At 38.1% G+C, this 271,268-nt stretch overlaps 6 protein-coding genes across 14 annotated transcripts in view; 3 read left to right on the forward strand and 3 right to left on the reverse strand.

The window, feature by feature from the left end:
• Positions 1–2,517: 2,517 nt before the first annotated feature.
• On the forward strand, positions 2,518–110,515 carry galnt1 (UDP-N-acetyl-alpha-D-galactosamine:polypeptide N-acetylgalactosaminyltransferase 1). 2 transcript variants are annotated; one of them, XM_077213622.1, is made up of 14 exons: positions 2,600–2,945; positions 6,225–6,334; positions 54,834–54,953; positions 69,157–69,303; positions 73,423–73,591; positions 84,846–85,012; positions 94,766–94,973; positions 96,687–96,857; positions 99,170–99,287; positions 99,435–99,615; positions 100,538–100,677; positions 102,986–103,084; positions 103,196–103,330; positions 108,420–110,515. In XM_077213622.1, the coding sequence occupies exons 4-14, from the start codon at positions 69,165–69,167 to the stop codon at positions 108,564–108,566; spliced, it is 1,674 nt and encodes a 557-aa protein (XP_077069737.1). In that variant the 5' UTR covers positions 2,600–2,945; positions 6,225–6,334; positions 54,834–54,953; positions 69,157–69,164; the 3' UTR covers positions 108,567–110,515. The 2 variants fall into 2 exon arrangements, with proteins under 2 accessions (XP_077069728.1, XP_077069737.1); XM_077213613.1 differs by lacking the exon at positions 6,225–6,334 and having other exon boundaries at positions 2,518–2,945.
• Positions 110,516–112,890: 2,375 nt separating this feature from the next.
• tmem245 (transmembrane protein 245) lies at positions 112,891–128,721 on the reverse strand. Of its 3 annotated transcripts, XR_013196860.1 has the most exons (19): positions 128,065–128,721; positions 126,112–126,229; positions 125,380–125,475; positions 125,176–125,298; positions 124,049–124,228; positions 123,797–123,966; positions 122,122–122,145; positions 118,997–119,101; positions 118,831–118,913; positions 118,648–118,738; positions 117,650–117,748; positions 117,440–117,571; positions 117,232–117,354; positions 116,990–117,135; positions 116,191–116,288; positions 115,670–115,770; positions 114,853–115,027; positions 114,555–114,749; positions 112,891–114,467 (listed from the first exon to the last, which is right to left on the reverse strand). XR_013196860.1 is itself a non-coding variant. In XM_077213635.1 (18 exons), the coding sequence occupies exons 1-18, from the start codon at positions 128,665–128,667 to the stop codon at positions 114,422–114,424; spliced, it is 2,610 nt and encodes an 869-aa protein (XP_077069750.1). In that variant the 5' UTR covers positions 128,668–128,719; the 3' UTR covers positions 112,891–114,421. The 3 variants fall into 3 exon arrangements, 2 of the variants coding, with proteins under 2 accessions (XP_077069750.1, XP_077069759.1); XM_077213635.1 differs by lacking the exon at positions 116,191–116,288 and having other exon boundaries at positions 128,065–128,719; XM_077213644.1 differs by lacking the exons at positions 116,191–116,288; positions 122,122–122,145 and having other exon boundaries at positions 128,065–128,719.
• A 2,680-nt stretch (positions 128,722–131,401) lies between these two features.
• frrs1l (ferric-chelate reductase 1-like) lies at positions 131,402–144,846 on the reverse strand. The gene is made up of 5 exons (XM_077213659.1): positions 144,440–144,846; positions 143,055–143,139; positions 141,585–141,723; positions 141,254–141,500; positions 131,402–133,091 (listed from the first exon to the last, which is right to left on the reverse strand). Exons 1-5 carry the CDS (start codon positions 144,657–144,659, stop codon positions 132,919–132,921), a joined length of 864 nt encoding a protein of 287 aa, XP_077069774.1. The 5' UTR covers positions 144,660–144,846; the 3' UTR covers positions 131,402–132,918.
• A 15,730-nt stretch (positions 144,847–160,576) lies between these two features.
• On the reverse strand, positions 160,577–243,850 carry alg2 (ALG2 alpha-1,3/1,6-mannosyltransferase). Of its 3 annotated transcripts, none has more exons than XM_077213799.1 (3): positions 243,761–243,850; positions 163,675–164,000; positions 160,577–162,047 (listed from the first exon to the last, which is right to left on the reverse strand). In XM_077213799.1, the coding sequence occupies exons 2-3, from the start codon at positions 163,981–163,983 to the stop codon at positions 161,148–161,150; spliced, it is 1,209 nt and encodes a 402-aa protein (XP_077069914.1). In that variant the 5' UTR covers positions 163,984–164,000; positions 243,761–243,850; the 3' UTR covers positions 160,577–161,147. The 3 variants fall into 3 exon arrangements, with proteins under 3 accessions (XP_077069914.1, XP_077069922.1, XP_077069907.1); XM_077213807.1 differs by lacking the exon at positions 243,761–243,850 and adding an exon at positions 212,179–212,184; XM_077213792.1 differs by lacking the exon at positions 243,761–243,850 and adding an exon at positions 164,818–164,917.
• Positions 165,171–168,509, forward strand: sec61b (SEC61 translocon subunit beta). The gene is made up of 4 exons (XM_077213835.1): positions 165,171–165,303; positions 165,970–166,067; positions 166,376–166,480; positions 168,154–168,509. The coding sequence occupies exons 1-4, from the start codon at positions 165,301–165,303 to the stop codon at positions 168,239–168,241; spliced, it is 294 nt and encodes a 97-aa protein (XP_077069950.1). The 5' UTR covers positions 165,171–165,300; the 3' UTR covers positions 168,242–168,509.
• A 3,663-nt stretch (positions 243,851–247,513) lies between the features above and the next one.
• The window catches only part of nr4a3 (nuclear receptor subfamily 4, group A, member 3), a 24,477-nt gene continuing 722 nt past the window's right edge, over positions 247,514–271,268 (forward strand). The window contains exons 1-9 of one of the 4 annotated variants that reach the window (XM_077213675.1): positions 247,514–247,944; positions 250,745–250,897; positions 251,765–251,846; positions 254,712–255,553; positions 261,356–261,485; positions 262,304–262,467; positions 262,982–263,178; positions 267,493–267,671; positions 270,125–271,268. The exon at positions 270,125–271,268 is cut by the window's right edge and continues 722 nt beyond it. In XM_077213675.1, the coding sequence (XP_077069790.1) occupies positions 251,783–251,846; positions 254,712–255,553; positions 261,356–261,485; positions 262,304–262,467; positions 262,982–263,178; positions 267,493–267,671; positions 270,125–270,396 (1,848 nt within the window). In that variant the 5' untranslated portion in view covers positions 247,514–247,944; positions 250,745–250,897; positions 251,765–251,782 and the 3' untranslated portion in view covers positions 270,397–271,268. Of the gene's footprint in view, positions 247,945–249,834; positions 249,859–250,744; positions 250,898–251,764; positions 251,847–252,823; positions 253,646–254,711; positions 255,554–261,355; positions 261,486–262,303; positions 262,468–262,981; positions 263,179–267,492; positions 267,672–270,124 lie in introns of those variants that run through there. The other 3 variants (XM_077213703.1, XM_077213686.1, XM_077213697.1) reach the window with 3 other exon arrangements.

The following is a 271,268-nucleotide window of genomic DNA, read 5'->3' on the forward strand; positions in this document are numbered from 1 at the left end:
ATACAGCTGTTTGGTTCACCTCAGTTTAGTCCTACTGTAGAGTTTTGGCTTTACTATGAGTTACCGTTTTTATTAAAAGGTCGAGAGAGGACTGGGGCAAAGAACATACTGAACACACTTGACGTCTCATTTATATTTCATCAAGACGAAGTTTCTACAAGTGGCTGGTGCATGCAATGCATAAATAAACTATAGCTGGAGATTATATAGGTTCAATTGCAAACAACAATGAATATTTTATGATTAAAACTTAACTGCAATAAATGAAAGATTGGGCTTTTTACCGGGTCATTGTTTAGAATGTCCTTCCATCTCAAATACACAATGGAAAACAAAAAAGATGAAAATGAAAAAGATCTCAGCTGTGTGTGTGTGTGTGTGTGTGTGTGTGTGTGTGTGTGTGTGTGTGTGTGTGTGTGTGTGTGTGTGTGTGTGTGTGTGTGTGTGTGTGTGTGTGTGTGTGTGTGTGTGTGTGTGCGCACCAGATTTGGCACAATTTTCCAAATGAATATTATTGCACTCCTAAAATATAAGCAAAGTCATGCAAGAATAGACACAAAGGAATTATATTCATTTTCATTTATTAGGATTTTGAATATTAATATCGCTTTATTATTTTTTACTTAAGCTATTCTGAAGCAACTTAAAATAAACAGAATAGAGAGAAGACACTGAATTTTATTCTAGAAAAACATTAACACTGAAAATTATGACAAAGCAATTCATTCTCTGGAAGGTTTTTACAGCTGCCAAGCACACAGGGCAAGGGTCATTGTTGCTGTTGTCATTTAGTATTTTCTCAAACCAGGATGTGAGTTTTTTCTCTCTTTCAAAGTGCAAAAATAATCCCACTACAGGATGTCAACATTATAGAGCAGTTGAGCTTATTTCAAAGGGGGAAAAATGGTGGTAGGGGTAGGATGATGGTTAACATTATGTAAAATTGTATAACCAATGAAATAAAGTAAATATCACTTTGTAAAGTGTAAACATACTGTATTGACCAAAGTGCTATTATTTTAAAACTTTTCTAACAGTGGACCCACCCTCATTCTTTGACCCGAAAATTGTCCACACCTATTTTGCACACCACTGATTTCAACTGGTGTGTTAGTGGAACACAACTAGGCAATAGCAATGCTAAATTCAAATGAAAAAGGCACTAGTCATATAAACATACAGTACTGTGCAAATGTCTTAGGCACGTTAGTATTTTCACCCCAATAAAATGATTTTAAGCCAGTTATTTATATCTTTTGTTGTAGTGTGTCAGTAGGAAATATTACTTTACATTTCCAAACATTCCTTTTTCCATTAATTGTAATAATCCAGTCAGTGAGATTTTTGTATGCACAAGGAGTCTGACAACAGCCGGTCTGCTCCACACAGAGATCTGATCTCACCATCATCGAGTCTGTCTCTGATTACATGAAGAAGCAAAAAAAAAATGTGACAGACTAAATCCAGAAGAACTGTGGAAACGTCTCCAAGACTATTGAATAAACCCACCTGCAAAGCTACAGTACTGTGAAAAGTTTTATGCACTTGTGTAAAAATGCTGTAAAGTGAAGATACTTTAAAAAAAAAAAAGTCATAAATAGATTTTTATTGATCAATTAACTGCTACAAAAATCTCACTGGATTATTTCTATTAATGGTAAAAGCAATGTTTGGAAATGTAAACCGATATTTCCTAATGACACACTAGAGCAAAAGATCAAATAAACTGACTTAAAAACTTTTGTTGTGTGAAAATACTAACGTGCCTAAGACTTTTTCACAGTAAAGTACAGTCATGACGTTAAAATAAATATTTACCTGAAATCAAAGGTTGTGCATCCAATCAAACTCTACAGTATTTTGATGTAAATTTACCTGTAACTTGATAATATGTACGTAACGCTACAATATTTGGCCCAGTGTTTTATTGATATATTATCACACATCTGTTGTTGCTGCTAATGTGAAATGACAAACAACATCGTGAACATTATGCAAAACAAAAGTGTTAATGTTCCTGTTCAGCCTAGGTCATATTAGTCATTTTGCATTTTGTTTGGCCAGTGCATTTCATGGATCATGCATTTTAACAAATTTTAAACGTTTGAAAGCCATTTGATTATTTAGGCAAAACTAGTTGAGAGCCGTTAATCTGATAAACTCTGCAAAACCAACAATATCCCCAAAGGTCACAGACTAGTGCAAACCACTAAATCACCAAAGTGCAAAACAAAACTGGGTGATATTTTATGAGCTGTTAAGATTTATTGGTTGGATACAACAAGACCCACTTGTTGTAAAAACAGAATCCAAGAGGGGTGGTCACGTGGCTTAGCAAAAGAATAAAACTAACTCTCCCATTCAAACACAAGAATCTCTGCAGCTGTTTTTCTTTACAAGGACGTTACTGATGTTAGAAGGTTGTTAATAATATTTAAAATTTCCACTGTCCATCCATGGCTCTCATTCTTGAGTGCATAGGAGTGCAACTGATGTAATTAATGCCATTTCATTGACAGTTCTCTTCCGGGTTGACAGAGTGGGCGGGTCTCTTCAGCTGCTCTGTCTCCGTTAGACCGAATAGCGGCGCTCACTCAGTGCTTTCAGCCGGAGCGCAGCGCTCATCCCGCGGACGGAGTGTCCTCGATCCTCGGCCAATTTACACCATAATTACTAGCGAACAGGCCGTCCTGCGCGCACTAAACGAACGGGTTACCATCCCCCTCGGAACGAGACGGCGGATTTTGAGAAAAGCGCTGTATTTCGGGCCAGCTCTCCGCTCGACCATGTTTGGGATTAATTTTTGAGGTACTAACGTTACTAACGTTACCATCTGAAGATCACATTTTTCCCCCAGCGCGTGGAGCCTCAGATCCGCACTGGGACGAAGCGAAAGATCTCAACGGTCTCTGTTATCGTCTCGTGCGCTGTAGAAACGAGAAAAGGTAAATCATTTAATTTGTGTATCTAAAATTTAACCCGCAGACTTGTCGGCTCCTGTTCTGTAGCCGACTATTTTTCTGGTCTCTTCATGTGTCAGTGACAGGAGGACTGTACAAAAGCAAAGATGTTTCAATACAGGAATGCGACTTTTCTAGCGTCTATAAAATTTATTGTAAGAAATCGGAACAGTGAAGGCATGAATGGCAAGCCGTTTTAACAAAATTTCCCCATTAAAACTAACTAGTAGCATATGTATGATTATATTACTGGTAGTTATTTTGTAATTGACTAATAAGTAATCTAATATAGTACAGGGCCTATTTTGGAAACACTTTACAATAATGTCCTAGTAGGCTAGTTATCGTTGACCTGCATGACCTATTAATGAGCAATACATTTCTTAGAATGTTTATCAATCTTTGTTAATGTAAGTAACATGAATCTTTGTTAACGTAAGATACAACCCGTGTATTAATGTTATAAATGTTGAAATGAACTAAGCTAAATGCTTTAAAAGTTTTCAGTGTTTGTTCATGAACCTTATTGTGAATTTGTTACCTATAGGTTTCCGTTTCACTAGGCTATTTTTCATGCATAAATGAGACACGTCTAGTATCCATCTCAGTTGTTATACCGACTAAGTAACATTCCTTTTGTCACTGTTGGCAATTTTTTTTGTTGTTGTGTGAATGTAATTATTTATCAAAATGGCTTATTTATAGATAGGCCTACATTACAATCTGACCACTAGTTAAAATGTTACAGCAATTGGAATAGGCTAATAAATAGGTACTATTCAATTGTTATTAGGAATTGGAGTAGGTATTAATAACCATTAAAATAGTCCCTAGAAAATATATAAATTAATACTAAACATTTACTAGTTAAATTCAAATAGGTGCTGCCACTAGACAGAAATTCATGGCTTATATCTGAATCACATATTCACGTAGAATTCAGTGGCGATATTTTTTTCCAGTTTTCGGAAACATTGGAGTATAGTTGTCATTTTGGTACAGTGACTAGTTGCAAAGGAATAACTACTGATATCTAATGAATTTCTACTAGTGATTTATTCAAAGGATACTTGTCACAATACTACCACTAGTAGTGTCTAGTATGTAATGAATGGCTAAAAAAATGATTGAAATTAAAAAAGGCTACCCGTCTCTATTGGATTACTTGAAAGGGCTTGCCATAACTTTGCTCTTCAGATTGACTTGGCATGCAGCAGACATTTGCTCTTTTGAGGGTTGCCTTAGTGGAAAAGTCAAAAGTAGGCGGACATTAAAAAGTGATCATTGAGCTGATCCTTAGTGATTTGCTCCTATTCTACTTCTGTCGTATTTAGTGGTGGGAAGCATTGACCCCCAGATGCCTTGTTTGTCTGTTCTGAATTATATAATTCTGCAATGCTTATTATTGAATAGCACTCTCCTGTTAAAATAGCTGTTTTATTGCTCAGTGGCTCTCAGGAGTCCATTGATGACATGACAGGGGAAATTGAGCATGCTTTTGTCGAACACCCCAAGTTGTCATCATCACGTATTGTGTTGCGTCCAGCTGAAGCACTATAAATAAGTTGTCAGTCATGCTTACAGCCAACGACGCCCCTCAAACTGCTGGCAGATCGGGCAGCGTCCACTCTTTTAAATTTAATTACATTTGGGGAGCTTTGTGGTGGGGCCTTCTATATAGATCGAGCGGATGATTGATCATCAAGACAGACGGTGCACTTATGTCTCAGTAATCACTGGTAGGACCATTAGAAGATGAGAGTGTGGAGATGGCGGGCCCCTGGAGTCAGAAATGAAGCTGTACAAGCAGAGGGTGCAGGAACTGATCTGTCATGTTTTTTCACAGAGGAGAAAGAACGACCTATCCATTATTTATCTGATGCTACTTTCACTCGCCTTCTCGCCTCTAAACAGGGCACCGGCTATGTGGATTTCGGACAGACCCTGGCTACATGTGTTTTAGTTGGGAGGAATTGATAGTCCCAATGTGTGAGGGGGTAAAGCATTGCCTGAGGGCATCGAATGGTTGCTGTGCTTGGAGAATACGTTAAACCTAAAATGATAGATGCAAAGTATCGCTTTGAGATTGTGATGCATCTCTAGTCTATGCAGTTTTAATTCAATAACACTTTTTTTATTTTATTTGTTAATTTTTTTTGTTTGCTATTTTGACATGTCCAAAACCTCAACTTACAATAATATTACTCAAATACTATGGAATTGCACAAAAATAATAGTAGAATGAAATGAAAAAGAAAAGGAACATGAGATGTAAATTTCAAATGGTTATAATAATAACAGTGGCATTCTAAGAATGTCATGCATTGGAAATAGTCATTGGATAGAGATCATCTTAATGGAAAAATATCAATTATTATAATAATGGTGGCCTTTTTTAAAAGGAAGTGCAAAATGAATTCTGTTGAAAAATGCTAAATTGCAAATTGGTTTTGATTCGGAAGTTTTTTTTTCCCATTGACAAATTAGTAGATTTAACCAATGATTAATTAATCATTAATTAGTTCTAGATCTTATTATGAACGATTCATCCATGTATTTTTATTTATTTGACAGTTTCTTGATGTTGTAATGTTTAATTAAAATGTTGTATCTCAATCTTTCCGTGAAAATGACTCTGGTGATGTATACCGGACTTCTCCAATCATTTAGTCTGCTTAAACCCCGCCCCTTCACAATCACCCAAAACAGCCACATCTTTAAATCCAATCAACAACCTTGAATAGAACCAAGTTCCCAACCTACATTTTTTTTAATAGTCCATCATACTCAGATTTAGGCTATATCACAATATGGATGAAAAGATCTGTTGCTACTTTCCGTTTCATCATGGCTTCGAATTGAAAATCCAGAAATTCATTAAAATATAATGTTCTTGGCAAAAGATAAGGTCAGGCAGATTTGAAAGTAGCTCATTGCGGAGTTGCGGAGTTATCTTGGAGAGGCTGTCGGGTCCTACATTTATAGGAAATGAATCATACTCCATGGGACCGCAGTGCAGCCGCAGCGTGCTGTTTCGCCCTCAGCAAGACTTCAGCAGAACTGCAGATGCATGTGAGGCGCATGTTGCTGGGCTGACAGTGGCAGCGGCTCTGCGTCCGACACTCTACTGTGCGTTTGTCTTAGCTTCATTCTTGATGTGCGTTCGTCGATGTTTGTGTTGGGGAAGTGGGGAGGGGGGGTTGTATTTAGTGTGTTCCTCCAAGAGGCTTTGGAACAATAGTCCCATTTTGTGACTCTCCCTAGCTGCTGCCCGGGCCTGGCCGAGCGCTTGCCAGAACAGACGGACAGATGGAAGGGATTGTGTTCCTGCCGGCACCTGGCATCACAGAGCACAGGAATGCCATTGTTCCTCGGTAACCCAGCAGCCGACTCGCTTTCCTGGACATGCTATGTCGAAGAGAGGGTGGAACTGAATTATAAGTCGCATGACGCATTGAATAACAGTTAGAGTGCTGTTGACCATCATTGGGGCAACGTCTGACATGAGAGCTTTGTAGAGTGAAAACTTCTGAGGGAAAATCTAGGACTGCTGTCCAGGGTCATCGGTAATGCATTAGATTAAGACCCTCCTTTAGCACTTGTGAAGCACTCTGATATTGACATTTGGGTTAATGGGGATCTCCAGAGGGCCTGTTGATGGCAGATGGAGATACTAGACGAGGCGGGACCTTTAAGGTCATATTTTAATACATTCATCTCAAATAGAAATGAGCGCGAAACAAATAATGTTTTGTAACCTTTCCAGTAGGGATGCACAATATATTGAAATATCGCAGATCGTTGTATGCATATTTCAACGGCTTGCAATAACTGGGGTCATGAACAAAAGACAAAGAGAAAATCATTGGCTGCTCTTGGCTAGATAACTTTTATAGCTTATAACCAGTATATATATTTCATTCATACAGTGAAAACTAAGCAGTGCTATATTTTTACATTTGATTATTCAGTTTCTGTTAAATAAACCTAATGTAGGCTTTCCTGAAACCCTAAACCCCGTGGTATACAGTGATGTTAAAATAACACTGCTGTTCACTTTCAGAAGCTGTAGGGATGTTTTCTTTTCATTAAAAGAATGTGAACCAACACGTATGTTGGTTATATAATTATAAATATATTTTAAAGATAATTTAAGTTTATTTTACACACTTTAAGCAATATCATATCGCATATCGAATATCGCATTATTTAATGAGTAATCGCATATCGCATTTTTCTTCAATATCATGCAGCCCTACTTTCCAGCTACTCCCTCTCAGTTAGTAGGCACCACCTCCGTTTACTCATCTCATGTCTAACCTTAAGCTATTTGTTGAGTTTAAAGACTGCCCAGCCTTATCTCTTTAAGATTACAGGTCTAAAGCCGTGGTCACACTTGACTTTGAGCATCGGTCATGCAGCGATCATGGTATGACTTCATGCTCTGAATTATTGGAGTGTATGTGTAGTGTGACCGCCCCTTAAGTTATTATAAATAGTATAATTTAATGGTGTAGATAGTTTAAATTTAACTATCTGAATTTCTGTCTAATTTAAATTTGGTTTGCTGATTATGATCATTATTGAACGCAGACACCTGTAATTAGGGCTGCACGATTAATCGCAATTTACATGAAATCGCACATAAACCGATTTGGCTTATCGCGATTATGAAATTGCAAAGGCTGCGATTATTTTGTATGTGCAGCTTGTCATTGATGTACGGCTCTTTAAATGCTGCTTTGTGAGTTTGAGTCCCTTTTATAACATGCATTTGAAAAAGCAACACTTGTCAAATATCTTTCCAAACATGAGACGCATTTATAAACAAAAGACAACATTTAATGAAACGCTTTTACTCCAAACTCACTTCATAATGACAGTTGAGCATCCCTCTGTGAGATTATTGTAGCTTCTTACACCGAATAAGGCAGTCGTGTGTTTATAAGTCATGTTTAATCAATCAAAGCGTTTCAATCTTCTGTGTATTCAGTGATAATATGATGCCCATAGTAGGGATTTCCTGGAATGTTGTGCATTATTGTTCTTCTGCGGCGGGGCATATTTGGATTGTCTTCTTGAGAGCGCCCTCTGGTGTTCAGAAGGAGCAGCATTTACTACCATCAGCCGCACTGCACTGACAAGCTGTACATAAAATAATCGCAGCCTTTGCCAAATCGCGTGCGGTTTCATTGCGATTAATCGTGCAGCCCAACCTTTAATCCATACATTGACATCCCTGAATGCATAGCGGAAACTCACTCAGCTCAAGTCAAATTTTTGTGCCGCTATACAGAATTGCATTGCTTTCATAGTTTTCTGTACACTTCTTCCATGTGCATTTGGGGTGGACAAAAATATATGCTTTTAAAGTGAATCTTAAGAACTATTGTATGTTAAAGAGAATGTTGTTGTTTGTGTATATATATATGTTTGAGTTATTATTGGCATAGTTTCTGATTTCTGTAGTGTGACCTAAAACAAAAAACAAATGGCTCCTCCCCCAAACTCACACCATTGGTTGAGCCAATGTTGCTATGTCCTGCTATGCAACTGGTCCAAATACTGAAACAGCAATTTTTAGCTGCACAGAACCTCAGTATTTACATTTTTTAAAAATGAAATCACCTATAAATAGTTTACCGAAGAGTAAAGTTATTTTAAATCGATTTTTTTTTTACTCTTGGGGTTATTTGACACTGACTGATGTTATTTTAGTATCATTACCATTATAGTTTTAATATTTTGAATTAGTTTTTATTTTATATTTTCCATTTTCATCTTAATTTATAAATTTTTTTGTCATTTTTTTCTTTTTTGTCGTTTTTATTAGTTTCTTTTACATATATAGTTTATTTTTTTTAATATCAGTTTTAGTTATTTTAGTACATCACTCTAAAGTTATAAAAATAAGAAATGTTAGCAACTAGCTGAAATAAAATCTTTTATATATACAGTGCCTAGCATAAGTGAACACACCTATGGGGCACTTTCCAAAGGATGATTTCTCAATGCAAATCAAACCAGCTATTAGCCTAACTGAAATAACACCATGACAATCTCTAGGTATGGTGAAGGGAATGTGATGATGTGGTAGGGCTGGGTACCGAGTTCGGTACTTTTTAGGTACCGACCGAATTGCCTCGATACTACCGAGTATCGAAACATGTCTTGTTTTTCGGTACCAAGTTTCGGTACCTAAGTGGTCAATCTCGTCAACGTCAGTGAAACAATAAACATGCAGCATGATTGGCTGTGGCGGAAAAACACTAGTTTATGCGGCTGCCCAGAGACGTGGCTCGTCGCACGTGAGGCTGTAGTCTGTGTGTGTGTGTGTGTGTGTGTGTGTGTGTGTAAGCCCAACCCAGATAGATAGAAAATATGTGGAAATGATCAAAAGTGTACCTATGTACCCGACTCGATGCCATAAGCACATGATGCAATATTTTCTACAAGATAATTGCTGCCAAGACCGGTAACACGGTAAATCTGATAAGGCACTTAAAAGCGCACAGAATACACTCGGGAGTAGAAAGTTTATCAGCCTTCGACTACAAGAACTGGAGCGCGTCACATATAAACCAAAACTAAGCGTATAGGATACTTGCCTCACAGACATGAGAAATAGTTCTATATATGTTCAAAATATGTCTACTTTTAAACGAAACAATTAGAAATAAATAGTTTGATTACCTAATCCATATAGGCCTGCGCGCGTTCACTACTGCAGGGATGACGAGTCAGCATCGCAAATTCGCAATAATCATCTTTGCAGCCAACACGTTTAGTAAACACTTGTTCATTAATAAACAATTAAAATATCTCCTTGCTATCGTTTCCCGACACATCCATAATCATTAGGCTACTTTTGCCAGTTCTTTGCGCAAGCTTCATGTGTGCTGAGCGTGAGGCATATATCCCGCACCCCAGTAGCCTATATTTAATTCAATTCACATTTATTTGTATAGCATTTTTTTCACAATACATATCGGTTCAAAGGAGCTTTACAGAAAATGCATGTGTCTAAATTACAATTTAGAGTGATCTGTTATCAGGGGTGACTGTGTGTAATGAATTTCAATTAATTTTCATTCAGTTTCATTGTTAAACAATGCATTAAGTTAAGGCAGAAACAATGGGCTAATTGAAGTAAAGAATACATGTGTTGTTAAATGATTAGGAAACATAGAATACTTTAGCATTGGTGCTTTTTTACAGACTCAAAATATGAGTGTAAAAAAGTCAACAAACTGAAAAAATAAAAGTTTTTTTTTTTAGGTAATGTTATATTGATAAAATTGGTATCGAAAAAAGTATCGTTCAGGAACCGGTATCGAAGTCAAGGTATCGGTATCGGTATCGAAAATTTTGTTACGATACCCAGCCCTATGATGTGGGACTCTTTTAATTCCAAAGGCCAAGGGAACTTTATCAGGATGCATAGTATCCTGGATCCATGAAATAACTGGCCTTTAAAAATAAAAATCTGCCTGACTCTATGCTATGGGAATTTAACATAGGGGTGTCCTGACCTATGAAACCTGTATTTTAAGGAAGAACATATATTTATTTACGATACATTATTCATTCACAAAGAAAATTGGTGTCTTTAAAGTTGGATTTTTCCTCATTTTTTAAATTAAGGCAGTAAGATCAATTTCCAAAAGATGATTTTTTATTCCTCTTTTTAGTCAACTTTAGCACGGGTTTGATTTGATTTGATATATTAGACCAATTAGTTGTGAAAAATACACTCATTTGTCAAGGATAACACAATAAAGTAAAAAAAAAACGTATTTCCATTGTGGTCCTTGATGTAAAGCACAACTTCACTCCTAGAGACAGATTACCATGGCACTGCATACTGGTATATTTACAACACTACAATAAAAATACACATTACTAAACTATACATCATACTTAGACATCCAACAAACATTAATACAAATAAGTCACTAATACAACTTATCCAATAACCAACTTCTGACTTTCGTGCTAAAACCAACCGTATTTGACAAACTCTGTATATCTAGAGGCAGCTTATTCCATTCCTGGGCCCCTGAGTATTCAAAAGACCTTCGACCATACATTGTTCTAAAGCGACATAATGTAATGTCCATTAAACTCTGCCTAGTATTATAACAGTGTGTCTCACTTACCCTAGAGATACACATATTAAGATACGAAGGAGCTCTTTTATTAATTATCTTGTGTACCATCTTTAATTTAAAGTGCACAACTCTACTTTCTATAGGTAACCACTCAAGATGTCTAAAATGGGAGGCATCAACATGTGTAAAACTATTAAAACCTAATACCAACCATATCAATTTATTTTGATATTTCTGTAACTTAACCAGCCAAAAACGAGACAAATCGGACATCCAAGAAATACATGCATACTTTAGATGACATAACACTAAAACATGATGCAAGTATTTTTAAATTTTGCTTATCGAAAAAACCAACATATCTAGCAAGAAATTTTGTCCTAGCATTTCATAGCCATGCCTGTACCCCTTAATTCATTGTCCAAAACACATCCAAGATAATTAACAGTAGTTCTATTTGATATTATATAATCCCCTACCTTGATAATCAAGTTAGGAGTTTTATTCAGTTTACTTCTCGTCCCAAATAATATGGACTCAGTTTTTCCTGAGTTTTGTTATCAGAGAGCCAATCTCTTACCCTGCAAAGCTCCTCACCTAATCTTACTTGAATTTTAGAAACATCCTTATCAGAAACCAGTAGAGCAGAGTCATCAGCATATAAAAACATATTACAATCACAAACAGCTTGCATGTCATTTATGTATAAGAGAAATAAAAGGGGACCTAGGACACTTCCCTGAGGAACTCCATTATCAATATTTGTCTCTTCAGAGAGTACCCCATCAATTACTACCCTTTGAGTTCTCCCAGTTAAAAAAGAGTTCAACCAGGCTATGAGCATACTAGAAAAACCCATGACACTTAGTTTATCCAGCAATATTGTATGGTTCACTGTGTCGAAAGCTTTTTGAAGATCCATTAGTACCATTACACACATTTTACCTTCATCAATCTGTTTTCTTATAAAATCTGTTAAATAAAGTAAAGAAGTATCAGTCGAATAAGATCTTCTAAAACCTGATTGAAATTCATAAATTAGTCCATTCTTACATACATATTGATACATCTGTTTATGCACTATATAAGGTGTGTTCACTTATGCTATCCACTGTATTTTATTTCAGTCAACGCATAACAAAAACACACATGTTTTTTTGGTTTAGTTTTAGTTAACTGTAATAACCCTGGATGTGCACATTTAGTAACTGGAAATGTTTCACTTGAGTTTTAGGTGAGGAACTGAAACATCAGGGAATATAGAAAGACTTCCAAACAGAAAGGGGAACTGTCCTGTGAGCGGTGGAGCAGTAGACAGATGAGATCAGCATAATATTCCTCCAACACCAAAAGGTTTAGGGATGCTCATTTTGACCGTTTAACCGTTAACCGATAGTAAAAATTTTGACCGATTAATACTATCAGTTAAACGGTTTAAAACGTTTTTTTAAGCTTTTTTTTTTTTTTTTTTTTTTTGCTGCATGGTTTAAAAAACAAAACTATGTAGGTTTTACTATATAGTTAAAACTATGTATTAACTCACGGGGCGCATTGACACGCGCAACCACACACGTGCCTGCAGACATTTTTTTACCGAGCAAGCAAAATGAAGCGATCGAAAAGAAGCACGGTGTGGGACCATTTCATCTACATGAGAGACAATCCTCCATCTCTGGATATTAATCCTCTTGACTGGTGGAAAGCAAATGAAAGGCGCTTCCCGAAGCTGGCCACTCTAGCGAGACGTTACCTGTGTATTCCCGGGACATCTGTGCCATCGGAGAGGGTGTTTTCTGCCGCGGGTCTAACCGTCAACAGGCTGCGCTCCAGACTAACCCCAAATCACGTTGACATGTTGCTTTTTTTAAATAAAAATTAGACACGGTGTGGATTGAGGTAGGGCTGCTATTTTTATTTAACGAAAACTCTTAGTCTAACGGAAAAAAATGCCGGCTTTTAATCCGTTTCGTTCAAACGGATTCACTGTTTTCTTTTTGTCATGTTAATTTGTTAATTATCTAAGTGTAAAAATATATATATTAAGTGTAGGCATATTTCATGGTTTTTTTTTGTATTATTTTATTCTGTTTTTCCTCTGTTGTCACAAAATTTGATCTGAATCCAGGTTCTGTGGTTGATCTGTTCTTTATGCTGCTGATTGCACTTTGCACATTAAAATAAACCCTTTGATAAATAAATACAATTGTTTTTATTTTTAACGGGTCACAGATACGCATTTTATTTTTATTTAATGCCAATTCAATATTAACGTTATAATCTTATCAGTTAACGGTTAATAATCGATTTACGAGCGGCGGTTGTCGGTCGGGAAAAATAACCGAAATGAGCATCCCTAAAAAGGTTACTTTTGAAAAAGTAAAGCAAAAGAGCTTATATGTGGAAATAGCACCAAAAAGGCACGTTTTGAATAGTATTAGTAAGTAGGATGTTCTGTGTCTGTCTAATATAAAACAGAAAACATGATATATTTTCTTTTGATGTTCTTGTGAAAAAAGTCATACAGGTTTGGCACAAAGTGAGGGTGAATAAAAATGTCTGAATTTTTATTTTTGGGTGAACTTACGTTTTGTCTAGAGGCAGCTGGGCTGTAATTATTTGCTCCAGAGTCTTTTTACTGTGGAGATGCAGATCTCCAGCTCATGGTCCACCGGCTAGCAAATTCACCATTATGATGTTCTCTATGAATTCTCATTCAATTGGGGGCAATATCTGTAGGAGATGTTGACAGACTTTTGAGCCTGTGTTCCACGCTGGTCTGAAATGAAATTAAAGCTCATTACGGCTGATTTGATCTGTGGCCCATCGGTCGACGTCGCATGTTTTTTATCGTTAGGCCGTATCAGATAGCGTGACATCATCTTTAGGCTGCCATCTTGAAATCCCACATCTTGAAACTGCATTTGGAGCGTATATTCGGCTTTGTTGACATTAACAAGATTATTTCTTCTCATAGTGGGCTGGAGGATGATTAATCACAGGAGATCCCCTTATCCACGCATTGGGATTCTACTTTGATTTTCTTTCATCTTTGCTCTTCACAACTCCCTTGCTATCATTCTCTCCCTCTCTTTACCTCCTTCTCTGTTTTTTCTGTCTATCTTTTTCTTTCTCTTCGCCTGTCATATTTAGCAATGAATCATTTTGCCTTCAAGCACAAGGACCTAAATGCAATATCATAATTTTCTGATCTGTGCCAGTTGAGAGACTGTGATCTAAATTGATGTTTTATGATGGCCAGAGTTTTATAGGCAAGTATTGTGGTAGTAAAACTTGTTTTAACTTCCTCCAGTAGAAAAATATGTATCTGGAAATGGTTCAATTGAGCAGCCGACAGAACTTTCGGAATTAGACTGGAGTAATGAGTTAGTTGTCCACTTGCTTCCGTCCCTTAATGAAGTCAGAGACATTAAACTATATTAAGTGGCGGATGGTATAATGGCTCAGGATGTAAAGTGACTGGCTTTAGATCGGATAACAGGGGCACAAAGGAAACCGGGAGATTACATCGAGATAAAGAGACGTGCGCTGAACAGAACTATAGAAACTGGGATGTTGGTCGACTTGAGTTACAGACGCGTGTGCTGAAGAGAACCGAAACTGGAATGAGGTTGGGTTACACAGTTGAAGAGAGAGCTGTGTTGTGTGAATGTGAGTGGAGGGAAAGAGGGGATGTAACATTGAGACGGGGCTGATTCTTGGATTTCACTCTTTTAGGGGCTCAGCTTCTCGCTGAGCTGATGTGAAAAAGTGTGAAATGATGCGGTATGAATCTTTCTTGACTTGCTCTTCTTTTTAAAGAATAATCTAGAAGCACAATGGATTGATACCATATTGCTTTTTGGTAGATAATATTATTGTTATTTTAATGTATTGCTATCACACTTATTGGATATACACTAACACTACTGTTCAAAAGTTTGGGGTCGGACATTTTGTTTTTAAAGGCTGCATCTGTTCTATCAAAAACATAGTGAAAAAACAGTAATAAACAGTTATTCTGTGAAATATTATTCCCATTTAACAGTTTTCTGTTTGAATATTTTTGAATAGTGTCATAATCCTATCAGAAATCATTCAAATGAAAGTTTCAGAAAATAACTTACTGACCCATATCAAAAAAGCATTTTTTTTGTCTGTAGATGTATATTATTAACAGTTTGTGGCAGTTTCTGAACACAAAACCGTTATATCACTGTATTTGGCTCATAACCCACTGACTATAAGGAAGGATAATTTATAATAATTACTTTAAAGTTTCACAGATTTTTGGGGGGGCTAAAGCCCCCCTAAAGAGTTGGCTAAGCTTGAGACGAAGATGAGATTGAGCACATGTTGCAGCAGTGAAAGGTTAGACAGTGAGATGACTGGTGACCTCATTCTGTGCTTTATGTCTATGAAATGTCTTCTGACGTGCGTATTGGAGGAAAAACCTCAAGTGCGTGTGCTGGATGCCCTGCTGTTAGTGTGTTCGTTTGACAGTGCTTCTGGCCTTCTGAGTACAGATAGTGTTTTATGGAAATGGGTCATCCTTAGCCAAAAGGTATCAGAGCCAGACTTGTCTAAAGGAACAGCACTGAGTTGGGCCTGCTAATGCAGTCCTTGCAAAACAATTCCACTAGCGGACAGGTCAGTTCCAGTATGTTACATCTGCAGTATTTGGAAAAGTATTTTCCTATCAGTGTTACAGAATTTCTGTCATGATTAGCCGTAACCTTCATTGTAGCAAACCTTTTTGGCCACAACAGGGTTATTATAGTTAACTAAAACTAAAACCATAAAAAAAATGTTTGTTAATATTTAACTTAATGCTTGACAGCATGAATGGCATCTTGTCTAAATCAGCAAGTAGCCAGTGTTAATCGCTAAGATAACAGACTAATCACAGCATGATTTCAGCAACAAGCAATGTTTTTTTTGATTTCTCATTTTTATTTTATTTTATTTGTAAACAATTATAAATAATATTCATTATTATATATTTTTTTAGGATATGGCAAATATTTTTATATTCCTATCCGCCAACTCTGTTTACTTGCAAACTGCCACCGTAGTCAGATTATTTGCTAAATGATGTTTAGGTTTGCTTTAGGGGATAGAACAGCTTGCTTGCTTAGGCTCAGCTACTGCTGTTCTAAATGTCTCAACAGACCTCATTCTGCATCATGTTGAGCTTGTATCACTTCTCAGTCGATGGGAAACCAACCCTAATGGTGTTCATGTTTATGTAGCTGGTCTCCAGAGCCTAAGAACCAGGCATTTTGCAACTAATTTACAGCTACATATAGCATGATGCATAACAACAATGCTGTGACTTGGAAAGAAGGATGTAGGTAGCCGATGTGAAGACCACCGAAGACTTAAATAATGATACATGATACCATGTAATAATGGAATTTGAAAATTTTGTTGTGTGATTGCTGCTTTGCTACAAAATTAATTTTAAAAGTGAACTAATTCCGACGTGTCCATTACAGCATCCTGTTTAAATCTTCTGCAATTATGACAAAGGCTTTTTTAATCCATAATTAATTCATTTAACAATTTAATTCACAATTAACAACTCATGCTGACCACAGTGAACAATAAATCGGTATCATATCAGTTTCCAGCAAATATTTTGGATATTGGATATTTAATTTTTTCATTAATTTAAACCATTTTACCTTTGCCATAACGCTCACTTAAAGTTAATTTTCAAAAACACAAACAATTTAATAACATTGTTAAATATGATCTTTAGCAGATTTCAAAATTAAAATCCATTTTAGTTTTAGTTATTATCTTTATTAATTAAAATACTATCTGCAATTCTGTATATTATCAGTAATCTTTCATAACCGATGATGCTAATGTTATTATCATGTGCAAGAACCCATTAACAAATCAGAGGTGTTTTGATTGTCTTATTGAGATGGTCTACATGTTAATGCTTCATGCTTCTATTTGCGGTGACACTTGAAAATTGAAGCTGAAAAACATCCCTTGACACTCAAAAAGCAGCTTTGAAAAGCCCAGTTGGTTATTTTCAATTTTGATATGTTGCTCCCCTTGCTTATGCAGAGAGTGTGAGTCAGTATTCACTTGGGTTATAAACACCTCAATGTAAATAAGAGAGTCATTCTGTACAGAGTCCAGAACTGTGCGCGTGGACAGTCGATGAGCTCATGCTGAACTGCAGGGTCTCTTATGTAAAAATGTGAACTTACAATGAAGCCTTCATTCATTATAAAGGGATGAGTGTTCTAGTGTTGTTGTGTTGCTCGCTTCCCATGTATGATTTGTAAAAAAATAATAATAATTGAATAACAGTTTGTTTTTCATGGTGCTAACTGCTAAGAGTGTGAAGTTGACCCTTTAGACACTCGATCCTCTTCTTACTGATGTATAAAATAGCATTAAAGTAATTCAGAAATGTGCTTTACAGCTTCTTTATGGATGCAGTCTAAATAAAGCAGTTGCCCTACTCTAAATAACTATTTATATTAACTGATGTTAATAATTGCAAGTGTCAAGAGAAATAATCTACAATTGTCAATAATTGGAGCCCTAGTACTGCGATGTCTCATGAATTTACCCACACTGTCTCTCTCGCTGTTTTTGCTTTGAGCAGGAGTGACGACAGCTTGTGCCTTTCTTGAGAGGAGATGCATTCTCTCGTTTCACAACTCATTTCATTGCGTGTGTTTGTCTAGCTGGTTTGGGGCTGGCAGACGTGACTTGTCCATAGCGCTTGCATCTGTGGCTGTGCCTCCCTGAAGTGTTTACTCACACTGCGCTCCTGATTGATTTTCTCTCCCATGCAGTCGCCCTCTGTCTCAAAAAGAGAGAGAAAGGCTGTGCAGTGATATCATCAGGGTTTTGCAGGGCGCTCTCTACAAATGGCTTCAAATAAATCGTTTTTATGTTCTCTCATTTTCTGCAGCCAAGCTTTGTCTAATGACGGCACTGCAGTGTAGTTCAGTTCAATCAAGTACATTAAAACTCTCGCAGACATTAAACTGTTATCATTGCTTTGTGTCTTCTGTTACATTAGTGCACTAGTCTGTTTGAGCAAACTGTCCAAGTAGTGGGGAGTGGGGTAAGATGTGTTAGTGGGTAAGATGCGTCACTTCCTTAATCTAGCAAACCAAACTGTAGGCCTATGTCATTTGTTTTTTACACATGACCATACTGCTTCCTTTTTAGCTAGATTTTTTTTTTTTTGTATTGTAAAGTCAATTTCCCAGAATGGCAGGTAATCATAAATGTTATGTTCAAAGCAAAATATAAAAATAGACTTTACATGATGGTGAAAAAATGTTGATTTGTTATAATTTTTAAATGTAAATTATTTGGCTAAATATTTTAGTCATGAATTATTAAATGTTGCATTTTGCCCAAAATGTTAGCTGTGGGGTAAAATGTATTATTGCTATTTCAAAATGTTGAGAATTGTAGCATTACATTAAAATATTTTGATTATTAAAACATTTCCTGGCTGGTTTATGGAAATGGGAGATAATGCATTGTTTTTTTCCCCCTCTCTCATTTGTATTGTTTTATTTGCAATGTAAATCATTCAAATATTCCTCAAAGATTAATTTGTAGACACTTTCTTCTAATTTCAGCTGAAATATATTTAGGTATATAAGTTTTAGTTTTAAATCTAATTTCTTCATGCCTAGAGGACAGTCTTTAAAGAAGTGGCACATTGCAAAGCGCAAATGCAGTGCAATACAAGCAAAATAATCCTTCATCATGATAAGGTCATATTTCTGTAAGTGAGTCTTTAGAGTTGTGATAGCTGTGGGGAAAAAGCTGAATCTGGATGTGCGGGTTCTGACAGACCTGTAACACCTATCCTGAGGGGAGTAACTGAAAGTATTCGTGGCCTGGGTGAGAGGAGTCCTTGATTAAGTTCTTTGCTCTGCTGAGGTAATGGGATGAGGCAATACTGTCAAGTGTGGGCAGAGAGCAGCCAATGATTTTTTTTGGTGGCCCTCTGCAGGGATTTTTTCTGTGCCAGAGTGAAGCTTGCATACCACACTGTGATGCAGTACGTCAGTATGCTCTCTATGGCAGAGCAATAAAAGGCCACCAGCAGCGCCTCCCTTAAGCCTTGTTTATACTCGACGCGTACGCACGAGCGCAAGTCTCCGTTATAGTATTTCCGTGGTAATTCTCCTCTAAACCACCAGGAATCAGCAGTGAAGTAGTAACTCTGATGAAAGATCAAAACCTTTCATCATAATTATACATTAATTTTGAATGATAGCCTACGTGCACTTTTTAAAGCAAGATTCTGTGGCATTTCCTTCCTTATAACGACCGTCGTCAATAACCACGCATTATAACTCAGCGCACATCCATGTATATCACACAACGGACGCGCGCTCTCATTTCATTCAAATACAACTTGCCGTCTTGCGTCTCCGGTTTTGATTGTATTGAAAATGAAATCCGAGTTGATTTATTGTTTACAGAATTTGATAATATTGTTGTGATCATCTTGTCTGGACGAGTTTTGTACGCTGTACAAAATGGATTTAACAGGTAAGAATAGAGACATTAATCTCTATTCAATATGTCCCCGTAATTATGTGGTAAAAAAAATCAGTGTAATAAAGAGTACAATGAGCACAGGACGGCTCGGCAGATTTGAAGTGTTTACCCCTATCACAGCGACTTTGTTTGTGCATGTTCTGCAGACATGTGACCATCCTCGATTAAGTTTCCCTCAGGATTTTTGTAAATGCCAAAATATGACTACACCTCAGATTTGGTCCTCTTAAAAGGCTGACAAATCTCCCGGACACGGTCACCGCCTTCCGCCATTGCTTCTCGAATAAAAAGAAAAACCCCAACATTGCACGCCTGCGTCAGACTGTTGCTGGCTGGAAAGGATTTATAGTGAGTTATTAAAATCGCGATAATCAAACACGCTTTAAATGATAATTGAATTTTAAACGATATTACTAACCGCCAGTTACTTTCAATTTATCGTGGTTTATAGTGAAACCGGTAATCGTCCCATCCCTAGTGTGGAGGACCCTCTCGACACTAAACCCTCCTATGAGGAATGGCGGTGGGTCCATCTGCCCCTTCCTCCAAAAGTCCTGGATCAGCTCTTTGGTCTTTAATGTGTTGAGCTCAGGGTAGTTGTTATGGCACCATGCTGTCAGCCTCTCAATCTCAGCCCTATAGTGTGTCTAATCACCCTCTACTATATGACCGACTACTGTGGTGTCATCTGCGAATTTGATGATGGTGTTAGTTGGATGAGCCGGGGAACAGTCGCTGGTATACAGGGAGTATAGCAGAGGGCTGAGAACACACACTTGCGGTGCCCCTGTGCTGAGTGTAATGGTGGAGGAGAGGTGGGGGCCCAGTTGAACAACTTGTGAGCGGTTGGTGAGGAAATCACTTATCCAAGTGCAGATGGGGGTGGAGAGGCCCAGGAGGAGCAGCTTGTTGATGAGGATGTCCGGGATGATGGTGTTGAATGCAGAGCTGTAATCCACAAAGAGCATCCTCACGTAGGTGTTGGGGTTTTCCAAATGGTTTAGCGCAGCATGTGTTGTCATAGCGATAGCATCCTCCGTGGACCTATTTGGCCGGTATGCAAACTGATGGGTGTCAAAAGAGGCTGGGAGGCTAGATTTTATGTACCGTAGTACCAGTTTCTCCAGGCACAAACTGCAGACCACAGTTTGCCACAGAAGAAGAGCTCTCCACAGACCTGTGATAAGGGGACAGGCCTCAGCGGAGCAGAGCTGTGTGGGTGTGCTTCTGTCTGTGTATCTCTCACTTCAGCTTTTTGTGGCTGCAAAGGAGCAGGTTCACAAAATCACAAGAATTCAAGCAGACAAATTCAAGAGCTGAACATGAGCAGTGAATTGAATGAACACTGAAAAAAAAAAAATTAGACTTTATACAGTTTTTTATATAATTTTGTGAAAACTACACTGTGACTAGATTTTCTCCCATCTAGCGGTGAAATTGTATATGACTGCCAACTGAATATTACTTTCTAGCCCCTCTCATTCCGAGGGCGTTTTAACTCTTACGGTGGTCGCATTATTCCAAGATTAAGATGGCTTCCAGTTCGACTTCGTCCATGAGTGTTCCTTCAAGTGACAGTTACTTTAGAAAACTATTTCAAATTGCATTTAGTTATTTTGTCAGTTAACATGTAGGTTATGACCTCTATGTAAAACGAATAATAGTTTTACATTTTCTTTTATTTTGGTACCATTTCATTGCTTACATCATTGCCTGTCCCGTTGCCGTTTTAATTCTCTCTTTCGCTTCCTTGGCGACTCTGTTACATGTCCTCGAGAATAGGCTTTCAAATCTTCAACAGGCTTTTAAATCTGCCGGCCTTCGCGAGTTATCTCCCCCACACATTCGTCACGGTGTCACTGACTGTAAAAGCGCGAAAAGCGAAGCTTGAATTTTCAGGTATGTCCCTCTTTGGTAGGGCTGGGTATCGTAACAAAATTTCGATACCGATACCGATACCTTGACTTCGATACCGGTTCCTGAACGATACTTTTTTCGATACCAATTTTATCAATATAACATTACCTAAAAAAAAAACTTATTTTTTCAGTTTGTTGACTTTTTTTGCACTCATATTTTGAGTCTGTAAAAAAGCACCAATGCTAAAGTTTTCTATGTTTCCTAATCATTTAACAACACATGTATTCTTTACTTCAATTAGCTCATTGTTTCTGCCTTAACTTAATGCATTGTTTAACAATGAAACTGAATGAAAACTAATTGAAATGGATTACACACAGTAACCCCTGATAACAGATCACATTAAATTGTAATTTAGACACATGCATTTTCTGTAAAGCTCCTTTGAAACGATATGTATTGTGAAAATGCTATACAAATAAATGTGAATTGAATTAAATATAGGCTACTGGGGTGCGGGATATATGCCTCGCGCTCAGCACACATGAAGCTTGCGCAAAGCACTGGCAAAAGTAGCCTAATGATTATGGATGTGTCGGGAAACGATAGCAAGGAGATATTTTAATTGTTTATTAATGAACAAGTGTTTACTAAACGTGTTGGCTGCAAAGATGATTATTGCGAATTTGCGATGCTGACTCGTCATCCCTGCAGTAGTGAACGCGCGCGCGCCTATATGGATTAGGTAATCAAACTATTTATTTCTAATTGTTTCGTTTAAAAGTAGACATATTTTGAACATATATAGAACTATTTCTCATGTCTGTGAGGCAAGTATCCTATACGCTGAGTTTTGGTTTATATGTGACGCGCTCCAATTCTTGTAGTCGAAGGCTGATAAACTTTCTACTCTCGAGTGTATTCTGTGCGCTTTTAAGTGCCTTATCAGATTTACAGTGTTACCGGTCTTGGCAGCAATTATCTTGTCAAATATTGCATCGTGTGCTTATGGCATCGAGTCGGGTACATAGGTACACTTTTGATCATTTCCACATATTTTCAATCTATCTGGGTTGGACGCTTACACACACACTTACACACTTACACACACACACACACACACACACACACACACACACACACACACACACACACACACACACACACACACACACACACACACACACACACACACACACACACACACACTACAGCCTCACGGGCGACGAGCCACGTCTCTGGGCAGCCGCGTAAACTAGTGTTTTTCCGCCACAGCCAATCATGCTGCATGTTTATTGTTTCACTGACGTTGACGAGATTAACCACTTAGGTACCGAAACTTGGTACCGAAAAACAAGACATGTTTCGATACTCAGTAGTATCGAGGCAATTCGGTCGGTACCTAAAAAGTACCGAACTCGGTACCCAGCCCTACTCTTTGGCCAATGTATTTTCAAGATAGAGGCACAGCATGGCTGACGCAATTCGAGCTGATGTATTCTGAATGGCAGATTCTACTCTTACGAGAATACTTGATTAGTTGGTGGAAGTAATTACACATGAATGAGCACATAACTTTTGAAAGAACAAAGTGTTTTTTCCTAAGAATCAACTTAAAAAATTACACTGTGTAGCTTCAAAGACAGTAAGTAAAAAAAAATTACAAGCAATAGCACAAATAAACACAACAGAACAAACATTTACAAATGAAATAAACAGTTATTTTCAGGTTTTTCATGTAGGTCTAAACTAGATTTTCAGATACAGAGATAGTAATCAAATATAAAATATAACGGCATAGTTTCACTGTATAAATATAGATTAATCCTTATTACAGTTATTCAGTCGAGGAGTGAGCTATCTTTTTTTCTGTTTCTTATTTGATTAACATATAAAAACAAACAGCAGCAGGCTGCGGTCTTTTTATGAGCTGCACAGATCTAATATACTGTTACACATCCATTTGATCTCTCACAGGTTTAAGTTCACTTAAAACATAACTGACAATGTTTACGATGATACTCGACAAGACGGGCATTTTGACAATTTTTTGTTAATATAGGCTATCCGTTCAAGCTCAGGAAGCCGTGAAAGAATATTCGTGCACTGTGAGACGCGGCGTTCTGGCTGCGCACTTTAGATGTGTGCTGCTGCACACACAAAACTTATCACACACCACGCGAGTACCAAACTGAGAGACGCAGATAAATCGGCATGGCTTAAAAACGCGCACAAATGTTGAAGATGCAGTCTGGCCCTGGGCCAACTGTCCTAAATTGTTGAGCCCTGCAATCATTTTAAATCCTCCAGATACATTTAGTCATCACAACATAATGATGTAAAGTATGAAAAGTGGATATTCATTTTGAGATTTGCTAAATATTACATTTAACAGTGTTATTTTACTTATTAGTATTAGATTAAGTGAATGTTGATTGACAGCAAAGCATTTTTCTTGTTAAATTTCCTGTTTTAGTCAGAAATATGTCACATTATGGAAGTAAATTGGGCTGTGAATGTTATTTAATTTTGACTTTAAACATAAACTTCACTAAATGTTATTGTTTTATTTATTTTCATATTTTTAAACAGACATGTTTTTGCAATAGCAACATGATTGTACAGTATCGCTATTTACTGGGAATTAGCTGCCCACGTCAGTCTCTTTACAGCGATTAGAGCAGGTATAAAGTCATAATGCCGGAGGGCTGATAGAGAAACATTCTTTGAGCAGACATTGCTGTTGCTGTTTGTTCCTTTGACTCATCCCAATGATGAATGCTCAAATCCCGAGCCCACTTCTGTGACTTTGAGTCACATGGTGTCAGGGTATAGCGAAACACTTTGAAGTGCATGGCATGCTAGAGTAGAGTCAGGGATAGGACTGACCTTTGGATCTGTGCAGAGGTAATTTCCCTCCTACTTTGTCTCCATAGCAACTCACCTCCTGATGTGGTCATATCATGCCCTTATGCACATGCTCATTCATGTCTCTCCCCTGAGTCTCATCTTACAGTGAGTTGGGAGAATTATTCCAAATGTCAGGCGATATTTGTTTTGGAGTGCTTGGTTTCTTGTTAACATTTTGTGCATGTCTCAGTGCAGGAACACAAACTGGCCATGAGGGCCCAAGAGTATGCTATTGGACAGACGGTGGGTCAGCCTATCCTCCAAGTACACTCATCTTATTTTGGGAGTTGTCTGACTTCTGGGTGATATGCCTGTGGTTTGTCAATGATTTGAAGTACCCAACTTTTAGTCTCAACTTCTAAACGCTCTTCAGAGAGTCTTTTTTTTTTAGATTCCCCACTAAAAACTGCTCAACCGAATGTGGTTTTGTCATTTACCATCTTGTTAGGATGCGCACCAGTGTTTCCTTCATGCAACAATGAACACCGTGTGAGTCATCATGATGTCTGATTTGTGAAATAGTGACTTTTATAAACTGGATCTTTTTAATGATTCAGTCAAAAGATTCACGAAACAGCCTCATACTAACTCGAGGCTTGAATCAGACTGGCTGCATCCGAAATTGCATACTTCCCAACTATATATTAGATGAAAAACAATATGTGAGCCAAGTAGTATGTCCGAATTCACAGTATGCATAAGTACCTGGATGACAAACTACACCTAGTGATTAGCGTGCAGAAGTGCACATCTAAAACTTTGCTTTCCAATGAGGCCACAGGATAGGATTTGTGTATGGCAGTGAAGCAATGCAACTGATTCTGGTATAGGTCACATGACAATAACAACATGACAGATGTTGTACATATGGATTATATTCATGCTTCACACATTCATACTATGGGGCAGATTAACTAAACAGGGCAAATTAACATGAGAGCGCAATTCAGAAACGGTGCCGATGGGAGTGGAAAGTTCTGCGCATGATCTACTTCTGACACACAAATAAAAAAACAGTGATGTAGCCGGATACTTTCCATAATGACCAACGCAATCTACAATAGGGATGCACCTAATATTCGGCCACCGAAAATTTTCGGCCGAAACACTTTTATCACCGAAACAATACGGCCGAAATGTTGTGATGACGCAAACAGAAACCGCGACCTGCACGTGCTTGTCTGAAGCAACATGTCTGTGGTGTGGACGTATTTCAGTATATCTGAGAAAGACCCACGGACAGCGATTTGCAAAACATGTAATGCCGAAATTTCAAGAGGGGGTGCATCTGCAAAGACGTTCTCCACGTCGGGTTTATTTTATCACCTGAAATCCACACATTCCAATCGCTGCGCTGAATATGAGAGGAACGCGGCACAGAAAAGGAAAAGGCATCCGATGCACGCGTGCATCGATATTGACTACCAGCTACAGCGTGCTAACCTAGAAAATCCAGCTGTATTCTAACAATAACTTAGCTCTTAACTTACCTAATAACTTCCGGGAGTCTCCCGCATATTGATAGCGGCTCCCTGATGCCCGCAAATTAGTTAAAATCTCCTGGAATCTATAGCGCGCATGCGAGACAGAACATACTGTGCTCCAAACCGTATAGCGCGCACACAGCAGAGAGGGAGAGAGCGAGAGACCTTGCGTGTGTGCCTCATGAAAGCTAGTCAAAGCGGGCCGCCACAAATAAATGAACGTATGGGGAACCCTATGGAGCTCAGACGTCCATTACCAATAAGCTCAGTCTAACCGCACAATTTTTTAAAAAACGCAAAAAATTTAAATGCACTTGACCTAAATGCACTTTGTTTCAAGAGAGAACATTTAATTTTAAAACCTTTCTGCAGTACAGTAGGCCTGTACATTATTATTTAATGTACACATGAGTGGGGTCAAGTTAAACATTTTAGTTAGAATTTTATTTTTTACTGTGCATTGTTGCAATGTGCTAAATAAATATTTGCATAATTTGTAATTGATTTATTCTTTGAAACTTTAATATTAATTTATGCAATTGGAATGCCTTGATTTTAGTAAAGTTAGTACACAGTCATAGCCATAAATGCAGTGTTACTAGTAATTGGCATAATTTCTTTCGGTGTTTCGGTTTTCGGCTTTCGGCCTTGGTTTCATTTTCATTTCGGTGCATCCCTAATCTACAAGGTAGCGTCAGCTTTAAGACGTGCTTTTTTAGGTGGTAAATAATGGCGCAAATACCAGTACATTGACCTTGCATGATTTATTGAAATGTTCTCCTCCCATAAATTTTGCTCCTAAAAGGGAAAATCCCCAAAAAACATATACAATAAGGTCAGCCACAAAAATAACTGTATCCACGCCTTTTCAGCGCTAAATTTTCACCGCGTGTCTTTAGTAAATCCTGGAATTAGTCTTTTAATGCCAAAAGAGGGTTTGCGCTGGCGCAAGCTGTTAGTAAATCTGGCCCTATATAGAACACCTTTTTTTAACTGTCGCAAAGTAATTACTTATGCAAAAATGGTACCTACTTATAGAGTGTAGGGTTTTGGATGCAGCCACTCAGTCAGATAGTGAATTGTTCAGAGTCATCACTCTCAATCAAACTTCATTGGTTCTTGCAGAAACTCGAACTGGCTTGCGTGACACGAGAAAAAAACCTCTTTGGTTTGAGCATCATATAAAGGCGATCATGCCTCTTCAGAAAACTTGGACTATTTTAAAGCGCTTGATTATATTTTTTATGTCGTTTTGAATTTTTTGAAGCATCATAGTTTTGGTGGAGTGGACTTTCAGTGGACAGGCTGTGTTTCAAAGATGAACGAAAATCTTATAGGTTTGGAATGACATGAGGGTAAGGTAAAAGGCATTTGAACTATTCCTTTAAAAGCTGAAGCTAGAAGCTGTGAACGTAGGAGCTCAATGAACTGAAGCACTTCTGAACAACCATCTGTATTGAGTGATTCTATAATTTATCAACTGAAATAATTTGGTTTCAAAATGTTTCATTGTAAGTAGGGCTGGGCGGTATATCGAGTTTGTACAATATATCAATATTTTTTTTCCCCACGATATGGAATGAGGCAATACCGTTTATATCGATACAGTAGTTTGATACGAGCACATCTGAAAAATAGTGGAGTACGCAGTGTGAGCTCCTGAAGTGAAAGAACAGTACAATTTGTCCTAAACATGACACAAGCTTATTAAGCGCTTCAAAATAACTGGTAAGATAGTTAACAAGTTTAAAGCAGCTTGCCCTGTCAGATACTCGGACAGATAGCCTAACAGTTACTGTTAGTGACTGAAAGATAAATACTGGCGCTGTTTAATGCGTTTGAGACATGGTGCTTTCCTCAGTGCTTAACTTACATTTCACAGGTATATTCTCCATCTGTAAATGTTCAAACAAATCAAACAAATATGTCCATTTCACTGTCAGGAGAGGACGAGCTTCTGCAAATGAATCTCCCCTAATAGAGATTGCTAATGTGACGTCATCGTGACGTATTACCAGTGGTGAACGCAAAGCATTTTGGGAATCCGCGGCACAAACAGAAGGCGCCAGACTTGATTGCATGGAGGGAAGAACGCAGTGTTCAAGATGCCGTCTACCTGCTGTGTTATAAACTGCAATAGTCCTTCTTGCACAGTTTTGAAAACGAACATTACGGGTTGTTTTAAGGACATGTTTGTGTATGCTCGTAGACACTCACTCTGAAGCGGTCAGAGGCGATTCTAAAAGATTCAAAAAGTCGTGACAGCTGGACCCATCGTCAAAATTCTACCCACCACTCTAACTTAGTTCATCCAAAAAAAACTAGAAAATAGACTCAAAGTGCTAAATACCTGAATTATCCTTTAAGAACGGATCAATATATTTGTTTTCCTTAATTTTAATGAACCCTAACTTTATTCTCATCTGAATGGTAAATAATTGATTTTCGTATAAAATTATACTACCATTAAAAACACATCTGATTTTTTTTAAATCAATGTAGAATATGTAAATGCTCTGAAGAAAAGAAATGAAAACCAATGCGATATGATTAATGTCCAAAAGATGTAACCCACAGACTGTTTTGAAATGGGGTTGGATGTTGCTTTTAAAACTGTGTTTGGTTGGGTGACAGTTGTTACAGCTTGACAAGAGTTTAGAGTGTGACAAAAGCACAATGTTGTGTTTTATTGCGAGTGTGAGTTACACAAATATAAGTAAACACTTTGCAGTTTGAATGATAATCTCTATGAACAAAATGAGGGAGTATGTTTTATGTTTCCACTGTTCGATCGCGCCTCTCTCTCTCTCTCTCTCTCTCTCTCTCACACACACACACAGTTCGATCGCGCCCGCGCCTCTCTCTCTCGCGGGCGCACAAACACACACGCACACACTCCAGCATTGCAATCTTGACATGAATTCTGACTGCATGCAGATAGATGAGAGAGAGCGAGGAGTGTGGTGCTTAAAACTTTAGCATACTTTTGAACGGACGACAGTTTTCTGGTATGGTCCTACAATGTTTTCTTTAGCCCGCTGCATTTTGTAGGATTATATTCTGTTTTTCGCGCCAAACAGACGAGCACAATAGAACAGTAGCGCAATAATTCTGACTAAAATACATATTACTAAAATATTTGTTGTTGGAGACAATAAATGTGCCATATGTGGAATTTTAAACCTACAAGTATATTTTTATGAAAGTGACCATTATAATGGGGTAATCAAATGCAGGCTAATATAATTAGTTTGTGCTTTTGTTTTTATTTTCATTTTTAGTTTAGCCTTTAGTCATTTTTAAAAACAAAAGCATTATTTTTGTTTTTAGTTTGTAATGTTACAAAGTTAGATTGTAATGTGATTTTAACCACCTTTTTGAACATAATATAGTGCATAGCCTACATTACATTCCCTGTTTGTTTCCATATCCTTCAATATCAACATTGTTTGGATATCATTGAGCAGGATGTGAAATAACATTTTTTTTTAAATAAATACATTTTCTTTATCCAAATAGAAAAACGTATAAAGTACCGAGATATATATCGTATATTAGGGCTGCACAATTAATCGAATTTCTAATTGCGATTACGATTATGGATGCCACGATTACGTAATCGTTCAAAGCCGCGATTACAAAAGAAAATCCACTCTGCGTTTGTGTGTTTAGAGCATAATTATGTTATGAGAGGCGAATCACGACTACTTCAGAAAACCCAGCACAATATGACATACCAGTCAGTGACGAAAGTGTACGCTGAAATCAAAAGACTTTCACCTCAGAAAAACGGACTTTACTGTCCTGTCAGCCGTTATACTGTGCACGTAGCGCGCACTCTTCAATTGCAGGCGCAAATGCGGCGGCGCGCGCTGTGTATCGCTTCACTGTGTAAAGTGCAAAAGAAACTACGAGCAACGTCGTTACAATGTAAATTAGTAAGTCGAGAAATAAAAGTAAAATACCAATAAATCACGTGTTAGCTGAGAAGGATTTGCATGCAGGTATGATTTTCATTCTATTCACCAGGAGCTGTTTCATTAACAGTTCTTGTTAGTATTGTGTATTCACCATGGTAACTGTCGTTTCCATAACCCAAAAATGCAACGTTATTTTCAATTTGTGTTATTTTTTATATTATTAAATGACTGTGGTGGCTCATATCAACATTGTATTAACAAAAACTAGTTTGGGACTGCTATTTAATTGCTTTAGCATAGTCCTAATGTTTTTCTAGTCTTTACTATGAGTCATTCTTACAATTTATGTGTATGTTCAGTAAAGGGGGACAGTACTTGTGTGTGTTAACAATTTTTGTGTAAACATGTATTATAATATGCCTATATATATTCAATGTAAATTGTGATAATCGTAATTAATAATCGCAATTACAATTTCAAGGGAATAATCAGCAGTTATGATTTTTGTCATAATCGTGCAGCTCTATCGTATATCGCCATTTAACCAAAAAATACCGAGATATGATTTTTTGGCCATATCGTCCAGCCCTAATTGTAAGAGTCAAAACAGCTCCCTAGTAATTTTCTTTTTGTCTGGAGCCCTGGCATGAGATTTTTGTTCAAAATTGGAGTAATTATGTTTGCTAATAATAAATAAGTCACAGCGAGCATTAATTATGAAAACTCTGCAGCATGCTTTGAAAATGAACTGTATTCTGCGGGAAACTTCTGGTCTTAAGAGAAATTAACATGTCTGCTGCTAATAAGGATTCAGTAATAAGCCTGGTTCATGTAATAGAGTAAATCCAAAATTAATTTCTGGATGGACATACATGACCCACACTCACATGTGTGCACGCGTTCTTCATGAGATCACGAAGTTTGAGGGGCCTCTTATCCCAGTATCAGATAAACTTGCAGCAATGTAAAGCTCAAAGAGGATTAGTAAAAGAAACAGACACCTAAATGAGAGATATTGTAAGCGTATGTGTGTGAGGTGCTCGCTTGACCGATTGGTGGCTTGATTGGTCACAGCCAGGTCACAAAAGCCACAGGAGATCCAGCAAGGATTTACGAGAGTCCAGCGGATCAACCCGGAACATCTCTGAACAATTCCCTCTCTCATCCCTCGATCATATCTCTCTTCATCCTCCCTCCATCGGCCCGTTCATCCTGTGCACAGCCCAGAGGATTAGGCTGGATTTAAGAACACACACTGTATGAGGAGATGACTCAAACTCGACTGTCCCGGAGTGCTGCAGCTGGCGAGAGATTGCCACATCTCGTCTCTGTGGGCGCTGCTCAGTTCAGTTCTGTTCTTTCGTAGTGGTTCTGCTGGCTTGCACCCATTAGTTGTACTGTTTAAGCTCTAAAGCTAATGGTATTAGCGTGAATCTGCCCGACAGTCAGTTAGTCATTCATTTATCACCCTAGCTGGCATAGTGCGTCTCCTACAGACTAATTTCTGAAAAATGTGTTACGTTTTTCATCAAATCATTAAATTAAAGCTGGTTTGAGATTTTATAAAATTGTGAGTAGCCTAAAGTAGTAGTGTATAGCTTAAATGTAAAATATTTAGGGATGCACAAGACCTATATCTGTTATCGGCTGATTTTTATTTTTTTATAAAAAAATAAATAAAAAATTATTAGTATTATTGGCTGAAATTGTATATTTACATAAAACAGATAATTGAGTTTTGAATTTATTAATAATACAATATACTATATTAATAAAAATATTTGGTTTATTTTGATTCACTTTAATGAGAAATGTATTAATTTAATGCTGTCTTTCACTAACATCTTTGTTTTCAAGGTAAATGTTAATAGTTGTCAATGTGATTAAGTAGCCATTTCAAAAATCTCATCCTGCTCACTCACTTCAAAGGTCAGAAAAATGCTGGAAGACACCAGACAGTTGTTTACTAGTGGTCACGATGACATCACATCCTGTGCACCAGCTGTGTTTCCTGTCAGGCAGATAGCAGTAGTATCCATCTGTCGAGAATTAGGAAGACGCGTAAGGAGTTAAACGCGTCCGTTTTGTGCATGTGAATAATGGCATTTGGTGAGTTTCAAGGAAGATGAAACAAAAAAAGTGTTAAATGTCAAAGTCTACAGTCACATTTCATCAATTTGCTAATAACTCATCATGGGTTTTTGGAATGGAGGATGTTTTTGTGTGTGCATGGATGACAATAGACCATATGGGGATTTCCATATCAGACAGGAAACACTGGGACAGTAAGGAAGCTCTCCAAAAAAGCTCTTCAAATGCGCAGTTGGGGGATCTCACCTCAGCAGTCAGCAGACATAATCGCAGCTTACTGAGATAACTGCAGTGTCAGAATTGCAACCGCATTCTATGTGTGTGTGTGTGTGTTCAAAGCCTGTCTTTTCTCCCTATGACTTTATCTTCAAGCTCTTGATAGCATGTATCAGCTCCTAGCAGCTGTATACACACTGCGTACAGTGTTACCATTGTTTGAGAGAGACATTGAGCTGAAGAATGGTCTTGTTTCAGTGCGTCTGTGCTCAAATAAGTTTACATATTAACCAAATGAATCATCTCTCATTCATCTGCAAGCGTGACACTGTATAAACCTATTTTATTTCAGCGGTCATGCATACATTAGGGAGACAGGAAATATTTTCATGTATTTGCGTGCATGCATGCGCTTGTGCGAAAGTTAAGCCGTTTGAAATCGCTCTCTGCCTTGGGCTTGAATGGCCTGAGATCGGCTGCACAGAGAACCCACAGACTTAATCTGCCAGGAGCAGAGAACTAGGCCAGCTGCCGGACACTGCGCGCACGTCAATTACCGCACAATAAATAGAATATTGATGAAGCTCTAAATCATAATTGAGAGGCCTTTATAACGAGTGAGCTGGAATGATTGCTAACCGGCTGATTCAATCTGAAGCCAATAGCTTAATTAGTTTAATTCATACGGCCTGACTGTTCCACTTTCCCGATTAAGGTCATCTGATTTGTGCAGCTCAACTTGTGGAGCTGCGGGGTTTTAGCACGTTTTAGTGAATCAGAGATATTAAAAGAAATAATTCACCAGTAATTATCCTACCCTCATTTTGTTTGAAACTTGGATAATATTTTTTTTCCCCTCTTTCGAACCCAAAGGAGATATTTTTTTTTGTTTTGTTTTTTGCTTTTGCAAAATGCGAGCGTCAGTCACATAAGAGTGTTCACAGTGAAGACATTGGAAAATCTTTTGCAAAATCTAAATTAAAGCTAATGTACCACATTCCTGTTGGCTTCATATGTAAAAAACAAAACAAAAAAAGTTTATATTATTTTCAAGAAGTTATTTAATTAATTTAATTAATTTAATTAAATTTTAAATATGTCATGCGAGAAGTATTTTTTTCTTGAACCAATACACATACACGTACAGGGTACACATCTTTTAAATATTATATATTTAAAAAAAATATATATTAAATATGATATAATATTATATTAAATACTATATAATAGTATATTAAATATAATTATAAATATTATATTAAACATTAAAATATAATATTTGAAACTTGTTTTGTAAAAGTTTTTTTTAGGGTAAAATAGCAAATGTTTCATGTCATACATTAAATTATGTATATTATGAAAAAATACATTTCCTTCTGACAAAATCTGACATTTTATGATCCCAGTGTTTAATTCTACTCTCACCTTTCTCAGTTTCCTCAACTGATGTTGGCATGTAGAGTGAGAGACTGAGACAAAGCAGAGGAATTTGTTCATTCTGATCATTCAGTCTCTCTCTCTGGGCTCTGATTTGCATGATTGGTCGGTCTTCTCGGCTCAGCGGCTTTACTGCATTCCTTAGTCTGACTCCCTGAGAGCTGGTCTGAGGAAAAAGGGGGTGAAATTTCTCTGTGGTGTCCCTCTGTTTTGCCTCGCTCTTTGTTTCCTGTTTTCTTTTTAAAATAAATGTAGACATTATGGTAATTTATGAGAAAAATAAGTTGTTAGCTATGCAGGTGGTCTGAAGTCCCATATTATTCTAGTTCTATTATAATAGTTCTCAACGTACTTAACCAGTAGTGGTTTTTTTACGTTTTGAATTTGTATTAGAGAGAGAGAGAGAGAGAGAGAGAGAGAGAGAGAGAGAGAGAGAGAGAAATTAAACCTAAAGGGAGACATAAAAGCTTCTGAGACAACAGTGTGATCAGTAAGTAGCAAAAGTGCATTGTGAGTATTGATCTAAGTGGGTGTTATAAACCTCACAGCATTTGGCTGACCCTTGGTTTTTTACTAACTTTATTATGGATGTGTACAAGTGATAGGGCAGAATGACTCAGCAGTCTTAGAATCTAAGAATCAAATCTTAGAATCTGTCTGTATTTTAAGCCACAGGATTGTGTGGTGAAATGGCAGTGGAATTGAGACATGCCCCTCATTCCTGTAATTCTCATTAAGAGCAGATTGAGGCCAAAGGGAAGTCTGTGTTAAGCGTGTGCTGCTGGGGATGGAGGGGGTCTATTGAAGTGCTACAAGTTGGATGCTAATTATAACTTGATGTGACGTTGGCAGTGAGTTGCTATGAATACAGCAGGGTGTGCCTGCCTCCTTATTCCCCACCAAAGGGATCCAGTGTGTTTACTACAGATGGAGAAACTCTTTAGAGGAAATGGGCTGTTTGGATTGTAATCATACAGTGCCAACAAAGGCATGTTAAACTGCAAAAAATGACTTTAATGAGCCAACATTATTGAGTAGGTTTGAATTTAATGCAATTTTAGTTGGACTGGTAATAGATTAAAAAGTTAATGTGACTCTTACACCACATGACTAGTATGGACCGAGAAATGCACGTTTATTTGTTAGAATTTTGACAACTCAATGGCATCTTTGTGTCCATGCCAAGGACAGTTGGCTCAACAGAGGATTATGAACAAAACGATTATTGTAAGAGTAGGTTTATTACTGAAAATTGTATCTTACTTTGTCTACTCTTAAAACACCATTATTGTAAAAATAGAACTATGGCAACAGCTTTCTGACCTGTACTCGACAACAGCATTTTGCTTCTTTCAGTTTTTCCCCCTCCGATTGGTCTAAAATGTTGTTAGTAATCATCCAGTTTGAAATGTTAACTACAAGCATAGAGTTTTTTCAGATTTTCCATTGCAGTGTTTTCTCCATATTTATGAATCTGTGTTGCTTTTAGCCTCTGGATCTGTTTACTAAGAAGTATTTCCTTCTAAAGCAAGGTGGCATTTGTCTGGTAAGCAATAAGCATATCCATAGCAGACTGATGCTGTGCTGCTATGCCCTCATTCACTATTCGCTACATAACTCCACTAATATTGTTCACTTGAAGGAGTGAAACAAGTGAGTGAATTCGGACACTATGTGCGCCGGAAAGGCTGCTGCTTTTGTATAGTTTGTGCTTGCTGTTTAAAAATCATTTGAAACTTGGCAAACTTGCAGCTCCAGTAGTACTCTATCATGGAAACTAGCATGTATAAACCTTAATTAGGGATGGGACGATTACCGGTTTCACTATAAACCACGATAAAATTTACTGACGGTTAGTATTATCGTTTAAAATTCAATTATCATTAAAACCGTGATTGATTGTCGTGAATTTAATAACTCACTATAAATCCTGTCCAGCCAGCAACAGTCTGACGCAGGCGCGCAATGTTGAGTCTTTTTTTATTCGAGAAGGAATGGCGGAAGTTGGTGACCGTGTTCGGGAGATTTGTCATTCTTTTAAGAGGACCAAATCTGAGGTGTAGTCATATTTTGGCTTTTACAAAAATCCTGAGGGAAACTTAATCGAGGATGGTCACATGTCTGCAGAACATGCATAAAAAAGTCGCTGCGATAGCGGTAAACACTTCAAATCTGCCGAGTCGTCCTGTGTGACCATCACACACTGTTGTATAGCGAACGCAAGGCAAGTTAACTTTGATCTCAATACTAAAACTACGTCTGAGAAATAATTGGGCACAAAATGTTGTTTTGAGTTGAAATATTTTCTCACTCACTTGAAATAAACTTGAAGCTTCCGCGAAGAAAAGTTCGCAGCAAGTGGCTTTGAGCCAAAGACGAACGAACAAGTTCAAACAAGAATTAAGAGTGACATTTAAGAGATAATAATGTATATTCATTGTACAATTATTACACCGATTTTCTTTACCACATAATTACGGGGACATATTGAATAGAGATTAATGTCTCTGGCTCAATGACATGGCGTGTCAATTCCGGTGTCCAAAGCATTTTAATTACATAAAAAATGTATACATTTTTAAATGCACTTCATTAAATGACTCAACTTCCCCCTCTTTAATTACTCATGTGAGAATTCAATATAAATAATTAATCTTGAAGGAACCATTGAGCTCAAAAGTCCCAAAATGTCATTCCGGGTAACTGTCCCGGCTTAAAATCTGAATACAAAAATACGACAAAAATGTAAAAAATATAAATAAAAGTATTTATAATCTACTTGGGCATAATTGTATTGATGTTTTCAACGATACCTACAAATATAGTGATAATACTAAGTTTATTTACATTTTTATGACAAAGACTTTTGTCTCCAAATTGTGATTTCTTTAATGTCATTCCTGGATAACAGACATAAATTACCATTTTGGACCATAATGCATTTTGGTATGTCAAGTGACATAAAGTTGTATCAAAAAGAAGACCCTGAAGGAGCACCAGAACATGTGCAAATGTGAGTAAGCTTCTTTTAAAATGTTGATATTTTGCCCTTTTGGTCACTGGTTCACTTTTCAGCGATATCATGTGTCCTTTTGGATAACACTAATAAAACATTTATAATGTTTTTATATTAAAAAACTATCTATTTGATCTAAAAGATTACCTTATAGAGATGATAGCTAAGTTGTAGAAAAAATATTTGTTTTGTCATTCCTGGATAACAACATGTCATTCTTGAATAACAAAAAACCTCTGTTAGCCGGGACATGTTATCCGTTATCCAGAATGACATAAACGTAACAATCTAGTTTTTAATTAACATTTATAAACTTTTAGCCATAGTTATTTTAGTTATATTATTAACATTAACAGTATTTACATAATTGTATGTTTTTTGCCATATTTTTGCTGTCATTCATCTTGATTTCATATGATTCAATGAGTCACATTCAATTATCTTCAAATTGAATTTTGTAATGTTAATAATAATGTAATCACGAATGATGTAGTCATATTTCTTAATTATACCGCATTTTGGTAACACTTTACAATAACTGCAGGCTATTAAGCATTAGTAAACAGTTAATTCATAACCTATAAAGCATTAATAGACTTTATAAGCATATCTATAATGTGTTTAATAATTGTATTTTCATACTTTGTTCATGATCAATTTATAATTTCTAAATGAAGTATAGCATTATTTACAAACCAGTTATTTGGGAGTTGATAAGTTATTCATAAGATCACTTAGAAAGTGTGAGTAAATGTAGTAAATTCAGGTAGTTACAAAGACATCTTATAAAAAACATTATTTAGACATATAGTTACTTAGTGTGTTAGTAAATGCTTTATTAGCATGTATTTCTACTGTAATTCAGGGTTAATACAAAGTAGTTATAAAGCATTTAGTAGTGGTCAGTTAACTATTTTGTGAATTCATCAAAAGTGAGGACTAGTTATGCCTCGTAAAGCATTTATAAAGGAGATTTAAAGACTCAGTTAAATATTTCTATGTTCTGAATCACTGTGTTGTGTTTGTTTCCTTTTTCTGTTTAGAAGATATCTTTAATATCTTTAAAGTCTTTAAATCTCCTTTGTAAATGCTTTACAAGGCATAACTAGTCCTCACTTTAGATGAGCTCACAAAATAGTTAACTGAGAGCGCACCGGCCGCGCACGCGCACTCACGTCTTCAAACAACACGAGCGCTGTATTGCTCTCAATCCCTCGCACATATTAATCAAAATCAATTGTCACGATAGTAAAAGGTCGGAATACCGCAGTCTCATAATAAAAGCCCAGGCTATTATTTGAAGTTTTACAGTATTTAAATTCTTGGGGAGAGTAATCAAGGTAAAACAGAACAGGTGTGTAAATTAGCCTAATAAAGCCAATAAAGCCTAATTAAGAACTATGGAAACAAACAAGCACAGAGAACTCAGGCAAACCAGAACAGGGAAAACAGAACCAAAACACAATGAAACTAAACAGACGTAGAACTACATGTTACTGCATGGATACGCAGACAAGTCTTATTGAAAGTTAATTTTGCCTGCTATTAAGTACCCCTTTTAATTCATATGCTGCAACATCAGCGTCAAATTAAGCGCACATGCATCAATATTTGCTGAGAAAGGTTTAAGAATTCAAAGACATACGCCTATTTTTATGGTAGCAAGTAAAAAATGTGAGAAAACAACAATACTCTATAAAAGTCAATATATTGTTTGTTTTATCTCCATGCTATTGAACATATCACTTGCCTACAGTCCACTTCAATTTTGCAATCAGTTTTGATTGTTTGTTCCAAATTGACTTTGAGGCCGTTCACACAAGATGTTTTTGTGCATTCCCTCTGCGTTTTTTTTAAATTGTCGATTTACATATCTGTCAAGCTGATGTATTTTGCAGTTATGCTACCGCGTAGTGTTGTGCAATGACACCATGCCTAGCAATTCAAATGCATTATGAAACCACTTTGTTCCATTCATTGTTTCATTCTGGCTTGCTGTTTTTAAACACAAGAATGTCTCTCATGCTTAAGCACGATACTTGTAGTGGCTGGGCTGACTGTCTGGCTCACAAACAGTCATGGCTCACAAAAACATGCTTTTAATTGGTTTTGTTTATGTATGGGTCAGGGGGCATGCTAAATACTCCTAACACTTTATTTTTAATTTTAATTAAGCGTACTAAATCAACATGTTAATTTGACAGTCCTAATCTTTACATGTGGTTTAAATGGTAATGTTTTTTTGTTTTTTTCAGTTTGGGATTACAAAGCAGTGGAGAGTTATATCTTTATACCATTATAAAATATTACGTTTTTTTCTTCATTGCACCAAGGGCTTTTGGAGCACATCGTTTATCAGCGTTCTGACTCTGCTGCTGTGCTTTAGAAAGTTCTTTTTAGGACTGCTTCAGCCTGAGAAACACTCAAGTGAAAGGATTTATTTGAGGAAGTGAATCTCACTTCAATCCCATTCAAATATTGCATTGGCATGACATACAGTTATCACATATTTCCAAAGCAATGAAGAGGAAAAATTTAAGAATTCATGTAAATGCAAAACAGAAGCATTGTCAGTACTATTTGACCCTACTGTTTTATAAACAAAAACTTTATATTATTTAGCTAATTATGCTAATGAGACAGGTGATGTGCTGAATGTGTTAATCGCTTAGTGAGGGAACCACGTCCAACTTTTTTATGTCCGTCACACACACACAACTGCCACAAACAAACCAAGATTCTAAATTTGTCTTTTTCGTTGAATGAATGAAAAATCTTTCTCTGCTAAATGCTGAATTCTCTTGCTATTTTCTCATAGATGAAGTGGTGAGCCAACAATTGGATTCAAACAATTGGAAATTATTGCTTGATCATCCCTTGTTCCCAATAGTTTCACAATACATAGCCTATCGTTTCAAAGCAGCTTTACAGAAAATGCATGTGTCTAAATTACAATTTAGTGTTCCAAAGATGAACGAAGGTCTTACGGGGTTGGAACAACATGAGGGTGAGTAAATACTGACATAATTTTCATTTTTGGGTGAACTATCCCTTTAATGTCACTTTGGCAAAGCGATCACTTGAATATTCAGCTACAAATTATCGCACTAAATACCTGTCACTCATGAATCATCACGTCTACCTGCTGATCGCTGATTGGCTAAAAGTGCACGCTCATCAGCGACGTCAGCACCAATGCCAGCCGACCCTGTGGTGGGCCTGTTTAACGTCATGATGACTGATTTTATGGAGTACATGCACACTTGAGTTTTGTTTATTAACCAATTAGCTTATAAAAATGAAGATGATTGAAAACAGCTAAACTGACCCTAAACCAGCCCAAACTTTGTCCACCTTCCCAAACCAATTTTTACCCGCACAATCAAATGCAAAACCGCACAATCTGGCAACACTGCAGCTAAGGTAGTTCTCATCAGACAGACATATGTTCACGTGTTCGTTTTCCCGATAAGTATGGTTTTAGTTTGTTTTTCGATGGTGTAAAAACAGGGTGTAACATCATGATTGACAGCTGTGCTTGCGATCGAGTCTGTGGGAGCGGGAGTATGGACGGGACCTTGATGCCGCAGCTCCACCTCAGGATCACTGCTGTGCAGACTCTGACTCCTAACAATGTAATCGCAACGACTGTTACTACGATATTTTGGCTTTATTTTTCTACAGTGGAAGGAAACGGAGACGTGGAAAAAAAGTTACAAAGGCGAACCCAACCCAAACCATATTGTGTCTCATTATTGTGATCAATATATAAAAACATATGTTCTTTTTAATATGGTTGGTTGTTTTCTTTAAGATGTTTACTTGATTTATGGACCTCTCTTTCTCTCTCTCTCTCTCTCTCTCTCTCTCTCTCTCTCTCTCTCAAAAAATGTGGACAAAACATTGACTCTTCACAAACTTTGTTCACATGCACAGTATTATTATCATGGAAATTTTAAAATACTGTCAATAATTATTTATTACATATTATTCAGATCTTATTCAGGTTTTTAGAATGCATTTTAAGAACACTTTTCCATCAACTGGTTAAAATGCACAACCCCTCTGTATGCTGGGTCAGAGAGGCATGTGCGCTCTGATGTAAACAAGCCCAACACAACACACATGAGCAGCATGGCGGAAAAAATGAAGGAGACACGCTGAATGAAAATGCACATTCACTGATGATTCGCTACTTTCTGTTTCTGAACAGTATTTAAATGCTGGTCGGCTCCACACGGAGATCTGATCTCACCATCATCGAGTCTTTCTATGAAAAAACTGTAAAAACTGAGACAGGCTAAATTAGACGGACCTGAAAAAATATGCGCAAACGTTTTGAGTGTCATTGTTTGTCTGGAGCTGGTGTGCTGCTGGCGATTAACAACAAACTCCTGCTTGTGTACTGTGTTCATTTTTTGTTCAATTATCATCTTTGCTTTATTTTTTTTATAGCTATGATAAAGAGATATCCAATTTTGCATTGCGTGTTCATGCATTTTGGGTGCGGAGCAATGAAGGGAGAGGTTGATTTCAAATATCAACAGTGTTTCAGAAATCACGTACTGCAACTTTGCTTAATGAAAATATTAATTTATTTTCATAAAATCGTACTGGCCCCACACTTCTTTAGGAATCTTCCAGTATTTATAAAATATACTATATGTTAAATGTTTTAATATATAAAAAAGTTTATGAATTTAAAATTAAAATATATATTTAAAATCTTCTTCACTTGATTAAAAATTGTTATTGTGAAATTTTGTCCACATGCTTGTCCACACTTAAACCACATGCTCTCTCAGAGAACATTCCTTATTGTGTGTATGTCTGGGATTTAAAATTGAAGAGTGTCGTCCTTGTTCTGCTGCAAAATCCCTAAAATGGAAACAGAGAGACAGGCCATAACGAAGACAGATTAAATGTAGTTAAAGGTAAAGTAGTCAATCCCTAATATAAACCATAATAATACTCTTCTCTTAATCGTATAGTGTTTTCTTAATAGCGTAGAAGCTCTGTCCAACTCTCAGGCTGTTGTATGCTTAATGCTCTGTGGCTCTTGTATCAGCTTGTCCGCCCACCCAGGACACGTCTGGAAGATTTCTGCGTTGTTTCTATTTCCTTTTTCCCCTTTACATTTACGACTGTAGTTGTTTTAGGAGGGAGGAGGGAAAAACACTGAGATGGGGGATAGAGAGACTGAAAAAAGTTTAAAGAGAAGGAGCCATGCATGATGTTACAAAGCTTACAAACAGTCTTTCTTTCATTCTCAACCATTTCCTTTGTAACAGTTTCATTCCGCCAATCTTATGGTGAAATGTTGTACCCAAAAAGAGAAAGAAATTGGGTCAGGGAGTGAGAGAAAAAGATTGAAGATGAGAGAGAGAGAGAGAGAGAGAGAGAGAGAGAGAGAGAGAGAGAGAGAGAGAGAGAGAGAGAGAGAGAGAGAGAGAGAGAGAGAGAGAGAGAGAGAGAGAGAGAGAGAGAGAGAGAGAGAGAGAGAGAGAGAGAGAGAGAGAGAGAGAGAGAGAGAGAGAGAGAGAGAGAGAGAGAGAGATTGGGGTTTGGTTGGGGTGTTGGCTGTAATATGACTGAGATCACTATGGGCCGCACTGAAGAGAATCACATTCCACTCACCACAACTAAACACATGCACGCCTACACTAGAGCCAACTTCAGTGTGCTCTTGATTACATGCGATGGATCAGGACCAGAGACTGTGATATATTGCTGACATGTAGTTAAATGTGTCTTTAAAAAAAGTTTAACAGTTTTTACTGCAAAACATGTTTTGTAATGTCATTTAATTACCTTAATTTGACAGCAATAATTTCCATCCTTTTCTACTTTCAGTTTTTTCTCTCCAATTATTAAATTCAAAGTGGTTGTAAAAGTGCAATGACTATCACATTAGGTTATAGCCTAACTTTAAGAGAACGATTGCGTATACATTTTATTTTAGGGAAAAAAGCCCAAAGTACATCAGCATGTAATTTTTCCTGCTCCATATGCATCTCAAATCATGCTGCTGCTTTTAATGCTGTTACTTTTCTGTGTCCACCAGGTGGGCAATTAAAGGGGCAAAAAAAACAACCTCCCATAGCCTTACAGCTTGGTCTAGTACATTTACATTTGACAGATGCTTTTATCCAAAGCGATTTACAGTAAGTGCAGTCAGTGCATTCAAATAGTCAATCGTTCATAATGTTTAAGTTTTCATTTGAAAGACATCATTTATATGTATTTATTTTTAAATAAGCCAAAATCTACTTAGCTACATAGTCTTTTTGCTCGGACTTTTCCAGCTCAATGACAAACAAGTTGCCTTGAGAACTCCTGCACATCTTACATTTTTTCTTTGTACTTGACCCTTGTATGTAGCAGTCATACAATCTGTACTTGACCCTTGTCTGGTGACATGTTGGTCTCTTTCCACATGTACATTTATTTAGCAGGCATTTTTCCTTTTATAAAATCTATGTAGCAGAACTGGTACAGTGTGATAGAACTAAAACGTCAAATCACATTGAATTGGTTCAGTTCAAGGGTAATTCATATGCTGGATGAGTTTGAAAGTTAATCTGCCTCCAGATTTTCTGCATGCCAGTCATAATCCCAATCTCAATCCCAATGAATCTTTCATGCTTTAATCCCTTTTTCTGTGTGGCTGTTGTCGTACCAGCTCTCCGACCACATGTGCCAGTGTATGACCAATATCACACGAGTAGCCGTGCGTCATTGCGCTATATCAACACACAGCTGTGATTCGCCAGTATAGAGCCATATTGTATGGCTACGAGTGTGATATTGCGTTTATACAACAGTTTGACGGCAGTCCCTTTCAATACAAGTCTTTGCTCCTGCCTCACTCATTAAGACAGTCTTTGCCACGATATAATGGTGCAATAATGTAACTTTCACTGAAGTCGAAATCACGATCACTAATGGACCATTTCTCAATACCAAATACGATACGACATTGTTTGTATAAAAAAATATTTATTGAAAAAAAAATATTTAAATAAACAATATTAGCATTATAGAAGTATAAGAAATGTGTACAATAGGAAATAAACATAAGCAAACAGTACTCTATTATAGTACAGGATTTCATTTAAAAATATAAAGTTATGAAACTTAACTTTGCCTTTTGCCAAACTAATTTACTCTGGAACAATTAATAGATTAGTAAAACCAAAGATTGCCTGTTTTATAAGCCCAAAATGAATTCTACCTCATGTTTAAACACTATATTTGCATAAGAGCCATCGTAAAATTCCCGAAGGACTGGTTGAGATGAAGCTGTTCTTAGTGGGTAACTACATTAGCGCTGAAAGTCACATCTCTGAAAACGTCAAATTGTCAAATAGACACAATATAAGTCGCATGTTTGAGGCCTAGGCTAAATAACTACATTCTCACCTAAAAAACTCTTAAAGCTACAATGGTAGTATTTGTAAAATTATGATACAAACGGTGAAACGGTTCCTGTGGTGATACTGGTAGAATTTGCATGGCTGGAATAGGCTCTCAGCCAATCAGATTCAAGAACCAGAACGAATGTTTATGTGTGAATGTGTGTATAATTAATCGCACTAGACGTGCGTTTGGGGTCACACAATTTTTTTTTTCTTTTTAAGAAATTTGTACTTTAATTCGTCAAAAGTAACAGCAAGAAAGACTGTATCAGGGTTTCCAAAAACAAAAAATAGTAAACCGCACAAATGTTTTCATCGTTGATTATGATTAATGTTTCTTGAGCAGCAAATCAGCATATTAGAATGATTTCTGATGGATTATGTGACACTGAAGACTTGAGTAATGATGCTGAAAATTCAACTTTGCCATCACAGGAATAAATTACATTTTAAAATTGAAGATTTAGGCTATTTTAAGAAGTAATAATATTGTACAATATTACTGTTATACTGTATGTTTGATCTAATAAATGCGAAATATGTATTATAAAAAAAAAATACTGACCCCAAATTTTTGAATGGTAGGCCTCTGTGTTTTTGAATGACAGCTGCTCCAATATCGCATAAACCTAATAAGATCTGAAAAATACATATAGTGTATTTTATATCCTTAACTTTTTTTTAAGTTCCATTGGTTATCGGAAGGTGTAGCAAAAAGTTAACATTACACCCTGGCTAGACAGTTTGAAGTGAGTGTAGAGGGATCTTTATCTCATTCAATAATGAAGAGATGATAAAACGTGTTTTATCTGTTGCCGTTTTGGGATGCTTCTGAAATTAAGCATTTTTATAGCAGTACGAAAGAAGTTTGTTGCTGGGTTTTTGATGGATTTTGTGTGCAAGATTTATTACATTGGTTGAGGTTGTGGCTTGCGTGCTTTGCATTTTAATGAAGAGGAACATTTTGTTGGTTTTCTCTGGGTTTTACACACACACACACACACAGTTTCTCCACCCATGGACACAGCTGTTTCTCATGTTTTAACCGTCTATCTTGAGTTGAGTACCGCATGTCATCTGAGGCTGAGCTCTCTCAGACGTTTCTCATGCTCTCTTAGGCGTGGTGCGGAGCCAGATGGACAGTCACTCTTGCTCCCTCGTCGCCTCAAATGATGTACCTAATTTTCCAATGCTGTTATATAAACACACACTCTTCATAGTAGTAAAGGCGTGTGTGGTTTCACATGCTCAACTGCGAAAAGGCTCTGCACTTCTGTATCGTATGTAAGCAAACCATGCAGGCTTTGTATAACAGCTGGCTGAGTGCCAGCGCTTTACTCGTCCAAACGCACCATAAAACCCTCGTAAATTCCTTAGTCTCACTCACATTAGCAGCAGCACTTATGACATGCCACATTGACATTTGGGCTACGATTTCCTTCAAAATCCTGTCATGTTGCCCTTTCCGATGTGCAGTCAGATGAATGCACTACTCGGAAGATTAAAGGATTTTGCAATCATTTACTCCCCTTTATGTCTTTCCAAACCAGTAGGACTTTCTTTTTTCCGTGGAATGAAAGATTTTGCTAGTCGCTCTTTTCCATGTAGTTACATTGAATGGAAACTGAACATTTCAAGCGTCAAACAAGACACAAAAGCAACATAAAAGTAGTCCATACCACTCCCCTGAAGCCATATGATGGATTTGTGGGAGAACATTGAAATTTCAGTTATTTGAAAATAATTCAGTTCATAAGAGTAATAGTTATATCTAGCCTAGGTCATGAATAAATAGTTGAGTTGGATCATTTTTTTTTTGGTTGGACTGGTTCACACGATTAAGGCATGCCTACTTTTTTTATGGACTTTGATATAGTTTTAGGATATTTTTTTGTCATTTTCGAAGCTTGAAAAGTACACAAGAACTAATTGTGTAACTTTGTTTCATTTTATAATTACTTTAGAAACACATTGTTGTTGATCATTATCTAGAATTATATTAATATATAGGTCCAGATTTACTAAACGAATTCCAAAAAAGCGCCAAAGCGAATGGAAAGTTCTGCACGTGATCTACTTACGACGCACAAATGAAAGAACACAGACGTTGCTGGATCATTTCCATGACCAACGCAATCTACCAATAACAGCGCAAATTAGCATCTGGTTTAAGACATACTTTTTTGGGCTGTAAAAAATACCAAATAATGGCAAATGCCAATTAATTGACTTGCAAAAACCTTAGTAACGGCATGATTCCTTTAATACTCTCCTCCCATAAATTTAGCATTTTCTAGAAGGGTCCCACACATTCCCGTATCACTGAATGTTTGAGGTTTAATAAATGATTCACCATTGTATTAGCATTTGACCAAGTGACCCCAAGTACACTCCTGTGCTTACAGTGTCAGTGTATTCTGTAGGAATTTGATTGATTCGTGTCATTGTGACTGAGGCTGTCTGATTCTCTGTCTGGTTTCATTTCCTTTTTGAAACTAACAGCAATGTGACTTCTGATCTCATGAATAAAGTATCAATCTGAGTGAGAAAGCACATATTTTCTTGTGTGCATGTGAAAGAGAAAGAGATTTTTTTTTAATGCTAATTCCTTATGGTTTTGGATGATGATTGCACCGATGACCTGATCCAATAGCAGGAAGTCAGTGTTAGACTGTTGAGTGAAACAGAGACTGTATCCTGTCATGCTGCCCTGATGGCGTCAAACCTGAACATATGACAGTGTATCAGAGAGAGAGAGAGAGAGAGAGCGATAGCGAGAGAGATAATGGAAAAGATGTTGGCCAGAAATATTTTGTTTTTGTCCTTTTTTTCCCTTTGGCATGCATGAAAGGTGCATTGACAGAGCTGAGTAATTTACGTTCCTTCAAGCAGCGATTAATTTGAAAACATAAGGCCTAATAATTTTCATTCCAATTGAGTAGATTAATCACTGAATGGCTCTATTGACATCAGGTTTAGAAAAACAGGTTTAGAAAATATTATTGCAAACATATCATTCCATTGACACTATAGACCTGAACTGAAATTCTGGCATCAATTCTCAAACACTTCAATCACACATGCATCAAAAGCTTTTGCCAATGCTAATAGTATTACTACATATATATATATATATGTATGTATGTATGTAAAAAAAAAATATATATATGTATATATGTATGTATGTAAAATATATATATAAAAAACAGATGAAAAAAAACTATACTTAATAATACATTCATACATACGTGAATGCATACATTTATTTTTTTTCAAAAATACAGTAAAAATGTACTAATCTAATAATAAATCTCTCTCTCTCTATATATATATATATATATAAACACACACACAAACAGTGTTGGGGTAACTCATTACAAGTAACTTGAATTACGTAATCAGATTTATTTTTCAAGTAACTAGTAAAGTAACGCATTACTTTTTCTATTTATAACAAAATGTCTAAGTTACTTTTTCAAATAAGTAATGCTAGTTACTTTTTCACATTTATTGACTGACAGCTCTCCTGTCCCCATGTTGAGAGAAATAAAGTGAGGTGTTGTGTGCGCTGTGTATGGTTATTTTAGTTCTATACTAAATGTGAACAGGCATTTACTCATCTCACTTGCATGAAAAACATTCAGTATTACTCAAAATGAATAAAAACGATAAAATGCAATCTAAGAATTGTACGCAAAACTTTTATAATGAACTATATTAAATTACATAAATATTCTTTATGTATTTAATCTCACTTTATTAACCAATGTCTTTGCTCCTGACCTTTCAATGATCTAATTCAACCATACTAATAAGCAACAATTACTTTAGATTTTATTTAGCAATAAGAGTGTTGAACTTCCTTCTCCTGTATCCTATTGTTCTTAATACAGAATAACAGCAGCTGAAAGGTTTGTTTGAGCGGTGCCCTCTACTTTACAGGCATAAATATGCATTTCCTTCAGCCTGAAGCTTATTCATTTAATTTTTGGTGTGAAAGGGCCTTAACATGTGCCAAAAATAACTTTTTTTATTGTTATTAAAAAACAAACAAGCAAGCCCAGCCCAGATAAGAAAAGAATAACAATTACTTTTCATAAAAGTAACTAAGTCACGCAATTAGTTACTTTTTTGGGGAGTAACGCAATATTGTAATGCATTACTTTTAAAAGTATCTTTCCCTTACACTGTATATACAGGTCCTTCTCAAAAAAATAGCATATTGTAATAAAGTTCATTATTTTCCATAATGTAATGATAAAAATTAAACTTTCGTATATTTTAGATTAATTGCACACCCACTGAAATATTTCAGGTCTTTTATTGTTTTAATACTGATGATTTTGGCATACAGCTCATGAAAACCCAAAATTCCTATCTCAAAAAATTAGCATATCATGAAAAGGGTCTCCTGAGGCTTTTAAAAACTCCCAGCCTGTTTCATTACTCAAAACCTCAATCATGGTGAGACTGCCGACCTGACTGCTGTCCAGAAGGCCATCATTGACACCCTCAAGCAAGAGGGTAAGACACAGAAAGAAATTTCTGAACAAATAGGCTGTTCCCAGTGTGCTGTATCAAGGCACCTCAGTGGGAAGTCTGTGGGAAGGAAAAAGTGTGGCAAAAAACACTGCACAACGAGAAGAGGTGACCGGACCCTGAGGAAGATTGTGGAGAAGGACCGATTCCAGACCTTGGGGGACCTGCGGAAGCAGTGGACTGAGTCTGGAGTAGAAACATCCAGAGCCACCGTGCACAGGCTTGTGCAGGAAATGGGCTACAGGTGCCGCATTCCCCAGGTCAAGCCACTTTTGAACCAGAAACAGCGGCAGAAGCGCCTGACCTGGGCTACAGAGAAGCAGCACTGGACTGTTGCTCAGTGGTCCAAAGTACTTTTTTCGGATGAAAGCAAATTTTGCATGTCATTCGGAAATCAAGGTGCCAGAGTCTGGCGGAAGACTGGGGAGAAGGAAATGCCAAAATGCCTGAAGTCCAGTGTCAAGTACCCACAGTCAGTGATGGTCTGGGGTGCCATGTCAGCTGCTGGTGTTGGTCCACTGTGTTTTATCAAGGGCAGGGTCAATGCAGCTAGCTATCAGGAGATTTTGGAGCACTTCATCCTTCCATCTGCTGAAAAGCTTTATGGAGAAGATTTCATTTTTCAGCACGACCTGGCACCTGCTCACAGTGCCAAAACCACTGGTAAATGGTTTACTGACCATGGTATTACTGTGCTCAATTGGCCTGCCAACTCTCCTGACCTGAACCCCATAGAGAATCTGTGGGATATTGAGAAGAGAAAGTTGAGAGACGCAAGACCCAACACTCTGGATGAGCTTAAGGCCGCTATCGAAGCATCATGGGCCTCCATAACACCTCAGCAGTGCCACAGGCTGATTGCCTCCATGCCACGCCGCATTGAAGCAGTCATTTCTGCAAAAGGATTCCCGACCAAGTATTGCGTGCATAACTGAACATAATTATTTGAAGGTTGACTTTTTTGTATTAAAAACACTTCTTTTATTGGTCGGATGAAGTATGCAAATTTTTTGAGAGGGTTTTCATGAGCTGTATGCCAAAATCATCAGTATTAAAACAATAAAAGACCTGAAATATTTCAGTTGGTGTGCAATGAATCTAAAATATATGAAAGTTTAATTTTTATCATTACATTATGGAAAATAATGAACTTTATCACAATATGCTAATTTTTTGAGAAGGACCTGTATATATACACACATATCATTTTTTATAATTCTTTGATTAATAGAAAGTTCAAAAGAACATTTATTTGAAATGAGTGCACATGAGTGCATAACTGTGATAGAGAGGATAGTCCAAATCTCTGACAAATTTTTACCAGTTAATTGACTACCGGTATATCGCCCACCCCTATTATGTGATGTATTTCTTAAAAAAGTTCTTATTGAACAGTAGTAAACGTTCTATATATAAATTTACATTTAGAATTTTAAAATATGTTGGCCTATTTTTTTTTTTCTTGATATGGTATTGGATGTACCCAATGTAGTATATTAGATTATAGTATATTCAATTGATTATTGTCTAATTTGGAAAAATACTGATACAGACATTACATATGTGTCACAGCAGGTGTTGCTTTGTGTGTGTAAGATAATGTGTGTTAATAGGGCAGCGAGTCAGCTCACCTGAGGAGTGCAGCTCTCTGAGGGTGATAAAGTGTTAAAGAGGGAAGAGTAAGTGCTTTTGTGATCAATGTAGTCCAGGAGCCTTGCTGTTGAAAAGTGAATTGATCTTCACTGAGAAACACAGTGTCACCTTAGGGTTTTATTATATGTGTGTATTTGCAAGAGGGTTCATGTTAGTTCCTTTTTGTAAGTTCTTTTGTGTCCAGTGAAATAAAGGGTAGACGTGCTGCGTGAGAGGGCACGTGTGTGTGTGTGGCCTGGTAAACCCTACATTATGAGGACAAAATGTCCCCATAAGGATGGCAATATCTGAAATCCTTGTTCGTGTGGGGACATTTTTTGGTCCCCATGAGGAAAACAGCTTATAAATCATACTAAGTGATGTTTTTTGAAAATGTAAAAATGCAGAAAGTTTTCTGTGATGGGTAGGTTTAGGGGTAGGGTTAGTGTAAGGGAATAGAATATACAGTTTGTACAGTATAAAAATCGTTATGTCTATGGAAAGTCCCCATAAAACATGGAAACACTACATGTGTGTGTGTGTGTGTGTGTGTGTGTGTGTGTGTGTGTGCACACTGTCTGCCTGAGAACATTTTATTTGCTAAAAATACACAGAGTAGTAGCATGTCCATGTGTGGTTTTGTGTCTGATCATTTGCCTTACACATTTTTATACTGATTACTTTTGTTAGCCTATAGTGGTTCTCTACAAAGAGAGATTTACAAAGTCTCATATGAGGGAGGAAGTGAGGCTGGATAAGGTGAGAAAGTGAGAAAGAGAAGTGGATTTAGTTAGGTGGAAAGTTAGTAGTCACATTAGCCTTATCATTAATGAACCATTTACATTATTTTGTTTATGAAAATGTATTTGTATATGTGATTTTCCTTACTCTTTTGAAATACAACAGAGTGATCTATCATGCAGACGTGTTCAAAAAAACGAAACTCCACCTGAGTCCTCCATTTTTAGAACGTTATGGAAATTAAAATGCAAACAGATAATTTGATCATGTCTTGGTAATTATCGGCATATTTAAATATGACTGCCAATTCAGTGTTCAGCAGTTGGACTCATTTCACAGGCAGTTGAAGGTCATTTGCAAATAAAAGTCTTAAATGCTTATAAAATGGTTTGAAAAACATACATTTATGTCCTGTGTTAACGTATTACACAATAAACAGGAAGTTAGAAATAGAAATTATAGAAAAGATGCACATTAAAGAAAAGATTAAAATGATACCACGCTTATATCGACCAGTAGCAGATATGGTGCTAATATTTTGTGCATCTGTAATCTTTTTTAAATCTTTAAGACGCGTTTTTTATTTTATAATTTGAAATGTCCTGCACCTTCTATTCCAAAGCGTGCATTCCTTAATGCAGTTTAATGCCAAGCACGCAGAACATGCTCAAAACACACACATCTGAATGTGTGCCAAATGAAAGATGCATGTGTTAGCTAGGGCTGGGTAAAAAATGTCGATTTCTCGATTTTAATCGATTCTCATTTTTACGAACCGATATCGATTCTTAAATCCCAAGAATCGATTAGTCATCCTGTTTTCAGTTGATGAATGAATGGAACATTGTAGCGCGCATCCCATCCAATAAACGCAATAATCTTTGTGCTTTGTTACTATTGATATGAAACAAAGTCTCAGATTTCAAATTACGTCCATTTTCTTACGAAATTCAAAAACATAAATACCGTTTTGGCGCTGTGGCGTGAGATCGCTCTGGCGCAGCTCAAGAGAAGCAGCAGCGCCGAGCACACATAATCTTCTCTTCCGCCTTAATATTACCAGTTACAGCGTGAAATAAACATGAATGAGCATCTGAAAGTGTGTTAAAAGATAGAGTATAACTTATCGAAATCCTTGTTGTCACATGGAATCGCTCAATCATTGTTTCAACCGAGGAAAGACGTCAGTGAAACAGCTTGTAAACAATGCCATGTAACGTCACATTTACCTCAGAAAAACCATATCCAGTGACCATGAACTCGTTAGTCAGCTAGAAAAATTAACTCTAGAGAGGAGCATCTTGCTAAATATATGCACCATATTACATATGCATTTTATGTTATTTTATAATTATTTTATGTTTTTCAATATTTAATGCATGTTTGAATAAATCTGGCAAGTTTTTATCACAGCCACCATTTAAATATTTATATTTCATATAACTTTATTATTAGAAAAATAAATAAAAGTATAATTGTTTGTATACAAATCAGTAAATCTTTACCTTTAAAATTAGGCTATAGTAGGCTAATGAAACAATTTTAATGATACAACTGACTCCCATAGTTTACAGCATTGGTTAAGAGATTTGTTTTCCTTGAGAAAATTTGTCATGTATTGTACCTGATATCCAAAATAATCAATATTGAATCGAATCGAATCGTAATCGAAATCGAATCGAATTGCAAGCTTGTGAATCGAAATTGAATCGAATTGCAAGCTTGTGAATCGAAATCGAATCGAATTGTGAAATTTGTGTCAATACCCAGCCCTAGTGTTAGCCCAGGTTTATTTGTAAATATCACATTTCCCACACACCGGTGGTTTACGTTTCATTTGGCTTTTATAAAAAATAAAGTATGTGACCGGTATAAAATTTTCATGTTGCTATAATTGCTGAATCTTTATCACGGTATTCGATATTATCACGATATTGAAATAATTTGCAAAAAAAAGTGTTGTCGTGCTATAACAGGTTTAATAACTTTTTCTTGTAACTAAAAAAACTGAACATATAAATACACGAAAATGTATAAAGTAAACAAATGTTTCAAAAAAAGGAAAAACAGGTATGCGTGAACATTCTGTCCTTTTTAGGCTCTCATCTATTTTTGGTTCATTCAGACCAAATACGTAAACTAACCAAAAACAGGAAGATGAGACCCTAAAAAGGACAGAATGTTCACGCATACCTGTTTTTTCTTGCCATAGTAGTGATGTTACCATTCAGTACAGCCATCAGAATCCCGTCTCCTCCTTAGCCCAGCATAGAGCATTGTTTTGGTTTTTCGGTAAGTTCCGTGCGCAAAATATACATCATAAAACCTGGGGTTTTTTTTTGTTTTGTTTGTTTGTTTTGTATTTTTATGTTCGGTGTTAAAAAAGACAGCATGAACGCTAAGAGAATTTTCAAAAAGTTGAGTTGTTTACTATCCACATCATACTGGTGAGAATGGACAGACTAATGATAAAGTACATCAAATTCTGAATAATGCTAATAAACAACATGTAATTAATATATAATTATTTCGAATGACGGCTTTTATAGTAAAAAAAAGTAATTTAAAACTACAATCGTTACAAGAAACTAAAAAGTGAACTAAAATAAAATGCTAGGAAAAATGTATGAAATATCTTGAATATGTGCATGTGTGTGTGTGTGTGTGTGAATTTTGTGAAGGATATAAAGACTGTTTGTTGCCGTAGTGACCTGCCCACAGTTGATGAGAGTCTTTAATTGGGCCTATGTTCACCTAGCAGCCGTTTCCATGGCTCCTGGGAAAGGAGCTAGCACTAGCAGTGTCACACACCTCAGAAACACAATCATGTTTTTGGGAAGTTGTCTAACAAACACAGTCTCTGGGTTTTGATTTGGTGGACTGTGGAAAGGCCTGTACAATGTTTGAAGGATTAGAGAAGTGCTTTTGATGAAGCGTAGCGGCTCAGTGACCACCCCCTCGCTCAAGACCTTACTGCCAATGTGTGTGCGAGTGTCACTCTCTGTCTAAAAGAGATGTTGAGCTGCATGCTGATCTTTTATTCATCTTAGCTGAGAATGCAGTACGCCTGAGCCACATATAGGAGAATAACCTGGAACAACTGATTCGGATGCAATCATCTCTACAAACTCACACACTAGTATGCACTCACACGTAAACACTTCAGTTGATAATCATGAGAAGGAGGTGTTGAAGGATTGGAAAAGATTATATTAGTGTGGAAAGACCACTAACTTAGAGGAGAAGAGGCTGTCTGAAATAATCATGCAGTCTTTTCAGATTATGACTCCCTTCTTTTTTACATTTGATAGATATGCATGCAGAGCGCTAAATGCGGCTGCTTAATTTTCACAAAGCGATTTTTGATTTCCCATGAGTCTGGAACTTAATCATCGTCGGTAATGGTCATTCTTTATTTCTCTTGAAACCTTTTTTAAAAGAAAAATGTGGGACATCTTATGAAAAAACACACATAAATGAGGGATTATGTGTTTGTATGTACATAAAATCTCAGGCTCTGCCTAAAATGCTGCACTTAATGAGGACTTTGATGATGATTTGTTATTTCTGTCTTCTTTTTTTTTATTCAAATGAGTGTGATTGTATAGATGGTGACAGGCATTTTATTATCTAAAGGCTGGATCAATAGCATTTTAACAAGTGTATTTAATATTGCACACAAGGGTTTTGTTCATTTTGATGAATGTTTATTTTAATATTTACTCAACGTAAAAACATTGACAGAACTGTATAGATTTATAAATATTCGCAAGGATTATCTGCTAAAGTAATAATCTCAAATTGGCCAAAAATCAGCCGATTAATCAGCTCAGCTTCTATAGTGTATAGTGTACATATCACTAATAAATGTGTGGTTAATGTAGTGTTACTGTTACACAATGTAATCCCTCTAACAGTCGACTTTGTTTGTTACAGGAGCATGCGTGAGTAACGGGTTTCTGTGGCGGGACCTCAAGCTCCTCCCCTCATCTGGAGCCCCTGCGCTGTAGGATACGAGACCGCCTTCCTTCACCCACTCTGACCTCAGTTCAACAGGTACGCACTGAATATGCAGCAGACAATTATGCCATTATGTAATTATTCTTTTTTATATAAAGTGTGAATTAATATCAGCTCAGTTTTATTTACAATGCATAGTTAATTTAGTGACAATGAAGCAGTTCACATTTAGTGTCTGAAAGGGAGGAACTCTATTGCGATCTTTCCACATGTAATTCAAGCATTTTTTGTGTGTAAATTTATGTAACTAGGTGTTACTTCAACATTTGGGGTGTTTTGAAATATTGTAAAACATCTTTAAACACATTTTTTTTCACACTCCCTCTAGTTTATTTAATTCGTCAAACAGTATATACACATGTAGTATGTTACAGGAAAATGTGGTCATTGTTTTCTTTTCTTCAACCCCCCCCCCCCCCCCCCTCCCATTTTTTATGTTAAAATGAGCAACATTTCCATCACTTTGTTGTTTCCACCACATCTCAAACGATATATTATATTTTAGCAGTCTGTGGTGGTGGAAATGCCATTTTTGGTATAAAATGGCAGACTCTCGTCTTGCTAAGGATAAATTTTAAGTAGTGGAATGTAATAATGAAGGGATGGGAACAATTTTTTAAAGTATTTTTTAATGTGAACTTCATATCAAAAAGACAAAATATTGTTATTCAGATAAAAATCTACATGTGTCTTGTTGATATTTTCAGCAGTATGGTTTAATGTGTGTGTGTGTGTGTGTGCATAGCAGTCTAAACTTTAAATAGACAGTAATGCATATTGATCTGGGTTACACCACAAAATGGCTGAATGATTGCAAATTGAAGTATTTAATTGTACTTGTTGTTTCTGCCAGGCTTTGCATTGGTAATCAATTTGTGTTTGTTTTCTGCATTGGGTGCAGTTTTTGCATCACAGCTCCCTCCATCTCCGTCACACTTTTTTCCGTTCTTTTGTGAGTCTTTGTGTGTGTGTGTAGCTTGTTAGTTGTGCAGGTTTGAAAGAGCCTGTGCTTGAAGCATGTAATCATCTGTGAGAGGAAGTGGAAGTTGCAAACACAGGCTTTGGGGAACCGTGGTTGTATTTCAGTCCGATTTCTACACCAAAATTGACATTTCAGAGTAGATGCTCTACATGCAATACTATCAGGCTTAAAATTGACCTCCCTCTGTTTCTTTGTGAGATCGTCATTATTTCCTCTAACTTTCCTCTTTTTATGATGATAATTTCTTAAACCGGAAAAGTAGAAAAGCATTTTTTTTTTTGCTGAGAATAGAAACATGAAGCCTGGAGAGTTTTCTGTTCACTATGCCTGTCTATTTCAAGACCCTTGAAAAAACACACACACACACACACACACACACACACACACACACACACACACACACACACACACACACACACACACACACACACACACACACACACACACACACACACACACACACACACACACACACACACACACACACACACACACACACCCCTTCATCACAGGCTCGCACTTTATCTCAGAGTCAGTGACATCACCCCTTACTACCGGTTTCTGAAATTAGACTGTTACATTATGCACTATTGTTGCATTCTGGGAAATACTGCAGACCTCTGAAAACAGGGATCCTGTTATAGTTACTTTACCGATTGGCCCATCCCCATAAACACACATGGGATTTATGGGAAAGTGAGAATCATCCATCTCTTCAACTACATCCTCCTCCTTTTACTCTCTTTCTTCATCTGTTTTTGATCAAGTGCTGACTTTGGATTTTGTAGTATGTTTATTTAAGAACATTAGTTTTTACTATGTCAGGATAGATGGGAAATTTTTCATACTGCATATAGATCATGTTGGGTTATGAGTCTGCACACACACACACACACACACACACACACACACACACACACACACACACACACACACACACACACACACACACACACACACACACACACACACACACACACACACAGTGCCCTCCACACACCAGTGGTTATTTGAGTTGTAAACTTGTAGTCAGAATTAAGTGTGTAAAGGAACTGTGCCACTGAATAATTGCAAGAAAGAACGTCTTTCTATTGAGCTGCACGCAAATAAACAAAACATACCTAGCAACCAGTATTACCCAAACAAATGTGGTTATTTTAATGAATCATTCAGAAAGTCTCAGTTTGAATCAGTATAATGAATCCTTCATTGAACGAACTCTCTGAATCAGTCAAAGTGGTTACTGAATCAACATGTAATCTCACTTTTACTTTCAGTGATCTCTGTCCCAAAATGAAACGAGGTTTGTGTGCGTGTGAGTGCACGTGCGTGTGTGCGTGTGTGTGTGTGTGTGTGTGTGCATGTGTGTGCGCGTGTGTGAGTGTGCCCGCGCGCGTGTGTGCGTGCGTGCGTGCGTGCGTGTGTGTGTGTGTGTGTGTATGTGTGTTGTGTATGTACAGGATACAATAAGAAAAAGCAACAAATACCCAATGCTAGGTTTATTTTCATTTATTTTGAACAGACAGTAGTGCAAATTACATTTTGTTCCACCTAGCGGCATTTAGTCCCCCTGAGGTACAGTTCAGACTTCTTTATTGTATTAGGTACTAAGCAGTAAACGGGTCATATTTTTTTGTATTGCTGGTAAAAAAAAGTGTTTGGTCACAATCAGCTACAAAACTGGAAAGCATCTCTTGTAATATAAAAGTAAAAAATAAATAGAATAATGAAAAACTAAAATTTTCTTTGCACATGAGTGACAATGGCGGATGCACAGTTTAGTATTGAGCTTTTTCAAGAAATCATGGAAAGATGAGAGAGAAGGAGAAAACAGCCTACTTTACCTTTCAACGATGAGACAGCGAGTGAAGCGGCACCTGAGGCTTCCCATTTCCAGGATACACATATTTCATCACTGGACCGTAGTGAGACTTCCGCAACACAAATGCCAAATGATATTGATTTTTACTCCGTCATTAATGGTCATACAGATAAGAGTATCATTTGAAACTGTAAAGGGTGAACTCACAATAAAAACAAAACATTGTGCTTTTACAAAATACAGAAAACAAACAGGATGCCACTTTCTGCCATCCCAGTTTCCTTTCCGTGAAGTTAGTGGATAAATGAATCGAAAGATCAGCAAATAGGCTTCTAGAAAGCCCTTGCATGCCATCTGAACTCGCCAATGGCGAGTCGCCAATCTTCTTTTGGGTTGGTGCATAGATCGTCTCTTCTTCTTCTGCTCTTTTTCCTGTTGTGGTGGTTAGCAAACAGTGTTGCATTACCGCTCATGTCCCCTTCTGGATTGTGGTTTAGATTGCATGACTGACTGTATTCGTCTTCTGACTGTATGCATCGAACCGTGACGTCTATGCTGCGACCTTTCGATTATAATCACACCTATTATAATAATAGCATATATATATATACTTAAGTTAGTAACATCACTACTTTTTGCCTTGTTACTCTTTAACACTTTCAGACACATTTATGTATTGTCAAAGTATGTAATATCTGAACTACAAAAAGCATATATGAGTAGCAGAAACAGATGCTTCAGACAGAAGTGACTTCCACACAAAACCGATAGCAGAAGTTTTACACAGGCTTGAATGTCTCTATAGAGCAGGAGCTGGACGTGCTCTGCAGGAGTCATTAGGAGACTTAAACTCGCTGTGATAACTGGTCTGGGTCTGTTAAACAGCCGCGATTCTTTTGCTGTCATTCACAGAGAGTTCATTATGCAGGACTGTATCTCGCTTTTGTGTTAATTATGAAACGAAGTCTGGCAGCTCCGTCATGCTGATTTTTTTCTTTGATGTTTTATTACACACACACGCACACACATAGTCATGAACCTCCACATCGTGAACATTTTTTAACAACTCCTGAATATCTGATGAAATATAATTTCAGGAAACTTTTCTCTCTCTATTTCTCTCAGACTTGGAGTCTGTCCAAATCTGTGTTTTTTTTTTTGTGCTCACAGTAGGTGGCTTGTGTTTCTGCATTATGTGAGGTTTATTTAGTTGGCTATTTAAATGTCTGTTACTCTCTAAACTAAATTTCCTCTCTCTCTTTTCTTTTTAAACAACTCTGAATTGTCGATACTTGTTTTTTTCGTTGTTGTTGATATATATGAAATACACTACAATTCGGGTTAGGGTTTTTAATTTTTTTGAAAGCTGTCTCTTATGCTCAACAAGACTGCATTTATTTGATTAAAATACAGTAAAAAGTAATTGTAGCATCAATGACCTTCTTGTCACTAGAGGAGTTGTAGGATTATTTCTGACATGTGAGATTCAAACAAGATGGTTCCAGTCCAATATTGCATTTATCCCTTTATTTGTCACAGTTCCAATGCCAAAACACATTATATTTCATCTCTTCAGGTCTCTGGCTACCCAGATACCGATGAAAAACCACACTCTACCCAGTGTCTAACAGTGGAACTACAACATATTATAAACGGAGCATAAAGGATCTTGTAGTAATATCGTCAAATATATGATTTGCAATTTAAAATACTGATTTTCATATTTTTATATATTTTCAAATGTAATTTATTCATCTGATGGCAAAGCTGAATTTTCAGCATCATTACTCCAGTTTTCAGTGTCACATGATCCTTCAGAAATTATTCTTATATGCTGATTTGATGCTAAGGTAACATTTTTTAATTTTTTTATTAATGTTGAAAGAAATATTTATTAATGCTGAAAAATGTATTTATTTATTTACAATGTGTTTTTAGAGCTAGAATTTTAACACTGTCGTATTTCACTGGACATTCTAATTTGTCACCGAAGCATCGGCCTACTTTGCACATCTATCCTAACAAATCCATTTATCACCATTTATGCAAACGATATTTTGAAGTGCTACAGGTGTTTGGGAAAGTGCTGTAGTGGTTTTTGTTGCTATGTTGTGCTTTCGGGAAAACTTTATGTACAGTACGATGAGGATAAATGTGAAATATTTTTGGGACAAAAACTATTATAAAAAGCTTAGATAGAAGGCCATAACTGTTCTTTCAAATGTGCATTACACAACAAAGAATTGATTAATTAAATTATTTTATTATGTTTGGACATATATCCTGGACAAGTTTACAATACAAAGCCTGGTACCAAAAACAAAGTGATTTCTATAGAGTATTTGATCAAAGTGTGATTCTGGAGGGACAGTGCATGAAATTCAGTCAAATTATTCAATGCTTTTCCTCATTCCCAGTTATACCTTCCTATAGCTGAACTGGCTTTGTTCCTTTGAAATATGTTAGTTAAATGCAGCAGATGTTTGTGTCATGCAACCATCAACAGTCAATGCAAACATGCAAAACTGCGCTCCTGTTCTATTTACATCTACATTCGACCCTACAAACAATGAAGTGCTAACTGTGTGTTTTAATCCTAAAATAGAAGAATCCCTAAATGTGCAAACTATGTGCGAAGTGTGCACTTTGCAGCAGGAAAGTGCCTTTTGAGTAGTAGTGCTAATTGTATTTAGTGTGTTAAATGCCAAGGTATTTAGTACAGTATTGAGTTTGAATGAGTTTCTTGCCAAGGTTGTGTGTTGTTCACCAAAGCACAACACACTGTAAGCTTACAAAACTTCATTACTTACAAGCCGCTGACAGTAAAAATATTAGTGCAAGCTAAAGCAAAAATAAAAGGGGGAGGATACTGAAGTGGGCCGATATAACACACATTTGAATCCTCAGTGTACATAATGCATATTTAACTTGAACTGACAAGCATACAAATTGAAAAAGACTGGAATCACATCACACATGGATCATATGCACACAAAAATAGAGCTGTGTCAGATTACTATTACCCACCCAGAGCGTTTGGACGCTGCATGCACTCTGTTCTTCAATGCAGCGTGGATGTGCGCTCCTGCAGTTACCACGCATGTTAGTTGAGCTGAAATCTGATAAAGCGTAGGCCGTTCGATTTTTATGACCCATTCGTACTGTAATACCATCAACCTTGTAATTGGTTTATCCGGCTGCTGTTTGGGATGGACTAATCTAATATGCATAATTCAATGTCGCACTGAAGTCAAGACCGTCACGAACTGAGTGTGCAAATGGAGTCTTGACTGTAGTAAGTGTAGACGCCATATTGAGTTTTTCAACGAATTAAAAAAAAAGGAACTCTGAGGCTCTGAGGAACAGACGTGCAATCCAATCTGTCTGTCTGTATGTCCGTCTGTCCGTCCGGCAGTGTGTGGAAGGCAAGATGGATTCATTTAAGTATCAGGAAATACTAGGAGAAAACGTCATGCCGTCAATGAGGAAGCTGAAGCTTGGGCGTCATTGGACCTTCCGACAGGACAATGATCCCAAGCATACTTCAAATTGCACCAAAGCTCGGTTGCAGACGAATTCCTGGAAGATTCTACGGTGGCCATCACAGTCACCTGACTTGAATCCCATTGAAAATCTCTGGTTGGATTTGAAGGTGGCGGTTGCAGCACGCAAACCCAAGAATATTACTGAACTAAAGGCCATTTCTCATGAAAATTCTTCAGAAACGCTACTAGAAGCTGGTGTCTTGTTATACATCCTGTTCACAGTAGGTCATAACAGCAAAAGGGTGTTCTACTAAGTACGAAAGATGCTGGCCATGAAGCGGTTGAATAATTTTGAGACTGCGAAAGTCATTAACAATTGTATTTTCAGTTGAATTTAGGGAAACCACTTGAAACATCTGTTGTGTTGAGCTTTTTCAATTACTTTTGTTTGATTGGTTCAATGGAAACGGCTGAAAGTCTAAAGATTTTGTCAAAAAACCTAATGGAGGTTGAATAATTTTGATTACAACTGTATTGTTCTATCTGTCTATCTGTTCTATCTATCTTTATGTATATTTGATATAAAAAGTGCATGAGGAGATACAGTGGCTTTCGCAGAGATACCATCTCAGATGACATTTTCTCTTTTCTCCATTGTGTTAGTGTGTGTCTGAAATAGGAGAACTTCACCAAAACATTTCGAAAGGGAGATAACAGAGGTGGAGGCGTAGGGAGAAAGATGGAGGGACTGTGAATAGGAATAAGGAGATGCTGTAGGGGTTTAATTTGCTTTTCTCTAACAGACGGTAACAGCCAAAGAAAGTTAATTACCCTCCCGTCTCACATCTCGATGTGTGTGCGTGATGCGACCAGGGGTGCGAGCAAGTGAGCGGGTTTCTGCGCCCATCTGTTTCCCTGCCAGCCAGAGTTGTTAAGAGGCTCTCCGCTTTAGCATGTCACTTTTCTCTATCTTTCACTCATTCTCTTCCTGTGTCCCTTTTCCCCCCACTTGCACCCTCTTGTGTGTTATCTGTTTTATGTACTGGATTTGTTTGTATGACCGAAGGCTAACTAATATTCCTGTTTGTGTGTGGTCTGTTGAACAGGAATCCACCCCACACACCAGCACAGGTGGTGTGCCTGTCCATATGTCTCAGTATCAGAAACAGCATGAATATTGCATTAGGTGAAGACATGTTAAGAAGCCCTTGCAGGAAGTAACACAGGAAGTGAAACTCCAAACCTTAAAAGAACAATCACAGTCCCGCTCTAGTATTTGCTAAGGGGGTTGCAGGTGCAGAACTTGTATTGAGAAAGTAATGTTATACTTTGTAGTTCTCTTCGGATGGTGATTGTTTATAATGGCACTTGATGTCATTACAGCTTTTACAGGTGCTAGATGTTTTATTGCTGTCTGAATCAGAAATCTATTTTTCTCCCAAGATAAAATCTGAATTTACCTGCAGTTTTTTGAAAAACACCAGGTTCATGTGGTTCTTTAATTCCCATCCAAGTTGGCCTCTCTGAATTGCACCATAAGTTGTTTTGAAATACTGATCACTGGTCGTCATAAACTCTTGTGTTTACGTAACTAGATTAAGCACTTAAAAGAAGAGTGATAGCTGTATCTGGGATCAGTGTTGTATGTGTTGTTACCTCTTAAAACTAACTTTAGCTGGACAAATAACTTTATTCTAGAGCCGCTGTAAAGCCAAAACAATCTCTGTTACTTTAATTTTCTATTATCACTGTAAAGGTGCTTTGAAACAGTCCACATTTTTAAAGTCGTCATGAAACGGAAGTTTAGATTGTCCTTTTTTCCTTATTGAGACGTATATCCGAGTGAAATGGCTTCTGAAATTAGAAAAAAATTACGGCGGGGCTTGATTTCGTCCTACGGGAATTAATTGGATCGTTGGAGGTTGGGCGTTGTTAACAAAATGGAGGCAGATTTGAATGCCAGTTTACAGTCTGTTGTGGAGGATTTCTCTCCACCGGACTCACCACCGCTACCCTCCCATGAAGCATTTTTAATTGAGGAACCCGACGATGAGAACGAGCAGCCAAATTTTCCGGAAGGAATCACCCCATATTTATATGAGCCTACCGCGAACCAAGATGAGGCGGCTGATAGTCAAGTTCACCCTCGAGAGCACCTCGACGTGTCCGAATGGTAGGCTAACTCTTCTTTTCTAAATCTAGTTATTTACCTTAACTGTCTTACCAATATGACTCTTCGATCAGTGACACTGACAGGTTTCTGAGAGGCGGGCCAGAAAAGAGACAGACCACAATAGCCGCGCCCTCTAGTAATAGATTTTGACCGGAAGAGAAGTCGTTTTGAGGGGGGAGGGAAGGGTAACGTATTTGATTAAAGATTATAAGGGTACATGAATTTAAAAAAATAATGAATTGCACAGATAAATCATTTATAATAAATACTACAACATTACATATAAAAATAAGAATGGTAAAATTTGATTTCATGACGACTTTAAAAGCACTATATAAATGAAGGTGACTTAACTTGACCTCTATGAATAAAATTGTCACAATGTTCTCACATGACCTAATTGCTATCCGGATACTCAAGCTACATCACAGAGTCATGCAAATATTCTTTTACATACATCACCCTGAGAAATAATTACTGTCCACTGCTTATCAGACAATGGTGTTTGTCCAAGGAAGTGTGTTTTGCACATATAGTATGTGTCAATGGAACAAATGGACTGTGCGTAAGAGAACAGGAGGGTGAAGAGAGATTTTATTTAAACTGTTTTGTAAAGAGTTTCGATGTCATTGTATTTTCTCATTCATTTTTATCCGTAGAATGACATATTGTAATTGTTTTTTTTATTTGATATTTAGTTTAGGTTAATGATGTCACACTTTGCCATTGTGGGCTGGTTGCACTAGGGATATGTGTGTCTGTTTTCATCTTTCAGGTCTGTGCTCACTCAGGTGTGTGTGTGTGTGTGTGTGTTGTCACGGTGATGAATGTCTCGCCCAGCTGGCGTGGGCAGGGGCCTTTGGCGTTGCCACTGTGATGGACGAGGGCCACCAGAACAGTGGCATTACTGCTGTGCCAGTCATAACCTTGAGCTCAACACACACAAACTCTTTGACTGCTGGTGAGACCCCCTCAGAGATCAGATGACAGAGGATTTTGGCAAGGCTTTGACTACTTTAACATCGTACTGCTCCGTTCTGTCTGACATTCATGTTTATGTCATGTTTATGTCATTCATGTGTTTATCATGTTAGTATATTTTTTTTACAGTTCGAAAGTTTTGAGTTAGTAACTTTTTTTAAAAATAAATTAAATTTAGTAATTTATGAGAAAACGCTTTCCTGCCAATGATGAGTTTTTACTGCTTTCTGTGTTATCACTGTTATAAAGTAGGGGCGCTATTACGCATCTCCTGAACAAATACAGTATCTCCAGATCAAAACACAGGCAAAGAAGTAGTGATCTCATATGTAAAAATAATGCGATCATCAACAATAAACAGCATATCATAATGGCCTAATTACTGAAAGACCTTTCGATCCAGGAAGTGCCATAAGACTGTGAAGCTTTGGGGTTGTTGATGGACTCGATCTACTCCGATCTACTCTTTCTACGTGATTTTCTCAGCTTTATGCTGTAAAGAAATGCTTTTTTTATGAAAATTACCTACATTCAAGTGTTGGATAAAAAATAATGCATTTTTTGTTGTTGTTTATTTTGATATATTGCATATTCAGATATTCCAGGGCCATGATATTTTTGTGAAAATGGCCAAAAACCGCTAGCGCTGGCCCTTTATTTTATATATATATATATATATATATATATATATATATATATATATATATATATATATATATATAGGTCCTTCTCAAAAAATTAGCATATTGTGATAAAGTTCATTATTTTCCATAATGTAATGATAAAAATTAAACTTTCATATATTTTAGATTCATTGCACACCAACTGAAATATTTCAGGTATTTTATTGTTTTAATACTGATGATTTTGGCATACAGCTCATGAAAACCCAAAATTCCTGTCTCAAAAAATTAGCATATCATGAAAAGGGTCTCTAAACGAGCTATTAACCTAATCATCTGAATCAACTAATTAACTCTAAACACCTAGAAGAGATTCCTGAGGCTTTTAAAAACTCCCAGCCTGTTTCATTACTCAAAACCGCAATCATGGGTAAGACTGCCGACCTGACTGCTGTCCAGAAGGTCATCATTGACACCCTCAAGCAAGAGGGTAAGACACAGAAAGAAATTTCTGAACAAATAGGCTGTTCCCAGAGTGCTGTATCAAGGCACCTCAGTGGGAAGTCTGTGGGAAGGAAAAAGTGTGGCAAAAAACGCTGCACAACGAGAAGAGGTGACCGGACCCTGAGGAAGATTGTGGAGAAGGACCGATTCCAGACCTTGGGGGACCTGCGGAAGCAGTGGACTGAGTCTGGAGTAGAAACATCCAGAGCCACCTTGCACAGGCTTGTGCAGGAAATGGGCTACAGGTGCCGCATTCCCCAGGTCAAGCCACTTTTGAACCCGAAACAAAGGCAGAAGCGCCTGACCTGGGCTACAGAGAAGCAGCACTGGACTGTTGCTCAGTTTTGCATGTCATTCGGAAATCAAGGTGCCAGAGTCTGGAGGAAGACTGGGGAGAAGGAAATGCCAAAAGTCCAGTGTCAAGTACCCACAGTCAGTGATGGTCTGGGGTGCCATGTCAGCTGCTGGTGTTGGTCCACTGTGTTTTATCAAGGGCAGGGTCAAGGTAGCTAGCTATCAGGAGATTTTGGAGCACTTCATGCTTCCATCTGCTGAAAAGCTTTATGGAGATGAAGATTTCATTTTTCAGCACGACCTGGCACCTGCTCACAGTGCCAAAACCATTGGTAAATGGTTTACTGACCATGGTATTACTGTGCTCAATTGGCCTGCCAACTCTCCTGACCTGAACCCCATAGAGAATCTGTGGGATATTGAGAAGAGAAAGTTGAGAGACGCAAGACCCAACACTCTGGATGAGCTTAAGGCCGCTATCGAAGCATCCTGGGCCTCCATAACACCTCAGCAGTGCCACAGGCTGATTGCCTCCATGCCACGCCGCATTGAAGCAGTCATTTCTGCAAAAGGATTCCCGACCATGTATTGAGTGCATAACTGAACATAATTATTTGAAGGTTGACTTTTTTTTTTTGTATTAAAAACACTTCTTTTATTGGTCGGATGAAATATGCTAATTTTTTGAGACAGGAATTTTGGGTTTTCATGAGCTGTATGCCAAAATCATCAGTATTAAAACAATAAAAGACCTGAAATATTTCAGTTGGTGTGCAATGAATCTAAAATATATGAAAGTTTAATTTTTATCATTACATTATGGAAAATAATGAACTTTATCACAATATGCTAATTTTTTGAGAAGGACCTGTATATATATACTATATATATATATATATATATATATATATATATATATATATATATATATATATATATATATTGATATAGATAGATATGAAATAATTCTTCAGCACCATATAAACATATTAGAATGATTTCAAAGGATTATGTGACACGATAAAAAATGGTAATATATGGATAAATAAATAAAACTAATAAAAAGTACATATTTATTATTTTGTTATTCCCTAAACAGAGTCAGATCATGTTACCACATTCATTATCTTGTTAATTAAATTAAAATAGCAAGTCATATACACACTTTAAAGAGAGATTTTGTGAACCATAAAAGTGTGCCATTTAACTTTAATGAATGAGTGGGCCAGAAAATAAAGAAGAGTGACAGGATGGCAGTGGTCAATGTTTCTTTTTGTCTTTGGATGGCTTTCTGTTCCCTTCAAATTGACTGTCTTAAGCAGATTTCCCTCTTCCCGAGAGCCCAAAGAGCCCCCCCCCCACACACACACACACACTTCAAACTCTAGAGATACAGTTAGACGAGGACAATGACTGAAGTTTGGTACGGTTCTCTAGAGAGAGAGTCACTGAGGAGAGGCTTTCAGGTTTGTTTTTTGTCAACTGCAGTGTGCTAGACATCCTCCTACTCAAACATGCAGCACAAGAGAGTCTGTAAATGACTGGAATAAATAAATGTTGTTCCAAACCTGTGTGACTGACTTTCTTCTTTTTTTTTTTTTGTCCATATATGAAGGTATGTATGTCCAATGTTGTTTTGAACCACAGCGACATTATCCATTTTGTGGACAAAAACAGTTGAAGCTTCTTCAAAATATCTTGATTTTAGGGCTGGGAAAAGATTAATCGCGATTAATCGCATCCAAAATAAAAGTTTGTGTTTACATAATATATGTGTGTGCACTGTATATAATCATTTTATATATAAATACACACACATGCATGTATACATATAAGAATTTTTTTAAAACTATATATAAAATATTTATATTTATATATAATATAAATTATAAATAAATATACACAGTATATACATGAAAATATTTCTTAAATATATACATGCATGTGTGTGTATTTATATATATATATATATATATATACCAAATAATTATACACAGTGCACACACATATATTATGTAATCACAAACTTTTATTTTGGATGCGATTAATCGTGATTAATCTTTTCCCAGCCCTACTTGTTTTGTGTTCCACAGAAGAAAGCTACCCAGGTTTTGAATGACATTCATTTTTGTGTGAACTTTCCCTTTGTTTCTTTAAGTGTGGCACTGTCATAGGATGCCACATAAAGAAATGGTTTGCTGAGTCTGGTGTAATAATTTTGTTGACCTGTAGTATATATATGAGATACTTTTACACACACATTTACTGAATGAAGTATTTGTAGAGAAGGATTATGCTCTACAAATTGGTTTTGAATATTTAGGACTAGTTTGATTTTGTAGCGATTCACTGGAGCTTCAAGTTCTCAATGTGATTGGTGATGCCGTGTGATTGGAGATGCCATGTAATTATGTTATAATGACCTCTCCTTTATCAAAGCATATTACACACTGCTCACCTCCCATAGGAACATCATCCTTCCTTTTCATTTCTTCTTCGTCTCTCCCCTGTTCTCATTTATTTCTAGTTGGCTAATAAAAGATTCATTTCCAGTTCATTAATGAAGGCAGATGGCTGGATTAAAGGAACCCTGTTAAAGAATGGAATTTGCACCCACCAATAGGGCAAAGGTCAAATCTGAGATTCTGTTTGAGTAGTTTTTGGAATAATTACTATTGAATCATCTGCTAATGTGGTATATTGAGTCAATTGTCTTATTAGTATTCTCCATTCATTGCTTGAGTTGTTTGCCCTTAACGGAGGTCACAGAAAATAATGGAAGAATGGATTTTTTTTACTCTTTTTATAGAAATACTCATGTGCACAACGCAGAGATTCCCCACGCAGTCCTTCAAAACCATTTATTTGAAATTAAGATGTATAAATAGGTAATTTACGTTTATGATGTAATAAATACATTAAAATATGACACCCCCCCCCCCCCCCAACCAGATTTATTTACGAGGGTTTAGAGAGACTTTATTTGGTGCAAGAAACCATTACTTTATCCATGGACTTTAGGAAAAAAATTATAAAATGTGAGAATGCCCACTCTATGGTCTCTTTGAAAAACCTCTAGTGCTTTATTTTGGTGTGAAGATGATAAAGTGTCTGTATTTGTAACTTTTTCAGGTAGCAGTCTATTGTAAGCTATTACTCAACTTGGAGGCTTGTGTAGATGTAATATGTTTGTTGCTTGAGTGTGGTGTTTAAAACAGACTGGTATACTGTGAGCTGTAACAGGTTTCTGTATGGTTTAAACCATGGTGTCTGGTTGCTGGTTGTAGGTGTGAAATATCACTGGCAACTTTTCAAGTGTTTTCTTGTCACCTGTGTTTGTGTGTAACATACTGTGCGTGTTTGTGTGCGTTTCAGGTGTGAAGATGAGGAAGTTTGCGTACTGTAAGGTGGTGCTGGCCACTTCTCTGGTGTGGGTGATGATAGACATGTTCATTCTTCTCTACTTCAGCGAATGCAACAAATGTGATGAAAAAAAAGAGAGAGGATTGCCGGGGAGAGACAGTAAGTGTAAACACACACACACACACACACACACACACACACACACACACACACACACACACACACACACACACACACACACACACACACACACACACACACACACACACACACACACACTCTATCATAGTTATCACATAGTCTTCAATTTTTCTTAACATTTTCTGTTGATAATAAATACACTAACGCTATTTGGCATTATTACAAATAATTGTTTTCTTAAGCACTGTATTCTGTAATAAATAAATACAAAATATTTTGGAATATTTCTATTATTTTGTGTCATCTCGTGTTTAATGAATTGTGACTAAGGCCTAGACCACACGGACACGGGTATTTGTATAACCGGAGTTTTTCCTCCTGCGTTTAAAAAAAATATCCCGTCAACACATGCTTGGTTTAAAAAAAAACTCTGTCTACATGAAAACGGAAAAACACGCTATCAAGGGCTGTCAAGTGCATGCCAGCGCCACACAATCTGACGTCAAACACAGCGGATAACAGCGCACACTCTGATGTCGCAAGGCAAAAACCCCGGTTTTACTGTCTACACGACAACACTGCAACCAGCGTTTCTAAAAATCCTCACCCTGGCAGGGCTTTTCAAAAATGTTCGGTTTCAGTGACCTGATACTGTGTTTCCATTTGGACGAACGGCCGAACCGCGTTAAAAAAGTCACGGTTATAAAAATACCCGTGTCCGTGTGGACAAGGCCTAATATAGTTTTATGGTTACCATGGTATATTCTTTGTAAACTGTCTCCTCACTACATGTTTTGACAGATTTTCTTTTTTTTTTATTTGTGGGATACAAATAGAACATTTCAATGGGTATACAATTGTGGAAATATCATATATATATATATATTAGGGCTGCACAATATATCTAAATTATCGAAATATCGCAAATGTATATATCGCGATATGCATATCGCAACAGCTTGCAATAACTGTGGTCATGAACAAAAGACAGAGAAAATCCCTCACTGGTCTTAGGTGAATAACTTTTATAGCTTTAATAAGAATCAGTTTATATTTAATTAATACAGTGAAAACTAAGCAGCATTTTATTTTTACATTTGATTATTCAGTTTCTGTTGTTAAATAAACCGAATGTAGGCCTTCTTGAAACCCTAAACCCCGTGAATACACTGATGTTAAAATAACACTTCTTATGCTACAATAAAATACTGCTGTTCACTTCCAGAAGCTTTAGGGATGTTTTCTTGTCAAAAAAAGAATGTGAATATTTTTTAAATATATTTTAAAGATAATTTAAGTTTATTTTACACACTTTAAGCATTATCGTATCGCATATCGAATATCACATTATTTAATGAGTTATCGCATATCGCATTTTTTTTTCAATATCGTGCAGCCCTAATATATATATATATATATATATATACAACTGACTAACTAGCTGCATCATAATAGTACCAGATCTTTTTCTTTATTTCAAGTTGAATACAACCAGAATTCTCTGGTTATTGTAAAATAAACCATTTCTCAGTTCCCAGTTTTTATTCACAATCTCAGTTCACAACCTATTATTTACTGTATGAATCCTTTTTTGCAATTTGAAGACATCACTGTATGTTCCCAAAATAAGATTTTGTAAGATTTAGCTAACCTCTACAGACATTTTTGTTCCCAAAGTATACTGTAGCTAAATAACTCAAAACACAAATACAGCTAATACAGAAAACACACACACACACACACGCACGCACGCACGCGCGCACGCACACACACACACACACACACACACACACACACACACACACACACACACACACACACACACACACACACACACACACACACACACACACACACACACAGACACAGACACAGACACAGACACAGACACAGACAGACACAGACACAGTAAGATGATTATTTCCGCTAGATACAGTATGTGTGTCTGATGGTGTTATATTGTGAAATATGGGTAGGTATTGAACTGTGTGTATTCATGTGGGAGAGAAAAAGAGTCGAAATATGATAGTTTTAGACCTGTATTGGCTCTACATCATCTGAAGGATACAACCACATTCCAGCTGTGCAGCTTATTTTAGAAGCTGGAGAGAATGAGGAATGGAAGAAATCAAGAGCAGTGCTTCTCAACTGGAGGGTTGCAGAGCCATTCTGATGTGGTAATGGGCAGTAGGGGAAATTCAATGCTAAAAGCAAATAATACAATGCCACTAACCTTGTAAATGAGCATAGTTTCAATAGCAAAATAACAGACTTATAAGAGACAGATCAACCAGAAATATGGAGCAAAATTTCCCTAAATTTTGTGTTGTTAATGTCAGTCTTAATAGTAAATGTTAATATTTGATTTAAGGACATTTTAGATTACTTTTATATGATAAAAATGTAAGTACTGTGATTAGACTTGATTTGAATGTAAAATATGAATCCTGAAATAAAACCAGTCGAGAACCATTGCCTTAGAGACTATAAAACAAGCAGAAAGAATATATAGAAGATAAATTCAGAAGGAACAGTCACTGAGAAAAAAGTATGAAGTGGATGGTAATGCAGTGGGAAAGTTCATCCACTTACAAAGATTTTGTTTGTCTGACCCCTGTATCAGGTCACTTTGGTTTGTTCTGTGTGGTCACTGAAAAGAGCTGCTTTACTGAAACAATAACCCTAAAATAATCTGCTTACCATATTAATAAAGCACATTTTCTGCTACTTGTGTGCGTTTCTGTAGCGATGATTATACGATTTCTACCCCCAGAATACCTCATGAAAGCCATTGGATTTTGCTGAGCAGGGAAACAGGACAAAGTTGCCTTGTAATGCGCTCAGTTGAACAGCTAAATTCCTGCCCACTCAACACACATGCGGCTCACCCGCACATACACACACACAGCGTACACACACACGACACAGAGCTTACAAACAGGCAGTTTGCCTCTTAGATCAGATGTAATCTCTTACACGGCTGCAAATCTGACCTTAATCTCGCCAAAGCATGCTTTTTGAGTTATTAATGATCAATGCTCAGCGCTTATCTACCCACCCGAAATCTACAAAAACTCACACTTCACACACACATGGCACAATAACCAATTGTACACAGACATCGAGGCGACACATTCTTTTCTGTGGGCAAACACTCAAATGTTTATGGGGATTTCTTTATCTTCAGACACTGGTCGAGTTTTATTGAAACATTGAGATTAGAGGTGAAATTGAGATTAGAGGTGAAACGGTAAGAAAATTTCATATCACGATTATAGTGACCAAAATTATGATTATCAATATTATCACGGTTTTGTTCAAATAAAATGAAAATGTTCAAAAAGAACTGATACACACCATAAAAACATTCCAACACACACATATATATATATATATATATATATATATATATATATGTGTGTGTATGTGTGTGTGTGTGTGTGTCCGTGGAGGTCCTAAAACTAACTGTGATAAGAAAATTTACCAGCCATAAATATATTTTCATATACTCGCCAACACTGAGTTTTAATAAAATATCTGGCCCTTGGCGAGTGTTAATTTTAGGCCCTGTATGCATGTATGCATGTATGTTTACTTATTTGTCAAGGAGACCAGTTTCAGTGAAGAGCATGACTGAGATAAAATATGAATGTGTTTTTATATAAATAAATGTTAATATAAATATTCTTTGGGATTGAGGAACAGAATATTTTTACTCTGCCATTTCCATTCAAGCTGCAGTTTCAATTTATGCAAAAAAAAAAAAAAAAAAGTGTCACAGTCTAATTTGATTGTGTGTATTTAGGTTACATGAAATATGAGCTGTGCAAATTAGCCTTAGAAAGACAAAGGAGTCAGGCTTTTTTTTATTCCGAAAATGTTTTTCCTGTTGTTCCCATCACAGAATACATAATTTGAGACGCGGTGGAAATGTGGTGCTGTGGTTTTTCATTTAAAAAAACCCATAATTCTCTGGTGATGTGTGTATATCCACTATTGGACAGATTAAATAAACTAGTGACAGTGTGATTAATTTATTTTCTAAAAGTCCACAGTATGGTATGTGTGTGTCTAGAAACGCCCATACTTAATCAAAAGCCAAAGGAACAAACTTGAATCTGCGTGTTTGTGTTTCAGCTGTGGTTCAGAGGCCTCATGATGGCCCAGGGGAGATGGGAAAGCCAGTGGTCATCGCTAAAGACCAGCAGGAGAAGATGAAGGAGATGTTTAAGATAAATCAGTTTAACCTGATGGCCAGCGAGATGATCGCGCTCAACCGATCTTTACCGGACGTCCGGCTTGAGGGGTGAGTGTCTGCTTGTGTGTATTCGCTACCATTAAAGTGAGATTGTTTTTGTTTATTAGATGAATTTTAAGCCTGTAACTGGCTTAACTGTTATTTTTTGAGCCGTGAGGGTTGGTGTTTGACTTTACACAGATTGGCTGACGTATCACAGCGTGTGTGTGTGTGTGTATGTGTGCACTCTTCGCTGAGTGAAATGTGTGTGGCAGGGAGTGAAATGTAAACATTGATCCGTGAAATGTGTTTATTTTCTGCCCCTCAGATTAATTACCAGAGGTATTTTTTTCTCAGCTGTGTTTGAAGCAAACCAATAGAATCAACATTTTCAATTAAAAGATAAGAGTGTGTCAATTACAGGGTCACAGTCATGACCTAACTTTACACACACACACACACGCGCACACACACACACACGCGCACACACACACACACACACACACACACACACACACACACACACACACACACACACACACACACACACACACACACACACACACACACACACAAGCAGACCCACAGCATTCAACTTGACAAGAATGTCAATGATCTAACTCTTATAACTCAGAACATAAAACTGTATATTCCTTGTAACAAACTTATTAGACTTTTTGATCTAAAAGCTTTACATTTGAGAATGTAAACATGAGAATTTCTGCCTGTCCATAAGTACACACATAATTTACAAAGCGAGATATACAGTACCATTCAAAAGTTTGGGGTCATTATGTTTTTGTTCTTTAAATAAATGGATACTTTAATTTAGCTAGGATACCTTCAATTGATCAAAAGTGACACTAATGCCAGCACAACTTTTTTCAATGTTTATAATAATAATACAATTTTTTAGCATCAAATCAGCATATTAGAATGATTTCTGAAGGATCGTGTGACACTGAAGAAGACTGGAGTAATGATGCTGAAAATTAGGCTTTGCGGTTATAGGAATAAAATACATTTTAAAATATATTAATGTAGAAAAGAGTTATTTTAAATTTGTAATTTATTTTACAATATAACTGATGTTTGTTCATATAAATGCAACCTGGGTGAGCATAAGAGACTTCTTTCAAAAACATTTAAAACCTTTTACCGACCCCAAACTTTGGAACGGTAGTGTACAGTTGGGTAATTAACTATAGTAATGCATGTTACATGAACACTGTAAATAATCTAAACTTATTACATAACATTTAAGATTTACATAAGATTGAATATTTCATATTGTAGATGCTTTTCCCCTGTATTTTTACCTAAGTTAAGTTGTGTGAACTTGACTGTGGACTATGTAGCATGTGGTGAATTGTTTGACGTGTCGCAATCATTCACCCTAAGTGTTATTTAAACACCTATAACCCTTTGAGAGTTTGCCACATCAAATATTGGCAGTTAATGTGTGTGTTGTAGAGGTCAGATTACTGTGTGTGCATAGTGCGTGAGTGTGTGTCAACTATTTATTTTATGCTTTGCAGTATTAAGTTCACTGAGGTGAGGCAGAGAAAAGAAAAGACGTGTAGAGAACATGTTAAATTCGTCCTTGAGAAAGCAAAGAAAAGCATGTTTGTGTGTGTGTGTGTGTGTGTGTGTGTGTGTGTGTGTATTGTGTATTGTATATTTGTGACGCTCCTTTTGTTCTGTGGGATATCACTCCAAACTGTTCTCTCTCCGTTCCCACTGCACTTAATAATGTGTAGTTTGTCCTTCTGCAGTGGACACACACACTTTCAAAAGACCTTGCCTTAAATATTTACGATTTTAATAAGTCCCTGGATGTTCTCTCTTTCAAGGCGTGACCATGGAAACTATTCCACCATGACAATAATGTCACCCGGGTCTCTGAGCCAAGTAAAGCAAAGCACGTCTATGAAGCAGGCGTAATATTCACACACTCTCATACAGCTGCACGTCAAGCATTACGTCAAGTGTGTTTAATGAACTGAATCATTAGCATATGCATCCTGGCCGTGTCTGGCCTGGTGATAAATCACTGGGTCACTGGAGGGATCTGTAGGTCTGATAAAAATGCCAGGATTATTGCTGTTTAATGAGTTTTGTAATTATGTTGTGCCAAATTTCTCTCTCTTTTTCTTTTGTGTGTAAATGAGTATAAATATACAAGCAGGACATTTTCCTTCAACATTCCTATAAAACACTCATAAGCCAAACCCAATTCCTGCCTCTAACAAGTGCTTTATTTGTGACAGATCCTGTTCTGGAAAATGTCAGATTTGTTTGCATCCCAGTATTTGTTTTACAAATGATCTGACAGATCACATACATTGTCAAACTGTGACCGTGTGTGTGCAGGTGTGCTTGGAGGTGACAGCCAGTCAGTTTTTTTTTGTTTTTTTGTTTTTACACAAGTCAAACAGCATTTAGCAATGCTTGTTAGTGCCCTTATTCCAATTATTTGCTCTGAACAGATGTATTTTTGACCAACCTGTTTTTTTTAAATATTCAGTGTGGCATGATCCTACTGACAAATCTACAGCAACCGCATGATGTGGTCATGTCAACATGCACAAGGAAGGTTTCCAGCATTTTGTTTAATCCATGTCATGAAGGATTCGAGCTGTTCTGAGGTCCTACTGAGTATTTAAGATGTGTACTTAATAAACTGGCCACTGAGTGTGAATGGAAAATAACATGTACCAAAAAATTTTGTTTAATTTTTGTACAATTAGTTTTTTGTAATGTACATTTTCACACAGCAGACCTATTGGCACCAAAAGCAACAGCAGAAATATGTTTTTTAAAGCATGTTTCCTAAACACTCCCTTCATTGGTTGGACAAACAGATAGCCCCGCCCCAAACTCACACCATTGGTTGAGCTAATGTTGCTCTGAGCCTCTCTGCTGGTAGATGCCGTAAGTACACTACATCTAAACCTCAAAAACATCTTTCTTCATTGATGACCATTCAAAATTAACTTTGTCTTCTGATTAAAAAAAAATTGTAAGCAATTGTTTATTTACTTATTTTCTCTGCATAAGCTGAAAAAGAAAATAATTAAACACTTCAGCTTTAAGGATCCTTATTTTATCTGGTTTGAGGATTAGATTCTGTTGGACTGATTTGACAGTATCTTAGCAACGCTCTTCAAAAATGTAATTATGCTTTATTGTGCATCAGCAGATGAACCTTTTCCCAGTTACCTCACTGTTTTCCCTGATCTTCTGCTCTCTCTCTTATCTTACACACACACACACACACACACACACACACACACACACACACACACACACACACACACACACACACACACACACACACACACACACACACACACACACACAGACACCACCATAAGTGCTGTGTGTGGTGTGTACTAAATTACTGTTTTGCTGCTCTGAATGGAGTAAAATGGAATACATTATTCTGTTTCTCTAAATTACATATCAAAGGAGGACAAGCTAGCGCCGGAGAGAGAGAGATGTGATATCAAAGAAGTAAGATATATATTTCTCTACGGAAGAAAGGAAGTTGAATTACTAGGCAAGAAAAAAGGAAAGTGCAGATGAAAGTAACTGAAAATGTATCTGCCAAAGGGAAAAGTGTGTGTGTGAGCAAACATCTTTATGTATTTTTCGCTGATTATGGCTTTTTCTTCCAGTACACACCCCTGCATAAACTATCTCAATACTGTGTCGACTAGATGAGTCTCAGTGCCAGACATGATCATTTTGGGATATTGGGAGTCAACACAGGAAACAGAACTTTGATTGACGCAAAAATCTGCCAATAGAAGAAGAAGAATAGGAAATAAATGAGTTTCATATTTGAGTTTTCACATTTTGCCTTAGAAAACTGTGGCATTTATAACATTAAATTAAGAACAAAAAATCTGAAAACATCTGATGTACTGTGTAGACATAATTAAAACCAGGTATTACAAATCGTTCGAGGAAAAAAACAAGCCATTTTTATAAAACAACTCAACTTAAACATAATAAAAATAAAACATTATTTGTTACTTGAAATAAAATAAACGTTAACTGAAAAAATATAGATTAACAATTTTCACAGTAAAATTTCTTCACATCCTGTTACCAAATCCTTTCATTGCTCACACATGAGAGAAAGAGTTCACCTGTCCTATGCTGTTCTTGCAAATACGTCTGTGTGCATGTGTGTGTTATAATGATGTAGCTGACCATAGCACAGTGCATATTAGATATTGTACATATTAGATATTGCATATTATTAATATTCATATCCAGTTGTATTGCTGTCCACATGGAAACTTTTCTAAAAAAAGTATTGTCCAGACCTCCGCTGGGAAGTAAATACAGATTCCTCCAGTTGGAACTTTAATTGAATACCCGTGCTCTGGAATCTGGTGCCATTAACATATGATTTATTGTTGTATTGACCTTCATAAAATGATTAGCTGTTCATCAGTGTGCTTGATTATCTGATTGGCTGTTCTGCATACTGTTTAATGATGTGATTAACATAATCACTATGCGATTCGTCAGCTAAATTATGCATTGCTTGGTTCTTAGTTTTGCTCTTTTTATTTTCGTTTTTTTATTTATATATATATATTTTTTGCCTCTGTGTGTGACTTTTATTGGTTTTCCTTCCCACTGTGGTAAGCAAAGGATTTTGGGCTTGTATTTCTGTAATTAGCAGGTTATGCAGAACCATTAAAAGCATATGGTCAAGATTGTAAACTCACAGTCAGCATAGATTTACACAACCACACCAACACGCACTGTTTTTATAGTTGTGTGTTGCATTGAGAGAACAGCTCACAGCTGGGAACAACACTGACCTTTTCTCCTTCACTGCATTCCTGCTGTCTGGGAGGGAAGTGTGTGTGTGTGTGTGTGTGTGTGTGTGTGTGTGTGTGTGTGTGTGTGTGTGTGTGTGTGTGTGTGTGTGTGTGTGTGTGTGTGTGTGTGTGTGTGTGTGTGTGTGTGTGAGAGAGAGAGAGAGAGTGTGTGATACTGAAAGCTGTACTGTGGTATGATAACACAATATTTCCTTTACAGTTTTTCTTTTTAGACATCTCTTTTACTTTCAGATTCAGGTAGCTTTTATTGGCTAGGTAAAAAAAAAGTAAGGGTTGAGAGGCAGTGTCTTCTAAAAACATTGGATGAGAAAATAATTGACAGTACAAAATAGTCACTAAAACAAATACAATGAAATATGAGATTGATTTATGTATAAGTACTAGAGTTTTAGGAGTCGAAGAGGCAATCTGTAATGCAGACAAAGACACGTGAAAATGAAAAATTATCAATCATATTTTTCAAATTTTCCTCAATTTTATCCTGCTACTTCTGTAGAATAAACGCTGATGAATAATATATTGTTTAGTCTACATTTGTTTTACACCACCTTTCAATAGTCTGAGGTCGATACAATTGTACTTTTATTTTTAAAGAGGTCTCTTTTGCTCAATTCAAAGTATTTTTAATACATTTTAAAATGCAAATTCATTCCTGTGATGAAAAAACTGAATGTTATCATTACTCCAGTCTTCAGTGTCACATGATCCTTCAGAAATCATTCTAATATGCTGATTTGGTGCTCAAGTAACATTTCTTATAATTATCATATTATCCATGTTTAAAACAGTTGAGATGCTTCATATTTTTGTAAAAGCTGATGCATTTATTTGTGACAAAGTAAAAGTCTGTACTGTCACTTTTGATCAATCTAATGTGTCCTTGATGAATAAATGTATTAATTTTGAGGGAGTGGGAGTGGGATCACAACCTGTTTAAAGATTTTTAAATTGCCTTCAGTCTACAATGATTTTGACATTTTATAGTACGAAGCCAGCCTTGACACCAGCTGGTTGTTTTTCTATTTTCATGTTCTGTTTTGATTCTGTTCTTTGATATGATGAAGGTGCTGGTCAGAGAGATTTGGATTTAGCGTGTGTGTGTGTGGTTTTGAGATTACAATGACTTTGAGAACTGATGACTAACCGATCCTGTGTGTCCTCTGGCTGTTATCGCTGCTTTAGAGGGAGAGGAAAAGTAGAAGAGAAAGGCTGTCCTCAATTATCCCTCCTAGACACACACACACATAGTCGAAAATGTGTGTAAAATCACACCGAGCTGCATCATTGCACTCGACCGAGTAGGATGTCCTGTAAATGACTGAATAACTACAGCTCACATTCTTCTTCCTCTGCCTCTCTCTTTCTCTCTCTATGTGTGCTGAAGTCAAGCAAGATTTGGCCTGAGAAGTCTAAAAAAAAAAATCCAGCATAATAATGTGCATGCGTGTGTGATGGAAGAGTTCTACAGACCTACGGCTGTTTTTGTCTCTCTCTGATTGCACCAAATATATCCAATTATTCCTGGGGCCTGAGAAATGTGATTTGTGTGCGTGTCTGGTGTCTCTGAGGGTTTGTGCGAGCATGTGTGTGTGTGTGTGTTTCATCTTTGATTCCTTCCATCTTTTGATCAGTCACCCGTTTCCACGTTGTTGCAGCTATTTTAGCCTGATTTAGCTGATTTACACACACACACACACACACACACACACACACACACACACACACACACACACACACACACACACACACACACACACACACACACACACACACACACACACACACACACACACACACACACACACACAAGCCATTGCCAGGCATATGCTACCTCACCCACTCAGCTTACTCACACTTTGATGGTGTCAGTGATTGAAGGGAAGGGATGCATGATCTCCCTGCTTTACAAAATAGATTTTTATATAGAGACAGAAAATCTAGGAGAACGGACACCAAGGAATGAGAGAAAAAAATCTGTGCTTCATTTTAATCAGGCAGGTTGCAGGGTTGACCAATGAGAAGCCTCGGCTGCAAATTAAACCGTTGTCTGGGGTCATGAGAGTCAGGTTAATGAATTTAAAAAGAGCAGTCTGTGTGTTTCCAGATGATGAGTTTTAAGAAAGTTGGGGCCAGGGGGTGCTGTATTACTGCAGTGATGGGACAGAATGGACTACAGCCCCTCACCTTCACTTAATTAATCGCTTGTGTGTCAAATTGTAGGGGTGCAACGGGTCACAGTTGATCCGTGATCCGTACGGACCAGGTCCCACTGTTCGGAACGCATGTGATTTGTGGATTAATTGCTAAGTTTAACCATTATAGAGTGAAAGTTTATCATTTGCACGTGTTTTCTCTTGACTTGATCGCGTGCTGTTATCTGAGCGTACAGCCGTAGCTACCCAAAGTGCACACACACAGGAAGGTGCGTTTCAGATAGCTCACAAACACCGAATTGATTACTCTTTTGCGTCTCCTTGAGCTTGAACGGGCTCATACACACAAAATTGTCAAACTGCCTGTCTCTGCAAGTATTCTCGTAAAGACAGTCGGTTATGTCTTAAGTGAACGTAAACAGTTGAGAAAGAAATCGGATGTGTATCATTATATTGGATCTGTTCATTAGGTCTTAAAGTGACTGCAGTCTTTAAATATCTGCTGTTGTCTCTGTCATTAATGTTAACCAAACAACAAAACACATATTTAACAAAGATTAATCCAAATTCAATTTATACAGTGAACATTAAAGTGTTATTTTACATTTGATTACATTTCTGTACCTGAATACTGTTAGACCTTACTTTATTTGTAACTTTGTTATATTGTATTTATATGCTTGTAATTTGTGTATTTGTTCTTATTTTATAAATGACTGTTCACTTGTCTTTAATAATGTTTAATTGTTAAAAGCTAGATTTTTGCTGTGGTATCAAAGTACTTAAAGTGGGCTTTAAGTACCATGTGTTTCTCTATACGAAATAGGCCGCTTAGCGATATATTTGAGGTACAAATAAAAAATGAAGCAATAGAAGCAGTCAATGAAGTCAAGTACCTTGGGATTATTCTGGATAAAAATTTAAAATTTGATAATCATATTAAGTACATCTGCAAGAAGGTCAGACCAAATATAAATTGTTTTCGGTTTATAAGAAGGGATTTGTCCTGTCACACTGCAAAACTATATATGCATGCAATGATATTTTCACACCTATCATATTGCGTCACATCATGGTCACAAATCTCTCCAAATAAATTAATACCGATTCTCTCACTAAACAGGCAATAAAAATCATGGACCGGAAACCCATGAGATGGCATCATTGTGATGTTCTAAGAAAGCATAAGCTTCTTGGTTTTGACAGTTTTATTGATTTTAATTATATTAAATTGGTTTTCAAATGTCTAAATAATCATGTTTCACCGCAGTTTTCTATATTAATCAGTAGACGCCAAAGCTCTCAGGGGGCGAACACACGAGGCACTATCAGAGGTGACTGTTTAGTCCCAAAGTGTAAGACCTCCTTTGGTCAGTCTGCCTTCTCAGTAAAGGGGCCAACACTCTGGAATGCTCTGCCTACTGATTTAAAAGTAGAGACCGATGGCAAAGCTTTCAACAGAGGACTTAAACAATGGTTAAAAACTAAACAGCGGTGCTCGCATGAATAACTAATGATATTCTCTGACTCTGATGCTTCTGTTTTATAATGTATGTATGCAATTTGTTTTCTTTTTCATTTTCTCTGTAATTATATGGTATATTTTAGCTATCCTTTTCTGTTAATATTTTTAGTATTATTCTGCTTACTAGTTTCATTGTATTTTATTTCCAAAAGCCTCCCGTGGACAGGTGTTGAAAATTAGCATTTGTGCTAAAACACTTAAACAAATGCATATGGTTCGTCCAATGTAATTGTATGTCCATGTTAAATAAAAATAAAAATAAAAAAAGTGATAAATGATAAGCAAAGTTACATTAAGTCCTGTGATAGATTTTTTAATTAATCAACTAATATTTGTTTTTCTTGCAGGAACAACATTCATATGCTTTTGAATTTGAAATGTATGTTTCCCCTTTAGTTGAAAACTCATGACTTTGGTTGTGTGAGTGTAAAAATAACAAATATGGGAAATTAAACTAGACAGGTCTAAACTTGAAACCTTGTTATTAGTAATCATTAAAACAGAGTTTGCTCCTACCTAGTAACAGGAGAGTTGGCATATGAAGAACCAATCAAATTGTGGGGAAATTATGTAATGTTTCATGTCATTTTGCCATACCTTTGTTCTATAAAAACTGTTGTATTCGTGTTTACTGGTGGGATTCTCAATGGAATTTGTCTGAGATCTTCCGGCCGTAATTAAAGCATTTTCGAAGGTATTGTCTGAAATCTGTCGGTTATTATAGCTGCGCAGCAAGTTAGGGTTATTAGGCTCAGCCGACGTCGATGTGTAGACGCGCTAGGGTATAGGGTTAGACTCGGCCGCCATCGATTGTAGACACGCTAAAGTATAAATATTATACGTAGTTAGATTTAGGGAAAAATCTACCACAATCCGAACCGTGAATTTAGTGATCCGTTGCACCACTAGCAAGTAGGTTGGAAGGTGTTTTTTGCCTCTAATGTTGTTTCGATGTTTCAATGTTATTGTTTTTTTGGAGCGTTGTGGTTTTGGGCTTGATGTTTTGTCTTTTTGGGTGATCGCAGGCCAGAATCCCCCAGCTGTGCCAGAGCAAACAGGAAATGAGGCAGGAAGTGGAATTGTGTGTCCCACTTTAGCTGTCCAGATTCAACAAACACTGGCTTTCCTGTTCCTACCACAGCACAGACTGGCACAGTGACCTGCGCTTACATAATCGCCAAACAATCAACACATTTTCTGAACCCACCCACAGCCCCTCAAATGGCCAATGAGTGCCCTTTCTCTGGCTGACTGACAGATATTTAGACCAATGACAAAGTAGAGGGATGAAATGCTTATGGGAACATTTATTGGAATAAATGTTGGAAAAACGTTCTGGAGGGGCATGGTGATGGGGAAAAAATTTGAGATGGGAGGAAAAATTACATTTCAGATATGTTTGTGTTCGCTCGCAAAACTTTTTAGTTCTTTGCAAGTGAATGCAAAGTTTCCGAAGGGAATTCAAAGGATTTGCATGCAAACACAAAAGTTTTGCCAGGGACCCAGAAAGTGTCTTGGGGGAACGCAAAACTTTTGTGAGTGAACGCAAACTTTCTTGGGAGAGCTCTATAATTCTGTGAGTACTTTAATGCTAATATACTATAGGAAATGAAGCAGGAATGCTAATATTCATTTTATGCTAAATGCAAAAGAGTATTATTCTTTTACCATGTCCCTTTACGGGTCCGTATTGTCCACTTAAAAAACAACTAAAAATGAATTCCTAGTCATCTACTGAAAATATTCCCTTTCTTCTTTCTTATAAATGCCCAAATTAAAATTTGGTGTGTTGTGATGGTTTATGAGACTATGAGAACTAACTCTATGAACATGGACAACAGTGATAGATGGACCTCTCAACCTTTGAGGGGACCAAGCGAAACATGATTATGTATTTCTGCTCAGCTAGCGACATTGTGCATCAACCACACGACAAACGCTAATACTTTTTCATATACTTTCTTTGTATAACAGTTCTATCTAAGAACGTATTAGACAGGACTGTTAATCAGATCATAAACTAATAAAGATGAAGAATAGAGGCGCTCAGGCTGTGTGGCGTTGTCTGATGCTCTGGCGTTCTCAGCGAAGACAAAATAATTGTCCGCCTCGCCGTCAAAATAAAAGTCACAGCAACAAGCTGTCACTTCAGAATTCCTACTAGCGGTGCAAATCTGCAACAAGGGAAATGACCCTAGGGGAACATTTAGTTCTCTGGGAACCACCCTGCTGGCTAGTTCCTACAACTAAGTTCCTATAACTACCCGGTGCGAAAGGCCCATTGACATTATATGGCCCATTCATTTTCTTTGTATGAAAGTGTCAACATTCTGCTTAGCTTCTATTATTGTTGAGACAAATATTTCTCAAAGAACGAGATACAATGACGATTAGATAAAAGTGCTAACATCAGTAATAATAAATCTCTTGTCTCTGTTGGTGAATGCTCATTGTTAGCTCATTCACAATGAAGGTTACACCTTTAGTAAGGTGTGACCATTCATTCAGACTCTGTCATCATTTATTCCAGCGTCAACTGTTTTTAGAGCTCCTCACACTGAATGAGATGCGTTCACAGTCTCTTCAGCAGCTTTCCACTAACCGCTTCTTCATAACCGCCTGTGTGTTTCGGATAAGTGCTAATCTCCTCTCATCTCATACAGCTCTCTGCAGCTCTCCAGACCCGGTGTGTGTCTGTGCTCTGGAGGGGAGATAATTTCAGAGAATGTAGCCATTTAAATATTTTGTCCATTCTGATTGGCTCTGTTTTTTTTTTTCAGGTGTAAAACTAAGTTGTATCCGGACGATCTCCCACGCACCAGTGTTGTGATCGTGTTCCATAATGAAGCGTGGACCACTCTACTCCGAACAGTCCACAGCGTCATGGACCGGTCTCCGAGACACCTGCTAGAGGAAATCGTGCTTGTGGATGATGCTAGTGAGAGAGGTGAGTGTGTGTGCAATGTTCCCACAAATATAATAAAACCTGAAATCACCTACATTGATCAGCCAAAGGTACAAAGTTTAACAGCTTTGTAAACATGCTAAATAATGCCTTAAAGAAAATATAAAAATGCAGAAAGGGATTTAGGGTTAGGGGATTGAAATATTAGGGGATATTATGTAAGTATAAAAACAATAGAGAAAAATCAACGAAAAGTCCTCACCATGAAAGGAAAGTATGTATTTGTTCTGGTTGCACCTAGATTATGAGGACCCAAAGTCCTGATGTTGTGGTGTGTATTCAGTTTTCAGGCCACACCCCCTACATTATGAGGACACACCGATGTCCTTGTAATTCAAAATGCTAAATGAACAAATGATTTTTTATTAAAAATGTAAAAATGCTGAAAGTTTTCTGTGATGGGTAGGTTTAGGGTTGGGGCTAGAAAATGTTATAAATTCATGAAAATGTCCTCATAATTCATAAAACAGTGAACCAACATGTCACTGAATGTTTGCTGAAACCCTTTCTTGTTGTTTGAAGCAATAGTTAAAAAATAGTACATATGATGTCATCATTTTCTCACCCTCATGTTGTTAAAACCTTGTATGACTTTCTGCTATGGAACATAAAAATATATATTTCAAAGAATTTTCATGCTGCTCTTTTCTATAGAATGAAAGGTTTCAAAGCTACAAAAATAGCATACAATGTTGATGCTATATTCCAAGTATTTTGAAGCAATATAATGGCTTTTTAATTTCAGAACCAGAAAGAAATTAAGCAATTTTTTAACCCATTAAATTAAGCCATTTTTTTTCATAAAAATTAAGCCATTTTTTATGAAAAACCTTGAAAATCTTGTTCAAAGGCATCAACCATTCCCCTTCATTGAATTTTGCTATACATTTATCCATTCACATTCCACCAAAGAATAGTTAGATGTTGCGTACGAGTGAGAAAGTAATAGCAATAAAGAAAAGTAATACAATTTTCAACTTGGGGTGAACTGTCCCTTTAAAGTTAAAATGTGAAGGTGACAGTGATGTACAATGATAGAATGACAGATGACAGTGATAGAAATGGATTATTGGAAAAGAAAAAATGTAGGGTGACGAGTGACGACTTCCATCAGTTGTTGATTGGATGGAGGGAGATCTGAATGTGAGCTTGAGGTTGATTGTAAGAAAGAGGCCGGGTTTAAGTGGACTAAATCTGTTGTTTTCCCCGAAGATCGAGGTATGGCATTTTGATTACGAATCATTCACAATAAGATCTATAACATGCCTTTTGAAAATAGATAAGGTGAATTTCCATTTCATGCTGACAGATGTGTGTGGTGCTTACTACTGAGAGGAGAGAATGATAGCACAGATGTCTCTTGCATACACAAATAAATGCTCTCGCACAGATCTCGGAGTTAAAATGAGGACATTGAACTGAAGAGCTCCAGAGATAATGACATGGTTTTGTACTCTCCACTCTTTGAAAATGCCTGTATCATGTCAGCTTAGCTTTCAGTGTGTGTATGTGTTTGTTTGTGTGCAGTAAAAGGGAACAGAACACATATTGAGGAAAAAGATGGCCGGTGACCTTGTTGCGCATTAACGTCAGTGATGAAATGTGATTTACGCACTGTAAAGTGAGCGTGTTTGTTAAGACAGATTTATACAGAGAGAGAAAGAGAGTGAATGTTAACTCTGACAAGCTTTATTGTGTGTCTGCTGCTGTGTGTGGGTTTGCAGCTCTAGTCTTTGCCATTATCTGCACAACCTGTAATTTGGCTAGATTATGGGATTAGTGGATTAGTAGGTGTAATGAATACATACCTGGAATTATATTATCATTAACTTGCACATAGACACACACACACACACACACATATACCTATGCCTAAGCCACTTGTAGCATTTAAAACAATTGATTTTATTTTAGTGTTTTATTTGTAATGTTTTAGACAATTTAAAAAGGAATTAATATGGGCTATTTATCGGTTGTCAGCCATAACATGAAAATAATTATTGCCTTTTTGGTATTGACCAGAATTTTATTACCAATGCATCCCTATTTTAGAATATGTGAACCATAATATTAAAGAATTGTGATAACAAAGAAAAAATCCAAAGGCTTTGAGCTTTGTCGCATTTCTAGCTCTTTCATAAACTATGCAGTGTGGATATCATCCACTGTAGTTTAAATTGTATTAAATCCTAAAATTATATATACATTAGTCTATTGAGCCTAACACCTCACTGTAAAACTCATTAAAATGACTCATGAGTCAATTTAAATGATAAATCAAGTGATCATATGTATACTGCTCTGCAGGGATACGTGGGAAATCTGATTTTGCCGTGTTGTTCTTATTAGTGTAATTATTCAGTCCAGGCTTAGAAAGAGTTGCGCTTGATTCTACCTGCATTTTTTCCCCATAGCCCAGAATCATTTTCTCTGCCACTGCAGTGCCGTCACTTCTCCCTGCATTGATGTAAACGGAGATCTGCTGAATGTCGAGGCAGTGACACGACCAGACACACAGAACATTTATGAAAGTATAGTAAAACAAAGACAGTGAGTAAAAATTTGTCATGAAGTTCAACTGAATAAGATGACTGAAATAGTCTGTTATGGGTCATGTTATTTCCTATTGATTGTTAAATTAAAAGAGAGCTTAGAGACGTGAGGTAAGAAGATGGTATAACCTGGTATAATTTAAGTTATTTATCCGAATTGTAATTTTATTAAGCAAAACACAGGCTTCAAGAATAAAAAACATGAATTAATATTATTATTTTGTGAAATTTCTTTAGGGATAATATCATTTCTGGAGATACAACAAAATTCAAGTTTATAAAAAGCCTTTAAAAGCAGAGTTCACACAAAAATGTACATTATGCACCCTAATGTTATTCCAGACCTGGATGACTTTCTTTCCTCTGTGGAACACAAAACATGTTAGATATTTTAAACAATTGTTTCAGCTCTTTTGATCCATACAATGAAAGTGGGGACCAAAAAAAAAACGTTGGTTTTTCCCTGTATGGAAAAAAAAATCATAATGTCTTCTTTGGTATACTGGAGAAGAAGAAATTCATACAGGTTTAGAACAACATAAGAGTGAGTAAATTACAGAATTTTCACCTCAACCACTTGGTTGAGAAATAAAGTTAAAACTAAAATTAGCCCCTTTCACACGTTTACTGTGTGAATAACCGGTAAATTATCGTTAAGAGAGATGTGTGAAAAGGACCTTTTCAAAATACTGATAAGCTGGTTCTGGCAATTTACCAGGTACGAGAAGCTGTAATATTACCAGTAAATTACCGGTATTGTGTGTGAACAAAGATTGAAGATTTCCGGTATGAGCACGTACGAGGTCCAAACGCACTGACGTAAGAAGTCTTCTTTGGGCCAACCTTAAAGTTCTTATGGAGAGGACGCGGTTATTCTGCGCTGTTTACAGTAAGCTCTGCTGCTTTTCAATAGTTTTTCTATGTAAATATACGCCAGATGGACATCTTTGACCCTTGCACTGTCTCATAACTCAAGACCCTGCCTTCTTTTTTTATTCATCAGTGCTGTGGCTTTGCAGTTGGATACTATTATGTGCATCTCGTGTTTTTGAGAGAAAAACGTGTTCTGTGTAGTCATCCCTTTATGCCTGTCACTCAGAAATCAAACTTTTTTGTCAAAATTAACAAACTAAAGCACTTCTACTCATGTGGGCAAATGAAGACAACAGCGCAGCGTTTAAAGATCTGATGACTTTTGTGTATTTACCGGTAAAGCCATTCTGGTAATTTTACAGTAATTTACTGGGATTGCTGTGTGAAAGGGTTGATATATTTTCATATGTATTAAGTTCATTGTTGTAGGTTGTGTTGGGAGTCTCACTAAGTGTTTTGCACATACAATCCCAGTTTCGCCACTGAGTGACCCAAGAGGTCAGGAGCGTTTCGGCTGACTGTAGAATTGTGCCTCTTGCTGCCAGTGGTCTCGATGGCAGCTGCTCTGGAGTGCCAATCACTTCTTTATAACTGACCTCAGCGCGACTTTGTTGCCCTTCGGCATCATTGCCATGGCTGCTGAAAGCCCTGCTCGGTTGCTCCATGTGACCCGGCTTGGGTTGGACAGCTCCGGGATTAACATTCACTCAAAAACACAGACAGCAGCCAACGAGACCGCTGGCAGCACTGTGATGTGATGACACACACTCACACACACACACACACACACACACACACACACACACACACACACACACACACACACACACACACACACACACACACACACACACACACACACATTTTAATACTTTTATTTGGATCTGAGAGACATTACAAAGAAAACAAGATCCAAATACTCTGGGAAGTGTCTTTGACAAAGTGACGGATCTACAATTCATGGCTCACATACTTGTACAGGTCCTGACCTTTATAATACTCAACACATTAAGGATAAACAAAACATCTCCGTCTCCATATATGCATGCTCCCTATGGTGGCTGAAACAGAGCAGAATTTTGCAAGCCTTTTTGCCTCCTTTTTTTGCAGCCCCCCTAACTGCATCCCCCGGACCACACTCTTATGGACATGGCCTAAACTTCCAAACACCAGAATTATTAATTTACAGTTGTAACCAAGTTGATAAATGAGATCTACAAGTGGTTGATATTTCAATAGTTTGGAGTAGTAACACGTATCCATATACAGGTCAAAACAGCAGGCCACCTCAAACATACACACAGATTTCATAACCTCATTTACAATTACAATGTCAGGAGTATTTGGAATGTTTTTAAAATACTCACTGTCAGATATATTATGATGAAACCAGTTAAACTGTACAGTGCTATGCTTGTAAATCTTACTATCATGTCCACAGATTCCCTTTTGCAAGTCTTTTGCAACCAGATCAACCACACACACACACACACACACACACACACACACACACACACACACACACACACACACACACACACACACACACACACACGCACACACACACACACACGTAGTGTTTCCATATTTTATGGGGACTTTCCATAGACATAATGATTTTTATACTGTACAAACTGTATATTCTATTCCCTTACACTAACCCTACCCCTAAACCTACCCATCACAGAAAACTTTCTGCATTTTTACATTTTCAAAAAACATCACTTAGTATGATTTATAAGCTGTTTTCCTCATGGGGACCAAAAAATGTCCCCACACGAACAAGGATTTCAGATATTGCCATCCTTATGGGGACATTTTGTCCCCATAATGTAGGGTTTACCAGGCCACACACACACACACACACACACACACACACACACACACACACACACACACACACACACACACACACACACACACACACACACACACACACACACACACACACACACACACACACACACACACACTCTCTCAAACACTCTCACATACACACACACACACACACACTCATACATACATACATACATAAACACCCACACCCAGCTCTGTTAGGAAATTAGAAGAGGAACGAAACAGTATTGGGAATGTTGCGAGCTAGATTCAAACCCACGTTGTCTGTATAAGTACTGCAGCTCAATTTTTTTGAGTTCACTGTGTCAGGGTTTCCCTGAACTGGGGTTCGTGAGGGAATTGCAAAGGTTTTGTGAGTGGATCAAAAAAAGATAATATTTAATTAAATTATGGAAATGTAAGAAAAATAATAATAAAAAAAATATTATATTAAAATAAATATTAAAATAAAACATCGAAATAAAATACATACTTAAAAAACAACAAAGATATTTTTTTTGTTTACCTGCATGTCATGTGACCATTAACCAACATCAGAGAACCACAAAAATGTAAATGTGTTGTTTAATTATTTAAATATTAACTTAAAATCTCAAAATTTCAAGTAAATATTTAGGTCTAAGGGGGCTGGAACTAGGATGACAAAAATAGTTGTGAAACTCTGCCCTAGGCTATTACAATAGGAGTAACCTACTGTATTTAAAGTTAGTTGGTAGTTTGAGACATAAATCAGTGAATATCTGCTCACTTCAAACCTTCATTCATTGGAAACACCGACCTTACAGTTTCAGAAGGGCACTATTTATCTGAAGGATACTACAGAAAACAATATATCCCCTTTTCTCACTGTGTCCTTCATATTTTTTTCACTGAATTGATTCTCTCTTTCTCTCAAGGTTCCTCTTTGTAGTTCTTTTGTTCTCTTTTAGTTATCAGATATTTGGTTTTTATCGGAAGGTAAATAGTGATGAAACTGCTAGTGATAAGATCTATCATTTTCCTCATTAACGGTTTCACAAGTGTCTGCCTTGTACTATTTTGAGCATGTATGTTAGTATGTTATATTGAGTCTGTGTGTTGTTGACTACAGGAAGCTGAGTACACTACATGGGTTTTGTTTTCACTCTAGTGTGGCTAAAAGCTAACGTTAACAAAAGACTTTGTTACTGTATTGTATGTGTGTTTGTATTCTCAGTAGGATAAATGTTTGTTTAATGTGTGGGTCAGGTTTTACATTCACTGTGTGGACCAAAACTTGAAATCACCTACATTATGAGGACACTAGCAAAGAAAACGGCTTAATAAACATTAAAAAATGAATATTCTGTCATCATTTACCCACCCTCATGTTGTTCCAAACCTGTGTGACTTTTTTCTGCAGATCAAAAGACTATATTTTGAAGAACAATTAAAAAAAAAAAAAAACTTTCGTCCAACCAAGGAAAGTCAAAATTGTAGTTTCTGGAGCCAATTGACAAAACAATGTCCCCACACAGATTCCGCGAAGGTTTCAAATCAAATTTGCAGCGTTGAGCAACACTAAGTGACTTATGTGTGAGCTGTTGTTTCATACTTCGCTACACTATTGATAATGGACAATGGACATTTTGTCTGTGAAATTTCACAGAAAATTTGCTCATTTTCACTGTATTGACAAAAAACTATTTTCAAAATATTTTCTCTTGTTTCACAGAAGAAAGTGATGAGGGTGAATAAATGGTGATGGAATGTTCATTGTGGGGTGAACTAATCTTTTTAGATCAGAGGTAGGGATTGAAAAACATCACTACCTCAGTATAAAAGCTATAAAAGTCAATGGAAAGTGCCCACCATGACAGAAAATGTGCAGCTGGAATAACTGTAATAACATCAGAATTCAGTCTGTGGGTGAGAGACTGCAGAGACATTGACAGAGTGTTCATCCAGGAGTGCTTTGAAGCATCATTGAGGCCCATGGTGTGTACACACACACACACACACACACACACACACACACACACACACACACACACACACACACACACACACACACACACACACACACACACACACACACACACACACTCCTGTCTAACCACTGCGACATTTTGACAGATGCAAAAAAGACACATCGATATCTTCTTTTCTCGCTCTGTCACGCGTACACATACACACACACATGCACTAGTTCATTCGGTAATGGATTGACTGCGCAGGTCACGTCCTGCATAAGAATAGCTGCCAGCCCCCCTCCTCCCTCATCTGTGCTAATCTGCCGCTCCTGTGGAGAGATAAAGACCCAAATTCTTCCTCTCATCTTCTTGCCGCTCAATTTTGTCCTCTAATGATGTCCTCTCTTGTTCTCCTCCTCTCTCTTTCCGCCCACTCCCTCTTCCTCCTCTTTATTTCCACTTAAACTACTATAGGAATACGGCAGGATATTGATTTACGTGTGTGCATAGATTTGGTCACGTGTCTGCAATGAGTGATGAGTGTTCATTTGAGTGGAGCATCTACTGGACTCGTTTTAAACAACATGTAATGGAGTTCGCAATTCCTTTAATTTCCATAATGTGGCGTATTTCCGCCTTTAAGTGGGAAATAATGTAGGATGGAACTTACCTGTTGTCAGGTTGTTTCTGTGGGATGGAGTTAGAAAGAGACACATCACCAGATAATGACATGAAAATAGGAATAAACATTTCCTTTGTCTTTGTTTCTTAAGTGTTTTTTTAGTGGGGTCGCTGGCATGAGAAATCCCTGCTGCTCCTGCTCTCTTTGTAGTTCCGAGCATTCAGTTCTGTTTCCTCAAATAAAGCATGAGAGAGCAGATAAACCCTCTGTGAGACTGCATTGCACAGACATGTCTTCCTGTCAGATCTCCTAAAGGCCTATTATTGGATCTGAGGGAGTGTTTGACATATATAGATTTTTTGGGACAGATTTGGACCTGTGTACAGATTTTATTTGTTGGTTTCGTTAAAGGAATGTCTCATGAAAAATCTTGCATCTACTCACCCTCATGTTGTACAAAACCAGCATATTTCATTTATTTTTAAAAAGTAGATATTTTTCCTAGGAAAATGTATGTCGTATCTCCTTGCGTATGCCCTTTTCCATTAAATGTAGGTTAGTGGGTACTGGGGACGGTTTTCTTTTCACATTCATTGGTTGTAAATGAGCATCATGGACATTCTGCTGAATTTATGAGGACCAATTGGCAAAAAATTTAAAATATTTTTGTTGAACTGTTCCTTAAAATAATCACTTACAGTATTGGTTCTCAACCAGGAGCCCTCAGGAAATTTCCAAGGGGGCTGCAGGATGAAATAAAGTATTTAAATGAATAAAATATAGTTAATTTATTAAAATAAGCTAACTTAAATCTAAATTAAAATCAAATTGTGAACTGAAATCTCATAACTCAATTTAACTTGTTTGTTTTAATTGAAGAACATACAATTCTGGAATACAGAACTTAACTTCTAGATTCAAAGATGTTTCATGGTTCAATAATTTAATATATTACAATAATTTATGATGTTAATAAATTCAATATATCAACAAAAACGTAAAAAAAAAAACGTTTTCCTAATTGAGATTTTTCTCAATCGATTCAAAAAGGTTTAGAACCACTAACGTACATGTTATCTCAACCATAAATGTAACTGCAAATGAATGATGATGTTTCACAGGTTTCTTCTGTATTGTTTCACAGTTTCAGTCAGATCTTTATGTGTCTGAACACATATTAATCCAATCAGTGGCTTAGATTATTTAACTGAAACAGAAAGCACTGATATCCCACAGCAGTAACTGGAAGATCAGTATTTCAAGATGGCTGCTTCAGCTGAGGATGCTGATCCACATGAGCCGATACTACAGATGCTGATGTAGAGCAATACTTGATTAATGATTGAACTGGGGAAAAATTGTTAAAGAAAGGTTTCCTATACATCGCCAAGGCCAAGAACATGCCCCCAACACACTTTTTTGGGCAGTGATCATAATATTTCAAGAGCTTTACTTTTATCCGTAGTGTGGAATAAAAGTTGTAGACAGCCATGGAAAAAGACAAATTTAAGTGAAAAAAAAAAAAGCCTCAGTCCAGTGGAGGCATTGTCAGTCTTACAAACGATCAGAGAGTTGGTTAGAGGTAATCAGCAAATCAGTTACGAAGATTGCCTGATCTACTGTAATTAATATTCATGTGCTAGATAAGATTGATAATGTGCCTCATCCAACTTTTCAGATTGTGCCTTAGTCCCTGGCTAAAACGTGTATTCGATGTATATGTTTGCATCTGGAAGATGTCATTTTTAGAGCTTTTTCTCTTTGAATCCACTGATAAATATTAGAAGGAAATTATCATTTTGAATGTATGCGAAGTCACATCCTCCCCAAGTTACCTATATATAATTCTTGTTTATGGGGAGCCAGTGTGTAATTGTTTGTTACCTCTGTGTGCATGTAGACTTCCTGAAGCGGCAGTTGGAGCAGTATGTGCGTAAGTTGGAGGTGCCGGTCAGGGTGGTACGGATGGAGCAGCGCTCGGGTCTGATTCGCGCTCGGTTGAAGGGGGCGTCCATCTCCACAGGTCAGGTGATTACCTTCCTGGATGCCCACTGTGAGTGCACAACCGGCTGGCTTGAGCCTCTCCTCGCTCGCATCAGACTTGACAAGTAAGCACTACTACTTCTTAGATGCAATACTTTAAGGTATATATTTGCTTGAAAAGAATTCATATTTATAGTATATATATATGTGTGTGTGTGTGTGTGTGTGTGTGTGTGTGTGTATATATATATATATATATATATATATATATATATATACACTTTTAATTATTTTTTACAAATATTATTACACGTCACCTGGCTGACTTTTGACAACCACAGAGCTTTCATGAAAACTATGCTAAATTATTAACAAAACAGTTATTCTGTCAGCACCACTTCAAATACGATTGACAGTTAGCATATAGTTTGGATTGATGGTATAGTTCTGTTCTGGGCGAGAACTCCCTGCGCAGCCATGCAGCCTAGCAGGGAGAGCAGCAATAACCCCCCTTAGGGTTAACAGAACCAACTTGAATGTATTGCAGATATCATTAATTCAAGATGTACAACACAATTCGAGAACACAATAGTCTGATTCAAGGGGAATCCAACCTAAATGACTGGATGACTTCATGACTGAACGAGAGGAGGAGCTGGGGATGGAGGAGGGTAATTTTCTTCTGAGAAACACGATAGCAGCTGATAATACTGAAGGAGCTTATACATGGATGCTGTGATAGGCGTCGTATTGCTATAGGTAGACGTGGGTCAGCTGGGAGTCAGCTGATGCAAGCTTGACTAACGTGACCTGCCAGACCTAACGCTACACTTGATTTGTATTTAGTTTTATTACTAAAACAGCTATCATATTTTGTCTACTTTTTATGGTAAAAAATATGCATTATGGTAAAAATGTGCAGAACTGACAGAATTGCAGTTTTTTCCAGCAGTGAAGTATATATATCAGATTTTTTTCTTTCGATAATTAAAGCATAAAGACTTGGGAGAATTTGTTTTTGTCTTTCAGATTTTGCTTCAGTGTTTGGGAAATAGCATTCCTCTAGTCGATTGATATCTCACACATATATGCGGTCACAAACACAAAAAAGTTACACCCACAAGCACATGCCTTTTATTTAATTTCTGCAATTTGTGGTGGAACATCAAAACAAAGCAGTCATTTTGACGCTTTTTTTTCCGCCCCTTTGGCATGTCGGTTTGCAGAGAGCTGAGCGATCAATAGCTCTTTGAGTTTAGTTTTTTCCTTGTGCGTTATTACAGTTTTGTAGTTTGGTTTCACCCCAGCCTGCATTTGTGCTTGAAATGGAGAACTTGTTCGGTATAGAAACATGAACTCACTTTTATCTGAATTTGATTCTTTGAGGATTTATGTGCAGAGAATATCTCCTCTCTTCTAAACATGCGCACATGCCCACATACACATGCTGATTCTCTGTGTTGTGTTGCCTCGGGCGGCCTGTTGGGGCATCATTAGCTGATGAAGCTTTAGTCTGCTAAATGTAGGAGAGGAAAGTGTGCCTGCAGTGCGTGTGTGTGTCTGTGTGTGTGTGTCTTATCCATCCTCATTGCCTGGGTTAGCATCACAGCGGGCTGCTTGGTGCTGATTGATGACACAAGTTTAGCGAGACGTCCCCTCTGATTTGTGTCTGCATCTGTTTGAGTAAAGAGAGGTGTGTCTGTCGTGTGCCAGCTGAATTCAAAATAAAAAGGGCATTCTGTGGCGGACAAAACTCATTTATTCAGGCAGTTGAGGTTGTCTTGGTGAAAGCAGTGAAAGTGCACAGCTAATATCTCTTTTGTGTTTGTGTTTCATAGGAAAACCGTAGTGTGTCCCATCATTGACGTGATCAGTGATGACACATTTGAGTACATGGCAGGGTCTGATATGACATATGGTGGGTTCAACTGGAAGCTGAACTTCCGCTGGTATCCGGTACCACAGAGAGAGATGGACCGCAGGAAAGGAGACAGAACGCTGCCTGTCAGGTAACACACAAAATGTTTATTATGCAGTCAGATCAAGATTAAATAGGATGGTTTATGTCCATGGTAGAATTACCTACCTTACTAGGCTTATAGGGATTGTTGACCTAAAAATGAAAGTTCTGTCATTATTTACTCACCCTGATGTCATTCCGGACCACTGTCCTTTTATTTTCCCCATGAAACGCAATAGGAAAATAAGGACAAACACAAAAAGCAGTAGTCTATGCTACTTATTAGGGGTGGGATTCTTTAGGCACTTCACAATCCGATCAATTACGATTCTGGGAGTCACGATCCTCGATTCCAAAACGATTCTTGATCTACTTTTTTCTTATTAACTAATTAGATTACAGACTGAAATCATTTTTTTTATTGACTAAATTCTGTTCTTTTGAACTTTCTGTTCATCAAAGAAGGCTAAAAAGAATGTTTCATGGCTTCAACAAAAATATTAAAAAATAGCAGAACTGTTTTGAACATTGATAATAATAAGAAATGTTACTTGAGCACCATATCAGCATATTAATATGATTTCTGAAGGATCAGGTGACACTGAAGACTGGAGTAATGGCTGCTGTCAATTTAAAAAATATATATTTTAAATTGTAATAATATTTCAAAATAGTTTAGGTTAAAAAAATACAGCATAGGAATATTCCTGACCTTTGAATGGTAGTGTAAGTTTGTGAGATGAACAGACCGAAATTAAAATCATTATAATATTTTCCTCCAGTGAGAGGTTTAGACTGACATGAGATTACATGACAGAATATTTTATGAGAAACATTTATATATTCAGTTATAAAGTGTTTCCATGGGCAATAGACATTATTGTGAAATATTTGACTGCTGAATGCTGTGATTGACTAATCATAAATCTAGAAGTACTCCAGAGACCTGTATAATAAAAGGAATATATGGGAATATTGTGTATGTGTAATATTTTCAGTGTAACAAATTAACAGAAGTAAATTTAATTGCTTTTTTATTATCTCTTTTTTTATTAACTATTTCACCAGGCAGCCAAGAATAAAGACATTTTTACACAAGAATAAAGACATTTTTACACAAAAATTAAACAAAGTAAGCTAAGCAGCATTATTTCTGAGAAAACGGGTCTCATTCACTAAGGATGCATACGCACTAATTTGTGCGTAAAATTTTTTGTGAGAAGTTGTCCTGTGCATACAAATTCGAAATAATCCACACAATTATTAGTGAATGAGGCCCATTGACCTTTTTTTCTAATACGCTGTGTGGCCATGTGACAATGTAGTGTACTACTTTTTGTAATTGTTTGTCACAATTGTTTTACACATTAGTATTCTATTTCAAACAGCTTCTTTTCAGAGGCGTAATTTATGATCCTTTTAGAAACCTTTTCCCATTTTTTAACGGACAGTAAAAGATATGGCATATGAAAATAATAAGTGAGAATTGATATAGATGTCACAAGCCAGAATTGAACTTGCATTGCCTTCAGGAGCACCACGACACAATGAATCAGAGCATTTGTGTTAACCACTAGGCAATGGCTCATATATGTAAAGGCCTTTTAAATGTAAATTCAACAATAATTTTTTACTTTCCAACAAGGTATTTTACATTCCACTTAAAGCTACGGAACATAAAAGTGTTTCTCCATCCCTGCAGCTACAGTAAACACTAGACTTAACACACAGATGAGGGAGTTTTAATCCACACCAGCACTTTACCAAGAGGAGGGTGTTTACTTGCTCACCTTCTAACTACAGGAACAGAGTATCTCTTAGCTTTCTGCTGCTTGATTTCTTCAGAGATCCTGTGTTTTTCAGAGCTCAATGTTCAGAATGTTCTGATGCCACACTTGTACACACACACACCCCACACACACACACGACCCCTCATTTGCTTCATCTTCTTTTACTTCAGTGCTTGGTTTTCTGTGCTGCAAAGAAGCATGAAAACAACTTGAGAGTATAACAAAAACAGCTTCTTGCTTAGGAAAATATGACTAAAAATGAGACGTGCTGCAGGGGATGGATGGAAGGAAAACAGGAAAGAACAGAGGGCGCCTGCTGAGGGAAATGGACTAACAAGAGTAAAAGATATTTAAAGAAGTATATGCTGTTGCCAAAATAGGCACATGCAAACATGTCATTTCTATTGAAGATCTCGTTCCTCTGAGTGACACGCGACGTGCTTGTTTGTGACGGAGTGAACTGGAGAGGAAGAGCTGCTTTTATAAGATATGATCGTTCCCCTGAAGGGCCTGTTTTTGCATCATAGAATTAAACACTTGTGTGTGTTTTTTGATTTGCATCGTCTATCAGGACCCCCACCATGGCAGGTGGTCTCTTCTCCATAGACAGAGATTATTTCCAGGAGATTGGCACATACGATGCAGGGATGGACATCTGGGGAGGAGAGAACCTGGAGATCTCCTTCAGGGTAAGTCTCACCCCCTACATTGAATCATTTAACCACCACCGCAATCCTACCCACAATTCCACTTTTGCATATATAGTATGCAGTTCTGGTGTTATTGCTGATTTGTTCATGCTCTGAACTGAACTGATATGTATCTGTGTTTATCAGATTTGGCAGTGCGGGGGGACGCTTGAGATCGTCACATGTTCTCACGTCGGTCACGTCTTCCGTAAGGCGACGCCGTACACGTTCCCTGGTGGAACTGGGCAAATCATCAACAAGAACAACAGACGGCTGGCAGAGGTCTGGATGGATGAGTTCAAGAACTTCTTCTACATCATCTCACCTGGTCAGTCACATTACATGCTACACATCTGCATCCATACACCAGACGCTTCAAAAATAAAGATGTGTATGGTAACTACGGGGCTATCTGAAATATATTTGCCAACTTTCTAGGTTTATTATTTGTCATTTTTCCCCCTGATATCGTCGATAATCTGATTGTTAAAATCGGCATCAGGGCACTCGCGTGATATCGTCGATATATACGATAATATCGTCATATCGACCAGCCATAAGTAAGACACAATATTGCAGTTTTTTGAAAAAACTTTTCCTTATCTCCTCTCAGTCACGTATCTTTGGCATTCCCTGTCTCGGTCTCTTTCTATGACTGTCTCTCTATCTCTGTGTCATTCTCTTTAATGTGGTGTGTGTGTATTATCAGCGCTCTTTGGCACTCAAGCCATATTGACTCAGAAGGAGATGTTGGATAATAGATATTAATGTCACTGTCAATAGTGTCCAGTGCAGCTCAGAGCTATCTGTGTAACTGTGTGCGTATTGTGTTATTCTATCCCTCCTCTATACTAATGCCTCTGTAGACTGATTATTAGTGCTGCAAGGCAAGTGTTTGAACAAAACCCTAACAATAAGTATCAAAGTTCAGCATGTATCTCGTCCTTTATTGTTTGTGCTACAGGCAACAATGATTCCTCAAGTCATGCTGCTTGTGAAGGAGAGGTGTGCTATACATGCTTTAAGCTATCAGACTTTTGTCTGGGGAACAATAGAACGGTTTATTGAAGGAGAGATCTGAACCAAACATCCTACAAACCACATTGCGAAGCCATAGCAATCCAGAGCATTGAATAGCAACATGCTAAAAACCACCTAAGCACCCAAAAACGCGCTAGAATCATGGTGGAAAAACTAAATGTCTAGCTTTTTTCACCATTTTACATTCTGTGTATGTTTCTTTGTTGCAGGTGTGACTAAAGTGGATTATGGAGACATCTCTGTCAGAACATCTCTGAGACAGAGACTGCAGTGTAAGCCGTTCTCCTGGTACCTTGAAAATGTCTACCCAGACTCCCAGATACCGCGCCACTACTACTCGTTGGGAGAGGTCTGTATCTATCTCTCTCTCTCTCTTTCTCTCTCTCTCTCTCTCTCTCTCTCTCTCACACATTCACACACACACACACACACACACACACACACACACACACACACACACACACACACACACACACACACACACACACACACACACACACACACAGACAAACACACACACAGACAAACGTACACATGCTGATAGCAAAAAAGGGAAAGCATTGCAGAGTGAGATAAACACATTTCTGTGTGTGTGTGTGTGTGTGTGTGTTAAAGAAGTGCAGGTGTGGATTAGCGAGGGACACTCTTTTTCGCGAGTCACAGGAATTAATTGTTGTTGTTTTTTTCATTCCAGCCACTGTGTTCAGGAAATGAGGGGCATTTATTCTCTCCTAGTCTGCTCTCTCTCTGTCATCGTCTTGTTTCCTTTTCCGTCTCTTACCCTTTCGTTCCATCTGTCCATCGATGCCTCTTCTTATCAGACATTCTTATGAATAAAACATACATGTCATCTCTGATGTCTGAAACTCGCTGAGAACGGAGTCGGTTTGTTTTCCTGACTGGTTAAGGCTCTATCTTCCTTGTGCTGTCCACGGTTCATTCACTTTTAGCTCATCCTTGTCTCTCCTTGCCGCTGATGGTGACATTGTGAGGTGAAGGGCAGGACACTGACAGAATAGTATATGGAGGATATGACGTCACAGTCATTTTGACTGATGAAACATAAAGACAATTGACCCTTCGCAGGGAGCTTGATTGACAGGTGATCTGACCAATCATACTTCGCCATCCGCCATTTTGTCCGACAAAGCAGTCAGGAGAGTTAGTAGATTAACATTGGAGGATTTGAACTTGAAAAACTGAATATACTGACGCCTTTCTGCGGTTTAAACAACATTCCTTCTTATGTTCATTCATGTTTATTTGATACTATAAATGAACTAGAAGGAATAGATTATCGGTTCACGAGCATCTTTATCTGAGGCTCTACAGCGATCTGTCACGACACATTAAAGAGCCACAAAACGGTATTTATTGTTTAAATTTCTTTTTAAAAATGACCAAATTTGAAAGGTGAGACTTTGTTTAATATGTTTAATATCAAAAGTAACCGAAAAGTAACCTGGTCTGTCCTGTCTGTCAGCGTATTGTCAGTCTCCTCTCTGATCCTTGATGTATTTTTCACTGCGTGAGAACATGGTGTGTGCGTGAGAGCGGCGTAGCTTGTCGGACATAGCGACAGTAACTAAGGGGGGCGGGTCTGTGCGAAGGTTCAATTAACATGCGATTAAGATAATAAATGGTTTATGTGTTCTTCTGACAACTGGGGTATTTTCATTAGAATAAAGTTTATTTATAATGCTAGTCGACATAGCCTTTATCACTGTGTAGAATACTATAAAATAACAATTTCTGCCTACATTGTGACATGATGCCACATCAGATCACAAAAGCAAGTTATTTCAAACACTTGACTCTTGACGTTATGAAGTTTGAAGTAAAAAGATCTTTCTCATTATATGTTCACATTTGTTGTGTAAACGTTTCTCATTACAAGTTTAGAGATGTTTGGTGCGTGTTGCTTTAAAAAAAAAGTGATTTCATAATCACACTAAACTGCATTTTCAATTTAATTTTGGTTAATTGTGCAGCCCTAGATTAACCTCACACACAAACAAGCACACAACATGTGCTCGCGTCACACAAACATGCAGTTCTGTTTTACACACATACAAAACTGTATCACACGTGTGCTACTGTGTTAAGCACCGTTATTCATCGCAATGAATGATTTTTTTGTAGCACTGTACACCCCTGTCTATGCCTATTTTTGTAACTGCTTGAAAACGTATGACGATACCCAGCCCTATGAGGGGCTATGCATTGCAGTAATTTAACCTCACTTTGTTTTAAAAAACTATTGGTTTTTTTCTTTCATAAAACAAAACAGCCAAGTATTAAATCAGTGTTTACATAAAACATTGGCTAAATATAATAGCATGCTGCCAGTGAAGCTGTTAGATAAATTTGTCATGATTTAAGCCCCACTGATCTTGACATTTGTGTAACTCTGTGTTTTGGATGAAAGCAGTGAGCTGTCTTTCCCTTCGTCTGCTGTCTTTCATCAAGTACACATTTACGTGCGTCTTTGTGTGTTTGATTGGCACAGTTGCCTCTGTTCGTCAATACTCCCCCCACCCCCATAAGCTTTGGGTAATTAACCATGTTTCACACTCAGACAGAGACGTGACTGTTTATTCATGCAGGAGAGCTGCTTGAGTGTGTCTAATCTATTTGTGTGATCTGTCCGATTGCAGATCCGTAATGTGGAGACTAACCAGTGTCTGGATAACATGGCCAGGAAAGAGAATGAGAAAGTGGGCATTTTCAACTGCCACGGCATGGGCGGCAACCAGGTCAGCTCCTCATCTCTTTCTCACTTTTAAAAAACACTTATTTAGAGTAATGATGTTGATCTTTACAACAGGTTTGACACTGATGTATTGTGACCTTTTCCACCTGCTCAGGTTTTTTCGTACACAGCCAATAAAGAGATCCGAACTGATGACCTCTGTTTGGATGTGTCCAAACTCAATGGTCCAGTTATGATGCTCAAGTGCCATCACTTGAAAGGCAACCAGCTCTGGGAATATGACCCTTTGGTAAGTGTAACAAGGTCATGTAAAATCTGGAAAAGTCATGACATTTTAAATAGGAGATTTCAGGCCTGAAAAGGTTTTGGAAAAATAAATAAACCCAGAAAGTTTTGGAAAAATCATGGAAATTTGTTTTAAAATATGTATATAATAGAGTATATTTTTAAGTGATAATATTGGTTAAACTACAACATTTAACGTTCATCTTACAGACTCATTGGAGCATGTTTTATGAGATTGTGCTGGTTTTATCCCTGTGAGAAACCTTTTTTATTCATTTAAAGGTGCAGTATGTTATTTCTCAAAGTCGTTGCTGAACAATGTTGATATTTGAAATCAACCCAATCAAACACACTCCTCTCTTCATTGCTCTCTTCACCCTCCAATCCTAACCGCCCTGCTCTGAGTCTGTCTCAAACCGCGATCTCTGGCATGCGAGCTGGGTGCACTAACAAGGACGCAAAACAGTAAACACTGCATTCTCTAGCAGTCATCAGCCTGCGCAACTCTCACTACCTGGCCTCCTTAAACACACAATGCAAGAGTCTATTTATCATAGCAGAAGCACAACAAAATAATGCTTCTCGAAAAATAAAGCGAAGATGATGAACGAACGACAAGGAAGCACAAAAAACATACATACACAAGAGTAAATGCAAACAAGAGTTTGCTGTTATTGCCAAAAGCACAGCAGCTCCAGACAAACAATGACATTTAAAACCAGTGTTACTAGCGGAATAAAGCAACCTCCGCGTCTGTTTTCAGACCTTCCCGCTTAGCTCTCTCCAGTGCTGGAAAGCTTTTCTAAAATTAACTTGGATCTTAAAGCACTTTCCTGATCATAATCCTTCATTTTCCAGTGATATTCTTATGAGCTTTTCTCTTTTGTAATGTCTCTCAGCTATCTCTCTTTCTACAGTCTTTCTTCAAATCTCCCTCTTGCTCGTTCTCTCTCCTCCACCATCATACGGCCCCTAATGCTGACTAGCTACACTTTTGTTGTTGTGTCTGGTTGTGTTGATCCTACCAACGTTCCGACAGCATTTTTCAAATATCGCTTACCCCACCTTTAAATCTTTTGAAGAAGTTTTTAACAAAGTTAACCCAGTTTTTAGCAAAAAATAAATTGTAAACACCTGATATAGTTTTACCATAATTTTTTCTCGCCATGAAAATAGCCACAGAAGTTGGCATGGTGTTAAAAACCAAACAAACAATAAACATACTTACTCTGATTATTAGAAATAATCGCATTATTGGTGCACATGTAAACGTAGTAATTGTTGTCTACCATTGTTGTATGTTAATCCGTTGCTACACAGTGGAGTTCTGAGGATCAGACACAGTATTTTATCTTACTAAATTACTGGTGTGTCAGCATTATTCAAATAAGTGTTCATTTTGTATTAAACCACATAGCTTGTCATTAATTAGTTAAGATATGCTGTGATTTGAAATTTGAACATGGATTTTTATTCTTATTTTACATGTATACAAAGACATTTAATGTAATGTTAGGTCATGAATATTTGCCTCAAAAGTCATATCAATTTATTGGTAGAAATGTGTATGAACCCTGGTTAGATTGTGACGTTAGGGGAATGTTACCATATAACTTTAATGGAACGTTAGAGGATAATGTTAGGGGAACTTTGGAGTGTAACGTTAGGCGAATCTTGGATTGTAACTTTAAGGGAATGTTAGATTGTAACGTTAGGGTTATTAGAAGATAATGTTAGGGAAACGTTGACACAAACGCTTTTTAAAAGTTGAAATCACGTAATTGCGGCACTTACGGCATGCCGTGAATGTACCTACAGTCAAACAAGATCAAAAACAGCCACATAAACTAAAAAAAAGAAACTGATGAGAAGACGAGAAAACAAAATCTTGCATCAACATAAATTAGAAAGTGGAATTCTGAGGGTCAGACAGTATTTTATCTAAGCATCTTACTGGTGTGTCAGCATTATTTAAATAAATTAATATTTTTTATTAAATCACGTAACTTGTCATTAATTAGTTAAGATATGCTGTGATTTTGAAATTTGAACATGGATTTTTATTCTTATTTTACATGTATAAACATGTTTCATGGAACATTAGGCCATGAGTATTTGCCTCAAAAGTCATAAATGTATTGGTAGAAATGTGTATGAACACAGGTATATACAGTATGTGCTAATGATCACAAAATCACATTTACAGTAATTCTCTTACTGTTCAATGGAGCAAGGCATTGGATAAATCTTAAAATTAACATTTTGAATGTATAGCCACAATACTTGTAAATGTTAACGTGAGACTAGAATTGCTTAGTAACCTTGTCTCAACTCATGTCATGTCCATGTAAAGCAGGGGTTGCCAACCCTGCTCCTGGAGAGCTACCTTCCTGCATACTTCACTTCCAACCCTGCTTCAACACACCTGCCTCGTATTTTCAAGTAATTCTGAAGACATTGATTAGCTGGTTTAGGTGTGTTTGATTAAGATTGGAGCTAAACTCAGCAGGCTCTCCACAAGCAGGATTGGCTACCTCTGATAAAAAGCCCTTTTGCATGATGACCATAAAGACACCTAAAGGATTGCAAAAAGGGCTGACTTTGACAACTTTACACTTGAGATACACATTTTTGTATAGATTGTAGACGAATTAATTTGTTGTAACAAAAAATACAAGCTTCTGCTTACTTCCTATTCTTGAATCCTTTTCCCTTAGACTTCTAATGCAAGTCAAATACTGTAAATGTTTGTTTTTACACACTGACAAGTGAAAAAGCTGTTTGTGGTAATCAACAACATGCCACAGATGTTGTTGATAGATCTTAATTTGTTTTGAATCCAGAAAACTCCCAGAACGTGCCTATTGTCTGATCATAGACAACCCCTAATCTGATTCTGTCCAATCCTGCTCCTGGAGGTCTACCATCATGCAGAGTTTATAGCTCCAACCTTCTCCAGCACACAATTTCCTGCAGAGTTTAGCTCCAACACTCCTGCCTGGAAGTTTCTAGCGATCCTGAAGGCCTTGGCTGTGTCCGAAATCACCCCTATACCATTAAAAAGGGCACCATTTGAAGGGACAGCGATGTGGTGTCCTAAACCATAGTGGATGTTAAGTTGAGCAAATCACCTTTTAAAATTAACATTGCGCTTCAAATAACGATTGCATCAGATACATTGTTACCCCACTTGGTGGCAACAAGTGACTGTTAAAAAATGTAGTTGTCATTGAATCATTCATTCAAGAGATGTATTAAAAAAGCTGATTCATCCAGTAATGAAATAAGTGAAGTCGTGATTTCTATTTGAAACAAAAAAAATCATGATTCTCAATTAATCCAGAAAATGTGCTCTAGCACTCATTCAATCCCATAATGTACCGCAACAACGAGTGTCCAACTGATGTGCACTCAACGGCTAGGGAATACCCATAATGCACTGTGAGGGTCATTCCTAATGAATTCCCTAGTCTCGCCAGAAGATGGCACCCGCGGCTGAATCATCCATCCATTCATTTTCCAAACCGCTGGCCCAATGTGGCAGAGTTAGACACCCCTGGACTAGGAGATAAACTCTGCAGGAAGGTGGGCCTCTAGAAGATTCGACGTCCAGGGGTATCAGGGTGAAACATCATTATTATAATATTTTTTCTGGTTAACGAGAGGCAACCCTCAATGATGTTGTCAACCAAAACATCATTCTGCTCACACATTGAGATAATTTATCCTTGTTTATGTTCCTTGACAGTTCTTTGATGCATATGCACTTTTGACTCTTGCTTTTCACCTTTAGGGTGTTGATGGCCTCATATGTGTCATATAACATCAAAGACAGTCAGCTAAACCTTTAAAGCTGTGTGTCTGCAGGATGTCCACTCATCCTTCTCTTGTAATGTATGTGCATGAACATCCACCCTGCGGCTTCCCTTATAAACACTATTGGGGGGATGCTAGTTTAGTTATATCAAATCACCTCTCAGTCAATCTTCAAAATACATCACTCCATTTTGGTATATGACTTCAGGCCTGAGGAAAGTGAATTAGCCGAGGGGAGGAAAGAGGAAGATTGCTTTTTGCATTCCTCTGCTGTTGGTTTACAAGGATACCTGTTACTCCATAGCCTCCTCCTCCTCTTCCTCCCCCTCCTCGCCCCAGATTGGAAGCCCCCACCATGCTGGCCGTGCGCCCGGAGCGACGGAAGGCTGCACAGAATAGAGAACTCGAGCCGAGACTTTCCACTGTCAGATAAAGGTTCTGTTTTTCTTCTGGAGAGAGAGAGACAGATAGAGTGGAAGAAAGGGAGATTCAGAGTGAGCGAGATCAGGAAATCGCTTGCCAACAAGAGCACCTCTCCTGCATGCATTACCATACATTACCATCGCTAGCTCACTGACGAGTGTGTGCGCCCTCACACCTTACGTCTTATAGGTTATACCGCTATCCTAATTGTATCTGTGCAGCTTAATGCTTCCCGCTAGACTGAAACTCTAGAGCACTCAGCTCACCCAAGGCCCATTACACTCACTCACACACACGTGCTCCACTGTAAAGCAATCCCTGTGCATCGACAATTTGTCTTTGCCCTGGAGCGCACAGGTTGTCCAGCCGTGTGTGTATAGCGGAGAGTGGCATATTGCTTACTATCAGTACTATTATATTACACTATGAATCCTGAGCACAGAAATACCTGGATGACCTACTGCATTTGCCTGAATGTGCAGTATAAATCCCACACAGCATGGGATCCCACAATGCAATTTGCTTAACTTTAACTTTTTTTGTCTAGTCTGACAAATTAAGAATAATAGTAGACATGATTTTTCATTTCCACTTTACTAATTTGATTGGACCGCCGAACGATACCAGATAACCAGATTAAATCAGCGGAATTTGCTACAAAAATGTTCAATACATCTCACAAAAAAGAGAATATTTGAAATTTTCCTGCGACCCCATAAATGGAAAGCTGTTTGAAGAAACTGTGGATTTATTATTTTAAAATATTTTTATATTTTATGCGTCTGTATTTTTTTAGAAATATTTATTCTTTAATTTTTGTTTTATATTATTATACTGTTTTTTCCCTCCTGCAGAAGCTGAGTCTGATACACGTGAACAGTAATCAGTGTTTGGATAAGGCGTCTGAAGATGACAGTCAGGTGCCCAGCGTCAAGGACTGCACCGGGGGCCGCTCGCAACAGTGGCTCCTCCGCAACGTCACACTGCCCGAGATATTCTGAGATCGCACACGGATGGACTGATGGACAGACTCTCACAGCGACGCTGATGGAGAGAGAGCGTGAGAGAGAAAGGACTGCTTTCCTTTCAATCCTGGTGGTCTGCCTTCTTCAACATGATTAAAAGAACAGAACCGCATATGTATATGAATCTCCCCATCACTCCACCTCGCAGAGGGAAAAAAAACGAACAATGGAGAGGAAGACTTGTGGAGAAAGAAACTTGAGTTTGATGCCCTTATCCTCCTCGTTCGAGGAGCGTTGGACATTTTGGTTATGTTTACGAGAACGCCTCCCTTTTAGAGTATCAATGTGTGCGTGTTTATGTGTGTGTGATTGGAATGTGTGAGTCACAGTTTTCCACAGGAGTTTCAGAGTTTTTTTTTTTATTTAAGTATTTTTCAAGCCTTGTAGAAGTGAAGGGTATCTAGCACATGAAGGAGAGGCTGACGTGTGTTTGAGTGCATGTGTGTGCATGTGAGATTTCAAGTGTCACATATCAGGATGGACGTTACAGTGGTCTGCTATCAGTTAGAAGCAGGGCCTCCCCCTACTGGCCACTGACACATGCTGAACTGTCTATCAAACTGTCTACAATCAATCACATATAGATCTATAATCAATGAACGTGATGACTGATCATCTAGTACGTGTTTCATATCGTCAGTGTTCATGTAACTTTTTTCCTTCTTTTTTTTTACACACCAGTGGTTGAAACTTTTTGGTTTCTTCATTTTTGAGTGCCACGTACAAGCACTTTTCACTTGATTGGTTTTGTTTGTTTTAGAAATATGTTTGAGTCTGTCTTTTAAAGTTCTGATGGTAATTTGACACGCAGTTTCAGGACTGTCCTGAACTTACCCCGAAATTGTTGCCTTCCTCTGGATTCCAGCCCTTCTGCCGACATGGGCTACCCATAAGCACGTGGGTTGATCGGGAAGAGATGGATCATCTTCTGTCATATCATCCAACAGTAAAAGGGCTTGGTCTCACTCTGTACATGCACGAGAAAGAACTCTTTAGTCTGATATCTTTCTTTGTTTACGTTCTCTTAAAATTGTTACTGATTTTTGTGTAGAATTCATCATTCATTCATTTGAAGCTGACAGTCTAGTGCCCGTGTGAGGCACTGGAAGCTGCTCGCCACGTTCATCTGATGTCTGATAGCATAAAGAGATTGGCCTGTATTTCCGATTCATGCATTTTATTCTTCTGAATTTAGTTTTAAATGGTCCAAGATTTCATTTCAGCCGTGATGGTTGGAAAATGAAAGTGAACCCCTCTGTTTTGAGAGTTGTCATGTGGAATCAGGAATCGGTTGTGATTTTTTTTTTCTTGTCTTGACCCTGTCTAAATACTTCAAATGGTCTGTACTATTTGTGTCAACGTGTACCATATGATAAGAGATATTAAATTGTGAGATACTAAATTCTAACATTGTGAATACAGATTCTAGAAAAAAATCTAGATTCTAAACAAGATAAGTAAATTGTGAGATTCTAAAATGCAAAATTCTTTAAAAAGGTTCTAAATTTTAAGCTTATAAATGCTGATTCTAAATTCTAAAAAAAAAAAAAAAATCCTAAACTGTAAGATTGTACATTCTAAACAAAGATTCTATATTGTGAGATTCTAATTTTAGAATTCTAGTTGTATGTTTGTAAATGCAGATTCTAGATTCTGAAAAGGATTCTAAATTGTATGATTCATATATTCTAAATAAAAGGGTGGTTTCAATGCATAGGATGGATGAAGATCTTGCAAGCATTTGGACAGGGCTTCAAGATCATCTGTGTAGATGAGTGTGAACAAGTGTGTGTGTTTATATTTGTCAAAGGGATGTCTTTTGTTTTTGTCTTCTATGTTGAATTGAGGAGGGTCTGGCCTGCTGATTGGTGGGTTAGAGAGCCCTGTGATGATCCACAGAAATAAACCACAGAAAGTTTACAGTCCAACTTCTCCATTAGCATTTATGATCTTTGTTCATGTGTGCGCACACACACAGTTTCATGGTTAAAAAACTGATCCACAAATCCAAAATCATGCTGCTATATCACTTTTTATTATTAATAACAAGTTTATTGAGAACTCTTAAGTTTGATTAGTTCCATGGCAGTGGTCATTAGGTTGTGACGCAGTGGGGCACCATGCAAGGCTGTTAAACTATTGTGCTGGATATTTAAGCTTAAATGTGATTAAAAAAATGATGACAATGTTCATAATTCTTCAAAAGTGCAAGGTTCAAACTGTTTCATGGTTAGAGTTTTGCCTTGCTTTGGTTTATCTCTTGGTGGTGTTGAAGCATTGGTGTCATAGACCTTCTCAGATACTCAGGTTAAGGCCACGGTGCTAAAGTTAAAAAAAAAACATGTCTTTGTTAGGATTTCATTACATTTTATTTTACTCAGCTTTTGCTCAACACTGATCTTACACCACTGCACTCAAAAGATTAAAGCACAAGAACACTTACTAACGATCTAATTAGCCAGTGTTTGTTTGCCTTGGGGAAAATGAATTGGATAAACTCATTAAAAGATACTTTACATATTTCCATCTTTAGTTGAAGATTAATATGAAAGTTATTTTTTAAACTAGGATACATTTCCAAGTATATTAATAGTTGAAAATAAAATAGCATCTTTTAGTTTAGCGAATTAATATTAAATCCAGACAAGATACTGCTTTTAATATGCAGTTTAATGCAGTAAAATAATTTACTCTTTTCAAACTGCATTTGTTTTATGAGGCAGAATTGAAGACTTTGTTTGCTGAATTGGCTGAAACAGTGGTTAGTGAGTAGTGTAAGGTTTGGAATGAACTGGTTCCTCTGGTAAGCTCATACTATGCCCTTAAAATGCTTCGGTATAATAACTATGTGTTTTGCAATTTTTAATATTGGTCATCCATGCATGATCACAAGCTTATGTCAGGTTTCATGATGTGTGTGCAATATATGCTGTTTATGTAATAATTGCTGTTATTCGTGACCTTTGAAACATCAACTTTTGCCACAGAAAAATTTGTGTGTGACCATAGATAAGGCATTTAGAAAAGTATTAGGCTATTTCAGTTTATTAAAATATAACAGTTATTTCATTCAAATATTTTCTTCTTTTGACAAAAAAAAATCCTGGTGTTCGTATTGCTCATTTAACAGGTGAGAGATCTACTGGCTTCCAGTGAGCAGGCTTCTCTTATTCACTCGCACTGCACTAGAGAGAGATAGTCAATAGCCCAGTTCAGTGTAATTGAGAAAGAGTGAATGGCAATCGATTTCAATCCCACCTCAATCTGTTCTGGGGTGGTGCAATTGATAGCTTTCTGATATGATGGTGTGAGGAATGGCAAGTAACGTGTGAACTCATCAAAGGGCATCTGAGGTCAAAGGAAACCTTCGCTGCTTCCGCATCCTTCACAGGCCGCATTCAAAGGCCGATTCAAATGCAGCCGCGATATAGGCTTATGCGTTCATTTCCCCGGCAATGAAGGATACAACAGATGGATCCTTCACCACATAGATGCCACATTCCACCGCTCCAGGCACGTCGGTGCGCCCGCCATCTTGCACCAGTCAGCGAGTCGTCACTCGCAGTAAGAATCAATGATGCCAAGAAATGGGATTACCTTTCACAGGTGAGAATGTGTTGGTTTATGTTTCTATATATATGAATTCAATATTACATGCTTTTACTCTTACTATGTAACGTATTAATGTCTGTCACCTTTGTCTTGTATTGTGTAAGTTTAGCCAAATCATCTGCTGAAGTCTATTGCAGATATACTGTAGATATGGATACATGCGTCTAACTATGGTCAAAGAGTATATAAGCTTTCCTTCATGGTTAGCCTACAACAGAATCCCAGAAACGCAAGTCAGAGACAGTTGCGTTCAGTCAATGTTCACAGTCGGTGTTTAAAATCTGCTCCAGTCGTTGAAAAGTCTGTAAGTGTGTTCAGTTAAGTCTTAGAGTGTTAGTCTTTAAGTGTGGCCCCGGCTTAATGAAATGCACGTTGTAAATAGAAACCTTTGATGCTTTCAAGACAACAGAGCTATCACCAAATCTGTATTGTCAATACTCTATTATTACAGAGAAAACTGATCCTAGACCAGCAGTTATGGGCAGTTCTCCCCTCAAAAAGCAAAGTTCTTTATTGACTGAGGCATAAACGCTTTAAACGTCAATAATTTGAACATGACTGAATATTCAGAGGTTTAAGATCAGCTCAGGAATTGTGTTCTCTAATGCCTAAAAATATATTCAGTGGGTTGCAACAAAAATACAAATCAATTTTACACTGGGTTTCTTTATCCAGAAAGATACAGATGTACCCAATTGAAAATTCAGTTTTATTAAAACAATTTTAGTTCTGCATATAAACAAAACACTCTTATTTGGCTTGAACCGAAAAAAGTGCATCCACCTTAAGTCTTCAATACCATCTTTAAAATAACATGTGAACAAGCTTTTTGAATAGCCTGGCCAAAATAGAGAAATAAAAATTAATATTGGGAAACAGCAGAGTGAGTGCTTTATCTATTCAGTGCAATGCATTCAAGCTTGACTTACAGGCATCTCTCCTCATGCGTAACATAAGCAGCCAGCAGCCTTCAGCTCGACCTACCTGTGTATCTCTGCTAACAGCTTAATATTTCCAATGTTCGATTACTAAACAATACATAGAGCAAATACTACTGTATTCACGAAGAGGAATGGCCACATATTAATACAAAATAGGGATTTTAAATTATTTCCTAAGCAGGAAGTTATGCAACTGAAATGAAATAAAATCCAACACAGATAAAGAAATGCATATGTAAGATCAACAGTACATAAATATTACAATGTACTTCGCGCATGACCAACAGAACCAGAGAAAAATTAATTAAGACATTTGAGGTAATATGAACGTAAAAACTGTGATGCAAACACCCTGACTAGTTTGTTGTGTTAAGTTAGTTTCACATTGTTATAGTTAAAGCTACTTAACAGTATATTTGTTCATAAACAAATACTCCACCTGATATAGGATATTTGTATAGGTCAGACTCAGCGCTGTTCAGTCCTACTCCTGGAGATCATCCTGTAGAAATCATTTAAACATCTAATCAAATCAAACCTGAAAGAGCAAAAGATCCATTTCATTCTACAGGCAGTTGTGAATGAGCAGGGCTGAGACTAAACTCTGCAGGAAGGTAGATCTCCAGGAACACATACCATAAATGTATGGAAACTGAAAGATGTAACACTTTAAACAAATGTTTGAATAGTAAATCTAAGAGTAACGTCCTTTCATTCACACACACACACACACATAACAATTTAACAGTGCCAAACACATCCACAATATGGGATAAATTATCAGTACAACCAGATAAACAAAAACTATCAGTGATCTGTAGCCTGAAAACATGGTCCGATGACTGGGACCCTGGTGAGCTGTTACAGTAAAGCATGACGTAAACATGTAGTATTGTTAGTGTGCTAATTGAAGGTAGTGCTACAGTTACATAATTCCCCAGTACAGTGCTGGACAAAAGCACAGGTGTGCTAACTAAACTTTGCACTAGAGTGTGCAAGCGGCGTAGCCTTTTTTTGTGCCTGGATTTTCAGTGCTAAATACATAGTTATGGAATAATAACTATTAGCACAGAAGGCGACAATAAGGGCCATGATTAAGCTATGCGCTATTAGAGCCACATTTGCAGAGAAAGTAGCAATTCCGTTGCCGTGTGAACCCTTAGGGTGAAGATACAGAAAGTTTCCGTATCCGCAAGTTTCCTCTTTTGTAGTCTCGCAGGGGTAGCCCAGAGCGAGGGCTGCTGTTAACAAGTGTAACAAGCTGGTCAGGTTTCTCTTTTATTCATTGCTTCTCTTCAGCTGCATTGGGTTTTCTGCAAATGACCTGAGAATTGATGAAAAAAAAAAGAGTTCAAATGGTGATTACAGTGTAAAAAGTAGTTATTAAAAACACAACCGAGGTTTATATCACCTGCCATGATGTACAGGGAAGTGGCTCTGCACTGGAGTTGCCTGGCTGCTGCTAGGGCTCAATAGCATGGCGCTGTAGATGTTGGATGCCACCACCAGTATGCACAACAGGATGGGCCCAATGATGGCACCCTCCAAACCCAAATAGTACGCTCCACCTGCTACCGCAAGACCAGTTAAATACGGGTGTCCACCTCTGCATAGAAAGATGTATGGGTTAGTATTAAAAGGTAACCTGTCAACCAATTTTGGACCGCACAAATGGCACATGTAAAGTAAGTATAAAGAGACAAACACACCCTGATATATCGGAGTATATGGCCGTGTCAACGAAATATGTTGGCAGCAGATGAAAGAAGAGAAGCAGCAGAGCTTTGACTCCCTCTGCCTGGGCCAACCACAAATCCAACACTGCTGGCAGTGCCGCCCAGTACGTCCCCAAAAATGGCACCGCACCTAAGATAGCTGCCATTGCTGCACAGACCAAAAGATAGAAAGGCAAGACAAATATGAGATGGAATAATATGACATAGGCAGATAAATGTACATTACAGTTCAAAACGTTTGGGGTTGCTAAGATTTTTCAAAGAAGTCTCTTATACTCATACAAGGCTGCATTTATTTAATAAAAAAATCAGTAAAACAGCAATATTGTGAAATATCATTACAATTTAAATGAACTATTTTCTGTTTAAATACATTTTTAAATGTGATTTATTCCTGTGATGGCAAAGCTGAATTTTCAGCAGCCATCAGCCACACATGATCCTTCAGAAATCGTTCTAATATGCTGATTTGCTGCAAAAGAAACCTTTCTTATAATTATCAATGCTGAAAACAGTTTTCCAGTTTAATATTTTTGTGGAAACCAAGATTGCTGTTCTTTTGAACTTTCCGTTCATCACACATTTATTTTAAATATAAATATTTTGTATCATTAGAAATGTCTTTACGGTCACCTTTGATCAATCTAATGCACCCTTACTGAATAAAAGTATTAAATTCTTTAAAATAAATCTTATTGATGAAAGATAGTGTATACAACAAAATGAACACTAAGGACTGTTTCACACCACATGCAAAAAGTCTTTATGTCTGTGTGTATTTTAGTCTTACCTGAGGGGATGAAGACAATGTTGATGCCAAATATTGTGTGTGTCAGCCAAGTATAAAGGCCATAAAATCCAGCCATTTTCAGAGAGGCATCAAACACACCCCTGCAAGAAAACAGGGTGAGAGAGAGTGGAAACACAGAGGGCTTTTCTTTTCTCAGTTAGCTTAACACTGACTGGAGTCAGAGTGAATAAGTATCTCTGTGATAGCGCTCATAAAAATAGGTCTAATGGAACATCTTTGTGTATTCTGGGAGATGGCAGCATCAGGGCACACACATACAAACTGAGCTCACAGTTTTAAGGAAACACTGAATTCCTCTCCTCATTTCACTTTCACAGCTCATGACATTGTCTATGGAGGGAAAATGATGTTATTGTGCTTTGAAAAAAAAAACAGATGTTTTTATCTAAGCCAATTACATTATGCTAATTTCCACTGGAGAAGCATCACGCTCAAGGGCACCACTGTGCTACAGCAAGATTGTGACCCCATTCATTCTCCATTTTCTGGGTCACCCTTACCTGTAGATGAACCCCTTCGAAATTCTTAACCAGCATATTAATAGCAGTCAATTTCACCCCCATTTCAGTTGTTCCGATCATGATCTCTGTTAAATTATCTGTACAAATGGAAAAAATGGCAGAAAAAGCAGAACAGTATTGCCCTCTTGTGGTGATTACAAAGTACAGCGTCTTTAACTGGTGTTAAAGGGATAGTTCACCCAAAAATAAAAAATTCTGTATGTCTTTCTTTCTTCTGCAGAAAACAAAAGAAGATTTTCTGAAAAATGTTGGGGTCCAATCAACATTGAAAATTGACTTTCACTGTATGGACAAAAAAAGGCAACATTTTTCAAAGTCTCTTTTGTGTTCCACAGAAGAAAGAAAGTCATACAGATTTGGAACAAAATGAGGGTGAGTAAATGATGACAGGATTTCCATTTTTGAACTATCCCTATAAGATCTAATTTCTGCTTTCACCTCATACAGACTTGCTACTGTACACACATTTTTGCCTTTAATTTTCACTCGTCCGTCAGTTTGTAAAAGCATTGTTTGTGGAAACTGCAACATGTTTACATTTAACCTTAAATGTCCCTTCAGGCAGTGGTTCTCAACCAGGGAGCTCAGCAAATTTACAAATGGTCTGCAGGATCTATATATAAAAAAATATATATTTTTAGAAAGTTAAGTATATTAACAAATTAATTTTCCTATGTTTTAAATATATATATATATAGTTATGTTAAATCTCTCTAAATAGAGAGGGTTGAGAAGCACTGCTTTAAGACAAACCCAAGCTCCACATGGACATGTGTACCTGATGGCCTCTTCCACAGACTGGCCGATAATGTTTGAAGAGGGTCCAGGTTGGGAGAGGGGTGTGAGGCTGATTACCCATTTCACAGGTTTATAATATTCACCACTGGAGCTCAGCAGGTAAAAAAGTGTGGTCAGGAAAATCACCTATACGTTCAGAGAGACAATAAATATTTAAAATCGCCACTAAACGTCCAATCCAATCAATCTAACTGTGTGTGTGTGTGTGTGTGTGTGTATTACCAGAGACAGGACAAAATTGAGCAGTGCGGTGCCACTGTGGAACAGTACGGTGAGCAGCGTGGTTGTTGTGGATATCAGCAAACCAACATTTCGACTCATCACCACCCACAGAGACTCCAAAATCTACCGCAGAAGACAGCATATTCATTAATCTGCCAAATAAAGACACTCCCCTTCACACACACACACACACACACTGGAGACTAACCGAGAGCAGAGTCTCAATATTCTCCTGCACGAATGAGGCGATGTCCTGCCAGTCCAGTATGTCCCCTAGCCAGCTGTTCTGCCTGTACAGATGTTGCTTGTTTCCACGGTGACGTCCAGTATGAGTCACGTTCTACAAAACAAAAACACTGACTGTAATACAACAAAAAATGTAAGTTAGTGATTGTGTGTGACCGAGTTTTGTTATTACCTTAACAATCCAGGACTGATAGAGACGGTCCCACAACTCCAGAACTTGTTTCTCGATCACGGCCGTGTTGTTTACTTTATCACCCAACATCTTATGAAGCTACAATGCACACATACATAAAAACACACATATAACAAAAGCTCATTCAATTTTACACACAGACATAAAGAATAAAAGATTAAGGACTTGAACATGAAATAAAATGTAAAAAAAAATGTAATTATGTTAAATTGAGTAATCTGTTATTTAACAAAAATAAATGTTTGTTTTCTAACTTCTCCAGCTCTGAAACATTTTTTTTTCTGCAGATGTAACCAACCAAGTGTTACCACATATTTTTTTAAATCTGTACTTGCAGATAATATAATATGAATAAATGAAATGAAGGCCACTTAAGCATATTAAAGTACATTTTAATTAATGTTTTAATGATTATTTGTCATGTTTTAAAGAAGTACATTTATTTTGATGTGTTGACTAACATACTAAGCATAGGTAAAGTGAGTTACTCTTATTGTGTTATTCAATCTACATTTAAGTGGGTCAAAAAAACACTCTAAAGTTCAGCTAATTGCATTTATTAAAACTTTAAACTATAATACCTTTTCATTTAATTGAAATTAACATGCAATTAAGTGTCTATTTTAGAAATGTAAATTCTTTAAAAAAGTATGTTTTTCCATAATTAGTACTCTTTTTTAAAAATAATACTTTGTACTTAATGAGGGCATATTTAAATGACACAAATGTCATTTTAAAAGCAGATGAATAACTTCAGTTTTAGTCTGTTTCTCACAAAAAGCTATCATATTATTTCAGAAGACTTGGAATATAGCCCAATATGTGTATGGAACACTGTTATGGTACTTGTAATGGTGCTTTTTTGTCATTTCACAGCCACTGGTCACCATTTACTTTCATTTATCCATCTTTATTAAATTTGTTATAAATGTTGTTTCTTGCGGTCTTCAAGAGCATTGTAAACTCTTAACTCTGACCTTATGTGTGATCCATTCTCTTCCATGTTGGTAAACATTTGTGGCAGCAGAGTTTAAAGCCTTCTGAACAACCTGGGCCTCTGGAAGCCAGCTACAAAACACACACATACACACACACAGTTACGCATCATTTCGAGAAGATTCCTAACTTCCAGTGTATGTTAAGTGTGTGTTTCAACTTACTTGGCCCACTCTGGGTGGTTGGACACAGTCTCGTTGATCAGGTTACTGGTGACCTCTATGATATGAACACTCTCTTGGTGCACCTGTGAACAAAAATACAATCGGTGAGAGATGATGTGCGCGCAGTGGAATAATCCGCCCAAGGACAGTCGTTTGGAAACACTACCATAGCTGTGAGCAGCAAGGCCATGAGCAGTGTGCCAGTTACCAGCAGGAAGATAATGAAAATACTGATCAGCTTATCCAAGGAGCGCTCCAGCCACACGATCATCTGCAAAGAGAGAGAGAGAAAGAGAGATCAGTTTCAACAAATAATCTGATCATTCATGCAAGTGTGTGAGAACACAGAAACCTGCTTCCCTCTACCAAACCTGAGGAGCAATCGTGTTCATTCCTTTGGTTCTGAAAACCTAAAAGTCAAATGCTCTTTCAGTAAAAAAAATAAAAAGGAACAGTTCACTCAACAATGAAATATATTGTTATATCCTTGTTTACTTTTGGTTAACAGGAGAAATTAAATAAAAATGCAGTAAAATAATTAAATAATAATGCAATAAAAACCAAAGCGGGAAGTTATTTATTCTGTTAAGGTTAAAAAAAAAGGACTTCAAGTTTTCTAAAGCCCTGCAATAGTTTTGTGTGAGGAACAGACTGTTGTTATTAACTAAAAAACAACCTTTTTGGGTGTAGTGTTCCTTTGAAAACTTAGCAGAGGATTCATGGATAAGAGTTTTTTTAGGCTGTGAAAATATTAATTCTGTTGAAAATTCACACGTGTAACTGCCGTATAAGCAAAAATCATGCTGACTTTTCTTTATTTTACACCCGCTAACCTGTTGGATGACTAAGCAAGACTAACTACTGAGTGAAGGAGTTAACCGCAGGCTAACACTGCTGTCAGGAAACAGGAGGTGGTGGGCATATTTTTGTTTTTGGCAGGTGGACTCGCTTTCTTTGCTCACCCCAGCTTCTGTCGGCCCTATGGGCGGCACTTGCATGTCTAATCCTGTTCCTGGTTCCTGTTAGCGCTAAGTGTTAACATCACACACAAAACTGGTCATGTTGATGATGGATTAGTACAAAGCACATCATTAAGGAAACTAAAAGAAAGACTAAAGAATAAAAAAAGAACAGCGGCTAAAAGGACCGCATCACTCCCTCTTCAAAACGTTAAGGGCCTGATACATCAGTTTCAAAGAAATGCTGGCAAATGCCAAAAGATTCCTGAGGGGAGGGACATACTATCAGACCTGAAAATAACTTCATCACCATCTGCTACTGTTGAGCCACAGTCAGATTCATCTTAATCGGACAAAACCCAGGAGATGATATATAGAACATTAACAATGGCATGAAACTGAAAACAAACAAACTAACAACAGAACTAATATTCTTTGACAGAATATTCTGAAGTATTTCCAACATCTCTTTCTGAATATATATTGCTACATTTTTGCAGGATGGAATATAGATAGTTTGTTTGGTTTCCCTTGAAAAAAAAAAAACCCATCAAGTTTTTACATTTTGTTGAATTCTTTTTTTCATTTGAAACAACACACCGATATTCATGCATAATAAGACTTTGAACACAATGGTGAACAAAATATTTTTTTATTAGCTCTTAATCTTTTTTAAGTGTTTGTTCCATAAGACATTCTTCACAGAAATGCATTGCAACAAGCAAACATAAAGAAAATGTAAACTTAAGGCGGCAGATAATGCTAGAGAAATGTGTAGCCTACTACAGTTCAAAAATTGGTAGGTACGATTTTTTATGTTTTTAAATATTTAAATATTATCCTCACAAAGGCTGCATTTATTTGATCATAAATACAGTAAAACAGTAATATTGTTAAATATTGTTACAAATTTTTGAAATTTTAATTTATTCCTGTTATGGCAAAGCTGAATTTCCAACATCATTGGAATGAAATTTAGAAATCATTCTAATTTGCTGAACTTAAAACGAGAGAGAAATGCTTTATAAAACAAAATATAACATTACTCGTCACTTTACTGTCACTTTTGATCAATTTAATGTAGCCTTGCTGAATATTCTTTACTTTCAAAAAAGGGGTTTAGTGTACATAGTTAAATTATATTTATATACTTACATATTATACTTATTATTACTAAATTTCATTCAACACGAAAAGCATCAATGTAAATAAGTTATGTAATTAAAATTAGATGATTTTACTCAATATTTGCGTGTGCTTGTTAGCGCATCAAGCTGTTAGCTTAGCGACATGCTAACATTAAACCAAAGACTTTATATACAGAAAGACGGTGCACTCGTCTTACTATGAATGGGAGAAAGTTCAATGTGCAATATGGCGGAATAAGATCCACCTTCTAAATAAAAGAGCCAATCACCAATTGGTAATGCTATTGCATCACTGCAGCTGGCGTTAGAACCTCCGGTTCCAATAGAAACAGTCAGTGTTCAGAGACACGCACTCATGATTCGAGCGTTTAGAAACAAAATTTATAAGACAGTTGTTGTCAGATTTCATTGGTGATTTCAAATTTGAAATTTAATCGTAAGCTTGGCGAACAGTTTTGGAGAATTTGATATTTCCCCATTCAAAAAGACAGGAGCTGTACTTGATTGCCCGAGAGGCGTTTCAAAGATGGCCGCCGAGTGAAATGACTTCTCTTAAAGGGAGCAAACTACTGAAATCAAGTAAAGTGGAGTTTCCCCATGCAGAGCTCTATTTGTGTGGTGTGCTGCGTTTCCTATGTGGAGTCATTAATGAAGACAATCACTTATATCTTAGAGGGCAGCAGACAGCTTGTGTGTCTAGTTAGGAACAGACAGAAGAAAACCCCTTTACCAAACCTGCCTGTACCTGAAGTACCCAGCAACACCACTAGCCTTGGTCTCAGCAGACCAGAGCATCCCTTCACCCAACCCTCCATTCCCACTGTCTGCTCTCTCCCTGAATGCATCACACACACTCTGAAGACAACCAGCCCAGCACACTTCAAGAGCTGTGGAAGAGGCGGTGGACTCTCTTGGGGTTTTCTTCTACATTTTTTTCCTGACAGTTGGTGTGTCAGCATCTCAATCACATCCAGAGCGCATGCTCCCTTCCACAGCGCAAAGTGCCACACAGCAAGAACAGCCAGAGAGCTAAGCAGAAGCTCAAAGATGGAGGGGTGACAGTGGGGAGGGGGAAAGCATCACTCCAAAGCTTCTAATGAAAGCACACTGTCATTCTTTCCTTCTCTTCCCCTTTGTTCCTTCTTTCTTTTTCTCTGGTACACCTGCCAGCACAAATGATTTACCTGCTTGTTAAGCCAATGCCAGAGCTTTGAGGAGGGAGACAAAGAGACAAACGGTTATTAGAAACAACCAATCAGTATGCAGGAAAGCAGTGTTTTCAATGTGTTTTCAAGGCAAAAACAGAACAAGACCGGACGGTGAAATTTGAGGAAGATATTCATACTGAACAATTAGAGAAGGTGTGATTTGGTGGGCTTTATAAGGGACAAAAGAAAGATCTACTACGATTATTATTTTTTAAGTGTCTTTTTTTACCTCCTTTCATTCTTGTGGACAGTCAGTGAGGGATATGATGGTTATACAAAGCAAATTACGGTCATATCAAACATTTTTTTTGTTACAGATACAGTTACAAGTTTTAACATTTTGCCACATCTGCTAATGGTGGGTGAATTAAGAAAACTCAGTTGACATAAATATTTCATTTAATAACAGCTTCTTTTTTATCAAAAACTAATTGTTTTCATTCTATTGAGAACACATTTTATTTAGTTGTTTTAGTTTATTTAGCAGGTTTTTTTCTGTGCATATTAGTGAAAACTTACAGCAAAACTGCATTTTCACAAAAGCAAAGCCAAATTATTTTGTTCCAAATGTATTCGTTCTGGTGATTAATGCAAGGAACTTTCCACATACATGTTTGGGATCAAAAATGTGACAGAATTATTTTGTAACATTGTAAATGACTTTACTGTTACTTTCGATCGGTTAACTATTTCGAATAAATACTGTTCTTTTGAACTATCTATTCATCAAAGAATACTGAAAAAAGTATCATGTTTTCCATGATTTGAATTGCTTGTGTAACGTACATCATTGAAGGTCAGATTATCATTCCTACAATTCGATTTAGGCCATGTATTACAGTATGTTGTAGTTCTTCATAAAGTCACCAGCTACTGGCAAGTAATAGTTTTAAGTCCTCAACAAAGCACATTATTTACTCATATTGGCTTCTTGGAAAATGTGTTAATTTTGTACCCTAGCATATTTTCAATAGATTTTGAATAGAATGAAAGAAGGCAAAAACTTTAGTCGGACACTGGGTTACATTACTGGATTACTATGGGTCAGGGGGTGGGCAAACCGTTTCTTTCAAGTGTAGGTTTCATCTTTGACTGCAACTGTGGGTTGTCATTCACTTTAGACAGTGAAAGGGACAATGAGAAACTGTGGGCACATTTTTGGGAATGTTGAGTTGACTTCCCCATATCATAAACCTCAAACAATAGATGGAAAACAAAAACCACCAACAATAACTAGAAATACAACATGACTATGCAAAGATAGTTGCATAGTCTATCTAGATAGATACTAAAAATAGTTACTCTTGATTTGAGCTAATCAAAAAGACAGGAAGTGCATTTAATTGTGTTCCAACTATTAGGTTAATGACATTCATTGAATAATTCATATTTTACCACAACATCCACATCTGACCTCCATAGCTTTTATTCAGTCAGTTATGGGTACTTCGTGCTTTAGTTGTGAAAGTAAAAAAGAGAATTAGCAAGCCACAACCACATTCAGTTCCTCTTTGTAACCACAGATCTCTGTCGCCTCCAAAAATAAATGTGCACATGTGGCGACAACTACCAGCAGGCAAGTGCTGTGAAGGACAGTGTGTCAGCAGACAGGCGAGCGCTTTTGTGTGGGTGTATCTACGTGAGGTGTTACCTTAGTGTCCACCCGAAGCAAGAACTGAACTAAGCCTTTGATCGGCCCAGGCAGCAGAGCATCCTGTCTGTCTTTGACAAACTTCTCAGAAGCCGACCACCATTTCACTAGAGTCCGTCCAGCGAAGTCCTTCATCCCAAAACGCACAACCATCTTCTTCACGACCCAAACTGGAAAACATAGCACTCATTCATGAAAATTTGAACACTATCTTCACACTCGTGACCTTAGGACAATGAACAAAAAATTTACCAGCAACAGGGATGGGCAATAACTGTAAGATCCAGAGGTTGAGCCAGACCTGCACCAACACTATAGCCCACCCAAGTAGCACAAAGTAGATATCACTGGTCCTCTCTTTGCGCTGGAGACCCCTGAACTCTAGTCTGCTTCGACTCCGGCTGAAGACCGCCTTCGGAGACTCCATAAAGTCTGTGAGGGGAAAATCCACTTTATAAATGATTAGGGATGCACTGAAATTTACTAATGATTAGGGACGCTCCACTCAATATTACGCTTTATGCATGTCTGGTCTCTCAGTTGCTCGGCCTATGCTCTTTTATTTTATTGGCTTGTATTTTTTAAATTCAGTATCATTAAAATGATTGAATTTCATTAAAAAAGTATAATATAAAAAAGTAATTTTTAAAAAGTTTTTCAGCCAAGTGCATCCAGATTTTCGGGTTTCAGTTTTGGCCTAGGATTTTTATTTCGGTGCATCCCTACTAATGAAGATAGTAGTGTTCAAGTAGATACTGGAACTTCTAACTTTATTTGATACCTTATCTAAATATCGATATATCAGACAATTTTCGATACCACAGGGAAAAATTGCCACAACATTAAGGGCATATAATTTGACCAGCATTAAGTTTATTTATTTTGACCATGATCAAAATATTTTTTTATCAACTGAAACTGTTGTCTAAGATTCCTCAGGCCCAATATCTCTGAGGGGGATTATATAATACTTATACTACTACTACTACTAATAATGATAAATAATAATAAGACTATTGTCTTATTAAAAAAAAATATTACTACTGTAATATTAGCATATTAATACTGGAAAATTTTAAACCGTTTCAGTTCTCATTTTCCACTGTATTGATAAACTGATGCCAGCTGCACCTTCTCGCTTTCTCTTCTCTCCTGTAATTGTTTAAAAAAAATCTATATTTCTGACAACACTTGATGATAGGCCTAAACTACCTCATAATCCACATTAATAACATCCATCATAATCTTATCTGCTTATTAATGGACACAGATGTTTGCTTTTGTGAGTAAGTCATAACCCACACAGAGTCTTGCTGACTTTTCTACAAAATCAGCACCGCAAATAACTTCTACTGGTCTGTTTGCTTTTTTTGTGCCACCTTTGGATTGTTCTTTGGTGCTTGTCTCTTCCTGTATCTTCTCAGCATGGCTGAAGTTACTGCAGGAGATTGCCATGAAGATCGTATTAGCAGCAAAGGTGAGAACCTGACCAGGCAGCTCGCCTATACAGAGAGAGGAGAGGACCAAAGGTCAGAGGACATCTAGAACAGAGGTAAATGGTATGAGAGCCTCTGTTTCTTCACCTTTCCCTGGAACAACAGGCTTCTGCTGAGAGCCCACTATTAGCAGTAACACCACCACGACAAACACAGGCACCCGCCACGACCCTGTCAGAGAGACTGGAAAAAGAGAGGGAGATTTTTTTAGCATTCCTTCATTGACAGCACTCTACGTCAATGCTAAACTTTCAGCTATTATGTTAACAGCGCCAAGAACCCCACCACCTGAGCATAAATGCACAGGATCATTTATTAAAATTAATTAATTGGATAAAACTATTTAACAAAGACAGTAAACTAATAAAGATAGAGAATAGGAACCCTTCTAGTAGCAGTTCTATCAAATGAATTATTTGACAGTACTGCTATACAAAGTAAACTTACAGTATATGAAAAAGAACTAAAGCGCTTACCTTTCTATTATTAGTATTATCTGTTTTTACAGATTTACTTCCTATCGAATAATTAATAAATCATTCATAATCAATTTAGTAAAATTGATGTAAATTAAAAATAAATTTCATTGCAGCAATTGTTATACATATTATTTACTGATTATCTTGTGTAGCTTTAAATTAAATAGTGTGATATCATATAGGCTATAGCCTACAAGCTTTATATTGTCCATTGACCACTCTGCTCTTTAAGATATTGATATTGACCATCAAAAAAATCTGTGTCAGTCAAACACTACATAAAAATGCCACATAAATCCCAAACAGAATCATTCGGTGTTTCATAACAGAAGGGTCTTACCCAGGTAGAAAATAAGTGCGGCCCATACAGGCACAGACAGGGAACGCAAGTAACTTTCCATGCCAGGCGTCCACTTAAAGGCCACTGCCAACACATAGCCAACAACTAACGTGACAACCTGCCAAAGAGAAAGAGAGGGAACATTTGGACATCTCTGGTTACTACTGTGCCATGCACCAAACATTTGCCACCGATCTATTTATAATCACAAAAACCCTCAGTATGTTCCCAGCCCTCATAAGCACTGCAAGAGTGTATCAACACACACATTTTCATTAAATGAACAGTTCTACCAAATATGAAAATTCTGTCATTCTTTAGGTCTTAAAAATAAATAAAATCCAGCTCCACTGCCAGATGAGCTTTGTGTTTTCAAGCAGATCACAAGGTTCTGTTAAAGGGGGCATTTGTTCCCAATGACAATTTGAACAGTTTTCACATGACCTGTATGAATTAAATTAAACCCTACAAGAAAGTAGAAAAAATAAATAAACCAGATAGTTAGGTCATTAAATTGAAGGTCAGGGTGAATCTTAGTCCTGTCTTGTAACCTTAAGAAGAACTTGAAATATGCATGATATTTTGGGCTGTGTAACCTCAAGGCCATATTTTTGGTATCTGGGATGTCATGCTACAATTCCTACTCTGACATATTAAGCATGGGTCAAGAAATGTTGAAATTTCACATGACCATGGGCCTATACCATGAAGCCGGTTTAGGTGGCTAGCCAGGTATGTTTCAGTTTAATTTGCGGCAACCCTGGGTTTTAGGGACCATGAAAGTGGTTTGGCTTTTAGCAGTGTTCATCGCCATAGTAACTTACGCTCCACGGCTAACCTGGTCCGGGGCAGGTTATGTTGCAGGTAAGAGGTTGCAAACCGAACTTGGACCAATCAGCCGTGAGCAAAGTGACACATGTCTGATGCGATAAAGTCACTCCACCTGTTTCTACTCCAAATAAAAGGTCACTACATAGCAAATGATTTATACAGACAAAATCGTTTGGTTTTTAGTGATGCTTATTTAGAATAATAAATTTGTATGATTTAGATATTATTTATGTAATTATTATACCCTTTATCAATCACACATGTACAATTTTAGTTAATCAATTATTATTACGCAATTTAAATGAATAAATATATAAAGGTAATATAAAAATGCTTTAGCATCAATAGATGACTAAATGTGAGCTTAAATGTTCAATTCTCTCTATACCTTTATCAGCTGTATAAAATAACTTCAGAACTTTTACTTGCACTGATATACAGTAGCGAGACTTTTTCTTTTAGTTGTCCTCTTTCATAGACAGCTGTTTTCTTCTTGCTGTGTAAATTTGTTTAAATTCTTAATATTTTTATACTTTTATTTAATAAGTGAATTGCGCTGCTTCTCTCGCGAGAAATTAATCTCAGTTTCACTCTCTCAACATGTGATTGGCTGTCCGCTACTGATGTCACACTTAAACTCCTAAACTCAGGATCAAAGCCCGAGTTGACTGAGAAAGTTGATGATCAGCATCATGGTACCAACAAAGCCTGGTTGGATTGGTTTGGTTTTGTCAACTCTAAACTAATCCTGTAACCCTGAGTTTGTTCAACTACCATCATGGTACAGGCCCCAGATGTTTTTTAAACACACTTTTGTATACAAACATATTTGCACGAGGTTAGGTTATCTGAAGCCAGTTTGCGACCATGTTATTAATGAAAGTAATTGATGAATGCGGGTTTCGCTTCTAACATAGCAAACAATGTTACACAATATACATTCAAATGGTAATTCAATTTGTATAAAAGTTTCATTATTCTATTTTCATGTTTACACTATGTTATCTTTGAAGAAGTGAATTTTTAACAGTCCGTTTCACAATCCCGTCCACCTGTGCATTGTCTGACAGGAGGCGTGTCTCTTTCCCACGTGTCATTATACACAGCTTCTACAGTACTCACCCACGTATAGCTGAAACAATCCAGGCCGAAACAGATTATGGTACAGACGTGACTAATGATCACCTGCATGCCAATGACGCTCCAGAACAGATATAAGAAATAAAGCAGGGGTACACCAGCCCCAACTGCCAGCAGTACATTGAGCCGATCTATGACCATTTCACCCAGTGTCTCCACCCCGTAGTTCACGCACCACACCGGTACCAGCAGAGTGCCTACGACTATCGGCGTCCCGCTGTCCTGCAGCCTGCTGAGCCAAGAGCGACCGAGGCGGGCGAGTGAGTACTTGAATGGATGCAGGAAAGTGCCGCACAGCACTGCCCACAGCAGCGGCCGTAGAAAAGCTTCCAGGATGAAGTAAACCAACACCGATGCCCCGCAACAGATCGCTACGAAGATCATCGCTCCCGTGTTGTAGAAGGCCTGTTTGATGTTTTTGTCGAACTTAAGGGACTGCTGGCTCAGTAGTTGGCTAACCATCCCGACTGCTGGCTGAACCGTCTCGCTGAACGAGACGATGTGTGGCCGGGTTGTGCGCGGGGTGTCCGGGTCAGTAGCCGCGCCTGGACCAGGGTCCTCTGTGTCTGCCATGGTCGCTGGCATCGCTGCGTTTCAGTCCGGACGATCCAGCTCAACTGCGGGTTGGGCAGTGACGTAAAATGTAGGAAGTAGTCTGGGAAATGTAGTCAAATTGTGTTTTTCAGCCTACCAGACACTGAATATTATCTTTATTAGTAAAAAGTAGTTTACGAATGCCATCAACAAGTGAACATGACCCATCTTACTTGGGTTGTTTTTCAATAGAGCGGCTCAAAGGCGTTTTTGAACGAATCTTTAATCGGATCGTTCACCTCTCCCACCCCCAAAAGTGCCATTATTTGCTCGTTCCAAAACCAGTAACGTTCATGACATTTTCTTCTGTGAACATAAAATCATTTAATGGAATTGAAGAATTGGTAAACAAAACTGTTTGGTAAACGATGTCCTTAAAAATGTTATTTTGTGTGTCAAAAAGTATTGACGACATTTAGACTCCATTTAAAAATCACATAGTTGAAAATTATTGTGAGGAAAATGACTATGACTGGATAATGGCCTGGTTTCACAGACAGGGTTTAGATTAAGCCAGGATTATGCCTCGATCATTAAAAGAAATTATCAGCATTAACAACTATCCAGGGGCGGCTGTCCAATAGAGGGCGCTAGGGCGCTGCCCCTCCCCCTCCATGAGCAATGGGCAGTTACCGGAGTGAGGGATATGAAGCATCTGTCTGAGAAAGTAACTGAACAGTTTGAGTTCAATTTCAAGTGCAAATGGAAAGGTTTTGCAGTATGTTTGTTTTTGTGTAAGAATGCCTCAACCTCTTAATATTGGCATTAAATAATTACTGACTTTTTCACAGAGCGCTGGTATCCTGCAGTTTGTGTTTGGGTGGTTATTAGCCTACTAATAATAATGATGACGATTTTTATTAATATAGCGCCTTTCCAACACCCACGGTCGCTTTACTGTTTACTATTTACTAACCCCAATGGCATCCAAGATATCCATGTCTTTCTTTCCTCCGTGGAAGAGAAATTAAATTGAGGAAAACATTTCTGGATTTTTCTTCGAATAATGGACTTCAATGACAACCACTGTTTTAAAGTCCAAATCAATGCAGTTTCAAAGGTCTTTGAAGTGCTTGAAATGGCTGTGCACGATCGCAGCTGAGGAAGAGAGTCTTATCTAGCGAAACGATAGGTCAATAAAAAAATAAAAAATATATATATATATATATATACTTTTTAACTACAATTGTTCGGATTGAGCTGATCTGCAACGCGCCGGGAACTACATAATCATGTTGAAAGGTCACTGTCGATGTCACGGGTGCCAGCGGAAGTACCGCCCCACTCGACCATGCGAAGGAGGATAGTTCAAATCATAGACATCATATAGTCTCTATATGATATCTATGGTTCAAATTGTATTGATCACTTTGTAAACAGTAGGGCGGTACTTCCGCCGGCGCCCGCGACATCGACAGTGACCTTTCAACTTGATGACATAGTTCGCGGCGCGTTGCAGATCAGCTCAATCCAAACAATTGTAGTTAAAATGTGTATATATATTTTTATTTTATTTTTGAAAATGACCTATCGTTTCGCGAGACAAGACTCTCCTCCTCAGCTGCGATCGTGCACAGACCGTTAAAGCACTTAAAAGACCTTTGCAACTGCATTGATTTGGACTTCAAAACGCTGGTTGTCATTGAAGTCCATTATTCGAAGAAAAATCCAGAAATGTTTTCCTCAAAAAATTTAATTTCTCTTCCACTGAGGAAAGAAAGACACGGATATCTTGGATGGCATTGATTGGGGTGAGTAAATTATTAGGAAATTTTCATTTTGAGGTGAACTAATCCTTTAACTCCCGATGCCGACGATGCTAGCGAAGGGCGTGGTGCGCTCGTGCCAGGGGCATGGGTAGTGAGCCGTTGGCAGAGTCTGCTTATGTCACGCGGGGAAACAACTTCCAATAGGAAAATTCAACTGCAGTAGCCACCATTCAACTCGAAGAGGGCAGCACTCTATGGAAGCCCGTTTCCGCCATAGTTGAGTAAAAAAAAAAAAAAAAGATTATCTAAGTCATAATAATGAGAAAATTTCTCATAATTATGACTTAGTATCTCATTATATTGAGAAAGTTTCAATATCAATGAACAGCACTAATAAAGCCACAGTCTTACATATCATTAACTAAAAAAAATTTTTAGGCTAGTAACCCTTGAAGTAGTTTTTATAAACGTGCCTTAGAAAAAAACATTACTGGTGATATTATCTTGAGGCAAAACAATGGCACTGACTGACATATTTTATAATATGCTTCGATTAAAACAGCTTAAATGCATTTTAGTCTATAGGATTAATAGGCTTAAGCCTTCTGTGAAACCGGGGGAATATGTGAATTCGAAATGGTATCCTATTTCTATTATACTATTAATACAAGTAATAGTAGCCTACTATTTATGTGATATAAATATAAGACTTTTGTCATACGATTCGTTGTTTTTAATGAATCGTTTGATTGAGTGAATGAGCCAATGATTCGTGACACGCTCGTAGCACTTGTCGCCATCTACTGACGTAAAGATGTAACCTGCAGAAAAAGTCACTGACTGAATTAGTGAATGTATATATTAGTGAATTACTGAATCAAAAGATTGGAGTTGAATTGGATGATTAAAAATCCCCAATACTATTTTTCAAGGCGCCATGTCGTGACAAGCATAATGAGTTCAGATATGCGGAAAACATTCCCATTTTATCCAGACAAATATAACAAAAGTTCCCATTTTCAGCTGTCTTCATAGTTTTATTTAAAAAGTGCAGAATGTGTTCAGGAACATCAAACAGGCATCTTTGCTTCCAATTAGGGAGAGAATTCACAGTAAACTTGCCAGAATGTATGTAAGCTGCTAATAGTTTGTATGACATGTTTAAAATAATGTCTCACAGTCCTTCACAAAGCACACTAATCATTGCATATTCTCTGATACTGTCAATGTCAACATTTCAAAAGTATATTAAAATATAACACTGGCAACCTTACAAGGATTATTCCTTGACCATTAGCATACAATATCTCCATTCATATACATTACACAATTATATCTGGGCTGCACACATCAAAAAGGAATCGTATAACTCCTCCAAGTAGGTACATTTCCTGATATATATCCTTCAGGTAAATATAAGAATGTATTCAAAACAAAATACTTTTCTAAACCTCTTTACATGGCGCTCTTCAATCTGCTATACAAATGTGTTTTTTATTACAGGATATTCTCAAAGAGTGCCAAAGAATTAGAACTGTATACAACCACACGCTAACTGGTGTGATCCAAATCGTTCTACACAGGCAGCAATCAATTCTTAGAACATTTGTAAGTTTGGCAGTGGCATGAACTCCTTGGTATAGAAAGTCTTCGATTCATTGGAATAAAAACCACATGTTTCTCTTCTGGACTGGTTCTATTCAAGTGAACACTGGTTTAAATGGCTCAGATGAAGCTGGTTTGCTGGCATGCATCATCAAATACTGAGCTGGCTAACTGGAAGGCAGTGATGTGTTATGAATACTATGTGTGTGTGTTTGTGCTGGAGGGCCAATTATGTACTGCTGTAAGTTGCGTAGTCAGTCATAGGCATTAATTTACATCCCTCTAAAATTCACAGCATTAATAATAAATGTTCATCAGAGCTATAATGTGCTGGAAAAATAGTGGAAAGCAGGCAACTACAAACAGCAGAGCATTTCTACTGAGATTTGGCAAACCGTTAAATTCAACAGGAGGCAGTTCACTTCTCTGTAGAGCTCTGTGGTGGGATAAAGTGTGTCATGATATGTGCCACTGTAAAGGTTTGGACACTTTTACTGCTGGTTGGCCAATTTTCACGGGTGAAATGCAGTCATTTCAATACGAATCCACACAAACGAGAATTTTCAGCAAAAGATTTTCCCATGGGTTCAAGTTTTTTATGGATTCACTGCATTGACCAACAGAAAGCTGAGCTACATGCATCACTTTAGGCAATTTTTTGCACCCAAAAATGTACTGTGACTGCACCTTAAGTATACTGAATATCAACATTAATTTGGCTCAGATTATTTCAACTATTATAGGCTAAACTTACCATGGAGTAACATACCATTCAGGGTTATAATATATAATAAATGTATGGTTGACTCTCATCTCTGAATCACAATGTGTTTGTCATCTTATTTATTGCTGCCTGTTTCTAATACTGTTAAGCTAGTCGTATTAGTCGTGTCTCCATGGATAGTTGTATTCCTTCTCTCTTGGCTGGTTATGGTGTGCCCATCAGCAGGTAGAAAGTAAGAGCAACGATGAGGAGGAGGCAAAAGGGAGATGAGAATGTCTGATAGGCTGTGGCAGGCATGAAAATGTCCTCGTATTTATAGATGCTAATCATGCGATCTGACACCGGTGGGGAGTCAATGTCATGCCTTGTGATGGAACCTGTGAAGAAAAACAACAAAATGTCTGTAAACAGGGTAAAAATCATAAACCAGGCTGAATTTGTAGCCTTACAGGGGACCTTTTACAAAGTTGTGATTTTGTTTTTGGGGTCTACTAGAATAGGTTTTCATATGTGGATGTTCAAAAAACACATTATTTTTCACATATGTTGCAGCACCTGCACCTCTCTAAACACTCTGGGGTTCGTTTCCCAAAAGCATTGTTAGCCAGCTATGTTGACAAGTTCCATCGTTACCAACCAACATAGTAGAACGATTTGACGTTTCCTGGAACCATAGTACAAGTGAACATTCACAAAACGTCACAAACTTACATGGTTGGAACTACAGCTCTCGAGCTGTGGTTAGAAGCATAGTTTCTAGATAAAACGGCATGTGGACTTAAATAGATCGTTCTCTTGTGCACCATGCGAAAGTTGGCATTCAGTACATTGTATATCTTTCACCCAATTTAAATATATATATATATATATATATATATATATATATATATATATATATATATATATATATATATATATATATATATATATATATATTATATACACATTTTAATCTATATATTTTAGCATGTCAACATTCAGCCTCGTTTTTGCATACGGGAACCTAACATTAACATATGTTAATGTAATTAAAATAATGAACAGCTCTCTGTTATGTAAATTAACTATAATAATATTAATAACATTAATTACGCTCTCGAATCGATTAATTGCCAGAAGTTATTACTTCACCACCTTCAGGTGACGTCATTAACGACAGTCCTATATTGTTGAAACGACAAGAGGTGCAACCGGTTTCGGGAAACAGTCGTGACTAGCTAGTTAAGTTTCTACAGCAATGCATCGTAACAAGGATGTTTAAAGGTCCCATATTGTCAAAACTGAAATGTCCTGGTTTTTTCATGATAACAGAGGTCTAGGGGCTATGTAACTACCATATAAATTTCAAAACAGTCAATCCAGAGACAAATGTACACAGCCTGCATAAAGTAGCTGTGCCTTTTCACGAGCCGCTGTGACTTCCGTAAAAATGTGATGTCAGAACTACTCAGTCACCACCTTCATTCTCCACCCCGAGCACTGCCCACCGTCCGCCCTCCTTTTGCCCGACCCCAGACAACATCGTTGCCGAGCAATAACAACATGGACACATGTCGTCAAAACACAGTTCAGTCGATGGATGTCAGTAAACTGCATCATTGCACAGGCAACAACATCAATAAGAGACCAGTGGCTAGTGTTTATTTATTCTGAAATACCACAGCAATTTAGTTCGACCTTAACCGTCTGTTCTGAACATTTCACAAGTAACTGCTCCGTCAATAGGGAACAGTTTAATGTTTTTCAAAGAAGCTACTCCTCAAAGATGCTGCAGCCCTACATTATTGGGTCCGACCTAGGGATGCTAACCGATGACCGTTTGACCGATGGTTGACCATCTCAACGTTAACCGATGAAAGTTGTCGGTAGTCGGTTAAAAAAAAGTGATCTCTAAATAAAGCTATTATAGACAGTGTACTAAACGCTACTACAGTTAGCCATCTCATTCCAAGATATTTTTGTGTGAAGTGAACAAATCCCTCACACTCCATTTTTCATCACTCGCCTGTTTGTACTTAAAAAAACAATAAAAACATTTGGCACGAGGTCACAGCGTTTGGGTTCGCGCGCTCACAAGGTTTGCGAAAAGTAAAGGCTACAGGCTAAAACACTGGAGGTTAGAGCCAGGGCAGACCACAAGATGAAGCGGCAAAGAAAAGTAGTGTATGGGACCATTTCACCAAAAAGAATGACACAGTAAGTTGCAACTTGTGTGATACAGTGCTTAAATACAGTAGTAATACTGTAGAAATACATTACATCTACATTTCAGTGGTAACAGATAAGGTGATGATGATCATCATCTTTCTTTATTATTGTTAGGACTAACGTTACCTCAAACTAAAGCGGAGTCTCTTCGGAGCTGTCATTTTCTTAAATGAGCCGCTGCAATGTTTCAAATGAGCTTCTAACGCTAGACTAACGACTTTAATTTCAACGCGATCACCTTGTACCCAAACCATTTCAAAACTAAAGAGCCTTTTCCTCCGATTACATACAAGCTCCTCGGCACGCGTTTGCGGGACTCATGTTTCGCGCTGTAGGGGATTTTAAAAAAGTGACGTGAGTGGACGCGCGGCGCCGGGGCAGTGTGTGTGTGTGTGTGTGAGCGGGAGACAGAGAGAGATGCGACAGAGTTGCGAAATTGCAGGCGCGGCTCGAAATGGCTGTTTTTCAAATAGCGTTGGATATTTTAAACTAATCGGTTAACCGGTTTCAACCGGCTAATGAGGCTCGGTGGTCGGTCAAGAAAATTTTTAGTTTTCGCCATCCCTAGTCCGACCTCAAATTCGCAACCTGTAAATAAACTTCTAACACATTATATCTTACGTTATGGAGCTGGCATAATCTGAAATTATAGTTTGTAAACGGATACAAATTGATGCTGACGTGTTGTTTTGTATAGTCTATGGTTGCCACAAGCTTTGATAGAATATCTGTTGGAAACAAGACAAAAAAAAAGACAAAATAAATTGTTTTCCTAAGTTACAGACACCGTGTTGGTGTCTGTTGTTTTTACCGAGTTAAAGACAGTGAGATTGAGTTCTCTCAGTCTCTGTGTCTTTTGTTTTGCTAACAGAAACTAACGTTTAGTGTAACTTAATGTTACTTGCATGGGTAAAGTTATTTCAAAGTCTGAGTTTGTTTACAGACAGTTTAAATTAGCGTTAAATCTGGGTGCAGCATTGATATAATGGTAATTATAATACTCTTACAATAACGCCGAAAGTAAAAAAAACAAGAAAAGAAACAAACAAACATTAATTAGCCAACCATTCTAAAACATCCGCGTTTGAGGAGGTGGTTGTTTGTCTCTTGCCGTCACCAATTTGGGGTCTGAGTCCGGCTCGAACATATAAGGCAGAATAACATTTTCCTCAGCAATGTTCATCATTACAGGTGTTTTATTTACCTTACTTGTGAACATCACAAATCCACAGCACTGCGGCTTCAGCATACATTACCCTAGTTACCTGTGGTTGGCCTGGCCATGCGTCACTCAGAAAACAACAGGCCAATCAGAAGAAAGGCTCTTGAATATTAATAAGATGGGCCAAAATCGACCTGTTCTTAGCAGAGCTCCTGAGAAAGGAGCTGTAAAAATAGATGTTTTTTGGTACTTATGCCGCAAATATATATTCTTAAGGACATCAACACATAAAATAAAACTCCAGAAAGGTGTATAATATGGGTGTCAAGGTTCATAAATCCTATGTCTCCTTCTTGTCTCGTGTTTCTGTTGTTGTATGTGTGCTGATTAGGTGGGCGTGCCAGCTCGTTAACATCATCAGCGATCACTCATCACTCCCGTCAACAGCTGCAGTGTATATACTACATCATGTGTATATATTCTCATCACTTTCTCATTTACCTTGTCAGATCGTTGTTTGTGGTTTCCCGGTGTTGTTCCAGTCTACGTCTCAAGTCTTGTGCCTTCCTTGTTCCTGTTCATGTTCCTGTGGATTACTTTTGGATTCTTCTCGTCACTGGACTCATTCACCGCACCGCTGCACTCTCTTCACCAGATCCATCTGACCATCGGGGTCCCTGCTCCACTAACCTGTCTTCTCTGGACTTACTACCAACTACTTCATCTACAATAAATATTTCACTTGCATCTTGCTTCCTGTTCTTATTATCCCTGACAGAACGATCTGACCCTCATGGAAGCAGCGAGTGGTTCTTCAAGTTCACCAGACGCATTCGTGAACAGCAGCATACAGAGAATGGACACGCAGGAGAAAAACCTCAATGATACAGCTCGCGCCGTTCAGGCTTTAGTGGCGCAGGTGTCCGGGCTCACCCAACAGATCCAACAACTTCGGATTCCCACTGCGCCACCCGCACCGCCGATTCCCCCACCACCACCACCACCAGCGGAACCCTCCCAGTCAGAGCCTCGTCTGCCGGTTCCTGAGTCCTATTCAGGTGAATCAAACTACTGTCGAGCTTTCTTAACACGATGTGAAATGCATTTCTCCCTTCAACACAGGACATTCCAGGAAGAGCGAACCAAAGTCGCATTTGTCCTGACATTGCTGTCTGGGAGGGCAGCGCTATGGGGAACGGCAGTGTGGGAAAATCAGGACGAATGCTGCTCCTCGTTCCAGCGGCTCTCCGACGAGATGCAACGTGTTTAGGATTGCTCCGCTGCGGGAAGAGAAGCTGACAAGGGTGCTGCCGGATCTACGGCAAGGTGAGAGATCCGTATCTGACTTTTCGATTGAGTTTCGAATCCTGGCAGCAGAGAGACAATGGAACGAGGAGGCGCAGTGGGACATGTTCCAGCATGGGCTGGCTGACCGCGTCCAGAAGGAAGTCTACGCCATGGATCTTCCCACCAAGCTCAATGATCTCATTGCTCTGGCCCTGAGAGTAGACGCACGTCTTTCACGAATGGATCGACGAATTCAACCTAACCGTCCTTCTGGAGGGATTGAGGGACAGCGTTCTGGAGGCGGGGGCGCGGTCAGCCCCGTTTACGATCCTGAGCCCATGCAGGTGGGTCGAGCCCGGCTTTCCCGGGAGGAGAAGGAGAGACGGAGATCCCTGGGCCTTTGCATGTACTGTGGAGGAGCTGGACATTTCGCTTACAGTTGTCCGTTAAAAGGCCCAGCCCGACAGTAAGTATGAGGCTACTGTTGGGTGGCATCTCTGCCGAGAAGACCTCATCCACATCTACTCTCCTTCAGGTAAGGCTCCGATGGTCTACTCACCTCCACGGCTGTCGGGCACTTCTGGACTCAGGGGCAGAAGGTAATTTCATGGACCACAACTTTGCACGCACATTTCAAGTTCCCCTCAGACACCTTTCGCACCCGATTGCAGTACACGCCCTCAATGGTCAAAGACTCCCCACCATCTCACTGGCCACCGAAGACATCACCCTTATCAGGTCAGGCAACCATACCGAGACCATCTCCTTTTACATTCTGGACACTCCTCTTGCACCCATCGTTCTTGGTCACCCCTGGCTCACCCGTCACAACCCCAAGGTGGACTGGCAGCTCAAGTCTGTGTCGGCGTGGAGCAGTTATTGTCATAAGTCTTGTCTTGTCTCTGCTTGTCCATCTGTTTCTGTCCCTGTGTTTCAGGAGGAAGCAGTGGACTTATCTCATGTGCCCACGGAACACGTGCCCTGAAGGAGGTGTTCAGTAAGTCTCGGGCTGCTTCTCTTCCCCCGCATCGTCCCTATGACTGTGCTATAGAGTTACTGCCAGGTACGTCTCCGCCTAAGGACAAATTATATTCACTCTCTGTCCCAGAGAGAGAGGTCATGGAGGAATACATTTCTGATTCTCTAGCAACGGGATTCATCCGCCCTTCCTCTTCTCCAGCGGGGGCGGGGTTCTTTTTTGTGGGGAAGAAGGATGGATCGTTGTGACCTTCTATTGATTACTGAATACTTATCCTTTGCCGTTGATGTCTTCAGCCTTCGAGAGGTTGCAAGGAGCATCTATCTTCACGAAATTGGATTTAAGGAATGCTTATCATTTGGTCCGCATCAGGGAGGGGGATGAGTGGAAGACCGCGTTTAACACCCCCAGGGGGCACTTTGAATACTTGGTTATGCCGTTCGGCCTTTCCAACTCCCCAGCGGTCTTCCAGGCACTTTTCAATGACGTATTGCGAGACATGGTCGATCAGTTCATATATGTCTACCTGGATGACATATCCAGGAACACGTGAAGCACGTTTGACAAGTGCTTCAGAGGTTGCTAGAGAATGGGCTTTTTGTCAAGGCGGAGAAATGCGCTTTTCATGCACAGTCTGTTCCCTTTCTAGGCTACATCATCTCGGTTGAGGGAATGCGCATGGATCCTGAAAAGGTTAAGGCTGTGGTGGATTGGCCAAGTCCAGATTCCCGTAACGCCCTACTGAGGTTCCTGGGATTCGCCACTTTCTACCGGCGTTTCATTCGCAATTTCAGCCAACTAGTCGCACCTCTGACCGCCTTGACTTCCCCCAGAACGACGTTCATATGGTCAGACGCAGCCGAGGCGGCATTTGCTAAACTGAAGGGTTGCTTCGTTTCAGCCCCCATCCTGATAACCCCTGATCCATCACGTCAGTTCATGGTGGAGGTCAACGCGTCAGAGGTGGGGGTAGGTGCAGTGCTATCCCAGCGTTCTCCTTCAGACGATAAGATGCATCCTTGCGCGTTTTTGTCTCATCGTTTAGCCCCTGCCGAACGTAATTATGACATTGGCAACAGAGAGTTGTTGGCAGTCAAGTTAGCATTGGAGGAGTGGCGCCACTGGTAAGAAGGGTCGGGGGTACCTTTTATCGTCTGGACCGACCACAAGAACTTAGAATACATTCGGACTGCTAAAAGACTAAACTCCAGACAGGCTCGGTGGGCTCTTTTTTTCGGTCGTTTTGATTTTACTCTCTCGTACCGCCCGGGTTCCAAGAACATCAAACCCGATTCTTTATCGCGTATTTTTGACCGTTCCGAATGCCCGTCTACTCCCGAGTGCATTTTACCAGAGAATCTATTCATCTCTACACTCACATGGAGTCGAAGATCAAGAAGGCCTTAGAAGGGGTAACGCCTCCGATCCGCTGTCCACAGAATCGTTTATTTGTGCCTGAGGGTTTACGGTCCAGCGTCATTCAGTGGGGACATTGTTCCAATGTGGTTTGCCATCCTGGGGTCAATCGCACTAAGTTTTTAGTCAAGCAACGATTCTGGTGGCCTCTCATGGCTCGCGATGTTCACAGTTTTGTTTTGGCATGCTCAGTTTGCGCCACAGGTAAGACTTCCAATCGGCCCCCAGATGGGTTACTTCAACCGCTGCCGGTGCCTTCAAGACCCTGGTCCCATATCGCTCTAGATTTCATCACCGCCCTCCCACCCTCCCAGGGTCACACGGTAGTTTTGACCGTGGTGGACCGATTCTCGAAGGCGGCCCATTTCATTCCCTTGCCCAAATTACCCTCAGCCAAGGAGACAGCGTTGATTGTCGTTAACCGCGTCTTTCGGCTACATGGCCTCCCGACAGACGTGATTTCTGACAGAGGACCCCAATTTGTGTCCAAATTTTGGTAAGAGTTTTGTAAATTCTTGGGTGCGACTGTCAGTCTGTCCTCCGGGTTCCATCCCCAGAGCAATGGTCAAACTGAGCGAGCCAACCAGGATTTGGAAAGAACGTTGTGATGTTTAGTGTCCAAGAATCCTTCCTCTTGGAGTCAGCAACTGTCTATGGTGGAGTACGCCCACAACACGTTTCCAGTGTCATCCACGGACCAATCACCGTTTGAGTGTAGTGTAGGATACCAGCCACCTATTTTTCCTAGTCTGGAGTCCGAAGTCGCGGTCCCCTCGGCACACGCCTTCGTCCAGAGGTGTCGCCGTACTTGGACTAGAGCCCGTGAGACTCTACTCCAAGTGGGGGCGCGCACCAAGGCCCAAGCCGATCGCCACCGGCGTAGGCCTCCCGTATACGTCATCGGTTCCAAAGTGTGGCTTTCTACCAAGGACATTCCTCTCCGCTCCGTTTCAAATAAGCTGGCGCCTAAATTCATTGAACCGTTCTCTGTCACTAAAATCATTAGTCCCGTGACAGTCCGCCTCAATCTTCCTCCAGTGTACAGGAGGATTCACCCCGTCTTTCATGTATCCAAAATTAAGCCCGTTTTCTTTGCTCGCATTAATCCGCCAGTCCCGGATAACGAAGCCCTTGAAGCCCTGCCTTCTAAAAAGCGCTCTGATTGTTCGGCTGGACCAATGTGTTGTGATTGCTACTAATGCAACTCAACCAGGCCTCGTCCCTTTTTTGGGTGCTGGGTTGGAATTATTTAAATGAGGAATATTGTGATGTGTGCATTCCCAGAAGATACCTCAAGAGTACAATCGAGGCATATCAGAGCGTTCAGAAACGGTGCTTACGGAAATAGAGAATAACTAACTTTGAAGTGGACTCTGTACTTTGTAACTTTGCAGACCTTTTTCATGCTCAAACAGCAACATTACACTCTTAACTAAAGCATAAAAAAGCATAATTGGGCTCATATAAAATGGGGCTGAATGACTTACCTTGTATGGCAGGTCCCCAAGCAAACAGATAGTACCAGCTTAGGTGCAGGTCCACTAGCGTCTCCTCCCGTGGCACATGAAGAGGCCGTTTGAAGCGGCAGATGACGCGGTTGTTTTCAAAAATGCCCTCCTCGTCCCGTGCCGGGTTGCGCTTGATCTCTTTGGCCCACTGGCCCACATTATAGAAATGATGGATCCGTACACGTCCATTATCGTCATGAACACAGCCCATGACATCATCACCTCCCTACAACAACAATATTATTGTGTATTTCTTAGCAGGTCTGAAAGCATTCACACCTTGCCTTATATTCACTCCCTCCCCTTTTACCATTTTTTTGTCAGAGGAGAAACCGACAGCAACCCATCCGTCAGTGTCTGCACTCATCTCGAATTCCACATCTGTGCCAATGCGTCTGAAACTCAGGAAGTATTCACAGGTCTCTGCGTCACAGCCTGGTTTGCCATATCTACAGCAACAGAAAAATTAAGGCACACATTTTATTCATGTACGCACATTCATATCATTCCAAACATGTTTGACTTTCTTTATTCTGTGGAACACATGTTGGGGAATCTCCTATGTCTCATGCATAAGTCTAAATGCTGTAATGGCAAGCAGAAAAACTAGGTCACAGGGCATGTAAGGATTGAAAAGTACCTGAAAGACCATGTACAAAAAATCTTAGTGGAAGGTACGGAGAGGTACTAAAAAACATATGAGGTATTTTTTTAAAAAGCGCATGCGCAGAGCTTCTCCACCAATAAAAAGAAGGCCTCAGAGCAGGTGTTTCTGATTGTGGCGAAGTTTCGAGGAGGAACAATAAGAAAAAGATAACAATACAGATGCTCATTAGGTACCAACGATAAGAAAAAGGTATAAGACCTGAATGTTGACTATTGAACAGCTGGCATCTCACTTTGTTGAATTGCCCAATACAGTTAATCCTTCTGAGACCTGGAATTTCGACTCTGAAAGATTTTCTTTGAGACCTGGATCAGAAAACTTTAAAACCTGCAGACCTGAACAAAAGACTTTAAATCTGCCACGACACACAAAAGATGATATTTTGAAAAATATCTCAGTGTTTATTTCTCTATGAAATTAAAGCCAGTGGGGTCCTGTGTAGTTTTGAATCTCACTGACTTTGATTATATGGACAAAACAAATGATTCCTGTGTTTCATGGATGTCAGAAAGTCACACAGGTTTGGAACAACATAAGGATGAGTAAATGATGACATTTGATCAATTTTCATTTTCGGGTGAACTATCCCTTTAAGATCTTGCCGAAGAGGCAGAGAAAAGGAAGCTTTTGGCTATGGCTGAGGAGGAATGACAAGAGCTGGGGTGCTGAGAAGCCTCAAGGCAAAAGGACCTGAGATCTAGGTCCAGCAGCAGGGAGACGTTCCTGTCCGTTGCCCCACCACCCGGAGATTTTCTAGAATAAGGGGCGAAACATCGGTGAAGGGTGGCTCCCATTCTGATGACCCTGTGGCTGGCAATTTGACACCGGCATAGGTGCGTCAGGCAGTAATGCCCAGCAAATTTTACCATCAACCTGTGTCTAATTATTAGAATAACCAGCAACACAGGCTTACAAGAATTCTACATGATGTGTATGTATATTGCATGCTGTAGAACATTCCACTGAACGAAACAGAGAAGCAGTGCCATTGGCTGATTCACATTTATAACTCTTGAGAGTACTGGCAGAATACAGCATGCAATACACTATTTGACCCTACTACAATAATATATTGTTCCTAGACTAATTTTAACCTTTTTTCCATGCGCTCACCTGATGCATCCTTTGGTTACTCCACAGTCGCTAACTTTGATGCGGGCAAATGGGTCCACAGGGGGTGCAGTTGGGAAGGGGTAACCTATGAGACATCAGACAACCAATACATTAATGAACTGGTTTCAGCTAGTCCTACTACTAAAATAAACAACAATGATGCAATATATTTTTACATTACATTTTAATTTTATTTAATACATAGTAATGTGGGAGGGTCAATGATATAGTTGAACTTCAGTTTATTAATTGTAGATTTGGGTTTGCATAATGTACTGTTGTGTAACTCTTTTTCAGAATTTTTTTTCTGATAAAACATTGAGTAGACCTATAGAATACCACCACAGACCCCATAGAGGCCTCTAGGCCTATATCTTGTTGTATTGTACATTATATATGACACTACCAATGAAACGTTTGGGGTCAAGTAAGTTTGTTTTTTTAAAGAAAGAAATTAAAATTTTTATTCACCAAGGACACACTCATCAAAAAAGAACAGTAAAGACATTCATAATGTAACAAAAGATTTATATTAAGCTTTTTCAAAAATAGGAAATATTTATTGAGCACCAAATCAACATAAGAATGATCATGTAACACTGAAGATATATTAACATAGAAACCCCAAATTTTAGAATGGTAGTGTATATCGTATTGTTTTATAACACATAGTGTTTTACATTTACACATTTATACAACTGAACACTGTCCCATCAAGTATGATGCATACATACATTTTCAGAATTCTCTGCTTGAAAAATTACATTTGTTTTGATTTAATTTCAAATCTTATTTTAGTTTTCATTTATGTTCAATTCAATTGAATTCACATTTACTTGTATAGCGCTTTTTACAATACATAGCTATCGCTTCAAAGCAGCTTTACAAACTGAACTTGTTTTATACTATTCAACATTGTCCCATGTTGTATAGCCGTACCTATCTACAACACTGGCCCAGTTATCTATTCTGTTATATCCCTTTGATGTGTCATGACTTTATGAAACACTGTCTGGGCGTCTACAGACAGTATACTACTGAATATAAAATAGACTAGTTTAATAGACTTAAATAGACTTGGGAAAGTCTGCTGATAACTAGAAATGAGTTTCACAGGCTGCTGACCAAGGTGCTGATTTTATACCATATGAATGGAAAGGATTATATCAGTGAATCAAAAACAATATCTCACAAAAGTATAGCTAATATTTATCACTAACAGACAATACAATTAACCTAATTAAAAGGCCTCCGCTCCGAGGGAGGGCATCAAACAGTATGACCATACACTACATGTATTGCTTCTAAGAATTGCACTCACATTTACAGAGAAAAGACACAAAAACAACATTCATGATTTCAATTGTCGTTTTATTCCATCGTACCTTCGTCTGAAAGGTATCTGGACTCGAGGAACTCGGAGGCGAATGTGCTGTAGGAGTCTTTATGTGGTTCTTCATGCCCCGGCTCTCCGTGTTCTCCATGGCCGGCCCGCAGTACATTATCATCGGTAGGGCTGGCAGAGACCGCCAGCCACAGTGTCGCATCCAGCAGCACACAGATCCGCAGCAGCGGGTGCAGAAGATACATGACTGATGCGATCATGGTTATTGTACAGGCGAAGAGAATCGGTTCTGATTTACTAGTCGCATTCCAGTACTGATACTTAGACTGATAACAAATAATAAAATGTAGCTAATTTAATCCCTTTCATGATAAAGCGTTTCGTTTGGTCCGAGGGGGAGGGGGTGCTGCTGAGAGGTGCCGTTAATGAATAGGGCCAAACCAATCCACTCAAGGTGAGATTTGTAACCAATACTGATGTTGCTTGTTAATGACACGGCGCTCGGTGATAATATTAACTGTATACACTAGAAATAGCAATTTCTTATTTATTATCACATCATTGCACACTTCTGAATCTATGGAACCCTTCTGCACTGATTTCACACATTATTCCTCCCCTCTCTATGTGTGTTTTCTTCGCCTTGCACGTCAATCGATAGAGATCGGCAGTATTTCGTTCCAATAGCATCACACTGAACTACAGTCGCAGACACACTGTAGGTTATAACGTGTTTAAAGGGGAAAGTATGTTAAACATTATAATTGGTTAAATGTAAGTTAAAAACCTTATTAAACAAATATTAGATTTTTTAAAGACAAATAGGCATTGAGGCCTAATAGGCTACTGTACAAATATTGTAAAATCGTTTTTAGTAAAATGTAGAATGTTAATAACCTTATAATTTACAGATGAAAGGTATATTTAACAAGGAACTATTTCTACGATTATTTTTTTTAAAACGTGAAGCCAATTTTTTAGATTCATTAATCGTCATCATGTGGCCTTTTATACCACCTAGAGCCCAAATTTTAGAGTAACAAACAGATTTTAATAGGTATGTCGAATAAGTTTGTGTATTAACATTATAAAATGTAATGACATAGCCTAGATCTACAAGTAGGAACTAAATATACAGCCGAGCCATCTAATCCTCTAATGTTTGTAACAATTTCACAAAATTTATTTTAAAGTAAAGTGACCCATCCTGGGATTTTTTATTACACATTTAATTATTATTATTGTTATTATTATTATTATTAGTTAATCTCTTTCAAAAGATGTGTGGTTTTTACAATGACAGTAGGGGAGAATGTGAACACACGAATCACTAGATGGCAGTGTTTAATTTCTAAACGGAAAGAGGCTTCATCACGTTGCAATATAGCCCTACTGTACTGTATAAGCCAGAGTAATATAGCTTATATAGGTATATACAATATTCAAAGTATTCACTACTGCTAGTGTACATTTAAACTGTCCTTTTAAATTACATGATATGTTATTGTGATATTTTTTGTCATTTTATCATTAAGCTTAAATTTTGGTCAGACTGAAACAATTTTGCTTATATTTCTCTGTATTTTGCCCCATTCATTCCTCAATCTGTTTTAACAAGATAAATTAAGAAGCCCACTGTCTCACTTCACCTTTTTTCTAGCCAGTATATGATTAGTATGGTGGAATGTGATTTAAGACAGCAAAATTAGTAGCAAGTTAGTACAAATGCTGATATATGTCTCAGTATCACTGATCCTTCACAAACCATCCGTTAATGGAAGGAAAATGTCTAAATCAGACCACATGCAGGGAGATCACAACGTTGTTACAAAATAGCGTAAAGATCAAAGATAAATGGATAGTAAATAAAATATAAAAAAAAGGTTTGTGTTACAAGGGTATTTATAGTATATTCATCAGTTTTTCTCACTCAAATTGTGCAGTTACAGATGCCAAGTGGCACTACATAGCTTGACTTTACAGCTTAAAATTCCATCCTCCAAGGTGTCCATTTAAACCCAGACACCTCTAAATCAATCTCTCCTATTTTCTCCGGATATGGCCAATTACCCGCTGCTTAGCAGGACTATTAAAGTCTACCTAAACCGACATCAGCTTTAATAGTTCTATCCCATCAGCACACATATACACACTGATATAGACGTGCTCTCATACACACACACTGTGTCATATAGTTATAAGATTCCATCCTCCCCCATTGGCCACGCCACCATCCCCCTCCTGCCATCACACAGGCGTGATCACTCTGTGTCTAATAGCCTTACCCAATTACAGCCACAGTGCTAGAGGAGAAAGGATGATGAGATCCCCTAACATGTTAATGAAGAACCTACGGCATACCTGCCTTATCTTAATAACCTAAAACACACACACTCACACACACAGAGCAATCCGCCAAATGTCAATTGTGTGTCTCCTGGGTATGTGTGTGAGAGTGTGTGATTGACACAGAGACAATGGCCGCAGGTCCCATTCACAAACGCAGAGGGGAAAGAGAAAGACAACCGGAGAGAGGGAGATGGAGAGGAAGAGAAAGAGGAAGGAAGAGAGAGACCAGTATTCAAATTTTACAATGGAACCTGCTTGACCAGAGCTGTAAAAACAAATCTGCACACTATTATGGTATTACATTTGAAATGTTCAAGAAAGTCTGTTTTTAAGGCATGCTGTGCATTTTAACAATATACAAACTAAATTTCAGCATGTAGATGCTGATATCAAATGATGTCTTTGATTTTCACAGTTTCACTTAATTAACATAGTAAAAAAAATAGGTGTAAAAAGTAGTTTTTTTCAATTTGAGTAAAATGGATGTAGAAATACAAAAACTGTGCCTGTTTATAAAGTAAGAAAGAAAAAATAAACATAATGATTTGTGGAAATCAAAAACAAGATATTTAATATATACCTTGATTCAAGGGTGTAACTTTGGTTTGAGAAGTGGGGTGGGGGTGGGGACACAAAATGGGGGAAAATATTCAAAACGTCAAGCTGCCAAGACTTAAAATCTGTAATCATGTTTTGTCAATTTTAAGAAGGTATCTAAAACAAATACCATGCAGATTGTTCAAATCGTTTATTATGTGTAAATCAGAAATGTAAATTCAAGGAGAGCAAACTTCTTAATGCTAAAGATCAGGCCCTTCATATCGGAGCATGCTACACAACTCCTTGTCCAAGCTCTTGTTCTATTCAGAATGGCCTATTGTAATGCTCTCTTGGCAGGCCTTCCAGCATGTACTGCCAGAATGCTGGAGCAAGAGTGGAGAGAGCGCATGTCACACCTCTCTTCATCAATTTGCACTGGTTGCGAATTGCCACTCGCATCAAAAGATGTTTGCAGAACAACCACTGGCTCTGCAGTCTGCACCCCTATACCTAAACTCACTACTTCAGACTTACGTGCCCTCCAGAAGCTTTGTGTTCTGCAAGTGAATGGCTCCTTGTGGAGCCATCCCAAAGGGGCATAAAATCACTTTCACAGACCTTTAACTGGACTGTTCCCTGCTGGTGGAATGACCTGCCTAACTCAACCCGGGCTGAGTGTTGATGCACCTTTTTCATCAACACTTTACCAAAAGCGTCTGCTGCTAAACGATTTAATGTAAATGTACTGTCTTAAAGTCGCAATTTAACAGAAATAGTGACAGATCTTTTCTTCAGTTGTGCAACGTACAAAAGTATAGTGTGCGGATTCGGTTCAGTCCACCGGTTATTGATTGGATGGAGGAAGATCTCAATGCAAGCTTGCAGACGATTGTGAGGAAGTGGCAGAGTAATAAGCAACTAAATGATTTGAGAAGTGTGGCATTCATCACCAGAGAGAAGTCTGTTGTTTCTTAGACATGATCTAAGTTTCTAGTTATGATATTTTAATTTAAAAAGGAAAAAAAAGTTATTTTTTTATTTAACATTTTTAATATGGACGAATAATATAACAATAAAAAAAACGATGCATTTAGAAACAGGGTGAATTTTCATTGACATCACAATGAAAGAAAAAATCAACTAAAATTTAAATAAGGGATATAAATGTTTGAATAACCTGTAGAAATAAAGGGTAAAACAACTTTACCATAATTATTAATGCTCCAGTGCATGTTGGGAGAGCTTTCTGAGTTCTGTAAAAATGCATTAACAGGTTACTTGCTGTTACTTAAATCATATTAGCTATACAATTAAAAAGCTGCATTGATCTTTGTGTTCCTAAAAGTTGCAAGTTTGCTAGAAGTAAACAAACTAATTGTAATTTTTTTTACAAAAGTATTAGAGTCCTTTTTTGCAGTGAAATATTATTTTTAAGGAGCATTCAAGGTTTTTACTTAAAAACTTAACAATAACCAGATTCACATCACACCATGAAATAGGCCTGGTTGACTCATTTAAAAAACTTCCAGGTCTTGCTTTTATTCCTGTATTCCACATATTGTTGGCTACTATATTTGACTATTATTTGAGTGCACGCACACACCCCAAAACACTTCATGGTTATTGACAGAAAGAAAAAGGGCCCTATTATTCCTGAGAGAGCATGTGTGTGAGGCTTCATCTTAACTTGTCAACAGTCCTTACGTACTGTCAGCAGAGCAAGCACTGGTGACATACCCATCACTCTTTCCCTCGCTTTGAGTCTAGTACACAGAACAGACATGCACACATACAGAGGGATCGATAGACGTCTGTTGCCCACTGAAGACGGGACTGTCTGCCGCGGCCTAATCTCTGCGTCCCCGGGAGCACATTATGGACACGTCCCTGGTGTTAACCCATTAATCTGGCGATGGTCGGACGTTATGTTCCCTCTCCCATGAGAATGTGTTGTGGTGATAGATTGAGCCCTATGTGTGTGCGTGCAACGTGAGGAGTGATCTTCAATTCTTAGTTTGAGCAAATAGAGATCGAGGGCGAGCACTTATGAGCTTTCTGTTTCTCTAGTTGTCTCTTGCGCGCTCATTTGGAGTCCGGTCACAGAAATCTCCGCTTTGTCTGACTGCCGCTTGATTGCTATTTGATCCTGGGGCGATCACAGCTTTTCTCTCGCTACGAGCCCGTCCCGTCGATGTGTTTGCTCTTTGCACTATTTGTTTCCGCGGTTGTACAGGTGTACTCAGCTAATCTGATTGGTTTGACAGAGGCTGTTAGAACACAAACACGCGCGTGTTCCAATCAATAGCGTCATTAAACGTGAATTAGCGCTGACTCAATCAAACTACCCAGTTTAGAACCAATCTTGTTCGTTTACCATGGTAACCTGAGGTCATATCGCTAACTGACGTGGAGATCTTTGTGGATCACGGCAGGGGCTGTCAATCATTCCGCGCGGCTGTCATCAGCATGGATGACGAGGGATGATGGGAAGAAAAAATTAGTCTCCCTCCTCCAACATATCAGTGAATTTTTGCAGAAAACTCAAATGTTTCATGTTTTTAAATGTTTCATGTTTGCTGATTGCCGCTTGCCAATGTGCTGTTTTATGAAATGCTTTGTCTGGGTGATTGGTCTGTCATGCCATGTGTCAAGATGCATTACATTACAAACATGAAAAGTAGGCTACATACCAACCATCTTAGCTGGTTCCTCTTGGTTCCTTCCTGGTTCCTTCCTGGTGGTGAATAGACAGGCCTCTTTCCAGACCTGTCAAGAAAAGAAAATAGTTTTATAAATACCGACAGATGATAATATTGGATTGAGATCTGGTGACTGTGGAGGCCATTTGAGTATAGTGAACTCACGGCCATGTTCAAGAAACCAGTTTGAGATGATTTGAGCTTTGTGATATGCTGTTATCCTGCTGGAAGTAGCCATCAGAAGATGGGTAGGCGATAAAGGGAAGGACATGAAAGCATGAGCTGAATGAGTTTTCCCCCCAATCTTCTATTGTCCAATTTTGGTGAGCCTGTGTGAATTACCTGTTCTTAGCTGGCACTGGCGTGTCTTCTGCTGTTGTTTCCCACATGCTTCAAGGCTTGATGTTTTGTGCCTTCAGAGATGCCCTTCTGCAGACCTCGGTTGTAACGAATGTCTATTTAAGTTTCTTTTGCCTTTCTATCATTTTAAATCCGCCTGGCCATTTTCCTCTGACAATTGGCATCAACACAAAGCATTTTTGCCCACAGAACTACCACTCACTGGATTTTTTCTCTTTTTTGGACCACTCTCGGTAAACTCTAGAGATGTTTGTGTGTGAAAATCCCAGTAGATCAGCAGTTTCTGAAATATTCTTTCTGGCACCAACAACCATGCCACGTTCAAGTGTCTTAAATCACCTTTTTTCCCTAGTCTGATGCTCAGTTTGAATTTCAGAAGATTGTCTTGACCATGTTTACATGCCTAAATGCATTGAGTTGCTGCCATGTGATTGGCTGATTAGATATTGGCGTTAATGAGCTGAATAGGCGTACCTAATAAAGTGGCCTGTGAGTATATATTTGTGCCTGCACTCCTGGCATAGGCCAGACCCTCAGTCATCTCTCAGATAACAAACACACAAGCTACTTTTTGTAGGACAAAAGAATGTGGTCATTTCGTTCGTGTGTCTACTTTTGGCCATGTTGTGCATCACTTTTCGCTGTGTGGATAGTACACAGCCAGCATGCACTTAAATTGCATTCTGTGTGTGGCTCCACGTGGATTTGATATATTAGGTTTTAGACACAAGCCCCCCCTGCTCTGCCCTGTGGACAGATTCTCCTAATGAGAGACCAGTGCATTTGTGTACTAACATCATTACTGTAATCACAGACACTGATGAGGTTATCATTATCATGATTTCTGTGGTCGCACACACAAACAGTTGCACACGCTTGCATAAATAATCTGCTGTCAGAGTGTTTGTTAATGTAATTGATGTAGATATGAAAATAACCTGCAGTTCCTGCTGTAATTGGTACATATAAAATGTGATGAATTCATAACACACTACATAATAACTCTTAATTAATACATGCACACTGTACAAAGCTCTACTGGGTACGCATCCTGTACAACAAAACATCTCTTTATGTCTCTGCTGTAGCTCTCTCACTATCTAAGTAAAGAAAAAAAGTCATGTTTGTGAATGACAAAACTGTTCATATGGTCAAAAGTTTGGAAAAATTAAGATTTTTTTAATGTTTTTAAAATAAGTCTCTTATTGTAACCATGCAAGGAAGAATTTATTTGATCAAAAATATAATAAAACAGTAATATATCACAATTTAAATAAGTCTTATTTTTAAATATCTTTTAAAATGATATTACGTGAGTCTTCAATGCCACATGATCCTTCAGAAATCATTCTAATATGCTGATTTCAATTTGCTGCTCAATTATTATTGGTTCTCAATTATTAGTATGGTTCTTATTATGTTGATTAATGGTTTTGCTACTTAAAATTGTGTGGAAACTGTGAAAAAACATTTTTTTCAGGATTCTTTTGATAAATAGAAAGTTCACTGAACAGCGTTTATTTGAAATTATTATTATATTAAAGAGATATTTTGTAGAATTATACATTTATTTATGTTCAATTGTAATCAATTTAATGCGTCCTTGCTTATTTAAAGTATATTTTTTTACCCTTAATCTTATTTACCCCAAATGTTTGAATGCTAATATATCATGGTTTAAAAAAAAAAAGATATACTGTATAAATATATACTATATGAAGCAGCACAACAATTTTCAACACTGATAATAATAAGAAATGTTTCTTGAGCAGCAAATCAGCATATTAGAATGATTTCTGAAGGATCATGTGACATTGAAGATTATATGAATGACTACTTAAAATTCAGACAGGAATAAATTACATTAAAAAAAATATTCAAAGAGAAAACACTTCAAATGCAGCCTTGGTGAGCACAAGAGACTTCTTTCAAAAATCTTAATTATCCCCCTCCCCTCCCCAGACTAACAGATTCAGTATTTAAAACAAGAAAATATGAAATAAAGTTTGAAGAATGGGATTATGGGAGGAAATTACACATCCAAGTGTCTTTGTCCTGTTAGACCCCTCTCTATTGACCCTCAGTATCTCTGTGGATCACGCTACAGATGTTTGCAGTGCCGTGCCGCGCAGTGATTTCCCATGTGTTCTCCCCTTCCTGCACCTTTCCTTTCTCGCCTCTCCTCCGTCTCATATAGATTGCTGGCTGAGGTTCAGTTGCTAATTGAATATGTTATGAGTCTGTTCGAATGACAGGAAATGATGATTAAGAGATGAAATCAATTCAGCTCAACTGCTGCTGTTTGCTGTCAAATTCATTACAGGCATTCAGAAAGAAAAAAAAAGATTGCGATACTTACGATTGTTAGCACATTAACAGTCATCTTCCATACTAAAATACTGCCGTAGCATCTGTTTATTGTCCTGAATGTGAAAGGGATGCCTGTAGAACTGCTGATTTCAAATGTTGGATCTCGCTAGATGGGGCTATATCCATCCATGAATCCATGCTGCTTAGCGTTTCCACACACACACACACACACACACACACACACACACACACACACACACACACACACACACACACACACACACACACACACACACACACACACACACACACACACACACACACACACACACACACTTGTGACAGGCCCCTAAGCTGTGATTATCTGCACAGGCAGCACAGGGATCTTTCAAAAGCATCCTAACCCCTGCTTGCCAATAATTAGCCCCAGTTAATTACAGCCCTACTGCAGGTTAAGCTAGTGGAATTCACCCAGGAGAGACCCTCACACCTTCAGGTACACACACACGCGAGCGCTCACACCTCCCAGGAGGTGAGCTTTATGAGCTCAGTGTCCGGAGCTGAGCCAGATCAGCGTCAATATTGTAACTGACAGCTGACAACATCGCCCCTCAACATTTGCATAGACACAGCGGGCGTGCGAGCAACAGGGGGAGCGAGAAAGGAAAGATTAAGAAATGGCTCCGGGTTCTGATGTGCTGAGGAGACAGACTCACTCTCGTTTCCTTTGGCTGCTTGCCTTTTCCTACCTCAGATTTCTTCCTATCTTCTTTTTCTCTTTCTTTCCAATACTCCTTTACTTTAATTCCGACAAGTGGTTAGTTGGAAAAAAACAAACAAAAAACTGCAGTGAGACTATTGGAAACATGCAGAGAAAACATTCTCATGTTTCTTAATGGTGGTTGCTATAGGCTGGCACAGGACCGCCGAGAGTTGGGACGCAAGGGTCTTCAGTTCTGTAGCTAGTTGTTTTGAGCTGTGACATTTATTCACAAAACACTGGCAGCTGTGGTTGCCAGAATAATTCTGTAAAAAGATACAGCAAAAATGTTATTTACAGGACAACCTTTAAATTTCACAATTTAAAACGGTAACTTACGAAGACAAAACATTGCATTTCAAACTGATAAACACAACAGCCCTTTTCTGCTGATTTAGCAAGGCCACAATGCTACTAAAATCTGTTTGTACTTTTAACATATACTGACAACCACATAGTAACGTTATAGTGGTAATGAGAAAAGCCACATGTTGAATCAAAGTTTATCACAAGCAGCTTTTACACAAACTTAATAATATACATCATGCACAATCATGCAAGTTATGCAAACACATTCCAAACACCATCATGGTGACACATATGGCACTAAAATTGCTTAAAAGTTAATTTAACAACATAGGATGTAACATAAAAACACAATGTGCATAAGGAAAAACTATAAGAAGAAACACGATTATTGAAATTGAAAACCATCAAAGTATCTTACAGGGAATTGTGGGAATGTGAGTTTATGACTTTTCACTGTAAATTATAAGTATATAAGTTGATTTGTTCAACTTATAATACACACAATGTACACAAAATGTAAGGGTAGATCTATTACAGTTTTTCTCCATATGAGCATGGGAACTTACTATTAACGAACAGGTTTTTACTGTCACATTTTTACAGTCTTTTACAGTTAAAAATCATTTTTTACAGTGTGAGCTTATTCGTGTATTTATTAAGATGTGTAATTCATTTTACTTTTTTTAGTAATGTCCTTTTGACATGTTTTATTCTTTTATATATAGCCTATATATATATATTATTAACATAAATTATGTTTAATATTTTAAGTTAACATAAACAACACTGTTTTAAACTTCTAAAGGGCACAGGTTTTGGTAAAATCTCTATTGTAATAAAATTAAATGTTTTTATTTCAACAGAATACATGGCTACTTTTGAATGGCTATCTATAGAGAAAAATGCTTTTATGGCCTAGATGGTGTAGTTATGGTCTTCTGCAGAGCAAACCTGATACTAAATAAATCATTTTCTCAAGCCCACACAGTCACATTCACAATAGCTGTAAACTCTCTGCTCAGTGAGTCATTAAAATCATATATCCTTCATCACTCTCATGGGAATCTGAGTGATAGCTGGCCATTTGCAACAACACAATTAACCATTAGAGATCAGTAATGAGCCAATTAGCAATTACACACTGTTTAAGAGCCATCAGTGTGTGCTTAATTCACACCTCTGGAACTTGTTAAAGTTGTGTATTTCAATCAGCTATAATTCCTCTTTCCCATTCTCCACTAAGTCTTATCACTCTTTTGGCATGCCTTTGCTTTTAACCATATATTCACACCCCTATCAAATCACAGAAAGGGGAAAATGTTTAAAATACTGTGAATATTCAGTAATGTGATTTGCGAGATCACTTCATCTCTTAGCCCATATTAATCAAGTAATGCCAGTGTGAGTCTTCCCTTCTTGAATAGTCCCCAATGTCCTTATTACCCTGAATGAAGCTTCTGTTCCAATGAAACGCTTCTATACACATTCACTAAAAACACTCCATTAATATCATCACCCTGAAAACTCTGGGGAAGGCCAAGTTGCCCTTTACAAAAAGTTAGAGAAAGAAAATAACAAACATGCAAATGTATCGATGACTGCAAATATCTTTTTTAATACGATTTTTGTCTTGTTTTCTGCTAAACAATATCATAACGTCTGTAGAACAATATTTCTACCTGAGACGCAAAATTTCTTGGTGTCAGTTGCCATTTTGTTCTTGTTTTAAACATTACAACTTTTTTGGCTTATATTGCCAGTGCTTTATTGAAAATAATCACACATTTTTTAAGTATTGCTCGGGTTGGGAAAAATCAGCTTTCAAAATATAACCCTTATATGACTTTCAATTTATTTTAAGAATTTCTAAATAGCCTATTTTTACTGAAAACCAAGATGAATTCCATCCATCCATCATGGGAAACAGAATTACAGATTACGGTTTTTTTGTGCTGTATAAAAGTTGTTATCTCTCTCTCTCTCTCTCTCTCTCTCTCTCTCTCTCTCTCTCTCTCTCTCTCTCTCTCTCTCTCTCTCTCTCCATCTCTGAGTTTCTAAAACAGATGCCTGATTACTAATAAACGTCAGTAGTCCACAATGTCATTATCTCAACAACTGAGTTTCTCTCCCAACCCAACAGCTCCACTCACCCCGTTGACTCTTAATTAAATCCTTGGCACGGATATTCCTTTACCTCTTCATTTGCGCACACACACACTCGCACAATGAAGTGTTGTTTTACTCGCTCGCTGATAGCTTTTAAGGGTGGGTGCTTTTATTGAGGGGCCGCGCTGTGGGTTTATCAGAGCGGTCTGTGAATAAATGGCTAACCCTCGTGCCCTCTCTCTTGGTCGTCTCTGTAATTCCTGCGCTTCCATTAGCTGCTGTATTGATAACGGTCATTAGCATATTTATGGTGATGGTGGGAACGTTATTGTTTGTGTTGGTTATTAATCTTCCCTCTGAGCAACTGCACTGACAGCTCAATCTATTCTGCCATCGCGACACACACCCGCTCACACGCACAGCGCTTTCAAGTTGAACGGCGCTTTTGTTTGAGGGTAAATAGGCGGTGTCGGGGGGCGCGCAGCAAGCAGGACGGGATGGGTGATTGACGCGACCCCTCCTCAGGTGAGCGCTGATCTCCAGCTGGGCCGAGGGCTCGCTGGCATCACTGTCACTCTGCCAACCGCTGCCAGCCTCACGCGATCAGTCCTCCTGATTACAATTAAAATACATTTACTGTAAACACACAACTCAACACTTTCTAGAGTGGAGTCAAGAGTGTGTAGGACAAAACCTGGTTTGCTAAGTGTGTGTGTGTGTGTAGTTGACTCTGAGGGGAGTTGTTTTTTTTAGCCCAGGGAGGGTGGATGGGGGTAGCTGAGAGTCTAATCGGGGTCCCAGGTGACTGGTGAATATGCTTGGTGTCACTCCCTCTGTTTGAGTGACAGCTCGCTGATTAAGGGCCAAATGAAGGCTGGAAAGCAGCCAGGATCACTGAGGGCAATGAGCATTTCCCATACATTCTCTATCTCAAACCACACACACACCATCTCCAGAAACACACAGGACTCCTAGATCAGAGCAAAACACCTGGACGGGGAAGCAAAAATAAAATGGGTTGGATAAAGGTCTTGTCTGGGTCAACTTTTACTAAGTTCAAATGATATCCAAAGCTACGATGGTACGCAAAGCCACTTTCACCTGAATAAAAATGTTCCCTTATGTATTTGATGTAACAGTCATACACTATAGCACTAGTTATTTAATAGACATAGTCTTAGAAATCAAATTTCCTAAGCTTCCTGCACGGGGCCATTGTCTATTGTAAATTTGACACGCAACGTTTCTTTATCTTTGGCGATAAATAACTGGTTTATTGAGGATATCATTTTGCTCATAACTTGCCACGGAGAGATGTTATTGATTGCTTTTTTTTTTAAACGGAGCAAGATTTTTATTTGTTTTATACCACAAATGTAAATCAAAGCCCACCCCTCACAGTGCACCAATAATCCCCACCAGATATATGCTAATGTGATGGAATATTTTATTGAAGCTGTAAAATTTGAAATCATAATTTGCAAGCGTTTCATATAAGAAAACACTAAAAGACAGGATATGAATACAAATGGTTGTAAACTAATATGTCATACAAAACAGTAAAGAGATATTCCTGTCTGCGTGTATCCATCAGGGGAAAGATATCATTCCTATTTCCTTTTTACAATGCGCTCTATGCCTCTTCTTTGGGAACAATTGCTGTTACTGTGAGATTTACCACTGATCAGCAAATACACAACTGGGAATTAGTGTTGTGTGTGTGTTTTCCGCAGATTTCTCTTACTCTAAAAGTAAACATTTATCACAGTTATAAGTTAATGAATCTTTTTCGACATCATTGCAAAGCTAGTTTGAAGAAAATGTATTGCTCATACTTCATTCATGTGCGATTGCAGCAAACAATATGAAGCCCAATGTCTCGTTCATTGTGTTCTCGAGTGCAGGCTTGATGAAAACAGTTAATTGCAGGTCATGTCCGTCACATCTGCACAACAAAAAATAAAACTTTCCTCCATTCTCCTATTCAATGATTCATATCTAAATATCTTTAGCCCCTAACACAGGCAGTGCTAGCGAGAGGTTTGAAGGTTGTGCATTCTGACCTTGTTATTGTGCCCGCTTGATTTACATGTTCGCTGGCCCCATAACCCCTCTTTTTATGTATGATTAAAACCCAATCAGTGCAAGGCTAAAAATAAGGTCCTCATCTTTAACGCATTGAGTGTTAATGAGGAAATGCAACAAAAACTGCTCCCAAACTGCCAACAAAACGGATGTGACGCTAGCGAGGCAATATATCTGACCGTCTGCGATACAGAATTAAAGCCTATTTAAAAACACCCCGCCCCCATCACCCTTTATTAATTTAGCTGCAAGCACAAGTGTGCTCACCTCTGAGGTTATCGCAGATATTCAGTGTTTCAAATGAGTGGACAGGTCGTTTAAAGCAGTGGTTCTTAACCAGGGTCCAAGGGCTTACTAAAAAGCCTCAGCAAACTTCAAAGGGGGCCTCAAGATGATTTCAAATGACTTTAAATAAGACAAAACAAGCTTTAAAATAAGTGAAAACAACAAGATATTTCTTATTTTAACTCACCTACTCAACAACAGTATCCTTTGAAAAACACGGTTCCCACAGTCTTGGAAAGCCTGAATATACAAGATAGCCTAATTTTGAATTTGTGATTTCTTGAACTGGTAAAATGATTAAATCATTAAAATCATAAAAACACTGGGCATTTTAAAAACAAATATGTTTTAACTGAACTATCCCATTTTATAATTATGCTAAGCTCTAAAATATTTTATCGGGAAGAATTTGTGAATAAAATATATATTTAAAATCCTCATTCTTAATCCATGTCCATTGAATCACAAATAACTTTAAAAGTCATGTAAATGCATTGGTTAAAAAGTGTGAGATAGTTGAAGAACAGCACTTGAAAACAGTGCTTTGGTATTACAGAAAAAGTACATGTTGTGGAAAAAGGAGTCCCAAAGATCGAGAACCACTGAATTAAATGGACCTAAATCATCACCCATTCCCATCAAGACATTCCAAACCTGTATGACTTTCCTTCTGTCGAACACAAATTTGGGGAAAATATTTTGAACACAATGAAAGTCAATGGGGTCCAAAACACGAATTTTAGTAATGCAAAAAAACAGTTGAAATTTCTTTGTTTAGCAGAAGAAAGTTGCAAGTTTGGAACAACATGAGGGTGATTAAATAATGAGAGGATTTTCATTTTAGATTAACTATCCCAAAATTTTGTGTTTTGGAAAAATTTAAAATAAAACGCTCAAAAGACTAAGTACAAAACGGTTGGTCAAATTAAATAAAAATAGAAATGATAACACAACAGTGATCTGTTTTAACTCTCTGATGGTCTTCAAAAAAAAATCACACTCGTGGTCTTCGGGGTCTATTGGACCCCAGACAACAACATTTAATTTTGTAACCGAACAATATTTTTTTTTTAACAAAATAATTTTACTCGGTTCATTAATGTTTTTAATCAACATTTGTGCAGTTTTTGTAGAATTTATGATTTTTAAAAAATTTCTATAAATAAATAAATAAATATTTAATTAAATAGGATTTTTACAAAAAAACAGCATTTTATGTTAAATAAACTTTATAAAAGACCCAGATTTCTAACTTTCATTCCTGGGGATACCATGGATAATTTTACAAGGTTTAATGTAAGATTTTTGCCCATTTTTTGGAAAATACAGATAAAAATTTGTAATAAATCACTTTAACCACTAGATGGCTATAGAGCTCCATTATATGCTATTTGCTATTTGAATTACTGAAAGATATAGTTTCTAAAGTTGGATTCAGTTGGATTCATATCTAAATATTATAAAATCACAATTATAACAAAAATAAAATAATTTTTGTCAAAATTTTGCATTTTTTGTACTGAAAAAAACACAGCACACACAAAAACAACCACAACAGTGAAGTGCCAAACCTGCAGACAGGGTTGGAGCAAACACAGGGTGTGTGTGTGTGTACATTTTATTTTTATTTTTATGTGTACAGTGTCACCAATTTATTTTTGAGGTGGTTCTTCATTTTGTATGATTTTATTTGACAAATTATAAGACTTTTTATAGCCTTACAAATGTATTTCTGTGTGTGTTTGTGTGTCTGTGTGTGTGTGTGTGTCTGTGTGTGTGCGCGCGCACATTTTCTATGCGTCTAAGTGTTACCAATTTATTTTTCTGGTGGTTCTGCATTTTAGATTATTTTATTTTACAAATGATAAGAGAACAGTTTTTATAGTCTGTATGTATTCCTGTATAAATGTATTCCTCTTTATGTGTGTGTTTGTGTGTGTGTGTGCGCCTGTGGTGAGCATGATAATTTTGGATTGTGGATGTTTTTTGCATTGTTGGAAGTGTGCCACTTTATTTCTGTCATTTCTGTCTATGTGTTCTACGTTGTTTCTGATTTTGATGATGTTATTTTGTCTATTTTGATTGCGGGGTCCAATAGACCCCGAAGACCACGAGTGTGACTATTTTTGTCACGCCAACATAAAAACAGATATCATAAAAAAAAAATTTTTTTGTTGTAGATCTAGAAAGTGTTGAGAGCCGTAGAAAGTTTCAAACCATTTGGACAAAGAGAACATTTTTTTTAATTTGAGCAAAAGTCATTTGGGGTCCAATAGACCCCGAAGACCATCATATTTGAAGTAAATAGGCTTCTGTTCTGTATGGTCAGTCTGTATCCAATGTATACAAAAAATAAAAGCTTCAAATGACAAAGTCAAACACGACACAGCATCTCATTTAATCTGGGCTTTGGTCTTGTATCAATAGTATGAGGAGATACACAATCAGTAACAACCTCAAACCAAATACAGCATATGACCTTCAGTGTCCTAGGAAAACTTTTTTTCTACTCAAACAACCTTATTATGATCATCTTTAGTTTGAGACTTTAATAACTCGTAGCATCCTCCATTGTTATCACTAAACAAAAGCATAGACACTGGCGAACAGAGCAGGGCACAGAAACTTCTCTATCGATTTCTGCCTGAGAAACTCTCTAATGGTCCTTCGGCATAAAAAAATGCACACACATACGGCCCTCAGCCCTCGCAGTGACCAGCTTGATCAATGTGGCCGACGCACAATAATTCATTACCCTCTCGGTCGGACGAGTGCTCCACATTCTTCAAGGCTTGTATTGAACTCTTAAGCCATGTTAACTCCTGCTGCTCTTTTCTTTCATTAGTGATGGCATACTTTCATTAGTCCCTCCACGGCAACCGGACTGGTAGAATGCATCCGTGTGGTGGTCCGAAGTGGAATGGCCTTTATGATGTCATTATTGGTTATTGGGTAAGGTTGGTGATATGACAGTAGAGCTGCTCAGTGAAGGCCAGCAGCGAAAAGCGCTGCTGTACCCGCTCTCTACCAGCCCGTCCCATACGCTGCTTGAGTTTAGGGTCTGAAACAAACTTCTGCATTGCTTCGGAGAAGCACTCAGGGGTGGGTTCGCAGAGGAAGCCTGTTTCGTCATGGGCCACAGTCTCTAGCGGTCCACCCGAGTTAACTGCAATGACGGGGCAACGTAAGTACATGGCTTCAATGGGTACGATGCCAAAGTGTTCATTGCTGGGGGTGTACAGTACACAAGTGCTGCTGTGCAGCAAAGACCGTTTCTGTTTGTCTGAAAAAGAGCGCAGGAATGTGACGTGGTCCTCCAGGCCAAGAGAGGCCACTAGTGAGCGCAGCTCTTTGTAGTGCTCTACATTCTCAACCACGCGTTCATCGTAGCCCCCCGCCATTATGAGGTGCACACGCTCCCATTCCCCCGTAGACAAGCGCTCCTTCAGGGCCGCTAACGCTTGCAGCGCCAACGGCAGGTTCTTCTTGCGTTCATAGCGGTTGATTGACAGAAAGAGGAAGCTCCGCCCTTCAGGGAGCAGTCCACTGAGATTCTTTACTTCATCATTGAAAGCTGCAGAGTTCAGAGAGGGATAGAGAACGTCGGTGTGGATCTCAGCTAGTTTGGGGAACGTCTGTTTGAAGACTCCTGCCGTGAACTGGCTGTTGACCAAAATTCGATCGGCCATGCCTGTGGTCAGTTCCTCAAACCAGTCGATGGGGCCGCGATATAGGCGCTTAAGAGCAGAGCGACGATGAGTCAGTAGTTGGTCAGGGAAATGACAGTAGAATAGGACTTTCTTCCTGTGACGTGCCAAACGCAAAAAGGGAATACATGCTGAAACCTGGAAACAGGAGATACAATTAAACCTGGTGGTTTTGATGAGAACCAAAGACTTTAGACTTTAGAGACTTAAGACTTTAATATGCACTCATATTACTTATGAATGGGAGAAAGTGCAGCATGCAATATAGCGGAATAAGTCCTGCCCTTTAAATAAAAGAACCAATTGGTAGTCATATCACTGGTGTTAGAAGCTCCAGTTTCTACAGTTTCTAAAGTGTTCTGAGACTGGCACTTAGGACTGCGCATGCGCATTGGCTGGTCTAGCTTGTAAAATTAGCTTTTTTTAATGCTATTTGAGCAAAAGAAACAACATTTATGGCACAGTTCATCTCAGATGTTGTTGCTGATTTGAAATATGTTATTTAAATGTGAGTTCGACAAGCAGTTTTTGAGATTTCAGGATTCCCCCATTCAAGTAAATAGGGCTTGGTATTGGATTCACAAAATAGCTGCCTGGAGGCGTTGCAAATATGGGCGCAGAGTGAACAGACTTTCCTTTGAAAGGGATTTTGATGAGAACGGCTCTCTGGAATACTCAATTCTGACAGGCCAATCGCAGCACTGAGTGGTCAAATGTTTCTCTATAATGACCACTCATTTATTTGACCATTGTCTATAGCGCTACAGTGCTAGATTTTATGTCTCTTGATGGCTTTTCTAGCAATGCCAAAGTCATGATAAAATAAACCCTACTTCTGTTGGGTTTAATTTTGTGATGATGACTTGCGAGATTAATTATTACTTCTTGGTTCAAATATTCATATATGGTTTTTAAAGCATTTTTTAATATTCATTTATGATTTTTATGCCATTTTCAGTTCACAAACAACTTACAGTTATGTATAAGCTAAATATTTTTATTTTACAATAACATTACATTTTTACAATAAACAATAATAATTTGTCATTAGTATCTCACTTTCACTTTACTCCTGGTTCTTGTCTTATTTTGGGTCAGACTTGACCAATTCGGTTGTTAAAGTTTAACTAGAGACTCACTCTGACCAGATCATTGAATCAATGAGTTGATGAATGAAGCTGCAATCAGATTAGTCAGATTCTGTGCGACTGATATCTAGATATCTTCAGTTCGAAACAAGGGATGATGTGTTTTTTTGAAATATAGTGGAAAAGTCACATATTATGCTTTGGAATGTAACAAAGTTAAATGAAAATAAAATACTAAAATACATAAAATAAAATAAAATACAGATACTTGAAAAATAAGTATAGTAAATAAGTACAAATACTTTGTTACTGTCCACCACAGATAATTATTGTTAACTAAAACTAAAAGTGTTAAAACTTTTTGTTGTAATTGAAATAAAGTACAGTTGAAATCTATAGAATAAAAATTCTGATGAAAAACGTATTGTCTTTGCAATTAACTGAAATAAACAAGTTGAAGTTTAAGTACTAAAATGACTAAAACTGAAATAAAGCTAAATTATAAAATATAATAAATATGATTAAAAAAACATACCATAATTACTAAAAATAAAAATAAATTGACAACTGAAAATATAAAAATAAAATCTAATTCAAAAGTAAAAACTATAGTATTATATAAACATTACAAACATAACTGGTAATTAGTAGTTAGTTTTAGTAGGATTAGTAGTTACCTGATCACAGAAAATAACATCGAACTCCTCCCCACTAAAGAGCACAAGATAGAGAGCTAGGTAGATCATGCGCAGGTATGCACAGAGAGCATGGAAATAACCAAACACACTGGTGGGCAGCCAGTCGCCCACACACAGCACAGGCAGGTCAGGTGAGAGAGTCTCAGAGAAGCAGTGCTGGGGGTCGTAGTGTGCCGTCCAGATCTGAACAGTGCAGCCGCGAGATCTCAGAGCTACAGCTGCATCCACCACCAGACGCTCCGCTCCACCTATACCCAGATCAGGGTGCAGAAACACCACCCGAACCATCCTGTTCTGACCAGAACCTGAGACAAAAGGAGGTCAAATGACAGTTACACCTCATTTTTAAGCTCAGCACAAAGCAACTAGATTTTCCAGTTACTGCTTTCCACAAAACCTAGTAATTATCACACATACACTTATATTTTGCCTAGCTATCCAAATGAGAACATTTCATAGACTAAAAATAGTTTTAGTAAAAATTACTAAATTTTACTAAAAATAGTTTTCATAAACCATTTTTACATACAACTATTTATAAATACTATAACCTAACCCCCACTCTAACAGAAAACTTTCTGCTTTTTTACAGTTTTTAAAAAACTTTATTAACATTTATTCAGTTTTAACAAATTAGGACAAAAGAAAAGTAGGTTTTGTCAGATTTAGCTCACTTCTGGGTACACATTTGTTACCAAAGTATGGTTAAGTAGGTACACACAATGCATAAATAAAGTAACCATTGTTTTTATCAGATGATTAATCTAATCACGTATCTCATGTCTGTGATGTTACAACAGGCCAGAGGAGCGCGCACGTCTCTGTCAGTGGGACATCTGTCATAAACTCGAATACCTTCTACTGTATATTATTGCAGTCCTGCATCATTAAATGTCTGCAGATATCTATAAACAATTAGGATACGCAAACTCAGAGTTGGGAAAACAATATTAATTCTTATATACCGTATGTATGTCGTAATACAGTATATAAGTCTAGACCACAGTCTAAGTAATGATAACATTGCACACAAAGCACATAAAATGTCATATTGTCTTTACAGATACTCAAATTGTGCTTACAGTAAAATGTTTAAAAAACATTGAGACGAGAAACGCGTACCTTTGCCGTCAGGTGTCTGTATGAATGATCAAATATGGCTCAAAGTTCGCGATTTAGTGAAACTGGCTTCCTGTTTGAGCCAAAATGTCTGTCCTACTCTGTACACATCATCGATTACACGCGACACGTCACTGCACTCTGTTCTACCGCCGTTGAGTTTTCACAAAATACATCTAGAAGCTAAACTGTATTCGCTTGTCTTATTTACCTTTATTCCGGATGTTTTTAACGTTTTATATCAAATTAGGTTTAGAAAAGCATCCAAAATGCGTTTAAAGTAACACGCAGGACCACAGTTCCGGTCAGGCGCTATACTGGCTACTATAGGGGTCCTTTAAATGGCTGTCGTGGCCTTCTCAGCGAGACGTCATCAATAGTCTTTCTCTTGAAGTTGTCTGGATCGGCTGGAGTTCAGATATAAAGGCAGTCACCTATATTCATTATTTTACCCGCAGTCTCCTGAAACATACACTATTAAACAAAATGGTAAGTTTCTTAATCCAGCTTTTCGTAGATGTGGAGCTTTATAATACATGTTTTGCGCGTATTAACAGTTATATCTGGATTGCTAACTTAGCTGTCTAGCCAGTAGCCAGTCATGCTCTCTTATAATGTACCGTTATTGGAATAGTCTTCTCAGTTCTGCCATTTAATTGCTTTGTAGCTTATAACATGCGAGTTTCAATTACTAGCAATGGGGTTTTGAATAGTATTAAGTCTTGTGCCAGAGTCATTTGCAGTTTGTGGGTTGGTTTTCTCACTAGCTGCAATCAGCGCATTTGTTTGGGAGACGTGGCTCTCTTTTGGGACCCCCACATCAGCTCGTCAGTCTAAATCTGGTCCACTCTTTTACCATGAATACTTGTACTATTGAGTCTACGTGGCATTATCTCACTATTATCTAGGATTGAACATCTAGTGATCTATTTCTTTAAAAAAATAATGTATCGTGCTCACCTATGAGTTATATATTGTATTTTGGTGGAATTTATTAGCAATTTAACGTCTACTATAGCATTATTAACCTGTTGTTCTTATTGTAGCATGTTATGCCTTAAAGATGGATACACAAGTTTCCATTGGTGCCAGAAGGCATATTAAGTCAACTACTGCATTTGGTTTACCAAGACCTTTATTTGTCTGTCATCTCAGCCTGGACCCGCAACTAGTGCAACAAATGTTGGTGCCTCCAGCCGTTCCCCGAGTAAGACTGTGGCCCCCCGCGCTGCTGGCACCTCAGCCAGACAAAGGTAAGAACCTTGCAACAACAGTTTTGTTGGGGCCTTAATGCACCATCTAGCTGGATCTAATGGTGTTCTTAGTGTTTCTGTGATTTGCTCAGCATACCTGAGTGATATTGTTTATTTGGACCTTTATATGTGACCGTTGACAATCATTCGTCTCTATTTAATGTTTGTCCTGTGAATTTGACATCATCAGGTCATGATTTAGTTGCTCGCTGAACTAATAGTCAGGCTCTTATCAGTGTTTCATCATATCTGACACTTGTATTTGTCTTGTATGTTAAAGCATATTTTCTTCTTGTTGATTCCCTCAGGAAAGCCCCTAGCAGTGGCGCACGCAGCGGAGCCAGATCCACAGCATCAGCTGGCACAGGAGGGATGTGGCGCTTTTACACTGAGGACTCACCGGGACTTAAAGTGTGAGTACTCGCACAGAAGGATTTAGAACTCTATCTATCTATCTATATAAAATGTCATTTTTTTTCAAAATAAATTAATACTTTTGTTCAGGATTTTATTTATGCATTGCATTTATAAAAAGTGACAATAAAGACATGTGTGATGTTACATAAGATTTTATTTAAAATAAATGCTGTTCTTTTGAACTTTTTATTCAAAGAATCCTGAAAAAATGTACAACATTTTTTGTACAACAAATGTATTGCTTTTTTTAACAAAAATATTAAGTGGCACAACTGCACAACATCAGCTTTGTAATCACAGGAATAAATTACATTTTAAAATCTATTAAAATAGAAAATGATTGCTATGAATTATAATATTTCACAGTATTACTGTATATGTACATGAATAACATTGTTTGAAAATTACTTTTATTTGTTTATCAGATATGTTCACATAAATAGTGCTGTTAGTAACATTATTATATATAATTATTATTCAGTTATTCAAATATATAACAGCCATGTATCTTAAAATAGACAGCAGAAATGAAGCAATTTGAAAATAAATAAATATAGGTATAATCAGCCGATTTAGATTTAACATTTGTGAAATTGTCTTTAGATGTTGATATCAGTTTTATCTTATTACAACAAAAATCTTATGTAATATTCCTTTCCTTTTTTATTGCTAGTTATTATGACTATGAAAATCATAATAAAACCACAAGCTAGGAAATCATGCTAGACATTTTTATTGCTTAATTTAAGGACAAAATAAGAAAAGGTTATGATTTGAGGTACTTAATGTGCAGAGAACCAATACAGACGCTCATTTTTAATTCATCCCCTCAGCTCAACAGGAAGTGACACGAAAGGGACGGGCAGAGGGTTCTGAGAGGTTTAGCATTTATAAGGATAAACATGAAATTTTAACGACAGGAAATTGGCCTCATGGGCTCAACCTCCGTCTTTATTTGATGTCTCCCCTGCCGTTTCCCCTCCTACAGCTGTGTGCGCCTGTATTTACAGGCTCTCTCAATGAAACTAACTTCTGTTATAGTGTGTTCATCTACAGCAATTTCTCCTTTTTTTTTTAAAAGAGCGGTTCTTGTTCATTCGATATGTAGGAATTATCCGAGCATTTCAGAATAGATTTGAGTGTGGCTGCATTTACAGTCAAGAGTCTCTTCGATTCTGCAAGAGATTCTGGAGTTATGAGTGAAGTCTTTTTCACTCTTTAGATTGTGTGTGTGTGTGTTTTGAGCTTAATTAAAGTTCCGTTGGAAAAGGTCACATCAATTAAAGCCTGAGGGGTGGGCCTTCTGTCGGCATGGTTATGCGGCTGCCTAGCGACTCAGGGGATGGTCAGTTCCTGCTTTAATAAAGCCCCACATTTTCCACCTAGCTCGTTAACAGTATCCTACTCGCCAGCATTTAGAATCCTAATTACACCGTCTTCTATCACATGATTAAGACGAGCAGTCCCGATTGGCCTACAGGGAGGAAGTTTGTGCCAAGCTTTTTTATAAATTCCTCTACTATTCTAATCAAGGATCTTCTGAAATGTGAGAATTAGTTACTGAGTTTAGTCTATCCTCCACTAGGGGTCCCTCTGTCTTACCAAATTTTTTATGATCATGATGAGATCTGGCAGTAATACCATCCATTTCTTTTTCCCCTTATTGCAGTGGCCCGGTACCTGTTTTGGTGATGAGTTTGCTCTTTATCGCATCTGTATTCATGCTGCACATCTGGGGAAAGTACACGCGCTCCTAAACCCGCATGACCTCTGGACTCCGACCTTAAAGCCTGCCACCGAATCTTAAGCCATTGGACTTGGACCAAACTCTGACCATCAACACATTTTCCTTTATTAAAACCTCCATTTCAAGGGGTTTTCACACCCCATTCAAGTTTACCCAGCCACTACAACCGTTTGGTAATTCACAAACCCTCAGCTTGCCCTCCTTCCACCAGATCTTTTTTGTTAAACCTTTGTACAAACTAATATGTAAAATTGTACAATAAAATGCTGTAAAACTTGTCACCATTGTTTTCTTTCATTTTCACTAAGGGAAAAAACAGGGTCTGATTTGCATCACAGGGCATAATTAGCACATCTCCAGTCTGTGGGATAAAAAGTGGTTGTATGCAAATGTGCATTCCAGACATGCCGTTACTGTGCGAGCTGTTTTGGCTCCACCAGTCTCTGAGCATGATGTAATAGGTGTGCTATTATTCCAATTCCATTGAGCTTGCAGTCATGTCCCACCAACACTAAATCAACCGTGCCTGTGCAAAAACAAAATCTTGCCCCGCCAAGCTCACAAAATTATATAAAAGGGGAATAAAAACTCAATTTCTTGTATTTTAAATCTGCACAATATGTGTAATATTATATATTCCTAATCTGTTGTAAATGGGTATTTTTTTTCAGTCATTGAAATAATGGGTTTTTCAGCACCCCAGAGAATCTGTTACTGTATAGTTCCGCGTCTGAGCTCCTCATGATCTTTTACGACAGTGGACAGGTTTAACTTGCTTGCAGCCTGTAATGGAAGGGATTGAGTAGCAGCTGAACATAAATAAGGGCTTAGATTAAGCCAGGAGTAGTTCTTAGTTCGATTAGGACATTAAGTAGCTTTAATAAGTATGCCTTAGAAAAAAAACATTACTGGTGTGCATTTTGAGACAAAACAATGGCACTGACATATTTTAAGATATGTCAGTGCAAGTTGCTTTCAGTTAAAACAGCTCAAACTTACATTTTAGTCTGGGACTAGCCTTAAGCTTCGTCTGTGAAACTCCCGTGGAAGGAGTTGTGGCGGATGGAAGAACTGTTTGAAGGAAAACCAAAGCAAGTGGCCAATAAAATTGTACTGATTAGTAGAATTATAAAATGCATGCTATTTGAGTGATTCCATATGACTTAACTTTTGGCTGAAAGATACATGTGCATTAGCCTCAGTTTAACAGAAATCTGAGCATTCCTTCCATTTGCAACACTGAGATACATGTTTGTCAAACATCTAAATAAAATGTTCCTTTTTTGTATATTTAATGACCTACAGGATTATAGAGCCTGTAACATAATTTAGGCATGTTCAGAATCAATGCAGGCCAGTTCATGTTATTTAGGCTACCTCAGTTCATGGCATATAGCAACAATTTGCTAAAGGAACATTTCACCCACAAATTAATATCCCTCAGGATTTCTATTCTACATTGTGCAAAATTGTTTTTGCTGATAATATCCACAAACGGACATAAAACTGGAGGCGCAGTAGCGATTTAGCTGTTGTTAGCGAACGTCAATCATAATCTTCATTCTTCACCCGACAGCATGAAATGATCCTGTAGGAGGCGCTGTGACCCACTCTAACAGGTTAAACAGTCTTACTGTGTCTGTGTGTGCGAGTTTAAGTCTGTGTTCTTCATTATTCATACCCTAACTGAGAGTAAGGTTTCCCTCTGGTTCATTCTAATCCCAACAGCAAACTACACACTCAGAATTATTCAGTATCATCTTAAAAATGGATCCATATGGGCAAGGAGTGCTGCATTTGAGTGTGTGAGTGAGAGAGATTGGAGTGTGTTTTAATTGTTGTCTACTGGGCTCTATGTGCTACTTTAGGCTGAGATCCAGTGTTTATGACTAATGCATTAACATACAATAATTTAAATCTCTGCTCCAGAGACAAAAAAAGAGAGATCATAAATGTATTTTTATTAAAAGCACAAATATGAGGTACTTTAAAAAAAAAAAATTAAAAAAAAAAAATATATATATATATATATATATATTAAATATTTTGACTATTTTTTAAACATATACTTTTCATTTTTTTGTCATATATTGCACCATTAGTGTTTTTACTTAAATATTTATTTTGACATGGATATGAAAACGTGTTTGGGTGAGTGTGTTCACACCTCGAGATTCAGTTTTTTCTGTTCATTTTTTTCTTCTTCTTGAAACCATTTCCTGAGTTCTAACCACTGCCTGTGTAGAGGGACAGCCCCGGAGAAAAGACACTCACAGATATCACCAACAACAGCTGCATGCAGAAGCTCATGCTTTCATATACACAGTTTTTAAAGGCCACATGGCTCATTTTCTATGCAGATACCTCTTCCTTTCTTCTTTATTTCTCTCACATACACATATTGCCAGACCTTTTCTTTCCTCAGAGGACACACAAACATTCACCCCTGTACTTCAGTGATATCATTTCAACACATTCTCTGTATCAGTTTTTTTACTGGTTATAATCAAATTTAGAATACAATTATTTAGAGAGAAAGGGAGTGATGTGGAGGAAACCAGAAGTGGAGCGGATCAGTTTGGAAACCCCAGGCTGGCAGTCGCTAGTCAAGGTGGAAATGCAGGTTTAGCTCATTTTCAGAGGATGTGGTTCAGGAAAGAGTGCAGTTTGCCTCCGCCCCCTAAAAGTTGGTACGGTGGACCCTTCCACTTGGGGAAATTCTGTGTAATACTGGAACAAGAAAGTTGGGGGAGTGGTCAGGTCTAAACAGGGTCCAAAACGCTTTGTGATCCGATGATTCAAACCACATTGGAGGTATAAACCCCCATTGCGACATTGCATTTGTAGTGTAAGTGTTAATGTGTTGTTGATTAAAAGTCCACCTACTCAACTGTCAGTCATCCATTGTGCAAAACCAATGGTTTTGAACATTGAAAATAAGATATAAAAATTTGGCAAATACACACACGTTCCTGAAATGGAACACCAAAGATGGGTGATAATACCAGGTGTAAACAGGCCAGGTCATGCTCGTCTAAATCTGGTCACTTTACACCATTCTATCAAAACAAAACACGATTCATACCTTGGATATTTCAGTAGTTATTTGTAATACTCTGGAATCGAATTCACATGCACAGCAACCCAGGTGTGTCGCACATTACAGCAGCATCTGTGACATGTAATCGTCATACTATGATACATGTGAAATAAAAACTGACAAGTGCGGTTTGTCTTCTTGAAAGAGAAATTTTGTGAGGATGACGTTGTAATAGCCCGGAGGTGATGACACGGTGGCATTTGCATAAGTAGAACAAGAGATACAGCAGTGGCAAGCCACTCCTTGTCTGTGGGAAGTGAGCCTCCTGCATTCTTAAATCTTTCGTACTTATTATGAATTTCATCTGTGCTAAGGAGATTCACTTTTCTTAAGAAAGACATAATGATCTCAGAATTGTTTCCCTAAATATTCATGTGTTTGCTCAAATGAAACCGTTGTTATGTAAATGTTTTATGTATGTTAAAACAGTTATCAAATGTCCTGGAATATCTGAAAAATCTTACAATTTCTGCTACAATTTCTTTCATTTTCTTCAAACGGTCACTAGGCTAAATCTAAAATAACTAAATAACTTGAATTACTAAATGTAAAACTTTTTTCTTTAAAATTGTTTTCTAAAATGCTTGTCATGATGGTGATGACATCAACATTTTTAAAATGTATTTATTTATCACATAAAATGTACACATAATCGCTAAATGAAAATATGTTTAGGTTCTTTGGAAAATAAAACTTTGAAGTATGATTTCCCTGATTTAAAGACTTTTTAAATTTTACTGCGAAGGAAAACTTCCAAAATCCAAAGTCAATTTTTTTTTGGAAAATAAAAGATTTCAACACCTGAGGATAAGTAGACAATAAAAAGTTTAAATTCATTACAATGCTTACAGTGCTATAGCATCCTTTCAAAGTAGAATTTTTTTTTTCATTGAAGTAATTCGTCTCTATTTTGTCCTTATTGAAGAATCGCCCATATAACAGAGACTTTGTGGTTATCACACCTTCACCCATTTATGGTTCAAACTAAATCTGTGATAAGTGTTTAAAGTCAAAAAGAAAGCTGATTGTTGGCCTCCATTAGTAATATGTCTGTTTGATCTGTGCGCTTCTGATGTTTGGGTGTATTTCTGTTTCGGTCTCTGTCTCTGTCCATTTCAGCCTTGTGTGTGTGTGTGTATGTGTGTGTGTGTGTGTGTGTGTCTGGCAGTGTAACTGGGCGTATGGCTCAATGAGTTTGAGCCGTATTGGAATTGCCTACTCTCCTCAGGGAGCCAGAGCAGACAACTGGTGTGGAATGGCGGGAAAAGAGCAGCAGATTCAGGATGGTAGTGTGTGTGTGTAGGGAAGCGTGCTAGTAGAGTGCCTGGTTTTAATGGATCATATGGTTGATAAAGCGTGGAATGGAGAGACAGCCGCCATTGATCCTACACTAAGGCTACACCAAGTTACTGAGGTCCTTTGAGACACACACACACACACACGCACGCACGCACGCATGCACGCTCACACACACACACACACACACACACACACACACACACACACACACACACACACACACACACACACACACACACACACACACACACACACACACACACACACAGTACCATTGCTGAAAATGCTTATATATAATATGAGAAATCTTTCTTCATTTTGACATTTTGATACATATTCAGTTCAGTGAGTCAGATGCTGATTCAGTAACCGCTCTGACTGATTCAATTAAGTAAAGGATTCATGATACTGATTAAATCTGATAACTTCCAGTCTTTTTAAACTAATTGACTGAACTATTCATTAAAACCGTTGGCTCTTAAGAGTCATTTGTTCGTGAAGTAGACTTTTTTTATTGATTCATTAAAATGGTTTGGAGTCTTTCCACCAGCTACTGTTATGGCAATTTTATGTTTTGGCGAATTGGTGTCTAATTTTGTTTGAATTTGTATGATCTCATTTGTATGTTTTTGAATGATCTGCTTATGCCCCAGTAATATGTTTTAGGGGTGGGGTTAGGGAACCTTCATGTTTACTTCTTTTTAATAATCAAAATATTTTTTGTACTCATATCATACAGATTCATATAAAATCACCACTGTGTAACTTTTTTACAATTTCCCATGAGATCAGGTTGGGTAATCAGACACTGCGCTGTATGTAGAATGGGCTTATAAGAATAATTTGTTCGTCAATCGGACTACACTCATGCTGTATGTTATTTGAATTACTAAAAAGAACCATCTAATAAGAGTTATTTGTTTGGTAATAATTCTACACTGGCTGCGTTGTACGTTGTGTTTGCAACAGAAAAAAGCATTGCGGTACTACGTGTTTTTATTGCATCACATTCAAACTATAAAATCTCATTCACATCTGAAGTAAAAGAAATTATAAATATATATTAATTATATAGTAAAATATGTTCATCAATCAGAATATTCTGCTCTGTAAAAAGTGATCAGTTGACTTAAAGTGAGGAAACCCGTTGCCTTAAAATAATGAAGTAAATACAATTCTTGGGTATTGAAAAAATTAAGTTCTGTGAACTTGACAATTCCAAATAACTTAATTTGTTCAATCACGCATGACATTTATTTACGTAATAATTAAGGCAACTAAATTAATAATAATTTATTAATTAAGGCAAATAATTAAGGGTTACACAGGCCTACACATGAATTCACATGTTAATACTATCTAAAAGTGAACATTGTAATACAGAACCAAACAGAAGCCTGGTTTACATCCTAAACCAAAAAAACTGTTTAGTGAATGCCGGTATTGATAAGTAAATCATTAATGAGGAAAAAACCGGCCACCGTGTGAGCAGGAGAGCAGAAGAACTGACAGAAGACAAGCAAACGATCGCGAGCCAATGAGCTCAATATCATCATCTGATGTGGAGTGATAACGGTGTCATCACGTCTTCATTTTGAACAGTGGCATTTGGCCAAACGTCAGCTGGCACGATGGTGGTTTAAACCAAACCAGGCTGATCATCTGGAACTGTTGTAACTCTGGATGGCTGACAGACAGTAAGTTGGCCTAATGTGACTCCGTTGGCAGCGAGGAGTGAATACCCCCTACCTTTCTTTCTCTCTTCCTCTCGAATTGTCCACCACTGTCTTTTTCCAGGTCCATACAGACAGAAATAGCAGTGTACTGAGTGCTGAGGAGGCAGTGATGATACAGCGCGTGTGACTGCCGCTGGAATATGGAATATGTGTGTATGTGTGAACGTGTGACCTGCTGAAGAATGCGCTACGTTCGTATGACGTTGGGGGGCACGAGGATATCCCAAGTCACAGATTAAAATGGCACAGGCAACGCGGATGTTCTATTTCCTATTACTATTACTTCCTATTACTGTATGTGCTTTCTAATATTAACCCCCCTCTCACCAGCACATATGTTCTGTCCCATTCCTGAGGTGGATGAGTGTGTGAGTGTTATTTTTAGGGCCTGCTTTTTCCACTACTGCATCCAGTACGGGTCAGGTGGTGAGACGTTAGAGGGGCTTGCCTAATGAGAGAGGGACAAAGGCAAGACTATGTAACAGACACTCAGCACTATTACACAAACGCCCAAGATATAAACCCATGCTTTAAATCACCAAAGACCTCAGTAATTGTAACACATGCTTCTGTAGGGCCTAGATTAGCACTCACAAGACAACACACACTCCCAGTGTGCATTTCATGGGTGGTAGAGCCAGAAAGAGCATGTGTGAGTGTGTAATTTGCTTTTTGAGGCTGTACCACGGGTCAGGTGCAGCTGTCACTAGTCAAGAATATATTCCAATTTGTTGTAATTTGCTGATCTAATTGTATTAAAAGCTGCTTCGTCGTTTACTCACCTTCATGTTGTTTCAAACCCATTTAACTTACTTTATTGGGACACAAATTGAGATATTTCACAGAATCTCCTGGCTGCTTTTCCATTCACTGAAGATAGGCTGTCATGCCCCAAAACAGACAAAAAAGCTTTAAAAAAAAAGAAGACAAAAAGTAGTCAGTGAGGCTTGTGTTGTTTCATGTCGTCCAATGGCATTTGTAAATCATTAATTGATAGCACAATTGTACATAATCATAATTTTCCCATCTTTCTGCTGTTTTGTTATTGTTAAGTTTGGTAATTTAAATAAATCTGTAATAAAAAAATAAAAAAATAATGAAAACCTTAAACTAAGAAACAAAAATTAGAACTGAAATAAGTTTAAATACAAAAATTACTAAAGCTAATATAAAAATATAAAAAACAAAATTCAAAATGACTGAAACTAAAATTCAAATAAAAATTGAAAACATAAAAATATTTAAAAACTAATTCAAAATATACAATGATATAAACATATATAAATAATACTAAAATATTAATTTACAAAAAAACAAGATAAACAGTTAAAGTAAAAAAAATAAAAATTTCTTGACACATCCTGTTCATAGTCTCTTTCTGTTGTTAGAGAGCACAAGGGTGAGTAAATTTAAATTATTACCAAAAAATAATTTTTGGGTGAACTATTACTTAAAAATGAAGAGAACTGCATAACATATTTGAGGAATTTGGCATTAGAACTGTTTAAACAAGTTCCAACTGAACGAATTGTTCTCTTTCTCTCAGCTTCCACATGTCTAAACAGACGTGACCGTTGTAATGCTTTAGGGACAGCCGGGAGATAAGGCTTATGGAAGCATGAGTGTGCATGTGTGTTTTCTTGCTGTCCCAGCCAGCATCACCCTGTGATGTCACGGGGCAGGGGGTGGACACAGGGCCAGGGTGTCCCTGTCACGTCTCACACACTCTGTCCTTCCTCTCTCCTTGTCCACTGCACTACAGTACATCTGTCGCTCTTCTCATTTATTCCTCGTCTGTTTTCCTTGCACATTCTGGAAAGCTTACCACGTACAAAGGGGGGCTATATTTAAATAAATCTGTCCCCCATTCACCTTTATAGTACCAACAGATCTTTTTTTCACTCTCTATAAATGTTACATGATTGAGGTGAGTGTATGCTGCGATCTTAGATGAACAAGCTTGTGTTCGTGATGACAAGATCGTGGTTGTATCTCTCCATTAGTGTTACTTGATCTTAGTGCTGCATTTGACACCATTGACCACAACAGTATCTTAAGTAGACTAGAAAACTATGTTGGCATTAGTGGAATTGCATTAGCATGGTTTAAATCATATTTATCTGACCGCTATCAGTTTGTAGCAGTAAATGAAGAGATGTCTTATCGATCACAAGTTCAGTATGGCGTACCACAAGGCTCAGTACTGGGTCTGCTGCTGTTCCCTCTGTACATGCTACCTTTAGGAGATATCATTAGGAAACATGGAATTAGCTTTCACTGTTATGCTGATGATACTCAGCTCTATATTTCTTCCAAACCTAACGAGACTCACCAATTCACAAAATTATCGGAATGCATAGTTGATATAAAAAATTGGATAGTAGTAATTTCCTACTACTAAATTCTGAAAAACAGAGATTCTAATTATTGGACAAAAAACTTCCACACGTAATAACCTAGAATACCATCTATCTCTGTTAAGTCCTCGTCGTCAGTTAGGAACCTGGGTGTGCTCTTTGATACCAATCTTTCATTTGAAAGTCACGTGTCTAGTGTCTGTAAAACCGCATTTTTCCATCTTAAAAATATATCTAAATTACGTCATATGCTCTCATTGACAAATGCGGAACAACTACTTCATGCATTCATGACATCAAGGCTAGATTATTGTAATGCTCTACTGGGTGGTTGCCCTGCACGCTTAATAAACAAACTACAGCTAGTTCAAAACGCAGCCGCTAGAGTTCTTACCAGAACCAGGAAGTACGACCATATTAGCCCGGTTCTGTCAACACTGCATTGGCTCCCTATTAAACATCGTATAAATTGTAAAATATTGCTGATTACTTACAAAGCACTAAACGGTTTAGCTCCCCAGTACTTGAGCGAGCTCTTAAAGGGTTAGTTCACCCAAAAATGAAAATTAAGTCATTAATTACTCATCCCCATGCTGTACCAACCCCGTAAGACCTTCGTTCATCTTCGGAACACAAATGAAGATATTTTTGATTAAATCTGAGAGGTGGATCACTGCTACATAGGCTGCCAGAGGGAATGAAACTTGACGGCCCAGAAAGTCATTAAAGAAAATGTTTAAATATTCCATGTGCCTACAGTGGCTCAACTATAAGTTTATCAAGCGACGAGAATACTTTTTTCCCGAAAAAAAAAACATAATAACGACTTTATTCGACTATTCCTTTTCTTCCTTGTGGGCCTGAGACGAGAGTTCAAGAGATTTCCACGACGCATGCGCGAGAACTGAGGAGAGAACGTTCTTCTTCTAATACTTCTTGTTCAGTTCTCGCGCATGCGTCGTGGAAATCTCTTGAACTCTCGTCTCAGGCCCACAAGGAATGAAAAGGAATAGTCGAATAAAGTCGTTATTATGTTTTTTTTTTCGGGAAAAAAGTAGTCTCGTCGCTTGATAAACTTATAGTTGAGCCACTGTAGGCACATGGATTATTTAAACATGTTCTTTAATGACTTTCTGGGCCGTCAAGTTTCATTCCCTCTGGCAGCCTATGTAGCAGTGATCCACCTCTCAGATTTAATCAAAAATATCTTCATTTGTGTTCCGAAGATGAACGAAGGTCTTACGGGGTTGGTACAGCATGGGGGTGAGTAATTAATGACTTAATTTTCATTTTTGGGTGAACTAACCCTTTAACGCATTATAGTCCTTCACGTCTATTGCGATCTCAAAGTTCTGGCCAGTTGATAATACCTAGAATATATAAATCGACTGCTGGCGGGTAGATCCTTTTCCTATTTAGCACCAAAACTTTGGAACAATCTTCCTAACATTGTCCGGGAAGCAGACACAGTCTGTCAGTTCAAAGCTAGACTAAAAACACATCTCTTTGACCTAGCATTCACATAACACTCTATAGACTTCTATAATTCAATATTAGGCTGCTTAGATTAGGTCAGCCAAAACTGGGAACACTTCCCTTAAATCCTGATGTACTCGTTACATCATAAGAACAATGGCATCTACGCTAATTTTAGTGTCTTTGTTTATCCCAAAGTTTTCCCGCAGCCTGCCGGATCCAGGCCGTTTCCAGATCTGACGAAGGACTTTCGCCTGGACCTGATGACAATGCAGTGCTGAAGTGCCAACTAGCCTCTCCCTATGGAGGATCCCTATACCACTCTACAGATAAAGCGTTGTGGAATTTTTCGGTTCGCGTACCTAACCAAAGTGATAAGATAAAATAAAATTCTGCATCAAAATTTGTAGACAAGACAAGTAGTTTGTTTAGGCATGGTTTGTAAGGAATTACAAACCTGCGCACATATATTCAAACGCACATAACTATAGAATCAATTCTTAATGCACATGTAAACGCCATCAGCGTCTAACACAGGTTCAGGTTCAAAGTCTGTTTAGAGAGAACGGTGTCGTCTTAGCGGCCCCTAATTTAATAACAAATGATCATTTAGACAGAAGTGAATCAATCAAAACTAACTTTAGCTGGAAAAAACATTTTTCAAGAACCACTATAAAACCAAACCAATCTCTGTTACCTTAAATTATATGTTTATCTCTGTAAAGCTGCTTTGAAACAATCTACATTGTTAAAAGCGCTATATAAATGAGGATGACTTGACTTGACTTGACGTGTGTCTTGTGTTTTGAGTGTTTATCTAGGTCTTCAGTCGCTCACAAGAGCAGATGAAAGGACACGCTTAATTTTGTGTCATGGAAAATCTGTTTGATTCATCCATAGTCAGCAGAGTCAAAGCGTAGCCGGAGAAATCAGACATGGTCTCGGTTGAATTCTTATAAGATGAACATGTCAATGATTTAATTTGTCCAGAAAGTTTTGACTTTTTTATTAAAGAAATTAATAATTTTATCAAAATGCATTAAATTGAAATTATTCAATGGTGCAAACAGAGATCATTTTGGCTGTGCAGCAGGTCTAAAAGAAAATAGTGTTATTGTTCAGCTGAAGTCAGTTCAGTGTGGATTCAGTTCTAATGTACTGAATCAACACTGTAAAGTGACAGTAACAGTAAATTAATTTATAATATTACAAAAGATTTGGGTATCACTTTACAATATGGTCTTATTTGTTAACATTAGTTCATGTATTAATTAACATGAACTTACAATGAGCAATACATTTGTTACAGTATTAATTAATCCGTGTTATTACACGGCTCTGTGAAATGCTTGATTCTGATTGGTCAATCGCGCCATCCAGCGGTATGTTATTCCCCGATAACAACCGCTAAAAACTAAAACACAGGCTCATCCGGGTAACTGAAGTCAGCGCTATACGCTTGCTAGGAAGAGTTTTTCTTTGTGGACGATTAGTGATCTAATAAAATATTACAATTCAAATCAATATTTTGTATACAGTTATTTAATTATGTCATCCGGGTATCGCAGACTCGCTCTCTCGTCTCAAACAAACGCAGCTGCTGCCATTTTACAACGATTGTTTTGTACACGGTAATGGATTATAACAAACAGGTGAGATTTTAAAACAAATTAATCTCAGATCAATATCTCTTATCCCCATAATTATTTATGTGGTGAAATGCCTTGTAATAAGTGGTATGACTGTACCGTATCCCTTAAATGTCTGTCTAGCTTGAACTTGGCTTTCAAGCAACTGCTTTCTCCACGAAAGCTTAGTGTTTTAAGACCTAATTAAATATTTCAAATCAAGTCAATATTTTGTGTCTAATTATTTATGTGGCAAGACAGCCGTATAATAAGCGGGATAATGTACATTCAGCCAGTTGTTATCGTAGAATAAACCCCTTCAGGCTAACTCCAACTGGCTAGATGTACATTATCCCTTACTTAATGTTAGTTCAGTCAGGACCACTTTGAGAATGAAAGTTACTGACAATCTTTGGATTTGGCGAGAGGCTTAGACTCTAAGGTGCTCGAGCTGCCATAGACAGCTTGAGATACATCCTTGAGACACAAATCCCCCAAGCCTTTTAATAACCAAATGTTTCTTAGCATATTTGTACAGAAGGAGATACAATGATTACGTACATAAATTTTCTATACAGAATCCACTGCTCATGAAGATGCTAGGAGGTGAAGGGGTGGAGGTGGGTGTAAATGTCTGTGCGACAGACTGCAGAGCATTCGTTGAATGAGCTTAAATACTATAGTTGATTAGAGTAGGTGGAGTAACAAATCAGCTGAGCATTAGTTTGTTTTGTTTCAGCTGATATTGTGTAGCGATCAGTGGTCTGCCTGAACTATGCTTGAATTCCATTAAATCACTCAAGCTCTATTTAATAGAAATCCAGCTGTTCGTTGATTGTTCATGTTAGTTCACGGAGCATTAACTAATGTTAACAAATACAACTTTTGATTTTAATAATGTATTAATAAACTGTCAAAGTAGCTAACTAACTAATGCAACCGTATTGTATTGTAAAGTGTTTCCAAGATTTGTAATTCAAATAAAAACTGCTTTTCTAAATGAAAAAATAATCAAAATTATGCATAATTTCATGCAACTAATGTTAAACAAAACCCTAATCCTAGCCCTATAGTAAGTACATGTAGCTAATTAATCAATACTTAAATGTATAATTTCACTGTAACAAGAACACCTTAAAATAAAGTGTAACTGAAATGTTCTTGAGCAACAAATCAGCATCAGAATGATTTCTGAAGGATCATGAGACATTGAAAACTGGAGTAATGATGCTGAAAATTCAGCTTTGCCATCACATGTATAAATTACATTTTTAAAATATATTCAAATAGTAAATAGTTATTTTAAAAGTTATTTTAAATATTTAACAATATCACTGCTTTTACTGTATTTTTGAATGTTAACTGTAAGTTTGGAATACTTTCCAGTTTTTTTAAGTCTATGAAAACCTTCACATTTTGTTTTTAAATCATATATGACTGAATTCCGTCATTGTGACTCAAATATGAATTTAGAAGCTGTTGTGTTTTTCACAAACATAAGCAGTTTGCAAACTAAGCAAAATCTGGCAGTTATCGGGTCCATCAAGTATGTAAACTCATCCTTGGTAGTTGTAGTCTTTATTTAGAAACTTGCTGTTCAAATACATTTTTAGAAGCACAACTGCTTCAGAATGGACGCTAGAGGTATGACTGTATTTAAATTGTGCTGCAGAACAAACGTGAAAGTATCTTGAACAAAAACTGAAAACAACTATTCCAAAAACCCTTGGTCAGTAAAGGTAACTGCTACTCTAAAAATGTCAGTAGACCTGACTGACCAATTTGCATACAAGACTGAGTCTATAATGAGGGGTGGAACATCTTCTCACACACATTCTGAATTATTCAGTCTACAAAGTTTAATATTTTGTAGAAACAGTTTTGCAGACTTTGAACCAGCTTTGCTTCTGGCCCATTAATCTGGGCATGTTCTTCAGACTATACTTAAATTATGATTGTCAGCCACAATGTTGGATTAAGATCAGAGCACTGACTTGCACTGCAGGGCTTTGGGATCACTATCCTGAAAGACTTTCTTCAAAGATTCAGTTTTTTAGACTCTTACAGTATTACCCTGCAATGCACACCATACATTCTTTCTGCTGTTTTTAAAAAAGATTTCCAGTCTCTCTTGATGAAAAGCCTCACCACAATATGATCCTACCACCATCATACACTGTAGCAATGGTGCTTTCTAAGTCAAAGCATTATTAGATTTTCCCCAAATATACAGTATTGCTGTGAATTTAACCACAAAATCTTTTCCCACATCCCAACCGGGTCACTAATGCCTTCTGGCAAACTCCAAACAAGCTTTCCGTTTGGTTCTTTTGGAGTTTCTGGTTCTTTAGTTCAACCCTTCCATACAAGCCAGTGTTCTCTAGAGCTTTTGACATGGTTCACTAGTATTCTGAGAGGCTGTACTCAATGGCATCTTCAACATGATTGTTGATTTCTTTATAGCTTTTCTTAAAAATCTCAGAGAGTCGAGGAAAGTACGGGAGGACGGAAGCAGCCTTACCTTCCAAGCAAATTAACTAACTGTCCCCTCTGGGACATCCTAACATCAAACTTCACTATTTTATTTGAAATGCCCTGTAGACATAGTACACTTTTATCTGCAGTGAATTACATAGGAACAACCGGTAAACTCTTGTCAATCATGGAAATTACCTGTAAACACTGAGCTGTTTTTATCTGCCTGTATGTTTAGTTTCATTTTAGATTAAAAAAAATTCTGAGTGACAGGGATGATCTTAAAAACATGAGACACATAACAGTTACTACAGTATTGCAGTTACCATATGGCAACAGAATAAATGCAGAGCCGCAGTGCTGATGAATGGAAAAGAAGACAGGGTCTTCAGTGCGAGATGCGGCGCAACAGTCAACTTGCGTTTCGGACTTCCTCCTCACTGCAAAAATAGCATTTGTTGAAACCAAGTGCCCAAAATGACTTGTTTTCTACTTCAATTTGTGACTTTGCAATGTGACAGACATTTGCACTTCAACACTTTCAGTGTGTATGTGAGTGAGTGTGTGTCTGTGACAGCTAATAATCAACTAGTAATAGTTTAAGATTGCATTGCTAAAGTCATTCACACATTAATATATATTTCCTAATAATCTACTCATTTTGTTTTAGATCAGAAGCAGTCTTGTTTTATGGATATAATAAAATATTCACATTTCAAATAATATACTTTCAGTTTTAACCTCTAAAGCAGGCAGAGCCTTGCTAATCAAAGGAGAAGTAATTTGCTGCAATTAACCTTGATCTCTGAATTAGGCCCATTATAATTCAAGTACAGAATGTTGTTTTCAGGGCTAAAATAAAACGGTTCTGAGAGGTGTGGTCGGTCAGGTGAGGTGGATGACTTTGATGTCTTGACTGTAGGCATCGGTGGAGGCTCTGGGGCGAGGAAAGGGAGGGGTACACTGAGCGACCATCCAGCCACGGCTGCACGCAGGGCTCCTGAATGATTCATGCACCAAAGAAAAATGCAAATTCGCCGATTTAGCGCACAGATATTTGTTCTTTTAAAAGATTGATGGCCTTGAGCAGAGAAGGAATGGGGTGAATAACTAATGTATGTGTTTGTTTCTTCTGAATGTGCACATTAGAGAAGCAGCTGATAATATTTGTTTTTGAATATGCTAGTGAGCGTGCTTAACTGGCTAAGGAGTTGTGTGTGTGTGTCTGTGTGTGTTTGTGTGTGTGTTGGCCCTTGATGCATAATTGAGCTTTTCAGAGAACAGGTTGTAGTGGAGATTATTACATATTAATATATTTTTAGGTTAAAGACGTTTCGTGGTTTGTTTCCCTGTGGACAAAAGAAAGGGTCTCAACTAAAGCAGAATAATATCTCTCTTCCTACAAAACAGTTTGATTTAGTCTCACACTGACATTAATGCATTAATCAGCATACTACAGTAAACATGTGCAGCCAGTTTCTCAATTCCTTAGAACTAAATTGTTTTACATGAATCATGTGTGTCCGGATGTTTTAAATCACCATACGCGTTTCACTTTCACAGTGTTGCGAAAGATAAATGTTCATTTTTACAATCTTTACATTACAATCCTGCAAAGATGACAGAAAATGTACCTGCAATTGATGTCCTGTGGCAAATCATGCACTGTAAAAAAAAGTTGCTGCCTTATATTTTTTAGTACAATCAACATATCAGTCATATAAACTTAAATTACATTAAACTGTCTTAAAAAAAACAAGTTGAATCTTGTATGACTTATAAAAAAGGTGAAAATTGCCTAATCTGTTTTGATGTCTTAAAGAAATGTAAAAACATATTTTGTCATAACTTATTGATCTTATGCATTTCAGTGTAAGGTCAATTGCGTTTTAGACCTTGAATGGCGTTTGAGTCATGGACACACCAAGTGGTGGTATATTTTACTAATAAAATGATTATGGCAGAAGAATAGTGTAATAACTTTAATAAATCTGGTCTCTCGGTATGGTGCATGCAGTAAGTGGAGTAAAGTTTTATTGTGGACATCATTTTCAAATGTAGTCATAGCCTAAGTGGTATTTTGTCAGTAAAAACAGTTAAAAAAACTCTTCAAAATATCTTCTTTTGTGCAGCCTCAAAGGCAAAGTAAGCTGTGTTCTGAAATGTTTAGAAATTACTTTCAAGACTTTGGATCCTTTTGTAAGATGTTGCACTTACAAGGCTGCATTATCACTGCAGCATTTACAAATGTGGCTGCCCAAGTTCGATGGCTACAAGCCTCAAAGGCCGAAGTAGGCCAAGTGTTAAGGACAACTGGAGAGACTGATTGCAGTGTTTTCAGCGTATGTGCAGATTTGTACGAAAGAGTTCAGACTTTGGGCTGTGGGCTCAGAGTTTTGTTTGAGCTATTACATATAAATTAGTTGTATTTAAATGTAATCATACAGCTCTCAGAAACTCTCAGTGTCTTAGGACCTTCCACTGTTCACTGTCTTAGGAGCAGTTCCAGGATTTGTCTCATGGTGTTCAGCTGAAAGAGACTGTTCATCATCATATACATTTGAAACGGGTATACAATACAGTCATAACATTTAATTGTATTTTAGGATGTTTTATGGTGAAATGTGTTATGTCAGGACAAACCTTCCTACTACTAATGTGATGTCATCAAGTGATGATTTGAATTATGTAATAATTCAAGCCCACTTTGTGGGCTCAAAGTATTTTTGTGTGAAGCAGACTGTTACCCTTCATATATTTGAAACAGATGACCAATGTTGTCAGTTTATTGAACAATAAATATAAATGTGTTCTAAAGGAAAGTGTTCTGAGTAGTCATTGATCAAAATGTATTAAAAGCATTTTTTTATTATACATTTCAAATAATGACAACTGTTATTTTTTGATTTGAGACAACCTAAAATTATTAATTTAATCTGACCTTTAAATATTAGTTTGATTTAACTTAAAATAATTCGTTTTTTCCAACCTAAAACCTTAAAAAGTGGTTGCATGGATTTAAACTTTTCAGGTTAAACTAAATTAAATGATTTACTTTGAGTCAATGTCAAATATTTTGTGTGTTTGATTACTTAATTTTTTTTTAAGTTAATCCAAGGTTTTTATTTTTTTAGTGTACAGTCAAACAGGTTTGGTATGTCATGCGGTTGAGTAAATGATGACAGAATGTTTAAGTTAAAACATTTTTGAGTGAACTATCCCTTTAATATGTCATAACAACATATCAGATTGTCTGTAGGTACGCTCACCTGAAGCTGCACTCTCCAACCTTTGTTCCTCTACAGAAGACATTTTTTAATTGCTTGGGAAGACTTAGGCCTAATTGAATAAATTCTGATCTAATTTAATTATGTTCTGGCCTGCAGAGGGACTATATCATCAAAAGTACACAGCCTTGAATATCACAGAGACCCCCTCACACAGAAGCGCATTCCTGCACGTGAAGGAACTTGGCTGGGAACATTAAGAGACACAGATGACATGCTAGACCTGTCTGACTGCTGCTACACATTCTCTCACTCTTCTGCCCTGCGTGCAAATCACAATCAATGCACACACACTACTCAGGATGAGCAGGGCCTACATATTTTCATAACCTAGTCCATTGTGCACACAGTTATAGGAAAACAAACTCAAAAACAACAGGATAGTGTGTAGAGTGTGTGATTCTATGCTGATGCTCGTGTGGAAAGCTGGCGGTTGTCCTGGGTTTATCAGTGCATGCGTCCGGAACATGTCACCTCACGCTGGGGTCTCCCCGCCTATAAAATATGCATCACATACAGGATAACATGGAAAGAGCGCAGCAGCACAACACACACACACACACAGACCCGGGACAACAATTGGGCTTTGCACCAATGAGCATGAGTCCGGCGAACACACGCGCACACACACGTACCCACATGCACAAAAGTGAGATTATCTAAAGGCCTGGTGAGAAGGTATATCCTCGCTATCTTGATTTGCAGTATCTGTTACATTTTAGTAAACAAATATGGGGGGACCATACAATGGCGGTAACATAAGACACAACAGCACTTTAATTTGTTGATGAATGTGTAATGTGTTTGTGTATTTGATATGAAGGATTAAGCAAACTTTTGTTCTCCTCAGGTTTCCACACGGTTCCATAAATATGTGCATCATTACAAAATGCAATTAGCAGTTCGGTGCGGTCACATTTACTGTTATTTGACAAACTTTCACAGGTGAAATCCAGTCATTTCAATAGGAATCCACTCAATGGGGAATTCCATTTGAGGGCAAAACTTTTCCCCACACATATTTTGCATTGACTTCAAGTTGGAAACGCAAATTCGCCACGTGGGACACATACCTCGTTACTCTATTTACAATTCACCTTTTTTCCCTGAACATTTCACTGAAACCTTAAGTAAACATCCTTATTGTAATTAAATCAGTGTGGAGCAATGTCTGATCACTTAAAGCTAACAGTACTTTCTTAAAAATTAAAAACCTGTAAAACCACCCTTTAAAAATTACCAGGGTAACCAAAGATTTTCCTTGAATTGACAGGCCCACATAATTCCAACATTCCATTAAAGAAAAAAACTCACTAGTATTAAAAAAACTGAGTTTTTAAAGGAAAACAAATAAATAAATAACAATAAGGTTTAATTGATTAATATTCAATTGATTAGTTCATGTCCGTTCATAATAAATGAACAAATAATAATTTACACAACTTGAAATGTTAAAAATGTATATGTAAAAATTAACATTAACTGAAAAAGTGCTGTAAAAACATTATTAGTTTGTTCAGGATAGCAATAAGCTAATAAATTAATATAAAAGATTACAATACTGCCACTAGTTTCAATTGAATTACTCAAGTAGAAGACTCAACACTCAAGTAGAAGTATTGTGACAAGTTAAATGGATGCAAACAATGATGTTGCTGGTAACGCTTTAGTTTAGGGTCCAATTCTTCAAGCTTAGCATTCATATTACTAGAATATTAGTTGTTTATCAGTACTTAGTACTTGCATCAGTATAAAGCACATATTAATGCCTAATTGTGGATGATCATACATCCCTTAATCCTACCCAATACCTTAACTTAACAACTACCTTACTAATAATAAGCAGTAATTAGGAGTTTATTGAGGCAAAAGTAGTTAATAGTGAGTTAATAGTGAGAATTGGACTCTAATCTAAAATGTGACCATGTTGTTTTATATAATGATGAACAGTGAAAAGTGTTAAAAAGAATGAACATTATAACGAAATTGTTTACAGCGCACGCTTGGAAATATAACGTTTTGCTGCCTTTCTGTCAATCTTTGCTTGATGGCTAACGGCAAGTTAATAAATAATTATGCTATTAATTGGAAGCATATTCATAATAAATCATCACCTAACAAGAACATGAACATTTAATCACATGCAGAAAGTTCCAACTTTTTCCAAACATCATACAGTTCTCGGAATAACTGTGGCTCTCCAGTTGTGGGAGAGCAATATGATGTATTACATAATTCTCCTACTTGCATATAATCCCATAACGCACCACTCCTGAGAGTTACGTTGCAATGCAGTTCAGGTTGCACATGTCATTATGTCATCCGTACAGCACAGTCCAGTCTGAATGACATCGCAGCAGCGTTCAAGGCTGACCACGCCTTCACAGACACATGACCTTTGACCCAGACAAATCTTGACCACTGCACATCAGAGACAGATGGAATGCAGTCACTCGCTGCCAGAAACTCCATAGTGTGTGTATGTGTGTGTCTGTTTGCGTCTTTGTCAGAGAGACGACGCTGGCCTATGAGGTCACAGCTGTGCTGGTCAACAAGCTCCACCTACAGCAGCTGTCTCAGATCTCTGTGAGACAAATGGGAAAAATCAGACTCTCGCAAATAAACAGTCAAAAAGACATGTACGCAGACTACGCACAAACATACACACATGCTTACTGCAGCACGTAGACTTCGCTGAGAAGGCAGCTGAATAATAACGTTTTCTGACGTGCATCAGCCGACTTGATTTTACCCCGTCAACACCCTCCTTCAGACCAGGAGGGAGCACGTCATCGCAGCATCACAGCAACTTGCTCACATACAGCACACGTTCACTAGGCCACTGCAGTGACGCCCTGTAGACCACAATCTGGGCAGATGTCCATCTGACAACAGGAAGTCTCCTTGGCCTGAGAGTTTTCTCATTGTTATTTTTTATTTTTTTTTGGCTTTCAGTCTTTCTTTTGACAGCCATTACAAATGACCTCAGCCTGCGTGAAAGCCACAAAACACCTCAGATTTACATGTTGTTTTGCTAGCATTTCACCAAAAGTACACAGTTTTTAAGAAACATGATTGTGAGCATTTACTGTATGTGATTCTGCCAGAATGTGAAATGACATTAAAGCTGAAGTGCATAATTTGTGCACCACTAGCATCACACCTGCTCGGGATACTAAAAGATACAGCATCACTGCAGCTACAGTTATGGGGGCAGTTGTGGCCTAATGGTTTGAGTCAGACTGGAAACCCAAAGGTTGCGGGTTTGATTCTCAATACTAGCAAGAAATTACTGAGGTGTCAAGACACCTAGATGTCCGCTGCTGCTGGCGAACAGCGGTCTTTCGAATCGGCTTTGGTTGTGACTCTGGAGGACTTGGAGTTAAGATTTTCTTTGAGAAAGAACGGCACTTAAGTCATTCTTTAAAAAAGGAAGATGTGTTTGGAGTTTTGCCGACCGGATACGGAAAAGAGGGAATTTGAAAGACAGCCGTTTATCCTGCCCCTCGGATTGAGGCATGCCAATGGTGAGTTCCCAGACCTAACATCTTGATGTGGGTCTGGCTTGCCATGCTATGTAAGACATGCTGCTGCTGCATGAATAGACATACATAAATGAATAGCAGATCTAGGCAGTTTGAGCTGGGAGGGGAAGAAAAGAGTGTCAAGTCTGATTATTTCACTACTCTCAAAATAAAGAGTCCAACATAGCCACAAATGTGCATCAATACAGGTACAGAGTGTGCTGAAAAAGAAAAACATGCATGCAAAAATAATGTCTGTATGTCATGTATGAAATGTCACATTCCATAGATTTACTTTACTATACATTTACTTTAGATGGGCCGTAAATCTTTGGTGGACAAGAATCCCGATTACTGGACACAGTTCAGCAAGTGTCAGCGTGTACTTGTACATCTTTCAGTTCGATTTACATGCAGCAGCATGTATCTGTGACAGTTTGCTTGTGTGGAAGAGTTTTCTAAGAGAAGGTAAAAGCCCACATCTCTGTGATGTTGTTGCTTGTTGACAATACAACTAAGGCTGTGATTCATACAACAGTCAGGACAAAAGCATGTCCAACAAGTGGGCACCAAAAGAATTCAAATTTTGGCCAGAAACAAACTTTCACTAGTCTGTAAATGCAATTTATCCAAAAATATGTGACAAACCAAATGTGTTATTAATCATGTAAAAAGCTCGCTATAAACATGCCAAAAGCTTCACTAACTTGCTCAGCAAGATTCTTTTCAAACTGTTGTTACACCATGACAGATATTAATCTGAAAGAGAAAAATGGTTTTTGTCTAGGTTATTGGGTTTAAATCCTAGGGAATGCATGAACTTACAAAATATATACCTTAAAAGCTAAGTGAGATGCATCTTACAAAGCTTAAAATGTAAAGCACATATTTGCAGTGAAATCTAACTTGTATAGCTAAAATGTTTGCATTTATTTACTTGAGTACAATATGTCTTGGACCTTAGATTCAGATATCGAATTGCATATTGCAAAGTTTATATTTATGATAGCAGCCTGTGTGTGATTGAAGCAGGAAGCACTAATTCCATTCCCCGTTGTTTACACATTGTGCCACATCTGTGTTTCCCTGTGGGCAGTACCTATAATTGTGTGTGAGAGATAGAGAAAGTGAGACAGAGGAAAAATAGGTGAGAAACGGTGATAGTCTTGGAGAGTCATGTGGTGTTGGATATTGTTTTGCTCGTTACTCTGGTAATGTACTCATCTATAATGGATCAGAATCTAAGATTCTTTGTCTAAACAAATCCTCTCAAATGTACTTTTCATGTTTGGCTGTCTCTTTTACATGATACCCACAGACACAGACATACACAGACTCAAGACATTTAAGGCCATGTTTACACCTGGTATTAAGAAGCCTTTTTGTCAATTCGATCACAAGTGGATGACACTTAATATTACAGAAAGCGCGCTAGCCAGACGGGATTTAACTTTGTCGGCTGAAAATTCAAAGTTTAGTTTGAAGACAAAAAACATACCAAGCACAGAGTTTCTCTCACCATTCCTGATTTCTAACACGGCGTGGTCTTGAAGCTATCAAAACTAAAACGAAATCTGCTGCTCTCCATATGTTTTACCGTCGTCTCTGGTCGCGTTCATGTGTAAATTGCTTGAGCTTATTTCATCCATTAGATCGAAAGAAATGAAACCCATACATTCACCCACACATAGACCTCTCCACTCAAATAAATCAAGAAAGAAGTGCTCGAAAGTGCAAGAAAAGGATTTAAACACCCGGTGTATACAGGTGTTTGTCTGCCTCGTCAACTTTCGATCCGACGGACCAAAACGCCCTTTAGGCCCTGTCCCAAATGGCACACTTCATATGAACTTTCGGTCTTGTGGACTTACAATGGCTCCCGTGTGTGCATGTCTCTCAGTCCATGAGACCGTAGGGTCCAATTTATTAATTGAAGGTTACAGAAGGTTGCTCAAGAGCACCCATTTTGAGGTCGATGTGTGTCCTCGATACGCACTTTTGCCGAGCCTGCACTGCAAGCAGTCAAAGCGGCGTTACGTCCCGAAAGTGCGGACTCAGAGGAAGACCACGAGTGTTTAGGGTGTCATTTGGGACAGGGCATTAATACCAGGTGTAAACAGGGCCTTAGAGCATTTTACAAGCCCTTGTTCTTCAGTATCACAAAGGCTGAAAGGGTTTTGTTCTGGAATATACAAAATTATTATAATCACACACATACACACACACAGGTTGTTTTCGTGTTTTACGGGTACTTTCCATAGATATAATGAATTTTATATTGTACAAACTGTATATTCTATCCCCTTACACTAAGCCCACATCTAAATCTACCCATCACAGAAAACTATATTTTCAAAAAACATAACTTAGTATGATTTATTTGCTGTTTTCCTCATGGGGACCAAAAAATGTTGGATTTCAGATATTGCCATCTTTGTGGTGACATTCTGTCTCCATAATGTAGGGTCGAACAGACCACACACACACACACACACACACACACACACACACACAGCACACAACACACGCACACGCACACACGCACACAACACACACACACACACACACACACACACACACACACACACACACACACACACACACACACACACACACACACACACACACACACACACACACACACACACACACACACACACACACACACACACACACAATATTTAATATAATACATAACAGACTATTAATAGGTGGTAGAACAGACACAGATTAGATTGTTAGTCAAAAAGATGCTCAGAAGATCCATATCCACTTTATTTTTGATTGTAAGAGCAGACCAAGCCATTTTTTACCTTGAGTATGCAAGGCTTCCTCTATCATCCACTTCCAGATATTTTGTCTATACAAAAACAGTCCATTATGCTGCTTGATATTGCAAACTGGTATTTGTTATCACATTATTAGAGAGGGAAAGGATGGGGCCAACACAGGTTATACTCCTCTTGCCCTCTGGCTCAGGTGCTGATGTCCTTGTTGGTTTGCACATGCATGTTCATTTATAAGCTTGAGCATGAGTTTCAGAGTTTGCAAGTGTTCTCTCAAGTGTTCTCTCCCTGTGTAAAAATACTGCCCATATGATGGCAAGCGCGTGGCATGGTGCTGCTGATGACACAAGTAGCGCCTCCAAACAGCTCCGCCAAGACTAAAAATAGTCTCCCTCTGAATGCAGCCAGCCACAAATACAGAGAAGCACTATCATTTTACTCACCCTGAAAGAGAGAGAGCCTGTCTCCTTGTTTAACAGTTTCATTATGTGAAGAGTGCGTCACTATGAGGTGGAAAAAAAGTGAAAAAGAGGGAAAAAAATTAAAGAAAGGAAAGAAAGAGTGAGGGCGTAGTTGGCAGGGGGAAACCGGTAACCAGAGGGGATTATGGGGTTCGGCAAACAAGAACCCTGTATTAGTGCGTGTTTTGCGCGTTGGATCTGGTGAGTTACGTAATGAGATGTATGCAAGTTCCTCTCAAAGAAGAATAAGACGTTCGGTCCTAAAGGTCCCCTACTTTTACGTATTGAGACGGGACCTTTGAAATGGTGGCAAGCATTTTTAATGTTGCACGGTCTGCCATTTGTGTTTGGCGAAAACTTCCCCCCTCTTATATCACACAACTCAAACCACTTCCTCCTTCTATGACATCATCACGATGGCCCACTGCCCCTGATGCTCTCACCACAGCGATGACTCCACGCCAGGCCTCTTTCTCTCTCTCTTTCCACTCCTCCGCTCTGGCCCGTTTGCACGTCTGCTCTTGCGCGGGACACACAGAGAGAGAGAAAGAGAGACACACACACACAGGAGCGTGTGACGCAGCCAGACTTGGTTGGGCTCCTGTGGCCTGGTTCTCAGAGGCAGTACTGACTGGACTCTTTGTCTCAGCGGCGGAGTTAAAAATAAAACCCGGGAAAGAGTTTGGCTAGCGTTATACCAGTGTTAGTGATACGTTTCACCGACGTCTGGGGAATAGAGACCCCTCTTACACATACGGATACACTCACACCTCTCTTGGGAGCTGAACTCACGATGAACTTGGATGTGAAAAACATCCCAAAGCAATAGCCCACAGTGTTTTCTGGACCGGGCAGGAGCGTCCACAAAACCGCCACCTCATGACGGAACACTTGTGTCATATTGCGTAACTCAGACACACATGCAAACTAAATATATGTCCATGTAAACATGCAGCTCTGATACAGCTATAAGCGTTATTTATTATACTACATTTCCTTTAGCTTAGTAAGATGAAAAAGGAGGGTATTTTATAATGGAGATTTTGGGGAAGATTATGAAATGTAAAACTCACAGATAACTTTTAACCCAACACTACCTTGTTCTCTCAAGTGTGCAGCGATTCTGAATGTACCACTTCAGAGCCCTTTCTAGTCACAAATACCTATTATATTACATAGAAATAAAATTTTAAAAGAAAGTTTAGGACTTCTCAGATGAGAATGTAACATTGCATAGCTAAAAAGTACTATCTGTACTTTAAATTAGAGTGAAAAAATGACCAAATGCATTGTCCATTGAATGGAATCCACAAAAAAATAAAATGTAGAAATAAAATCAATGATATATTAAAAAGTAATAGATACATATGAATAAACATTTACATATAAATAAATATAAACACATACATTTAATTATATATATACAGTATATTACAAACATACATATACATGACAATAAAAAAGAAAAATATAAATTAAATTACTTTTCAAAATGACAAATAGATATTTTCAAATATATATATATATGGTACAAATTTGTATAATACGTATATAAATATGAATTTTAAAATATTTTTATTTTGCCCTTACAACTTGCTTTTCTTTATCCATACAAATAAATAAAGAAAAAGCCAATGTTATTAAATTAAATAGTTGTTTAAAAAAATATTTAGTAATGTATTATTTTATTACATTTAACTGACATTAAACATGAAAACTAAATATGTTGGATCATTTGAAAAGTGATTTATCAAATAATTAATTCATATTTAGAAATGTATTCCTTCACTTTATTAACATCAAAAGACTGTGTGAGCAGTATAACATCAGTAAGATGAGGATTAGAGTGTGCTTGGTAATTTAAAGCTGCTGCCTTTATGTGTGTGTGTGTCAGTGAGAGATGTTACGGGGTCACCTCTTCCCCTCGAGGCAGGGCAAACCCTTGGCACATTCTGTGAGTACTGGACTCAAGAAACAGTCACAAGGGATCCCACTTGCCAAAGTACACACACACCCAAGGATGCCATAGAAGAATTTGTCAGCTTGCTGGATGAGCTGGGTGGGGTAGGGGATCTTAAACTACACCCCGCCCCCCCTTCCAACCCAAAGAGGAATCAGGTGGTGCGACGACACACAGTGTGATGGAAAGAAAGCCAGATATATCAGCAGGCGAGCTATTAATGTCTCACAGACACACACACACGTAACACATGGGTATGGTTACAGTGCATTATATGGTGATGATGCTCTTAGACTCTCTGGCATCGACCTGTACGTTTGTAAGTTGTGTAACAACGGAGATGCTGTCAATGGAAATTTCATGTAGACATAAGTAAAAATAACCTGAATATAATCTCTCTGTACACAATGCAGAACAAACCCTAAATAAAGTAAAATATAAATAATGTAAAATAGAATATAAATATTAGATGGAACACTTGATGTGAATTTTTTTTTTTTTGCCTTGGAATCTGTGTATCATTCGTTCATTTGTTTTTGTATTTATTTAATATTGAATGTAGAAAAACTGTCCAGTCCCCTGACCTGAACCCTATAGAAAAATGTGTGGGGTGAACTGAAGAGGAGAGTGTATCAACATGGACTTGTGAATCTGAAGGATCTGGAGAGATTCTGTATGGAGGAATGGCATTATAGGAGAAGGCTCAGAGCTGTTATCTTGGCAAATGGAGGTTGCAAAAAGTATTGAGTGCCAATAATTGTGGCAAATGTGTATTGGAGAGAAACATTTATTTCATAATGAGACCTCCCCCGGTTTTACTTTAATGAAAGGTTAGATTTTTTTAAATGAAAGATCAAAAGCAAAAGCAATGCACATTCATTTTCATAGCCTTCTTTGCTTCTTTGCTCATATTTACCAAGGGTGCTGTAATTCTGACCATTACGGTACATTCTCTTCTGAGGTTTATACCGTAGGCCTTGTGTTTTATTAATATTGATTAAAATTAATATTTCAAAATGATGCGCTTGTGTACTGCACACTCGCATGAATGTACACAGAGCTGCAAAGGCAAACTTTCCACTTAACAATAAATTACATTTTCGGTTTGTTTCTTGCCAAATCCTACAGTATACCTTCAGAAAAACTTGGAATATACGGAACGAGTTCCATAGGATTATTTTATGACACGTTTGCATCCACTTAAAAAAAACAGCTTAATGAACGTCACCATTTTTTGTTTAATTTAATTTAATTTATTTTTTGTGTTCCGGAAAAAGAAAGTAATAAGGCTTTAAAACAACATCAAGGTGAGTAGTTGTCCTAATTCATACAGTTCAAATAAGTTGCAATGTTGAATAGACTGCAGATAATAAGTTGAATAAACTGCAGATAAACGCATCTAGTGACCTAGAACCGTTGTGCATTCACACAGATTTTAAGATTTGGTCAGCTAAATAAAACAGGTGGATAAATAAAATGTAGTTGCAATCAACACTTTAAGAATCCGTACAACTGTAGCAGCAGAGGACTATAATTCTGTTGCGCAGGACTGAGGAACAACTGATGATGGTACAGTTTGATCTTCGGTTGTCCAATCAGCGTAAAATGAGCATTACATTCCCGCCTACATGTAGAGATCGAACATTCAAGCTGTTTATCAGTTCCCTTTCGAACGGTCAGTCGTATTGCATAGCTATACGCTAGGGGGACAACTCCTTTTTCTCCGAATACTGAAGCCTTTTGTATAATAACGCAGTGCTACTTCACAGCCATAACAGTCCAGACACTACTCGCATGCTATTGGCTGGTCAGTGGTAATTGCACGAACCTATGGCAGAGCGGCGTAACTGCGCAAACCAATCGGTGCAAAGCCTCCTGAGCTGAGTGCAGAGCCCGCCAGAATGGGCGGGGTATCTGCCTATAAAAGACGCTCGATTTTACCATAGATTCAGATTCATCTCCTTCAGCGACGATCTACGGACCTCAAAGAACTGCTCGGCTAGAAGCCTTCGCCTTCTTCGCCGTGAACAGCAGAGCCAAGCCAGCGGGCTGTATCCGTAAGGTGGTATTTTTTCTAAAAGAGCAGAAGCGTTGATTCAAATACAGAGCCCCTCTGCATGATGAGGACAGACACAGCGAGTGTGTCGCCTGCCTGGGAAAAGCCCACGCGGACGCCGCTCTGACTGAGACGAGCTGCTCTCTCTGCAAGAGTATGCCGCTCTCATCTCTCCGCTCTCGAATCGCGCTCTGAGACTCTGCCCCTCGCGCTCTCCCGTTTCTTTTTTCTCTCGAGCATCAAAGGGAAATATGGCGGAGTCAGAGGGCTGAGTATATGGAGACTAGTGAGCTCACGCCGGCGCAGACCCCGCATGCCTCACTGTCTCCACATGGAGAGAGTTCACCTATGCTGTTCTCCGGTTCGGACCAGCGCCCCTCGTGTGAAGCGAGTGGCGTCGTCTCGTTCGGCGGATCCGGGAAGGATCCTCTTGATGACTCTCTGTCATTTCTGTCAGCTTCAGACGCTGAGGATTGGTCGGGCTCAGTGGAAGACCCCGTCCCCTTGCTGTCTAAACAACACAGTGACTCCAGAGCTGGACTGGACGCCGAACTTATCCGCGTCCTTTCCAAAGCGGTCGAGGAGCTCGGTCTCGACTGGCCCTCGCCTGAAGAGTCCAGACGCAGTCACCCGGATGAATGGTTCTTGCTGGGGCACCAATAGGCCAACATTCCATTCCCCGGTGGCCGGCCAGTTGATAGGGAGAAGCGACATGATTGTCCGCTTCCTAAGGGGAGCAAGGAAGCTTAACCCTCCAGGCCCCCCTACAGTGCCCTCCTGGGACTTATCAACGGTCCTCAGGGCCCTCAAAGGGCCTCCATTTGAGCCACTACAATCGGCCGAATTAAAACCGCTCTCGCTCAAAACTGCATTACTGATAGCCTTAGCATCAGTCAAGAGAGTGGGGGAACTATAAGTGCTCTCTGTCAGCGCTTGCTGTCTGGAGTTTGGTCCGGGCGACTCTAAAGTCATCCTCAAACCAAAACACGGCTACGTGCCCAAAGTGCTTTCAACCCTGTTCAAAGTATAGGTAATTACACTTTCTGCTCTTCCCACAACGGAAGACGAGTAACAATTACACCTCCTCTGACCTTGCCCTATCAAGGCGTCATGTCAGATTAGGCCCTTGCTTTGGACCTTTGTTCAAGCATCCCAACTTGGGTCATAGAACATGTCGTTACGTTTAACATAGCACGGTGTGATTGGATTGGTTCCCCATAGCGTATAGCTACGCAATACGACTGACCGCTCGAAAGGGAACGACTGAGATAAGGGAACGAGTATTGCGTAGACGGCCGTGCTATGATGCACACGACTCGGCGTTCGTTGCTTCAGTCGATAAACCTGAATCTATGGCGAAATCGAGTGTCTTTTATAGGCGGATGCCCCGCCCATTCTGGCGGGCTCTGCACTGATTGGTTCGCGCAGTTATGCCGCTCAGCCATAGGTTCGTGCAGTTACCATTGACCAGCCAATAGTGTGCGAGTAGTCTCTGCACTGTTATGGCTGTGCAGTAGCACAGCGTTATTATATGAAAGGTTTCAGTATTCAGAGAAAAAGGAGTTTTCCCGATAGCGTATAGCTACGCAATACTCGTTCCCTTATCTCAGGGAACCGAGGTTACGTTAGTAACGGAGTCGTTTTCTACCCTTGAAAGTAGAAACGAAAAATCAAGCTGAATTCTTGTTTTTTTCTTCTTCTTATTCTGAAATATACTAATATTAAATATAAAAAAAAATGAATGAACAGATGATACACGGATTCCTTGACAACCAAGTGAAATAAAGTAGCCTGAAATAAAGAACTAAAATCTCTAAAACAGAAAAAAATGTATTAAAGCTGAATAGGAATATAAAAAAAATATTTGAAAATATAAAAGCTCATAAATAAGAATCAAAATATTATTAAATACTACAATAGTTTATAAAAATACTCAAATAAAACCGACACTAAAGCTATGCTAAAGCAGAATTTTTTTGGCCTAAAATACCTTTTTTTTTACTAATGGATAAGATGTGCTTATCTGCTTAGTAGATTGATATACACTTCATATAGTAATTTACTGCCACATATGAAAGCTTACCTGTCCTAAATGAAGTGTTTTTGTGTGTGGTTTGGCCTGGAGTTTATGCCCTAAACATGCCCTCATTATGGGTTGGGTCTGTGAGGCGTTATCTCAGCACAAACATACTCTATTTTTCACAACATACAGACTAATGCCGCGTGCTTATGTAAGTGGGTCACAAAAAAGAAACTGAAGTAAACAATCCATGTAACCACTGTGACTAGAGACTCATATTTTGTGAAATTACTTTTATTGTTACACTGGACTGAGAACACACTATGCATACATACATTTTCATACTAACATAACGCATTATTTGTTTTGCGCAAAATAACATCAGTTAACACAGATAAGTGTGTGTCAATGATTGTGTATTGTTTAAATGTTGTTCCTGTGCTCACCATGTCCTTTTTCTTTAGTTAAGTATTTAGTCATTAATTTCACTATATTGATTTATGTATTGTATTAAGAACACAAACAAGACCGGTCACCATGTTAAATGTTTATTGTTTTCAATTGACCTCTTGAGGAAAATAAATAGTCATACTTACGTACCGGAACATTTTTACAATACCAAACAGGCGAAACCCGGTCACAGTATCTGCTACCATTTCTAAATATCTATTTCCCGCCAATAGAAGGCAGAGTTAATAGTTCTCATGTCTGAGGGGGAGATTGGTCTTCTATTTGATTTGTTGTTAAGCATTGTTAAACCGTAATAATTAATTGAGTTTGTTTTGTTTCCAATGTTTATATATTTTTGTATTATTCTAACAGTTTATCTATGTGTTACTGTTAAATATATTTATTTTTCTTTCTTTCTTAAATTTCTTTATTTCCTTTAATTACTCTATGGTTTAGTCCAAGTGGGAGGGGCTTATCATTTTTAAGAGGGCCTCTCAGTGTTGTAAAGGGCTACTAGAGTGAGTTGGTTGTGTTTGTTGCTTGATTTTGGGTCAGTTTATTGACATAGCCGAAAGTCTGTTAATTAATAACTTTGAACAGATTTTTTTTTGGGGGGGGGGGGGGGGCTTTCCCCTTTAAATATCATTAGCACTCTATTCAGGGGCGTCATGCAAGCCAAAATTCTGGGGGGGGGCAATCTCAATCTGAAACGTTGCAATTGTTTTCTGACGGCTGATATGGATCATGTTAGGAGGGGTCAGGGGGTTTCTCCCCCAGAACATTTTTAAATTCTGGCTGCTAAACATACCATTTCAATGCAGTTTGGGAGGGACAGAAATACCTATATACCTATAGAAATACGGAGCTAGCAGCAACCCTCCTCTATCTGAAGACTAAGTTAAAGTATCTATTTTGTAAGTTTAAGTAAAAGACAGGTTGATGAAAGAACTTTAAGCTCAAATTCAAAAGCTTTTGAAGTCTACTTCATTAAAGCATGTTTGCACACACACGTACTGTACACTTAGGCCTACTACACATGATTTTAAAAACAGTACCATTGCCGTTTTTATGTTATGATTTTAAATTGGTATATGTGACCTAAGAACGATCTTACATTAAAGGTACATAAAGGTGCTGAGGTCTGACTTTGTGGTGCTCTGAAATTAAGTTATTTTAATATAAATATGTGATGAAGGACTTTGAAAGAAGTTTGACAGATTTCAGTGCTGAATAAGGTTAACACTACCCCGTTTATTTGAACATGGTTAATATTTGACAGAAATGTAAAAAAGTAATCAAATCAAATGTATTATGAAACATTAATTTAGTAAAATCATTGAAATACTGTAGTTACACTGCTTATTAATATATTTTAAATAAGGAACTTGTAAAGAGTAATTTATGAGCTAACAGAAAAGCTAGTAACTTGTACATTTAACCTACTATGGCTTATTGGCTTTGTATGGCAGGCAGTAACGTTAGCCAACTAGTTTACGGTTAGACTAGGCTAGCTATCGATAACGTTACACTGACACAACTTAAGTTAATGCTCTGAATTCGCAGCTTATATCAAATCCACAACTTTTTGATCAAGTTAAAATTTCCAGGTCAACCACAAATAATCCCACTACCTTTTAATATCATCCGATAACTAATTCAATGCCGATTTGTTGCTTTGCCCACTTACCACTTCAAGACCATCTGTAAAACATTGCCAGCTCAACGTGCGAGACGAGTGAGTGTGAGTTGCTTGAACATACACAGCAAAGATTCTACGCGCGTAGCGCTCTAGATTTGATATACACAGACACCATATTAGGAAAAAGGGGCGGGCTGATGCTGACCGATTTATTACACATCCAGAAGAATACATTTATAGGCTCTGGTAATTATGGAGCATAATAGGAATAAAGTTGTGACAAAAAAATTATCAGGGAGGAAAAATCTGAAGGGGCACGTGCCCCCTCACTTTGAATGGGCATGACGCCACTGACTCTATTGGAATAAACACTGAACTTTTTGACTTCATCTTCACGTCACTTCATTTTTTACGCCTCCATCGGCCGGTACATTCAGAGCAGTGGTGCTGCACACCCCTGTCTCTGTTACATATACACAACAAATTATTTGCTTTGCATTCTTCACCTGTCCATCAGTTAAATATTTCATTTTTCTCATACACACAACTTGTGCAAAGTTTGTCTGTTGTTGTAGAAGATCAAAGCAGGTTCTTCTGAGAGGTATGTGTGTGTAAATGCTTGCGTATGTATGTCCACACATTTTTGGAATAGATAGAAATATGTTATCGCTCAGCCAGCACAGTTCACTCAGAGTAGCAGGAGTGCAACGATGGGATTCTGTGGATTTGGTATTAAGGGGCCAAAAAACACCCGCCAGTGTAAATCTTCCTGTGGAATCCAGACTACTCCGTTAGCTGTTCCTTATCAGAAAGAACCTCCCGCGTCCCTAATACATCATTACAATCACTCTGTTCCTCACCTGGAATTCTACATATTCCGAATTCCTCACATATTCTTAAAAGCTTCCCATTTCGGAATGCATTGGTGGGCATGATTACCGCATCAGCATCACGTGAAGCACTGAAGAATCAGGGAGACTCAGCTGAGCATTCGAAAGGACTACAGCAGGAATTCCCTCTGCGCTCAGAATTATGGGACAACTCCCACACAGACAGACACTGCTCTTCAACACGCTCTCCAAGCCAACCAGGCCTAGTATGGTATGGGGAGTGAGAGCACACTCCAAATGAAATCCAAAATGATAAAGATCCCAGCTTTGATGTGTATGAGGTTGGATCTGTTCCTTCCAAAGTTTGCTGTAAATGAGGCATCTGAACATGCCTGAGGAATGAGAGCCACATCAGATTAAAACTATTACACAACACACAATAAAATGACCACAGCATTCTCATATCATCAAGATTAGGAACTCTCTCACTGATATTACTCAGGCCTATGGAAGCTCCTGCCGCTCTCCCTCTTATGGGCATTAGTGGTTTGTTTCTGTCGGCCAAAACAATTCGTTCATGTATTATATCAAGAGACATAGAAATTCTGCTAGGGGCTAATGAGATCAAAAGAGTGCCTTTACAAGAGACCAAATTTTAAGCACAAGCATCATAGCAACCAGCAAAACACCCAATAGCAACTACCTAGAGATATCTATCTATCTATCTATCTATAGTGACAGTTTGTCTTACTATATTATTTACTGTAATCCATCCATCCATCCATCCATCCATCTGTCTTTATGTATCTAAATGTATCTGAGTCTATCTATATCTGACAATAATGACTAATCTGATTAGTTTCCTAAGTATGTAACTAGCTAGTGGTTACTGTTTTTCTTACTCTATTACTTACTGGTATGCATGTTATAACCATCAAACCTCAAAGTTAAAACTAGTCTAAACCTTTATACAAAGCTTTGTCCAGCCAACAAAGTGTGTCTTGACAAACTGTACCGATCTAGTATGAACATTATTGAATTGAATTTCTTTATTGTCACTGTATGCTACTGTATTCCACACTATGCAATTAATAAATAAATAGAATAACAATTAAATGTTTACAATCAGTCCAAGCATGTTAGATAAACACTACTATGAATCAGTGTCCAACAATATTAATTGTTCAAACAAACTAATAAAACTTAACACTGTTCAATAATGTTCCTTAAATCAATTCAATTCAATTACACACTATTTCCGTGAGATTATATTCTCTGTGCATTTCATCAAATTTGACAAACAATTAAAAGAGTTAAAAGAATTACAACACATCAGGCTTGTTGGCTTGATTCAGAGTGTCAATGGCTCATGAAGTACAGACATAAAATGCCTTATAACGCCTACGGGAGTAAACATGTCATCACATGTTTGACGGGATTAGTTCAAACATGTGACGACATGGACATGTAGAATCCTTACAGATGCTGATAGCTTTTGCCAAACAACGTAATATATAGATATCTTCTAGTGCTGGTAATTCAACTCTGATTATCTTATGTGCTCGCAGGACAACCTTCTGGAGTTCTTTTTTATCACCAGCTGTACAGCTAGAAAACCGTACAGAAATGCAGTTTGTTATGCTCACTATAGTACACAGATAAAAAATGATCAGTGTCTCTTGAGGTAAACAAACCTTCTTCATCCTCAGGGGGAAAAAAGTATTTGCTGTGCTTTCTCAATCAAAGCAATAGTGTTTGTGGACCAAGTAATGTAGGAACTTGAAACTGGACACTCTCCAATCTGTCCCCATTGATAAATACAGGAGCATATTTCAGCTGCTGTGCTCTCCCCATGTCGATGATTAGCTCCTTAGTTTTCTCTGTATTAAGAGTCAGGTTACTCTTAGAGCACCAGCTTACCAAGTTCTGTACCTCCCCTCTATAGGCCGATTAATCGTTGTTGGAAATCAGACCAATCACAGTTGTGTCATCAGCAAATTTTACAATGATGTTATCAGAAAGTACAGGGACACAATCATGTGTTAAGAAGGAATAAAGAATAGGACTCAGTACACATTATCATAATAAGGTTGTCGGCCCACTGGGTACAGTCAACCTCCCCGCTGAATTCTGCCTCGGATTTTTCATATATCTCATATATTAATCAGGATGCACTACACCAACGAAAGGAAACCACACGCCAACACAAGAGACATAAGAAAGAGCATATTTTGTGTTTCAGTACAGAATGACTGTGTGCATAGGTATAGTGAGAGAAAAAAATCATGTCATGAACCAAAACACATCAAACACATGACTTGAAACTGTATCCCATGTAAAGTATAGTTAAGATCTCTGAAGAATATTAAAAACTTGAATATAAGTTCCAATATGACTACAGCAGTGATATTGAGCTTGAGGGCTGAAGTCTCTGGAGTGTTTTGGTTCATTAAGGGCTATATTGGCTCAGTGAGCCAGCGGAGCACAAAATAACTTAAGATTTCTCTCCATGCTGTCAGTCAAAGCAGTAACTAACTACCAATGGCACACTGAACACAGGTGTACGTGTGCGTAGGCATGAGTGAGGGCAAGAGAACAGCCCTAGGCTTTACTGAGATGAATAAACACATCAGGGAGTAATCTGTAACACAGCATTGCTGCAGGGACACACACGCACACATGTAACACCATGTACGCAGAAAGTTGGTGCAGCTGTCAGAACCCAGCGCATTCCAGTCATCAGGCTGTGCATTGTCTCTCTCCCTCTCTCGTTGGTTCTCTCTATAATCTATGCCTGCTAAATTTGAAGGTACAATTCTTGAGTGCTTAAACAACGAGAGACAGAGAAACTGGTTTTGTAATTGATATGGGTGTTGCTTCTAAAGCACAATGTGGAAGATTACTGTTTAAAGGTGTTGGATGTTTCTTCGCTGCTAACAGGCACTTGCAGAAGTTATATTGGTAATACACTTTAATAAGGTTCAATTTGTTGATATTAGTTACAATTATTTAAAATGCTGTAAAATTATTGACTATTGTTAGTTCATTATACTTCACCCAAAAATGAAAATTCTGTCATCATTTACTCACCCTCGTGTCGTTCCAAACCCATAAGAATTTTATTCATCTTCGAAACACAAATTAAGATATTTTAATGAAATCTGAGATATTTCTTTCCCTCCATTGACAGTCCACGCAACTACCACTTTGTCACTTCAAAAAGTTCATAAAAAGATTGTTACTAATCCATATGAATTGAGCAGTTAAGTCAAAATTTTCTGCAGAGACATGACCGTTTTATATGATGAACAGATTGAATTTAGGCTTTTACTCACAAACATTCATCAATGCACTCATTGGTTGTGGTAAACGAGGCTCAAGCATGTTCGCTTGACGTGCGAGAACCAATGAGGTTCATTCTCGTGTGTTTTGCAACCAAGTCTGCTGCATAAGTCCTGAAAAGTGAAACCAAAATGTTTCTGAAAAAAAAAAGTGGCTGGATGCAGTATAGCTCATAAACCCCGCCCTCTCCATGTAATCTAATGGGATGTTAGACAAACTAAACAATTAAATTACACTTCAAATAAATTTGCCGCCAAAGATGGTTTCTGTCATTTTAGGTAGTTTTTATCACGCTGATGTAAGTTCAAGGATTTTAGTTAATATTTGGTGCTATAAAAACGATTGATTGACAACTGAGATTTACAGCTTCTCTAAGAAAAGTAGTAGACACTAACTGACTTTTTGGGGGATTTTTGTGAGGAGATTGGAGCTTCAACTTTAATTTCTGCATTTCCATAACTGTTTATTTCACACCAATGAGTTGTTCTGCAGTAAACTGTAATAACCGATTCTGCGGGAGTGTGTGCGGGACTTGATAACAAGGATCTACTTCATGCTCATATTTGCATTGGAAGTACAGAGAGCCATTGGACATTGGCGGCTTCACTTCGCTACAACAGAGTGGTGCATGTATGACATAACGTTATAGACCAAAACGTGGAAACGAGTTAGCATTTTAGCACTTCCGGTTCCATCTTCCCGAAGTCAATGGTTTTTTTGAATTTTGGTTAAATGGCTGAAATAAGGTCTGTGGTGAACACAAGCTCAAGACACTATCATGTTTTATTCAACGACATAAAAACATCAGTATACACCATTTGTGATTTTTTGAAGCTGTTACGTGTCTTTAAAAAGGCGGTTGCAAACAATTGTTTACATGGAACTACAGAGGCTGTCTAAGAGATTAACATCATCATGCCAAACAGGTAGGCTCAGTCTGCTTTTACAGCATAATGCTTATAATTGTGCTCTTATAAACTCTTCTAACTCACACTTTCTGGGAAAATATTTTTAGATAAACACTTTCTGGGAAAATATTTTTAGATAAAAATGTAAAGAGTTTTCAGAAGCTTAGTGATGGTGACGTTGAAATCGCTTTTAACTTCTGGCGACTGCATTTAGGCTTCAAAACTCATAAAAGTTGTGTTCATCTGTTACAATTATATTGATGGACAAAACGTGCAAGTATGAGAAATTTTTTTTTGATAATCCAAAAGCCTATGGGAAAATCCTATTTTTGTTTCGATTTTTGTTTAGGGAACCCGTGTAATACTACATTGCGGTTGTCCTAGAAAGTGATGTCATACCTGCTCCACTATTAGTTCCTACAGATAGGCCTACTATTCAATTCGCTTCTCTAAAATGCTGTATGAACATTAGTAATCAGCAGTCAAACCGGTACATAAATATGTTGTCAGTCCGAAACACTTTGTGAACAAAACCAATGACTACCACTTTTATTTATATAAATGTATTATTAATAACGTAATTAATAAAAATGATTAATTAATTAATATATTACATTATAAGTTGCTGACTGCGAACGGATATTGACAAAATGAATGGTGCTCTATGGGTGTTTGTGTGTAATTGGCCCTTAAACACTCCCAGAAGTTGTCTGTCCGATCATCTTGTTTGACCCGGTGGCACTATGCTCTTCCTGCCAATTAAACATTATCTCATTACAGCCATATCACTGCACACACACAGACATTTTAAGCAGTAGTCCAAACTCTTACACACTCTGTACTTCCAACATAAACTGACACAGATGTAGAAACAAAAACAAACCTTTTTTACACAAACACATTTCACACACATAGAATGATCAGAACGCCATGTATATACATTTCAGCACAAACACACACACACACACACACACACACACACACACACACACACACACACACACACACACACACACACACACACACACACACACACACACACACACACACACACACACACACACACACACACACACACACACACACACACAAAGTGAACATTCACTGGCTCCCAGCAGTGTTATAATGAGAGTGTTGGCAAGGGCATATGGGTATGTTGGATTTATCCAGATGAAGTGATGATTATTCAAACGAGTTTTACTCATCTTTTAATGTCTGACTAATTCTGCTGACCCAGGGCTGTTGACCTTGAGCAAGGCATGTATGCATGTGTCCTTTTCTGAGCATGCCACAGATAAACGTATAATGTAAAAAATAAGGATTCCTCAGTAGTTCTTTCTAGAAGTACTTTAATGTGTTCTTTCTGTGTATTGGTTTTAAGTATTATCCATTAACAGAGGAAATGTAAAACTGTTTTGATTCTTTAAAACACTAAATTCTCTTATATAGCACCAGGATCTAAAACTGAGCTCATTGAAAAAAAAGTAAAATAAATCAATAATGGAAGATGAATATCCCGTTTACAAATCAGACATATTTATGACCACATAACTTTAGTACTTCTAGTTTCAAAGTTTTTATAGTCAGGATGTGTTTTACATGGAAATACAGAGAATATTTAAAATTCATGAGATAAAATAAAAAATAACCAACCAAAATCGTTCTAAATATAGGCTAGTGATTGTTAAGTTAAAGACACTTTTGACTTTTGATGAAACTTCAAATGATGTGTCATACATATTTTCTTTCTTTTGTAGGATAAACCTGGAACTTGCTTACACAACAAGCTAGCTAGCAGTCAATTAACTATTCACTAAAGCTGCACGATAATGGTTAAACTGATAATCACGATTATTTTGCTCAAAATTATAATCACGATAATTGATCACGATTATTCTTATTTGAGGAATTACAGAGAAAGAGAAGATACTTAGATAAATTGCATAATTATCAAAAGTGGTAATGTAATAGGCCTAACGGCCATTTTGTGCGTTCTTTACCAACCTACACTTCACCTAAAAGGCCTGTAGGTGGCAAGTCAATACAAAATGGATGGTTTAGATTGTGATGTGTCTTCACATTAGATCTTCTAAGCGACAATTCATTTGCAAATAAGGCAAACTACAGATCCAGATCGTTCAGCAAATTCATACGGCAAAGAACGATAGCCACTGAAAACTGTCAGTGGCTGTCGTTTTCAACTGATTCACATCATGAAAACTGGTAAAACCTTAAACTTCAAAAGATAGATCAGTGAAACTCCTCATTATTTCCAATAATTCCAATTTATTGTTCATTTAATTCTGCAAACATAATCCCAAACAATAAGGTGAAGATCCATGTTTAGATTTTTTCCAAATAAATCGCTGAAGGTTTGATTGGCAGATTTAGTCACACAAACAGCACAGCTTTGTGAAGAAACAGACTGGCTGTTTGACAATTTCATGTAAGCAGAATATTGCTATGGAGATCGCTAAACTCCAGTGAGTGCATGTTTGTTTTCAGATCATCAGTGCTTTTTCCTCAGTGTAGAGTAAGCGTGCGCAGGGTTGCCTGATTGCACAATTAAGTAAAACACTGGGCAGAACATTTAAAAGAAAAGCTCTTTTTGGGGGATTTAAGCTATTTAAAACTGGCAACTACAAATATCAACGCTAGTGTTGACTTGACGTAAATGTCAAAAAAAGGCGTTTTCAGGATAAATAATGAGTAGGCAAATATCGCAACGATTATTTAAAATTAATCAAGAGGGGCAGATATCGTTATCGCGACTAAAATACGATTAATTGTGCAACCCTGCTATTCACTATGTCACGTTTTTTGCGTGGTAACCCAAACTGCACAAATCATACAGGTGCTGGTCATATAATTAGAATATCATCCAAAAGTTGATTTATTTCAGTAATTCCATTCAAAAAGTGAAATTTCGATATTATATTCATTCATTACACACTGATATATTTCAATTGTACATTCCTTTTAATTTTGATGATTATAACTGACAACTAATTAAAACCCCAAAATCAGTATCTCAGAAAATTAGAATATTGTGAAAAGGTTCAATATTGAAGACACCTGGTGCCACACTCTAATCAGCTAATTAACTCAAAATACCTGCAAATGCCTTTAAATTGTCTCTCAGTCTAGTTCTGTAGGCTACACAATTATGGGGAAGACTGCTGACTTGACAGCTGTCCAAAAGACAACCATTGACATCTTCAAGGAGGGCAAGACACAAAAGGTCATTGCTAAAGAGGCTGGCTGTTCACAGAGCTCTGTGTCCAAGCACATTAATAGAGAGGTGAAAGGAAGGAAAAGATGTGGTAGAAAAAAAAGTGTACGAGCAATAGGGATAACCGCACCCTGGAGAGGATTGTGAAACAAAACCCACTCAAAAATGTGGGGGAGATTTACAAAGAGTGGACTGCAGCTGGAGTCAGTGCTTCAAGATCCACCAACTACAGACATATGCAAGACATGGGTTTCAGCTGTCGCATTCCTTGTGTCAACCCACTCTTGAATAAGACACAGCGTCAGAAGCGTCTCACCTGGGCTAAAGACAAAAAGGCCTGGACTGCTGCTGAGTGGTCCAAAGTTATGTTCTCTGATGAAAGTAAATTTTGCATTTCCTTTGGAAATCAAGGTCCCAGAGTCTGGAGGAAGAGAGGAGAGGCACAGAATCAACGTTGCTTGAAGTTCAGTGTAAAGTTTCCACAGTCAGTGATGGTTTGGGGTGCCATGTCATCTGCTGGTGTTGCCAAAGCTACCAGTACCTGGTTTAAGGACCATGGTATGATCCAAGATGGCGCCGCGGATGGCTGCCTCGGTGTGGAGCTCTCCAGCTATTGTGTTGTTTTTGTTCGTTTGTTCTGCGTTTAGTCATTCTTTTCCTATCAGTTTCACCAAAGACGAACTACTGGACATTAGGAAACACACACCAGAAACCTTTTCTACAGTTTTTGATTATTCTGACGTTTTGCTGGACATTCTCGTCGGAGGGGCAGCGTTGTTGTTCAAACGCGCGTTCAGACGCAAACGCGGGAAGCGAGCCGGCGCGCTGGTTAAACTCCGCGAGCGCGGCCTGCGCACTGCACTCCCCAGCATTCATCTCGCGAATCTCCGATCCCTTCCTAACAAAACGGATGAACTTCTTCTCCTCACCCACACTAACAAGGATTTTTTAAACTCTGCTGCTTTGTGCTTCACTGAAACCTGGCTGAGTGAAGCCATACCGGACAACGCAATACATCTGCCGGGCTTCCAGCTGTTCCGAGCGGATTGCATCGCGGAGCTAACGGGGAAAACGAGAGGTGGTGGATTGTGTTTCTACATTAACGAAAGTTGGTGTTCAGATGTAACAACACTGAAGAAGATGTGCTCTCCTAATTTAGAGGCACATTTCATAAACTGTAAACCCTTCTACTCGCCTCGGGAATTTTCCTCTTTCATTCTCGTGAATGTTTACATCCCTCCAGACGCGTGCATGAGCGCGGCGCTACAACAGCTGGCTGAACAAATATCTGAAACGGAACAAAGGTACCCAGACTCTCTTTTAATCATTCTTGGGGATTTTAACAAAGCAAATCTTTCCCGTGAACTACCAAAATACAGACAGCACGTTACATGTCCCACCAGAGACAGTAATATACTGGACCACTGTTACACCACAATAAGAAATGCATATCACTCCGTCCCACGGGCAGCTTTGGGGCTCTCTGATCACTGTTTGGTTCATCTCATACCGACCTACAGGCAGAAACTGAAATCAGCTAAACCTGGAATAAGGACTGTAAAAAGATGGACTAATGAGGCAGAGCAGAATCTACAGGCCTGCTTTGATTGCACTGATTGGACTGTTTTTGAAGCTGCTACCAATGATCTGGATGAGCTCACAGATACTGTAACATCATATATAAGTTTCTGTGAGGATACATGCATTCCTACCAGGACATTGTAATCATTCACTAATGATAAACCATGGTTTACTGGGAAACTCAAACACCTTCGTCATGCCAAAGAGGATGCTTACAGAAGTGGGGATAAAATCTTGTATAACCAGGCCAGAAACAGATTGACAAAGGAGATCAGAGTTGCTAAAAGGAACTACTCTGATAAACTGAAAAACCAGTTTTCATCCAACGACCCATCATCAGTCTGGAATGGCCTGAGGAACATTACCAACTACAAGTCACCATCCCCTCGATCTGTGGACAATCAACACCTGGCTGACGATTTAAATTCATTTTACTGCCGGTTTGAAAAGCCCTCATTCACACCACACACCCGGTCTGATCTGCACTTCACACATTCAGCATCACCTCCTGTTCTCCAATTATCACTCCCCCCTCCTGCCATCCAACCTGAGCTTAAGGTCTGTGTGGAGGACGTGAGCCGAGTCTTCAAAAAACAGAAGACTAGGAAAGCCTCAGGCCCAGACGGCATCTCATCTGCTTGTTTAAAAGCCTGCGCTGACCAACTGGCCCCGGTCTTCACGCAGATCTTCAACAGATCATTGGAGCAGTGTGAAGTTCCCTGCTGCTTCAAACGCTCCACTATCATTCCTGTCCCCAAAAAACCCAAAATCACTGGACTTAATGACTACAGACCTGTCGCTCTCACGTCTGTGGTCATGAAGTCGTTTGAAAGACTGGTGCTGGCCCACCTGAAGGACATCACTGGACCCCTGCTGGATCCCTTTCAGTTTGCTTACAGAGCAAACAGGTCTGTGGATGATGCAGTCAACATGGGACTGCATTATATCCTGCAACATCTCGACAGACCAGGGACTTATGCAAGGATCCTCTTTGTGGACTTCAGTTCGGCCTTCAATACCATCATGCCTGGTCTTCTCACAGCCAAACTGACCCAGCTCTCCATACCATCCTCGATCTGTCAGTGGATCACCAGCTTCCTGACGGACCGGCAGCAGCGAGTGAGACTGGGGAAACACACATCCAAGACACTCACAATCAGCACTGGTGCTCCCCAAGGGTGCGTTCTCTCCCCACTGCTCTTCTCCCTGTACACTAATGACTGCACTTCTAAAGACCCCACTGTCAAGCTCCTGAAATTTGCAGACGACACCACTGTCATCGGTCTCATCCGAAACGGTGACGAGTCTGCTTACAGACTGGAGGTTGAACAGCTGGCTGCCTGGTGCAGTTATAACAACCTTGAGCTGAACACGCTCAAAACAGTGGAGATGATCGTGGACTTCAGGAGGAACAGCTCAGCACTCCCCCCACTCACCATCATGAACAGCACTGTGGAAGCAGTGGAGTCATTCAGGTTCCTGGGCACTATCATATCTCAGGACCTGAAGTGGGACAATCACATTGACTCCACTGTGAAAAAGGCCCAGCAGAGACTGTACTTCCTTCGCCAGCTGAGGAAGTTCAACCTGCCACAGGATCTGCTGATTCAGTTCTACTCAGCCGGTTTGGTTCAGCTACCAAATCAGACATCAGGAGACTACAACGGACAGTCCGGACTGCGGAGAGGATTATTGGTGCCCCCCTGCCAAACCTCCAGGACCTGTACTCTTCCAGAGTGAGGAAGAGAGCAGGTAAAATCATCACAGACTCCACTCACCCTGGACACCACCTGTTTGAACTGTTACCGTCAAGACGGAGACTCAGATCACTGGCCACAAGAACATCTCGGCACAGGAACAGTTTCTCCCCACAGGCCATTTCCCTCCTGAACAGTTAACACTCCTCCCAAGGCATATGCCTGTAAGTGCAATACTCCCACTGTTTAGTGCAATATCCCACAACTCAGGTGATACTTATATGTAGATTTATTTATTTATAATATTCAAAACACTGTAAATAGGTTCATAATCTGTAAATCTGAAAATGTCTATTCTGACTAAACCCAACTGTGATAGTTTTATTCTCATATATTTATATTTTTATTTTTTATTCTTATAATTTGTAGTATTATGTTTCATGTTGTATTTGTATATGTCCACTGGAAGCCTCAGTACCAAAACAAATTCCTTGTGTGTGCAAGCACACTTGGCAATAAAGCTCTTTCTGATTCTGATTCTGATCCCTGTTCTTAATTGGCCAGCAAACTCGCCTGACCTTAACCCTATAGAAAATCTATGGGGTATTGTGAAGAGGAAGGTGCGATACGCCAGACCCAACAATGCAGAAGAGCTGAAGGCCACTATCAGAGCAACCTGGGCTCTCATAACACCTGAGCAGTGCCACAGATTGATCGACTCCATGCCACGCCGCATTGCTGCAGTAATTCAGGCAAAAGGAGCCCCAACTAAGTATTGAGTGCTGTACATGCTCATACTTTTCATGTTCATACTTTTCGGTTTGCCAACATTTCTAAAAATCCTTTTTTGTATTGGTCTTAAGTAGGGGTGCGCTGATCCGATACTCGGTATCGGTATTGCTCCGATACTCCCAATATTTGCCGGATCGGGTATCGGCCAGACGAGACTATCCAAATCCGATATGTGCGTATGTTATTGTTATACAACCCAAAAGGCACAAAAACATTATAACGCACCATAATGTTTTTGTGTACTATATTCCAAGTTTTCTGAAGCCATTACATATAGTTTAATGTGAGGTACAGATTTAAGTTGTTAAATTAATCTTCACCTAAGTGCTTCCCTCTGCTTCGGACATTCGCCTTTCATCTTTCAAACAGCGCGTCGCGCTAGGTGATGAGTATGACAGTCAACACGATGAAACTCTCTCAATCAAGACGATTCAATGTTCCTAATATTATTCTGTAGATCTGTAGATAAAGGTCTATGGTTTGCATAAAAGGACTTTAACTTGCTGGATTTTCACATGTTACTTTCTCCCGGGTGTCTGTTAGCAACACAACACAACTGATCACAATACTGGAGTAGAGAGCGATATAATTGTTCTTAACGCGCACACTAACTAATTAATTTAAAACTGTTAAAAGGCTCAAACTAATTAATAAATAAATAAATGTATATCGTCCCTTTGTGCTTTGAACTTTTCAATGCGAAGCACTGCGCACCGTGACTCCATGTTGCTTCGAGCGCATCATTCTTCGCACGGGATGCGCATAAGTGTTTTTGTACTGCTCTGAATTGGAGCCTTTCATATTACAATACTTTTGCGCAATGGCGGTTTATTGATAGCCTTAGTTGTTCTGTCCAATCTATCATATATTGCTGCTTCATTAAAAAGTTGCGCTTAAAATTTTAAAAGAAATGTCTTTTAACTATTTAGTATATATTTTGTCTGTAGGCTATATTGTTTTACAAAGTAAGGAAAATAATGTTTAAAAGAATAATCACAGTTTCTTCCCCACAGTGAGGCATACAGTTTATTAGGTAATTCGGCACTATTTTTTTAATTATTATTTTAGTATTGGATCGATACTCGGTATCGGCCAATATTGAATCCCAGGTATCGGAATCGGTATCGGAGGCAAAAAAGGCGGATCGTGCCACCCCTAGGCTTAAGAAATATACAAATTTTCGGAGATACTGAATTTGGGATTTTCATTAGTTGTCAGTTTTAATCATCACAATTAAATGAAATAAACATTTGAAACATATCAGTCTATGTGTAATGAATGAATATAATATCCAAATTTCACTTTTTGAATGGAATTACTGAAATAAATCAATTTTTTGATGATATTCTAATTATATGACCAGCAACTGTATATACAATCTGAATAGTCTGTATGTAATCGCAAACCAAAATACTCAGGAGAGCTACAGGAACAAACAGCCACACTAAACATAGATGATAACCGGCAAAGATAACTGAAAACACAGGACTATATATACACCAAGACAAACACAGGCAATGAGACACAGGTGTAAATCACGAATAACCATAGTAACAAATATGGACCTAATAAGCAACCAAGGAAACAAAAATAAAATGAAATAAAAACACAAAATAAAATCCAGAAACAAAAATAAATCTCATAATAAGAGTTAGGTCAGCTGACCCATCTTATTCAGTTCTTCTCTCTGGGGTCCTTTTTCATTATCCTGAACACAAGAGAAATATGAATGCAAAAGCAGCCTGGAACAAATGGAAAAATTAATGAATGGAACAGTAAAACCAAATGCCTGTTTCAAAACTCGGTGTTTGTTTACACACAATCACAAATGTGTACACGTAAACAGAAATACACACTTTGTAGGTTGGTAACGTTCAGCAAAACTGACCTGTTTGCAGTGAGATATTTTCAGTGTCTGTCACTAATAAACAAACCTCACACACTGCATATTCCAAACAGTTGCACAAGTCACAACGAAACCCTCTAATGCTTTCTTGAAATATGCCTGATGTCAAAAGGCATCAGTATATTGTACAATGAAGCAGGGTAGGCTGACTGTGTGTTGAAGACAATCATTATTAGAAAGAGAGATAGAGATGACTGTGTGTGTGTATGCCAAGTGAGGGGGGCATTTCCCTAAGGGAAAAATCACCATTGGACCCCCACCCCCCACTCTACTCTCCTCCCCCAGTTCAGACTGTGAGCCTGTCAGAACCAATCACCTCACACAGTCTCCCCAGGGACAGAGAGAGAGACAGACAGACAAAGAGAGAAACTTAGAGGGGGATTTTTATTAGTATGAAATACATACGAATAACTTGAATATTTACATCTTAAGGTTTCCATTACTTGTTGCTCACTAGATGATAAACATGCCTCCCCTCTTTTTTAATCACTAAATGCTAAAAATAATTAAATTCATTTTTTTTCAAAAGTTCTGTTACCTCGCAGTGGACGGAAATATCTATAATCCACACAGAAAGTCATTTTGAAATGTATTTCTGATAATATAAAAGATCAAGTAGTCTGAAGATTGTGGAGGGAGGTAAGAAGTGTGTATTATTAATTTATGAGCTGCTGTGCTGGTCTAATGAGATTACAAGCAGAGATGGTAAGGACCCAAAGCCACTCTATTAGTGCTCTGAGTCAGACTAGGAGAAGAACCCTTAGTCCCGGGCCCCTTCCCGGCTACATTGCTCAGCTAAAGGGGCCCCTAACCTTAAACCCAGTGCCACTGCAGCTTATTACATACACACAGACCTGCATGAGTCAATGGCAATGTTGAGCTCTTAAACACGTATATACACACACACACACACACACACATTTTTTATATGAAAGAATTAAAATAGATTTGATTTTTGTTTTTATACAAAAGCTACTTATATTTAATAATTATATGAATTAATTATAAATATAAAGATTAACCCAATCACTAACCTTTCAAGAATTTTTTTGTATTTAAAAAAAAAAACGGCCTTCAAATAAACAGTACTGTGCAAAAGTCTTAGGCGCGTTAGTATTTTCACCCCAAAAATGGTTTTAAACCAGTTATTTATGTTTTTTGCTTTAATGTCAGTAGGAAATATCAGTTTACATTTTTAAAAATATATATTTTGCCATTAGTTGCAATAATCCAGTGAGATTTTTGTATGCACAAGGAGTCCGACAACAGCTGGTATGCTCCACAGAGATCTGATCTCACCATCATCAAGTCTGTCTGTGATTACATGAAGAAAAAGAAAAAAATAGACAGACTAAATCCAGAAGAACTGTGGCAATGTCTCAAAGAAGCTTGAAGAAACCCACCCGCAAAGCTACATGAAAGACTGTGCAAGGAAAAGGACCAAACCTGTTTTAAATGCAAAGGGTGGTCACACCAAATATTGATTTGATTTAGTTAGTAGAAGTTAATTGATAAATAAAGTATATTTGAAGTTATTTTTGAAAGCATTCTCACTTTAAAGCATTTTTACACAAGTGGATAAAACTTTTCACAGTACTGTAGCTTTGCAGGTGGGTTTATTCAAGAGTATTGGAGACGTTTCCACAGTTCTTCTGGATTTAGTCTGTATCATTTTTTCTGTTTCTTCATCACAGACAGACTCGATGATGGTGATATCAGATCTCAGTGTGGAGCAAACTGGCTGTTGTCAGACTCCTTGTGCATACAAAAATCTCACTGGATTATTACAATTAATAGCAAAATTAATGTTTGGAAAAGTAATTTGATATTTCCTACTGACACTACAGCAAAAGACATAAATAACTGGTGTAAAAGCCTTTTTGGAGATAATGTTAACGTGTCAAAGACTTTTGCACAATATTGTGTGTGTGTGTATATACATACACACGTGACGTGCACCTCTCCAAAAATGTAACAACACGTCAATTCTACGCGGACGCAAGCGCTGTGATTGGTCTGCTAGAACCCCTCCCTCGGGTTTCACATGTTCCCTCTGCATGTGTAATTGCGCGTCAACACGGACAACAACGCAGAAGTATAAATGAAAACGAACGCGTAGTCTATAGTGTAGAGGCTCCGCCGCAGGTCCGACGCAGAAGTATAAATCAGCCTTAAGAGTGCAGCACACTTTCAGAAACCCTCACCTTCCCCAGCTCCACCTGTAGGCTATATATCTGCTACGGGTAATTCATGTACACTATATTGTACAGCAGCAGCATGTCTTACTTGCTCACAGCAACGCGTCATGTATATATTGGCAGTAAGAAGTCCCATACTTGTTCTGCAGCAGCACCAGCAGCAATAGCAGCGGAGCAGATCTATTCCACCAAGACCAAACGCGTTGTCATAAGGGGCTTTTGCACTGGAGGAACCTTTTCATAGTTCCTAGAACTATTGGCGGAAGTACTCGGATTTTGGCGTGTTCGCACCGCATGAACTAGGAACTATTTTAGTTCTAGGAGCTCTTTTGGAGGAACTAATTTAGCTCCTACTTCAGAATAGGGTCTAAATCAGCACTATAGGAACTATTCGTAACGTTAGTGTGCGCTGATTGGCCGAACGCACGCAAAACACCAGCACCCGCCATTTATAAAAAGGCTGTGTAAACACACAAATTATAGACTATATATTTACTCCACAAACATACGAACATGGAAAACAGTGATAGATGGGCCTCTTAACCTTTACGCGGAGGAGAAAATCCAACGCAATTTTGAGGAGACCAAGCGAAACATGATTATTTATTTCTGCTCAGCTAGCATCACTAGACATCAACCACACGACATAAGCTTCACACGACACAAACTTTACTGTCTACTTTCTATGAATAATAGTTCTATCTAATAACATGTTAGACAGGACTGTTAGACAGATCGTAAACTAATGAACACGGAGAATGTAACCATTGTTTTTTTGCTCAGGCTCTGGCATTTCTCAGCACCATCAAAATAAAGGTCCACAGCTCAGTCAAAAAAAGTCACAACAAAAAGTTCTGCTTACGTCACTTCAGAGTTCCTACTGGCGGTGTGAATGCAACCAGAAAACTTTCCTAGGGGAACCATTAGTTCTCGGGGACCTATTCTGATGGTTAGTTCTTAGAACTAAGTCCCTAGAACTATCCGGTGCGAAAGCCCCTATATATTTATTACCGTGCCAAACACTCAAAGAGTTGTCATGACAGAAACATATATATATATATATATATATATATATTTTTTTTTTTTTTTTTTTTTTTTTTGAAGTATGTTCCCAAAATAAGGTTTTATTAGATTTAGTTAGTTTGATTCTGGGAATAATTAGGTTAACATGCACCCCTAAAACTAACCTTTTTGCATTTTTATATTTTCATTAAGAGACAATTTAGTATTTTTATTAAGTTGTTTTTCTTGTAAAGACCATTGGATTTTCCCCACAATGTGATTTCAGGTTTTATTATTCTTGTGGGAATATTTAATTTCCACAATGTAGACACAACATGACCCACGCACAGAAGATAACAAAGAGTGTCAGAGCCATAGTGCTGTGGGAAGTGCATTCCGTCAAGGCACATGAAGAGCCGTTTTTTTTTTTTAAATATTTTTGAAAGAAGCCTTACTAGCCAATTTTTTTTCAATATTGCATATCAATTACTAAATTAATTATTAGTATAAAAAAAATTGTGAAAAAATGAATTGAATTTTTTTTACATGAATTCCAGAAATGCTCAGTGTCAAAAAAATTGCCTTTTTGATTATTGACCTAGAAATAGAGACCATATAAAAAAAAATACATTTTACATTGTTATACATTTTTCAAAATTCTAATTTATTTACAGGTATAAATTTTGCCGTTCTAGATTTTGAACAGCAGATTTTCTTTTGGACACCACTGTCCATTCAAAAGCTCTGAGTTATTCATATTAGCTTATATGCTAACAACTATATTAGCTTAGTAACAGAACCGGAAGCTCTAAAAAGGTTTACAGGCATCTATCCAACTCCTTCATCAGCATTTGTCCTCTCTCAGTATGCTCTCCTTTTTCCATGCTGTCTTTCTGATCTCAAATCCCCTCCAACAAGGTGTCCACGTTTAGATTTAAACATGCATACGGGGAAAGACTCTTAAGACCGCCTTTACGAGTTAGCATGTGTGACGTGTGAGAGGATCAAGGCTCTTAGGGCTGTCCTGGCTAAACTAGTTAAATGTTTCCGGCTGCGGCTTCCCCCGCTCCTGTTGCCTCATGGCTTCTCCCTAACTTAGTGTATTGGGCCGGGTCACAATAGCTACGAGGAGGGACAAATGCACTTCTAAGGATGGCTAATAGGCTTGGGATAGCCTGACCTAACGAGATCACCATCAGTGTGTTTGTGAGTGTGCTTGAGCATATCTAGAACACACTTAGACACATACATTGATACACTTTGTATTAACGACTGTGGCTGTTAGGTTAAAAGTAAATGATACACACAAGGTGGTATATGCGGTTTTGTGAGGGAATTAAGGTTATAAACAGACCAAACTGTTACCAAACTACATATTGAACCATGGTGTTTTTTCTTGTCTTAAGCATAAATCACAATAAATATTAGATTTAGACTTAAAACAAGAAGATAAAACAACGGTGTAAGAAAGATAAACTTACTTCACCATATGTTCTCTCAAAAAAAGTTTCACTTTATTTTGATGGTCCCTTTAAGACTTTCAATTGACTATAAGTAACATTGCACCAACATACATGTCGATTAACTCTCATTAGAGCATTAGGGGTCATGTTCGGGTAAGTAGAATAAATTGACATCTAGTTGCAAAGTTACTTATAGTCAGTAGAATGTCTGTTGAGGATCATAAAAATAAACGTTTGCCGATATTTTACAAACAGTTTACTAATACTCTAATGAGAGTTAGTTGACATGTAGTTGCAATATTACATATCGTCAAGTATGAAATCTGCATATGAACGTTTTCACACACAAATTTGTTCTTGAAAATGGCGTATGCAGATTTTACACACAAATTGTATATTACATATGCACAGTTCGTGAATAAGACCCAAATATTATTTTTTGCAATGTACTGTAGTGTGTATATGTGTGTCATAATCCTGGATGGAATTCCCTTATCAGTGAGATGGTGTGTGAAGTCAGCTCTCTGTAATCCTAATCCAGATTCCACGTCAGAACCCGCAATGTGTCCCCCATGTTGTAACTCTGTGTTGACAGGATTACCTCCTCTATATTCCTCCTGCTGATCGAGAATTCCATCAGCAGCTCACCTGTCACATGCATACACACACACACACACAATGAGATTTTATATTCAGGGGTGCACATAACTGGTGTGCCGGTGCGCATGCGTGGTAAAAATAAACGATGCGCTGCAGAAGCGCTTTTGAGTACATTTTTGGGGACAGGGACACATTTACTTACTGGAGTAGGATTTTTCTCCATCTCTGGTAAGATAGCAATCATGATGATAAGCGTGTTCATTAATTATTAGGCATGCAACGGATTGCAGTTGATCCGTGATCCGTACGGACCAGGCCCCACAGTTCGGCAAGCATGTGATTTGTGGATTAACTGCTTAGTTTAACCATCATAGAGTGAAATTGTATCATTTGGACTTGTTTTGTCTTGCCAATGTACACATTCAAAGGATTTTAAACGTGGTAGAAGAGGCGAAAATTGGGACTCACACGCTGTTATCTGTGTGCACAGCTTCACACACCCAAAGTGTGCGCACGCAGAGAGAGAGAGCGAGAGAGAGAGAGGCGTGTTTCATACAGCACTTGAACACCGAATTGATTCATCTTTAGCGTTTACTTGCGTTTGAAGAGACGCATGCGCACAAAATTATGTCAAAATACCCGTCTTGGCGAGTATTCTCTCAGTAATGTCATTAGTGAACAGTTGAGAAAGAAACCGGATGCGTGTCAGTATATTCGATCGGTGCAATCGGTCTTAAAGTGACAGCAGCCTAATATTCCTGCTCTTGTCTTCATTTATGTTAATAAAATAAAAAAACATCATCCTCATCATCTACCATGTTCGAGAGAAAAGAAGATATTGAGGAGAGCATTTAGGAGTTAAGTGATGACGACAGCTTGTAGGATAAGTGTGCCGCATAAAGTGTGAGCACCAAGCAGCATCACCAGGTGCTGCCTTGAGAACCAGACCAAAAAAGTTGTCTACTCCATATTATATTGTTAGTAGGCCCAATTCATTATTAGTGAATCTTGTTAAGTATTTTTCCACATGTGTAAATACTATCGAACATTCTGCTAAAAGATGCCAAAAGTGGTATTTGTGTAACCTCAACGTGTAACCTCCCCTGACCTGACTTATTTTATATAAACCGGGTTACGGAACTTTTTTTTTTCTTCCCACAGTGTGGCTGAAGTTACCAAAGTCTGCTATGTGAACTCTGACTATATCTCAAGTAATAGATCAGTCACAGTGGGCCTGAATGAGTCTCTTTGTCTCCCTGTGCAGCTACGACCGGAAACACACGCACGTACGCATGTACGTACAGCATTCTGAGAAGTTTTACGTAAGTATACGCAGGCCACCCAGCATTGGTATGGTCACGCTGTTGTTTTAGGACTGAATCGTCAGCAAACGCCCAACTGTCTTTGGGAAGGAAATCAGAACGCAGCACTCTAGAAATAAAATCATCCCAGAGTGAGTCTCAGTACCATCTCACTCTTGCTTACTTTTCATTTGCCTTTCCTCATCTCCTGCTCTCTCTCTCTCTTTCTCTCTCCTCAAGATATACCCACAGGAGGTATGAAGACAATGCTGACTCTAACACTCCATTCAGCCCAGAACACTGGCAATAAACTTTTAATTTGACATCTGTGTTTCTGTATCTACTTTTTTTTCAAAATCTCTCATTTTTCATTTGCGCTTGTGTCAAACTTGCTGCTGTCACAGCGTGACTTTGTAAATTGTGCAGTGGCCGGGATCAGCGTGCCACCATTGTGAGTATGTATGTGCGTATTTGTGCAGTCTGCTGGTTCAGACTGCTATCATCAAGGGAACTGTGAATAAAATCCATAACTTTCATTGACATTTCTGTGGTGGAACCAGGAAGATCTGGATTTCCACAGTGAAAAGAAGCATTGAATGATAAACACTTTCGGACTGACCCAAGATCAGGGCATTGACATAGATACTTTTTGTACTCAAAACATTTACAAACAAAGACTCTCAGAAACCTGGATGTCCTAATGTCTTGGAAGCATTGATCGTCACACTTTAGAATAGGGTCCAATTCTCATAATTAACTAACTACTACAACTTTTGTTTCAATAAGCTCCTAATTACTGCTTATTAATAGTTAGTAAGGTAGCTGTTAAATTTAGGTATTGTGAAGGATTAAGGGATGTAGAATATGGTCACGCAGAATAACACATTTATAAGTACCAATAAACAGCCAATATTCTAGTAATATGCATGCTAATAAGTAACTAGTGAATAGTAAGAATTGGACCCTAAACTAAAGGGTTACCGCATTGATGTTTTTTTTGTACTTACTTTTCTTACTTAGAAGGAAGTACACTTCTATGGAAGTAAAATAATGCCAAATGTTTTTGAAACAAAAAACCCTGTTGAATTGCACTACTTGAAAAAATATGCATTGCATTAACCCTGCTTGTATTTGAATGCATTGTATTTTTAGGGATTGTTTTTTTATGGGCTGAAATTTAGCATGGTTGAATATTTAAGCTGTGAATATTTAAATTCAAAGCATTATAAACACATTTTCACTAGTAAAATTTCAATAATCCATATTCACCTTTCATATTTCACTTCCAAAATATTCGAACTGATTAAAAATACAACCTATAATATTCAACAGCCGGTTTTCGGCCCATTTTATTTCGCTTTGCAAACTCACTTCCACAAATTCAGTGGTTCAAATTCGACAGCAAATTCAACGTTGACGTCCAAGAACTGCAGGAAACGCAGTAGATTACCGAGAATAATCTCCATCTGCTGTTAGTCGATCTCACCAGCAGGGGGTGCAAGCGCGTGTTGTTGACGAAGCCCGAGCAACAGTTAGAGCAAGCCATTCATTCATAAAAACTCATTTACAACAATTGAGCATGCATTAAGTTTTTTTGTGATGATTATCTGGGTATATATGCGGAAAAGATGATAAAGGCACAAAAGCTGTTTTTATGTTTCATTCATGAACTTCATTACTTTCCCTGTGTAGCCTTACATTTATCAACTTTTTCTACCATGAACGGATTATAATCGGTTTCCCTCAATACCTCATCATACTCAAGGGTTCCCCTTCCATCAGGACAAAACGCTTAACGTATCTTAAAGCTCCAGGCGGCAAGTCAGCAGATTGAGTGGACTTAGGCAAAATTTGGCAAAATTGAATGTTTACAACTCTCATGCCCCTCCCCCACTATCAACGAATACCCTCCCACCGAGTTCGTGGCTTCCTGCTCGTCAGTGCCAGTGCACCAGATTTTCTGTGAACGCGCCCGTCTCATCAGCATCCATCAACACCATGAAGTATTTTGTTATTGTTGTTTTGTCATTTTGGAGTAGATTGTTACGAAATGGATTACCCACCAATTAAACGTAAATAAACACCATCGTCTGTCTGAAACGCTATTATTGCTGTATGTGGCAGACATGGTCATTGCACATTTTTCTACTGCTTATATATCAGAGCTAGTAAGATAGCACATACAATAACAGTAGCTTTACTACTGTTCTCTCGTAAGAAAGAGAGTAGCATTGATTCTTCCTAAAAGCCGAACCTTATCCCTTCATCTGGACATGTTTATCCACCTAACGTTACATACACACGGATTTCAGTGCAAACGAACGAACCTGCCCAACAAGTGCTAACGTTAGCTATCCATACCAACACATTAGGGCAAACATACTTAGATTACTAACATAACACTAAGAAATAAAGGTACTGGTTGATAAAGCACAATTACCTGTGGAATTACTATAACACTAAGAAATAATGTAACTGGTTGATAAAGCACAATTACCTGTGGAGAAGAAATGTTGCAAGCTCTGCATCCAGCTTGAACCCAATTAAATCACGTAAATCTCTCCACCTTTCAAATGCCGATCCGATGTTGATCCTGGTTTATTTAAGCACTTTCTTTCTTTACTTCTTTATTTTCAGCAGGTGTTCTCTTTTCCTGTGTTGTTTTTGACCTCCTAGCTCTTGAGGTTAACCGAGGAGTTGGAATCTTTTCCGCCATCACTCTTCATTACTGCGCGAACTTCAGGCGTGTGCATGTGATTGTAATGTGCGCGAGGGGTGGCATGTGCACGACCTGTGATTGACAGTCAGATCTCACACCCCCCTGCGCTGATTGGACCCGATGATCCGGGACGGGTGGATTTTTCCAAAACAAATAACACGCTCCAGGTGGAGTTAGAAGCTCGGTCTTTTCTCTAAAACCACTTTATTTATGTTGTTCTGTCGGATTATAGTGTCGAATTCACTGAATATGATCAAAAAATTGTTGCCGACGGGAGCTTTAATGGACTAATACAGTGAAAAGACCAAACTCGCACCTTATTGGGGAAGTATGCCTACTACATAGGCCTACATGTTAATATTCCTACATACATGATTAATCTGGGAGGAAGGATCATAGCATTTTCATATTGTTGTCCTATATTGTTAGTTTAACTGTAACTTGAGTCGCTTTGGATAAAAGCATCTGCTAAATGACAATGTAAAATTGGCTTGACATTCGCACATTTAGGGACCGTCTCTAAAGTAACATTCAATTTATTTGAATATATTGCGCATTATGCCTGACACCTACATGGACACTTTACAGTTGGTTTTATGACTGCAAGTCGTTCTCTTCAAATGCTATTGAAGTTAAAAACGTGTATACCAATGTCGTATGTTACTTTAGAGACGGTCCCTAAATGTGCGAAAGTCCAATGTCAAGCCAATTTATGCCAATATCACTGAGAAACGCTCAGCTTTAAACTTTGTCCTTCTGCTTGCCTGCGAGTTTGGTCTTATATCACTTCATTAGTCCATTAAGCTACGTTAAGCGTTTTATATGTCCAGCAGGGGAATCCTGACGTGTTAAGGGAAACCCATGCAGCACAATCGCCGCAATATAAGGTTTAGGCAACTAAACAACCAATAGATATTTCAAACTCAAATGTAACATTGGATCTGTATACATCCGCATCAGGGGAATAACATTATAATCTCGTTCACGGTAGAGATGCATGTAACGTTAGGCTACGCAGGAAAAGTAATCGTGAAGACACTAAATTCCACATAAAATATAATAATCACAGATACACTTACATTGTTGTAAATGAGTATTTATGAATGAATGGCTTGCTCTAACTGTTGCTCTGGTCTTCGTCAACAACAGGCGCTTGCACCCCTGCAGGTGAGGTCGACTCATGGGTCGACTAACAGCAGATGGAGATTATGCTCCGTAATCTAGTATCAGTTCCTGGATGTCAACGTTGAATTTGCTGTCGAATTTGAATCACTGAATTTGTGGAAGCGAATTTGCAAAGCGAAATCAAATGGACCGAAAACCGCCTGTTGAAAATTATAGGTTGAATTTTGAATCCGTTTGAATATTTTGGAAGTGAAATATGAAAGGTGAATATGGATTATTGAAATTTTACTAATGAAAATGTGTTTGAAATGTTTTGAATTTAAATATTCAGAACTTAAATATTCAACCATGCAAAATTTCAGCCCATAAAAATGCAAGCCCTAAAAATACAATGCATTAAAATACAAGCATGGTTAATGCAATACATTTTTTTTTCCAAGTAGTGCAATTCAACAGGCTTTTTGTTTCAAAAACATTTGCCATTATTTCACTTCCATACACTTCCCTCCTATCCTTATCTTAAAGTCGCAATGTAACGGAAGTAGCGATTAATATTTTCTTCTTTATTGTGTTGTGATTACTTGGGTAGAAAATTTACTTGGGTACTTAATTGGGTGTTGATAAAATGCAGCTATTTTATGTTCTAAGAATGTTTTCTGACATTCCAAATAAGTTATGAGAACATTGGCTGTTTCTCAATATGCGTTCTTAAACAATCTTGTGCCCTTGTGTTCTCGAACTATATCATCATCAACCGTCAAAGTCCAGTACCAATACTCAAGAATGCAAGTATAGAAAACGCATGAGAGTACCCGGAAGTGTTCTTGACATGAAGAAAGCATTGAATGGAGACTTGAGAGAATCGAACCATTAAAAATCACAGAAGTCATCGTGGGCGGACAACCAACGGAAGCCTGTAAGCTTTAAACTTCTCTTGTTCTCAATCAAGAGATTCCTACTGAAAGCTCTCAAATACGTGACGCCTCATGAAAGTTTTTTTTTTGTTGGCATCATTTTAATGAAGTTGTAAATACCTGGAGAAAGCCTGTAGTACTTTTTAATAAAAGAATCTTAACATTGACAAAGCATAACATTAAATATATATACTCATTTACACAAAAACTCATCAAAGATAACAATAAAGTAGGCTAAGTAAATATTTTAATAGGTTTTGACACCTGTGATGTTATGTTTTATTTATGGTGCATTGGATGGTGCTGTCCCACTGACTAACATGCGCTGAATGGTCAGTTGAGCAATAAGATCACAGCACATCTCAATTATCACAAAGATGCGTTTTTTTGTCCTCGTATCCTTCTGAGTTTGTTCTTTAGGTAGCCTGGAATACCGGTCTCAGCGAGAACCCAAGTCCATTCTTTGAATTGAGAAACAAACAGCCATTGTTTAATTGTTCTTTGAAAGTTAGAAAAACATTCAATTTTCACTCATGATTGATGAACTGTTTGTGTACAGAACTTTGGCGTTAAATGAAAATTCACTCCATTTTGTTAATAGATCTAATTGTGAAAGAATCATTCATATATTTTTGACCACCTAATGTTTAATCAAAATGTCATAACTTGGTCTTCCAGTGAAAACAACACACTACTCCAATAATTTAGTCTGCTTAAACCCGCCCTCCACAATCGAGTGCAAAGACTACATCTCAAAATCTAATCAACAACTGATGGATAGAGCCAAATTTTCTCTTTTTTGATAACCAGTCACACTCGGATGTAAATCATAATATGTAAGAAAAGATCCATCACTGTTTCAGTTTCATTGTGACTTTTAGCAGACAAATGTATTTAGCTACAATGTGCATGTGGTAATATATATATTTTTTGTCTGTCACTAACCCCTTTCAAAAGCTGCTGAGAACAGGTGTAGCCTTCTGTCCTTTCAGCCCCAGAATGTGCTACGACTCCAAAGTAATACCCAGACTAAAAATGAATTTAATTTGCACCTGCGTCACTTCCGCTATAACATTTTCAGAGTGTTTCTTATCTGTTCTTTCTGGCATTTGGAAAAAGGTCAGAAAAGAATACGGTCTGTAGACTGCAAGCCTGTTCTTTACAAGCCCGGATCGCAGCTTTACTCCCCAGCTTTGTATTACCGCATCCTGAAACATTTAACTAACATTGGACCATTTCAATGCACAATAGAACATGGGTGTTTAAGAGTAGATTGGTGGAGAATGTGAGTGTGTGCTGCTAGTTTTCATGTTCCATATACATGAAAGACATAACTTAGCCTCCATGACAACAAATAGACAATCTGGACAATTTACACAACATCTGCTGCACTTTACTCATTAGTGTAAACGTGTATGTTTTTGTGATTTTGTGTTTTTGTGTGTGCGCGTGTGTGCGCGCGTGTGTATGTGTGTGTGTGTCTATGAGAATGGGGTCTCACTGACTTCATTCTGTGGGGCTTTGTGAACTTGTGAGTCATAATTCTGACGATGAGTGTCTTTCCACCGGAACAAACGACACAAGGAACAAAAAGAACAGAGCAGTCCTCCTTTATTCTATTGCTAGTTCTTACACAAAAGCACAAACACAAGCAGACCGATTCTGCATTCAACAGTTTTTGGACAATTTTGTTCCATCTAAACTTTTGTTTCCCTTACAGTTCATCTTTGTGGGCTGAAATATAATGTTTAATGCGTGGTGGTCTCTTTTAACTTAAACTGGAAGTCTAATCCTAACACCAACACAACTGAGACGTTCAATATGGGTCTGTGATTTTGTATCTCTTTGGCACTGCATATAGCATGCTTGTATTTGAAGAGTGATAGTCTTGTTCTAGAATATTCTTCTTGACAAACAGATTAAACATTTATCACTTTCATTTCCAATGCACATATATGCCAGGCCAAATATTACGACTTGCCATTTACACATGCTAACAGCACATCTAGGTCAGGTTAATGCAAAAGCATGTGAATATTTTTATTGTAACCACTGATCTACGTTGTTGGAGGTTGTCCTAAATAACGGATGGTAATAGTAGATGTTCCACGGACTAAGTCTCTTAATAATCATAACAGAGTCTGTGAATCTTATTTGACTAGTAAGTAAAATTAATCTTAGTTGTGAATGTAGGTTAGCAGTCTGTATTGAATGTGATAGTATGAAAAGACCATGTACTGTTAAACATTGTCAAGAAACTTCTTTAAGGGTGCTTTGCTTTCAAAATGGCAGTTTAGTCTGAAACCGAGCATGGTTTGCATGAAAAATTGATATTGTGAAAGCAGTCATACGGATCCGGGAGTGCACTGGGGAAATGATGCCGAGACTACATGTAGTAGATGGTCTGAGTTCGGTCGCCCTGGAACTATAGTGTGATTTGCATGAATGTGAGTTTGCAAGCAGCAGAAAGCTGCCTTCATGCGGAGCACATAAATAAGATGGAAGTGTTACAAATAATACCAAATTAATAATAAAAAAATAACTCCATACATTGACCCATGTTCTGTTTAGTATCATGCGCAATGCACATTTGTTTTGATGAATTAAGATGCATTAAGATGAATGCAAATGGACCAGGGTTCAATAGAATCAAGTGAGTGTGAAACCAGACTAACACTGCAGGGTGCATCGGGTGCAACAATCAGTGTTTTGTATTTCCTGTCATGGCAAAACTGTTTTTTTTCTCTCCAGTTTTCAGTGTCACATGATGCTTTAGAAATTATTCTATGTTAATCTGATGCTCAAGAAACATTTCTTATTATTATCAAAGTTAAAAATGGTTGAGCAGTTTTGAATTTTACGGCACTTGAGGTTGTTTATTCAAAACAAAGGCGTAGCTTGATGACGCCTTGATTTCGCAAAATCATGGGAGTTGTTGTCTTCACCGCCGGTGGAGAATACGACAGGACTCGGGCAGAAATCATATTCAGGGATGACTGGTAATGTAAAGATTTATTGACGTTATGAAAGCTGTTGGAGCGATTGCTAATGAGAGACAAGTGCGACACATCATTACTCGAGAGCAGTGGAGCTATTATGCATGCCGCTTCCGCTTATTCCGGTCATGCCAGAGGATGTCTAATATGGGGGGAACGTTCACTCAGTAAACTTCCGGCTTCTGAACTAGTTGCACTTCCACGCTGGCTCCATATGAGGGCGCTCAAAGGACGAGTGCAGAATGAATGTAGGTCCATGGAGCTATACCCCTAAAAATCCACTTTTCTCAGGATATAATTTTTTAGTCCAGTAATGTGAATGTTGTATTCGAAAGGAGATGCAAAGAAATTACTCATTGCTGGGTGTTAGATTTTTTAGAGTCACTCATTTGCTTTAAAAAGTCTTTTAAAATGTCAATGACGTCATACACATCGTGTGACCAGAGATACAGCTTTACACCAATCCTTCAGTCACTTTGGTGCTTTCGCGCTCTGCACTTTCTTTTCATCGACAACACCGCTGACACAGGTAAATACACACGCTAAAAGAGTTATAGTTTCGTTGTTTTAAAAGACCACGCCGAAAATACACAAACACATTCTGGTCCTGCTACGGATGCCACGATGCCATCAAGTGGTATCTCTGCACGTAATCAGTCCTTCACTGACCAATCAGCGTTCATAAGCAGAATGCTAGCGTGTAATGGGCAACAACAACTCAACCTGTAAGAAATCGAAAGGACATAAGTACTCGTTCATTCAACTTTCGACCTATAACCCATGTTGAACTTGAAAAATCTACAATCAAATCTGAGATTTCTCAATGGCAATCAGGTGAAAGAGACAAATTTAGCCGTCTATAGCTCCATAGACTCCCAGTCATTTTGCACTCAGGGCGATCACCCCCAAGTGGAACTCTGTTGGAACTACAACCAAAATTACAATACGGTACAATAGGGCTTTCCGTATACTGGCTTTGGTCATGCGTATGTGAGGTAACGCAGTGCTGTTTTATCATATTAGATACATTTGAGTGTGTTGAAGTTATTATAATGATACTCTGTGCGTTCGCTCTACGGCTGCTATATGAGACTTTTTGCACACTGCAGCGAGCCAGATCGATATTAGCAATGGTAAATATGGTACTCGCCAATTGCTCACCTATCTAATAAATCACATAATATATTTAAGCGTCTTTGGTGTTTCCATGGTTTCTACAAAATAAAACCGGAAATCGAGGGTATGATGTCATTGATGGGCGACTCATGCTTATTTCTCTGGATTTAAACATTCTTAGAAACATTGTAAGTAAACAAATCAACAAAATATATAACATTGTTCTAGTGGTTTTTGGATATTTTTTACATAGTGTGCTTTTACATCCTCCCTGCACTACTTTATAGTGTGGGAAAGTTAATTGTTGTAGGCCAAGCCAGAAGTTAGCATCAGACTGGATCCCTTTCCAAAAACCCAATAGGATTTTTCCATAGGCTTTTGAATCGTCACAAATAATAATATTGAATCAGAATGAACCTATAAAATCATATTGAGAGTTTTTTAACCAATTGAACAAACCATTGGAAAATATCTTATATCTTCTATGTTTCAACAAATTCAGCATCCTGAACAAACTGCATTCCCTTTGGAAGCTTTTGTGGTGTGAGTCAAACAACTGACAACTAAGGTCTATGGGCAGAAATAAGTGAATCTTGTTTACAGCACGCTCACAACTAGTGAGACAGACCCTGTTAGATCACTTTACAGCCTTGTACACATTTATGACAATATTTGTATTCTGTATTAAGCACATTTTTGGATTAAGTGGCCTACACTGAGTTATCCAGTGAATCTGCGCAGTCAAGTGTGTGAGGGGAGAAAGTGAAATATTTCAGGTTAGATGAAGATCTGTCTGTGGTTTTCTCATAGAGCTACAAAGACAAGAAGTGAAATAAATATCGTATTACTGACACACACACACACACACAAATGCACGTCACTAGGAACACGGTGCCTTGTTACACAAGCCCCCACTGGAAACAGGATGCTGCCTTATCACACACATAGACTCAATGAGTAAACACACTCACTAACAAATTTAGAAGTCTGTATCTAAACCCTGTCACCGCGTTTGAGAGTGTGTGTGTGTGTGTGTGTGTGTGTGTGTCAACGAATGTGTTAAAATTTAACACAGAGAGCTGTTATTCACAGAATGAATCAGCAGAGAGGAAAAAGAAGAAGGAAACGTTGTGGTTGAGCACGCACATACACGTTAAAGCACTCGGTCACACACACACACACACATGCGTGCTCATGCACAAAAATAGCTCGGTCAGCGTAAACAACACATTTCATTCATAAAAAGCAGCTCAGTCTCCGCCCATACATTGCCTGTCATCATCAAGTCATGTGACCTTAAACCGCATAAAGCAGAAACAGAGAGTCACATACCCTGAAAGGGAAAGGAGTAAGAAGAAAAGAAGGAAAGGGAAACAGAAAGAGAGAGAGAGAGAGAGAGAGAGAGAGAGAGAGAGAGAGAGAGAGAGAGAGAGAGAGAGAGAGAGAGAGAGAGAGAGAGAGAAAACTAGAGTAAGAGAGATGAGGATGTTAACGGTTCTCTCGTCATCACTAGTTCCAGTTCCTTGGTTGGTGAAAGTAGGAAACACCACAAACGTCACGTGGACAGAGTTCACTTTCCATTGTGCGCAACCCACCCCCTCACACACGCTAATACACATACACTCACACATTCAAATTTGGCAACTGTACACTAGAGTCACCAGCTGCCTTTCTCTCCACCCACGAATTTCACCATTGCAACAAACAACTTTCCATGTTTCGCACAAACACTTAGACAATTACAGCATGACAGCTGCATCCATGATGGGCTGAACATCACAAAAGACTGTGTTTGTGTTTGAGAGAGAGAGATTCACAATTTCTGTCAGATGGAGCATTGTTTCTTTGGTCTATATTCAGTTCTAAGTTTATTTTTGTGACAGGGGAACTAAAGGGATTTATTTTGGGGTAGTTGACGCATTATACACCCATCGACTTTTTTCTATATCAAAAAGACGATTTCTATATCAAGTCAGAGGTATTAGGGGAAGTGCATATTTTAGGTCCTGTAACAATTTATTTGAAGTTGCTGCCCATTTTTATTTACTTTTTGCCTTCACAATAGTTCATTTTAAATGGTCACATGATGTAACAAAATAATCGTTTTACTATGCAACTGTATGTATACACTTATTTTTTGCATACTAACATATATTTCACTTGACATCTACAGTACATGTGCTTCTCATTGTCCCCAGACAGGGGTGTCTGTGTTTGAGTGAAACAGAGATATTTCAGTTCCATTGTAACTTGTGACAGAGACTGAAAATGCGTAGGTAACCTGCAGAATAGATGCGTGGGTGTGTCATCGGAGACTCATGACCGACCACTTCCCCTTTCTACAGGTATACAGGACACCGGTCACATGGTGGGACGAGAGTCAGGCGGTCAAACAGACTGAGGTAGGCTACGTGTGACATCCATAAAAGGACATCTAATTCGCATTAGAAAGCACACAGACACAATCATGATAGTTTATCTAATTGTCAATGCTTAATTATAATTATCGAACAGCCTCAGACATTACAAATGGTTAGGTTTAAAAATTGTGTGTTTCTCTGGATAAGAGTGTTTCTCTGGATAAATAATGTCTTATAACATACCAGTCAGTCAAAAATAACCATTGGATGACATCTTGAAAATAATCTAATACACACAAGCATTAACAGCATGCTAAATTTGGGGTGGGGGGAAAATCATTATGCATGTATGTAAATGAGGTTGGAAAATAGATGTCCTAGTATTGTGACAAATTTAAACAGGGCTGCACTTTGTAAACAAGTCCATGCTATTGCATAAATCACAGTTTTGTAATTAGACTGTTTCTCTAACAGCCCTTGTGTTTTACCAACATATGCACACACGCAAACATTCGGGCTCACAAACACACAGAGCGGCGTTTTGGGCAGCCGTGCGTAGGAGACCTTTGCGTGTTTGGTGTGGAACCGGGCTGTTGAAGGCCTGAGTTGTCATGGCGATCATAGTTTGATTCACCATGGCGACTAATGAGTGAAAGAGAAAGGGAAAGACAGACATGAGCAAGGGAGATTGCATCATAGGAAAAGAGCGAGAGAGATCCACGTTAAGCATCCTCCACCTAACGGTTAGATGAAACCTGCCAACGCTGGCTGAAAGAAAAACTGTAAATATGAGGATGATTCAAAAGGTGTGAAAACAGAGAGAAAGTCAAAACAGAAAAGAAAATGCTTGATTACTCAGATTTTTTATACTTAATTGAATTTAGCTGTCCACAGCCATGAAAAATTAATGGTGTCGACGTTCTCCAGTGACACAAGTGTATATTGTATAGTATTTTTCTTTATGCATAAATACTCAGGTGACCACAAATAAATACTGATAAATACATACTGACTAAAATGAACAATGAAATGGCTAAATGAACAGCGGTCTCTTCCACTCTTGTGAGCAAGTGTGTGTGTGTGTGTGTGTGTTCAATACGCACTTGGACAGGTGAAATGCAGAGCACAAATTCCGAGGACACCATACTTGGCTACACACGTCACGTCCCTTAAACTTTATTTTATAAAGCGCCTTTAAAAGCAACTTCTCACAGCTTCTATACACAAAATAAGCAATACAAAGCTCAAATAATAAAAGTAACATCAACAATCAAATGCTAATTTAAAGAAAATATGTCTTAAGTCTACCTTTAAAAATGTCATAGTTCTGAGCTTCCCTAAGATCAAGAGGCAGAGAATTCCAAAGGACAGGAGCATATGAAGAAAAAACGTTAATGTTCTTGTAAAATGGCTACGGTTTCATTTACTATGTAAAAAATGTGTAGTTTAGGCAGTATACTATAGTATGGTTGGTAGTATATTGCCCAGTAATCAATGGCCCGGTCTCAAACAGCATACTTGAAGTGCACTTGAGGACTTGCAATTGACTTGCCCAATGCCTGTAATGTCCACAAGGCCTTCTCATTAGTCATTTTTGGTTTCTGAAGGGTGCTCACCAGCACGCCCTTTGCGGCCGTGCACACTTTCACGTAACTCAAGCAAGCCCGACTTTTACACAACAGTCTGAGCTGCATTACATGAATAAAGCTTGGAAGCAAGGGCTTTGGGTACCATTTGGGCCAAAGACAAAAATTAAGCTAGTATTTCATTCTGAACATAACCACAGTTACCCAATATCCTCTGTGAACTTCTTAGGGAGGTTAAAAGTCAAAGAAGAGAGTGTGTAATAGTTTATTTCTAGCAGCATAGTAAGTTCTAAAAGGGAAGAACCCTTAATACATTCCTCACATTTTTAATTGGTGAAACAGCTCTGTAATACCAAGGTCTCTTTATCACTCCACTGCTCGCTCTCCAGAAAATATAAACAGACCCGCTCCATTTGTTCAACTTGTAACAAACATTAAGTTCCTAATATGTCACCGCTGGGGAAGCATGACTATGTTAGTCAGAATATAAACAGTGAGTAGCCAATATTTAGAAAGAGCCTGATCCATCACAGTTGGTGATAGCTAGTTATGCTGTATATTGGAGATGACCTCATCCTTCTGTGACAAGTCCAAGCCGACTCATTTGAATTCGAAGTTTGAATGAAATACCATTCCAGTGGTAAAGGAACTCATTATCAATGGTGCGGTTGCTATGACCTAAGGACTGATGGACATTCGTAGTATTGTCTGGGTGATTTGAATACTGTTTCTGTTAGTAGTGCAGATAGGGCTCTGTTGCGTAGGTTGTGGTTTGAGTGTAATGAGCACACCTCAGGCCATTTGACCTGGATATTGAACATAAATACAAAAACTCTGTATTTGTCAATAACTATTTTTGTATGCCTATTTATGGAATTGTGTTTCCATCTCAGATTAACAAATAAAACAGGCAAATGTGAGAAAGTTAAAAAAAATAGTCACAATGTTTTACTTTTTGTGATACAATACAGGCAAAATTGAGATATAAATCATAATTACAAGAAATAAATTAGCAATTGTGAGATTTATGAAAAAAACAATGAAAAAATTAAATAGTTTGCTAAAATAAAATAACAATGTGAGATATAAAAATATAAATAACAAATAAAGTGAAATCTACAGTATAAATTGTCTTATGATCACAATTAAAAGAAATAAAGTACTTGTGAGAAAGTAGCAATTGTGAAAGTCACATTTCTGAAATGTGTTTTCTAAAGTCACATTTATGAGAAAAATTAAATCCTGAGACAAGACATAATTTGAGAAGTAGTCAGTTTGTGACAAATTTAAAATATAAGATATAAAGTCATAATAATGAGGAATGGGGCACAATAACCATTTTGTTTGTTTGTTTTTTACTTTGAGGTGAAAACATGCTTCCATAGTTATCAGCTTTGCTTAATGGAAGAAAAATAGGACTTCTGAGCAGATGAACAGATAAGTGGTTGCGTGGAGTTTGACAGTTGGACACATGCACGCTCAACACCTCGTTTGAATTTTCCAGTGTATACTACAAGTTCAGGTTAGTGGAATGACAGATCAATAGAAATGGCCATATTTAATCCATTTTCTTCTTTCCTTCTCTGACAACATATTATATTTGGTGCTGCATTGACCTAAAATGACAACGATCTATGCGTCTCTTTTCTTCACCCCTTTTTTAACCTTTAAGCAGCACTGAGTGCATATGTGACAGAGAGAGAGAGAGAGAGAGAGAGAGAGAGAGAGAGAGAGAGAGAGAGAGAGAGAGAGAGAGAGCGAGAGAGAGCGCGAGAGCGAGTAACTAGATCTTTTTGGCTTCTTTTAAACTCTCCTCCATTTGGGAACTTCCATAACCATCAAAGTACTCAACTTGGGAAAACAAGAGAACAATCTACCACTGCTTTTCCATTTACACACACATACAATGTCACATTTTTAAGTCTAATAAAAAATTGCATTCACACAAAACATGATGCCACTGAATAGAAAAGTAAATGTTAGTTAAACCATAAAGGTAAAGCCTACAGTGTTTCACTCTTGAGTCATCAAAATCTTTAATTCTTTAATTTATGCATTCTAGCCTGAACGGCAGAGCTGTAAGGCGTGACTTTGTCCTCTGCACTGTGTCTGCCCTTTAGCTATGCCCCCAACCACCTATATGGAGACAGATTTTCTTCGACCGTTTAGCCCAGTATGTGACGCTACTACCTGTAACTTTAACCACCCATGGGCTGCACACTCGACTGGCCCACTGTGTTGAATTCATTCATCAGCCGCCAATCAAACATGACCCTGACCACAGTGACTGGCCAGCAGCGTCTACATTAACAAAACAGTCTGCGGGTACTTCTCTCTTCACTCTCATTTTGTTCAAATTATTGATGATTCATCAATTCATTCTTAATGAAACCACTTTTTATCCCAGAAAATCAGAAGTTTAAGCTTGAGCATGAATACAAATTAAAGGCAAGGATTAAAAGGATTTAAAAGAGAAAAATAGAGTGCAGACTGACTGTTGTAGGGTTATAGGTAGTTCAATAGAAAGCCATACGTTTTCAGTCAATGGAAATCAGATTAAGTCTGCAGGGGAATACAAGAAAAAAAGGAGTAAGGATGGAGTGAAAGTGAAGGAGTGTTGATAAAGGTGCTCATGCGAGATAGAGCAGCTCTTAGCTCTCTTATACCGTGTTCTAAACCACTGGAGCCAAATCACAGACAAAAGCATCATTGTTTCAAACTTCCTGTCTGTGCGGGTATCAGAGCACCCAGGTTAGTATGTGTGTGTGTGTGTGTGTGTGTGTGTGTGTGTGTGTGTGTGTGTGTGTGTGTGTGTGTGTGTGTGTGTGTGTGTGTGTGTGTGTGTGTGTGTGTGTGTGTTGCGTGTGAGAGTTACTCTTAAATGAAAAGACTTCAAAAAGATATGACGTAAATTTCGTCAAGCCTACCTTATCTATAATTTAGATAAGCTGGGTTTGATGATATTAACATCTATGGTTATAGTTTAACACCTCAGTCAGTGCTCTATAGGACGCCACCATGGGCACGTATTCATGGGCTGACCACAGGACAGGTGATATGATTTGTCCTCTCAGCCAATCAGGCCTGAGGGTTGTGTGCCAAGGATCCAATCAGACTGCAGGCTGCTGAATCTCAGGCAATAAGAGATGAGTTTGACCCTGCGTCTGGCCTCAAACACCTTCAAGGACTAAACACGTCAGTCTGGCTGTAACTAGAAGTACGCCAACAATAGATTCTTTACATGCACATTAGTGAGTGTGCCTCTGTTAAAAGAAAAGGGAACACTTTATAGTGCATAAACAGTCAAAAAAAGTATAGCCAAAACACGGGTGACACTCATGACCCTTAATCAATTCAATACAAGGTGGATGATGCTCAAGCTCAAATAAAAATTGTCCCAATAAAAAAATTCAAAGAGCAAGAGTGAGCAGTAAATGTGTCACTACTAGCTGCAAGTTCTTTTATTATTATTTATTAGCTTTTTTTTCTTTATTATAGAGGATAGTGAATATCTGACAGAAAAGTGGAGGAAAGGGGTTGGACTCAATGTCCCATGTGCACAATAGCTCCACAAATCTCCTTTTTACATTAAAAAAGCAATTATATCCTTATAAGCAATTATAAGTGCCTTATTTTGACATAAATGGATACATTTTATAATTTAATGGGAATCTAAAATAGTAGCCATGCGCTACTTTTGAGCTACAGGGATGTTAATGCACAATATTTCATTAAACAACATGTAGTTTGCCCTCATTTCACATGTATTACTTAGCTAAGTGCTTTGAATAAGTATTCAGTGTTGTAATGGAGTCAAATGGGGAAGTCCCTCTCACTTTAGAGTGAAGATCAGTTCGATTCACACTTAACCACTGTACTGCACACTTGGCGGCCGTTCAGCTCTCCACTGATCTAGCACAGAAGAAACCATCGTATCACTAAACACAGGAAACATCAGATAGATATGATCAAATTTTTTTTTTTAATCCCTTTTACCTGAGTATGAAAGACTTTTTGTGTTTGGAAGTGTTTTCAAATAATACTTAGTTTTGTATTAGAGATCAAGAGGGCGATAAGCTAATGAACTTCCTTCTTGACATAGAAAGCCCTATTGCTTTCCAAAACCTCAAGCAATCACAAGACAGAAGAAGTATAGTGTGTGTGTGTGTGTGTGTGTGTATCTTCCCACAAAACCCATCACTGATGTTAAGTAGTCTTGTATGCAGTTATGAACTACCAAACTGTGGGCCATACAACTGATTGTCATATTAACGCCAGATTGTGATTGTACCTACTTAATAAAACTGCAGTTCAATCTGAGGTGACATAAATTCATTAAACATGCAGAGCAGAATGTCAGGTGACATCAGGTGTATTGACCTGGTCTTGACCTACTTTTATTGGCCCTGTAAAATCAGGAGAGAAAGCAGCCATGGTGGGGGGGAAGCGACATGGCAGAGTGATGCTTAATGTGATTATTTATTATACAAAAACGTCTCTGTCCAAACATTTAGATAAGACCATCCCCTTTCTACTCTAAAACCAGCACATCTGAATCATATCCTCTTAGAAACATACAAACACACACCCCCATACATTCACTCAACAGGCCTATAAATGCAACCATAAGAAATATTACACAAAACAGGCACACTTTGTAGCCATGTTGCAGAGGTAACTTGCCACCATTAAGTCAAAATGCTACTGTGTGATCTGTAACATGCTAGGGCTTGCTTGAGAATAATCTAGTTACATAATTCTGACATCATTAGACACACAGAAAATGGGTAGTGGAAAATGAATTATGACTTTTAAAAAAATGAATAGTTTTTTTTTGTATTATAGTCACAAATTCTCTTTACTTTAACTCTATTGTTTCATAATATTTTTGTTCATCATATAGCTTAGTATATTACTTAAATTTATAAAAAAGATAAAAAAAATATCTATGTCTTTTATTTAAATATTAAAAGAAAGAAAGATTTAAATAGATCAATTCAAATATAAAAAAGTAAATAAAGTAAAATAAATATCATAAATCCAATCACAGACACCAAAGGACTGATCTAAGGAAAGTTGTTTTTGAACATTTGTAAACATAATTATAGAGTTAAAATATTCTTGAGAATATTTCAATTCCCAGCACAGAGAGACAAATACAAGATAAGACATATGAATAAAGTTCAGGACATTTAATTCTTAGTTTCTCATCTCATTCACTTCAACACTATCTTGCACTCATTTATACACTATGTACAAAAGTGCACAAACCACACATTAAACAATTTAAAGCTTGAGTAAAAATCATGTCAGAATGTTTCAAAAGTTCAAAGGTCACCTCATCGCCCACTTTCTACTAAGGTCAGACTAGTATATCTAACTGACATTTTCAATGATATGAGAAGACAATCTGATATGAATCTTTCAGATCCAAAATGCTTGAAAACAGGGCACATCACACCCTATTCAAAATAGCAAACAATGAAATGTAGATTCAATTATAAAAAATTAAAAAAAAGTTTTGATTCAAACTAATTTAAAGACCAAATTGCATTATATTGTTCATAATTCTCGCATTGTTATATAGGTTATAGTATATCTAGGTGACATTGATTGAAATCATTTTGTGACCTAACAAAAAATATCATACTTTGGGCCCATTTATGTCAACCTTGATGCCTCTATTTTATAGAAATAGTTTTTTATAGATAGATAGTTTTATGTATCTACATCATTGTACTTTTTTTTTTAAATACATCCAATGACTTTCAGTGAGGCTGTTTTAAAGGGTTTGGGGAATCCCTGTCTGAACATGATCTTGACCTTTTGAGTCATTTGGTAAACTAAAAGGATGAAAGTATTTGCTGTTTACCTAAATGCTAGTATGTCACAACCTCAGTACGTTTGTGTGGGTTTAACAGAATGTGTGTGTGTGTGGCAGACAATGTATCAGAGCTAAAGCTTCAACTCTTTATAAAGTCTCAAGGCAAACACAGACATTTGTTCAGAACGCTTTCAAGATCGCTTGAGACACGCTTTTCCAAGTTTCAGATCAAAATAATTAAAGGTTATTTCATGGTTGTTTAACCTGTGTATCCCTTCACCCCATCTGAAATCCTGTGAATGAGGTTACATAAAACAGGCAACTGTTATGCAGGTAATGCCTTAGTTAAAAGGAACGTCCCACACATACACATTTCTTGGCATCGTGTGTGTCAGAAAGAGGGTGTGGCACCGGTTTGGTGTGAAACCCAGCTAGAGAGAGTGATTCCGGAATATGACGAAAACTGTCTGGACCTTATTGGTTAAAAATGGAGGGGGAGCAGATTTTTCCACAATTGATGGGAAATTCACAATGGCAATGACAGGTAGTTCTTCAAAACCCACACAATGTATGAATGTGAGATTGCATTTTATCATCATTGAAACTATTCTCACAACTTTCACCAAAACGGTGAGTAATACGCTCTTTGTGAGTGTAAATGTATCATTGTGAGTGACCCCAGATTTAAAGGTCAAGATGCCGCTATGCTGATTCACGACTATGACTGAAGGTCAGAAGACATGAGACAAGTTTTCTCCTTGATTTCATGGACTTTAAGTACTGCATGTATCCTTACATTCCCAAAGGTGAAAATGTGGCTGTCGGAAAGTACGCTATTCCAAACATTGACATAAATGGTGCAATTCTGCATCCCAGATGGGTACAGAAATGGGTTGCATCTTGAGAGGAGGAGTGCAGGCTACATGAACAACTCTCAGGCCCTAAAATATGTCAAATTCAAGTCACGAAGGCCAAGTGTCACTGTGATTATACCACCGGGAAGGAGTGTCCTTAGCTATGGAGTGAAGCGGATACAAAGCTTTTATACATCTGGCAAGCCCATTATAAAAGAGACCAGAGTCTAATAAAGAGTTACATTTATTTGTGGTTGCCAAGTCATAAAACAACTTGGTGCATTAATATAGAACTTTCTAAAAAGTTTAATTAAGTCACAACTTTCACAATCCTATAAGAATTTAGAATTGGAATTATACATTTTATAAATCTGCTTTCAATGCCAAGCAAACACAGATTAATTGATTAAACATTTTATTATGCAAATTCAAATCCTCCTCATGAGTCCAAATGAAATATAATAAGATCTTTTAGTGGTTTAATAATTAAAATAAATAAATGTATTCCAGTCTTTTTAAATGCAATGATTGCTTCAACACTTTCCTTCAACAAAAATTTAAGCAGGTCCAAATCGTTGTAAATAAGCATTTTTTGTTGAAAATATTTGGGGAAAGAGGCCCTACATTTCAAATACGTTCAAAATTACAAATAACTGATGAACTATTAAGTTGTGAGAACAAGGAAATGTTTTCACCAAATTAATCAAATGCAGTAAATGTGTCATTACTCATAGTGTTTAAATGAATGTCAATCCCCATTAATAAAGGCAATAAACAACACCAACGCACTGACATTTTAAACTAACCCTTGCAACATACACCAAGTAATCCATTTCTCTGTGTGTGGTGTTTCATGAGTCTCTATGAGGTGCGCTATATGGTAACATTATACAAAGAATTGTTATGTTAAGAGAGACTACATCTCTTTTTCTATACACACACTCTCTCTTCTTAAACTAAAGCTTGCCTGCCTTGTCTTTCAGGAACTCATTCCCCTGGCCAACGGACAACAGGCATTTCATGGTCTGCTCCCCTGAAAAGTTCAAAACAAAGATGCACACAAAGAAAACTACTATGCATGCATTCCAAGAGGTTTGCACATGGGTATCACTTCATAGGCTCACATGCAAAATACAATATACAGCAAAGACTTTAAAATAGCACATCAACTCTCCATTTCTTACTCACTGGGAATGCCTCATTCATAAGTTTGGTATGTCAGACCAAAACATTTGTTTAATGTTTAATGAGTTTTCTAATTAATGGCATATATATATATATATATATATATATATATATATATATATATATATATATATATATATATATACAGTATATATATATACAGTATATATATATATATAGTATATATATTAAACTCTGATAGGACTATCTTTTTAATATTCAATAATATATTAATATATCTGTGTTGTTAGCAGATTAAATTTGTTTTGTGTTAAATTTTTGAGGTTATGATGAATATAAACACAATGACATTACACTACAAAATATGTATGATCAACACTGATCAATAATTAGTCGTCATATGCATGAATCATGACTTTCAGTACATTTATTTATCTTTCTGACTCAATGGTATGCTCACAACAAAAGCAGTCTGCATACTTAACCTCTGAACACCTGCAGAACTATCAGTCGGAATTCCTGTACAATTGTTCTGACACCCCACACAGTGAGGGCAACACAAATACTGAGGAGTGGTAAGAGGATAAGATGCACGCATACACCCACATGCTTCATGCACTGTGAAAATCCTGTTAAATTACGAATTTCAATGGAAATAAATGGATATAAATAGATATAAAATCTATAATAAAAAAAAATTGTTCATAGCCAGTATTAATTGTCACAACCGAGTGGACATGATATGTTTTACGCTAGTAGATAAGTCTTCCAAAATGAGGAAAAAAGAGAAAAGTTTATATTTTTTCTTGTATCCGCTTTCCAAACAAAAAAATGATGTTACTTCTAGCAAGTCATGTGATTTTATATGCTTAAAGGCCCACTGAAGTGCCTTAGAATGCACAGCTTTATGACCTCAGTTTACCTGTTTATAAGTTTACCTCACCGACTGCAATTCGTACTTGACAGCACCATGGAAGCAAATCCAAACTCTGATGATACGTTGGATTCAATTGCAGAGGTGTGAATAAATTCTAGCCATTTCATTCTTAACCAATGTACAGTTTAATTAAAACGGAATAAAACTCAAACGTTTGAGCAACCGAACACACATCTTCAACTTATATTGCTCCATGATGTGTCAACGCCGGTCGCTTTGGCCAGGTGGTATTTATAGCATTAAGCTTTAGATTCTAGAGAGCATTTGATTGGACAGGAGATGTGATCTGATTCGATTTTAATTGGACAGTTTGCAGTGATGTCGTAAAAATCTGTGAATCCATTTTAGTGGAAGTGAGAAATTCTAAGTTTTGAATGCTTATATCTCCTAAATGCAAATTTTGTCATTGAACACACCAGCTAATTCATAACCTTAAGGCTAACATATTCATACTAAGAGCTAAAAAACTTCAGGGGGCCTTTAAGATTTTAAAAGGCAAATAGAAACAAATGTAACAACACCGCCAATGGTTTCATGGGGACATAATATACAACAAACAGTAGGAATGACCTGATTACAACATTAAAGACATTACAGAATGGCATTTTTGGCACCTTTATGTTTTTCAGTTCATAAACATATGTCATTAAAAGGTTTAATGTTACTATACCAAACTTAAACTAGCAAAAGCAGCTTAATTCTGCTTTAAACTGTTCCATTCATGCTTAGTTTTAGCACAAACAACCCCACTGTCATTAAAAAAGGAGTTCATAAAACAAGTTCATGAGGAACATGTTCATTTAATCCAGCCAATCAGCATTGGAGGACGCATAAACCACCACTAACCTCAGTCCTGAGACTGTGTTCCGGCATCCGCACCAGCCCAACTCCACCTTCTCTGCAGGTTTTTCTCTAACCCAGTCCCAGACAGGTTTCGGGTTAGGCCTAAGTCTTGAAGCCCTCCACCAACTCAAATACATTTATTTCCTGTTCAATTCAAAGATTACATGAACACGTGAAATCATGAATTATTCTTTAACAATTGAGCAAAATAGAGTTCACAGCATACTAGTTTCCACGATTAAAGGGATAGTTGACTAAAAAAAATAAAATTCAGTCATTATTTAGGCTACTCACTGTTGTGCTCGCGTTTGTTTGACAGTGAATGCGACCACCTCCAAGCTTTAAAAAGATGCAAAAGTATCATAAAATAATACCATGCCACTCACGGCGAATATTCCAAGTGTTCTGAAGGCACATGACATGGTTTAGCGAAAAAGCAAAGTGAAATGTAATAAAAAATTTAGCAAAAATCTTGACCTTGGCCATTGCTCTCCTGTTGCACGAGCATTGGAGTGCCTGAGAGACGAGCAACATTTCCCGCCAATGCCCTCAGTGAAAGCATGTGCGCTCCATTTTTGGAAAATCTAAATAGAAAAAAAAGTATAACTTTTATTAACACATGAATGTACATGGATTTTATATGAAAAGTAAAATGACATTTGTATATACACTCCTAGAAACTACCCTTGTCTGCTAAGCAGTTTAGTATAATCACATACGAACATATAAAATTACACTTGACACTTCATTTTTTTTTTTAGCAGGTATAGGCCTACCCTGTCTGTGATGATGTCGCTCACATCCAGGTCATTGCTTGAGTGTAATCAACATACATAAGTACAAACGCCCACTCACAAACACAAGAAAAACTAACAAATAGTTTTTACCACGCATGACCTTTAAGCTTGTCAAACTGGGATATGCTTGATTTAACACTTATACAATAAAGTAACACTCACTTAACGTATGAATATGTAAATATATACCCATAATGCAAATGACAATCACATTCTTCCCCATTAATGTGTGATTTGAGGTAAGAATCATCACTACTGGATTGTCCTAATATAAAATTATCTTAAATGATAGTCATCATGTGACTATTTTCCTTCACCTCAGCCCAGGGAAGCAGTTTTCTCTTCCTTTATGATGAGTCAGTGCTGTAAAAGCCATTCGGATATCTGTCACTCATAAATGTATCCATTGTACAATCACTGCCGGAAAACGTGGGAGTTTAAGTTGAAATATGTCTTTCCAATGTAAAGAGTAAAGTTCAAGACCTTCATAAATGTGCTCATTATTCATATTATTCTCCAATACCATTAGTGTATATATTCGTTCATGTGAAAAAATAAAGTTAGGCCTAGAAGTACTATAGGAAGAATATTCTCCTAATTCTAATTTTAAACTCTTCCTGATCTTATGGTTTCAGTTCACTGTTCTAATCAGATCGAGTGAGTGTGACCTTATGAATAAAGAGCCTCCGCTAAAGCAGACATCCTCAATAGGATTGATAAGAGCAACATAAGGTGTTTAGGTGTGATTGCATCAATGTCAAAATGAAAAAGCATGTGAATTTCTGTTGTAGTAAAAAATAATATACAGATGTTGTGGTTAGTGCAGAGCCTTTATAGTTGAAAATACAGAAAAAGTCATATTGTAATAACTGCTTATAGTCACAGTCAAGAACTTTATTTTATTTTCTAGACCAATGTCAATGTACAAAAAGTAAACATCAAGTGTCTTTATCAAGACAGAACATCCCCACACCATTTGAGCAAATCATTTTCATGACTTTTACAGTCATTTATAATTATAGCATTGTATTTTTAATTTGTTTTTAATTTCCTATACTTTTTTCTGAAACTGAAAATCACAATTTTAAAATTCCCTTATATTTCCTTTTTTAAAACATGTTTTCCCAAATCAGACACTCACAATGACTTCTGTTTTGTTTTCAGCTTATATCTCTTACATTCAGCTTTAACATTTGCACATATGTTAGGCTACCAGTAAATAATGAGCTAGTTTCTGGTTCTTTGAAAGGAATAATTTAACTAGTTGTTTCTAACCACCCCAAGCAGAACCTGTCTTATCACAAACGAGGCTAATATCACTTGACCCGGTTAACTTGCTTCCAGCGTTTAAAGAGGCGGGGAGAGGGAGAGGGTCACGGAGAGGGGATTCCCCGTGACGGCAAAGCAACAGAGCTAAAAGAAACGAGTTTCCCTCCGCGCGCGCACCGTTTCCATAACGTCTCGCGACGCGGAACATGTTCCCCACAACTACAGACCACGTGGTGAACTACTTGATTTCTTGACGTTGGGAAATGGTCAAAGTATAAACGAGTTTTATTTTGACAAACAAATTTCACAACCAAACACAAGTAAATTGCTCGTTCCAAAATAGAAGAATATTTATCCAGGCATTTATACGTTTTACTCTCAGATATAGACCCTGGTGTATATGCTAAGCAAGAACAGCCTTGCAACAGCTTTTCGTGAGCCGTGGAAGAAAAATTACTTGTGGTCTTTTACCGACTATTCCGGCTACGCGATATTTTGTCGCGAGACAATTATATAAATACGAACTATTCCTTTAAAACGATTGCCTTTAAACCACATTCGATCTACAAAAACATTTAATACAACAACCGAAACCTGTTTAGTATCCTCAGGACGTCCGAAGTCACACTATCCTGATTTTCCAGAGAGCCAAGCGAGTTAAACAACATGGTTAGAATGAAGAGACCTGCGAAAAAAATACCCGAAGCTATCGGTTCTCTACTTTCTCCCATTACAGTATGGGGATATCATAAGGTTGTTCCCTGGTAAGAGGTAACGGGGACACGCTTCCGCTAAAAATACCTGTCTACGACTATATTTGGATTGGCTGGAACACAATCAAATGTCTAAAATAAACGGATCCGCCCCGGCGCAATGAATGAAGGATCTGCTATCTCACACCGCTGCTAAATTTAGTAACATCGCTTGCGTCAATCACGCGCCTCAGTGCGTCAAGTCCTCACCCCGCCTCCGGGAGCTGATCATTGGCCATGGCCAGAATTAGTATGTGGCCAAGAAATTACACGTCTTGTTATTGGCTGTTGATGGTTTTTTTTTTTTAAGTATGGTGTACTCTAGCTATTTTTAATCATTTGTTTAGTGAGCACGGCGGAAGCACCCTGTGGTTTTAATTCACCTGAACTCACAGCCTTATTATTTATATTTAATTATTTTGTTATATTTTTGTTTGCATTGAGGTAAATTAAATTTTTGGCAAGTGGCTAACATTAAAAATGGCTTTTCTGTGGGCTAGTCTGCTTGTCCAATGGAAACTTCCCTATAAATATTTGTTAGGTAAAAGTTCACACGCGCACGTTCATACAACGTGTGTATCAATCTTGCACACTTTAATAAACATGTATTGTCACTAACAATATGATTACAGTGTTTATAGTGCAAAAAAAATCTAAGAGGCGTGCACTTATGTGCGTTTTGCTATGATCAATCAGCTCGTTTAATAAATCGATACCAGCTAACAAAATAAGGACATTTAAAATAGTTTCATCAGCTCTGAAATCATTCTGACACAAATGACATTTTATTGGCTAATTTCCACTAGTAAGAAGTCGACAACATGCCCTACCGCGCGATTTTAAAGAACATCTGACAAAGAGTCAGAAGATTATCCCTTCTCCTCTCTCTCTCTCTCTCCTGGCATGGACTGTACGGCTTAATGTGTGTATACTGTACAAGCGAGACAGGGGGAGCGCTACAGTGCAGCCTGCCGACGTCACCTCTCCCATGGCGTCACATTGACGTAACGCATTCCAGGCTCTCTATGTACAGCCAGACGCTTAAATGTGCTATTAGACTTTCTCTCGCTCAGCGCGCGCCACATAAACAAAGGCACATTGCAACTTAAGCTCAGCGCATCCTCTCCGTTACTAACGCCGACTTTGTTATAGTGGAGCTGACAGAACCACGGAGTACTTTTTTCTTCTTAGCTAAGAGGGAAATCAGTCAAATAATATTTTTAATGAGAAATCCATCAACTTTTGCGACTTTAAAACCAACTTCCATCCAACCAATATTTTCCGTTTTTACAAATTTCTGTTGGATATGCACAAGGAATTATTAGGGCTTAACAAACATATGTAAAGACGGAACCTCAACAGAAATCAAGTAAGTGGGAATTTTAATTAAATACGCTTTATAGAAAAAAGGCTAGCCCACGCACTGAAGTGTAAATTTATTGACAACATGGCTTATTTTTGTCATTTGTATCGCGGTCTCCATTCATATATTTCTGCATGACTTTATGTTATAGATAACTTTCTTGTCCGGACCTGTTGAATGTTCGATCCCCACCGCGTAAATATAAACTGTGTTGTGAGCGATGTCATAGATGGATGAAGTGAATCCGAATTTAATTTGCGAAAAGTAGCCTATAATATTCTCTTAGGTTGTCATGGAAATGGGATGCCTCTTCTTCCTCACCCCGGTGAAACCGCTGTGTGAGCTCGCGCGGGGCCGGTAGAGAGTCTCGTGAGATGCGCCCGAGTACGGAGTGAGTGTCGCGCGCTCCGCGTTTCAGTGTGACTTAATAGTGTACGAGTGTTTGTTTATTTGTTTGTAGTATCTGGGTTAAGAATAATTTCAGTTGTTTGATCTAGACTCATTAATGTTGCTTTGCTAATGTTGCACGTCTCAATGAGATGACTACACGAGCTTCATTCATTCTGTCTTAAAGCTATACGGAAGGACCGAACGCGAATAGCCTATAGTGAAATAGTTATTTGAACAGTAAACAAATAGCCTATAAACAGTCATAATGTCACAAAAAACTAAAGTTTTATATTTACCATTATCGCACTCTTGTTCTCACCAGAGTGAGTACTTTTAAGGTGCTAAATATCAACATATTTGTAAAGCCATGTTTCCCTGCTGTCAGAAGACTTTTCTGAACAAATTACATGACTGAGTTTATACAAGGTGACTGAGCATATTGGGAGTATCTTTGTGGTGTTTACAATCTTATGTTTGGTAATTATGAATTGACACCGATACACCCAAGAAACACGCTCTTGTTGTGCTTTAAAAAATGATTTATTTCGCTGTTGTTTGTGCTGTGAATTTCAGATCAGCTATACACGCGCTGCAATGACACTAAGGCACACCTTCATAAACGTTTATGACAAAGTAAAGCTTGGTAATATAGTGGGCAATCTATTTCATTGTAGCCTACATGCCAGAATAGTGAGAGTAGCCTAGTGACAGAACAGCCCCCAAGTGGTATATGATACGACAATAGCCTTGCATTAATCAGAGCAGTGATCCAAGTGAGTTGTATACTAAAGTTTTATTCCAAAGCACGCGAGATCACGTCACGAAGTAGCTACAGAGGCTGGTAAAGGCTCTGTCTCTTTCCCTCCGGTCTCTGTACCCATCGGGTGTCAAATCCCGTCTCCAAGCTAATTTACTGTACATGTCTCATCCCCCCCCCCCATCCCTTTATCTCCACTCTCTCCCTTTCTTTGTGTGTTTGCTGGAAAGCCTCAATCCCGCGCACTTATTGAACGCAGAACGGAGCGCCTCTACAAAGCGCGTGCTTCAGTGCTCTCTCGCGGTTCTCTAGGTTACCGGGGCACAAGCGGACCTGCACGCTCTGTCAAAATCACACATAACCTCAGAAGGACAAATGGTTGAACTCAAAAACAAACATAATAAAGTCAACAGAAAGCTGCCAGCTTCAAAGTAGTTGGCTATAGGCTATGTTTGAAATAAAATAGCTTATTTATGAGGCCACTCAAAATTCTATGTTTTGTTGGCCTCTGTTTCATTGTCCTGACTACAATTGTCAATTAAATCATAAATGAGTGCCTACATGTTTAATATTCCCAAACCATGAAGGTTTCTAGGGTTTGTTTCTGGCAGTTTGAGGGACCGAGAAAGACCGTGCTCAATTCGAGGGCTGGCTTTGTGTGAGCGCGCCTCTGTCAGGGAGGGGGCGCTAGTCGCTTTTAAAAACTCTTCGGTGGCGCGCTTGGGTTTTATTTGACCGAAGACGAGGATAGTCAGACTTCGTTGAGTGCACAGGTGAATATTGTCTAACTGTCACTGAGATCGCTATTATTCTGAGCTAATGGAACACAAAAACTGCATGGAAAGATCTTTTATTAGACGCACAGAATTGTTCTATCTTCATGCTCGAATGCAGCAGGAGAAGGAAAAAAATTAAATATTCCTTTTTATATTGCATATATAGACATGTGTGAGATTTAGTTTTTAAACAATGTGCTGTTGTGCTGAAACAATGTTTATTACCTTACGTCTTCGATGCATTTTTTGTAACTTTTCGTTTTTTTTTCTTCATCGAGTGTGCTAGGCTACAAAACAGTTTTTTGTACAATTTTATTCGTATTAGTTTTTTTTCTTTTTTGATTAACGTTGGTTTGTTCCCAAAGGCTGCGATTGAAACGTTGCCAAAATTGTATTTGTATTATTTATGTAGGCTTAAACGAGTAGCCTACAACTTTGTCAAAGTAGCCTAATATTTTAGTATGTGTGAATAGAATTAAAGAGTATTTTACAGTTAACATAGGCTACACTGAACATTTCATGAGACTATTTAGTGTGATTTTTTGATTTAAGAAAAATATACAAATGACCAGTAAATTTGTATAACCCATAATGCATGTAGTTCATTCAGTACTTTTTGCATCCAATTGTTTAAGTGGTTAGATTATTGTAAAAACAAAAAAACAAAAAAAACATAGTTGCTAAAACTTAGGATGTATTTGTATCTTATTGGCTTCCACACTTGTATTTTAAGTAGCCTATAAATAATTTTAAAACAAGTTTAACCCAAGTAATCTGACTTATAGGTTACGAAACGTCTGAGCGTGTCTCTATTTTGCAGTTCACTTTTTGTGTGTGACTTTTTGTCGTAGTGAACTAAAGCATTCTGTGTTCCCGATTGCAGACAGCGGTTCGGAAGAGCGCCCGCAGCCCAGGTCTGAGTCCCGGCTCCCGGATTCCTCACCCGCCGCGTGCGCTGAAGCAGCCTCGAACCCCAGACGCGTGCAGCCTCCAGTCGAGACACCGAGTACGATTCAGCGAGCAAAAGGCCAAGCAGGTACCACAATCTCTGTAAACAATCTCTCTCCAGTCTGGAGAGCTTTTCCAAACATAGGCTACTTGATGTGTATTGCACATTTAAACTTTTTATATTAAGCTAATACATTTGATGTTTTAAGAATATCACATTTACTTAATGTAAACCGACTGTTAGTAGGATAGTGACGTTTTTGTTACTAATTTTGAATACCCTATATGCCGATGAGCGTGCTGTTATACTTTGGTTTGTCTTACTTTGGAAACATGGAAATTTCAGGAAATCTCAGAGATATACTTTTGTATATCTACCTGTTAAAATTGTACTAAAACAAAGTTTTCTGGTATGTCTGTAAAGCAATATGCTAATCAGTTCATATAGAATTTTGATATGGTGTAGTTTAAACATTTTTCTTCTTGAGAGCTTGTTTGTGTTTGTAGTTGTCCCGGACATAAATGCTAGTAACCGGACCAAGAACTGATTTTTAATGGGCCTGTCGCCTACAACATTCCTCAGCAAATAGCATTTTATTTTATTTTTAAATATATTAATCGCGCAGATGGTGGTTGGACATATGGCAGACAAGGCATCACTTGTGTTCCAATTAATGAAACGACCGCAATCTGTATTGTAGCTTTCATTTAATATTTGTACCCAGTAGTATCACAACACACTGTCTTCATGATCATAACAACCTCGTGTGCTGCTGTAGAATAGGCTACACTGTCTATGTTGTCTTAGTGCACAGAAAGTGAAAGTTTGCGCAAATCTATGTGTGCTGCCTGATGTGTTCCACTGATGCGTGTTTGCTTCAAGTGCAAATTCAAACTGGTTAGCGTGTCATGTGCATTTATTTATTTATTTTGTCGTTGATTTTTTGTTTGTTAGATCTATGGCACTCTGACAATGAACAAGCGATCACAGTTATTGGAACAGCTGCATTTTGTCCATCTAAAATGCACACCTCGAGGTTAGAAACTGTTTCATCCCTCTAAAGCGCTTTCTATAAGCCTGCGTGTGTATTTGTGTGAGGCTTTCTGTCTAGTGCACACACACACATACACACACACACACACTCACTCACTCACTCACTAGAGCTGTAAAGCATCGTTTCAGTATGACTTTATGTGGTCTAGACCTTTTAAATATTTTGACTTTTTTACGTTATGTTGGCTGCGTTTTCATTTTTATGATCCGTGTCATGGTGAATGTGGAAGTGAGGTAGAGGATCGACGTGCTCTGGGGTTTGCACGTGCACAAATAAAACCATAAACGGATACACACAAGAGATAGAATCAGACAGAAAGTAAAGTCCTGTTTTTTGTGTAAGGATTTGTATAGATTTACATAATTTGAGCTGATCTTAAGTGTTTTAAAAAAAGACACACTACCTTTGATTGACTAACTGCCATATTTGAGCTTAACACGATCTTCAGATAGCCTACCAAAAATACTCAAAAGCAAGTTTATCAACATAGCTGTGCTTATATCGCAGGCTGATGTTTTTTTTTTTGTTTTTTTTTTTTACTTAGGGGAATTCGTAAAAACTATATTTTTATTTTTATTGCAAGTGTAAAACAAGAATGAGATGACAAAGCTTACTGGTCCCGCAAAACAAATGTCTTGGGAAGGAAATGTTCATATCTCGACCGCAAGTTTGAAATTTATTTTATTCTGTGTGATGTAGGCTAAGTGGTGTAGCCTACACAAGTTTGACTCGTTTTTGCAAAGCTCCATCCAGATCCAGCGCGAGAAAGATTGACCTCAAACCATTCATTCAGTAGCTATCCACCATGATGATGAAGGGGTCGCACCCGCCCGCGCTTCAACACCTCTGACGAACTCAGGTGTTAAGTTGCGAATTGGGAATATTGTAAGTTGGTATATGACCTGGATAAAACATATGTACTGGCAACATTTATCACGTTATTATAGATTTGCACAAAAATCTATTTTGTTTAAGACGTCTTTAATGTTAGTTGATGGTTAGCTGTGCGCTAGGGGCGCTAAAAGACTATTTGGGTTGCGCGCGAGAATGGCGAGATCAATCACATTTGAAAACCCTAGCCAAAATGTAACAGAAATTCTTTTAACTTTACACGCTTGAAAGTCATTTAATAATTTGTAGCTACACAGTTTTTTTCCCCTCGTTTATTTTAGTTGCAGACGATTAGCCTACTTTCTATTGATATCCAAATTTAATACAACGAACAGCAGGTTACGAATTTAAAATTGAAGCATAGGCTACATGGAGAAAAAATAATAAAGCAACATGAGTTATTATTATTATTACTAGAATTAATAGGCCCATGTAGGAGGATAACAATGAAGTTCACTGTTTATTTGAATAGCATAAAAGTAAACAAAACTTAGGGAATCAATTCTCAAAGGAACGTAAAAAAAAAAGAAAAAGAAAAGATTTGAGGTAAGCTCTGTCTGTTGATGTGCAGTGCATTATCATTTGAATCCAGGGGTGTGACAGAAATGTCTACTGACATTAAACTCTCTGTTATCCATGATGCTGTATGCCATGCGTTTGTTGGCCAAACCTACGTAGGAAATGGAACGCGCGCACACCGGTCCGAGTCATCACAGGTAAAGAGGCGTTCATAATTGATAAGCCTCATGATTTTACTAAACACACATGACGTGTTCGAGGCACAAGGATTACGGAGTCACTACACGTCAGCGTCGGGTCTGTTTACACTTCCCCACCTAGGGAAAATAAGCAAACAAAGGACACGCACACACATCTCCTCACGGACTCAGGTAACTCAGCACAGACGCACTTAAACAGCTGTGTCAAGGCGCACAGTTGTAGGTTATATAACTTTGAGAGCGCGCGCTGGAAATATGGTTTTCCTGGAGCGCAAAGCTGGCTCAGGATACAGCCTACTAATTAACAGAAACAAGGGAGTTCCTCGTGGGTTTTAAAAAGATCATTATATTTCAACAGGTGCTTGGTGCACATTTATAGATAAAATGTGCATAATAGAGTTAAATCTATTTTATCTAAAAGTTTATCTAAAAGCGTTTGATTAAAATTTGTAGGGGTTATGTTTTGAAAGCAAGTGACTAAACTCATCTTTTTCTGACTGACCACAACGTGTATATTGTTCTGTGCAGTTTTTCATGTTTACATCTATGCATTTATTATTGTCACAAGTGGACGAAATATAAGGACTGTTGATGGGTAATGAAATAATTATTTGTGAGTCAATATGTGTGCTCCTTGGGTTGGACAGTGTTTGCTCAAAAGAGTTTCATGAAATTCAAATCCAGAAAAAAAAACTGCTGAGATTAAGGAAATATTTTGATAATTAGGATCATTATTAATGAAATAGTTCACCCAGAAAGGATCATTCTGTAATCATTTACTCACCCTTATGTTTTTATAAACCCGCATTAATTTCTTCAGTGGAGATGTCATGTCAGCCTCAGTAAATTTCATTGTATGTAAAAAATAAACAAAAAATAGTATGGACTGGTAATAACTTTGGGCTCCATTGAGAAAAGAAAACCATACAACATAAGGTTAAGTAAATAATTATTTTTAATTCAGAAGAGGTTTTATACTGCTCTTTGTAACAAGTGAGAATCCAGGCCATGAATGAGGTGTGCAGTTATTTATTTATTTTTGCATGTGTGCCCACTTGCTCACGGCCTAACCCATGTTTCCAGGAATGGTTTATCTACTAACTTGGTACTAACAGAATAGTACTCAAATGCCATGTTTGACATCACATCTTCTACACACCTGAAGACAAAATTAATCCAAAAGGCAATATGATAGACATTAAGTCTGTTTCTCGTTTCTCTCTCCCCGCCTCTATAGACATGCCCTGCGTTCAGGCCCAGTACGGCCCTGCACCTCATGGGTCCAGCTACTCCGCCCAGTCCTTTGGTTACCATGGTGACTACAGCGCTGACCTCATGGCGACAGACTACGCGAAGTGTGAGCTCGGTGGGGGGGAGATCTCGGACGCTGCCGCCACTACGTCCCTGCCCAGCTTTAATGTGTTTGTGGAGGGCGGTTTCGAGCCGAAACCCTCCTGTCTGTATCAACTCCCTCTTCAACGCCCTATCATCAAGAAGGAGGTGGAGCCTTACCCACCCATGGCAGCATCCGACGAAGCAATAGCTGGAAGCTCCATGTACTTTAAGCAGTCGCCCCCTTCAACGCCCCCCACGCCGCTTCACCCCGGGCCACCCAGCAGCTCTTTCTTGTGGGATGAACACAGTCTTCCCCCTGTGCCCCAGCCCTGCTTGATTGAAGGCCCATTGAAGAGCCCTCGCTTCCCTCATTTCTACGAGCAGACGGCCCCACCATCCACCAGCGGCTACGACACGTCCATCGGCATTCCGCTGCGCCCTGAACGCTCTCCGTCATCCTCCTCTTCGTCTTCACATGTGCCATCAAGCCTGGACACACACTCACACTCACATGTGCACTCTCATACACACTCGCACATGTACCCGCTGAACATGGGTAAGCCGGGAGGCCTGGCGTTCCGCTCTCTAGGCATGGGCCCGTGCCCGCAACTTCTGGGAGAGAGTTTGCCATCGCCGCCCAATCGCAGCAGCTCCGGAGAGGGTACTTGTGCGGTGTGCGGAGACAACGCAGCCTGTCAGCATTATGGTGTGCGCACCTGTGAGGGCTGCAAAGGCTTTTTTAAGGTAAGAAATGCAGCATCTCTGCAGGACAGAGGTCTTTCATTTTCTCATAATAACTCTCAACCAGATTAGATTCAGACGCACCCAAGTTCCATCATTGTCACTACTATTTACATGAGCATGCCATTGCAAATGCATAATAATCCTTATTGACACACACTTTCACTGAAAGAATCACACGACAAGTTATGTTTAATGCAAATAGGAGGATTCCACTTCAAAATGACTGACTCTAGTGTACACGGGCCTTTAAAGGTATAGTTCACTCAAAAATGTACTCACCCTCTGTTGAAAACCTGTAATACTTCCTTTTCCTTGGAACACAAAAGAAGATATTTTGAAAAAAATTATAATTTGTTCATACTATGATATTGAGTAGAGTCTGATGTTGTTTTAGACCAGTGATTCTAAGATATTTTCTGTATTTCTGCTGTAATTATGACAAAACAGCTTGCTTTCAAACTTGTTTTATTAACTGAAACTGAGATTATTAATCAATTAAATTAATTAATAAAAATCTATTTTTTATTGCACAAGTTTCAAGAATGGTAGTTATTGAGGGGTAAAAAAAGAAGAAAAAAAATATTTTTTTAGCATTTTAATTTAAATTAGAGTTAATATATTAATAATAATAATTTATCAATTTAAAAACTTTTTAGTTTTCCTTTGACCCCTTTGGAAGTTTGCTGAGGTTGGGCCCTTGGTTGAGAACCACTGCTTTAGACCCCACTGACTATATGGACAAAAACAATTCTTCAAAATATCTCTTTTTGGGTGAACTATACCTTTAAAACACATAAATAAACTCAACTAGTGAAAGAAATAACCAAGCTTAGGTCAATTGAAACTGACAGGAAATACTTGCCAGTTAGGAAATCTCTCATTTGGATTTCCCATAATGCATTACATTTTTTCTTAGTGTTGCATATGGTTGTAGTATTGTAGAAGCTGAAGTGGGTGTTTGCAGTTTATGTTGATTGATACGTGTTCCTCAGTGTGTGCTTGATTTGAATAGCATTTCTCTTTGTGTATTTGAGTGTGTCTGTCATTAAATGGAGTGTAAGAGGGCTGTACTTGCTCTTTATTGTACAGTGTGTGTCCGTTTTTTTGTGTCTCTTATGTGTCAGTGTGGCCAGGGTAGTGTTTGTTAATAGTGTATTCATTAGTGGTCATTAGTTTTGTTCTTGGTTTGAAAGGAGCTCTTGGCTGAAGAGCCTCACGCGGCTCTACACCGATCGCACCTCATTCTCTGAGTGTGAGGCTCAGGGTTAACCAACCATTGTAACGCACTCCGCAGTCGTTTGAACCAAGGTTAAAGCCCACCATGTGAATAGCGATTCTTCGGTGAGCTGTGTGTGTTTTTGTTGTTTCGTTTTGAAGAGGGGGTTGGGGGTTACAGTCTATATGACATACAAGAAGCATTTGAGGCTGTACAGAAAATAATTTCTGTACAAAATCCGAAAGATTGTTTAGTTTCAGTTTCAGAGGCACAACTGTGACAGGTTTGCTCAGCCTTTTCATGAAAGCATTGGCTTGTGTGTACTGAGTGTGAATGTGTGTGTGCATGTCTTTGAGTGCTCTCACAAATCGTCTGAGCGGCGGTTGCCACGGTGTCTGTGAGGGTCGTTTCCCTCGGTGACCAGTTCGAGGTGTGACAGCGGCGCGCACTTAAAATACAGCAGCTTGGAGCTGTAGCCAAACACACACACACACACACACATACACACACACACACACACACACACACACACACACACACACACACACACACACACACACACACACACACACACACACACACACACACACACACACACACACACACACACACAGATAGTCTGTTGCATAGAAAGTTTCGAGAGGGATTCAGTTGAACAGTTACGATATTTGGCATTTATTTCACATATTATTTCGGATAAGTATTATTTTTAATTTGCTTAGGTTAATATTACAGACACCGTGAGAAGACTTAAAATATATAGACACTGTGCTGAAAGACTGACAGTGAAAGTGAAGGAGCGAGAGTGGCAGAGCTGAAATAATTGAAAATGGCCCGTGGTCTGGTGCAGAAATAAATTATGCCTCTTTTCAATTAGTTTCACAATTAGTTTTTATTTAGTAATTAATAAAAGCAGGGGTTGGTAAGCCTGAGGCTTTGTAGCTATTACTGCAACACTGGCACACACACACACACACACACACACACACACACACACACACACACACACACACACACACACACACAAATGACATCCACAAACAATGACATATGCACATTGGCAAGTCTTAGACGATCAGCATACTTATGCATTTTTTATGCATTCACACACTCGTCACCCCTAATTCGCAAAACACACTCACCATTTAATTATCTCAGGCAACTCATTAACTCACAATATAAATATTAGCAGGTGAATTTTAATGCAAGCCGGTGTTTTGTGTGGCAGTGTATAGCTTTTGTCAAACTGCTAACTCTCTTTTAAAAAAAATTCTCCTAAATGTGTTTTTATACAATAGGGTTTATTGTGATATTTATGCACATTGATTTCTAGTACATTAGTTTTTAAAATAAAATTTTAATGGAGTTTGGATGCATTTATCCACAAAAGTTATTCCGATTTTCCCCCTGGCTTTAGTTTAGTTCATTAACAGCCACTAAATCATTTCACTTATGGTTCTACTTTACATCTGAAACAAACTGTTTCACAATGAAAAACAGCAAATAATTGGCCAAATCTTTTCTCTATCTTGCTCACTCGCTCACATCCCTTATTTTCACACCATTTATTTGGTTTGTAATTTGCTCTGTGACTCATAACATGCTCCGAGTGAGAATATTTATTCTGAATATTTACCTAATGGAGGGTCAGCACAGGCTCGCTCATTCACAAAACCTCCACATTCAACCCACTTCACTGGAATAAAAGTTTAACAGCTCTTAACTGCTAGGAACTGAATTAGAAGTAATCTCCAGCTCTTTCCTTTAAGCTTTGCATTTGTTAAAACAGTTTCAACAAAGACAGATGTGCATTTGTGCCAGTATTATGGCATATATAAAGTGCTGAAATATAAACACACTAAAATGTGACCCTGGATCACAAAACCAGTCTTAAGTAGCACGGGTATATTTGTGGGAATAGCCAACAATATATTGTATGGGTCAAAATTATCAATTTTTCTTTTATGCCAAAAATCATTAGGATATTAAGTAAAGATCATGTTCCATGAAGATATTTCCATGAGGAAAACTTTAAATGCGATTTTCTCAATGTTTCGATTTTTTTGCACCCTCAGATTCCAGATTTTCAAATAGTTGTATCTCGGCCAAATATTGTCCTATCCCAACAAACCATACATCAATGGAAGGCTTATTTATTCAGCTTTCATGTGATGTATAAATCTCAAAATCTTCAAAAAAATAACCCATATGACTGTTTTTTTGATCCAGGGTCACAAATGTACTTGATTCACAGACAGTCATTTTATAATACAGTCTAAGTGAGCAATACACGCAGACACACATACTTAACCAATTAATGATGACCCAGTTCCACCTTTCCTATTGAACAGCCATACACACACGTCTAATTACACACCCAGAGGAGAGGGCTAGAGAAGATAGTCTGATCATCTCTGATTAGGGGAGGAGAGGACGAAGAGAGGGGGATATAGGTTCCCTAAGGGGTTTTAATGCACGACAGAGCCATTAGCACATGTTACATGTCATGAATCCACAACTTCTTGTCTTTTCCAACCCTACGGACCCTGCTGTGCACTGGACCACAGCTCTGTGTGTGTGTGTGTTTGTATATTTGTGTGCTTGCATGCGAGAATGATGGGAGTTAGACAATAATAGTGGGTTTTTAGTTTTTCACTTGTCATAGACTCTTAATCCTCTATTGGGATTTATGGTTCCATGAAGAACCTTTAACACCTTTTTAGGTTCTTTATAGTGGAAAAGGTTTTTTTGATTATTAAAATGTTCTTTATGTTAAGAAAAAATGGTTCTTCAATGGCATTGCCGTGAAAAGCCTCTTTCGGAATCTTTATGTTTAAAGGACTGTATGTGTGTTTTTCAGGTCTTTTTGCCATTAGTTTGTTGGGAGAAATTGAAATATGTGTTCGTAGAAGTTACAATAACCTCAGATATCCTTTTCCCATTGAAAAAAAAGTCTGAAACCTATTGTAACCGTGACAATTTTGCACTGTGACATCGTTTAGAGCATAAATAAACACAAATACACATGCACGTACACACACAGAAGACGTTTCAGTCCTTTAATGCCCGTCATATGTACAGCCGTTTATCTCATTTTATGAACATCATGAGATGTCTATTCATCTAGCAAGCTCCTGCAGCAATAAAACCTCGGTTTTGAGGACTGTGACAGAACAGAATCTGTCACAGTCTGAACCGGGTATGAAGTATAGAAAGGAGTTGCACTCACATAACTCGTGCATGTGGTTCAGAGCAGAGGGAAACGACGAGATGGGTGCTTTTTTTAACGACTAAGCCCAGGGTGTGTTCGAGATGATGTGCTCCACAGGTTGTATTTTAATCAAGTCATACTGAATCAGTGTGAATTTAGCTGTAACTGAGTATAGACTGCCCTAGCTAACAAGAGCATTTGCGTGCCCACTGGGAGATTAGTCCACTCTACTATGCTGCTGTGGTTTTGTGTTCAATTTAGGTGAAATACAAGAAACCGTGCAAATCACATGGATAGCGTGTGTGTGGGTGGGTGTTTTAGCTTCACCTGACGGTAAAATCCAAGCTTCCTGGGAAAAGCAGGTGGTTTAGTTGATTTCATTTACACCTGTTGGAAACAGCTGCGTATTTTATGATGTTTCTTTATAGTTTTTATTGAAAGTGTTTTAATACAAAACAAAAATAAAAGTGAGATTAAACTGAAAAATACATGACAAAAAACTTAAGTGGTCCACTAGCCATTAGCCGCTAGTCACTTGATATACAAAGATATTAGTATTAAACTGTAAGCTTTTTTTTAAAAGATAGAAGATTATGAAATTCATAGATGACCATCATGAAGGCTGTTTCCCACTTCAGTTTAACTACTTGCTAGCAGCCTTGCTAATTGAATAACTGCACAATGAAACCAGAATTGTTAATGTAAGCTTTACTACTATTAAATTGACTGCAGTCGTAGCTTGTTAAGGCATTGTTTTTGTTTGTTTCGGATATTACATTAATTACCGTAGAACTTACTGGTCTCACGCAAGTGCTAATCTTTTGGCTCAGCAGTAGCACGTGCATTTGATGTCTGAACCCGAAGCTTGTTTTAAGTCTTTTTCCTCTTTTCTACTGTTTTTAGCGGCGGGAGTGCTTGCAGATCATTTTTATTTTGTTTTAATAAGGTCAGTAATAATCGTGCATATCCAGCCGAGGAGAAAACAACTCCAGGGGGGGTTATTGCAGAGGCACGATCCGCCAAAACCCCGAGGTGCCGTGAGCTGACCCGCGAGTTTCACAAACAATTTTATCACGCGGAGCGGGATGTCTCGCGGGAGCGGCCTCAGCACGCTTTGCACTGATCTTCATTGTCAGTGGCTTGCGCTAATAAAATTGTCCCTCCTGCAGGCAAGGCATGTTGGGAAATTAATTTTTATCTAATTATCCTGATGGAGCCAGAGCTTTTTCACATTGTAATTAAAATCTGACCTGCAAGCTTCTTTTAAAATTCTTTGCCAAAAACGGGATCAAATTAAATAAATGAAATGTTTAGACTTGTTATCTTATTGTTTTCTTCTCCTTGCTTTTTCTCTTTTTATTGTCGGTGGCTGCAGAGGACGGTGCAGAAGAATGCAAAGTACGTGTGTTTGGCTAGTAAAAACTGCCCTGTGGACAAAAGGAGAAGAAATCGCTGCCAGTACTGCCGTTTCCAGAAGTGCCTCAGTGTAGGCATGGTGAAAGAAGGTATCACACACACACACACACACACACACACACACACACACACACACACACACACACACACACACACACACACACACACACACACACAATATGTGTCTGGCCAAGCCACTCAAGACAATTAGCACACAATAGGCCCTGATGTATATGACCTCGGCTGGACCTCTGGTTAGAGACTGATGCAGAGGAGATACACACTCTTTATATTAATGACTTAAAACCCGCAGATGCACACACTACGCTCAAGAAGCAGGGTGGATTAATACAAACTCAGGGCATAGCTGGTTTGGTTGCTTAGTATGAATGCATGAATTAAACTATAATGGAGGTGTTTACCGGCAGTGCTTCGCCTCTGCAATCACAGCATATCAGCAGCTTCAGAACCGGTAATAACACAACACACAGGACAGTCACAAGCACACGTGTTCACGGGGAAATTTAATTCTTGTAGAATTTAAGCATGAATACCATGTGATTTAAAAAGATCACTCCTTAAATCATCTTAACCACCTCGGCCGGTGATTAGGACAGACATGCTTTGTTCTTATTATATATCACGTTTGCTCACCCAGTCACCTCCAAGACATGCAATTCTGCCCCCTATTGGTCAGTCAAACATTGTTGAGAGAAATAAAATAGGATTGAGAGATTTGTTAAAAACTGCTAAAAAAGACGTGTTATGAAGTCTAGGTGTCAAATACATTGTCGCTGGTTGTGGAATTGCATTATATGATTTGAATGATAATTATTTAGATGTTTAAACTGTGTTCATTGTCTAAACTGTGTGTTTGTTTGTTTGTTTGTTTGTGTGTTTGACACAGTTGTGCGCACAGACAACCTTAAGGGGAGGAGGGGTCGCTTGCCGTCTAAACCAAAGAGTCCCCTGCAGCCAGAGCCCTCGCCCCCATCACCTCCCATCAGCCTGCTGAACGCACTAGTGCGGGCCTATTCCCAATCTACACCACGAGAACTAGACTACAGTCAGGTACCTGAGTTTGGGAAATACTTGCATCAATTAAGGCTAATTTTCACGAATCATTGTTTAACCATTGGATGCATGAATTATTAAATTACAGAACAAAAAATCATACTTTTCCAAACAACAATATAACCATTCCTGACTGGTATTTAATTAGATTTTATTACATTTTATTTTCCTAATATATATTACCCAATCAATTAAAAAGATTTTAACTTTTGTGTACTGCAATAAATGACAGTAAATATACTAGGCACGCTTTTGTCATCTATTTTGAATTTATAAAAATGTATAAAAACAAAACCACACTGAAGAGGATAGTCATTTAGAACTATGAGAAAGATGGTCACTGATGATGGATAAGACCCAGCATCTTCCCCTAAATGGTTAAAAATGCAAAGATTAGTTCATTATATAGTGGTTGTAATGAATCAGAGGGTTCACCATCCATTGGAATCACATGAAAATGAGTAATTGTGATTTGTGTGGAATTTTTATTTCTCTCTCTCTCTTCCTGTAGTTCAGTGCGGTGGAGCCAGTGGGTCTATCTGACTCTCAGCAGATCCAGATGTTCTACAGAGTGTTAACCGGCTCCATGGAGGTGACGCGCTGTTGGGCCGAACGGCTGCCTGGATTCTCTGAGCTTCACCACAATGACCAGAACCTGCTCATTGACTCTGCCTTCCTTGAGCTTTTTGTGCTTCGCCTCGCCAACAGGTACATGCAGACACACACTGATCTCACATCGCACAGACTTCCAGTGTATGACTCTGACTTCAAAAGTACACAATCTTCAACATACACTAAGACATTCATAAGAATAGAGCTGGGAAATATAGCAAAAAAAAAAAAAAAACAAGTCTCAGTATTTTTCTGACTCTGATTATATTTATGCATTTAACTAATATTGCTTAAAAAGGTTATTTATTTCAGGCAGAGATTCAATTACTTTATCCAAGTAGATTAAAAATGTATAATGCAAGAAGTAAACTGCAATGAAAATCTATTTTCTTTACTATTGTTCACTAAACAAATATGAGGACGAATTATATTTAATGTCATTGTTATGAAACAAACAGTTTGAACTGATTCACAGGAATGAACTCAACTTTAATCGCCTTTTTGCTACTAAAGTTGAATCCGAGATGCCAAATAGTGCATCAGAATCATCAAAATATTCACAATGTTGCTTAATATTATATTTTAACACCAATATATCATTAATATTTGCTATATTGCCCAGCCCACTTTCAAATACTCTGTATAATATATTATAGAGGATAAAGCCTGTAATAATATCCTAATTAGTCATTTTCAGTTCTGTTCAGAATGGGTACAGCTGTGGGAGGAAACGTTAGTTAGCAATTACACTCTGACTTTACACTCATAATATCTCATAGCAACTGTCAGACTATGACAGACTTTTCTATGACTTACTATTAATGATGTCGTAGAAGTCTCTTAGGATTTTCTTTCTGGTTTAGAAATTAGATCGAGGTGTAAAGTTTCATAATGACTGTGAAAGAATTCATTCACAGGCACTGTCAGGATTTATATTGTGTAATATGCTGCAGTCGCTACTAGTTACATTGTGACTTTCGATGCAACAATGAGTGTGTGTGTGTGAGCGCGAGTGTGTGTTCTTGCTCTCTATTCAGCACTGTAAGGTTACTATGGACACTGTGTGGAAGATCCTGTGGAATTCTCTTATTTAAGTTTATTGGTTAACAGCCTGGCTTAAAGGGTTAGTTCACCCAAAAATGAAAATTCTGTCATTAATTACTCACCCTCATGTCTCATGTCGTTCAAAACACGCAAGACTTTCGTTCATCTTCGGAACATAAATGAAGATATTTTTGATGAAATCTGAGAGCTTTTTGTCCCTCCATAGACAGCTACGTAACTATCACTTTGATGCTTCAAAAAGTTCATGAAGAGATTGTAAAACGAATCCATATGAATTGAGTGGTTTAGTCCAAAATTTTCTGAAGAGACACGATCGCTTGATGAACAGATTGAATTTAGGCTTTTATTCACATATAAACATTCATCAACTCACACATCAGTTGTGGTAAACGGAAGTTTAAGCATGTTTGTTTGACGTGCAATGCATCATTCTTCATTCTCGTGTGTTTCGCAGCAAGTTTGAGTTTCCGCAAGAACCAATGAGGTTAATTTTCGTGTGTTACGCAGCACGTTTCTGCAAAGAGGCTTATTCTCGCGCATCAAGCAAGTACGGTTAAACTTTTGTTTAGCGGAAGTTGTGTAGCTGTCTATGGAGGGACTGAAAGAAAAGAAAAAAGATCAAAAAGATCTTCATTTGTGTTCCGAAGACACACGTCATGAGGGTGAGTAATTAATGACAGAATTTAAATTTTTGGGTGAACTATCCCTTTAACCACCTGCCCCTCCCAAGACATTAAGTGTGTCAGAAACAGCTCTGTTTGATGCTTACTTATATTACATTCCCCAAACTCTTGCATATTATTAAGTTTGAACGAGACCTTTTGAATCCAGACTAGAAGTAACCTGTTGTTTCTTGACTTTAAGTAGAAGTGTGCGTGTTTGGATGCGTCTCAGTGACTCAGTGACATTCTGATGTTGCTTTAACAGGAAGTGGACTTTTTGTCTCAGCTCAGCTGCTCCCTGTTGAACTAGCTCTGGTGCTCTTTCTGTGTTTCTCTCTCCCTCTCTGATGGTGTAGAAGCAGGTGCGGGGAGGGAGGGCAGTGGGTGGTGGCGTCACAGCCTCAGTAGGGAGCTGCAGACTTAGGTTCTGACTCATTTAAGTGGGGGGATTCATCCGGGCTTACGTCATGGACACTCGAAAAACTCACAAGATACGCGCTCACAATGTGTGGCGACTTCACAATATGGGCGAACTTGCACATTTTCCGCTCACAAACGTTCAGAGTTCTCACATGTTTTGAAAATAGACTCTACACCACTAATACACACACCAGAGAATGGAATCTGATGTGGCTCACAAATGCACACATGCAATATCACACCACGCGGCCGCATTGAGGCTAATGAATGAATGGATGGCAAAGAGATCGACTTGCTCTGACGCAAATTTCAAAGGAATGTGTGCGTTTCCATCCTCAAGGGTGCTGTTGTTAATTTTGTTTTGTAATAATGAGGAGCTTTCACTCGGTCTGTGTTTGCTCACTTCCTGTTTTCCCTCTTTCTCTATGCCACTGTAGATAATAGACCGATTGCAAACTGCATGTTTTAACCCTTCATAAAGGGCCCTGTTAGTGAAGGATACATCCAAGAAAGTAATTTCGCTGTTTATGATCATGTGATGCTGGGTGGTGCATTCTCATGATTCATTTTAAAACAAGGATAGTTTTTTAAACTTGGGATTTATCTTACCTGCGATTTTAAAAGGTTTTTGAAAGAAGTCTGTTATGCTCACCAAGGCTGCATTTATTTGATAAAAAATATATTGAAAACAGGAATATTGTGAAATATTTTTTACAAATTAAAATGATTGTTTTCCATTTTAATGTATTTTAAAATCTAATGTCATCCTGTGATGGCAAAGCTGAATTTTCAGCATCATTACTCCAGTCTTCAGTGTCACATGATCCTTCAGAAATCACTCTAATACAATGATTTGGTGCTCAACAAACATTTCTCATTATTATCAATGTTAAAAACAGATGTCCTGTTTAATATTTTTGTGAAAACCAAAAATACTGTCACTTTGAATAAATTTTTTTTTGTTTGAATTTTGAAAGTTTTAATATAAGACAAAAAGAGGCAATATTTAAGATTGTATTTGCTGTGTCAATCTTAAAAGTATAGTTAACCCAAAAATTTAATTTATTTCATAATTTACTTAATTTAATAAAAAAAAAAAAACAGTTTCTTTAAGAGCTTTAACCATAAATGTTGCTGCTGTTATCAAGGTAACTTTCCGTGATGTACATCTTCATGTAGGGTATTCCAGACGCCCACATACAAGAGCGTAGAGCCCTTCATAGTACTCACGTCAAGTGCTGTACCGGAATGAATAGGCCTGGCAAAGTGATGCTCACTTTCCAACATAACATCACCAGCAGCTTGTTTGAGGGTTCTGTACATATGCATTCAAGTGTAGTGGCATAAAACCATTAGACTGCATTAATGAAGCACACATTTGGATTATTTACCCCACCGGGTTTCAAAAGCAACTCGGAAGATGACTCTCAAATATTCCTCCTCGCCGTATTTCCCTTCATCCTCTTCCCATTACTCCTCCTCTCCTCTCGTCGTCTATACAAGTGTGTGTTTTCGTGCAGACTAATGAAGAACAGTTCACGCAGCAGAAGCCAGCACTCTACTGGAAAAAAAGAGAGGACGTTTTTTCCCCCCTAAATTGCAGGGTTGAGAGCGAAGGGCTGAAGACAGACCAAAAGAGAGAGAGGATAAGTGGATGGAGAAGGAGAAGAAAAAGAAGAAGAGAGCGATGGATGAGTGGAGAGCGTGTGTTTGAGTGTTTCGCTGCAAGTACACACAAACGTTCTTCCTGAGAATACAGTGAGACCATGAAGATAAAAAAGGATAAAGCTGAGAAAGAGAGAGAGGGAGAGAGAGAAATAAAGAGTATAATCCCAGGAATGTTTTAAAAGCTTTAATTGGGAAAGCTTGGCATAATTAGGTCCATTCCTATCTTTGATGTGCTCTTCCCTGTACTGGCTTTCATTTGTCGCTATGGTAATTGTTTCCGTGCAGTATGTCTTAAACACAGATTCAGCGGCCAATCGGAGTGCAGATCATCATCACATGAATCAGAGAGAGGTGATAATAAGCGTGTGTGTGTCGCAGGAGAGACTGTGTGTGCTTTCTGATAGTGTGTGAAGCTACGTACAGAATTAGAGGTTTGCTAAATTGAAACAGGTACCTGTTCTGAAGGGAATGAGAACGGCGATTAATTAAAAGATGAAAGGCGGCAACTGAACTCGTGGCTTCAAACAGCACCTTGAAGCAGTATAAATAACAACAGTTCTTCATCTAAACCCCTCTCACTCTCTCTTTTGCTCAGGTCATTGCTGACGGACGAGAAGTTCGTGTTTTGCACGGGCCTGGTCCTGCACCGGCTACAGTGTTTGCGTGGCTTCGGAGAATGGCTCGACTCCATCCGAGACTTTAGCGCTCACCTGCAGGGTCTCAACCTCGACATGCCTGCGTTCTCCTGCCTGTGTGCCCTAGTGCTGCTCACAGGTAACACACAACCTCAGAAACACACTCTATGCCATTTCACGCACACATTCACTTCCTGTCGTTTCCTTTTTCCTGTTGTCGTTCTTGTTTTTGTCTGGCTGCAAGCAGTCGTCACAGTGATCACAGGTGTGGGACAGGTGCTGTCAGAGATTAGGTTTACCTGGACAGCAGAAATAATCCCCCATTAATCACACACAGCAGAGACACAGAGATGGTGTGAGGTTTGTGTACTTCTCCTCTATGAGCACAGGTGGAGTTAGTTGATTATTGGTTGACAAAGTAGGACAGAGTGTGTGTTTGGGTCAGCAGGTGCTCGAGTCTTACCATGCATTATTAACACAGAGGCTAAACAGCAGGTCGACCTATATACAGACCAACACACCTTTCACCACACACACAGAAACATGGGCACATTCTGGCAAGCAGTATTTTAAGGTGACATAGTCACATTGTACATACTCAAATAAGTACTAAGTAATATTAACTACATGTACTTACTATAGAGTTACGGTTAAGTTTTGGGTTTGGTTTAGGGTTAGTTACTTGTAATTGGGTTTGGTTTAGGGTTCATTACTTGTAATTATGCAGAATTTATTGTTATTACTATATGTAGTAACTTGTAACTACGTCACCTTAAAATAGTGTTACCAACAACTTTTATGCTTACTTGAAGTGGATAAATTTTTTTAATTTACTTATTAAGAAAACAAATAATGATGGAAACACATTTATGAAATAAAATCATTGATGTGTTTCAAAAAAGTCATGTGACTTGTCTTTTTTGTGAATGTGAAGAAAATATTACATGGGATAGAAACATTGCTTAATCCGCATTTTTTTTGTTGCCGTTTTGGATTAATTTCAGCTAGTCATGAGTGACTGAATACTTCTCTTAGAGAAGAAAATATTAAACAGGATAGAAACACTGTTTTTTATATTGCATTATTCAGATGTTCACATATTCATGTCATGTGAATGAATAATTCACTCAGAGAAGAAAATATAATGCTGATATATCAGATTTCTCACATAAAGTAAATTCACAGCTTGAATGGAAACATGCTAATGTAGGAAAACATTTAAACAATGTGGAATCTAAAAAAAAAAATCATTATCGCATTCTATTACTTCTGTAAAGCAACATTGAAACTGCATATTTAATGAGGAAAAAACTGACGTTAATGTAAAAGCGGAATCGTTACAGAGGAAATGCAAGATAATACAATTTGATTAAAGTAAAAAATAAAAGATAAAAGATTTTTAAAATCTGTAATAACATGCAACAATGAATAATTTACAATAAAAACAAAAAAGTAAATAGAAACCATTTTGATCTCATGTTGACATTGAAGGCCGCAAGAAAATTGAAGTGTGAAAAATGAAAATTATTTAGATTTATATGTATATATGTTAATCAATTTTCTCAGTCACCCACCCAGTGCACAATCTACAAAGGAACGTGTGTGTGTGTGTGTGTGTGTGTGTGTGTGTGTGTGTGTGTGTGTGTGTGTGTGTGTGTGTGTGTGTGTGTGTGTGTGTGTGTGTGTGTGTGTGTGTGTGTGTGTGTGTTAGCCCCTATGGAGCAGCACTTAACTCTGTAGAGGAATTGAGTGCTACTCAGCAGAGCTGTAGTCCCTACCTCTCTCTCTCCTCTCTCTCTCTCTCTCTCTCTCTCTCTCTCTCTCTCTCTCTCCACTCCTCTCTCTCTCTCTCTCTCTCTCTCCACTCCTCCACTCAGTCTATCGACCCTCTAAAAGTGTCTGTGGTGAAAGAGTGCTATCGATCATCCCCCAGGAAAGAGGGAGAGACAGTGAAAGCAAGGGAAAAAAACAGCGTCAGTGAGAGAGCACATAAGCTGAATGCAGTGACAATGGAGCAGCTCTAGACATAGATTTAGAACACACATACACACACGCATAGATGTATCCAAAGCAAGCCAGCACCTCTTTGCACTTCCTCTGTTCTAAAGCCATACTGTGGGCACTTACACACAGAGTTGTTTGAAGTGTGATAGAGTCACACTAGACTGCTGAATAGGGAGGAGAATCAATAGAAAAAATGTGTTATTAATAATACTTAATATTAATTTAATTGAATGTAATATGTAATTATATATATATATATATAGAGAGAGAGTATGTAATTTGTTCATGATTTGAACTGCACTAGGCACTCAAAATGTTTAGTGATTCATCAGCATCAGTGATCTAAATGTCAAGAAAATCATTTGGATTCAGTACTTTTTCAAAAATGGGACCGGATCTAAATAAAAAATGGTTCTAAATTCCTAAACCAACGACAGATATTGCTACTGTAATACAAAGTGAAAGAATGAGTCATGTGTCTTTATGGGATGTTTTTTTTCTCCCAGTAGTGCAGATGTAGTGACATTTTAAGCTTATACTTAGTACTCAAGTACTCAACCTCTTTCTCACTCTTTCCTCTCATTTTAGAACAATGTCCTGGTCTGAAGGAGCCCAAAAAAGTAGAAGAACTGCAATCCAAAGTAATCTGCTGCCTGCGAGATCATCTGAGCTCGGTTTGCGCAGGAGGTGTGGCTTCAACTGGCAAGGCCACACCCCCAGTGGGAGCTGTTCTGGGCTTGAGGGCGGAGCTTCGATCTCAGCGTACGCAAGGCTTACAGAGGATCTTCTACCTGAAGCTTGAGGACCTGGTCTCACCCCCGCCACTCATCGATAGGTTTCTGGACACCTTGCCCTATTGATATCCACGCCCACTTTTGCAGACCACTGACACGCCCACAAGCTCACTCAGACACGCCCACAGCAGCTATAAACTCACCCTGGGAAGGGACTGAGCCAGTAGCTAACAGTGATACTGAACTCGATTTCCCATGAGTCCCCAAATCCTCACAGGAAGCAAACGTGTCTGAAGAGAAAACAATCATATAAGCGCTTTTAATCCCTGCTCTGCGCCTGATAGTGTAGATACGAGGCAGGGTTTAAGCTTATCTGACGTAACACGCACTGGGAATGAGAGCGAATGCCTATAGCTCAGTGTGCCACGTCAGGAGAAGTATTACGATGTGAGAATGTGTGTAAGTGTGTGCGTGCGTGCGAGGACGCACACTTTACGGCTCCTTTGCAGGCGGTCCAAAAGTTCCACCACAATCCACCTCAATGACAGCAGTTGTGTTCATCACAAACATACACTCACAGACACACAAGAGCACGCAAACTGTCCTTTCACACATACGCACGGATCCAAATCGCCAGCTTTAGATGCCAGATTATGACATATCAACTGTCGTTGGCAGAAACTAAGTGGATATGTGTGTGAAAACATGTAGGAGTGTCTCTGAGGGAGGCTTTCGCCACAAAGACAGAACGACAGAGTGCATTAATGTCCAGAATCACAGTTGATCGCACCCCAAAAACCTGCAAACAAGTGCAATTTACTAAGTGCTATTGTAAACGATGAGAAAGAGAGGAGAGAACGAGAGAGTGTGTGTGTGTTTGTTCCAGTCCTATTTCAAACTCTAAATTATTTTAATACTAAGACTCGCCTTGTAAGGTAACAGTTTCAATTGAGATGATTTAGCCCAGTCTGCGCACTAACTTTTTAATGACGAAGTTC

Source organism: Siphateles boraxobius, unplaced genomic scaffold, assembly GCF_051911475.1.
Source record: "Siphateles boraxobius isolate OS27281-9 unplaced genomic scaffold, OSU_SipBor_1 12, whole genome shotgun sequence".
NCBI classification, from domain to species: domain Eukaryota; kingdom Metazoa; phylum Chordata; class Actinopteri; order Cypriniformes; family Leuciscidae; genus Siphateles; species Siphateles boraxobius.

Excerpts from the sequence above, each read along its gene's own strand:
- tmem245 (XM_077213635.1), bottom strand. The coding sequence starts at position 128,667 with ATGCCAGCGACCATGGCAGACACAGAGGACCCTGGTCCAGGCGCGGCT. Across the intron at positions 125,476-126,111 it reads CGCACTTATTTTCTACCTGG|TCTCTCTGACAGGGTCGTGG; the intron begins GTAAGACCCTTC and ends CTCTTTTTCCAG. Across the intron at positions 117,572-117,649 it reads ATCAGTCCTGGATTGTTAAG|AACGTGACTCATACTGGACG; the intron begins GTAATAACAAAA and ends TTTGTTTTGTAG.
- galnt1 (XM_077213613.1), top strand. The coding sequence starts at position 69,165 with ATGAGGAAGTTTGCGTACTGTAAGGTGGTGCTGGCCACTTCTCTGGTG. Across the intron at positions 100,678-102,985 it reads ACTACTACTCGTTGGGAGAG|ATCCGTAATGTGGAGACTAA; the intron begins GTCTGTATCTAT and ends GTCCGATTGCAG. Across the intron at positions 103,331-108,419 it reads TCTGGGAATATGACCCTTTG|AAGCTGAGTCTGATACACGT; the intron begins GTAAGTGTAACA and ends TCCCTCCTGCAG.
- sec61b (XM_077213835.1), top strand. Across the intron at positions 166,068-166,375 it reads GGCACCTCAGCCAGACAAAG|GAAAGCCCCTAGCAGTGGCG; the intron begins GTAAGAACCTTG and ends TGATTCCCTCAG. Across the intron at positions 166,481-168,153 it reads GACTCACCGGGACTTAAAGT|TGGCCCGGTACCTGTTTTGG; the intron begins GTGAGTACTCGC and ends CCCTTATTGCAG.
- alg2 (XM_077213799.1), bottom strand. The coding sequence starts at position 163,983 with ATGGTTCGGGTGGTGTTTCTGCACCCTGATCTGGGTATAGGTGGAGCG. Across the intron at positions 162,048-163,674 it reads ATGTTATTTTCTGTGATCAG|GTTTCAGCATGTATTCCCTT; the intron begins GTAACTACTAAT and ends TCCTGTTTCCAG.
- frrs1l (XM_077213659.1), bottom strand. The coding sequence starts at position 144,659 with ATGATCGCATCAGTCATGTATCTTCTGCACCCGCTGCTGCGGATCTGT. Across the intron at positions 143,140-144,439 it reads CAGATACCTTTCAGACGAAG|GTTACCCCTTCCCAACTGCA; the intron begins GTACGATGGAAT and ends GATGTCTCATAG. Across the intron at positions 141,724-143,054 it reads GTAACCAAAGGATGCATCAG|ATATGGCAAACCAGGCTGTG; the intron begins GTGAGCGCATGG and ends CTGTTGCTGTAG.